A 251,013-nucleotide genomic window follows, 5' to 3' on the forward strand; every position below is an offset into this window, starting at 1 on the left:
GAGATTTTAATTGTCTTATGGACAGGTTGCTCAAGGGCCCCCTAATACCTTAAACCAAGCAATTAGTGGATCTGTGTATGGAGTTAGGGTTGGTGGATGTCTGGAGGCACATCCACCCTACATTTTTTTTCCACACAGGTGCCACACTAGGATTTTTTTTTAACCCCCGGCAACCCTGAACTTGGTGCCATCTCCACCCATGCTCCAGTGTACTTGTTGGTTAAGATTAAGGATGCTGTAGCGGGTCCGAGACATTGGCAAATGGATCCCTGAATCCTTAAGGATAGTAAGTTTGTGGAGTACTTCTCTAATGAATTCAGGGCATTTATAGACATTAATTCAGGTTCGGCTAGTCGCCTGTCTGTTCTTTGGAAAACTGCTAAAGCTTATGCCAGAGAGTTAGTTATCTCCTACTCAGCCAGTAGGAAGCAGCAGAAGGGCGAGCAGCAACATCTGCTTGAAGCATGGTTGAAGGCAGCTGAGAGGCTTATTCTGACAGACCCTCGTTGGCCAAGCTATACAGGAAACCAGTACTTCGATCTACGTTGTATTCCATGCTCACACAGACAGCAAAGAAGGAGCTTGCTTTTGCAAAGGCCATTTGAGCATGGTGACAAACCAGGCAAGTATTGAGCATATCTTGCCAGGAAAAAGAGTGCCCCCCCCCCCCCAAATGATTATATCGATTAGGGAAGGTGTTGGAAACCTAACCTGTTATTATAAAATGACCAATGCAACATTTTGGAGATTTAACTCTGAATTGTACCAGTCTGAAAGTTGTGAGGATGGACAGGCTCAGATGGAGTCTTTTTTCAAGAATCTGGAGCTTCTGGGTGTAACCCCTGAACAAGAGGCTTTTCTCAATGCCCCTTTATCAGAGTAAGATGTTCAGAGTGGAAAGGCGCCTGGATCTGATGGACTTCCCAGTGAATTTTATAAGGAATGTATAAGCATATTGTCAGGCCTGATGCTCAACATTTTTAATGACTCATACAGTCATGATCGCCTCCCACCATCTCTGAGAGACCAATATATCTCTCATTCTTAAAAAAGGGAAAGCTCTGGAGCACTGTGCTTCCTATAGGCCCATTTGACTTTTAAATCAATGATTTTAAAATCTTTCCAAGACGCTTGCATTAATGCTGGAAACTGTTTTGCCTTCTATTATTAAAGAGGACGAGACAGGCCATAACAATTGGGTTTTCTGAGTCTGATATCCAGAGATGGGGAAATGTGAACATATGAATATGTGTAAATTAATGCTCTTGGTGGCTAGTGCTTTGTCTCGCTGAGCCAGTTTATTATTATGATTTATTAGTTAGTTGTTAGATATTATTTATTATTTATGTATGTATTTAGTTGTTATTTTAATATATAGATTTATACATTTGTACTTATTTATATTTTCTTGTTCTTTCTTTGTACTGTTGTGAATCATACTGTTTTGTATTTATTGTAATATCAAAAAATCTATTTTTCAATAAAAATATATATCTTTTTTAAAATATCGAAATATATCTGGCCCTGATGGTCTCCTAGTGAATTCTACAATGAATTTATAAATATATTGTCAGTGCTGGACATGTACAATTACTCCCGCCATCCAGGAGAGAGGCTAATATCTCTCTCATCCTTAAGAAAGGGAAAACCCCAGAGGACTGTGCTTCTTATATGCGCATCTCACTTTTAAATTCTGATTTTAAAATTTTGTCCAAGACTCTCTCATTAAGGCTGGAAATGGTGTTGCCTTCCATTGTCAAAGAGGATCAGACAAGCTTTATAAAGGGCTGCAGATCCTCCTACAATGTTTGGAGATTACTTAATATGGTCCAAGCTTGTCAGCAGCGATTGGTTCAGGGATTAGTGATCTCGTTACATGCAGAGAAGGCATTTGACTGGGTGGAGTGTCTTTTTTACACCCTGGAATGGTTTTGTCTAGGTGAAGGCTTTCTTAGATGGGTAAGGGTTCTTTATAGTGATCCGCTGCCTGCAATTCTCACCAATGGTGTAAGATTCAGTAATGTTAGTATCTGTAGGGGCAGTCAGCAAGGTTGTCCCCTCTCACCTCTACTTTTTATGTTGGTGATTGAACCGCTGGCAGAGGCTATCCGTAGGGAACCTAATATAACTGCCCTAGAAGTAGGATCAAAAACACATAAGATCACACTATATGCAAATGATGTTCTTCTCTGTTGAACCCAGTAGTTTCTGTACCCCATTTAATACAACATATTCATTTATTTGGCTCCTTTTTGTGCTATAAGATTATTTTTTCCAAATCAGGGGCTCTGCCTATGGCGGTCTTGGGGGAATATCTGATGGTGAGGGTGAGTCATGGTTTCCTTTTAAGTGGTCACAGGGTTTTTTTCTTTATTTAGGTATTTTTGTTAGTCCCATCTTTGATCAGTTATTTAAGGCTAATTTTATCCACTTGCTTGACAAGATCAAGCAAGATCTTCAAAGATGGGAGGATCTCCCAATATCCTGGTTAGGCCGAGTAGCCCTTATTAAAATGAATGTCCTTCCTCATTTGCTATACCCTATGTGAATGCTTCCTTTGATTTTTCCCAAGCAAACATTTAGGAGACTTAATGGCTGGTTTACCTCTTTTATCTGGCACCACAGATGGCCCCTTATTAAGCTCACCAAATTGCAATTGCCCCAAGGACTGGGGGGGAAGTGGACCTCCCGGATATTAAAAGGTATCAGTTGAGCTCCTTTTATCTTTTGTGAGCGACTGGACTTGTGAGGACCAGCATCAATGTGGTTGGATATTGAGGCCTCCCAGCAAAAGTGTCCCTTTACTAGCCTGTTGTTCTTAGATAAAATAATGATAGTTGCAGAGGACTATTGTAATCCAATAATCATTAATATTGTCAAAGCGTGGATGGCAATGTGGCAGAGTGAGAGTAATATATCTAAAACTTCTTTTCTTACCCCTATAGTTGATATGCCAGGGATATTGGACCCCAGGTTCAAACTCTGGGCAGCTAGGGGAGTTTCCTATTTGTGTGACCTACTTGAGGGCAAAACATTGATATCCTTTGATCAAATAAACTGCTAGTATGGTTTATCTAGCAGACACCTTTTTTGTTTTTTTTCAGATGAGGGACTTTATTCAAAATGGGACTACGCTCTTGACCGACTCTTCCAAATCTGATATAGAGAAGAGGATGCTTCATGCCAAGAGCACTCACAGTTAGTATTCTTTACCATCCCTGAGGGGTGGTCCCTCAGATGATATTGAGTGACTATGTGAGATCTGGAAGAGAGAGTTGAGATCTCCTCTGAGACATGGGAAAATATATGTGAAAGTGCATGAAAGATTTTGATCTGTAATAGGATGCACGCCATCCAGCTGAAGATTTTTCATAGTGACCATTTGGCCCCAGACTGTCTCTTGAAATTTAAGGTGGGAGTATCCTCAGAGTATTTTACAGCCCCAACTGTAAAATAAGTACAGTACTGGTACTCTCATTCATTGTCTGTGGTCCTACCACAGGCTTCATATGTGCTGGAGGGTCTTGCGGGCCAAAGTTAATTTGGACCCGAACTCTCTTCTCCTGGGCCTGCCCAATTTATTTTCTATAGACATTCAGGGGAGAAAGCTTTTTAATATACTTACTTTCTGCATGTGCAAGGAAAAATATTTTGATGTGTTGGGTGTCTGAAAACCACCAGGCCCTGTCAAGTTGGCGTAAGCTAATCATGGAACATGTTCCCCCCTGGACATTCTCACAAATATGGTGCACCAAAAAACTGAAATTTTTTTTAAGACATGGCAGCCCTATTTGGATTACCTAGGTGCAGATTTGTCTGCCATTTTAATTAAGGCTTTTGTGTAGCCATGACGATCTGACTTAGCAAAATTGGTATCCTGAGAGGAAGAATTTCGAATAACTGCGGGTATTATATTCAATGCTCTCGAAGGTTGAGAACTCTTGTTGCGCTGAGTGGTGTTATTTATTTATTATTCATACTGGACTTTTCATCTTGCACATGAGTATAGTTTTGTTTGCGTTGTTTTTTATTTCATTCTTGAAAATTTTTTTATATAGAGTAGTGTTGTTTATTTATTGTTGTAATTTTGTAATTTTATAAAAAGAAATATTTTCTCAATGAAAATTTTTTGAAAAAAGAATAGGCTTGGATTGTTTTCTCTAGAGCAAAGACTGAGGGAGGACATGTTCAAAGTTTGGTAGAAGATTTGTAGCTCGGGTGCTCGTTGTTGTGATTCTGTTCGCCGAGCTGGGAAATTGTCTTGCAAACGTTTCGTCCCCTGTCTAGGTGACATCTTCAGTGCTTGGGAGCCTCCTGTGAAGCGCTTCTGTGCTGTTTTCTCCGGTATTTATAATGGACTGTCTCTGCCGCTTCCGGTTGTCAGTTCGAGCTGTCCACTGTAGTGGCCGGTATATTTTGGTCCAGGTCAATGTGTTTGTTGATAGAGTCTGTGGATGAGTGCCATGCCTCTAGGAATTCCCTGGCTGTTCTCTTTTTGGCGTGCCCTATAATGGTCGTGTTGTCCCAGTTGAATTCATGTTGCTTGTCGTCTGTGTGTGTGGCTACTAAGGATAGCTGGTCATGTCGGTTCGTGGCTAGTTGGTGGTCGTGTATACGGATCGTTAACTGTCTTCCTGTTTGTCCGATGTAGTGTTTTGTGCAGTCCTTGCATGGGATTTTGTACACTACATTAGTTTTGCTCATGTTGGGTATCGGGTCCTTTGTTCTGGTGAGTTGTTGTCTGAGCGTGGCTGTTGGTTTGTGTGCTGTTATGAGTCCTAGTGGTCGCAGTAGTCTGGCTGTCAGTTCAGAAATGCTCCTGATGTATGGTAGTGTGGCTAGTCCTTTGGGTTGCGGCATGTCCTCGTTCCGTTGTCTCTCCCTTAGGCATCTGTTGATGAAATTGCGAGGGTATCCGTTTTTGGCAAATACTTTGTATAGGTGTTCCTCTTCCTCTTTTTGTAGTTCTGGTGTGCTGCAGTGTGTTGTGGCCCTTTTGAATAGTGTCCTGATGCAACTTCATTTGTGTGTGTTGGGGTGGTTGCTTTCATAGTTCAGGACTTGGTCTGTGTGTGTGGCTTTCCTGTAAACCTTTGTGGTGAATTCTCCGTTCGGTGTTCTCTGTACGATCACGTCTAGGAATGGGAGTTGGTTGTCCTTTTCTTCCTCTCTAGTGAATCGGATTCCTGTGAGTGTGGCGTTGATGATCTGGTGTGTGTTCTCTATTTCTGTGTTTTTAATTATTACAAAGGTGTCATCCACGTATCTGACCCAGAGTTTGGGTTGAAGTTGTGGTAAGACTGTTTGTTCTAACCTTTGCATTACTGCTTCTGCTATGAGTCCAGAGATCGGTGAGCCCATGGGTATTCCGTTGATTTGTCCGTATATTTGGTTATTGAATGTGAAGTGTGTTGTGAGGCACAAGTCCAGTTTAAGCAATTTCGTCAACAGATGCCTAAGGGAGAGACAACGGAACGAGGACATGCCGCAACCCAAAGGACTAGCCACACTACCATACATCAGGAGCATTTCCGAACTGACAGCCAGACTACTGCCACCACTAGGACTCATAACAGCACACAAACCAACAGCCACGCTCAGACAACAACTCACCAGAACAAAGGACCCGATACCCAACATGAGCAAAACCAATGTAGTGTAAAAAATCCCATGCAAGGACTGCAGAAAACACTACATCAGACAAACAGAAAGACAGTTAACGATCCGTATACACGAACACCAACTAGCCACGAAACGACACGACCAGCTATCCTTAGTAGCCACACACACAGACGACAAGCAACATGAATTCAACTGGGACAACACCACCATTATAAGGCAAGCCAACAGAGAACAGCCAGGGAATTCCTAGAGGCATGGCACTCATCCACAGACTCTATCAACAAACACATCGACCTGGACCCAATATACCGGCCACTACAGTGGACAGCTCGAACTGACAACTGGAAGCGGCAGAGACAGGCCACTATAAATACTGGAGAAAACAGCACAGAAGCGCTTCACAGGAGGCTCCCAAGCACTGAGGATGTCACCTAGACAGGGGATGAAACGTTTGCAGGAGAACATGTATAAAACTGAGGGGTATGAACAGGGTGAATAGAGAGCAGCTATGCCTATTGGTCTAGTGGGCATAATTTTAGGATAAGGAGCAGGCGATGCAGAGGGAATTTAGGAAAAAACATTTTCACTGTGGGTGATAGGAATATGGAATGCACAGCTTGGGAAGGGAGAGAAGGCTGGAAACCTTACAATTTTTAACAAGTATTTGGATGAGCACTTCAAATATCAGAACATGCAAGGATATGGGACAAGTACATTTGAAATTAGAATTAGCACACCTTCAGGGATAGTTATGTTGGTGCAGACTTGATGGGCTGGAGAGCTTTTCTGCACTGTATGACATTATGACCACGACTCAATAGCATGTATCCCATGATGTTGAGGGAGACAAGGGAGGAGATACAAGGCCCTGATAATTACATTTAAATTTTCTCTGACCACAGGTGAGGTGCCTGACTGTTAAAATTGTCCCAGTATTAAAGGGAGGAAGGGATACACCAAGAACTTACAGGCAATCAGCCTAACCTCAGTGGCAAGGCAATTGTTAGAAAGAATTGAGGCACGAAATATATCCGCATTTGGAGTGACATGGCAACAGGGCTAGTCAGTCAGAAAAGGTTATGTTTGACAAATTTGCTCAAATATTTTGAAGAAATGAATAAAATTGTTCATGAGGCCGCTGCATTTAGAATCATAGAAGTTAATAGCAGAGAAAAAGGCCCTTCACACCATCAAGACTGTACCAAGTCCCTAACTATCCTAACTCTATTTTCTAGTACTTGGCCTACAGGCTGGTATACCTTGGAACTGCAAGTATCCATACAAATATTTCTTAAATGTTAAATCTCAGCCTCTGTCACCCTTACAAGCACTGCCTTAAATATATGCCTCCTCATCATTGATCCATCAACCAATAGAGAAAGTTCCTTCCTGTATATCCTGTTTATTTGATCTTGTCTACATGGACTTCAGCGGGGTTTTTAAAAAAAAAGTCCATCATAGCAGAACATTCATGAAAGTAAGATTCTATGGGATCTAAGGCAATGAACAAAAGGCACATTCTATTTGAAATTAGCTGAGAGGCAGGAAGCAGAGGCTGATGGTAGAAGGATGTTTCTGTGAGAAAGTCTGTTTCTAATGGTGTTACACAGGGCTTGGTGCTGGGGCTACTGCAGTCTGGTGTACAATAATGATTTAGACTTAAATGTAAAGGGTACAATCAAGATATCTGTGGGTGACATGAAATGTGGTTGGGTGATAAGTAGTGAGGAGGATAACATAATCCGCAGAAGGATATCAATGGGCAAGTCAAGTGGGCAGAGCAATGGCAAATGGAATCAAAGTCTGAAAAATCTGAGGTTAGGGAGTGCTAACAAGGCAAAGAATTACACTAGGATTCTGGAAAGTGCTGAAGATCAGAGAGACCTTGGTGTGCATTTCTACAGATCCTGGAAGGTAGATAACAGAGCAGGTAGATAAACTGGTTAAGAAGGCGAATGGGATAATTGCCTTTATTGGCAAAGTCATAGAATGCAACAGCAAGGAGGCTGTGCTAGAATGATATAAAACACTAGATAGGTTACAATTGGAGTACTGGGTGCAGTTCTGGCTACTGCATTATAGGGAGAATGTGACTGCATAGGAGGGAGTACAGAGGAGATACAGCAGGAAGCTGCCTAGGCTAAAGGGTCTGAGTTATGAGGAAGAATTGGATAGGCTGGGAAACTTTTTGGGGGGGGCAGTGGAGGTTGAGAGTGGACCTGATAGAGGTAGATAACATTATGAGGGGAATGGATAGGGTTGATACCTTTTCCATTAGTAGATAAGTCAACAAAAAGGAGAATATCTTTAAGATAAGAGGTAGAAGGCTAAGAAGAGAGTTAAGGAGAATGTTTGTTTTTCCCTTGGAGGGTGCTTTATTAGATTCACAACACACACACAGAAGTCACAACTGTAGGAATTGTTGCTATCACAGGATTTCCATAGGTGCAAAGAGCAAGTGACTGCACATGTGTTGCGAAGAGCTCCCTAGGATTTACAAAAAGCATTTATATTTAGACTGAGGTTTTACTGTCTAACTGTCAGGCTGTGATCACCAGAAACAAATCCTTTAGATGTGTGCATATGTACCAGGGAGCTCTCCCAATTCGTACATCTTCGCTAAGCTGCATGTGCCTCAAGAGTTTGCTACCCTCGACAACTGCTGGATTTGAATCTTAATTACAGGGAATGTCCATAAAAGACCCAACTAATGACACCAGTGCACATATGGCAGTGTTTTAGTATAGGACACTTGTTAGTGCATGCCACTTGTTAGAAATCAGCTGGAATATTGTGTATAGTTCTGGGTGCTGCATTATGAGAACTTATTGGAGAGTTTGCAGAAGCAATCTACAACAATGTCAGGGTTGAGAAACTTCAATTATGAGGATAGATTGGAGAAAATAGGATTGTTTATCTTGGAAAGAAGAAGACTAAAAGATTCTGGATGTAGATTTGCTCACTGAGTGGGAGGTTCATTTCCAGACGTTTCGTCACCCTACTAGGTAACATCTTCAGTGGGCCTCAGGCGAAGCAGTGTACATGATTTCTGCTTTCTATTTTTATGTTGGTGATGTCATTTCCTGTGGTGATGTCATGTCTGGGGATATAGGAACACCATCTAGCTACAGAACAACATGACCCTCTCTCACTCGTATTCTTACATACAGATAAGGAAGGACACCACTTCAACTGGGACAACTCATCCATCTTAGGACAAGCCAAACAGAGACACTCACGAGAATTCCTAGAAGCACAGCATTCCAACCGGAATTCTATCAACAAACACATCGGGTTAGACCCCATCTACCACCCCCCGAGAACAAGAACAGGAAATGACATCACCAAACCAAAGAAACCCAAACATATAAATAGAAAGCAGGAATCATGTACACTGCTTTGCCTGAGGCCCACTGAAGATGTTACCTAGTAGGGTGATGAAACGTCCGGACATGAACCTTCCAGCTCAGTGAGCAAGCCTATATCCAAAACCTCAACATGAGCTACAAATCTTCTCAAAACTCACTAAGACTAAAAGATTTATAAAAGATTTTAAAATAATGTGGTGGTTCGATAGATAGGGAGAAACTGTTCCTATTTGGAAAAGGGTCAAGAATGGGATGGTAGACGTTTAAAGTGATTTGCAAAGGAAGCACATGTGAGGTGAGAAAATCTTTTTCAAGGGTCTGAAAACTGTGTAGAAGTATGGCATAGGCAGGTTCAACTGAGGCATTTAAGAGGGCATGGATAATTTTTTTAAAAAAGAAATAAATGTATACAGATATGAGAAAAAGGGAAAAAAATGGCATTAAGTCAAAATACTCAGTCAGACAGCTAGTGTAGGCATGCTGGGCTAAATGGTCTCCTTCTTAACACTTCTTCTCTGATTCTGTGAATCCTGGCCAAGACTCAACAAGAGTGACAAATTAGCAGATAGTGGACTTGGTAAATACGAGTTTCTGTGTTTGTAACACTCAGGCAGGGTGCTTCAGTTTTGCCAAACATGTACAATCTTGCTTGGGAACACAGAGAGAAATCTTTAAAAGAGGAGATGTATGGATAAGATGTTTCTACAAATCAGGATGAAGGATAAGGTGATGCTGATGAGGGAGCAGATAATACATATGCCAAGTTGAGAGTGTGTTGCTGGGAAAGCACAGCAGGTTAGGCAGCATCCAAGGAGGAGGAAAATCAACGTTTTGGGTCGGAACCCTTCTCCAGCATCTGCAGACCTCACTGTCTCCTAATACATATGGCCTTCGTGTGGAGCCACAGAAAATGGGGGAGATACTAAATGAATATTTTGCATCAGTATTTACTATGGAAAAGGATATGGAAGATATAGACTGTAGGGAAATAGATGGTGACATCTTGCAAAATGTCCAGATTACAGAGGAGGAAGTGCTGGATGACTTGAAACGGTTAAAAGTGGATAAATCCCCAGGACCTGATCAGGTGTACCCGAGAACTCTGTGGGAAGCTAGAGAAGTGATTGCTGGGCCTCTTGCTGAGTTATTTGAATCATCGATAGTCACAGGTGAGGTGCCGGAAGACTGGAGGTTGGCAAACGTGGTGCTACTGTTTAAGGAGGGCGGTAAAGACAAGCCAGGGAACTATAGACCGGTGAGTCTGATCTCGGTGGTGGGCAAGTTGTTGGAGGGAATCCTGAGGGACAGGATGTACATGTATTTGGAAAAGCAAGGACTGATTCGGGATAGTCAACATGGCTTTGTGCATGGGAAATCATGTCTCACAAACTTGATTGAGTTTTTTGAAAAAGTAACAAAGAAGATTGATGAGGGCAGAGCGGTAGATATGATCTGTCTGGACTTCAGTAAAGCGTTCAACAAGGTTCCCCATGGGAGACTGATTAGCAAGGTTAGATCTCATGGAATACAGGGAGAACTAGCCATTTGGATACAGAACTGGCTCAAAGGTAGAAGACAGAGGGTGGTGGTGAAGGGTTATTTTTCAGACTGGAGGCCTGTGACCAGTGGTCAGCCACAAGGATTGGTGCTGGCCCTCTACTTTTTGTCATTTACATAAATGATTTGTATGCGAGCATAAGAGGTACAGTTAGTAAGTTTGCAGATGACACCAAAATTGGAGGTGTAGTTGACAGTGAAGCAGGTTACCTCAGATTACAACAGGATCTGGACCAGATGGGCCAATGGGCTGAGAAGTGGCAGATGGAGTTTAATTCAGATAAATGCGAGGTGCTGCATTTTGGGAAAGCAAGTCTTAGCAGAACTTATACACTTAATGGTAAGGTCCTAGGGAGTGTTGCTAAACAAAGAGACCTTGGAGTGCAGGTTCATAGCTCCTTGAAAGTGAAGTTGCAGGTAGATAGGATAGTGAAGAAGGCGTTTGGTATGCTTTCCTTTATTGGTCAGAGTATTGAGTACAGGAGTTGGGAGGGCATGTTGCGGCTGTACTGGACATTGGTTAGACCACTGTTGGAACATTGCGTGCAATTCTGGTCTCCTTCCTATCGGAAAGATGTTGTGAAACTTGAAAGGGTTCCGAAAAGATTTACAAGGATGTTGCCAGGATTAGAGGATCTGAGCAATAGGGAGAGGCTGAACAGGCTGGGGCTCTTTTCCCTGGAGCGTCGGAGGCTGAGGGGTGACCTTTATAGAGGTTTACAAAATTATGAGGGGCATGGCTAGGATAAATAGACAAAGTCTTTTCCCTGGGGTAGGGGAGTCCAGAACTAGTGGGCATAGGTTTAGGGTGAGAGGGGAGAGATATAAAAGAGACCCAAGGAGCAACTTTTTCACGCAGCGGGTGGTACGTGTATGGAATGAGCTGCCAGAGGATATGGTGGAGGCTGGTACAATTGCAACATTTAAGAGGCATTTGGATGGGTATATGAATAAGAAGGGTTTGCTAGATTAGATTACTTACAGTGTGGAAACAGGCCCTTTGGCCCAAAAAGTCCACACCGCCCCGCCGAAGCGCAACCCACCCATACCCCTACATTTACCCCTTACCTAACACTATGAGCAATTTAGCATGGCCAATTCACCTGCCCTGCACATCTTTGGACTGTGGGAGGAAACCGGAGCACCCGGAGGAAACCCACGCAGACACGGGGAGAATGTGCAAACTCCACACAGTTAGTCGCCTGAGGCGGGAATTGAACCTGGGTCTCTAGCGCTGTGAGGCAGCAGTGCTAACCACTGTGCCACCGTGCCGCCCAAATGTTTGGAGGGATAGCGGCCGGATGCTGGCAGGTGGGACTAGATTGGGTTGGGATATCTGGTCGGCATGGACGGGTTGGACCAAAGGGTCTGTTTCCATGCTGTACATCTCTGTGACTCTATGTGCCAAGGCAATTATGTGACATAGCAGGCAGGCCTGTGACATTTCATTGCCGTCAAAATCCAGGCACAATGAAGCATCACAACATCCCAACATCCCTTCACAATGATGGGTTAGCAATGTGGTTGAGAGCCCAGAGTTCTCTTGTGAGCAACAGTATTTTTGTTTACCTGCATTATACTTTTGTTTGTCGCTGCATTAAATTTGGTGTTTTCAGAATATAACTTCAGGTATGTTTACAGTGCATCTGTGTAAGTGCATGAAGTGTGATAAACAAGTTTTGATGACGTGCAGGTGCATCAAACCACAAGGGAACATGATGTTGTGATGATAACAGAGCTGCAAAACCAACAGAGTATTGATAATGGGAGGCTTCAATAATCCTGGAATAGACTGGGATAGTAATAACATAAAGGGAAGAAATTATCAAATATGTTGATAAGAATGTTTTAAAATTTTTGCTTTCACAGGATGGAGTGTCACTGTCAAGGCCAGCATTTTTGCCCATTCCTGAATGCCTTTGAACTGAGAAGCCTTCTAGTTAGAGCCATTATATTTGTGTGTGTCAGGAGTCACTCGTAGGCCAGAGGACAGCAGATGTTTCCTCCCTAAAGGACATTAGAACATAGAACAGTACAGTACTGGCCCTTCAGCCCTCAATGTTGCGCCGACCCTTGAAACCAATCTGAAGCCTGTCTAAACTACATTATTCCATTTTCATCCATATGTCTATGCAGTGACCATTTAAATGCCCTTAAAGTTGGCAAGTCTACTACTGTTGCAGGCAGGCCATTTCATGCCCCTACTACTCTGAGTAAAGAAACTACCCCGAATCTGTCCTATATCTAACACCCCTCAAATTAAGGCTATGTCCCCTTGTGCTAGCCATCACCATCCAAGGAACAAGGCTCTCACTATTCACCGTATCTAACCCTCTGATTATCTTATATGTCTCAATTAAGTCACCTTTCAACCTTTTTCTCTCTAATGAAAACAGCCTGAAGTCTCTCAGCCTTTCCTGGTCAGACCTTCCCTCCATACCAGGCAACATCCTCGTAAATCTCTTCTGAACCCTTTCCAAAGCTTTAACATTCTTCCTATAATGTGGTGACCAGAACTGTACACAATACTCCAAGTGTGGCTGCACCAGAGTTTTGTACAGCTGCAGCATGACCCTGTGGCTCCGAAACTCCAACCCTCAACTAATAAAAGTTGACACACCATATGCCTTCTTAACAGCCCTATCAACCTGGGTGGCAACTTTGAGGGATCTATGTACCTGGATACCGAGAGCTCTCTGTTCATCTACACCACCAAAAACTTTACCATTAACCCAGTGCTCTTTATTCCTGTTGCTGCTTCTGAAGTGAATCACCTCACACTTTTCTACATTAAACTCCATTTGCCACCTCTTAGCCCAGCTCTGCAGCTGATCTATGTCCCTCTGCAACCCACAACATCCTTCGACCTTATCCACAACTCTACCTACCTTAGTGCCATCCGCAAATTTACTAACCCATCCTTCAACACCCTCATCTAGGTCATTTATAAAAATGACAAACAGCAGTGGCCCCAAACTAGATCCTTGCAGTACATTACTAGTAACTGAACTCCAGGATGAACATTTCCTATCAACCACCACCCTCTGTCTTCTTTCAGCTAGCCAATTTCTGAACCAAACCGCTAAATCACCCTCAATCCCATGCCTCCATATTTTATACAATATCCTGCCATGGGGAACCTCATCAAACGCCTTACTAAAATCCATAGACACCACATCAACCGCTTTATCCTCAACCACCTGTTTGGTCACCTCCTCAAAGAACTCAATAAAGTTTGTGAGGCACAACCTACCCTTCACAAAACCATGTTGACTATCCCTAATCAACTTATTCCTTGCTAGATGATTATAAATCCTATCTCTTATAACCCTTCCCAACACTTTTCCCACAACCAAAGTAAGGCTCACTAGGCTTTAATTACCAGAGTTGTCTCTACTCCCCTTCTTGAACAAGAGGACAACATTTTCTATTCTCCAGTCTTCTGGCACTATTCCTGTAGACAACGATGACATAAAGATCAAAGCCAAAGGCTCAGCAATTTCCTCCCTGGCTACCCAGAGAAACCTAGGATAAATCCCATCTGGCCCAGGGACTTACCTATTTTCACACTTTCCAGAATTGCTAACACTAGAATTAGTGAACCAGATGGATTTTACAATAATTTATGCCAGCTTTATGGTCACTGTTAGTTCAACTAGCTTTCAAATTCAAATGTTATTGACTTAAGTTAAATTCCAAGAGCTACTATGCTGGGATTTCAACGTATGTTCCACAGAGGAAGTAGTGGAGGAACAATTACAACATTTAAAAGGCATCTGGATGGGTATATGAATAGGAAGGGTTTGGACGGATATGGGCCAAATGCTGGCAAATGGGACTAGATTCATTTAGGGTATCTGATCAGCATGGACGAGTGGACGAAGGATCTGTTTTCATGCTGTACATCTCTATGACTCTATGAAAATTTGAGGGGAACATTAAACAAATTTGCAGATGACACCAAGTTTGGTAGAGTAGTCAATAGCAAAGAAGATGGCTGTATATTACAGGAAGATATAGTGATGTTGGTCAGATGGATAGACCAGTGGCAAATGGTATTTAAACCTGATAAATGCAGGTTGATGCACTTTGGAAGAAGAAACAAGATGATGGATGATTTAATGAATGGCAGGACACTGGATAGCTTGGAGGAACAGTGGGAACTTGGGATGATTATTCACAGATCCTTGAAGTCGGTGAGCATGTGAATAGGATAGTTAAGGAGGCTTTTGGGACACTTGCTTTTATCATTCGTGGCATAGAATATAAGAGCAGAGAGGTAATTTGAAGTTGTACAGAGTGTTGGCCAGCCCACAACCAGAGTACTGCTTGCAGTTCTGGCCGCCTCACTACAGGAAGGATGTGATAGCACTGTTGCAAGTCCAGAAGAGGTTCTGCAGGATGTCGCTAAGGGTGAAGAAATTGAGCTGTAAGGCAAGACTAGATAGGATTGGATTATTTTCTTTAGAAGAGAAGACTGAGGAATTACATGTGTGTGGCATCTAAAAATATAAGGGGTATGGACAGGGTGAATAGAGAGCAGCTGTTCCCCTTGGTTGAGGGGTCAATCATGAGGGTGCATAGTTTTAGGTTAAGGGGCAGGAGATTCGGAGGGGATTTGGGACAAAACGTTTTCACTCAGCAGGTGGTGAGAATCTAGAATGCACAGCCTGGAATGGAAGTGGAGGCCAGAAAACTTACAATCTTTAAAAAATATTTGGATAAGTATTTCAAATATCATAACTTTCAAGGATATGAGACAAGTACAGGAAATTGCGATTAGCACACTTTTAGTGCTTGTTATACCAGTGTAAGTTTGATGGGCTAAAGGACCTTTTTGACACTGTGTGAATCTATGAATCTAGATTGGTCCATTTCTCACGCGATAATAAATTGATTCTGGGGAATGAGATTGGTCAATGATATGTGAGGGGATATTTAAGGGATATTGAAATCATACATTAACCATAGAGAAGGGTGCAATGCAAACTAGAATAAAAACATTTAACTGGAGGAGGCCAGTTTAATTGGATTGAGAACAAATATTGTTCTGAAAAACTTGAATCAAAGATTCAACAATGGGTTATCTTTTAAGAGGAGGTGGTTGTGTTGAGTCAAGGTTTATTGCAATGAGGGGTAAATAGGGCAAATAAATCCAGAGTTTTTTGAATGATTGTAGAGAAAATGACAAAGCAGAAAACAGGGTGTGTGACAGATGTCAGATGTAAATTAGCACTGGGCTGAATATTGAAAGTTCATATGAAGGTACAAACCAGGAGTGGGCCTTTCAGCTACTTGCGCCTGCTTCACCATTCAATATGATCATGGCTGATTGGATTGTAACCTCAAATCCATATTCCTGCCTACCACTGAGAACAATTCACCTTTGTTTAACAAAGATCTATCTATCTCTGCCTTAAAAATATTCATGGACTCTGCTTTCATGGTCTTTTCAGAAAGAGTGGACGAAAGACTCAAGAGAGAAAAACAATAACCTGATCTCTGTTTTAAGTGGGCTACCCCTGATTTTTAAACTAGTTCTCAGTTCTCCCATTAGAAGAAATATCATCTCTGGCAGAAAACAGATTGCGTAAACGCATCTTTTTTTCAGACTGGCAACATATTGCCAGAATGATATCCCCAAGGGTATCTGCTGGGTTCTCAACTTTTCAGAATTCATGTCAATGACTTAGATGAGGAGTGTGGTGGCATTGTGGATAAACTTGTAGATGACACAAACCATCAGGAAAACATTGTGTGAAGATAACAAAAGAAGGATGCAGACTTTTGTAGATAGGTCAGGTAAGTGGGCAAAAATCTACGTCTGGTAATGTGTTCATTTGTTTACTTTTGCAGGAAAAATAAAAAAGCAGTGCATCATTTAAACAGTAAACTGCAGAGTTTGAAGGCGCATGTCACAAAAAGTTAGTAAGCAGCTATAGCGAGTGATTAAGGTGGCTAATGGGGTACTACACTTTATCATGAAAGGAATTGAATATAAAAATAAGGATACTATGCTTCAGTTATACAGGGTGTTAGTGGTACCACATCTGGAATACTGTGCATTGTTTTGGTCTTAAGGAAAGATGCCAATGCATTAGAAACAGAGGAGGTTTACTGGATTGATACGTAGAATGAGTGGATTGTCTTACAAGGACAGATTTAACAAGCTGAGCTTGAAGACATGAGAGTTTAGAAGAATAAAGGGTGATTTGACATGGTGCATTATTAGATTAGATTCCCTACAGTATAGAAACAGGCCCTTCGGCCCAACAGGTCCACACCGACCATCCGAAGAGTAACCCACCAAGAACCATTCCACTACCCTATATTTATCCCTGACAATGCATCTAACACTATGGGCAAATTAGCATGGCCAATTCACCTAACCTGCACATCTTTGGATTGTGGGAGGAAACCGGTGCACCTGGAGGAAACCCACACAGACACGGGGAGAATGTGCAAACTCCCCACAAACAGTTGCCTGAGGTGGGAATCGAACTCAGGTCCCTGGTGCTGTGAGGCTGCAGTGCTCACCCCTGAGCCACCATGCTGCCCATTATATCTTGGATGGTCATGGCAAGGTGGACATAGAAAGGATATTTCCTCTTTTAGGTGAATCCAGACTCTCTAAAACTGGAGATGCCCTTTTAGGATGTTTAGAGAGACCTTTTAGACAGTCTGCCTCAGAAAGCAGTGGAGATGTGGATCATTGAATATTTTTAATGCAGAGGTAAATAGATTCTTGTTAAGCAGGGGAACCAAAGGCTATTGGGGATAATTGGGAATGCAGACAGATTGGCCGTGATCTAACTGAATGGCAGCGCAGGCTTCGGGTACCAAATGACCTACTCTTGTTCCTAATTTGTATGTTCATAGTGTGACCAGATATTATTTTCTGAAGTGCAGGAATATATGCTGTCAGGTTCCCTTGGAGTCAGTACTAGAACTAGTTTCATGATTTATATGAACGAATTTGATGTAAGGGACAGAATTTCAACATAACAGAATGTTTATAGATATCAAAAGGATATAAACAGGCTGGTGGCTTATGCGCCCAAATAGTAGATGAAATGTCATGCAAAGATAAGTAAAGTGATTCATTTTATCAGAAAGAAAGAGGAGACATCACCGATATGATTATAAAGAGGGCACAAAAACAGAAGAAAGTGCTGAAAATGTGTTGCTGGAAAAGCGCAGCAGGTCAGGCAGCATCCAAGGAGCAGGAGAATCGACGTTTCCGGCATGAGCCCTTCTTCAGGAATTCTCCAGCATCTGCAGTCCTCACTTTCTCCTACAAAAGCAGAGAAGCCTGGTTGCATATTTGCATAACATGTTGAAGGTGGTAAGACAGGTTGAGAAAGCAGTTAAACAAATTACAGGATTCTGGGGTTTATAAATAGAAGCAGGAGTACAAAAGCATATCAATGTTATGACAAATCTTCATAAAACTGTTGCAAGCACAAAAGGAGTATGGTGTCCAATCTTTCAATTCTGGACACTATACACTAGTGCAAATATGAAGGTTTTACAGAACAGTTTTATAGATGAGGGATTCAGCTACGTGGATAGATTGAAGAGGGTGGAACCATATCCCTTGAAAGGAGATTTAACAGAGTTGTTTAAATTCAGTAGGCATTCATGGAAAAAAAACTGCTATCATTGGTAAAAATGTCCAAGCCATTGAACACAGGTTTAAGGACATTGGTAAAAGAACCAAAAACAGCACAGGAGAAAAAAAAATATTGTATTTGATTATAAATTCAATCCTCAAGGAGAAAGTGAGGACTGCAGATGCTGGAGATCAGAGCTGAAAATGTGTTGCTAGAAAATTTGATGTAAGGGACAGAATTTCAACACAAGAGAATGTTAATAGATATCAAAAGGATATAAACAGGCTGGTGGCTCATGCCTGAAACATCAATTCTCCTGCTCCTTGGAAGTTGCCTGACCTGCTGTGCTTTTCCAGCAACACATTTTCAGCTATTAATTCAATCTACCTTTCAAAGAGTAATTAGAGAAGGGATAAGATTGTAGGGCTGAGGAAAAAGGACAGGAGAATGGGAAAGCTGAATTACTCTTACAGTGAACCAGCGTGAATTTGACGAGCCACATTGTTTCCTTCCATATTCCAGTCATACTATATTTATTTAGCTTCTACATGATTAACTCCTAAAGATGCAAGCATAATCTTTTTTCAATGTTAGGCAAGCTGGTTCTCTTCCAAACAATATTGATTTGGAACTAATGTGTGATTGTGTGAATAATCTCAAACATTTTACACTGTTGTGATCAATGTTTCTCTTGTGATACCTGAGAGACGAAGTGATGTTTCAATTGTTTTCCACATGATGTATTTTGAAAGTGCAACCAGTGATAGTGAACCTAAGAAATCATCTTTTTGCTTGATAACAGCTTGGCTAAGGCAACCATTTTAGTGCTTCTGTCTGAGTGATGACTTTTATTGACAGTTTGTAGATTTGCCCCCAATGTTCTGGACTTTAATGACTCTCCAGCTCTCTCCTCTGAGACACAGCCCTAGTGTGAAGCAACAGAAAACTTGCAGGAAATTGTCTCATCACTTGGTAAAGGCTTAGTATTGTTCACTCATGTATTTAATGTAGAGTCTAACAGTGGCTATGAAACTATCATTGATTGTTAGAAAAACTCATTTTATTCACGAATGTCCTTTAGAGAAGGAAACCATCGTCCTCACCCAGTCTGGCTCCAGACCCTGGCTCTTAACTGCCCTCTGGGCAATTAGGAATGGCCAATAAATACTTGCCTGGACAGTGATGCCTATATCCCATGAATGAGTTAAAAAAAACTTTGTTTGTACCAGTTATAAAAATACTGCAACTACAAAAGGAGATCACAGATTTGAAACTCTCAGGTGGATAATCACCTCCTGATTTCTGGAAGCCTGTCCATTACAAGTCAGGAAAATGATGCAATGCTTTGAATTTGCCTGGGGTAGTGCCAAACAATGACTGTATCCAGTGAGAGAATATATCTATTATCCCTTGACATTCAATGGCATTCCAACCATTGACATTACTACCATTGAATCACCCATTATTAACATGCTGGGAGTTACCATTACCTCGAAACTGAAATGGACCAGACAGATAAATACTGTGGATTTCTGTGGGGAGTACTCATGTCCTGACTCCCCAAACTCTGTCCACCAACTACAAAGCACAAATCAGCAGTATGATGAGATAACCCCCATTGCCTGGATGAGTGCAGCTCTAACACTCAAAAAGTTCAATAGTATCTAGCACAGTCACTTGATTGACATTCCATCCGCAATCTTCAACATTCACTCCCTCTATCTCCAATGCACAGTAACAAGATGCACTGCAGCAACTCCTCAAGCTTCTTTGGCAACACCTTCCAAACCTACAACCTCTAATGCTGAGAAGAACAGGTAACAGATGGATGGAACAACACCACGTGCAAGCTCGTCTCCAAGCCACTCACCATCTCACCTTGGAAATATATCATCAGTTTTACACTGTCCTGGAGCTTCCTAAAAGTACTGTTGGAGAACCTACTTAACATGGACTGGAGCAGTTCAAAATTTCAGCTCATCAACTCTTTTTCCAAGGCAATTCAGAATTGGTAATAAATTGTCTTGTCAGTGATGCTCACAAGCCCCAAGTACAAAAAAGGACTGTAAGCAAGGGCGTTGTTCAGATGACGTGAAATGTCCAAAGGTAATATTTGAAAAACAATGGGAGAATTCTCCTGATGTCCTAGTTAACATTCCTCCCTGAACCAACAGCACAATAACAACTATTCCAACTTGGCATTGTCTCTGAGAACTTGCTTTGTGCAACTTAATGTTATGTTGTCTACATTAAAACAGTGACTACAATTATCAAATAGCCACAAAACTGAGGTTTCCTGAGGAGGTGAAAATGCTATATAAAATAACTAACTCTTTGCTTCATTCACTTGAGGCAATTTATTGTCCATTTGCTTTAAATTCATATGATAACCTGTTCACGCAGATGATGTTGTAAGCTTCAATGGGTTTGGGTGTAATAGGAGCAGAAGAAAGCGGAGTCGCAGGTAGCTAAGATAGTGAAGAAAGCATTTGGTATGCTTTCCTTTATTGGTCAGAGCATTATGTATAGGCGCTGAAATGTCATGTTGTGGCTGTCTAGGACATTGGTTAGTAGACAGACAGGAGGCTGGAAGAACACAGCAGGCCAGGCACAATGGTTAGGCTACTTTTGAAATATTGTCTGCCATTCTAGTCTCCGTCCAATAGAAAGGATATTGTGAAACTTGAAAGGGTTCAGAAAAGATTTACAAAGATGTTGCCAGGAGGGTTTGATCTCTAGGGAGAGGCTGAATTCGCTGGGGCTTTGCTCCCTGGAGCGTCATAGGCTGAGGGGTGACCTTATAGATGAGGAACATGGATAGGGTAAATAGACAAAGTCTTTTGCCTGGGTCATAGGAGTTCAGAATTAGAGGCATTAGTTTAGTGTGAGAGGGCATAGATTTAAAAGGGATCTAAGGGGCAACTTTTTCCACACAGAGGGAGTTCTATGTATGGAATGAGCTGCCAGAGGAAGTGGTGGAGGCTGGTCCAATTACGACATTTAAAAGGCATCTGGAGGGGTATATGAATAGAAAGGGTTTTGAGGGATATGGGCCAAGTGCTGGCAAATGGAACTAGATTAGTTAGGATATTTGGTTGGCATGGACGAGTTGGACCAGAAGGTCTGTTTCAGTACTGAGACTCTATTACTCTCTGGTATTGGTCAGTATGTTGCTTAGGTCTTTAGTGGATCTTTAATTAACTATTAATTATGTTATTTTATATTAACCCTCAGTTTTGACATGATAAGCATGATGCCACTTTCCAACTATTATCTGACAAGCTTCTTACTCTGTGTGATAAAGAAACAAGTATGTGAAGGTATGAATAGAAAACCAGGAATGTTGTTGTGAAGTATGTTACACGGATTGGACTTTCAAAGTGGCTTTGCCTATTGTTAAGACTTTATTGGGTGTGGAACTATAACAGTAGATTATTTGACATCTTTTACGAGGGCTAGATTGAGAGGATCAGCAGATAAATTGAAAGTAGAAATAAAACCAGAATCTTGTAAGGATGGGTGCTTAAAATTAGTCAACATTTAGAACTATAAGTGGGGAAACATTATATTGATGTGTAAACATTTAGAATTAGCTAAGACTAAGTTAGAAATAACAAACTAATTACATGAAACAGAAAAGGAGAAAAATTGGAAAGTGAGGAGAAAGTAAAACAAAGGAAGATTAGAAAGACAGAAGAAATAAAATGAAAGAGAAAGAAATTAAAAAGCTTAACTCTCAACTGAGAGAATTCAGACAATATGAAGAGAGAAGCATTATAAAGGAGTAAAAGGTAAGATTGTTGGTTAGATTTTGAAGTCCATTGTGAAGGATGAAATTTCTAAATCCTTGGAAGTGCATGGTAAAATAGGGCAAAGTCCTATCTGTCCATTTTCCTTCCCACCTATCCGCTCCATCCTCTGCTCTGACCTATCACCATCACTCCCCACCTTCATCTACCTGTCGCATTGCCAGCTGCTTTCCCCCGAGCCCCACCCCCATTTATCTCTCAGCCCCCTTGTCCTCTCCCCATCCCCCCACAACCCCACACATTCTTGAAGTCGACTTCCCTGCTCCTTGGACGCTGCCTGGCCAGCTGTGCTTTTCCAGCACTATACATTTTGGCAGACATTCATTCTATTGAGTCTGCTCATCATTCAATGAGATCATGGCTGCTCTGATAATCTTCATCTCCATTTTCCTGCCTTTGCTCCATAACCCTTGATTCTCTTACTGATTAACAATATTCAAGCTGAAAATGTGTTGCTGGAAAAGCGCAGCAGGTCAGACAGTATCCAAGGAACAGGAGAATCGATGTTTCGGGCATCCGCCCTTCTTCAGGAATGAGGAAACTGTGTCCAGCAGGCTAAGATAAAATGTAGGGAGGAGGGACTTGGGGGAGGGGTATTGGGAATGCGATAGGTGGAGGGAGGTCAAGGTGAGGGTGATAGGCCGGAATGGGGTGGGGGTGGAGAGGTCAGGAAGAAGATTGCAGGTTAGGAAGGCGGTGCTGAATTTGAGGGATTTGACTGAGACAAGGTGGGGGGAGGGGAAATGAGGAAACTGGAGAAATCTGAGTTCAGCCCTTGTGGTTGGAGGGTTCCTAGGCGGAAGATGAGGCTCTCTTCCTCCAAACGTTGTGTTGCCATGGTCTGGCGATGGAGGAGTCCAAGGACCTGCATGTCCTTGGTGGAGTGGGAGGGGGAGTTGAAGTGTTGAGCCACGGGGTGGTTGGGGTGGTTGGTCCGGGTGTCCCAGAGGTGTTCTCTGAAACGTTCCGCAAGTAGGCGACCTGTCTCCCCAAAATAGAGGAGGCCACATCGGGTGCAGCGAATGCAATAGATGATGTGTGTGGAGGTGCAGGTGAATTTGTGGCGATATGGAAGTGTCCCTTGGGGCCTTGGAGGGAGGTAAGGAGGGGGGGTGTGGGCGCAAGTTTTGCATTTCTTGCGGTTGCAGGGGAAGGTGCCGGGAGTGGAGGTTGGGTTGGTGGGGGGTGTGGACCTGACGAGGGAGTCGCTGAGAGAGTGGTCTTTTCGGAACGATATTCAAGGCTGAGATAAACAGACTTTTCATGACTCAACCTCAACAGCCGTCTGTGGTTAAAAACAAATTCTGCAGATTCACTACCTTCCAAGAAAGAAATTTCTCCTCATCTCTATATTAAATGTGTGACCCTTATTTTGAGATTATACTGTCCTACTCTCTTCCACAAGGTGAAAGAACTTTTTCACATCTACCATATCAAGTTCCCTAAGAATTTTATATGTTTCAATAAGGTCGCCACTCATTCTTCTAAACTCTAATGAGTACATGCCCAAACTGCTCAATTTTTCCTTATAAGATTGCTCCATACCAATAAGAATCTAGCTTTCTGTGATCTTTATTTAAATAATATTCAACTTCTCTATTCTTCCAGCGAAAGTGCATAACCTCACATTATATTCCATTTACCAAGTTTTTGCCCACTCACTTAAGTTGTCTGTATTTCTCTGCAGACTCATTGTACCATCTTCACTACTTGCCTTCTCACCTATTTCTGAGTCATCCACAAAGTTGGTGATAGTACATTTATTTTCCTCAATCATGAATAGATATCATAAATAATTGTGGCCCCAACATTGGTCCCTGGCGCACACTACTTGATACAGGTTGCCAACCTGAAAATGTACCCTTTTCCTGACTATCTCTTATCAGTTAGTTAGCCTACCCTCTGTCCATGCTAATACACTACTTCCAAAAGCATGAAGTCTTGTGTTATTAAGTAGTCTAATGCATGGCACCTCATCAAATGCCTTCTGAAATTCCAAATAAATTACAACCACTGTTTTCCCTTTATCTATCCTGTTTGTTACCTCCTCAAAGAATGCGAGTAAATTTGTTTGGCATCATTTCCCCATGCTGACTCTGCATGATCATTCTGAATGTTGTGCTATTACATTCTTATCATACTCTAACATTTCTCCAACAACAGACCTGTCTTGTATTTTTAAAGGAAGGTTAACTGGCAGTTTTTGAATCCTTTTCTAAGGATTCCTGTAAGGTTACTACCCCTGCACCTACTACCTCTGTTGCTACTTCCTCTAATAGCTCAGGTGCCTTGGGCCTGTTCGGATGTATCCTAAAACAAAAATTGGAGAAGGTAGAAAGAGCTATGAACCTTTAGTCCCATTAGTTTCTGTAAAACTAGTTTCGTCTAGTGATATGAAATGAATACAGTTAACTGTCATTTTCAAATTGAATGTTTAGTAAGTTTGGGACTCTATTAGTATCCTCTACTGTGAAGACTTACATGATTCCCAATCATTATTTCCACAGCCTCATATATTCACTTTTAATTCTCAGTTCCCTTGTATATATTCTTTATTATCCTTTTAAAGAAGCTTTTGCTGTCCATCTTAATATTACTTTTCCTTTAGTTTTTAAAGTTCTTGCCCAACAACTTGAGATGACGTCAATGTGTGGACAGTCCTTTGGAACATCCTGAGGTTAGGGATGGGGAATGCAAAGTCAGGGAAGGGCATGTATTTTGTTTTGGGGGGGGGGGGGGGAATGTAGGATGTGGAGAGGTATGGGGAGGGAAGAGCTGTTATGGGGCAGAAAGGGGAAGGGGGAGGTGGTGTGTGGGGTAAAGAGGTGCAAGATTGTTGGAGGTTTGGGGGAAGGAAGAGTTGGGGGGGATGGAAATGGGGGAGGGGAAGGTGTGGGATGTGGAGAAGTATGGGGGAAGGAGAGAGGGTGTGTGTATGTGTGTGGGGGGGGGGGGGTAGGGTGAGGGAGGCCTGGGAGAGATCTGGGGGTGTGGAATCAGGTAGCCTGCGCCCCAGAACCTCGCACCCCAGGTTTAGACCCTGCTCCTAGTTTCCTTTAGACTCCAGTTCAGGGCCCCTGGCCATCAGCAGCCAATCAGCGCCGAGGAGAATGGCTTTTAAACAAAGAGTGCCGGAGCTAGCCTGAGCCTCACCTATTGAAGTGCTGTATCAATGCGCTTGATATAAACATACGGTCACCACGTTTCCTCGGTTCAATTTCAGACCTTAAGTGTGTCGCGGCGTCGATGCCGGGCGGGCAGGGCTTGTTTCGGGGCGGTTGTACGCTGTGCGTTGCGGCGCACCGGCGGTGTATTCGCGCGGACTGGTTGCTGCGCGGAAGGAGCTGGTGGAGTGGGAGGTGGTGCTGCGCCGTTTCGGAGCGAGAAGGAGCAACGGAAAAAAAAAGAGAGAGAGAGAGAGGCTGGGGATCGGCTCGAGGCCGTGGGGGCGCCGCGACACCACAGACCGCGTGAGGCCGAGGGGTGAGGGGGGGGTGCCGTGACACCGACATCCGTACGAGGCCGGGGCGCCGCCACTTTGCGGATCGCGCGAGGCCGGGGCGCCGCGACACGGAACCGCCAGTAACCGTCGATCGAGGCCGGGACGCCATCGCACTCAGTCCCCCCCCCCGCCGCTCCTCTCCGTTTGGCAGCGCCATGAACCCGGCGGTGGAGTTCATCCCCCCGCCCGAGTGCCCAGTCTTCGAACCCACTCCGGAAGAGTTCTCCGACCCCTTTAGATTTATCAGCAAGATCCGGCCCATCGCCGAGAAAACCGGTATCTGTAAAGTCCGTCCACCACAGGTGAGGCTCGTCTGGGGGTGGGGTGAGGGGGTGAGGGGGTGGGACACGGCCTTTCGCGCCGGGAGGGAAGTTGGCGGAGACCTGGCCACCGGAGCCTGCACAAACTTCCGAGGTGGCAGCAAAGTTTTCAATATGGCGGATCCAGCCGGGACTTCCTTTGTGTGAGAGCAGGGAGGGGGAGGGAAGGTGGAAGATGGTGTAGGTAGGTGTTAGATGAGTAATGGGGAAAGAGGGGGGCGGGGGATGATGGTACGGGGAAAGGAGGAGGGGTGGGATGGCATGGCAGAACGTGTAGAGGAAGAGTGGTGTTGGGGGTGGTGAAAGAGGCAGGGTTGGAATGAGAGGGGTTGGGAGAACAGTGGGTTTGAAGGTGGCAGGGGGCAATTAGGGATTTGGGGATTAAAAGAGGTATGGGTGGGTAGCAGAGGGAGAGGTGGTTGGTGGGGTTTTGAAGTGTGCGGTGGGGTGAAAGAGGGAGGGAGGGTTGGTGAAAGGTTGGGTGGGTTAAAGGGAGTGGTGGGTGAAAGGGTACGGGGAGGGGGTGCTAGCAAAAGTGGGAGGGAAAGGGTGAAGTTGAGATCGAAGATCAGAACCTCCTCTTTTGTTGTAGAATTGGCAGCCACCCTTTGCTTGTGATGTTGACAAACTGCACTTCACCCCACGAATTCAGAGACTGAATGAACTAGAGGTATGTTGTCCTTTTGGTCTGTTTTTGAATTAGGGTTTTAGACCCATTACTACTGATTGCCTTGTGTGTGATAGGTTCTTTGAAATATGGTTTTGTATAGAGATTTTGCATCCCGTTTTTCAAAGTTCCCAGTTCCCTGCCCCTCCCTTACCTGAGTCCTGGCCCCTAGCTCAATATTTCGGTTAACATGTTTCCTAGTCACTGACACTCTTGCTGTAACTTTGATTGTCCTGTGTGTAAGTAATCTGTGTTCTACATTGCAGTGGAATTGTTCCTGAAAATGGATGCTATGTAAAGTTTCATTTTCTATGTTTTCTCTTTGTTTCATGTATCTTGTATACAATATGACAGACATCTTTTTACATACATAACTAAGTGTATGTGAGTTTTTTATTTGAGATGTGTATTGTATAAGTGAAAGTTAATGCATTGTCCAATAGGCATAAACTAAAGTGCAATCTGTATAGAATAGAATAACTGTCTGATCTGTTTGCAGGCTCAGACCAGAGTAAAGCTCAATTTTCTCGACCAGATAGCAAAATTCTGGGAGTTGCAGGGCTCAACGTTAAAAATTCCACATGTAGAAAGGAAGATCTTGGACTTGTTTTTACTCAATAAGGTAAGATTTATTATATCTCTGGCACTGAGGTGAAGTACATGTCTTAAGAATGTACACTTGTCTCCATCTCTGTCGTAATGATTTCACTTTGCTGCTCAACAAACCCCATCAGGTCTGTCTTGCTCTAATCCACGTTATACTCATGTTCTTACTTCCTCAGCCTGTCCAAATTCTTCTCTTTGCACCATTGCATCAATCATACTTACAACGCACCTTTTTTTTATAATGAGTATTGTCACCTGCAAACTGGGAAATAGTACATTTGGTGCACATATTCAAATCATTAATGTAGATTCTGAACAATTGGTTACAAATGTTGCTGCCTAAGTAGGATGTTATGGTTACTATTCTCTCCACAGGTTCTTTCTTTGCAAGATTGTTAATTTTTCATTTTTATTGCATAATACTAGCTCTAAAATAGCTGGTTCTGTTGGTACCTCAACATACTCCTCTCAGAAAACCATCTTATGCGCATTCCAGGAATTTGTCCTCCATGTTAGTTCTCATTAGATCTAAGCATGCATAAGTAGATTGAAGTAACATATGATTACTGCATTATTGTTGTTACTTTAATTTCTAACTTTCAGATTTATACAGTGCCATAGATTATAGCCCATCAGTCATCTGTGGTAAGCAACTCCTACCATTGTTTGTAGTTTTGTTGCTCCAACTACTATACGTTTAGACATTTGATTTCAGTAGATGTTTTGTACTTGAGCAAATGGAGTACAATTTCAAAATGTGTATTAACACAAAAGGAAAAGAGGTTTAACAAAATTGCTTAGAAATTGAGGATTGTGTTGCAGGATTAGGCAGACAACTTGTAAATAAAATCTAATGAGATGAATTTAAAGGAACAAGTACATTCAGCACAAGCTGCTTACTCAAAAGTCTTCGACCAAAAACATGAATTTTTTTCCCCCTCTGAGCTCTGGTATTTTCAGCTTTTATTTCTACTGAAGTGTTCTGGCTTTTCTTTCATCCCTTGCATCTAAAATATTAATAGAAAATGCATGGAAAGAGAAATTTGAAAGTTAAAAGAATGTAGAAACCAGTCTTAAATGTATTGAATAAAAAAGTAAGTGATGCAGATACGAGAGTGAGAGATGAGGTGGAGATGGGGAGACAGAAAACTTCCAAGTTTTGAGTGACCTATTTAAAAGTTTTTGTAGCTCTCCTGCCCAGGTATACTTTGGTCATTATAACATTAATTGGTGCAGTGATTTTTATTTTGGCTGTTTATGCTTTGTGGACCTCTGGTTTCTTTTCAGCTTGTTGCAGAAGAAGGTGGATTTGAAATCGTTTGTAAGGAACGGCGGTGGTCTAAGATCGCGCACAAGATGGCATATCCACCTGGAAAAGCGTTGGGCTCACTTCTTCGATCTCACTATGAGCGTATCCTGTATCCATATAATCTTTTTCAGTCTGGAGCCAGTCTTTTGGTGAGTGTCAGACATCACACTGGTCATCAGTTCTGATGAAGAGTTACCAGACTCAATGTTAACTCTCCTTTCTCCCTACAGACACTGCCAGACCTGCTGAGTTTCTCCAGCAATTTCTGTTTCTATTTTAGAGCTTCAGCATCTGGAGTTCTTTTGTTTTACTTTTGGTGAATGTGGTGTATTTAAGAGGTTCAAGCTGTCTAACGTATATTCTGTTTCAGGGACTGCTGCCCTTTTGTATTTCAAGGTGAAGAAATACTACAGTTTTACTGAACCTTGTTTATTTCTCATGATGGTGTACTGTGTTCAGTTATAAGCACTGTGCCTTGGTGACTAGTCTCTTGCATAGAAGAGACACAGTGCAGAATCATCAGGTAAAAACTGGGATTCGTGAGGCTTAAAATGTAGGGATAGACTGTAAAATGTTTTTTATTTCCTATCTAGGCCTTAAAAAGAGATTATCTGGAATGGTTACAAACAATTCAGGGCAAAATGATAAAGCAGAACCATATAGGTGGTGTACCCCTAGATTCCTCTCTAAGCCATGTGCTTAAGGTAAATAACATTAGAGAGTGAAAATATGGCTCCGAGATTCTGCTGGGAGAAATGGGTTTATAACTCGGGAGGCACAGGTATTAGTACAGTGGAAAGAGGCGGTCATTCACTCGAGCCAGACTTCATTTGAACCAGTTGGGACCAGTGTCCTGGTGAATCACGTAACTAGTGTTGTAGATGAGGCTGTATGCTGATTTAGTCATAGGGCGGTGTGGGGTGTACAGGTGAAGGTCAATTTACAGAATCAAAAAGAAATATTAGTTCAAGGCTGCAGGATTATGAAGAGTGAATGATGATCAGGGTGACAGGAAGGGATATAAAGTATATGCAAAAGAGTTCAACTCAAGTTAAAACCAGAGTAAGTGGTAATGGTAAAAAGGTTTTTAAAAAAAACCCATAAGAACAGAAGTAAGCGTGGGTCGGGCTGAGCCTGTCCAAGGACCACTTGCTATCCTCTAATATTCCTCTAATTTACACTCAAAGTTTATTTTCTTTGATCTTTGAAAAAACAAAGTTTACCAGGTCTCTAGTTTACTACTAATCATTGCCACATTGCTTTTTTTTTCAATTTGCTACTATCCTTGATTGCCCAGGTTAACCTTGGTTGACTCTTCCCAATGAGGAAGAAGAATTCTGCAAAGGGGAGCTATCTTGAGCTTGTGGCTCTTTTATCAGAATGTATGCAGCATTTCTAACAAGGTAGTGGAGTTGAAGGCTCACATAGAATAAATGAGCATGACTTGGTACGAGTTATAGATACGTAGCTCCAGTGTGACTTGGAGTGTGAACTTAATAAATGATACTTAACTTTTCAGAAGAGCAGGCAAAAAGTACAAGGTGGGGTAGGGTTAATAAAGAAAGGTATCAGTGCAGTGATGAGTAGTGACATAGGTGCAATAGAGTGTGATGCTAAATAAATTAGGGTAGAAATAAGAAATAGCAATAAGTCAGGGATAGGAGTCCCCTTTTTATAGGCTACTGAAGAATTGTCTTACCATATGACAAAAGATAAATTAGTAAATAACGGAGTTATGTAAGAAAGGTGCTGCAGTTGTAATGTGATTTGTTGCTTGCATATTGAGTTGACAAACAGGCAAAGGTAATGTGAAGGATGAATTTCTGGAGTGCATCAGGGATTGTTTCATAGAACTGTATTGGAAAGCCTACCTGGAACACCTATGTAGATCTGTTAATATGTAACCAGGAAAGATTTAATAGATCTTTTGGAGGGTAGTGATCACAAAATGATAGAATTTAAAATTCAGCTTGTGGGAAAGTAACTGATGTCAAAGCAGTATCCTCCCTTAAGGGCAACTGTGGTGGGAGGAAAGCTGTCTAAAGCAGGCTGAAAATATAGATTAAAGGGCAAGTAGCTGAGCAATGGCAGAAATTTATGCAGATATTTCATAACGCTTAGCAAAAAATTATTCTGGTCAAAAAGAAGGATTTGATGATAAGGATGAAACCACCTGTAGCTAACAAAAATAGTCAAGGACATTCCAATCAAGGTCTATGGTATTACAAAATGGCAAAACAAAGGAATTGTAGACCAGATGACTGGGAACACTTTTAAGGAGCCAGAAAGTGGATAACTAAAAAAAACGAAGATGGAGAAAGTTGATTACAAAAGCAAGTTAGCAAGAAATATAAAAAGACAAACAAAAAGTTCTCCTCCAGTATATAAGAAAAAATTTAGCTAAAGTAAATGTGGGACACTTGGACAAGGCAGCTGAGGCATTAATAATGGGGAGCAGTGTAATGGGGGATGATTTAAAGCAATATTTTTGTGTTGATCTTCATAATGGAGGACACTATATAAACATCCCAAAGATGATAACAGATAAACAAGATGTTGATGGAAAGAATAATCCTGCAGCAGTGTCTATCACTTCCTATCGGAAGGATGTTGTGAAACTTGAAAGGGTTCACAAAGGATTTACAAGAATGTTGCCAGTGTTGGAGGATTTGAGCTATAGGGAGAGGTTGAATAGGTGAGGGCTGTTTTCCGTGGAGCGTCGTAGGCTGAGGGGTGACCTTGTAGAGGTTTATAAAATCATGAGGAGCATGGATATGATAAACAGACAAAGTCTTTTCCCTGGGGTGGGGAAGTCCAGAATTAGAGGGCATAGGTTTAAGGTGAGAGGGGAAAGATATAAAAGAGACCTAAGGGGCAACTTTTTCATGCAGAAGATGGTACATGTATGGAATGAGCTGCCAGAGGAAGTGATGGAGGGGAGTACAATTGCAACATTTAAAAGACATCTGGATGGGAATATTAATAAGAAGCGTTTGGAGGGGTATGGGCCGGGTGCTGGCAGGTGGAACTAAATTGGATTGGGATACCTGGTCAGTGGACGAGTTGGACCGAAGGGTCTGTTTCCGTGCTGTACATCTCTATGACTAGGAATAAAGTATTGAACAAAATAATAGGACTGAAGGGTAAGCATGTTGCCAAGACCTGATGACCAGGAAGTGGCTGCAGAGGTATTGGAGATGTTGAAAAACATGTTCTAGAACTTGCTGTTTCCGTGGGGCAGGTTCCAGCAGGTGAAAATAGCTACTGGCACCCTTGTTCAGGAAGGGAGAGAGTCAGAAAGCAGGAAACTAGGCCAATTAATCTAATATCTATCATTGGGAAAAATGCTTGTGATCTTTAATAAGGAAGAAAAAATGCATTTGGAATTGCCACTTTTCTAAGTCTTACACTGAATGACCAGCATTCAGGTGACCTGTTTGAATTAGGCTGCTTCTACCTCTGTGAAATGTCCCAGTGCTTCTGTTTGGGGAGAAGGTGGTGATATCACTGGCCTATTAATCCAGATTATACTCTGGGCATGGGTTTGCATCTCACCACAGCAGCTTGTGGAGTTGCTTGGTTAGCAGAGAGAGCTGGACCTGTGGGTGGCATCTCTTGAGTGCAGGCTGTGTTTGAAAAGCAATCCAAATTGACATAGCGAGCTCGCTATTTGAGGTGCAGAAGACCAACGTACTATGAGGTTTCTATTATACAGTCTTCAAAGTGAAACCTGGTCTTTAGATCAAGTAGTGTTTAAGGTTTAAAACATATATTAAGATTCCTAGTATATATTCGGTAGTTTTCAGGCAAAAGGAGGTAAACATAAACAAGTAATTGAGTCGGTCATGGCATGGCAGTTTAGCGAGTTAGAATGCACCTTTTGTGTTACTTTGTGTCCAGAGTGACTGCAGGAAGTGTCTGTAGCTGAAGCTACTCCATCCATGTTTTGGATCTGGAAAAGTGCTCACTGTGGCACTTGTGCAAAGCTAAGATCAACAGTGAAGATAAACTGAACATGCAGAAAGGTGACTACCACACAATGTATTTTTAAAAAAAAATATAGCATCAGCTAATGTTGTATTGCGTCTATTTCCTTCTCTAATGGAGCTTCCATTTTTGGATATTACTGCGGCCGATGGTAATTGATGCATTTCCCTGAGAAACCAAGTCTGCGGTGAACCTGCACAGGATTTGGATGGAAGTGGAAGGGTGATAATAATAATAAAAAAAAGTATTGTAACCAGACGGAACTAATGTGCAGTGAGTCAGTCTCCCATTGAAGTACTGGGAGAAGCTAGTACAAAGCAACGTATGAGTAAAGTGGTGAATCTAGTATAAAGCCGTGTGGGTGGCGTGTGTTGAATTCAGTGAATTATTGCTGAGAGGGTGCACCTTTGAATAGAGTAGTATTTATAGTCATTTTTTTTCATAAATTGTGTTTTAAGTCACCATACAATAGTGCCTATATTAATAACTAGGCATAGATTTTTAAAAGAAACGACAAAGTACATCTTAGTTCAATTTATGGCTCCTGGGCTCAAAGAGTCCACCATGCTGGGCTGCTGGAATACTGGGCCGAAAGCTGCCACTGAAACAGGTCATCCATGCCAGCTGGAATCCCAAGCCACAAGATTCTCCAGAATCTGCCCCAAGGATCAGTCTTGTCACCAGTCCTGGGAAGGAAAACATTGCACAAGTCGCCCAAAGGAAACCCAGGCCACTCGATGCTGGGCTGAAACCGCCTGAATGCCGAAGCTGCCAATGGCTTCTGCAAGTGTAACAACTGATTATCGGGTTCTTTTGCTCACCCCTCCACCAGCCATCACACCTATGTTGCTTCCAGAGTCCCACTTGAGGCTCTCCAGGCACCTCGCCACCATCTGTCAGGTCATGGACTTGAGCCATCACTAAACTTCACTATAACACAGAAGCCTTCATACCACATTCCAACAAAAAAGCAATAAAAGAAGAGGAGGGGTAAAGTCACTACCAAGAGGATAGATGAGGGTAGGGCAGTGGATGTTGTCTATATGCACTTGGGTAAGGCCTTTGATAAGGTCCGGCATGGTAGGCTAGTCACAGGTAGACAGGGCGGTGAGGAAGGCATTTAACATGCTGGTCTTCATCAACAAGACATTAAGTGTAGGAATTGGGACGTTGTGTTACAGTTGTATAAGCCATTAGTGAGGCCACACTTGGAGTATCATGTACAGTTTTGGTCACCCTGTTAGAAGAAAGACCTAGCTAAACTGGAAATAGTGCAAAGAGCACTTCCAAAACATGTTGCCAGGACTAGTAGGCCTGAGTTATAAGGAGAGGTTCGCCAGTATAGGATTTTCCTCTTTGGAATGGAGGAGAATGAAGGGTGACCTTATTAAGGTCTATAAAATTGAGGAGCATAGATGGGACAAATACATTATAGCCATTTTTCCCCAGGGATGAGGAATTGGAAACTGGAGGACATAGATTTAAGGTGAGGGGAAAGATTTTAGAAGGACATGATGGGCAACTTCTTCAGAGAGTGGTAAGGGTGTGAAATGAGCTGCCAGAGAAAGTGGTTGAGGTAGATACAGTAGCAATATTTAAAAAAACATATGGATAGGTACTTGGATGGGAAGGGTTTGGAAAGATGTGGACCAAATGCAGGCAGTTGAAACTAGCTGAATGGGCATCATGGTCAGCATTGACCAGTTTAGGCCGAAGGGCCTGTTTCTATGCTGTATTACTGTGACTCTCTATAGTTGATGAGCTCTGGGCACAGGAGCCCAGATGCTACCTATGCTGCTATCTTGTAGTTTTAATGGTAAACATTGGGAGCTGGAGGTACAAGTAGGCTCACTGTACATAAGATTACTGTGGACAGGGTATTATGTGAGATGGTTATACCACAGGTATAAATGGAACAGGCAGCAAGTAGATGAGTGACCACCGGGCAGAATGTGGGAAGGGAAGTAGTGCAGGAGACAGTTGTTGCCATTTCTCTCTCTTCTCCCCCCCCCCCCCCAAATTGTCCAGCATATTGCTGTTTTGGATACTGTTGAATGAGGTGACTTCTTGGGATAACAGCAAGAGCTAGGTCCAAAGTATCATGGGTGGCAATGCTGCACAAGAGGGAGGTAGAAGAATGGTAGGGCTATAGAGATGGTAGTAGATTCAAAGTAAGCGAAAAAGACACATTTTTATGGGTGCGAAACAGACTCCAGGTTGATATGGTGCCAGGATCAAGGATGTTTGCTAGGCAGCAGGCCATTCTGAAGTGCAAGCAGGAAAAGCCAGAACTGTTTGTCTCTTGATGTTTAACATGTATATAGCCCTGTTTTGTAATTTCACCAGATTGATATTTCAGTTTTAGGTATGCCTTGTGCAGGTAGTAGCTTGCCCTCCGCTGCAGTCTTCATTGAACCAGGGTTGATTCCCTGGCTTGATGGTAATGGTAGAGTGGTAGATAAGCTGGGTAGATAAGCTGAGATTGTACATTGTGTTGGAGTAGAATTCTGGTGTTGCTGATCGTCCAAAGTCCTTTGTAGATGTCCAGTTTTAAATTCTGAGATTTGTTGTTCGAAGTCTGTCCCATTTAGCACAAGGGTAGTGCCACTTACAAACTATAAAGTAAGGTGTTCTGAATGTGAAGGTGGAATTTGATCTCTGCAAGGACTGTGTTGTAGTCAGTCTTAATAATAATGTTATGGACAGATGTCTGCACAGGCAGACTTGAGGATGAGGTCAAATAGATTTTTCCCTCTCCACCTGCTGCAGTCACATTCTAGTTGTAACGACCTTTAGAACTGCATCGGCTTGGATTAGTAGGCTGCTGCTGAGCCATTCTTGGTGATTGACACTACCCGGAGTATATGCTGTGTCCTTGCCATTGTCTGTGCTTTCTCCAAGTGTTGTTCAACATGGAGAAACACTGATTCATCAGCCGAGGGAGGATATTAGATTCATAGCTTCCTACAGCAAAGAAATGTCCTTTTGGACCATCGCATCTGCATCAACATAACAAATTGCGCAAATCCCAATTTTTCCTGCACTTGTCCCATATCCTTGAATGTTATGATATTTGAAATGCTCATCCAAATATTTTTTAAAGGTTATAAGATTTCCAGCTTAAACTACCTGCTGATTCGCACCACCTGCTGAGTGAAAAAGTTTTTACCCAAATCTCTTTTGAATCTCCTATCCCTTACCCTAAAACTATGCCCGCTTGTAATTGACTCCTCAACCAAGGAGAACAGCTGCTATCTATTAATCCTATCCATAACCCTTCCTAATGTTATACACCTCAATCATGTCCTTCCCCTCAGTCTACTCTGCTGCAAAGAAATCAGTCCATCCCTATCTAGTCTCTCCTTTATAGTCAACTTCTCCACTCCCGGTAACCTCATGGTAAACTACCTCTATACCCCTCCCCACCAATGCTTACATATCTTTTTTGTAGTGAGGCAACCAGAACTGCACACAGTACTCCAGCTGTGGCCTGAACAATGCTCTGTACAATTCCAACATTACCCCCTTGCTCTTATACTTTATGCCACGATTATCCCAAGATTCCTCTGTACCTCTAAACTACCCAGTGTCCTGCCATCCATTAAATATTCTCTCATCTTGTTGTTTCTTTCATACTGCATCACCTTGCACTTATTGGGGTTAAATACCATCTGCCATTGGTCTGCCTATCTGACCAGAACATCTATATCTTCTTAGAGTGTAGATCATAGAACTGAACAGCACAGGAAATGGGTGCTTCAGCCACAACGTTGTGCTGAACATGATGCCAAATTACCAAATATACTCAAGTAGATGATCTCATGTAAAAGTTGACCCCCTATTGGCCAAATAATCTGGAATTTTCCATATATCTCATGTAAAAGTTGACCTTCGTTCTTCACAGATAACAACAGATCCGCGTTTGAGTCAGTGTGCCAGCTTTCACGTCCCACTCCCGTTTCCAGTCTGCTGGTTGTTCTGCTCTGTGGTCTTCCGGTCCACTGGCTGTTTAGTTCTGCTCTGGGTTTTCAGAATTACCATAATTCATTATTGGTTCTTTATTCATTTATAGATCAATTAGACTTTGCTAATGATACGGTATGAATTTTGACGGGTGTAAATTTCAGCCCCCCCCCCTCAAAAATAGTATTTGTGCAATATACGACCCCATAAATTTAACCTTAAGTGGTCAAAAACTCGACTATTACTTGATTATATAAGGTAAACTAATCCCTTCTGCCTGCCCTTGATCCTTGACCCACTATTCCTTACATGTTCATGTGCTCATCTAAAAGTTCCTTTTTTTTAAATGCCCCTATTGTATCTGCCTCCACTACCAGACTGTCAGCATGTTCCAGACTCCTACCACTCCGTGTTTTCAAAAAAAAACTTGCCCCTCATGTCTCCTTTGAACCCCCCCTCATCCTAAATGCATGCCTGTGTGTATTATACATTTGAACTCTTTTGGGTGGTGGGAGGGAGGGAAGAATTCTGATTGTCAACCCTATTTTGTTGTTCTCTCATTAGAGAGAAGCGACTGATGGTGATTTAACCTGAGGGCCACCAGACCTCAGGTGATGGGAGAGGTTCAGAAGGAGAGTCCTTCATGGTAAAGTCAAACCAGTGATGGGAATTGAACCCATGCTGCTGACGTCACACTGTTCTGTAAACCAACAATCCAGCCAACTGAGCTAAATGGATTCCCAACCCTATCTATACAGATCATAACTTGACAGAAGTCTATAAAATTTTCACACCCTCTGTTGTTCCAGTGAAGACAACCTGTGCTTTTCTAGCCTCTCTTTATGGATCATCTCTCTCATCTGGGCAGCATCCTGTAAACCCCTTCTGTATCCTCCAAAGCCTTGACATCCTTCCTATAGTGTGGTGATCAGAATTGAAAGCAGTATCTTGATCTGTGGCCTAACCAAAGTCTTTTAATGCTGCAACATGACATCTTGACTCCATTCCCTGACCAATGAAAGGCAAGCATGTCATGTGCCTTCTTTACCACCCTATCTACCTGCGTGACCACTTTGTTCATCTTTGTGCATTTGAAACCCCAACATCCCCCTATACATCAATGCTGTACAGGGTTCTGCTGTTAACTCTATGCTGTTCCTTAACATTTGTTGTCTCAAAGTGCAGAACCCCACACTTAGATTAAATTCCATCTGCCATTTCTCTGCCCATATCTGCAACTGGTCTGTATCCTTTGACAATCGTCTAAACTGTCCATAACTCCACCAATCTTCATGTCATCTGCACACTTACTAACTCACCCATCTATGTTTTCATCCAAGTCATTTATATATATTACAAACAGCAGAGGTCCCAGAATGGATCCCTGCGGAACATCATTAGTCATGGATGTCCAGCTATAAAATGCCCTTTCACCACTAATCTCTGTCTACTATGGGCAAGCCTATTCTGAATCTACATGGCTATCACAGTGGATCCTGTGCCTCTTTAGTCTTCTGGATGAACCTACTATGAGGGACCTTGTCAAAAGCCTTACTAAAATCTATGCAAACAACATCCACTGCTCTATCCTTAACAATCATCTTTGTCATCACCTCAAGAAATTCAATCAAGTTAGTAAGACATGCCTGCCCTGTCCAAAGCCATGCTGGCTGTCCTTAACTAGGCCGTGCTTTTCTAAATGTGTGTTAAATCCTACCCCTAAGAATTCTCTCCAATAGCTTCCCAACCACTAATATGTGACTCATTGGTCTATGGTTTCCTGGGTCATCTCTATTTCCCTCCTTGAACAGAGGAACAACGTTTACTGTTTCTCAATCCTCAGAGAGAATAGAAAGATTTTAGTCAAGCCCTAGCAATCTCCTCTCACATCTCTCAATAACCTGGGGTAGATCTGGGGACTTAACCACCACCGTGCTCTTCAAGAGCCCCACATCACTTCTTCCTTGATCTCAAAATGCTCGAGCATATTAGTATGCTCCACACAAATCTCACTATCCTCCATACTCTCCTTCTGAATTAATATCAATGCAAAGTACCCAGCTGGGATGTCAGGGGCATCCTCTGCCCCCAAGCACAAGTTCCCCTCCTTATCCTTGAGTTGTCCTACCTTCTAGTTATCCTTTTGTTTTTAACGTGTAGAATGCCGTTGGATTCTGTTTAACCCTACTTCCCAAAGTCATTTTATGGCTTCTTACTCTCTTCCTAATTCTCTGCTTGAGTTGTTGCCTGCTTTCTTTACATTCCTCATGGGCCCTGTCCGATTTTGGCTTTCTATAGCTTACATAAGCTGCTTTTTTTCCTTTTTGACTAAGTTCACAATCAATCTCATTATCCAAGGGTCCCTTACTTTGCCATCCTTCTCCTTCCTCCTCACTGGAACATGCAGGTTTTGAACTCTGATAAGCAGGTCTTTAAACAAATGAAGACTTGTCTGACACAATAACTCCTCTTAATTAACACTCCTTAGCCCCTGACAGTTTACCCTCCCGTAATTTAGTACCATGCCATAAGGATCCGATGCATCTTTGTTCATACCAATCTTTAAACTCCAGGATGTTTGGATCACTGTTTCCAAGATGTTCTCCCACTGGAAAGTCAGTTACCTGATCAGGTTCATTAGCCAATCCAAAGTCCAGTATGGCCCCTCCTCTGGTTGGACGATCCACGTACTGTTTCAAGAAACTCTTGGAATGCACTTAACAAATATACTTTTGGAAACATACAACTGTCGTCCTCAACTATTAACCATTCAACCAATCTTCATGTCATCTGCAAATCTGATGAGTGTTTTCCTCACATTTTCGTCCATGTAATTTATGAATATAATAACCCATAAGGACCCCAATACTGATCCTTGTGGTACACCGCTGAACACTGGCCTCCAGTCGTTCGAACAGCTTTCTATCATTACCCTTTTGTGGTCCAATTGCTAAGTCAGTTTCTGATCCATCTTGCCAAGTTTTCCTTAATTCCATGTTCTTGAACCTTTTCAAAAGTCTCCCATGTGAATCCTTACCAGCATCCATATAAATGACTTCATCTGGACTATCTCTCATCCAAACACTTGATCACACTTCCAACAAATTCTAAAAAATTTGTTAGGCGTAACATTCCTCTGACAAAGCCAGTTTGACTATCCCTAGTTAACCTCTACCCTTCCAAGTCTGTATTAATTTGGTCCTTCAGAATTTTTTCCAATAGTTTCCTTGCCACTGATGTGAAACCCGCCGTTCTGTAATTTCCTGGTTCATCTCCTATCGATCTTATAAAAAGAAGGAACCATGCTAGCTGTCCTCCAGTCCTCTGGCACTTCTCTAGAGAGAAACTTTAAAAATTTGTCAAAACTTTACTATCTTGCTTCGTACATCAGCCTGGGGTGCATTTCATCTGAGCCAGGGATTTGCCAGTTTTCAAATCCAATACCTCTTCATATCCTACGTCAAACTGTGCAAGTTTCTCCTACTCCCTTTTCTTGAATTCCACCTTCTCTTCGGTCTTCACTCTGGAAAAGAAGTAGTATTCATCTAACACTCTTTCCAATGTCCTGAAGCTTCTCACGCAAGTTGCTCCCTTGGTCCCTAATTGGCGCTACTCTTACTTTAGTTAAACTCTTTCATTTAATGTATTTATAAAATATCTTGGAATTCTTTCAAATCCTGTTCGAAGTCCTTCTGCCCCCTTTTTTGCTCTTCTAATTTCTTTCTAAGTTTAGTCCTGCACTTCAAATATCTAAAATATCAAATATAAAATACCTCCGGTTTCCTTGCCAATGTTTGACCTGGTGACATGAGATTTCTTGAATGATGAGGACTCCCAGGGTAATCTGCAGGACAGGACGTTTCCAAGATTGGTGGTGTTGTCTGAAACATTGTAAGATATGGTTTCTGTGTATGTCTGTCAGGCTGTAACTTGACTGTGAGACAGATCTCTCAATTTTGGCACTATCCCCAGATGCTAGTAAGGAGGATTGCAGGGTTGACAGGGCTCTTTCACCTCTTATTATTGTTTCTGGTGCTTTGGTTGATGCTAGGAGGTCTGACTAGCTTTTTTTAAAACTTACCAATGATTTCTTTATAATAGAGAAGCTTGATGGCCATTTTAGAGGGCATTTGTGATCACCAACTGACCAGGTGAGAATGTCACTCTCCTTTTTCTAAAGGACATTATTAAAACTGATGTGTTTTTTTTTAATAATAGTTTCAAGGTTATTAGACTTTTGAATTCCGTTTTTAAAAAAAATCTGGAATACAAATTACACTCTGACAGGGCGAGATATGAGCCTGATCTTCAGAAATTGCTAAAATGGATGGAAAGGCAAGTTGAGGAAAGGATACAAATACTTTACGCAAATGGGTAAAAGTTAGCAAATGGAATGTAGTGTGGGAAAGTATCAAGTTGTTCATTGAAAGGAGAGGAAAAGAGGAGGTATTATTTACATGGAGGAAAACTGCAGAAAGCTGCAACACAAAGGGACTTTGGGGAACTTGTGTACAAAACACAGCTAGCACATGGGTGCAGAGATAATCGGGAAGTCTAGTGGGGTTGGAGTATGAAAGAAGTGGAAATCTTGCTGCAACTGTACAAGGTGTTGGTGCGACTACATCTGGAGTACTACAAAGAGTTTTGGTCTCCTTATTTAAGGAAAGATATCACTTCATAGGATGCAGTTCAGAGGGGGTTCATGAGGATAATTCCTGGTATGGGGGATTGTCTTTTGAGCAAAAGCTAAATAGGTTAGGACTCTATGCACTGGAATTTAGAGAGATGAGAGGTGATCCTATTGAAACGTGCAGGATTATTAAGGACCTTGACTGGATAAATATTGAGAGGATGATTTCCTTCTCCGGAGAATCCAAGATCAGAGGGCAGAGTCTCCGTCTCCAAATTAAGGGGCACCAATTTAAGGTGAGGATGATAGGAATTTCTCCTGAGGGTTGTGGCTCTTTGAAAATCCTTGCTGCAAAGATCTATGGGGTTAGGATTTTTGTGTCTATTTAAGGCTGAAATAGGTAAGTGGGTTCTTGATCAGTAGGGGAGTCAAGGGTGATGATAAATGCAGGAAGGTAAAGCAGCCATAATCCTGTTGAATGGTGGAGCTTACTCGAGGGACTGAAAGGCCTATTCCAGTTTCTATTTCTCATAATCTTATGGAGATATGAAAGGCCTTCAGAATGTTACTTGGGGTTTTTCCCATATTTGCTCATTGGCTGGCTAATGTTCATTGTCTTTCCCTTGAATGTTTTGATTAAAAGTCTTGCCATAATGTCACTAGGCCATTGTAGAAAGCATTGCCAGAATTAGTAGACATCATGTGTGTTTGAAGGGAATCGTATTTGACTAATCTACTAGATTATTTTTAGGGTGGTAGCTGGTAGAATAAGATGAGCAAAAAGCAGAAGATGTGTTGTATTTTTGAACTTCACCTTTTTTGTAAAGGTATCCTGAGTCTAGAGGGCAAAGATGAAGCACACTGCTGTGGCTTGAATTGGTTGACAGAATTGAATCTGCGGGAATAAATAGTTTTTTTTTCCTGGATGGTAACCAGTGACTTGTGATATACTGCATGGATCAGTATTTTGGTCACAGCTATACGTAATTTATATAAATTACTTGGATGAAGGCAACAAATGCAACATATCTAAATTTACTGATAGTGCAAAGCTGAGATTGTGAATTATGAGGATTGTAGGAGTCTTCTGGGTGATCGAAACAACTGTGTGGGCAAGCATGTGGCAGATACAGTATAAATATGGCTAAATGTGAAATTACAAACTTTGTGGAAAACCCATCAAGTTTCCTTGCCCATGTTTGTCCTGGGGCGACATGGTGGCTCAGTGGTTAGTACTGCTGCCTCATAGCACGAGGGACCCAGGTTTGATTCCCATTTTGGGCCACTGTCTGTGGAGTTTGCACATTCTCCCTGTGTCTGTGTGGGTTTTCTGTAGTTTTCTCTCTCAATCCAAAGATATGCAGATCAGGTGAATTGGCCAAGTTAAATTGCCCATATGTTAGGTGCAATAGTCAGGGGTAAATGTAGGGGTTGGGATACTCTTCAGAGGTTCGGTGTGGAATTGTGGACTTCTAGTTCCATTGGTTAGAACTAGAAAGAGACTGTGTACGTAATGAGTGAGCAGCTAAGTGTGATGTTTCAAAAGTTGGAATATTAAGTTATAAACTGTGACTTATAATCTGAGCTACATATAAATTTGTGTAGGACGTGTCAAGTCAGAGATGAATACGTAGTCAAAGACTGGGAGAAGTAAGATGCAGTTTGTGGGTATCTGTACTGGGAAAAGTGGGACTACGTTGTTGGGACAAGCTGGAGTTGGTTCAGTGTTTTTGTGAACTGTGTACTTGCTGAGGGAATTGATGAGGGTTTTATGTTAAATCGTGGGACAAAGAATCAGATGTGGAAAGATGTGGTATGTTAAAAATGGAAACAAGATGAGGAAAATAATAATATGCCAAATTGATGGTCACAGAAAGGCAGGAAGGGATCAGTAGAAATAACCTAAAATGCACTAATAATGAAAGATCTGCTAAGACTACACAGACAAAACAAGAGGCTCTGTATCTGAATGTACATTGCATTGTAACAAAATAAATAAGATTTGTGTATAACCATGAGAAGTATGGCTGCAGGGTGATGTCGATTTGGATCCTGAATTTTGAAGGTACATGGGCATTCAAGAAGAATATAAGAAGCTAGGTAAAGGTAGAGGGTTATAGTGTTAATCAATGACTTACAGTAATCACAAAGTAGGAAAATCTGGGCAAATATTCAGTAATTGTTGTTAAGGGACCTCACTAATCCCATGTAACTTTAGAATTTTATTTTTAAAATCCTACAAATTTATACAACATCGAACTTAAGCATACAACTGTGCAAAAATTAGTGGCAGGTCAGGTGGTCTGCATATGAATTGGATAAATCAGATTGGCAACAGTAGCTTGAGCGAGGAGTTCATAGAATGCTTTGGAGATGGTTTCTTAGAGCAGCACATTCTGGAACTGACTAGAAAACAGAATATATTATGCTTCATATTGAAATATATGACAGGATCAATGAATGACTTCAGAATAAACAAACCCTGTGATCAATGGCATTTTAATGGTTGAAGTTTACATCCAGTTGAAAATGAGAAGATTGGGTCTCAGGCTAGTATTTTATATCTAAATAGGGGCCACCATGTGGATAAGAAAACCAAACTAGCTGAAGATAGCTAGGATACTAGGCTAGGGGATAGATCAATGAAGATACCATGGGAGGTGTTCAAAATATTCAGAATGAGAATATCATAGAATCTTAGAATCCTTGCACTGCAAAAAAGAAAGAGGCCATTCAGTCCATTGAGTCTTAAGAGCAATGGATACTGCTGGGGGGGGGATGACCTACCAGTGGAAAGCCATAGCAGTCAGTTCTCTGGCACTGAGCCTGACACTGTGGCAAAGAAGGGAAGGGGGCAGAATAGAAAAGTACTCGTGGTAGGGGACTTGATAGTTAGGGGAATCGACAGGAGATTTTGTGGTCAGGATCGGGATTCCCGGAAGGTATGTTGGCTCCCTGGTGCCAGGGTCTGGGACGTCTCCGATCGGGTGTATAAGGTTCTAAAAGGGGAGGGTGAACAGCCAGAAATCGTGTTACATATTGGCACTAATGATATAGCCAGGAAAAGGATCGAGGATATAAAAAGTGATTTCAGGGAGTTAGATGGAAGCTACAAAGCAGGACGAACAGAGTGGTGTTCTCTAGTTTACTACCGGTGCCACGAGATAGCGAGGCAAGGAATAGGGAGCGGGCGCAGCTTAACACGTGGTTGCACAGCTGGTGTAGGAGGGAGGGCTTCAGATATGTAGATAATTGGGATGCCTTCTGGGAAGGTGGGACCTGCACAAGAAGGATGGGTTGCATCTGAACTGGAAGGGGACCAATGTCCTGGGTGAAAGGTTTGCTTGAGTAGTTCGAGAGGGTTTAAACTTGTATGGCAGGAGGGTGGGAACTGGAGGTGAGAGTTGATGCACATGAGGCAATAGCAAGAGGTAGACCAGCTAGTGGGAAGGATTTTCCTGGGAAGGAACCAAGGGATCAGTTAGTGTGTTTGCTTTAACACAAGGAGTATCAGGAATAAAAGTGATGAACTTAGAGCATGGATCAGTACCTGGTGCTATGATGTTGTGGCCATAACAGAGACATGGGTTTCTCAGGGGCAGGAATGGTTGCTGGATATTCCAGGGTTTAGAGCATTTAAAAAGAATAGGGAGGTGGGAAAAAGAGGAGGGGTTGTAGCACTACTAATCAGAGAGGGTATCACAGCTACAGAAGCTTCCATTGTTGAGGAACATCAGCCTACTGAGTCAGTATGGGTGGAAATTTGGAACAGCAAGGGAGCAGTCACCTTGTTAGGGGTTTACTACAGGTCCCCCAATAGCAGCAGGGAGATTGAAGAAAGATAGGTCGGCAGATTTTGGAAAAGTGTGGACGTAGTAGGGTTGTTGTAATGGGTGACTTTAACTTTCCCAATATTGATTGGAACCTCCTTCGAGCAGAAGATTTGAATGGAGCTGTTTTTGTAAGGTGTGTTCAGGAGGGTTTCCTAACTCAGTACGTTTACAGGCCAACAAGGGGAGAGGACTTGGTGCTCGGAAACTGGCCGGGGCAGGTATCAGATCTTGTGGTGGGACAGCATTTTGGTGATAGTGACCACAATTGCCTCTCATTCGACATAGCTATGGAGAAGGAGAGGATTAGGGAAAATGGGAGGATATTTAATTGGGGAAGCGGAAACTATGATGCGATTAGACATGAGTTAGAAAACATGGATTGGGAGCAATTGTTCCTTGGTAAAGGCACTAAAGACATGTGGAGACTGTTTAAGGAACAGTTGTTGCAAGTGATGAATAAATATGTCCCTCTAAGACAGGCAAGAAGTGGTAAGATAAAGGAACCTTGGATGACGAGAGCGGTGAAGCTTTTCATCGAAAGGAAAAAGGTAGCTTACCTAAGGTGGAGGAAGCTAGGGTCAAGCTGAGCTCTAGAGGATTACAGGCAGACGAGGAAGGAGCTCAAAAATGGTCTGAGGAGAGCCAGGAGGGGGCGCGAGAAAGGCTTGGCAGAACAGGTTAGGGAGAACACACAGGCATTTTACACTTATGTGAGGAATAAGAGAATGGCTAAAGAAAGAGTAGGGCCGATCAGGGATAGCATAGGAAATTTGTGTGTGGAGCCTGAGGTGGTAGGGGAAGCCCTAAATGAGTTTTTTTGCTTCTGTCTTTACGAAAGAAACAAACTTTGTAGTGAATGAAACCTTTAAAGAGCAGGTGTGCATGCTGGAATGGATAGAGATAGAGTGGAAGCTGATGTACTGAAAATTTTGTCAAACATTAAGATTGACAAGTCGCCAGGCCCAGACCAGATTTGTCCTCGGCTGCTTTGGGAAATGAGAAATGCAATTGCTTCGCCACTTGTGAAGATCTTTGCTCTCCACTGGAGTCATACCTGAGGACTGGAGGGAGGCAACTGTAATTCCTCTCTTCAAGAAAGGAAATAGGGAAATCCCCAGCAATTACAGACCAGTAAGTCTCACGTCTGTCGTCTGCAAGGTGTTAGAAAGGATTCTGAGGGACAGGATTTATGACCATCTGGAAGAGCATGGCTTGATTAAATGCAGTCAACACTGCTTTATGAGGGGCAGGTCATGCCTCACAAACCTTATTGAGTTCTTTGAGGATGTGACTAGAAATGTTGATGAGGGTCGAGCTGTGGATCTGGTGTATATGGACTTCAGCAAGGCATTTGATAAGGTTCCCCATGGTAGGCTCATTCAGAATGTCAGGAGGAATGGGATACAGGGGAACTTGGCTGTCTGGATACAGAATTGGCTGGCCAACAGAAGATAACGAGTGGTAGTAGAAGGAAAATATTCTGCCTGGAAGTCGGTGGTGAGTGGTGTTCCACAGGGCTCTATCCTTTGGCCTCTATTGTTTGTAATTTTTATTAATGACTTGGATGAGGGGATTGAAGGATGGGTCAGCAAGTTTGCAGACGACACAAAGGTTGAAGGTGTCGTTGACAGTATAGAGGACTGTTGTAGGCTGCAGCGGAACATTGACAGGATGCAGAGATGGGCTGAGAGGTGGCAGATGGAGTTCAACCTGGATAAATGTGAGGTGATGCATTTTGGAAGGTTGAATCTGAAAGCTGAGTACAGGATTAAGGATAGGATTCTTGGCAGTGTGGAGGAACAGAGGGATCTTGGTGTGCAGGTACATAGATCCCTTAAAATGGCCACCCAAGTGGACAGAGTTGTTAAGAAAGCATATGGTGTTTTGGCTTTCATTTAACAGGGGGATTGAGTTAAAGAGTCATGAGATCTTGTTGCAGCTCTATAAAACTTTGGTTAGACTGCACTTGGAATACTGCGTCCAGTTCTGGTCGCCCTATTATAGGAAAGATGTGAATGCTTTGGAGAGGGTTCAGAGGAGGTTTACCAGGATGCTGCCTGGACTGGAGGGCTTCTCTTATGAAGAGAGGTTGAATGAGCTCGGACTTTTTTCGTTGGAGAAAAGGAGGAGGAGAGGGGACTTAACTGAGGTATACAAGATAATGAGAGGTATAGCCAGAGACTATTTCCCAGGGCAGAAATGACTAACACGAGGGGTCATAGTTTTAAGCTGGTTGGAGGAAAGTATAGAGGGCATGTCAGAGGTAAGTTCTTTACACAGAGTTGTGAGAGCATGGAATGCGTTGCCAGCAGCAGTTGTGGAAGCAAGGTCATTGGGGACATTTAAGAGACTCCTGGACATGCATATGGTCACAGAAATTTCATGAGGATCAGTGGTCGGCACACCATCGTGGGCTGAAGGGCCTGTTCTGTGCTGTACTGTTCTATATTCTATGAATCCACCTTGGAATTTTTATCATGGCTAACCCATCTAGCTTTCACATCCTTGGATGTTACTGGACAATTGTAGCATGGCCAAACCACCTAAACTGCACATCTTTGGATCGTGGAAGGAAATCAGACCACATGCAGGAAATCCACCCTGATATTGGAAGAATGTGCACGCTCCACAGAGACAGTTGCCCAAAGCTGGAATTGAACCTGTCTCTGATGCTGGAGGCAACAATGCGGCCCCTATATTCTCACTATAAGAAGCCTTTGGGAGGACCACTATCTGTGGCTAACTGTAGTTGAGGAACTCATACTTGTGGAAAAGTATATGTTTTGTATATGTTGGACAGGTTGGACTTGTTTCCATTGTAGTTTAGAAGAATGAGGTAGTGACTTGGTTGAAGTATACCAGATCCTGAATGGGTTTGATAAGGTGGAATTGGAAAGGGTGTTTCCTCATGTGGGCAGGTATGAAACCAGGGGGCATTGTTTTAAAACAATGGCTTTCAAGTAGGAGATGATCTGCCTGTTTCAGAAGTTTTGTGTCTTTGGAGGCCTCTGGCTCAGAAGTAGTGTCATTGAACACCTTTTTTTTAAGGTGAAGGTAGGTTGGTTCCTTTGCCTGACTTGTCTACCTCCCAGGTTATTGGGATGGGTAGATATTTAATGTGTAATTTGAAGTGATGATCTTATTGAGTGATGAATTAGGTTTAAGACATATGGCCTGCTTCTGCTCCTGGCTCTTATGTTGCTAATTTTTTCAAATTTCCCTGATTGTTTTGGTTGAAAGTGATCCAATGGAACCAACAAAGACTTAACAGATTGCATGTGATCTTATGCACTTCAACATGAAGACGAAAGGACCTGGAAATGGAGAGACTGCAGAAGGCTACAGCACAAAGGGATTTAGGAGCCCTCGTGCATGAATCTCAAAGACTGTAGCATCTACTTCAGTAGTAACATGTGGACAACTTCTGGGTACTAAAGACAAAGGCTGAACGCTTTCACCTCTGCCTCTCAGAAATGCTGTCCATTTCCTGGTAGGATAGAAGGCCTAATAAGAGTTCGCCAGAGTGCGAGGATCCCTAGTTTGTTTGCTGGGTCAAAGGAATTGTGTGGATGATAGCTAAATCCCTAAAGACGTGCTCTGTGGCAAGCTTGCTTTAAATATGAGACTACCAGGTTTCCTAGGTCTCTGGAAAGTGTTCTGATACTGTAAGTAACTAATCAAACTATTCAGTCTCCCAATTTTCCTATCTATTCAAATCAACAAAACATTTCCAATAAGATAAAGATATGTGAATGCTGGAGTTCTGAAACACGGCAACAGAAATTGCTGGAGAATCTCTGCCACGTCTGTGCTGTGCCTCACCCTGCCAACTGTCCGTGCCCTTGCCTGGCCTCTACCCTCTTGCGCTCCCTCATTCCCACACAACTCCCCTATATCTGGTGCCTCCATCCACCCCCAACCCCGGTTTGTGCATTCCCTCGTCCCTCCACACTCAGTCGACTTTTTTTTTCCTCTTTTTTTTTTCTACCCCATGTCCCCCCCCGTCTCACGTGCCCCATCGTTTCCTCTCCCCACCCCAGTCTCGCGCACTCCCTCACCCCTGCTGCCGCCGGGATCACTTGCACACCCTCTTTCCCCTCCCTCCCCCCGTGCAATCTTCGTACATCTGCACCTCCAAAGCTGGCCTGTTGCCCATTTCTGAATTTCTCGTTATTGCTGCAGTTTTGGCTGCTAGTTCTACAATGATGGGGCCCTACACTTTGCAACTCCTATCATAAACCTTTCCTTTTCTCATTCTACTTCCTTTTAAGGTACTCCTTAGAAACCGCCAAATTGATTAGGTTAAAAGCAAATTGCTACAGATGCTGGAATATGAAACCAAAGGAGAAAATGCTGGAAAATCTCAGCAGGTCTGGCAGCTTCTGTAAGGAGAGAAAAGGGCTGACGTTTCGAGCCTAACTGGCTCTTTGTCAAAGCTTTTTTAAAAAAAGGGAGAAATAGGGAGGTATTTCTACTAGGCTGAGAGAAGGTAAATTCTGGCTCCAGAAGCAAAGTAGCAATAAAGAGATGATATTGATAGGGCATAGAGAGATTATAGGGTGATTAGGAGCTGTGAATGACCAAGGCTGAATCCAGTGCTATGTGACAAAATATTGGGGGGTGGGTGAAGCAGAGGCAAAATGGAAAACGGGGGGGGAAGGGTAGCAAAAGGGGAAGAGGAGAGGAAAAAGGTGATGAGAGAGTGGGGAGTGAGAGAAAGAGATAATCAAGAAAGTACCTCCTTTTATTTCTTGATTGTCTCTCTTTCTCTCGCTCCCCACTCTCTCATCACCTTTTTCTTCTCCTCTTTCCCCCTTTGCTACCCTTCTCCTGTATTTTCCATTTTGCTTCTGCTTCACCCATCCCCCACATATTTTGTCACGTGGCACTGGCCTTCAGCCTTGGTCATTCACAGCTCCTAATCTCCCTATAATCTCTCTCTGCACTGTCATTATCACCTCTTTATTGCTACCTTTGCTTCTGGAACCATGACTCACCTTCTCTCAGCCTAGTATAAATACTAGGCGGCACGTTGACACAGTGGTTAGCACTGCTGCCTCACAGCACTAGAGACCTGGGTCCAATTTCCAACTCAGGAAACTGTGTGGAGTTTCCACATTCTCCCCGTGTCTGCGTGGGATTCCTCCGGATACTCCGATTTCCTCCCACAGTCCAAAGATGTGCAGGTCAGGTGAATTGGCCATGCTAAATTGCCTATAGTGTTAGGGAAAAGGGGTGAATGTAGGGGAATGGGTGGGTTGCGCTTTGGTGGGTTGGTGTGGACTTGTTGGGCCGAAGGGCCTGTTTCCACACTGTAAGTAATCTAATCTAATCTAACCTCTCCTTTTTTTTTAGCTTTGACAAAAGGTCAGTTCGACTCGAAACGTCAGCTCTTTTCTGTCCTTACAGATGCTGCCAGACCTGCTGAGATTTTCCAGCATTTTCTCAAATTGATTAGGTTGTTGGCTGTCTGTCCAAATATTTCCTCCCTTTTGTCTCTTTAGATATTTGGTGATAACATTCCTGTGCATGCTTTGATATGAGTTGTTATACATTTTCTACTTTCTTGTATTTAGCTATAGTCTTCTAGGTTCCTTGCAATGAATATGCACATATTCCACCTGGAGCCTGTAGTTTAATATGCCACCTATTTTGTTGTTTTTCTGGAATTTGCATTAATATGCATGTTTGTATAATAAAACCAACCACCCCAACAAAAACTCTTATTTTCAGTAATCTTCCAAATATTTCATCAATTGGTGAAATTTTAACTTTTTGTGCTTGTGATATTAAACATTGCATTCTGGCTTTGCAGTGCTTACTTTGTTGAGTCAACAGAGGTTCTTTAGAAAATTGTTGGTCTCCCTGGGCTTGTTTTGAAGTGAAACACAGTGGGTTCTGATATAAAGCAATAGTCCCATTCTTCTGCGATCTTGAGTTCTAAGAAAATCATGCATTAGTTGCGCCACTCAATCAAATATGGCTGGAATTGCGTTATACAGGTAAAGAAAGTTCTGGTTCTGCAAGTAATATCTAAATTTTTCAATCGCATTATTTGTGTTGTAGCGTTATAGCAGAATTGACTGTAGTTTGAACATTTCCTTCCTGAGATCAATTAAGCTGACCTCCGATTTGATGCATGCTTTCTAATGTGCATTGCTTTGCAAACCAGTTAATGAAAGCAACTGCATAGTATTTGGACCTCCTTCGTTTGACCTGTCTGGCCCCAATCATTAGTACCTCTATTGCATGCTCAGTGAAGACCCTTTTAATAATTTGTGGAACCCTTTTAATAATGGAAGTGCACATCTCTTTTAAAGAGTCCATTTTTATAGCATGGAAAGAGGCTTTTGGTCCATTTGTGTCTGTGCCGGTCATCTCACTTCCAACTGTTCTAATTCCATTTTCTGCAACTTTGCATACTATACAAGGCTACGGGTCATTTCAAGTGTTCATCTAAATAGTTGTTAAATGTCTTGTGGCTTTCTTTTAGCCAGTGATTTCTGGAGCCCACAGGTCTGTGGGGAAAATCCTTTCCTGAAGTTCTCTTTAAATCTCTTGCTCCTTACCTTAAAAACCTATGCCCACTTGGTTATTAACCCTTCTATTGAAGAAAAAGGTTTCTCCCTATCTATCGTGTCTATGTCCCTCAGTAATTTGTACACCACAGTCAGATCGCTCTTTGTCCATCTCTGCTCTAAGGAAAGCAACCTTAACCTATCTGATCTCTCTGTAGCTGAATCACTTTAGCCCAGGCAACATCTGGGGAAATCTCTCCTGCACCTGTCTGGTGTAGTCACATTTAGATTAGATTAGATTCCCTACAGTATGGAAACGGCCCTTCGGCTCAACAAGTCCACACCGACCCTCCCAAGAGTAACTCACCCAGACCCATTTCTCTATCCTATATTTACCCTTGACTAATGCACGTAACACCATGGGCAATTTTGCATGGCCAGTTCACCTGATCTGCACATCTTTTGGATTGTGGGAGGAAACCAGAGCACCTGGCGAAAATCCATGCAGACGTGGGGCGACTGTGCAGACTCCACACAGACAGTCGCTCGAGGCAGGAATTGAACCTGGGTCCCTGGATTTGTGAGGCGGCAGTGCTAACCACTGAACCACTATGCCGCTTTATTCCTGCTGAAGGGCTTTTGCCTGAAACATCGATTTTATTATTCTCGGATGCTGCCTGAACTGCTGTGCTCTTCTAGCACCACTAATCCAGAACCCAACATTGTTGCTGTAGTGTGATGCACACATGCATTCAATGCCATAAGTAAAGGCAAGTAACCCGTATGTACCTTCAACCACCTTTTATCTACCTGTCTTGCAGACTTCAAGGGTCTATGGACCTGCACACTAAGATCCCTCTGTCTCTCTCTACTTCCTTTTGGTCCTAGCATTTAGTGTATGACTTGTTAGTGGTCTCAGAATGCATGACCTCATACATGCATTTGCCAAAGCTCAGCCCATCTGACCAACCAATCTATATCATTTCAAGGATTTTGTCTTCCTTATTTACGGAATGATGAATTTTTGTGATTTGCAAACTTACTGGTGAAACCTGTAGCATTGATGTCCAGCTCATAAATGTACCCAACAAACCGCAAAGGATTCAGCCATGCGCATGCACGCACGTCTTGTCGACTATCCTTAATTAATCCTTTAATCTCCAATTAATCTCTCTCCCCTCACCTCTGATTCCCTGGTTTATCTCTTCCATTCTTCTTGCCTAACACTGTTATATTAGCTGTCCTCCGGCACTCCTCCTGTGGCCAGAGAGGGTTTGAGGATAACTGTCGTAGCCCCTACGATCTTCTCGTTGGTCTTCCAAGGCAACCTAGTCGTACATCTCACCTGGACCTGGGATTTATCCACTTTCCAGTCTGAAAAAACTGCTACTACCTCCTTTCTCTCAATGTGAATTGATTCTACTTTATCACAAACCCCCTCCCTGATTTCTAAACCTACATTGTCCTTCTCTATTGTGAATACAGATGCAAAGTCTTGGATACCAACTTGGCTTGACACACAGACTGTGATTGTAGATGGTTATTATTCAGACTGAAGGCCTATGACCAGTGGTGTCCTGCAAGGATTGGTGCTGTGTACATGTTTGCCACTTACATAAACAATTTGTATGAGAATGTAGGAGGCATGGTTAATAAGTTTGCTGATGACACCAAGTTTGTTGATTTATAGTGTGCAGTGAAGAAAATTGTCAAAGAGTACAACAGGATCTTGATCAACTGGGCCAATGCACTGAGGAATGGAAGATGGTGTCTAATTTGGATAAATGTGAGGCATTGTTCTTTGGCAAGACAAACCAGAGCAGGACTTTCACAGTTAATGGTAGAGTCCTGGTGATTGTTGTCAAACAGACTCCTAGAGGTGCAGGTACATAGGTCCTTGAAAGTGGTGTTACTGGGTGGTAAAGAAGGCATTTGGTACGCTTTCCTTCATCAGTTAAAGCATTGAATCCAGGAGCTGGGATGCCAAGAAAAGGGTGGATAAGACATTGGTATGGCCACATTTGAAGTGCTGTGTGCAATTCTGGTTGCCATCCTATAGAAAGGATATTATTAAGCTGGAAAGGATGCAAAAATGATTTACAAGGATGTTACTGAGACTGGAAGGTTTGAGTTATTTGGAGAAGCTGGATAGACTGGAACTTCCCTGAAGCCTAGGAGGCTGAAGACTGACCTCTCAATTTATAAAGTTGAGTATAAGGAAGGTGAATAGCCAAGGTCCTTTCCTCAGGTTGTGGGGGTCCAAAACTACAGGGTATAAGTTTACAGTGGGAGGGGAAAGACTTAAAAGTGCAACTTTTTCTCAGTGGTGCATACATGGAATGAACTGCTAGAGGTAGAGGTGGGTATAATTACAATGTTTAAAAGGCAGATACCTGGATGGGAAGGCTTTGGAAAGATATGTGGCAAATGAGACTAGTTCAGCTTAGGAAACCTGATCGGGATAGATGAAATGGGCAGAATGATCTGATTTTGTGCTGTGTGACTCTTAGGTTCTCATTTAAAATGTCAACTTCCGGCTTCCAGCTCCAAACACAGATTAATAATTTGGTCCCTATGGGCCTTTGCTGTTTCTCTGCTTATTCTCTTAACCCTAATGTACTGATTTTCCTTTTAATACCAACCACTCATTCCTCCCTACTACAGTAATTATCTCCTTGATAGGTCTTGTGCCACCACCTTCTCTTTTACACCTTTCACTATTTTGCCTAAAGATTCTTTACTCTGGAATATTAACTGCCAGTCCTTTTGTTCTCTCAACCATGTCTCTTGTAGTGTGATAATGTTGTATCCCCATGTATTAATCCATACCATCAACTCATTTGCCTTACTTGTAAGACTCCTTGCATTATATTGAATGGTATCTAGCCTTACTATACTCCCTTATGCCATAACTTGATTATATTAGCATTGCCTTCTAGACTGATTTGGTGGTTTTCTTTACTTGTCTGTGCATCACTTCCCTACTGTACATCCACCCTGTTCCTCAAACCCCTGCAAACCTCCCCACGTGCCCTCTCTCTTACTCTAACTCTTAAACCACAAGTTCATGTCTCTATCTGCCTATTCCTATATTTATTAGTGTGTGGTACCAGGAGTAATCCAAACTCTACAACATTCTGACTTTTTTTTCCAGTAGTTACTAGCTCCCTAAAATGTTGCTGGACCGTACCCACTTTTCTCCTATATTGTTTTTGACATTGGGGTCAGCAATCTCTGGGTTGTTCAACTCTCCCTCCAGAACGCCCTGCAGCCATTGCATGACATCCTTGATCTGGGCCTCAGGGAGGCAACCTACTGTATTGGAGTTGCCTCTGCCACAGATATACCTGTCTGCACCCTTCACTTTTGAATTTTCTGCCACCATTATTCTTCCCCTCTTTCTGCTCCAACCTTGTGCATCTGGGCAGCGTTCCCCAGAGAATGGTTGCACTTAGTTTTCCAACAGTGAAAATTGCTCTAGAATGAGGTGCACTCTGAATCTTTCCTCACTACCTTCTGCCCCCCCCCCCCTGCCCCCCCATCTTCTAATTGATGGTCATTCATTCCTTCAGCTGAGGGGTGACCACGTCTAAAGGTTTACTATCCATATAACACTCAGCCTTACAGGTTCACTGCTGCAGAACCAAGCATCAAGCTAATTAAACCAACGGCACTTCCAGCAGATATGATTGTCCAGACTACTTGCAATGACTTAAAATTTCCAGCACGCTACTGATGGTGTAGCACACAGCACTGAGCTCTTTTGCCGCACCAATCTTGAACTGAACTTCCCTTATGTAAATCTTAAGGAGCAGTGTTTGGAAAGCTAGTGCTTCCAAATAACCGAGATTAGAGTGGTGCTGGAAAAGCACAGCGAGTCAGGTAACATTCCTGATGAAGGGCTTTTACCCGAAATGTCGATTTTTCCCTGCTCCTCTGATGCTGCCTGACCTGCTGTGCTTTTCCAGCACCACTCTAATCTTGACTCAGTCCTCACTTTCGCTTTCCAAATAAACCTGTTGGACTATAACCTGGTGTTGCGATTTTTAATTAAGTTAACCATATTCTCTTTCCCTTACAGTTCTTTGGTTAATTAAAAGATTTTATTATTTTGGTTCTTTTACTTCACTTCGTTGTTTTCCTAATTTTTACCATTTATAGCGTCCCTAGCAACAGTTTCTTATCAGCCAATCAAATTTTAGATTTTGTCATTTTTCCCCAGTAATAACTGAGTTCAGGAAACTCTTCCTGGATGTTTCATCCTGATGCTGACTAGACTGCACTCTTCCCAGGCTAATGTGTTAGTTCATTATACTTGTTTTAGTATGTGAGGAGTACAGTCCTCCTAGCTGAGATCAGATAAAATATTAACTGATATAATCAAACTTTCATATATAGCTTGTGTTAACTGTTTGAAAGAGCTTTATTTGTAACACTTGCATTATTTAAATGAACTGCAATTTCACCAAAGCCAAAGCGGCAAACGTGTCATGATATGTATGCTTGTTCTTTGTAATAGCTTATTAGTGTGTAACCATTTTCACTTATACACGTTTTGTTTCGGTTTTTCATTTAAACCTTAACCATTCCACTAACATTGTTAATTATGTAACATAACAATCAGAATTAGGCAAATAATATAGAAAATCTGTTCAGGTATCACTAATTATTAAAATAATGGAAAAGACTATGTAAGTAATAATAATTAGAATGAACTGTTGGATTGCCAAGTGGTTTTTGAGCGTAAGTCAAGGATGAGCTGTTCTCAGATGATCTGACATGTGACTCCAGTTACACACTCTGACCCTGAAGTTGCCTAGCATACCACGCCGTTGTTCAAGCAGTTTTTAAAAACAGGGCAATGAGGAATACTTCAACTTTTTTTAATGTAAAGTTGAGTTAACTTATTTGCTGGGTAATAGGCATTAGTTTTACAAATTGTATTAAGATTACAGTCATTGTTTTCAGTGTGTCCAGAAGCCAAGCCTGATCAATGATGAGAAAGACCAAGAGTACAAGCCGCATGATATTGTTCAGCGACAGTCTGTGCACTCTTCAGAAATGTGCATGCCGGCCCGACGAGCGAAACGCATGAGATCTGAGGTGGGTGCAATTCTGCCAGTTATCAATTAACGGTGTGAAATTTAAGTTGTAATTGGTACTTCAATTGCTGTAAATGCAATGCTGGATAACGGGTTCATGGGATTTAAAATAGGATTTCAAGTATGCCAATTGAATTTCCTCAATGTTGTTTCACTAAAATTCTCTTGAGGTATGATTGCCAACTGTTTCTTCCAAATCTTGCCATAGATCATTTATGTTTTGGCGAGTTTTGAGAAGATTTGCAGCTCAGGTTGAGGTTTTAGATGTAGGTTTGCTCACTGAGCTGCAAGGTTCACTTCCAGACGTTTCATTACCCTACTAGATAACCTCTTCAGTGGGCCTCACGCGAAGCAATGTTGAAAATTCCTGCTTTCTATTCATTGGTTTGGGTTTCTTTGGGTTGGTGATGTCATTTGCTCTGAAGTCATTCCTACCCCTTTTCTCAGGGGGTAGTAGATAGGGTCTAACTCGATGTGTTTGTTGATAGAGTTCCAGTTAGAATGCCATGCTTCTAGGAATTTTTGTGCGTGTCTTTGTTTGGCTTGTCCTAGGATGGATGTGTTGCCCCAGTTGACGTGGTGTCCTTTCTCATCCATATGTGAGGATACCGGTGAGAGGGTCATGTCTTTTTGTGGCTAGTTGGTGTTCATGTATCCTTGTGGCTAGTTTTCTGCCGGTTTGTCCAATGTAGTGATTGTTACAGTTCTTGCATGGTATTTTGTAAATGACATTAGTTTTGCTCATTGTCTGTATAGGGTCTTTCAAGTTCATTAGCTGCTGTTTTAGTTTGTTGGTGGGTTTGTGGAAAGGGCTAGTAGAAAATTCCCTTCAAACCCGCCGTATAAATAATTGCTAAGGAGGCGTCATTAGATACTTCCTACTCACAACAGTCATGGTATCTTATGGGAATGAGGAGGGACGGAAGACAATGGGAAGTTTTTCTTGAAAATGCCTTTGACTTCCTCAGGCTATCAAAACCAGAACAGGTCATAGTTATCATGCATGTATAATCCTTTCATACTTATGGAAAACTCTTCCAACCAAAAATTTATTTAGTTCCTTCTTGAAGGCTTGCTTGCATGAAGCCAGAATGTAATGCAGTGCAATGCAAAAGCTGTCTACTGTCATAAATGAACTACTTGAATAGTTTATAAGTATGACTGTGGCCCTTGATATTTCATTTTAAGAGATTGAATTCAACAAGTAATTGATTTTGGTGTACCCTTTCTGATTGCATCCAAGCCTGATGCTCAAAATAAAGTAAACAAAGATGTTTTAAGTGTCTGAGGAGAAATTGAGTCTCTGGAGCTAGTTATTATGCTGGCAGAGAAGCAAACTACAGTGAATACTGAAATCCATGCTTGGCAAATCTGGCACTGCAAAACCATTCATGTTTCATAGAAATGAGATCTCTGATATCATTCCTGTAATTTTTCTGAATGTTGTCAATATGTGTGGGACTAAAACTCCATCTAATAAACAAATTTGTTGTACCAATCCTCCAGTAACTTTCTTCTGACTTAACCCTTTGTTGCTTGTTCAGTGAATTATTATTTTAATATTTGCAATCTCGGCACAAACACTGACTGTTCAGTGCTAGGGTAAAGGATATCTCCACAGAGCTTGAGAGAAAGTTTGGAGTAGGAAGAAAGGGATTGAGGTGTTATTGTTGCCCACCTTGGTACCAGTGACACTGAGAGGACTAGGAACTTGCTGTTTAAGTTGTCAGTTAGGAGCCAGATCCTCTAGTGTAATAATCTCTGGGTTGCTACCTGAGCCACGAGCAAGCTGACACAGGGTAAATCAAGTCAAAGAGTAAAATGTTGGCTCAGAGTTGATGTGATAGAAATAGGTTTCATTTTGTGGAGCACTGGCCCAGTAGTAGCGTAGAAAGCTGTCTCGCTTCTCTGGCTTTGCTTGAAGTGTGGTGGGACCAATCTCCTGATTAATTGAATAACTAGGCCTGTAAAGAAGCCTTTTTGGGATACGATGTGGTGGAAGAGGAGGAAAGTTTGAGAGAGGGAATATGTAGCAAAATGATATGCCACCATTGCAAGGAAATTATTTAGGTAAAGATGCACAGCATGGGTCAAAAAGGGGCAGAGTGAGAGACTTTTATTTTTTTTAAAAGTGCCCTTCAGTACTATGCCAGAATGTTGTCAGGGCCCATTGCCTTCACAGCATTGAGTGTCTCCAACCATTTCTTCATATCATGTTAAGTGAATCGAAGTGCTGAAGACTGGCATCTATAATGCTGGGGATGAGTAGAGGAGGCCAAGATGGATCATCCACTCCACACTTCTGGCTGAAGATTGCTGTGAATGCTTCAAGCCTTGTCTTTTGCACTGATGTGCTGGGCTTTTCCATCATTCAGCATAGGGATATTTGTGGAGCCACCACCTCCAGTCAGCTGTTTAATTGTCCATTGTCTGGATATTGCATGACCGCAAAACCTTTTTTAAATTTAATCCGTTGGTTGTAGATTTGCTTAGCTCTGTCCATCACTTAGTGCTTGTGGTGTTATTACAGTAATAGAGCCACACAACATAATGGAGGTTATTCTCAATTGGAAGTTGCTGCTCTCCTAGCCAAACTGTTCAAGCACAATGATAATGCAGGCATCCACCTGATTCTGTGGAAAGTTTGTCAGGTACATAAAAGCAGGACACATCCAGTCCAGCCAACTAACACTCCGAGTCTACTCTTGCTTTAACAGTAACTTGATGGGAGGTGTCATCAACATTATGAACAAGCAATACTTGCTGAAGAATAAATTGCTTCGTGAAGCAGAGTTTGGGATTTGTTAGGGCAACTCTGCTGCTGACCTCGTTACAGCCTGGGGTCAAATCTGGACGAAAGAGCTGAATTCGGAGATGAGCGTTCTGAGCCTGACATCGAAGCTGCATTTGACAGTGTGGCATCAAGGAATCCTAGCAAAACTGGACTTGATGGGTGTCAGGGTAAACTCTGGTTGGAGTCATGTCCAGCACATAGTAAGATGGTTGTGGGAGATTTGTCATCTCAGCTCCAGGATGTCTCTGCAAGAATTCTTTAGGGTGCTGTTCTAGGCCCAACCATCTTTAGCTGATTCATCAATGGCCTTCCCTCCATCATGAAGTCAGAATTGGGGATGTTCACTGCACAAGGCTCAGCATATTTTGTGATTGCTCAGATATTGAAACAGTCCATGTTCAAATGCAGCCATGTCTGAACAATATCCAAGCTTGGGCTGACAAGTGGCTAGTAACATTAGTACCACTCACATGCCAAGCTATGAGTATCACCAATAAGAGACAATCTAAGCACTGGACCTTTTTTAACATTCAATTGTGTTACTAACACTGGATTAGTGGTGCTGGAAGAGCACAGCAGTTCAGGCAGCATCCAACGAGCAGCGAAATCGACGTTTCGGGCAAAAGCCCTTATGTCGATTTTGCTGCTCGTTGGATGCTGCCTGAACTGCTGTGCTCTTCCAGCACCACTAATCCAGTATTTGGTTTTCAGCATCTGTAGTCATTGTTTTTACCTTTTTACTGTGTTACTAACACTCAACCCCACGCTATTAAAATCCTGGGTGTTATCATTGACCAGAAACTGAATTGGACTTGCCAAATAAATAGTGATTGCAGGAGCAGATCAAAGGCTAGGATTACTGTGGCGAGTAACTTACCTTCTGACTCCCAAAGTCTGTCCATCATCGACAAGGCACAAGTCAAGAGTCTGATGGAAAACTCCCCCATTTGCCTGGATGAGTGCAGCTCCAATAACACTCGAAGCTTGACACCATGCAGGATAAAATAGCCTGGTTGATAGGCACCACACCCACGCCCTCTACTGACACTCCGTAGTAGCAGTGTGTACCATCTAGAAGATGAACTGCAGAAATTCACCCACGATCCTTTAAGTACCTTCCAAACCAATAACTACTTTCATCTAGAAGGAAAAGGGAAGCAGATACATGGAAAAACCACCACTTGCAAGTTCCTGCCCAAGCCCCTCACCATCCTGACTTGAAATTCATCACTGTTCTTCACTATTGCTGAGTCGAAATCCTGGAATTCCCTATCTAATGGCAGTAGGTCAACCCACAGCAGATGGACTCTAGTGGTCCAAGGAAGTGTGCCACTGCTTTCAAGGGCACCTGGGTATGGGCAGTAAATGCTGGCAAGCTAACGATGCCCACATCCCACAATGAAATCCTGACCCTGATACACCTAACTGTAAGGATATTTAGGGAACCACGGATAGTAGGAAAAGGTTGGGGGGGGGAGGTGGCTTTGTGGCTAAAGATGCTAGTAACACAATGGAGAAGATGACCTAAGTTTAGGGATACCAAGGTGTGAAATGGTTTGGGTAGAAGTCACTTGTGGGAGTGGTGTACAGCTTCCTAACAGTTGAGGCCACTAGGTGGGGTATAAATTAAGAACGAATGAGAGCTTGCCAGAAAGCCATGATGATGCTAATGGGCAAATTTAATCTATGTCAAAAAGTGTGACAATGAAACAAAGCACAGCAGGTCAGGCAGCATCAAAGGAGAAGGAGAGTTGACGTTTTGGACATAAGCCCTTCTTGAGTCCTCCCCTCCTAAATTTAATATTTGTATCAACTAAAAGTATCAGAAGGACCACCGTAAGGAGTCCATCAATGCCCATATCACAGGAGAGATTTTTATTTTATAAAGAAAAGCATAGCTACCTCAAAAATATTCAAAGAACTCTGCATCTGCGTTCCATAGGCAGAGTTCCAAAGCAAACTATTTCTCTTTGATTTAAAATATTTGAACTTAACTTTTAAATGCGTGATATTTAAAACAGTGACTCGTTGTTCTAAATTCTCCCACAAGAATCATCACCTCCACATATACCCTGTCATTGCACAATGATGTGCCATTTTTCTTTTAGTTTGGTACTAACTTTAATATTTCTAGTTAACCACAAATGATGAGTCTATCCCTTGTTGGAACGTATTTATTTTGTATATTTCAAAATGAAATATCACCTTAAATGTCTGCCACTGCATCTCTTGACCTTTCAACTTAATTCAACTAAAGTTCATTTTAATTGGCTGTGTTTTCCTGGCCTCATAATTCCCCTCAATTACAATTTTAAAAATAGACCCAGACCCACTCCCTTCTCCCTCAGACTGAATGCAAAGTTCAAATCACATTGAGGGGTATCCGCACTATGAGATCATTAATTAATCCCATCTCATCGCCAAGCATCTACTCTTCGGTCAGCTCTAGCTCCAGACTTGCTATCCTAAAGATACAAACTCCAAAATATTTGATGGACTCCTCACGGTGGTCCTTCTGATACTTTTAGTTGATACAAATATTAAATTCAGGAGGGGAGGACCCAAGAAGGGTTTATGCCCAAAACGTCAACTCTCCTGCTCCTTTGCTGCCTGACCTGCTGTGCTTTTTCCAGTGTCACACTTTTTGACATAGATTAAATTTGCCCATTAGCATCATCATGGCTTTCTGGCAAGCTCTCATTTGTTCTTAAGGTCAGTGTTTATTGTCCGTTCCTCGGAGCACATGTCGACAGTACAATTGCAAGAATGTCATCGGGGGCCACAGCGTTTGCAGTATTCGGTGTCTCCAACCGTTTCTTGATATCGTGTGGAAGGAATCAAATAGGCTGAAGGGCCTATTTGATTCCTTCCACACTGGAGGACCACTGGAGGAGACAGATGGATCATCCAGTTGACACTCCTGGTTGAAGAATGTTGCAAAAGCTTCAGCCTTATCTTTTGCACTGATGTGCTGGGGTTTTTCCATCATTTTGAGGGTGGGGGTATTTGTAATGTTGCGTCCAGTGAGTTGTTAAATTGTCCACCACCATTCACGACTGCATGTGGCAGGACTGCAGACCTTGCATATGATACACTGGTTGTGGGATTGCTTCACTCTGTCTAACATTTGCTGTTTTGGAAGCTTCACTAGATTGGCTCCTTATTTTTCAGTTATGTGTGGTTCTGTTCTTGCGTGTTCTCAGCACACACCATTGAACCAGAGTTGGTCCCCTGGCTTGATGGTAATGTTTAAATGGGGGTATGCATGAGGTTGGAGTAAGATTCTCCTTCTGTTGGTGGCCCATAGTGCATCATGGTTGTCCAGTGTTTAGTTACTAGGTCTGTTTGAGTCTGTCCAGTTTAGCACGGTGGAGCTAATTCACAATGTGAAGGTGGGACTTTTGTCTCTGCAAGGCCTGTGCTTTGTCACTGTTACTGATTCTCAGGGGCAGATAGATCTGCAGTTGGCAGATTGGTGAAAATAATGTCAAGTATGTTTTTGTTTCTTCCACCTGCTTCACACTGTCTCGCAGCTATGTCCTTCAGGAGCCAACCAGCCCTAAGTGTAAGCATCTGATGGGCACCTGGAGCCCTCTGAAGATATTCTGCAATAAAGATGACTTCATTGGAGGCTCACTGATGTTACCTAGTATGGTGACAAAGTCTGAAAACAAACCTTCCAGCTTAGCAAGCAAACTTATATCCGTGTTCTATAATGCTTGAGTTAATATTTTGAGACATCGGTGAGTTCCAACTTGCTGACCTGGATAGTTGCCCCGAGAAAGGTAGAGGAATTAAAGCCTATTGTAACTCCTTGATGACTATAATGACTGATCCTACTAACGCTAACCTATTCCTTACTTGACGCTCCACACCCCTCAACTGGATGCGCACACCACAGCACTCCCTCCAAAGTTTCAACCTCCCTTTTACCCATTCATATAATCAGTGCATAAAGAGGCCATTGGGCCCATGAAGTCTACACCAAACCTTCGAAGAACATCCCACCCAGAGTCTATCCACAGCCCTATTGCACATCCACCCAGCCAGCAAATCCCTAGATACTATGGAGCAATTTATTAGCATGGTCAATCCACTTACCTGCATGTCTTTGGACTATGGGAGGAAACTGGAGCACCCAAAGGAAACCCAGACAGACAGAACATGTAAAATCAACACAGACCATCACCCAAGACCAGAATTGAATCTGAGTTCCTGGCATTGAGAGGTAGCAGTGTTAATGACCAAATTTTTGACCACTTCCATGACTTGTTGATATCACATTGCAGACTATTCTTGCAACTTCCTATTATTAAAACCATAACAATTTCAATTACAATTGCATTTGGATAAGGCAGCAGGTTGTGTAATTGTGGAATTCAAACCTTGCTCATATAGTAAACCCACATTTCTGTCAAGTCCTCAGACAAATCTTCAATTTACTTGAAAGTGATCTTAACCTAAACCTGACAGAAAAATAATGATGGTTGATCTGCACCTTTACCACACAACAAAACCCTCAGGTACGCTTATGATAACATGCAATGTCCCTGTTTGACATTGTGTCTTTTGGATTCAGCTTTGTTATAGCTTTGCCCAATAGAAAATGAGACCTGCCTGGTTGAGTTGTGCTCAGAAGCTGCACTGGATGATTTGCAAAGACTTCAGTGGGCTCATCTTTAATCTGTCCAAGAGTGAGATGTTGGAAAAGCCCAGCCGGTCAGGCAGCATCCCAGAAGCAGGAGAATTGGCATTTCGTCATAAGCTCTTGATCAGGAATGAATGTGTTACTGTCCTGATTCCTCAGTCAGCGCAGACATCATCTTTACTGCTCTCCAGGAATCCAAGAGCAGAATTCCACAAAAACATTTGGTCAAAAAATAGCTAATGCTGAGACTGAATTAAAGTTTTGGACTGCCAGCAAGGTGTTCAGGTCCAGGGCATTTCATGATGGTCACTTGAATTTTGAGTTTCTGTCTCCTTTATAGTAGTGCCATAGACTGTAATATTGTTTGTTTATTTGTCCCTTAATTTTATCATGGAACCTTTTTAACCTTTATTTAAAATACCTCTAATAATGAAATCCAGCGCTATGTTGTTACTCAGCTTGCTAAACAAGGAAAAGGGATGTGTATACATTCCGGATGCCAATCTCCAATTGATTAAACATGATTTGGATGAGAATACAGGAGGCCTGGTTAGTAAGTTTGCTGAAGACACCAAAATTGGTAATATGGTGGGCAGTTAAGGAAGTTATCTAAGCATACAACTGGATCTTAATCAACTGGGCCAGTGTGCTGAGGAATTGCAGATGGACTTTAATTCAGATAAATGTGAGTTGCATTTTGATAAGACAAAGCATGGTAGGATTTGTACATTAGTGGGAGGGCCCTGGGAGTGGGGTTCTACAGAGATGGAGGGGTGCAGGCCCATTGTAAGTGGCGTCACAGGTAGACACGGTGGTGAAGAAGTTGTTTGGCAAGCTTGTCTTAATCAGTCAGAGATTTGAGTACATGAGTTGGGATATCATCTTACAACCATATAAGACATTGGTAAGGTCACATTTGGAATACTGCATACAAGTCTGATTGCCCTGTTGTAGGAAGGATGTTATTAAACTGGAAAGGGTGCAAAAGTGATTTATAAGTGTCACTGAATCTGGAAGGATTGAGTTATAAGGAGAGACTGGTTAGGCTGGGATTTTCCTCCGTGTAGAAGGCTGAGGAGTGACCTCATATAAGTTTATAATATCATGAGGGGCATAGATACAGTGAATAGCCAAAGTTCTCTCTCCATGGTAGAGTAGACCAAAACTAGAGGGCATAGGTTTTAGGTGAGACAGGAAAGATTTAAAGTGGATCTGAGGGGCCACGTTTTCATATGGTGGTTCATGGAATGAGCTGCCAGAAGAAGTGGTAGAGGCGAATACAGTTACAACATTATTGAAAGTCATTTGGGCAGTTACATGGAAAGGAAAGCTTTCGAGGGTTATGGGCCTAATACAGGCAAATGCGACTATTTCAGTTTAGGAAACCTGGACAAGTTTGCGTGGACACGTTGAGCCACAGGGCCTGTTTCCATGTGGTATGACAATGACCCTCCTTGCTCATGTGTCTCTACCTCTGGCCCATACCTGCTGTTCTGTACAAGAAATGAGGTACGACTCAGAACTGGTTCTGAATAAGGCTCACTGGACCCAAACCGTTAACTCTGATTCCTCTCCGATGCTGTCAGACCTGCTGAGTTTTTCCAGCAATTCTTGTTTTTTTTGTTCTCTTCCATTTGCTTCTTGTCCCATTTTGAATCCCATTTGAGTCCTGTAATGTTGATTTGGTCCCTTGATCTGGTCTGGTCCAGATGCATCTCAAAAATTACTTTCTTGTCATTGTGAAATGGTGTTATCCATCTTTTTCAATACCCTTATGTTGCCTTCAAATGTTTTTCCATTTTTCTTTTTAGAAAGGGGTGGTGATTTCTGTCTGTGTACAAAATTTTGAATTTTTGTTTCTTGTAGCCACTTAGCAATGATTTAGTTGACACTGTCACCATCCAGTCAGTCTTTGACTGTTCAAGTTATAAAAATACTGCTTAATTCTCCATGACTATCTTTGTATTAAAAGTAGTATCTGAGTGTCTCCTGATTAAATATAGTTATTTATCCTTGGCATCTTCCTAATTCAGGAATGATATGTGATTCTTGTAAAGATGAACTGGTGCCTAAAGGTAAAATCGCCACAGTCCTCTTAGACTGGAGGGCTGCTGTCTCATTGGATTGAGATGACTGGTGGTTTGACTTGAGGACCACTATGCTTCAGGCAAGTGAAGAGGTGGGGAATGTGATGATGCTATGACTTCAAGAGGTTACTTTTGTCCTGTTTTTTGTTTTTGAGGCTGTAAGACAGGTTGTGAGCACTGTACAAAACCACTAGAATGACAGCTTGGGAGGCCTTGGGTTTTTAACAACCTGAATGGGTGTGGCCAGCTTTCTGGGTGTGATCAGGTTTTCTGGGTTTTTGTTTTTCAGAAGCAGATGGGGGCCCGACAGATTTGGAAGATTCAGTAAATGTCTCCTTGTGGCTACTGTCTCTGAATTTTCTCTATGGTTTTTTCCCTCCTGGATTGGACAACTGCATGGGAGAATCTGTGTCTAAATTTACCTTTTTGCCAAGGGGTGTGGTTGTGGGATGTATTGGAACAATTAATTAGTAATAGTTACTGTGTATTGGCTATTTGGTTAAGTTTTCCAACAGAATTATTGTTCTAAGTTCTTTTTTGTTTTTATTTTAATAGTGTTTAAATTTGTGTTTTTGCTTAACGTCAAGTAGCTTGACCAGTTACAGTGCATCTGGAACATGGTACTTTTGCCATTAAATTAAATAATATTAAGGGCTTGGCTACCTTCTTAAAATACTTTTTGAGGGGGTCTGGTCTGGTTTGGTTCATAATAAGAAGGGGAGTCCTTCATGGTAACCGCAGTTAGTGTGTGGATTGAACCTGTGCCATCACGCTGCATTGCAAACCTGCATCCCAGCCAACATGGCTCTTAACTCTTGACTGTGGCTTGATCCTTGCTGTCTTCTTCATATTGAAGACTACTTCAATACCCAACCTCTCCCAACTTTCCTGAAATTGATACACACTCTAAGTTTCAACACCAATCGACTGACTAATTTCTAGATCAGTCAATTTAATTTGATGGTTGTGCTCAGGTTTACATATAAGAGTATGCTAAACCACTTTTAATTCCAGTAGTTTCAAAACTTAAATGCCAGGCAGAAATTTCTCCATTGTTCGTTGAGATCGAACATATTGAGATGTACAGCATGAAAACAGAGCCTTCTGTCAAACTTGTCCACGCCGAAAAGATATCCTAACCCAATCTAGTCCCACCTGCCAGCACTTGGCCCATATCCCTCTTAAACCCTTCCTATCCACATAACCATCCAGATGCTTTTTAAATGTTCTAATTGTACCAGCTTTTACCACTTCCCTAGCAGCTCATTTCATACACTCACTACCCTGTGTGTGAAAAACTTGCCCCTTAGGTCCATTTTATATCTTTCCCCTCTCACCCTAAACCTATACCCTCTAGTTCTGAACTCCCCCAGCCCAGGGAAAAGACCTTGTCTATTTGTCCTATCTCTACTCCTCATGATTTTATAAATCTCTATAAGGTCACTCCTCAAGTGTCAGATGTCCAGAAAAAAACAGCCTCGTCCTATTCAGCCTACCCCCCCATAGCTCAAATCCTCTAACCCTATTAACATCCTTGTGAATCTTTTCTGGACCCTTTCAAGTTTCACAACATACTTCAGATTAAAAGGAGACCAGAATTGCAAGCAGTATTCCAAAAGTGGCATAACCAATGACCTGAACAGCTGCAATATTACCTCCCAACTCCTATACTCAATGCTCTGATCAATAAAGGAAAGCATACCAAACGCCACCGTCACTATCCTATCTCCCTGAGCCTCTACTTTCAAGGAACTATCAACCTGTACTCCAAGATCTCTTTTCTTATTAAGCAACTCTCCCCAGGACCTTACCACTTCCCTGGCAGCTATAAGTTCTGCTCTGATTTGCTTTTCCAAAATGCAGCACCTCTCATTAATCTAAATTAAACTCCATCTGCCACTCCTCAGCCCATTGGCCCATCTGCTCAAGATCCCATTGTAATCTGAGGTAAACTTCTTTGCTGTCCATTTACACCTCCAATTTTGATGTCATCTGCAAACTTACTAACTATACCTCTTTTATGCTCACATCCAAGTCATTTATATCAATGACGAAAAGCAGTGGCTCCAACACTGACCTTTGTGGAATACCATTGGTCACAGGCCTCCAGTCTAAAAAGCAGCCCTCCACCACCACCCTCTGTCTTCTACCTTCAAATCAGTTCTGTATCCAAATGACTAGTTCTCCCTGTATTCAATGAGATCTAACATTGCTAACTAGCCTCCCATGAGAAACCTTGTCAGACACCTTACTGTAGTCCATATAAATCACGACTTTGGTACTGCACTGATCAATCCTGTTTTTCACTTCAAATAACTCCAAGTTCATGAGCACAAAACCATGCTGACTATCCCTAATCAGTCCTTGCCTTTCCAAATATATGTAATTCCTGTCCCTCGGGATTCCCTCCAACAACTTGCCCACCACCGATGTCAGGCTCACCGGTCTGTAATTCCCTGGCTTTTCCTTGCCTCCTTTTTAAAATAGTGGCCCAACGTTATCCAACCTCAACTCTTCTGGCACCTCACCCATTGTCGTAGGCATTGATGATACAAATATCTCAAGGGGCCCAGCAATCACTTCCCACAGAGTTCTGGGGTACACCTGATAAGGTCCTCTGGATTTATCCACTTCATGTTTCATGTCATCCAGTACTTTCTCCGCTGTAATATGGGCATTTTTCAAGATGTCACCATTTACTTACCCACATTCTGTGTCCTCCTCCACAGTAAATACTGATGCAAAATACTTGTTTAGTAGCTTTCCCCAATTCCTGCGGCTCAATACAAAGGCTGCCTTGCTGATCTTTGAGGGGCCCTATTTTCTCCCTAGTTACCCTTTTGTCCTTGATGTATTTGTAAAAACTCTATGGATTCCCCTTAATCCTATCTGCCAAAGCTTTCTCATGTCCCCCTTTTGCCCTCCTGATTTTCTTCTTAGGTGTGCTCCTACTGCCTTTGTACTCTTCTTAGGATTCACTTGCTCTCTCCTGTCTATAGCTAACACCTGCTTCCTTCTTTTTCTTAACCAGAACATCAATTTCTCTCGTCATCCAGCTTTCCCTACACCACCAGTCTTTCTTTTTCATCCTAACAGGAATATACTCTCTCTGGACTCCTGATCTCATTATTGAAGGCTCCCCATTTTCCAGCTGTCCCTTTACCTGCGCACAACTGCCCCCAATCAGCTTTTGAAAGTTCTTGCATAATACTGTCAAAATTAGCTTTCCTCCAATTTAGAACTTCAACTTTTAGATCTGGTGTATCCTTTTCCAAACTAATAGAATTATGGCCGCTGGCCCTAAAATGCTCTCCCACTGACACCTCAGTCACTTGCCCTGCCTTATTTCCCAAGAGAAGGTCAAGCTTTGCACCTTCTCTAGTAGGTACATCCATGTACTGAATCAGAAAATATTCTTGTACACACTTAATAAATTCTCTCCATCTAAGCCATTAACACTATGGCAGTCCCAGTCTATGTTTGGAAAGTTAAAATCCCCTATCATAACCATCCTGTTGTTCTTACGAATAACTGAAATCTTCTTTTAAAAATTGTTTCCCAATTTCCCGCTGACTCTTAAGGGGTCTATAATACAATCCCAATAAGGTGATCATTCCTTTCTCATTTCTCTGTTCCACACAAATAACTTCCCCGGATGGATTTCTGGGAATATCTTCCCTCCGTACAGCTGTAATGCTATCTCTTATCAAAAACGCCACACTCCCTTCTCTCTTGCCCCCCTTTCTATCCTTCCTAAAGCATTTGTATCCTGGAACATTAAACTGCCAGTCTGTCCATCGCTAAGCCACGTTTCTGTAGTTGCTATGATACCCCAGTCCCACGTTCCTAATCATGATCTGAATTATTTTAACTTATAGGTGGGGTGCATAAAGACCGAGGCGAGTGAGATTATGGAGGTTCATGCCCATGATTTACGACCAAAAACCAGGAGTGGATCGATGAAATGTGAAAGTGGTATGGATAAATAATCTATTATTATTCTTCATTTCTTCAAAGTCAGATCTTTGGTGATTATTCACTAAGCCATAGCAGAGAGTGCTGTGATTCTCTTTTTAACTTACCGATTTTAGTGAGTTGAGATAGTACCGGAGTCTGTCTCGGCTGGAATGGGAATTAAATTGCTTTTGGCATTTAATTTGATTTGCACACAAGCTACTGAGTTAACTGACCCCCTGAAATAATCTAATGCTGCTTCTAATAGATTTCTATTTTGTTGAACACATTTCAAGCTCTATATAAATTGGAATTTGCCTAAGGCCATTTAAAATATACCAATTTAGCAGAAGATGTGGTGTAAGTTGATTCAGGATTGCAAGTTGGGACATCTTTTGTTGTACCTAAATTGCTCAGAGTATCATTTTCTTATGGTCAGAGTTGAGCCTTCATGTTTTCTATCAAATCAGATTTTTTCTATCTAATCAATTTCCATTGTGCTAAATCTTTGTTGTTCTGATATATTGCTGTGGTTGTGAACTGATGTTTTTTTTCAACTCCTTGTAAACTAATCATTTATTCATTGTGGGGTTGCTTATGGTGACTAGGCGGTTTGGAGTATATTATAGAAAAGCAGACTGAAGCCATGGAACAGTTTAAAACAACAAGATGAGAATTTTAAAATTGACTTGTTGCAGAAACTGAAGCTGCTGGAAAATCAAACATGGAGGATGGGTGAATGAATTCAGTTTGACCTAGGATGTGCGCAGCAGTATTATGGATAGGTGGAAGGCTGTCTGAGAGAACATTAGAGTAATAGTACTTGCAAGTGCTAAAGACATGGATGAAGATTTCAGAAGATGAGCTGAGGTGCGAGGAGACCAATGTTATTATGGAGGCCTTATTGATGGAGTGAATATGGAAGTCAGAAACTGAGCTTGATGTACCATTTTTAGCCCAGCTTTAGTTTAGATATAGTCCAGTTCGATTTCTGAGAAGGAGTTAGGTAGGGCAGTAACGTAGGTTTTTTTTAATTCCTAGGGATAGAGGTCAAATCCAATGCAACTAATGGAATGAAACCTGTTGAAGAAAACCTCCATCCAGTTAGAACAAAGAAGAATACAACAGAGGAACAGACCCTCGGCCCTCCAAACCTGTGCTAACACATTTTGCCCTTCCATACTAAAACTGTCTTCAGTTATAGGATCCGTATCCCTCTGTTCCCTTGCTATTCATGTATTCGTCCAGATGTTTCTTGAATGCTGCTATTGTTTGCTTCCACCACCACCTCTCGCAGTGTGTTCCAGGCACTCCCCACCCTGTGTGATAAACTTGCCTCTCGCATCTCTTAAACTCACTCCCCCCCCCCCCCCCCCCCAACCACTTGTGAGCTCCTAGAACCTGTCTTCTAGTAATTGACTCCTTCACCCTGGGGAAGAAGCCCTACACTAACCCCATTCATGCCATTCACAGTCTTTTAAAATTTTTTTCAGGTCACCCTTCAACATCCTGTGTTCCAGTGAAAACAAGCCCAGTCAAGTAAATGTCTCTTTACAGATAAAATCCTGCATACTTGGCAACATCCTGCTAAATCTTTACTGGGCCCTCTCCAAAATATTGCCATCGTTCTGATCATGTGGTGACCAGAACTATATGCAATATTCTAAGTGCTCCTCGGATGCTGCCTGAACTGCTGTGCTTTTCCAGCACCACTCTACTCCAGAATCTGGTTTCCAGCATCTGCAGTCATTGTTTTTACCGAATATTCTGAGTGTGGCTTAACTAAAGTTCTATAACATGACTAGTTTATCATTATACTTGATGCCCAATTCAACGAAGCCAAGCATGACATAAGCCTTTTTATGATCTTTGGACTTGCACACCCAGATCTGCCTGCATATCAATACTTCTAAGAGTTCTGCCGATTCTATATAATTTCTAGCTGTACTTGACCTTCCAAAATACAAAACCTCGCATTTGTCTAAATTAAACTCCACCAGCCATTTTTCTGCTCATGCTTCCAAATGATTTTTTGAGGATGTAACTCTGAAGATGGATGAGGGAGATCCTGTAGATGTAGTGTACCTGGACTTTCAAAAAGCTTTTTTGATAAAGTCCCACATAGGAGGTTAGTGAGCAAAATTAGGGCGCATGGTACTGGGGGCAAAGTACTAACTTGGATTGAAAATTGGTTGGCTGACAGGAAACAAAGTACTGATAAACTGCTCCATTTCGGAATGGCAGGCAGTGACCAGTGGAGTACCGCAGGGATCAGTGCTGGGACTGCAGCTTTTTACAATATGTATTAATGATATAGAAGATGGTATTAGTAATAACATTAGCAAATTTGCTGATGATACAAAGCTGGGTGGCAGGGTGAAATGTGATGAGGATGTTAGGAGATTACAGGGTGACCTGGACAAGTTAGGTGAGTGGGCAGATGCATGGCAGATGCAGATTAATGTGGATAAATGTATGGTTATCCACTTTGGTGGCAAGAACAGGAAGGCAGATTACTACCTCAATGGAATCAATTTAGGTAAAGGGGCAGTACAGAGAGATCTGGGTGTTCTTGTACACCAGTCAATGAAGGCAAGCATGCAGGTACAGCAGGTAGTGAAGAAGGCTAATAGCATGCTGGCCTTCCTAACAAGAAGGATTGAGTATAGAAGCAAAGAGGTTCTTCTGCAGCTGTACAGGGCCCTGGTAAGACCACACTGGTATTATGTGCAGTTCTGGTCTCCAAATTTGAGGAAAGACATTCTGGCTATTGAGGGAGTGCAGCATTGGTTCTCGAGGTCAATTCCTGGAATGGCGGGATTACCTTACACTGAGAGACTGAAGCGACTGGGCTTGTATACCCTTGAGTTTAGAAGACTGAGAGAGGACCTGATTGAGACATATAAGATTATGAAAGGATTGAACACTCTGGCAGCAGGAAACATGTTTCCGCTGATGGGTGAGTACCAAACCAAAGGACACCGCTTTAAAAATAAGCATTTAGGATCGAGATGAGGAGAAACTTCTTCACCCAGAGAGTGGTGGCTGTGTGGAATGCTCTGCCCTGGAAGGCAGTGGAGGCCTAGTCTCTGGATTCATTTAAGAAAGAGTTGGATAGAGCTCTCAAGGAGAGTGGAATCAAGGGTTATGGAGATAAGGCAGGAACAGGATACTGATTAAGGATGATCAGCCATGATCATCTTGAATGGTGGTGCAGGCTCGAAGGGCAGAATGGCCTACTCCTGCACCTATTGTCTATTGATCTACATCCTGCTGCATCCTGTGACACTCCTCCTCACTATCCGCAACTCCACCAACCTTTGTATTGTCATAGAGATATACAGCACGGAAACTGACCCCTTGGTCCAGTGCATCTATGCTGACCAAATATCCTAAACTGATCAATCCCATTTGCCAGCACTTGGCCTATATCCCTCTAAGCCTTTCCCATTCATATAACCATTCAGATGCCTTTTCAAAGTTGTAATTATACCAGCCTCCACCACTTCCTCTGGCAGCTCATTCCATACACGCAACACTGTGTTGACCCCCTTCGGTCCCTTTTAAATCTTTCCCCCCTCCCCCTAAACCTATGCCTTCTAGTTCTGGACCCCCATATGCCATGGAAAAGACCTTGTCTATTTACTCTATACATTTCCTTTAATGGGTCCTTTTCAAATTGGCAGGCGTGGGACCCCAGCTACTCACAATATGCATTAATGATTTGGATGAGGGAACAAAATGTGACATTTCAAGGTTTGCAGATGATATAGGATGAACTGTGACGAGGATGCAGAGATCCTTCAGCATGATTTGAACAGGTTGGGTAAGTGGGCAAATCAATGGCAGATGTAGTATAATTTGGATAAATGAGAGGTTATACACTTTGGAAGCAAAAAGAAGGCAGATTACTACCTGAATGGCTGGCTGTAAATTGGGAGAGGTCCTTGTGCACTAGTTGCTGAAGGTAAGCATGCAGGTGCAGCAGGTGGTGAAGAAAGCAAATGGTATGTTGGCCTTCATTTTGAGAGGTTTCGAGTACAGAAGCAGAGATGTGTTGTTGCAGTTATACAGGACCTTGATGAGACCACGTCTGGAATATTGTGTGCAGTTCTTGTCATCTTTTCTGAAGAAGGATATTCTTGCTTTCAACGGAGCGCATCAAAGGTTTACCAGGCTGATTCTGTGGATGGTTGGATTGACCTTTGAGGAGAGATTGACGAGGTTAGGATTGTTTTTGCTGGATTTCAAACAAATGAGGGGAGGGTCTCATAGAGACTCATAAAATTCTAACAGAACTAGACAGGGGAAATGCAGGGACGATGTTCCTGATGGTGGGTTTGCTCAGAATCCGAGGTCACAGTTGGAGGATGTTCCCGATGGTGGGTGTGTCCAGAACCAGGAGTCACAATCTGAGGATTCAGGATAGACCATTTAGGACAGACATGAGAAGACATTTCTTCACCCTAAGAGTGGTCAGCCTGTGGAATTCATTACCACATGGAGTAGCTGATACTAAAACATTGAATGTGTTCAAGAGGTAGCTAGCTCTGGCATCTGGGGCAAATGGGATCATAGGTTATGGGGAGAAAGCAGGTTTATTGAGTTGGACGATCAACTATGATTGTGATGAGCAAATAGCCTCCTTCTCCTATCTTCTGTGTTTGAATGTCCGCAAATCTTTTCCTCAAATAATTTATGTAGACCACAAACAGCAGAGATTGCAGCACTGTGGAACACCACTAGCCATCGCAGCCTTCCATTCTGACAAACATTTTGTTCCACTGATCCTCTCTCTTTCCTATGACTAAGCCAGTTCTGTACTCATTTTGCTGGCTTACTCCTGATACCATTTGACTTCACCTTTATCATGAGGGACCTTGTCAGAGGCTTTACAGAAGTCCATGTGGGCAACATCAACTTCTTTTCCCTTAGCAATCATCTTTGTTACCACCTAAAAACTCAATCAAGTTAGTGAGGTACGACTTCGCCAAACACAGCCATGCTGTCTATTGCTAATAAGTCCATTTGTTTCTAAATGCATATAGATCTTGTCACTGACAATCTTTTTCCATACTTTTCCCTACCACTGCTGATTGCTGGATTATCCTGTTACTGTTCTTAACCATGTGGAAGCATTGACTATTCTCTGATCCTCTGGGATATCATCTGTGGCCAAAGAGGATACAAAGATGTCATTTAGTGGTCCAGCAATTCGTGTCTCAATATTCTGGGATAGATCATTTTTTTAATTAGACGTTTTATTCTTTTACAAAATTATAAAAATACAAAATAAAATCTTGCATTACAAAACGTTAACAGAAAACTGCCTACTACTCTATAGAACACACCAAAACTGTCTCAAATAAAAAGAAAAGAAGAAAAAAATTACAAAAGAATCCCTCCTCATTGAGATTCAGTAAGTAACTGTTATTAGCAAATTAGATTAGGTTGACCCAGATTGCATTAAACCAGCCCAATCCAACCTCGAATGAGTCAGATTAGATAAAATCATAAGTTAGCTTAACTTAAATTGACTTAAAATTAAATTACACTTTTTAAGTTTAAATTTAAATTCAGTTCCACCATTCGCTGTAGCCCCGCTGAGGCTCCCACCTGTGGGAGCATCAGTTGTAAAGATTGACGAGGTTAAGATTGTTTTTGCTAGAGTTCAGACAAATGAGCGGGGAATCTCATAAAAACTCTAACCAGACTAGACGGGAGATGCAAGGAGTGTTTATCAAGCTTGCTTCTCCCAGGGCCCCTGGACTGCCAAGACTGGCCTCCATGGCTATAATAAAAGCCCAGGTCAGTATTACCAACAAGTCCGTATCAATGTAATTTAAAAAGGCCTGCCACGTCTTATAGAATGGTTCTGTTTTCTGGCACACCACATTTGAGACAATCTTGGGGGATGTGCTCTTGCACCAATCTATACCACCCCATGAGACCCAGGGGTTTTTCTGAGATCTAGTTCATTAGTGTGTTCTTCCTTACACTGTGTATGAGAATGTTAAATAGTCTCTTCTCGTGCTCATCCAACTAGGGCAAATTTGGCAGTCACAAAAGAAAGGATATCAGATCTGCTTAATCTCAGTTCCTAGAATCCCATCCATCTCACTAACTATGGCACTCCAATGTTCATGGATCCTGTAACATGACCATAAATCATGTGTAAGGGTGCCCGTGCTAATTTTACATTTAGGACGTCCTGGAAACACTCCTTTCTTTAACTTTGCCAATCGTTCTGGAGCCATGTGGGCCCTGTGAAGAATCTTCAACTGCATAGCTTGTGCTTCATTGCATGTGGGAGAACATGAAGAAAATTTCTGTATGTCCTCCCATGTCTCAAATGAAATTTCTTGTCCCAGTCCTGACTCCAGACTCCATAGTCTTTCCATATCCTCCAGGGCGCCCCCTCTCTGTAATTGGTATAAGAGTACTAACTGAGAGATTGCCCACACACCGGAGCGCTCTTCTCTCCATATGAGATGTATAGGGCTGATCCAAGAGCATGGTCTTTCGCTGTATGTAGTCCCTAATCTGGAAATAATGCAAGACGTCCCCCATATTTGTGACTTAATTGGTCAAAGGACATCAGGACGTCTCCCTCAAAAATCTTCCAAACAGGGCACTCCCTTGACCTCCCATGCCTTGAAACCAGAGTCCGTTGACCCTGCTTAAATCCTGGGGCTCCAACTAAAGGGATGAATGGTGATGTCTTGAGTGAATTTCCCTCACCCTGCCACATTATTCTCCATGCTTTGACCGTGTTTATGGTAATCTGGCTTTTACAATTCTCAGTCGCACATTTCATCCTGTCCATAAACAATAAATTAACAAAGGGACACCTTACCTGAGAAGCCTCTGTCAAGCAATAACGACCTCTGATCCTTGTGCACCCTGTCACCCACCTGTGAGAATAGGATACCTATTTGATATCGCTTAAATCTGGGAGATTCAACCCCCCCCCCCCCCCCCCCCCAACCACAATACCCTGTGGGAGAAGCAACTTAGTAAATTTAATGAGAGGGCGTCTATGACACCATATGAAGGATCCAAGCCATCCAGTTAGCTTCTGCAACACCGGTCTAGGCAGCAACAGCGGGAGCATTCTCATAGGAAATAGTAGCCAAGAAAGAACATTCATTTTAATCAAGACTATTCAACCTAACCAAGATATTGGCAACCTCTCCCACCACTGCAGATTCTGTCTAATAGGGTGTAGGTTTGCTCGCTGAGCTGTAGGTTTGATATCCAGACATTTCATTACCTGGCTAGGTAACATCAGTGGCGACCTCCAAGTGAAGCAAAGCTGTTGTCTCCTGCTTTCTATTTCTATCTTTCTCCTGGATGGGGTTTCTGGGGTTTGTCGTGATGTCATTTCCTGTTCATTTGCTGAGGGGTTGATAGATGGCATCTAGATCTATGTGTTTGTTTATGGCGTTGTGGTTGGAGTGCCAGGCCTCTAGGAATTCTCTGGCATGCCTTTGCTTAGCCTGTCCCAGGATAGATGTGTTGTCTCAGTCGAAATGGTGGCTTTTTTCATCCGTGTGTAGGGCTACGAGGGAGAGAGGATCGTGTCTTTTTGTGGCTAGCTGGTGTTCATGTATCCTGGTGGCTAACTTTCTTCCTGTTTGTCCTATGTAGTGTTTGTGGCAGTCCTTGCATGGAATTTTATAGATGATGTTGGTTTTGTCCATGGGATGTACTGGGTCTTTTAAGTTTGTTAGTTTTTGTTTGAGAGTGTTGGTGGGTCTGTCTGCTACTAGGATTTCTACAACAACAAGCACAGATAAAGCAGTAAATCAAGAATGGACATTCGCGATAGAACGAGCCATAAACCCCTAACAACGACAAACACAGATAAAGAAAAATCGGGACCTGAAGAAAAAACTGGACAAACTCTCAAAAAAAGACAAAACTGATAACAGTGGCATGGATAAAGAACTTATCAGACACAGAAAAAGCGGTACTAGTCAAAGGATTAAATTTCAATTACCAATACGCTGCCGAGCAGGATTTCCTAGCGGCAACAATCTCACGGAAGAAACACAGCAAATGATCAGACAGACAATTGCACCTGAGCCGAAAGAGGGAAGGAAACAAACTGAACACACAAGAAAAGAAAGCCCTAGAAAACCTCAAAGACAAAAACATAGTTATATTACCTGCAGACAAAGGTTGGCTCACTGTCATCCTGAACAGAAGGGACTAAACGAGAAAGCCAATGCACTACTTGCAGACACCAACACCTACCAAGAGGTGGCGCTAGACCCGACCCACAACTAGGAAACAAAATTACATATCTCCTAAGAAATTACACAATTCTGGATAATTAAACAAGACAGGATTCCAGAAAATGAAACCCGACGGGACCAACAACCCACGATTCTACGGACTACCAAAAATCAGGAGCCCCCCTCAGACCTATAGTCTCACTACCTGGTACACCAACTTATAGACTGGCCAAAGAACGACACGCAAGACTGAAATACCTAGTAGAAGAGTCACAGCACTCCATCCACTCCACCCAGGAGTTCCTAAAAATCATCAAAAACACCAAAGTAGAGGAAGACTAAGCAATGATCTCATTCGACACAACAGCACTGTTCACCTCCAACATCGACCTGGCAAAGGAGACACTTCCCACACTATTAGAAGAGACAATCACACACACACCCCAACCACCATCAATCATATTACCAACGAAAACATCATGAAGCTAGTGGACCTGTACCTCACCACCCACTTCACTTTCAACAACATAGTCTACAAACAAACCACCGGCACACCCATGGGATCTCCACTATCAGGATTCATAGCAGAAGCAGTAATGCAAAGACTAGAACAAACAGCCCTACCAACCATCAAACCAAAAATCTGGGTCTGCTACGTAGATGACACATTTGTCATCACAAAGCGAAACAGGATAGAGACATTTAACATCAACAACACCCTCACAGGCATAAAGTTCACCAAGGAGGAAGAAACTGACAACAAATTCGCTTTCCTGGACGTCACAGTTGAAAGAAAGGACAACGGAGAACTACAAACCTACGTGTAAAGAAAACCGACAAGCACTTAACTACACCAGCAACCATCCCAACACAAACTAAGCTATATCAGAAAACTATTCCAATGAGCCATCACACACTGCAGCAGAGACGAACTACGCAAAACAGAGGAGAACCACCTATACAACGTATTCAAGAATACAGTGTGCAGATTCTTCAAGAACAAACCACGACAAGCAGACCAAACACAGCCAGAAACCCTAACTACCTTACCATACATCAAAGGAGTTTCAGAAATGACAGCCAGACTACTAAGACCCCTCTGAATCCTAGTAGCACACAAACCCACCAACACTCTCAAACAAAAACTAACAAACTTAAAAGACCCAGTACATCCCATGGACAAAACCAACGTTATCTACAAAATTCCATGCAAGGACTGCCACAAACACTACATAGGACAAACAGGAAGAAAGTTAGCCACCAGGATACACTAACACCAGCTAGCCACCAAAAGACATGATCCTCTCTCCCTCGTAGCCCTACACACGGATGAAAAAAGCCACCATTTCGACTGAGACAACACATCTATCCTGGGACAGGCTAAGCAAAGGCATGCCAGAGAATTCCTAGAGGCCTGGCACTCCAACCACAACGCCATAAACAAACACATAGATCTAGATGCCATCTATCAACCCCTCAGCAAATGAACAGGAAATGACATCACCACAAACCCCAGAAACCCCATCCAGGAGAAAGATAGAAATAGAAAGCAGGAGACAACAGCTTCGCTTCACTTGGAGGTCGCCACTGATGATGATACCTAGCCAGGTAATGAAAGGTCTGGATATCAAACCTACAGCTTAGTGAGCAAACCTACACCCTAAGTCTCAACCTGAGCTACAAACCTTGCAAAAATTCTGTCTTATCCTATCAAACAATTGCACAAAGCTAGCTATGTACAGCTGATGGAAAACAGGGGTAATAAAAATACTCTGATAAAGAAAACCTTTTTGTGACTATCAAAAGGGAAACTGTACCATCCTCCAGGTCAGGCACTCCCACCAAGCCCCCACAGACAAAGCTTCTGACTTTGTAAAGTTTGTTCTATATCCCGAGAAGATGCTGAATAGTTTAATTTTTTTTGTACTAATCAGGGTACGCACTTGTCTGGATTAGCCAAAAATAGGTGAACATCAGCAAAGAGAGTAACTGTGTGCTTCCCCCCGTTCCTACCTTTTGGAGCCACTATTTCAGGGTCCTTCCAAATGACCTCTGCCAACGGTTCAATTACTAAGGTAAATAATAGTGTTGGGAGAGGGCACCCTTGTTGGCTGCCTTTCCCAATGTTAAACTTATCTGACCTAATGCTGTTTGTAAGAACAGCTGCCTTGAGGTCACTATATAGCACTCCCAATCACTTAGCAAAATAAGCATATTATGGTCTGACATAATATGCCGACTCGGCTGCTTTTAACTAGGCCTTGAGCTTCACTCTCTGCTTTTGCCTGGTTGCTGAATATGAATAATCAAACTCCTTAAGTACCCCTTGGCTGTCTCCCAAAGCACTGATGGATTACTAGCCATACCTGAATTAATGTTTCAGAATGCCCCGTGCTCTCTTTTGAGATACTTTATAAATTTACTATCGTTCAAAAGGAACGGGTCCATGCACCAGTGTCGCATGTCTGTTCCATTACCCTTCATCTTGACATCCAAGTGCACTGCACATGATCTGAGATAGCTCCGTTCCCAATCCTGCAAGAAGAAAACCAAATCCAAACAGACCAATGGAGCAAAGAACTTATCAATTCTTGTTTGGCATTTGTGCAGGTTAGAGTAAAAAGTAAAATCCCTACCATTAGGATGGAGACATCTCCACACACCCACCAGCCTTAATTACCTGCACACGTCCACTAGCTGTTTAGATTGCAGGGAGATATCCAAGAGGCCCCATGGCATCCTGTCTACCTCTGGGTCCATGTGACTGTTAAAGTCTCCTCCTATGATCGTATGGTGCACCCCAAAAGCCATTAATTTAAAAATTGCGTCAATTAAGATTTTATGTTGGTGCGCCAGGGGACAATAGACGTGCAGGATGCCATACGTTTCCCTCTGTGTTAAGGCCTTGCGAATGATGATCCGCCTGTATTCAACCTTGATTTGTTCTACTATTTGGAATGGAAGGTTCCTTCATATTAATCTGGCCTCGCCTCTACTTTTGGAGTTGAAAGAGGAAGAATACCCTGCCAAATCCTCTTTACAGCAACTTCAAACGTTCCCTGTCAGTTAAGTGTTTCCTGCAGCAGACCAATGTCAACCATTTCTTTTCTAAGGTTGAGAGCACCTTCTTTCTTTTAATCGGAGAGTGGCTTCTTTCTATATTCCAAGTGCACCATCTAAATGAACCACTAGCCGTGACGGCCCACAGTTCCCCGAGAATAAGAAGCTTATTCATGGCACGCTGCGTGGAAAAAATACAGAACGATCTTAAAAACTATCTCTACAAATACTACTAGAACTAAAAAAACTAACCACTACTCCTAACTTAACCAAACAAACATAACAACAAGCTGCTGGAGCTGTTTCCCCTCGCCCACAGGGGACATTCGTCCCAAACCTTAAAACCATCCTGGTTCCTTCCAGCAAGGCCATGCCCCAGACCCAAGCAATACTAAGACACAGAAAACCAATTAATTACACACGTGGGAGTTAACAGTGGGTGCTCATTCTGTCCCCTCCATACATCAACCCCATTCATTCTTATAAAAGAAATAACTGCCCCTCACCATTGTCCATAATTGTTTTTAGTTTTTTTTTACCTGACCCAGCACTGCGCATTGCAATCTGGTAGCCTACTCCCCACACACCTGGCCTGACTCGGCCTCCAGCCCCAGGCGCTGCGGGAGTGAGCCAAGCGCTCACGCTCCGGGAGCCGGGCAATTTGTAAGATTTTTTTTCCCTCCGACCTCTATCTTGGAGACTGTCAACCTGATCCAACAGGGTCTGAACGTGGTGTTTAGATCCGTCCCTCTGAATTCTCCGCCGTAGTTTCTGACGTTGAGGTCCTTTGTTCGACCGCCTCAACGCGTCAATCCAGTGCTTGGATCTCCTGTTCGTGCTGTTTTAGCATGGCAGACAGCTGTTTCAGCACAGAGTCAATTCTCTCTTGGACCTCACCAGACTCTGAGGTTAGATTCTGTTGGTTCAACAGGTTCAAAGTTGGTGCCATGGGAGTCAGGGCTGTGGCAGTGGATGCCTCCTGTTTTGTTGGGACTGGGATCCTTTGGCTCTCTTTCCTTTATTAGACTTCATCTTCTGAATTTAAAAGGTTCTAAGCACTCTTAATGTTATTTTAACAGACTTCTGTCTAGTGAAAGGGGGTAGGGGAGGGGCAATGGAGTGAAAACCCATCTTACTTGGGTTTTGATGCAGAGCCCCAGTACAGCAGACCTAACAGATCGCCAACATCTTGGATCCCCTCGTCTTCATATTTTTAAGGTACACAACACCTCTTCCATTTTAATAGCAACTTGGCTTAAAAATCTGGCACCCACTTCCCTAAGACCATTCTCCACCAATTCCTTCTCTTTGAATGCTGACACAAAATTTGTTTAGGACCAATTTGTAAATTTGACTATAAATCTGAAACATCACGTAAAATGCTTAATTTTTAAAAATACTTTTTGGCTATGTGACAGGAAATGAATGGTGTACTGGGTTTCTCATTTGATATGAGAATGCGATATATCACTATAGAATTTGGTACTCTAATGTACACTTTGATCTGGAGGTTCATTGGATGTTAACAGAAATAGAACATTGGTTATTGTTAACATAGCAATACAGCAAAGAATCTGTTCAGGTTTCCATTAGTCCTGAATGAGATATCTTTTTATTAAAATCCAGAAAAGTACAATATGCATGGAATGAAGAAAGAGGGAAGTGAGAATCGCGCCACTGATTCAGAGCGAGCCAGACCAATCAGAAACAACCGGAATATGACAACCTCAAATATTGTGAGTAGAATAAAACTATTTTTGTGTAATAGGTTTTAATATTCTTGGGACAGATTTACTGCATTTTTTACTTAAGTATTTGATTAGGCAAATTATTAATGCTTGCTTGGTTTATACAAAGGGCTGGTGGACTTTTTTGTATTTGTTGACATTGTCAGGGCTGCTCAACTAGACCTAGTCTTTAGAATGAAGAATGAGACATTTTTCCAAAAACCTAAGTAGTACCAGTCTGATAGAATACTTGAGCCCACCCACCCTCAAGTAGAAAAGCTAATTTCTGTAAGGAAATTGTGCTCAGGGCTCCTGCAGAAATGTGGAGTCATAATTCCATTAGAGCCGGAGAGGCATACAGAATGGAAACAGGCTCTTCAGCCCAACTTGCCCATGTCACCCAGTTTTCACAAGTAAACTAGACCTATACTGGAAATTTGTAGCACAGAACTGTAGGGAAGGCAAACCAAGACCCCCTTTCACAGCAGTCAGCTGTTGTAATCTGAAATTTAAAGGTCTGATGGCCATTGACAGGTAATTACACAAGTGTGAATTAGAGTGCTGAAAGGGAGCAGACAAGCGATGGAGTTGGGTCTTGGTGGTGCAGGCTCGGCTGAGGTTAGTTGGATCGTGTCTGAAGGGGGAGGTGTGATTATGTGGTGTCAACTCGCGAGGAGGAGAGAGTAGGTGGGGTTGGGGGTACAAGGTAGATAATGGGGTCAGTGAATAGTTGCTTATGCTGAAAGACATCTTAAAAAGAGGGGTTAATTTAATCTAATACCGACACGAAGGAGCTGTGCTGCAAAGATGGGCTGCATCTGAAATGGGCTGAAATTCAAAGTCTTGGGGCAAGAATGAATATTGATTTATTCACTCGATTTGGGAATCACTGGAGCATGTGCTCTCTCAGAGCGTGGTACATGTATTGAGCGAGCTGCCAGAAAAGGTGGTAGAGGTTGGTACAATTCCAACATTTATAAGGCACTTGGATGGGTACATGAATAGGAAAGGTTTAGAGAGATATGGGCCAAGTGCTAGTAAATGGGACTGGATCAGTTTTTGGGATATCTTTGGGTGAGTTGGACTGAAGAATTTTGTTTCCATGCTGTATAGCTGTGACTCTTAAGAGTGACTTGGCAGCAGCACTACAAATTGAACTAGTTTATTCCTAAAGAACAATGCTGCTAGACTGGGTCTGCAGTTGGTGGTATGGAAACTAACAAGAAGTAAAAGCACTTGATCTCATCTTCCCTAATCTGACTGCAGCAGATGCACCTGTCCATGATATTATTGGTAAGAGTGATTACCGCAAAGTCCTGCCTTTGCATTGATAATACCTTACATTGTTCTGGATGTAGGTTTGCTCGCTGAGCTGGAAGGTTCGGTTTCAAATGTTTCATCACCATCCTAGGTAACACCATCAGTGAGCCTCCGAATGAAGCACTGATGATATGGCCCACTTTTTATTTATTTTAGGTTTCCTTGGGTTGGTGATGTCATTTCATGTTCTTTTTCTCAGGAGGTTGTAAATGGGATCCAAGTCAGTGTGTTTGTTGATAGAATTCTGGTTGGAATGCCATGCTTCTAGGAATTCTTACATATGTCTCTCTTTGGCTTGTTCAAGGATGGATGAGTTACTAGTCGAAGTGGTGTCCTTCCTCATCTGTATGTAAGGATAGTAGGGAGAGTGGGTCATGTCTTTTTGTGGCTAGTTGATGTTCATGTATCCTGTAGTGTTTGTTACAGTTCTTGCAAGGTATTTTGTAAATGACATTAGTTTTGCTTGTTATCTGTATAGGGTTTTCAAGTTCATTAGCTACATTTTAGTGTGTTGATGCGTTTGTGGGTTACCATGATCTGAGTAGCCTGGCAGTCATTTCCGTGATGTCTTTGATGTAGGGGAAAGTGGCTAGGGTTTCTGGATGTGTTTTGTCTGCTTGTTTGGGTTTGTTGCTGAGAAATCTGTGGACTGTGTTCACTTGATACCAGTTCTTTTTGGAAACACTGTATAGGTGATCTTCCTTTGCTCTTCATACTTCCACTGCACTACCATGTGTTGTGGCTCGTTGAAATAATGTTCTAATGCAGCTTCGTTTGTGGATGTTGGGATGGTTGCTTCTGTAGTTCAGTATTTGGTCCGTATGTGGTGTTTCCTGTAGACGTTGGTTTGAAGTTCCCCATTGGCTGTTCGCTCTACTGCGACATCTAGCAATGGCAGTTTGTTGTTTTTCTTCTCTTTTTAGTGAATTTTATGCTAGTAAGGGGATTATTGGTGGTCTTGAAGGTTTCCTCTAATTTGTTTTGTTTAGTGATGACAAAAAACTGTCATCCGTGTAGCGGACCCAAAGTTTGGGTTGAATGGTTGACAGAGCTGTTTGTTCGAGTCCCAGCATTACTGCTTCTGCTAAAACCCTGATATCTGAGATCCTGTGGATGTTCTTTGGTTTGTTTGTAGGTTTTGTTGTTGAAGGTGAAGTGGGTGGGTAAGGCACAGGTAGCTTGACGATATTGTCCTTGCTAATGAAGTTGGTGGTGTTTGGTGTATGTGTCTTTTTGGTTCTTCTATCGTGTAGTCAGTGTTTCCTTGGCCAGGTTGATGCCGATGGATATGAACAGGGCTGTTACGTCACAGGAGAACATTATTTCATCCTCTTCAGTCTTGGTTCCTTTTGATACCTTACCACCCATATTACCTTCAACAACAAAACTTACAGACAAACCAACGGAACACCCATGGGATCTGAGAAAAAGAACAGGAAAAGAACCTCTGAGAGAAAGAACAGGAAATGGCGTCACGACGGGCAATGCTGTCACCAACTCAACGAAACCTAAACACTTAAATAAAAAGCAGGCCATACCACAAGTGTCTCATCCAGAGGCTCACTGATGTTAGCTAGCATGGTGACGTAACATCCGAAACTGAACTTTCCAGCTCAGTGAGCAAACCTACATCCAGTACCTCCACCTGAGCTATAAATCTTCTCAAACCCTTACATTGTGTTTGGCACAATCACTTGAAACAGTTCCAGCAATTCAAGACATGAGGTGTGGTGAGCCTTCAACAATCTGATATGAACACAATCTACAACCTCAGAGTGGCTATAGACCCCACTTTTGTCATTAACATCAAACCAAGAGATCAACCCTAGTTCAATGAAGAGTGTGGGAGGTCATACCAGGAGCAGCACGAGGTGCTGACAGGTGAAGCTACAAAACAGGACTACTTGCATGCCAAACAGCATAAGCAGCAAGTTGTAGATGCAGCAAACTCATCAGATTGAAGGTCTGCAGTCTTGCCACATCCAATCATAAATGTTTGTGGACAATTAAATAACTCACTGGAGGGAGAGGCTCACAAATATCTATATTCTCAATGATGGGGGAGCCAGCTGATCATTGTTGCAAGTGCTTTAGTCTTCTTACAATCTTCATCCAGAAGTGTGGAGAGTCCTGGCCTCCAGCAAAGGTTGTAGTGTCATAGATGCTTGCTTTCAACCAATTCAATTAACTCCATGTTAGCAAGAAATTGCTGGAAGCGCTGGATACTGCAAATGGCCCTGACAACGTTATGGTAATAACACTGAAGACTTGTGCTCCAGAATTTGCCACACCTCTTTCGAGCTGTTCCATTACAGTGACAAAACTGGCATCTGCCTATATGGTCAGCTTATATGATTATATTGCCTAGCAACATCCTATAAACAAAAAGCAGCACAAATCCAACGTGGCCAATTCGTACCCTATCGTGCTCTCTATTATCAGTAAAGAGATGGAAGATCTTGTCAGCAGTGTTATCGAGCAACACCTGCTGAGCAATCATCTTGCTGACTCTCAGTTTAGGTACTTCCAGGACCACAGGCCTCCTGATCTCATTACAGCCTTGTTTCAAACTGAACAAAAGAGCTGAATACAAGAGCTGAGGTGAGACTGGCTGTTTAAGGCTGCATTTGACTGAGATCTGGTATCACGGAGCCCTCAAAATCCAATCAAATCAAAAGGCAAATGTCTCGACCAGTATAAGTCATACCTGGCAGATAGGAAAATGTCTATGTTTAATGGAGGTCAGTCATCTTAGCTCTGGGGTGCCTCTGCAGGAGTTCCTCAGGATAGTGCCTTTGGCCCAACTATCTTCAACTGCTTCATCAGTGACCTTCACATCGACATAAGGTCAGAACTGGGTATTGGCGAGTTTTATGAAGTGGGTATATTCTCTCATTGCACAAAGTTCAGCACCATTTGCAACTATTAAGCTGCTGAAGTCGTCCACGTCTAAATGCAGGAAGGCTTGGGCTGACAAGTGACAAATAACATTTTCTAGCTGTGCATGTCAACAAATGGCCTGTCTAAGACTATCTTACCATTGCCCCTTGACATTCAATGGTGTTACCATTGCTACCCACCCATTATTAACATCTATAGTATACCATTGGCTGGGAGCTGAACTAGACTTGCCATATAAATACAGTAGCTGCAAGATGAAGTGAGAGACTAGGAATACTATATCATGTAATGCTCATCCTGTCTTCCCAAAGCCTGTCCACAAGGCACAAGTCAGGTGTGTGACATATTGCAGTTCCAACACTGAAGAAGTTTGACATGATCCAGGATAACACTTAATGGGTCCTGCTGTCTCCAATCCTGCTTAAATGTACCATTTTGCAAGATGCACTGCAGACATTCAGTGTTCGATTCTTTGACAGTGTCTTTCAATCCCATGAACACAGCCATCTAGAAGGAGCAGGAATGGCAGCAGTTACATGGGGTCATCACCATCTCGAAGTTCCTTGTCAAGCCACCCACCATCTTGACTTTGATATTTTTGTGGTTGGGTCAGAATCGTGGAACATTTATGGGTCTCCCTGAAGCACATGGACTGCGGTTCAAGAGAGCAGCTGATGACCAACATCTAGGGATAGGCAATAAAATGCTGGCTCAGCTAGTGATGCCCACATCCCATGAGTGACTGAAAATAAATAGGGAAGGAGTTTCAAGGTGTTGGTCCAGTGGCTTTGAACGAACAGTGACTTAATTCCCATGTGTCTGTTGTCCTTTCTTTCCTAGGTAACAACAGATCACTGTCTTGGAAAGAATCTTGGGGAATGAATCAATGAATCAATGAATGTTGTAGATGGTACACACTGTTTGCTGTATGTTCTTGGCGGAGAAACTTGGTGAATGTTTAATCTGTTGAATGGGTGCTGATCAAGTAGGATGCTTAGTGTTGGATAATTATCTTCTCTAGCATTACTGGAAGGTATTCCATGACAGTGTTGACATACCTTGAAAATGATGGTCAGGCTTTGGGGAGTTGGGAGGGATGTTACTTGCTGCTGGATTCAAGGTCTCTGACTTGCTCTTGTAGTCACAGTATTAACAAGGCTCTCTAGGTCTCTGGATCATGATAAACCTGCAAGTTTTGATTATGGATTCAGTGGTTTAGTGATAGCATTGATATTGAATATTCAAAGGAATTGATTGGATTCTCTAGCTGGCAGTGTCATTGCTTGGCATTTTGTGATGTCTGTTTGGCATTTGTCAGTCCAAGCCTAAATGTGGGTCATGTCATTATCTGAGGAGTTGAGTGATACAGAACACTGCAATTATCAGCAAACATTCTTGCTGTCTGACCTTTTTATGATTTGAACACAAGTCATTGAAGCAACTGTGAGGATGGTTGGCCTTGGGCACAACCCTCAGGAATTGCTAAGGCAATATTGTGGGATTGAGATGATTAGTCTCCAGTAAGAAAGATATTGCAATTAATGTTTTACATCTAATTATCCATCTTTAGAATTATTCTGAAGGAGACTCCCAAGACTTGACATTCATTCTGCTTCATGCCACAAATGCTGTCAGATCTGCTGAGTTCCTCTAATTTGTTTTGTTCTGCATTTCCAGCATCCACAGTTTCTTTTTAAATCTCAGCCAGCAGAGTTTTCTCTTGATTCACAGTGATTTCAGTTTTACTGAAATTCCTTGGTGCTCAATCAAATGCTGTGTTGATGCTAAAGGCAGTCACTCTCTCTTTCGGATTTCAGCTCTTTAGACCTTGTTTGTGCCAAGGCTATAATGACATTTGGACTGAAATCCTAGTGGAACCAAAACGGAGCTTCACTGAGTAGGTTATTGCTGAATAAGTGCTACTTGATAGTATCGTCAACAATTGAGAGTAGACTGATATAGTGGCTGAATTTTTCAAGCTTTTGCATGCACAGCAAAACATTTGGAAAACATTTGTGTTGTCCGGTACATGCCCATGATGTAAAGGCATCTTGGCTAGTTCTGGTGCATAATTTTTAGGAATAAATTAAAGCCCATGAAATGGTGAAGCTGAGGCCTGTTTGATCTAGTCACAAATTTCAAATGGCTCAGATTTTTGTTTTTCCTTTAGAATCCATGTATTGTCACCATCTTCTGCTGGCCAAAATGGGATCTGCTGTCACTGGTGCTTTGCATTTAGAGCCTGCCTGCGCTTTTTCTGTGAAATTGAGGTTTGCATAGACTCTGTAAAACTTTAGTTGTAAGAGTGCAAAGCTATCGCGGATGACTAAGTTAGAGAAGAGAGTGAAGACCAAGACTGAATAAATTATAAGCAGTTTTAAGCATAGGCATAAAAATGTTTTAATAAGTGGGTAGTCCAAAATAAGGGCCATAATTTTAAAATGGTCAGGAACAAATACGTGAAATTCTGAAAAATCCCTTATTCTGTGAGGAGGAATTTGTTGCCACACTTTGATGTGAAATGCTTTGAACCTTTCTAGGAAAGCTGGAATAATATGTCAGCGGAATGGAAAGTAAACTGTTGATTTAGGATTCGATGAAGTAAAGGTAGTGGAAGGAGGCTGTGTGGCAGACTGCATTATGTTTGTTCCTTTTGTAGGTGGATCTGTATGTTTGCCTGATCTGTGGACAAGGTAATGAAGAGGATCGACTTCTGCTGTGTGACGGCTGTGATGATAGTTACCACACCTTCTGTTTAATTCCACCCCTACAAGATGTTCCGAAAGGTGATTGGAGGTGTCCAAAATGTCTGGCTCAGGTTGGTAACTGGAATCCTTCTTTTGTGTCGGAATTATACAGCAGTACAAAGGCTGTCTCCCTCCTTTTTTGCATTCAGTGTTTCAATCTTCAGTGTTGCAATACAATTTTACAAGAACGAAACAACTTAAATTGAAGCTCTGAAGCATGAGAGATGATTTTTATTTTGTCAAGAGATGTGGGTGTTACTCATTTAGTCTTACTACTCCTACTCCTCTCACGTTGCCTAGAAGGTCACTAAGTCAACTAGATGGCTGCAGTTCTGGATTCACACGTAGGCCAGACCAGTTAAGGGTGTCAGATTTCGTTCCCTGCAGGACTTGAGAACCAGCTGGGATTTTACAACACTGCGTTTATATGATCAACGGTCTGCTAACGTTTTAAATTCTTGTTCTTACTGAATTAAAATGTAAGCTATTGCAATGGTTGGATTTGAATCCATGTCCTCTTGTCATCAGCCTTGGATTCTGGATTACTAATCAAGTGATATTTATTGCAATGCCATATTTCCCATGGTGGGGGTTTAATAGGTTTGATGTTGAGAGGATGTTTCTGTTTGTGAGAGAATATGGAACTGGGTAACAGTTTTAAAGTAAGGGATCTTCCATTCAAAACACATATGAGCAGAAATTTTTTGCCTCAAAAAGGTGAGATCAAACCATTCTCCACTATTCAATTATCATGGCTATTCTGATTTTGGCCTTACCAGGACTTCTCTGCTTGCTTCCAATAACTCTAGACTGTTTGTCTAATTTGAACATATTCAATGGCCAAGTCTCCACTATGCAGTCCTAATTGTAAATGCTAACATTTGTTTGTGAGAAGAAGCTTTCACTTCTCTGTCTTTAAATGGGAAACCCCTTGTTTTTAAACAGTTTCTCTTAAATTCACTCAAGGAAAGATTCACTAGAATTTAGTGGTTTTGTAGATTGTGTAATGGTTACCCCATATTTTGCCATTGTCAGAGGGTGCTTGATGCTTGATTCTGTCAATTCCCACCATTACATTTCATCTTTGAAATATTGCCTGATCACTGTTGTTCTTTTGCCCCTCCTCCCACCGCTGCAGAAAAGTCCTTTAGTACCTTCGACACCTCCTGACCTGACTCTCTCTTCTAGTGCGTTTTTAGCTAACTTCCAGAGTTCCACATCTCCGTGTTATACCTATGTACTAGTGTGGGTGATTAGCTCTCGTGTCCGCTCTAAATGTTTCAATTCACTATAGACTGCTTAAATGACATTGGTATTGGACACTATTGGTCAAGCTGCACTCACTCATAGATGAGCCATGATTCTCTGGCTTAAAATTTGATATGGAAAACCAGGAAAATCTGAAAAGCAGTTTACATCTTAAATGTGTTTAGCTCATGACAGCTGCTTTGGAAGATTGACCAAAACACAAAGCAAAAGGTCGTAGGTAGAGAAGGAAAATCAACCATCCACCATCTCCCCCCCCCAAACAAAACAAAACCCAACCATGCGTGCACTATTGAAATCAATTTGCAAGTTGTCAAACCTATTACTTTGAGAAAGTAGTTTGGTGTATCTGAACTATTGCTCTTAAGCTTGGTTGTTTCTCCCCTCCTTGTTTTGCTTATTCCTGTAATGAGCAATTTCTGATTTGACCTGACTGCCATTTCTGATCAAGGGAATCTCCTTGAAACATTATCCTGTGTTTACATGGATTGAATGCTGTAAATTCAAAAATCTTAGACACCAGGGTGAGGGGGGAGAGGTTTAAAAGGGACCTAGGGGACAACGTTTTCATGCAGAGGGTGGTGCGTGTATGGAATGAGCTGCCAGAGGGAGTGGTGGAGACTGGTACAATTACATTTCAAAGGCATCTGGATGGTTATATGATTAGGAAAGGTTTAGAGGAATATGGGTCAAGTGCTGGCAAATGGGACTAGATTAGGCTAGGATATCTGGTCGGTGTGATTGAGTTGGAGCAAAGGGTCTGTTCTCGTGTGGTACATCTCTATGACTCAATTGCAAGAGCTTACCTGTCATCACGGTTAATGGCAGGGGAGTGCCACCTTGAGTTCACAGCATGCTGGAAACTTTGTTTTTGTTCTAGGAGTGTAGCAAGCCTCAAGAAGCTTTTGGTTTTGAACAAGCCCCTAGGGACTACACACTCCGTGCATTTGGAGAAATGGCAGATGCCTTTAAATCAGACTACTTCAATATGCCAGTTCATGTGAGTATGCTTCAGATTTATAAAGGATGTTCTCACAGTAGTCAAGTTGGTAGTCAAATCTTTTCTTTTAGTAGGTATTTTTATTAAACTTTTCTTTATAAAACCATAACACCAGCACTACAACACCATAACTACAACACCAGCAAACATTTTCTTTTCGTTGTATGTATATAGAATAGAGAAAAGAAGGAAAAACCCACAGCAACAACAATACACCCAAAACACACCTATACCCATGTGCACAACAGGTAAATCAGTAAAGGTAGTTAATGAACGAGCAAAACGGCGCAACAGAACAAAACATTAGCTCTCTACCTCAGAGAACACGAGATATTAGCGTAAAATAGTTGGAATTCTTCCTTCAAGGACAACAAGTACACTAAATCCAGAATGCCATGGCTACGCGAAAGCCCTATTTAAAATGGCAGATGAATCTGCATCCAAGTAATCCAGAAAGGGTTGTCATAATCCTAGAAAAACTTTGTTTTCCGGTGTACCATGTTCCTGAACATGTCCAGAGTGATATGTTCTATACCTGTACCGACTCAGTGGCTGGGGGAGGTTCAGAAACCCAACGCATTACAATATTTTGCCTAATGCAGAAAGTGAGGATATTAAAAAGTTTTTTCCCATGAACATCCAAAGAGGGTATATTGGGTAGGCCCAGGAGGAGAGAGATGGATCCATCTTAACCTTGGCCCTCAAGATCCTTTCTATAACCCCTGCCACAGAACTCCAATATGTACGGAGCATAAACAAAGTGTAAGTACCGATATTTATCTTACAATTGCGACAAAAGGGAGATGCTGTCGCCTTTAAACTTTGAGACATGGTCTGGGGCCAGATGGACCATATGCAAAATGTTTTAGCTGTATGAGATGGGTCCTATTCCAAATCAAGATCTTGCTTGCATTCTCGCAGATGTTCTCTTTCTTTCTTCTTCCCTCCCCCCATGCCTCTATAGAAATTTCAGCCCTTAATTCACACTTCCAAACACCACAAAGCTGCTCAACATCTTCTGAAGAATCACCCACCGCCCCCTCGCAAACATATGATAATGCATACTAATAGAGTAGTTTTAGCATAAAGTACCCTCTTCTCCAAAGTACATCTCCAGGGGTTGGTCAAGAGGGTGGTCCCTTTCTGAATAAAATCCCTGACCTTAAAAAAGCAAAGGTCTTTGCTAACTAGACCATATTTACAAATTATTTGGTCAAAGGACATTATTATTTCACCTTTTAAATAAACTTCCCACACAGGAGACTCCCCTAGCTGCCCAGAGCTTAAATCTGGGGTGCAGGTTGGAAACCCAGCATACCCCCAATAAAAGTAAGAAATGACATTTTGGACATATTACCCTCCCTCTGCCGTCTTATCCTCCATGCCTTAACAGTATTAATAACAATCAGATTACGGCAATATTCCATGACCATCTTCATTTTATCTAAGAGTAAAAGGCTGATGAGGGGACATTTTGTCTGGGAGGCCTCACTATCTAGCCACGTTGATGCCGAGTCGTCTTTACAGGCCCAACCACTAACAAGCGATAGAAGAGAACTTAATTGGTACCCTCCAAACCCATGAGACCTGTGTAGTTTAGACAGTTTGATAAGAGGTAGTCTGTGGCGCCAAATAAAAGAGCTAAACCATTCTAAGTCTCAGCAATGTTTGTCTTGGGAAAATCAGAGGAAGCATTGGTATAGGATAGAGCAAACGGGGGAGAACATTTATTTTGTTAAGATACCTGGCCTAGCCAGGATAATGGCAACATTTCCCATCACTGAAAATCTTGTTTAATCCTGTCAAGCAAGTGAGCAAAATTGGCCTCAAAAAACCGTTCAAAGGCGGGGGTAATACAGATGCCTAAATAAGAAAAATCTCCTGTCCCCATTTGTAGGGGAACCGTAGTTCACTCTTCACCTCAGATATTCTCCTGAGATCACCCACCTCCCCTCCCCCAAGTAGGCATAGCCTCAGATTTTGCGATTAATCTTGTAGCCCAAAAAGGAGCAAAATGAGTTGATGCATTGTAGATGATGGGATACTGAAACCTTTGGATTCGACAGAAAAACCAAAACAACAACTGCATATAATGAGATCTTATGCGACTTAGATTCAACTTTTGGGGTGACTTTATTAGGATCCCTATGGGATTGCCTCTGCTAGTAGGTCAATCACCAATGTGGATTGTAATGGCGAAAGGGGACAGTCTTGCTGACTGCCCCTACAAATATTAAAATTACTCTACCTCATATCATTGGTGAGAACTGCTGCCAGGGGATCAGCATGGAGACCCTCACCCGCCTAATAAAAACCTCTACCAAACCAAATCGCTTAAGGACGTAAACGTATGACCACTCAACCCAATCAAATGCTTTTTTCTGCATCGAAGGTGACCACCAATCCCCGAACCAAAATGCTGCTGACAAACTTGAATCCTATTCCGCAATCTCCTGACATTATTAGAGGATCTGTGGCCTTTTAAAGCAAGTCTGATAGTCCCTAACAATGGAAGGCAGCACAGTTTCCAATCTTAATGCAAGAGTCTTGGACAAAATTTTAATCAGAGTTCAGAAGTGAGCTGGGCGTATAAGAGGCAGATTGCTCTGGAGTCGTCCTCTTAAGAATGAGAGATATTAGCCTCCGGAATGGTGGGAGATGATTATGGCTGAACGAGTCATTATACGTGTCCAGCATTGGTTCCAACAATATACTTATAAATTCCTTTTAAAACTCAACTGGGGAGACCATCAGGGCCAGGAACCTTCCCATTCTGCATCTGTTTCACAGCCTCCTGTACCTCCTATACTGCTAAAAAGGCTTTAAGAAAAGACACTTGCTCAGGAGTGACACTTGGAAGATCCAAGTTCTTAAAGAAAGACTCCATCTTAGTGCATCCATCCATCCTCCCAACACTGACTGGTATAGCTCAAGATAGAATTTCTGAAATGCTGCATTGATCTTTTTAGAGTTTCAGTGACCATCCCATTCCTATTCCTGATAGAGGTAATGGACTTGGGGGCATTCTTTCTCCTAGCAAGAGCTAGCTACCTGCCCGGCTTGTCACCATTTTCACGCAGTGCCTATTTCGCAAAGGTGTGTAAGCACAGAGTTCAGGACGGAATGAAGAGCCGTAACCTGCTGCAACTTAACCAATGATGGCTTGTCAAAATACGCCTTCATCAAACCTTCTCTAAGTGTAATTTTATTTACTTTTGGCTAGAACAATGTATTTTTTTTAAATGGGCATTTTATGTTCCACTATTCAAGTTAACACTGTTATATTGTTGAAAATGAAGCAGCTGTTTTTTGAGTTTGATATTAATCTAAGATTTGCTGTTTTTGATTTCTTTGGTCCCATGTTGTTAATTTGTTCTGACCAATATTTATCTATTTGGCAGATTGCAAAAGGAACAATCATCTGATCCTCTATCTCTTAGGTGTCTGTCCTCATTGTTGCGTTTCATTCTAATAGAACAGTGACTGCTTTTCAAAGATAATTAGTCAGTCATCACAAGATTTGTCTTAGTTGAAAGAAATGAAAGGTGCTTTATAAATGCAAGCTGCTGTCATAAGCTGCACTGGCTGTCCGGGTCTGCTGTTTAGTATGTTTGATTTCTTTGGCTGGAAGATTGGAGAATGTTGGAAAATGGAATCTCTCATTTATGTATTGAACTTTAAGGTTGCAACTGAAGTGTGAAGGCATTCCTCTGCATCTAATTCTTATTCAACCTAAAGTTGGAGCATTGTGCTTGAACAGAACAAGTTCCATCTTTCAGTTTCAGCAGTTTAAAAAAAAAAGTTAATTGTTAAAGTAAAACAGAAGTGATTTGTTAAATTAAGTGAACTTCTTTATATTGGCATTTTTGTACTCTGTGCACACTTGATACAAATGTGTTTTTTTTAAAAACAGATGGTTCCAACTGAACTGGTGGAAAAAGAGTTTTGGCGCTTGGTTAGTACCATTGAAGAAGATGTTACTGTGGAATATGGAGCTGACATTGCTTCAAAAGAATTTGGTAGTGGCTTCCCCATCAAGAATGGCAAAATTAAACTGCGACCTGATGAACAGGTAAAGTTCTAGATTAATTGTGTAAGATGTTTAAGATTTGATGCTGGGCAAGTCCTTTCTGGTTCTTAAATTGGCACTAATAATTGATTGCTATTGATTATTGTGGTAATTTTTGCAGAGATTCTCCCAATGTCCGACCACTTCCAGAATCATATGAAATTATTTAAAAATTCCTGTTTGTTAAATTTTATACAGGAATTCTGCCCAAAACTTTAGCAGAAAATTGGAAACCTCATGAAATTCAACTGTTTCCAGCATTTTTTGCATTTGTTATTTCTTTTGTACCGAGTATTTGATAAATTATTTTGTTCAACCTCTATGTAACCAGATGAGCTGTGGACATCGCCAATTGGATTATACCTCCGTTGAATTAGCTAATCTACAGTAGTAAAGATGCTACAAATGCTGAAAGCAATCAAAGCGCTCAAATTGGATAAGGTTAAGAGTGGTGATCAATTCTTTGATCCCAGCTGGTACTGACTGTGGATGGTGGTTGAAAAGGAAACCAGGCCAGTGTTTTCCCACTGAACAGTGTATATCAGTTAGCATAACCAGCTTGCTTGCACTTTAAAAGTTATATTAGTAAAGATTCGGTTTGATATACTAGAAGATCTTCCTTCGGAGGGTGGGAGAAAATTGCATATAAAGTGTTGGCATGTACGGAGGAACCTCGATTATCTGAAGGACATGGGTGGGGAGTATTTTTGTTTGGTTAATTGAATGCCGGAGAACATAATTTAGCTGAGTATTGGGACATTGTGATCTTGGTGAATAATCCGATATTTGGACAATTGAATGCTGGACAATAGAGAGTCCTCTGTAAATGGCTAATCTAGAAACCGATTCTGCTCTTGATTTTAAGTTTTATAAATGTATTAAATTAGTTGAGAAGCTTAGTTTGACATTTAAGAATTTGGACAGCTTGGGTTGCAGTTTTTATGTGGCATATTTTAGTTCAAATGGGTATCAAAGTACATTTATCAATAATAAATCATGGAAATAAGTGGGGTTGGGGGGGTGGGGGGGTGGGAGTACTAGCTCGATTTTGTAATGTGTGTGGACGAAGCAGACAGCAACGATTTTAATTTCTACACTGTTAGATACAGAATGGTGTGGCTGTTCTTTTTTTGTGCCGTAAAATAGCACACGCGCAGCCCCACACGCACTTTTTTCCTGCAACTTTTTGACAAGTTCCACCTTTGCTCTGTACAGAGCAAATGTTAGAGAGATGATTTGGGGAAGGGGGTTCAGGGTACACCCTATGTAGACAGAGGGCAGGTGGTCAGTCATTTGGAGACAGTATCTGGGCTCCCATCGATGTCCAAGACTCTTCTTGGCAGCATTTCAGTAAGCTGAATTCACTTTTAATCATTGTAAACAAAAGACGCGATCAGTGTTGGAAACACCTCTTTGTTTCTATCGGGACCTTGATCACCTTTGGATAATCGAGGTTCCTCTGTACATGTAGAGCTGATGTTGTTGCACTTGTGAAGTCTGAACAATTCTAATGTGGTTTCTTTTGAGTTAAGTTTTACCATTGCTGTTCTGAAGTGCGATTTTGTGTATTTTACTTCCAGGAGTACTTTGATTCAGGATGGAATTTAAACAATATGCCTGTTTTAGAACCATCAGTTCTGACACACGTTAGCGCAGATATCTGTGGAATGAAATTACCATGGCTCTATGTTGGGATGTGCTTCTCCTCCTTCTGCTGGCACATTGAAGATCACTGGAGCTACTCCATAAATTATCTGCATTGGTGAGAGACAGCCGCTAACATAAGTAGTCAAGACTTGGGCATCAGGGTTCAACTCGATTTCGAAGAGAAAAGTGCATAGGTACCATAGGCATTCATCAGAACTTGGACCAATGCCCCTTAAATGCTGTGCATTCTGGTATTGCTTATGCTTGAATTGCAGACCAGATGTTTTTCACAATGTTCTTAAAAAAAAAACTGTCAGGTGGAATGCAGAGTAACAATGCATCTTGTCTTGTATATTATTCAGTGATTGCAGGTAAATTTAATACCTGTCAAAATATAACTCCCCAAGAATATATTTTTCAAGAAACTTTGGAATGAGGAAAATCTTTGCTGTAAGGGTAGAGGTTATCATGGAATGGTTACAGTACAAAAGCCATTCAGCCCATGTGTTGTAAGACCATAACATGTAGAGACAAAAAAAACTGCAGATGCTGGAAACAGAAGTAGACAAGCAGGAGGCTGGGAGGTGGAGAAGTCGACTTCTCCACCTCATGATGCTGCCTGGCTTGCTGTGTTACCCCAACGTTCTGCTTGTCTGCCATAAAATATAGAAGCACCTTTTTAAGCCATTCAATCATAGCTGATATATTTCTCAACACCACTTGCCTACCTTCTCTGTGTCTGTGCTTAGTGCATTCTAGATTTGAACTAAGTTAAAGAGCATTACTTGTCATTTCTTCTTTTGTCACTTGGCTTGAATCAATGTCCTTAGGTTCTTGGTCCTTCTGCTAACAAAGGTTGTCACAATCGATTCTGTCTAAGCTCTTCATGATTTTTGATCACCTGTCAAATCTCTGCATAAACTTAGATTCTCCAATTTATCTGTATAACTGAAGTTCCTTCTCCATGGAACCACTGTTTCTTTTCTTTACCCTTTCTACTAGTGCTTCCTAGAATGAAATATTCAGAATTAGATAGAATGCTCCAATTGATGCTGAACCATTTATGTAGATTTAGATTACATTACAGTGTGGAAACAGGCCCTTCGGCCCAACAAGTCCACACCGACCCACCGAAGCGTAACCCACCCATTCCCCTACATTTACCCCTTTACCTAACACTATGGACAATTTAGCATGGCCAATTCACCTGACCTGCACATCTTTGGACTGTGGGAGGAAACCGGAGCACCCGGAGGAAACCCACGCAGACACGGGGAGAACATGCAAACTCCACACAGTCAGTCGCCTGAGGCGGGAATTGAACCCAGGTCTCTGGCGCTGTGAGGCAGCAGTGCTAACCACTGTGCCACCGTGCTGCCCGTTTATCGTATCACTCTTTTGAATTTGGGGTCCTAGGCTGTAGTAAAAGGGGTCATAGGTTTTATTAACCTTTTTTTTGTTGACCTGCCCTGATATCTTCAAACATTTGTGTGTTCCAAGTCCTACTACTACTTCTTTGATTGAAGATGTATCTTTATTATCTCCTTTATTATCTAAAACTATCTCTTGTGCTGCTAAGCATTAAGTTTCATCTGCTGCTTGTCAATTCATTCCACCATTCTATCTTCCGATTTTAGAAGCACCATCCGTTTTGCAATTCACAATAGTTCCAAGTTTTGTGTATTGTGCAAATTTTGAAATTGTACCTTGTATACCCAGTGCCGTGAGAAGTGTTCTTAACATTGCTTCCTGTACTCCTGTATATCTCCTTTTAGTGAAAAGGACACCTATTGTTTGCTGTCACTCAATTTGACAAATGTTCATGCTTTCACTGTCCCCTTATTCTATGAGCAATAATTTTGCTGATGAGCAAAATTAGAAAAATGTGATTTTTTTTTATTGAATGCCTTTTTGGATGTATATGTGTACTGCATTAAATGCCTGATCCTGTCAATTCTTGCTGCCAACTCATAAGAAACAAATGTTAGTTAAACGTGATTGACACTTTATGAAGTCAGGCTGGCTTCCCTTAATTCCTTAGTTTGTTCAAATTATATCCTTTTTGTCTCCAATTATCATTTCTGAAAGCTGATCCACTACAGCGGTTAGGCTGTCTAGCCTATGGGTGTTTGGATCGTCCTTGCACATTTTTTTAAACAAGACTATATCTCGTAGCATTCTCCAGTTATTTCCAGTTATAGCACTCCTATACCTAACGAGGATTTGGAAATCATGGCCAATGTCCCCATAATGTCAACCATTACTTTCCCTCAATGTCCTTGGATGTATCTACTGGTAACTTCTTAAACTTTAGGTACTAATAAACTGCTGAACTGCTGTGCTCTTCCAGCACCACTAATCCAGTATTTAGGTACTAATAGCCTATACGCTACCTCTTTTAACCCATCCAATGTTTCTCTGACATCCTGTTCAACAATGACTTGGTACCATCTTGTTCCTTTATTAATTTCTTACTCAATTAGTACTTGGGCCATGTCCCTGCATCTTGGGCCTATACTGTAATTGACTTCACTCTTCCTTTATCAGTCTTTTACTATTAATGTAGCAAGTTTTTAGATTTCCCTTTAATGCGAACTATCAGTCTTCTTCTACTTTCTCTCTCCTGTTTTGTTTTTCACTTCTCTTCTGAAACATTTACACTGAGCCTGATTCTCAATTGTATTGTCCATCAGAAATCGCCATGTAATCACTCTTCCTACTTTGTTTCTATCTCATTCATAACTCTGGTTCTTGGGTTTGTTTACCTAACCTTTCCCTTTCACAGGCATGTATCACGATTGTACCTGAATTAACTCATCTTTTTTGTTCTGGCCATAATTATGATTTTACAATGATCTTGCTGAAAATGTCACCAACAAATCCACATTTAATTAATAATATGTAGAAATGTATATTTTTACTGAAATAAATTCAAGCAATTTAAACTTAGGAAAATGCTTTCAGAGATATCTAAGGCGACTTAGGAAGGAACTTATTAATTTACTGAACGCTACTGAAATTTTTCATGATTGGAAGCAAGCAAATGCAGCATGTGACTATGGAAGTTACTATTGTCCTTGATGCCCAAGAATAAGAAAGTTACAATGAATTTGCATAAAATAGTGATTCGGTCACAATTGGAGTATTGTGACCCATTCTGTATTTGGAGAATGTACAGAAAAGCTTGAATGGTTCTAGGAATTAGGGATGCACATTGAGGTTAAATTGAAGAAGCTTGGCTACTTCCCTTAGAAAAGGGATGGCTAAGAGGATCTTGAATGTATGTATTCAAAATCGTAACAGGTCCCAACAGTAGATAAGAGAAAAGCTATCTCTTGGGTTGAGAACCAGAGTGTATACTTTTAAAGTGGCAAAAGGGCCAAAGTCAACATGAAGCAAATGTTTGTTTACATAAAGTGGTTAAGATTTGGAATGTAGTGTGATACGGTGGGATTCAATTGTGACCTTCAAAAATAATTAGATAGGTACTTGAAGGTAAATTAAAAATTGTCCAGTTGCAGGAAAATCTACAGGGTCACAAGGACAGGTAAGCAGTACAGTTAGCTGATATAGGCTTGACAAGATGTGATAAATGGCTGTTCTGTGCTGTAACCATATGATTAAACTGAGAGAAAATCTTTTACATCTTTTACATTTTACATAATTTTACAAGCAGCAGCCAGAATCTGGTTAGATCCTTCCTGATAATGTTAAAGCTAAAGTACATAATTCATTACTTTGTTCATTTATTTATACAATGCTTTTAATATACCACCTTCTTCTCTCCCCCCCCCCCCCCCCCCCCCCCCGCCCCAGTGATTCACTGTTGTGTAGGAAAATTGAACAATTGACAAAAACCACAAAAGAGACATCAAGTCAGATATCCAAGTTTTTATCAAAATAGTAGGTGTTAGGTATGGAGGTAGGTGAGCACTTTGGTGATAGTGACCACAATTTTTGGTTATTGTTACTTTAACAATGGAAAGGGATAGGTATGTTGTGCAGGGCAAGAGTTATTGCTGGGGGAAAGGCAATTATGATGCGATTAGACCAGATGTAGGATGCATAAGATGGGGAAGAAAATTGCAGGGGATGGGCACAATTGAAATGTGGAGCTTATTCCTTGTTAAATATTTACCTGACAGGCAAGGAGGAAGTGGTTGAGCGAGGGAGTTGTGGTTTACCAAAGAAGTTGAATCTCTTGTCAAGAGGAAGAAGAAGGCTTATGTTTGGATGAGACGTGAAGGCTCAGTTAGGGGGCTTGAGAGTTACAAGCTAGCCAAGAAAGACCTAAAGAGAGAGCTAAGAGGAGCAAGGTGGGGACGAGAAGCATTTAGCAGATAGGATCAAGGAACACCCTCAAGCTTTATAGGTATATCAGGAATAAAAGAATGACTAGAGAAAGATTTCGGGCCAATGAAGGATAGTAGTGGGAAGTTGTGCGTGGAGTCTGAGGAAATGGGGGAAGTGATAAATTAATATTTTTTCAGTATTCACACTGGATAAAGACAATGTTGTTGAGGGGGGATACTGAGATACAGGCTACGAGACTAGATTGGATTGACGTTCACAAGGAGGTGTTAGCAATTCTGGTAAGTGTAAAGATAGATGAGTCTCCTGGGCTGGATGGGATTCTCTGGGAAGCCTGGGAGGAGATTGCAGAGCCTTTGGCTTTGATCCTTGTCATCATTGTCTTCAGGAGTGGTGCCAGAAGACTAGAGGATAGCAAATGTTGTTCCCTTGCTCAAGAAGGGGAGTAGACACAACCCTGGTAATTATAGATCAGTGAGCCCTACTTTGGTAGTGGGTAAAGTGTTGAGAAGTGTTATAAGAGATAGATAGGCTTTATAATGATCTAACGAGGAATAAGATGATTAAGGATAGTCAATATGGTTTTGTTAAGGGTAGGTCATGCCTCTCAAACTTTGTTGAGCTCGAGATGGTGACCAAACAGGTGGATGAGGATAAAACGGTTGATGTGTACATGGATTTTAATGGTACCATATTGCACAAAATACAGAGGCATAGGATTGAAGGTGATTTAGCAGTTTGGATCATAAATTTTCGAGCTGAAAGAAGACAGAGGGCGGTGGTTGATGGGAAATGTTCATCCTGGCGTTCAGTTACTAGTGGTGTACTGCAATAATGTATTTATGAGCCACTGCTGTTTGCCTTTTTTACACCTGGATGAAGGTGTAGAACGATGGGTTACTGAATTTGAGGGTGACACTAAGATCAGTGGAGTTGTGGATAGCGCTGAAGGATGTTGTGGGTTACAGAGGAACATAGACAAGCTGCAGAGCTGGGCTGAGAGGTGGCAAGTGGAGTTTTAATGTGGAAAAGTGTGAGGTGATTCACTTTGGAAGGAACAACAGGAATAAAGAATACTGGGCTAATGGTAAGATTCTTGGTAGTGCAGATGAGCTGTGTCCTTGTACATAGATCTCTAAAAATTACCACCCAAGTTGACAGGGTCGTTAAGAAGGCATACGGTGTATTAGATTTATAGGTTGAGTTTCAGAGCTATGAGGTCACGCTTCAGTTATACAAGACTCTGGTGTGGCTTCACTTTGAGTATTGCGAACAATTATGGTCATAGCATTATAGGAAGGATGTGGAAGCTTTGGAAAGGGTTCAGAGGAAATTTACTAGGATGTTGCTTGGTATGGAGGGATGTTTTTGTGAGGAAAGGCTGAGGGACTTGAGGCTGTATTTGTTAGTGAAGAAGGTTGAGAGGTGACTTAAGACACATAAGATAATCAGAGGATTAGATAGGATGGACAATGAGAGCCTTTTTCCTCCAATGGTGATGGCTAGCACGAGGGGGCATAGCTTTAAATTGAAGGGTGAGAGATGTAGGATGAATATCAGAGGTAGTTTTTGTGCTCTGAGAGTAGTAGGGGCGTGGAATGCCCTGCCTGCAGCAATAGTAGTAGTGCCAACTTTAAGGGCATTTAAATGGTCATTCCATAAATATATGTGGATGAAAGTGGAATACTGTAGGATAGATGGGCTTCAGATTGGTTACACAGATCGATGCAACATTAAGTGCCGAAGGGCCTGTACTGTGCTGTAATGTTCTAAGTTTTAGTAGCTTTTAAAATATTAGAGAAATTTGAGGAGGGAAATCCTGTGTCAGCCTATACAGCTGAAAGTGAAAGAAATTGGGGTGATACATGAACAGAATTGTAGAAGTGCAAGGTTTTGAGGGCTTGGAGGAAGGTAGTGAGTTGGGTGAAGCTAGAACTAAATTGAAAACTTAATTGAGGCTTTTAAACTGCTTCCTGGTCTAACAGATTTTAAGTGAATGCACAGAATAGACTTTGCATTTGAGGATATGCATAATAACTTTTGATGAACTCAGTTTAGAAGTTGAAAGATGAGAGCATTGTGTAGTAACCAGGTCCACAGGTAGTAAAGTCCTAATTAAACATTCAGAAATGTTTCAGTGAAGCCACCTTACATCTTGACCAAGAAGAGATTTGACAATTCTGAAAGGCTCACCCAGTGCTATTTGCCTGACTGGCAAAAGTAGAGGTAGAAATCAGAATGTTGGAAATCAAAAGAATCATCAAACCAGTCCAAATTGTGGAATGGTTGTACCAGTTGTGAAGCCCAACAGATTGGTTTGCCTCTGTGCCGAAGAGATGGTGATTAATATTATATAGAAATAGGCAGACTTAGTGATTTCAAGGACTGGTTGTGCATTTTAAAATTAAATTGCCAAGTGAGGTAAACTATTCCAATTCTGGTTGAGTATAGTGGCTAGAAACCAGTTTTGTCCTGCTACTCTAAGACAAAGACTAAGACAAAGACTTTGAATATCCCAAGATTTAATGGAAAGAAAAATTGCTGATTCAGTATTAGATGTTTATCAAACATCCTGTGAAGCTAGACCCAAGTAGTCAAGAGAGATGCTCTGATGCAGCGGTGTGTTGTTCACATTAGTTACTCGATAGATGCAAAATGATGTTATTGATAAGCAGCACTTCCAACTCCTTTATATATACTTAGGCTTTGAGGGAGATTTTGACAAAGTTCCATATAAACGATTAAAAACTGGAAAAAAAAAGAATATGCTGAATAAGAAATTGTTAATAAAAAAGGACGCTTAATATTCTTGAGCTGTAAAGTAACAATGGAAAATGTTCGTGTGCAGCAGGTCTATCAACTTCTGTAGTGCGAGAAGCAGTTTGCATTTCAGGTTGATGCCTTTCATCAGAATTGCAAGTCAATTCTGGCAAAATGTTATCAACCTGAAGCCTTGCCTTTTTTCACATTTTCATCATTTGCATTTTGCTTTCCCTAGTCTGGAGAAGTTATTCAACCGAAGGCATGTGTTGAAAAGAGCTCTGCAGAAGGTTTGTCCTTGACCTTGTTTCCAACTTGCACTTTGTTTTTGGGTCCAGACACCAAACCAAAACCTGAAGTACTTGTCAACAACACTAGAATACTAGAGGCAGAATACTAGAGAGAGAGTCAGCTAAAGATCTCTTGGATTTAGTTCAGTTTTACAACTGCATAACCAAGTGGCATACCAGAGTTTGGGCATAGTGATCAAATGCCAAAACCAGGCCGTGTGAAATTTTAAATCCAGTGTTAACCACTGCTAAAACAGCATTAACCAAAATACCACATGTAACTAGGGTGCATAAAAGCATGGAGTGAGAAACAGAATTAAACCCCTGGGGGTAATTTAGAAAGAGCATTTTGTCAGATGTCCTCTCATGTCGTTTTCTCATCCAGTATTCTTTGGATATCATTTTGTCATCTGATGTTCTTCCGATGCACGGCCGTTTGAATACAGTTTGTGCTTCATTTTCTTGACTTATTCTCTTTAATTTCATAATTCTTAGTTGGGGTTGTAGCTAACAGGAAAGGTGAATGGATGTATTTGAATTTTCAAGGAACATTCTAGAAGTTTTACACTTTTTTTAAAATGTGAAAATTAGCAACTATAGGCCACCAGTTATATGCAAGGTTTTGAAATATGCAAGGTTTTGAAATATGCAATCATGGAAAAATCAACAGATTTAGAGAGGTTTATGATAACTAAAGAGCCAACACTGGTTTTTTTATTATTATAAACTGTGAGGGTGACAGTGTGGTACTCAAAGAACATTGACAAGTTGTTGGAGTGGGCAGATAGGTGGCAGATTAGGTTCAATGTGGATAAATGTAAGGTGGTGAACGCTGGAAGAATGTTGAAAGGTAATAAACAGGGCACAATTTTAAAGATGCAGAGGGTATACGTGCGCACAGATCATTGAAAGTGGCAGGACAGTAGGAGAGAGCAGCTAAAGTGTTCTTAGATTTCTTAGTGGGGTCATGGATTACAAGAGCAAGGAGGTGATGTTGTACAAGACACATTGTTAGACCTTGGTTGGATTATTGTCCACAGTTGTAGAAGCCACATTATAGTAAAGGTATGAATGCATTGGAAAGAGTGCAGAAATGATTTGCATGAAAAATTCCAGGAATGAGAGAGTTCACTTGTGAGAATAGATTGAAGGTAGGGATTGTCCTTCAAGAGAAGGAAGCGAGGAACGTTGTTCTATGATTTTCAAAATCATGAGTGGGCTGAAAGAATATATGTGGTGAAGCTGTTCCCACTCAAAAAGCATGAGAGATTATGGACTTAAAGCTCTGTTTGGGGAGGTAGGAAGGTGGAGGTGAGATTTTGGGACAGTGTGTAAAAAGATTGGGACCTTGGAGGGAGAGAGGGGGATATTTGAGGAATTGGGATCCAGAAAGATGGGAGGTAGGAAGTGATCAGGGTCGATTTCATTGGAATCTGGGGGGCGAATGATGGAAGGAGGGTCCAGAGAGCAAGGGATTACATGGAATGAGGGGACAAGGGTCTCTAGGCTCCTGGCCCTCTTTATTGTGTCCCCCCGACCTACACCACCTCACCCCCCCGCCCCTGAGAAATGCACATGTATTAATTGGACTCTAGTGTGGCTATAGAATGGGAACCATCAGGGATTATGGTAGATTTGCTTTGGACTAGGGGATGGTAGACAGTGGAGTTCTCCACGAAAGTCAATGTCATAACCACTACCATTTTGCTCTATAAAATTACTTGAATTTTGGAAAATGGGCTAAAATTGCAAAGCTTCCAATTAATAATAACTTGGACCTTTGCCAGACAGTGAAATCAGGACCAATTGATTGAAACAGCATTGGTGAGCAGAACGTTTTTACAGATGGAGTTCATTCTGACTGTGAAGGAATAGGGATGTTTGGTATAGGTACCATGCTGACATTTATTTGAATGTGCAGATTTTCCTAGTTGTGTTTTTTGCACAATAAGCAGGGCAAATCCAGTTACTGCCCGCTCATTAGCAAAGAAATGGGCATGGTTATCAACAGTGCGATCAAAGGGATATTGTAAAGGAAGAACCAGGCATTCCGATTGGGTTCCAGCACGGTATGGTGAATTTGCTCTTGATGATCTTGGTCCAAACTTGGATGAAAGAGCTGAACTCCAGAAGTGGGTAAATGTGACTGTCCTTGACCTCGAGGCAACTGGTGATTTTGGTATAGCACCAAAGAACCTCTGCAAATCTGAAGTCAGTGGAAATTTGAGGGGAAAATCTGATTGGTTGAAGTCATGCATAGCTGAAAGATGGTTGTGGATGCTGGAGGTGAATCATCTCAACCCGAGAAAATCCCTGCAACCAACTCTCTGGGTGCTATCCTAGCCTAAACAGGGGGCACTTGTGTAGTGTTGGTGTTCCTTGCTTTGGACCAGGTGGCCCAGGTTCAAGCACCATATGCTGTAGAGAGTATGCAGTAACATTTCTAGATACATTGATTAGAAAATATCTCTGGGTCCAACCAAATACACCTGTTTCATCAATTGCCTTCCTTCTAACTTAAGAAGTGGAAATATTTGCTGCTGATCGTGCTGAACATTGCACAGTTGCACATCTCATAACAAATCATCTGTGATGAAGGTCTGGACAGCATGGAGGTATGGGCTGATTAGTAGCAACTAATATTTGTGCCACAAAAGTGCCAGACAGTGACCACCTTCCAGAAGAGACATAGAAATCTACAGTATAGAAGAAGGCTGCTCTGGTCCATTGTGTCTACACCAGTCAAAAACAAGCACCTAATGATTCTAATCCCATTTTCCAGCACTTGGCCCATAGCCTTATATGTCTTGTGTCTTCGGTGCACATGCTACTAAACTGTTATGGAGGGTTTCTGCCTTTACCATGTTTGCAGGCAGTGAGTTGCAGATTCCTACCACCTTCTGAATGAAAAAGTTTTACTCACATTTCTAAACATTCTGCCCCTTGCCTGAAATCTGTGCCCCCGGTCATTGATCCATCCATCAAGGGGAAAGGTTTCTTGCTGTTTACCTTCTTCTTGCGCCTCAATGTTGAGAGAATCTAGCTACAAATCCTGCAGCTATTAACTATCTTCCTGAATCCCCAAGCTTGTCTACCATCTAAAAGGCAAAAGTCAGGGGTGTGATGGAATACTCCCCACTGGCCTGGATGTGTACAGCTCTAACAATGTTCAAGAAGCTTTTTGGACAAAATATTCCAAACACACAACCAGTGTCATCTGGAATGAAAATGAGAACACCACCACCTGCACGTTGCCCTCCAAACTGCTCACCATACTGACTGGGCAGGTAAAGAAGTGTAGAAACCTGGTGTGCATACACCAGACGAATTGTTAACTGTTTAAAAAATCCACCTCACTGCCAGCTAAGATTCTGCAAAAATTGCAGTGTTGTTAATGTTCCATGAATAAATTTAAAAATAATCTGGAGCCAGCTATCAAAATAATCTGTTTAAGGCTGATAAGCAGAAGTTTGAGGGTTGAGTTTGGAACACTCTAGATGGTGGAAGAAGAATCCTTGAGTATTTTTAAGGCAGAGATTCTTGGTAAGCATGGGGGTGAAGGTTATAGAGAGTAGACAGGATTGTGGAGCCAAGATCTTAATATTGGATTAGGCTCAAAGGGCTGATGGGTCTACTCATACTCCTGATCCACATGTTTCATAAGTCTTGGGGAAACTAAGTACTATATTTAGAATTTTTGTTTGATCAGTCTGGAGTACTGTTTAACATTTTTGGTCTTTTTAACCAGTGGAAGGATAGTAGCCTCGGCTTATTGGCTGGATTTCTGGGATGAAATTGTTATGCTTGGAAAGAAAGTATCCTATGCCTATATATTAATGAAATGAGAGGTAAAACATAAGTTTTTTTGGGAAGCTGACTGGGTGTTGCTGGGGCATCATTTTGCCTGACTAGGCAAACAATTTTTTGAAAGGAGGAAGGAGCAAGAGGGAGAATTGCAATGAGAAATTTCTCAACTCAAAGAACTTTAAGTCTTTGGAATCGTCTACCTTATAGCGGTGTGTGTGCTTACTGTTGAGCATGTTGAAGACTGGTCAATTGATATATTGGTTTTTAGAGGATTGAGGGATAGAGTTTGAATAGTGCAGCCATCAGGCGTACACTGGCAGAAGTTTGAAGGGATTGTTTTGAGAAGTTATTGAGAAATTATTGTTCATTATTTTCTGTTGTGGTCAATCTGTCATTGGCTACCTTTTTAAAAGTCCATCAAATTGATAGTAAATGATTTATATTAGTGCAATTTCTGATGGTTGCTTACAGTGTAGAATTTGCTTGTTTCTGATATAACTTTGCAGCATCCATTTGCACCAGTTTGCATTGGGTACCAGAGTTTTGGCATTGAAAGCAAGAATAGATTGAGTCTTGTGGTCTGTTGGTGACATCAGTTCTAGTTCCCAATGGAAGCCGTATGAGAAACCTCAGAGTAAAATAATTTTCTCAGTTCTATATATTTATTTTCAACACCATTATAATGGCAGGTGTTGTGGGCCATCCATTATTTAATCTAGTCATTGTGATCCTCCACCTTCAAACTATTCATTCTCTCACTCGATCCTGTTCTTCTCCCTCCCACCTCTGTGTCTCTTCCTCTTTTCCTTCTTTCTCCTTACTTCCTTCTTTCCACTTTCACTCCTTTCTTTCACTCTGTCTCTTCTTTCCTTGCTCTCCCTCTGGCTTTCCCTTTTTTTCCTCCCATTCTAGTTTTTTCTTTCCCTGTTTCATTGTTTCTCTCACTCCCTCATTCTCTTCCAGTTTCTTCTTACACTTGCTTTCTCTTTTATGCTTGCACTTTCACACTCTAGTGCCCTCCCGCATGCCCACGCTGTCTTTTGCATTGTTTCTCTCACCCTCATACATTTGCTTGCACTATTTTTTTCACGTGCGTGCTTTTCCTGTGCTCGCTCTCTTTTTCAAGCTGGTCTCTCGTAGACATTGTCTCTGTGCCTGTCTCTGTCTTGTCAGCTTTGTACATGCTCCACTTCCTTTCTGTAGTGAGGAACCATGATTCACTAATTCATACAATCATTGAGTTTGCACTGGCATAACTGCCACTAAAATTGTGCTAATCCCAATTTCATACACTTGTCCCATATCCCTGAATGTTATGATATATCAGGGGTGTTCATTCAAATGTTTTTTAAAGTTCATAAGGTTTCTGGCCTCTACTACCTACCCAGTCAGTGCATTCCAGATTCCCACCACCTGCTGAGTGAAAAAGATTTTTCCCAAATTCTCTGAATATCCTGTCCCTTACCCTATAATTGTATGCCCCCTCCTGATCGACCCCTCAACCAAGGAGAACAGCTGCTCTCTCTTTACCCTGTCCATACACATCCTAATGCTCCTATACACCTCAAACCCACCACCGTCATCTCTGCTGTAAAGTAAACAATCCAACAAGCCTTATAGTTCAGTTTCCTCATTCCAGGCAACATTCTGGTGGACTTGGTCTGTCTCCCCCTCAAGCGCTGTCACATCTTACTATAGATGAGGTAACCAGAACTACCCACAGCTGTGACCTTTGTACAATTTGTACAACTCCAACATTACCTCCTTGCTTTTAAACTCTATTCCACGACTTATGAAAGCAAGTGCTGTGCCGACTTCAGGGATCTCTGAATAGTTACCAAGTTCCTTCTGTTCTTCTAAGCTACCCAGTATACTGCCATTCGTTAAATACTCCCCTCATTTGGTTCCTTCTACTAAAGTGCATCACCTCACATTTGTCAGGGTTAACTACTGTCTGCCACTTGTCTGCCCATCTGACCAACGCTGTATCTGAATTGTTCCCTTTGGACTTGCTAACAGTCCTGGTCCTCTTCCTCATCCAGTCCTGAATTCTCCTAGACATCCAGGGTTCTCTGAACTTATTCTTCCTACATTCCCTCCAAAGGGTACATATTGGACCTATACTCTCCCCAGTCCTTTTTGAAGCCCCCCCCCCCCCCCAAATTGCTTTGTGGTAGATTTATCCAGAAGGAGGTATTCCCAGTCAAATGTGGCCACATCCTGCTTCTATTTTAATAAAATCTGCAGCCCCCCCCCCCCGCCCCCCCCCCCAACCGTTCCAAATTCAAATCTATCTTTCGCAGGCCATTTTTTTTCCCCTTGTCCAGAACAAGCTGGAACAATATTATATTTTGGTTGCTAAAATGCTCCTCTGCTGCAACTTCATATACTTGACCAGTGTCTTTCCCCAGAGCCCAGATCCAGCCCTACGCTATCCCTTATTGGGGTTTCTACATGTTGATGCAAAAACTCCCCTGGATACATTTCATGAAATTCACTCCCACTAAACCTTGAACACTATAAACTATGACTATCCCAATTTACTTTGGGAAAGTTGAAATCTAGGATAATTCAACAACTCTGTGAACTGTCGACATAGTTGCCCCTCTATTTCCGATAATATACTGCTACCAAAGTGGCTGCCCCCTTAATATTCCTAAGTTCTACCTAAAAAGCTTCATTCTCAGACCTTTCTAGGATATTAGATGTCCTATTTGCAGTAATTGACTCCTTAACAATAGTGCTACACTACCACCCTTTTTACAATCTCCCCTGTCTTGCTTAAAGATCCTAGACCCTGAATGTGGAGTTGCTGGTCCGGCCCTTCTCTTAACCATGTTTCTGTGATGGCAACAATGTTATACTTCTTTGTGTCAATCCATGAACTCATCAGTCTTCAGCACTTTTAGCATTAAAAGTAAAGACCATCTGGACTTGTTTACTCTCAACACTCAACATAGCTGAACTCACTGTTGACTTGCTTCCTTTGCTGGAGCATGTGTCTGTGTTTCATTGATATTCTGTGGCCTGTTAATTTGTTGCTTGCGATATGTTTAGGTTAGTTTGCAGATCTTGAGCTAGTATAATCCTGAATTATGAATACTTGTAAGCAATGCACACTAACAGCAGAAGCCGAAAGAGTTGGAAATTAAATAACTCATTACTGAAATCCGAAACACATCACTCTGGGAATGAGTTTTTCTAATCACACATGAATGTTTAATGTGTCAGACTGAGTAACCTGTAAGTGTTAGTCTTTTTTGATAAGTATTTCTATTCTCTTGTGTCCTGTTTATTCTGATTTTAAAAAAAGTTTTATTTTTCAGCTTGCAGTTCTGAAGGGCTCTGCCTGTACCACTGCTTCATCATTTATCTCTACAGATATTGACAACTGTATATTGCAGATTTTAGTTTTAATATTTTTGGCAATGGGCCAGACTGGGTGTGCTCATACAAATAGCTAGTGCTATGAACATAGGATGTAAATTATATGTTGATCTTACAAAATTATTTTTTTAAACCCACTGCCACCTGTCAGTTATTTAATAAAACACTCCTGGTAGAGTTTGCTTTCATAGCTTTGATCAATTTTCCATAAACAGTAGTTTTTGATAATCTCAAGTTCATGGATTCTAACTTTCTTTTAAAACTAATTAGGGGAGAGCCTAAGACATGGTATGGAGCACCAGCATACGTGGCAGAACAGCTGGAGAGTGTTATGAAGAGACTGGCGCCTGAGCTGTTTGAATCCCAGCCTGACCTTCTGCATCAGCTGGTCACCATCATGAACCCTAACACTCTGATGGCTCACGGAGTGCCAGTACGTATTGCAGATCTCCTTGGGAGCCCTGAGGCCATGATTGTAAACTTAGATTTTATATATTATTGAGGGATTAGCGATAATGCAGCGAGCATTGGCCATTTAATGTAAAGCTTTAAAAAATAGATTTACAATGTGGACTTATTTGTTTGGTTAGTATAACTTTAGAGGATTTTTAAAGAAAGTCATGGTGTTGGAAAACCCCAGTAAAGTTGAGAAAAGTAGCTTGACACCCTTTTTTTGAGAGCTATAGAATATTACACTATATTTTTATATCCATTGAACAAAATATGGTGGATAATTTTCACTGCAATGCTTGCCTTGCATAATTTATTCTGTGGCCAGAGTAAATTACCTGACTGAATTACCACTCCCATTGATATATTATTATACTATTTATTTGGGGTTTACAAAGATGCTGTAAATAGTTCCAGTATTTCAAGATTATTTTGCACTGCCTTCTCTTTCCATCCCATCCCCAACTCGTGGCAATATTCAACAGTAAATGCTCATTCCTTTTCTTTTATTAAAAATGAAAATGTTTTTCACAGCTTGCACCAGTATATTATAAATTGAAAAGCAAGAACACTTTATTGTACCACTGTGTTTGACTATGTTTGAATAGTAGGGAAAATACCTGAAATTATCTGAGCTACATTCTCCATGGTGTTCAGGTGCTCTGCAGACCCGTTTCTAAATAAGTTTCATTTTTCAAAACTAGTGACTGTACTTCAAAAAACTTTATTGGTTGTGAAGTGGTTTGGGATACTGCGGCTTAAAAAGGGGTTACTAAATGTAAAGTTTAAAAGCTTTCTTAAAAAAATACATCTTTTGTTCTTTTGGGCTTTACTTTTGCACTAGTTTGTTCTTAGTATCTAAGTTCTTTGCACTCCTAATTTGATTTATTTACTTCAACTCAGCTTTGGTGTTGCCACCCCTGAAATTTTGGATTGAACAATACAGATTTGTCAGTTGTTGACAATCAAGCTCACTGGTGTACAATAATTTGAAGCAAAGCAAAATTGAAATAGAGTGAATTATATCATTTTTGGTGTATAATCTTACCTATTCTCTATGCAAGGATATTTTGAAATTTGTATCCTTCAAGATTTGTGTGTGTAGTTGCCATAGTCTTGCCAGACCACGGGGGCTGCTCACTTATTAAAGAGGAGCGACTGGTGGTGATTTAACCTGAGGGTCACCAGAGCTCAGGCAAGGGAAGAGGTTGAGAAGGAGAGTCCTTCATGGTAACCTCAAACCGGTGATGGGAATTGAATCCACACTGTTGGCACCGCACTGCTCTGTAAACCAACAATGCAGCCAACTGAGCTAAACCAATTTCCCACTTTCAAGATTAAGAATAATCAAAAGCCTCATGGCGCCAGTGACGCGGGTTCAATTCCCGCCTCTGGCAACTGTCTTTGTGGAGTTTGCACTTTCTCCCAGTGTCTGCATGGGTTTCCTCCGGGTACTCCAGTTTCCTCCCACAATCCAAAGATGTGCAGGTTAGGTGAATTGGCCATGCTAAATTGCCTGTAGTGTTAGGTGTAGGGGAATGGGTCCGAGTGGGTTGCTCTTCGGAGGGTTGTTGTGGACTTATTGGGCCAAAGGGCTTTTTCCACACTGTAGAGAATCTAATCTAATTTAAATGGTTGACACCATTTCCCATTTCATCTCAAGAGATCTTGTGCTCCTTTACAAAGCAGCCCAGTTTGGAACTCTACAGTATGCATTCTGGCACCTGAACAGAAATAATAAAAATGTCGTTTATTTTTAAAACCTATCTATAGGTGATGCAAAAATTGCAGAGTAAACAATCTTTTAAAGCAGGCAGTAGTACAAAATGAATTTCCAATGTTTTGATCACTTATTTTTGTTAATAAGTATTGCAAAATAAAGTAAATAATCTGATAACTAGTAGAAACATTATTTAATGCTATGGCTTAGATTAGGCTGCAATTGGTGTTTCATTTTTCTGGAATACTTGTGAATAAATTTATTTGCAACATTTTAGAACTCTGGTAAAGCTTTAGTGAAATAGTTGTCACCTGATACTTGATTTAACCTATTACATTGCCCTGTTTCCTTACATGTTGAAATATCCTGGGCCACCTCCAGGTTGGAGCTCATATTGTAGAATAATCTGTAGAACTACTAGATACTCTATATTGAAACTTTAATATCCATGTGATGTGAGATGGACAGCTAATATTTAAAAAGGTCTTTTTAATTTGCTGCATAAATTATGCATTATCCAAATAGCTAGAACATATCTTCCCCAACCCTTGCTTTTAAACTTACATTTGTCAACAAAGCTTTCCTTAAGCATTTAGTTGTCTCCATGTCAAAAGGCTTGATCAGTGGAGACTAGATTTGAAATTTGATCAATTGCATTTCTGCATCCATTTATGTAGCACTGTATTTGGACAATGATGTTTTGCTGTATTCAATCTTGAATTTTGAAACTGAAGACACTCCCAAGCTCTTGTTGAAAGATGGCTAGATCAGTAATCTTGAGATTTATTGAACAAATTAGATATTACTTGAACCTCGGCCACAGATAGGGAAACTGTTGCCACTTGTGATATCTAATGATATTGGAATGCAGGACTCAAGGAAAGGACATGTCTCTGTGCATGCTGATTCCCAGTCACTTGTTTCAACTGTAATATATTGCTTCCAAATTAAAGTCTTGTATGCTATATTTCAACATTATCGGAGACTTCTTTAGAATGTAGTAGTTCTGTTTAACTTGGAAGCATGCAAATGTAGAGCACGAAGAATTACAACTGATCAATTCCAGTTTCTTAGGGTCCTCACATTATGCAACAACTAATCACTAGGGACTGTTATCCAATTTACTTGAATTTTGTTGATGTAAAATGCCCTCCACTGGGAAGTTGTCATTCTGTGAGTTCTTCATGCCTCCTTACAAAAAGTTATAATTGTCTGTTTTAATGCCTCTCAAGCTGAAACTGTATTCAGTCCCTTTCCATCCCTGTCCATGCCTTTGGTTTCTTTGATGCTTAAAAATATAACTCCATTATGTATAGAATTCTATTTCCCACCACCACAGGAGTTTGAAATCTCCATGTTATTTCAATAGTTCCTTGTCTATAAACAAGACATAGCTCTTTTAGTCAGCAGCATGTGTATAATCTGCATTTCCTCTAATTGTATTATTTCTTACCTAAACTTTCCTTCTGTTTTTCTTCCTTCGAACGTCCTTGTGTTATCTCAACTTTGTCCAGTGTGCTGTTCGTTTTTCCTGCTGCTGACGTTAACTCTCAACACCTATTCCAATCTATCACTACTACACTGCCTGCACTCTAAAAATTTAAATTGCCTTTGTTGTAGTAAGCATCTTTTGCTACATAAGAACGATAATTCTAACTGTTCTATTTGCCCTTCTTGCTAATCTTTATGCCCACCAGATCCAATCGAGGTTGTTCTTGCTAAAGTTTTTCAGATTCCAATTGTTTCACCTATATCTGTCTCTTTGGACAATGACAGTGAATTGAGAATCATGTTCTCCTGTTCTTTCACAATGTATGTCTGTTTGTCAGTGCCATCATCTGCCTTTATTGTGGATGATATTATGAATTTGACAGAAATTTGTATCACAGATGATGACATCATCACTCCCTGCCTGATTTTTATTTCACCTTCCCTGTCAAAACCACTGTGATGGCATGATGAACCACATCATCACATCAACTACCAATCACACAATATGGTGCTTTTTTACGAAATGTCCTATCCTCACCAATTAGTTATCCTTTTGTCCTTCATTCTACTGCTTTAAACCCTTTATAAAGTACGTTGCCTTTGAGCCGAATTTGTAATTTTAAACTTCCTCCCTCATAATTCGGAATTTTCTCAGTCTTGTGAAGAAACTCCTTGATCTTGGTGAATTTGATTTTCTCTGATTTCATGCCCTCTATCTTTTTAATTGTTATATTCGTATCAACTATTATTCTTGCACACAACAACTCTGCCTCACACTTGCTGTCTGAAAATCAGTTAATGATATTGGTCTCCACAGCTGTCTATATTTTACACTAAACTAGACTTTGTGCCGATCCCACTTCTTGCAACTGCTTTTGGAATACAGTCTCCCAGGTCCAGTTGCCACAATAAAATACAGCTGTTGATTATCTTAGTCACCTCTTCAGTTCCATCTTTTAATATTCAAATTCCTGGTGAAGCCTTTACTCTCTCCTATTCTGGGAATTATTCCTCTTCCCTCATGAACTTTACTCCCTTGAGTATATCCTGCATGCAAATAGTTTTTTTTTGTGAAAATGAATAATTTTGTTGTTACTGTTTTTCTCATGGTAAAAATATACGTAAGATACAGTGAAAAGCTTTTCCACTGTCGTCATAGGCTGGCACAATTTGAGGTCTTTAATGTTGAAACATAGCATAAAAGGCTGTAATTTGGAAACAATATATTAGTCAAAACAAGTGTGACTGGGAACCGTTGTTTGAAACATTTTAAGAATAATAAAAACAAATAGAAAGATATAGCTTAGAGACTCCATCAGACCTGAGCCAACTCATCATTGAACCATGGCAGCACTGCCATCCTTCCTCCACTGCCTCGCTGCCATCTACACCAGACCCGACCAACACTGAAATCACCACTCTTCAGGCACCATCTTTTGCCATTGAAGCTGCTCCACCACTGCCTTACTGCTGTCTGTGCCAGACCCACCAACACCAAAGTCGCATCTGTCACCACTTGGCCTACCTTGTCAATGTCATAGTAATGCCCTTTTACCACTGCTTCACCATTGCCAGTGCTAGACCCAACCGATGAAGTTGCTGCTCTTGAGGTGCCATCTTTCGCCAGTGGGCCTACTTTTGATGTTGCCTCCACCGGTGTTCTAGCTACCGATTCTGATAAGAGGTCTTGTGCTCACCCTGGAAAAGTAAGGCTCACTTGTTGCTGCTTCAGTCTGCACTAGGCTCGCTTACTGCCGTCACGAGGTTAGCACTGAGATCCCTCTGCACTGCTGATGCCATCCAATCTCAGGACAAGAGGTAAAAGAAGAGGTTGGAGTAGAGAAGTCCCAGCACTGGGTGCCTACTTTGCTTTTATCTGTTGGTATCAAACTCAGTCTTGTTTTGCTCTACCAGACCATTGACAGCTCCATGGCAGTGATCAACCTTTGACTTTTTTCCATTAGCAGTCAGTCCACTGCTCTTCACTGCAGTCTTCTGTGTCTTTATTTTCAACAATAAGGAGCTCATAGACCTTGTCGTTGTTGCAGTTTAATAAAGGCATTCATTTGCTTTTGCCTTACTCCAAAACAATGTCATTCTATCTTCCCATCTGCCTTCTTTGGGCTCAACTTATTCAGAAGATTTGACTTTTTTTGCTATGCCCATATATCCACTTAAGTGACTCGTGATGAAAATAATTCCTTTTCCTCAGATACTCCATCCTTCCATCTGTCCACTTTTTTAATTTGTACATGGAGTGCGGAGTTAACATTTTATTACCCGTTTCCTAATTGCCCTTGTGCATGTGGTGATCTGCATTGTCAACTCCCTGCAATCAGGATTTTATTTTGTGGGTATTTCCAAAGTGCTTGCTTACTTGAATCTTCTGCCAGTTAAATAGTTGGTTTGCATTGTAGACTTAGCTGTATAATGGTCCAGATTTCCTCCTTGGAAGGACATTAAGGAATCAGATGGGTTTTTAAACCATAATTCGATAGCTTAACGATCATCATTACTAATAAGAGCTTTTTAAAACTTCCAGAGTTATTCATGAAATTAATTCAAATACCTTTAGCTGCTGTGGTGAGCTGAATGCTGATCTCTAGAGAATTAGTCCAGGCACCTGGATTACTAATCTAGTAAAATAAGTGTGATGATTCTGTTCGTAGTGAAATGACCAGCATTTTGGCCCCCCTGAAAAAAACCTCTTGAGCTCTTCTATCCTGGTAAATGAAAGCCATGCCTCCAACTTTATTTTGCTGAAGTTTCTTGAAAATATAGTCATCAACTACATCTATATCAGTCTTTCTTAGAACCCCTGTATATAACTCAACAGAAATCTGTTTTCTGTTACTGAAGTAGCCTCATTAAAATGGCACATACGTTTGTTAATCACTGGCAATCTCAGTATCTTTAGCACTGCTAGTTGTTCTTTAGACCAGTGATACTTGATTATTTTTATCAATCCATTCATTAACATATCATTTCCAGCTATCGATTCTGACACTAATACCGAAGTCAACAGCTTTTCTTGACTCCTTGCATCCTGGCAATTATTCCATTATGTTCCTGGCTTGTTGCCTTGTAAATGCTGGACAGATGGTGAGCTTCAATATTCCCAGCCTCCTACTTACTCTTCTGACAACAGTATTTATCTGGTTGGTTCAGTTAAGGTTCTGGTCAATGGTGGCAGATTCCACTATGGTAATACCATTAAAGGTAAAGAGGGAATAGTTGGATGCTCATATGTTGGAGCTTCTTATAGCTTGGTGTTACATAATTATTGCAGAATTTTCCTATGTATCAGTTGAATCTAATTGAGGTCTTATTGCAGATGGACATAGACTGGTTCATAATGTGAGAAGTTGAGAATGGTATTCAACACTTTATAATTATCAGCAAAAACATCATTCCTGACCTTTATGAGCAAAAGATATTTGAGGAAACGGATGAAAATTGTCGGATCGAGTATGCTGCTCTTGAGGAATTCCTGCAACAAGTGTGCTGTGGCTGAGTTGACTAGCCTCTTCGTGCTCGATTGACTCCCAACTTGGGAGTGTTGTTCCCCATTGTCTTCAATTATGCTAGAGTTTCTTCATGCTTCACTCATCCATACATTGCCTTGATGCCAAAGAATTGCCACTATTACTTTATCTCTAGAATTTTAGTATTTTTATTTCCTAGTTGAGTCTGAGTTCGAGTGCCAGTTTAGTTCTGCCAGGCCCATTGATAAGCAGTTTCTTGTGGAGTAAGTATTATTTTAATTGCTTTATAAATGGCACTGATTTTGACTGAACTAGGGTGTTGAGGTGGCAATTACCTGAATTGGGTTTACCCTTTTGGTGCTTGTTGACAAGACATGGTATAAATGTGTTTGTATCTGTAATAAAGCAACTTGGCTAAGTGTGTGGCTAGATTTTTTTAGGATGTGGGAGTTGCTGGCTAGACCAACATTTTGCCCATCCCATAGTCCTTGAAGTGGTGGTGATGGTGATGTCACCAGTATACCCAGCTGAGTTTCTGCTTGTGTCCCTTCTATTTGTCCTTCTCAAGTTAGCCTAATATAAAAAAGTGGAGCTACTTTCTTGTCTACCTTTCAGATTTAATTTGGCACATTGTAACCAGTAACTAGCCTGGGACTGATCCCAAGCAGACCCAGTTGCTTTGTAAGTTCCATCTCAGTGTGCAATCACCCTTGGCCTCAAGTTTCTACCATTTTTGGTTCCTATAATGTGTCAACCTTGTAAATTACTCTCTGTCTGTGGCACTTGCTGCCTCAATCTAACTAATTGAGTACTACTAACATTTGGAGAGTCTCTTGTTTGTTCATTCTATCACAGATTGTCCAGTAGTTTTTGTGTATTGAGATAAAATAATGGAAAATTTCCAGCTTGTACTAAAAGCCTGCTTTGACTCTACTCTTTTGCTAACCCAAGCAGAAATAAAACCTCACGTGCAATATTAATTTGCATATGCATTCATGAGTGACTAGTCTTGTTAAGTAAAAGAATAAATCCAGTTTTGTTTTAAACTGGTCTACTTTATACTAGGCCAATAATATCTATTGGCCCAGCTACAATTTCAGTAGTTACAGTACCTTCCATATATAGGGCAGTACTAGCAAGTATGGCAATTTTTAAACTTGATTTAAAACCTTAAATATGCCAGTAAAATACAGTATTGGTATTTATTTATAATGTGGTTTGATGCAGTAACTAGACTTGAGTTGTACTGTATTTCAATGTCCCTCACTCTCCGCATTCTTCCTCTTTTTGCTTTTGTAAACATTTCCTCCTTTGTGTGCATAAGCCTGTCCTTCCGTTTGTTTACTAATCTTCCTTTCCATTGCTGCTCACTTCTATTCATATTCCGCTCTTAATAAAGATATTTTTGAATTTCCTGCTGTTTCCAATATGCTTTTGCTTTGCATTTTGTCCTCCTCAGCAGTTACTTTGCAAAGTAGCTTTTTACAGCTATCCTAGTAATTGTTTTTGAATCTTCTAAGTGTGGCTGCTATGTACCTATACTGCTTTTTTTTTGTCCATTCACATTGCTCTTGAAGATTATGGTGCGCCACATTCTTGAATGCAGTTGAGTGACATGCTGACTTTTTGCGGGTACTTTAAGAAACAAATGAATTGTTTTTGATCTGAATTTGTATGCGGGCCAGCCAGGGTATGAATAACAGTTTTCATGAAAGAACATTGGTAAACCCAGGTTTTGATAACAAATAATAGTTTTATGGTTGTTATTAATTTTTTTTCAGATACATTTATTTAACAGAATTTAAAAATTCTCAATCCGTTCTACAAATTTAAAATAACTTGCATATTTAAGTTTGGTTTATTTATCTCATAGCTTGTGGATTTGGCATTATAAGGCATTCTGAGTTAGTAGTAAATTTGTTTTTCAGAAGTGTGTATACATGTGACTTATAACATTGTTGACTGAACTTAACATCACAAAAATTGTACCAACCATAAAGTAGCCACATGTTATGATGAATACTTGATTAATTGTTAGAATATATTTGTGGCTATTGAAATAACATTTGAAATTTTGTACAAACTGAATATATGAAGCTGAATTGATATTACAGTAGAAATATTTTCAGTCATGCAGGATTTAGTGGAAAACATTGTTCCTTTAACTTTTTCCTACATATTCTGCTTTAACTTATACAATGTTTGTTTCGGAAATTACTTCTGTAAAGAGCATTAACCCTGTTAACCCTGAAAAAATTATAAGCATGAATCTGGTTGGCAGTGTCCTTCAGAGTTGATTGTTGTCTGTTGAAATTGATTAATTTTTTTCTCACTGTAGGTTTATAGAACTAACCAGTGTGCAGGGGAGTTTGTCATCACATTCCCCAGAGCCTATCACAGTGGTTTTAACCAGGGCTTCAACTTTGCCGAAGCTGTGAATTTCTGCACAATGGACTGGGTAAGTGCAAACTTTGCACTTATGGACGAAAATTTGGGGCAGCATGGCAGCTCAGTGGTTAGCACTGCTGTCTCTCAGTAAGAGGAACCTGGGTTCAATTCTAGCCTCGGGTGACAGTCTGTGTGGAGTTTGCACGTTCTCCCTGTTTCTGCAGGGGTTTGTTCCCGTAGGTTAGGTGGATTGACCATGCTAAATTCCCCATAGTGTCGAGGGATGTGCAGGTTAGACGGGTTAGCCATGGGACATGCAGGGTTACAGGGGTAGGGTAGGAGGTTTGGTCTGGGTGCAGTGCTCTTTTGGAGGATCGGTGTGGAATGACCTGTTTCCACATGAGGGATTTTATGAAATCTTATGAAATGCAAGCGTCTCTGAGTCTTCATATGGAGCAAAAGGTAATTTCAAGTTTAAAGACTAGATCCATAACTAAATTGAATATATTTGTTACCATATCAGCAAGAGGTTAATTTATAAAATGAGCAGAAATACTTTTGGAGTTTGCACATGTTAGCATTTATAGTCAACATCAATGTGTGGCCCAAAACATTGTCCTCCTTTCTACATTTGCCAATGGAACTTTAAAAATGTGTTCTCAAATTGCTTTTTAAAAAATGTCCTGCTTGCTAACTTCATCTTGCAGTTACCAATGGGTCGACAGTGTGTGGAACATTATCGTCTCCTGAATCGTTACTGTGTTTTCTCTCATGATGAAATGATTTGTAAGATGGCATCCAAGTCTAAGGATTTGGATGTTGTTTTAGCATCTGCTGTCTATAAGGATATGGTCATTATGATAGAGGAAGAGAAGAAATTGCGGGAAGCTGTTCGTAAAATGGTGAGTGCTGCAGAAATTAAATATTTGTGTAACAAAATCTCCACTCATTATTTTTTCTGTCAGAAGTATCGTTCACCTTTATGTCAACATTGTTTACTCCTGTTGTTATATTAGTCTCTAGGCTGAGTCCCTGTATGGTTTGTCACCTGCAAGCTCAAATCCTCATTGGTGCTCTGCCATATGGTACCTGTACTACATGGCAGAGCACCCTTTAAGTTCATCTTGTGCAAAACTCTATTCAAATACCAGTCAGTTTACAGTTGCGATCTCACTAACTTTAACATGGTTCACTACTTGCCCAGGTACATTAAATACAAAGCCATTGCAGTTTACTTTTTAGGACTTGACCCCAATCTGTTAAAGTCAAATGATAGAGTTCTGGGCATTTATGCAGGTCTGGATTATCCAGTTTTCATTTTCCATCTAAATGCCAAAGGCATGGATAGGACTACGAAAGAACTTCTGTTTTGAACATATGAGCTGCTAAAAGCTAAATTTTAAAAGCAGAGCCTCAAAAATATTATTAATCTCTGGACTATTACTTGTTCCATCTACAAAGTGGCAGAGAGTAAATACAATTAGAAAAGGGAATGCTTGATCCAAAAGCTGGTGTGGAGAAATGGGTTTTGATACTTTGGGTAAAAACAGAAAGTGCTGGAGAAACTGAGCAGGTCTGGAGACTGAAACCAAGTTAATTTTGAGTCTTGTGACTTTTTAATGGAATTGATCAGGGCTGAGAAATTACAGTATTTACTTGATTCAGAAGAAATCATTGATGAAACAGTTGAAGATTGTTGGGATTTGGGCTGAGTGAACTGAATAGATTTTTACAATTTAAAGACCCATTTTAAATTTTCTGTATGTTTAATTCTGGGCTAAAATGAATGAAGAAGTCTTTTTTAAAAAAAAACTCAATGGACGCCATAAGTTTTTTAAAGACAAGCTGATACTGGTTGTAATCATTATTGCAGCTGCTCATTCAAGCAGTAATTGATTGAAGGATTACATATGGATGGAGTTTTGGTTCGCAACAGGAAGTTAGTTGGTCTGCTGTTTAACGACAGGTTATCAAAGACAGCAGGGAGAAAGTGAGGTCTGCAGATGCTGGTGATCAGAGTAGAGAGTGTGTTGCTGGAAAAGCGCAGCAGGCCATGCAGCATCCGAGGAGCAAGAGAATTGATGTTTTGGGCAGGAGCCCTTCATGAGGAATGAGGCTGGGAGCCTCTGGTGGAGAGATAAATGGGAGGGGGTGGGGCTGGGGAGAAGGTTGCTAAGAGTGCAGTGGGGTTAAAAGTGATAGGTCAGGGAGGAGGGTGGAGCAGATAGGTGGGAAGGAAGATTGACAGTTGGGACAGGTCATGAGCACAGTGCTGAGCTGGCAGGTTGGAACTGGGATAGGGTGAGGGGGTGGTGGGGAGGGAATGAGGAAACTAGTGAAGTCCACATTGATGTCCTGGGGCATTAAAGACAGCAGTTTGCTGCCTGTCAACTACTATGTGATTAGTTCTTGAGAAAGGAACAACTTGGCCTGTGAACATGATACAGGGAAGCTATTTAGATACTAGAAGCATGTTCTGTCTGTTCACTGCAGTAAATCATCTTAAGCCCAAAGAAACTGTTTGTTTTCCCTTCAGTTCTTGTTACTTGTGACTTTAGAGTTGAGAGTGTGGTGCTGGAAAAGCACAGCAGGTCAGCCAGCGTCTGAGGAGCAGGAAAATTGATGTTTTGGGCAAAAGTCCTTCATTATGAATGAGGCTAGGAGCTTCGGAGATGGAGAGATAATTGGAGGGGGAAGGGAGAGTGCAGTAGATGGATGGAGGTGGGGGTAATGGTGATAGGTCAGAGGGGGGAGGGTGGAGTGGATAGATGGGAAGGAAAATGGACAGGTCCTGAGGATGGTGCTGAGCTGGAAGGTTGGAACTGGGATAAGGTGGGGGGAGGGAAAGCGAATGAGGAAACTGGTGAAATCCACATTGACTCCGCGGGGTTGGCGGAAGATGAGACGTTCTTCCTCCAGGCGCAGGTCATAAGGGATTGGCGATGGCGGGCCCCAGATCTGCATGTCCTCGGTGGAGTGGGAGGGGAGTCAAAGTGTTTAGCACGGGGCTGTGCGGTTGGTTGGTGCGCATGTGCCAGAGATGTTCTTTGCGCTCTGTGAGTAGGCGTCATGTCTCCCCAATATAGAGCAGCCTGCATCGGTAGCAATGGATACAGTAAATGACGTGTGTGGAAGTGCAGGTGAAACCTTGGATCTGGAAGGCTCCTTTGGAGCTTTGAGGTGAGGGGAGGTGTGGGCACAGGTTTTGTAATTCCTGCGGTGGCAAGGGAAGGTGTTGGGAGGGGAGGGTGGGTTGTTGGGGGGGGGGGGGGGGGGGGGGGCGTGGACGTGACTCGGTAGTTGTGGAGGGAATGATCTTTACAGAAAGCAGATAGGGGTGGGGAGAGAAGTATATCACTGGTGGGGTCCATTTGTAGGTGGCAGAAATGGTGGAGGATGATGCATGGTGGTTGGTGGGGTGGAAGGTGAGGATCAGGGAATTCAGTCCTTGTTGTGATTGGAGGAGTGGGGTTCAAGGGCGGAGGTGCAGGAAGTAGATGAGAGATGTGCTGGAGAGCATCATCAAGCACGTGGAAGGGGGAATTGCGGCCTTTATAAAGGAGGCCATCTGGTGTGTTCTGTGGTGGAACTGGTCCTCCTGGGAGCAGATGCAGTGAAATTGAGAATAAGGGGGATAGCATTTTTGCAGGAGGCAGGGTGGGTGGAGGTGTAATCCAGGCAGCCGTGAGAGTTAGTGGATTTGTAGAAGATGACAGACTCAACATTGACATCAACTTTACAAACACAACCTTAAATTAACCTGGACCATCTCCGGCACCTCCCTCCCCTTCCCAGACTCCTCCATCTCCATCAACGGTGACTGACATTGGTGGTGGGCAAATTGTTGGATAGGAATCCTGAGGGAAAGGAATGCCGGAGGAAAGATCATAGAAGCGCTTCACAGGAGGCTCCCAAACACTGAGGATGCTACCTAGACAGGGGACGAAACGTCTGCAACACAAATTCCCAGCTCGGCGAACAGAATCACAACAACGAGCACCCGAGTTACAAATCTTCTCACAAAATTTGGAAAAGATTTACATGTACTTGGAAAAGCAAAGGCCGATTAGGGATAGTCAAATAGCTTTGTGCATGGAAAATTGTCTCACTAAAATTTGAGGTTTTTGGAGAAGTAATGAAGAGGATTGGTAAGGGCAGAATGGTGGACATGATCTACATGGACTTTGACATGGTAGACTGGTTAGCAAGGTTCATTCACATGGAATACAGGGAGAACTAGCCATTTGGATACAGAACTGGCTCAAAAGGTAGAAACAGAGGGTGGTGGTGGAAAGCTGCTTTTCAGACTGGAGGCCAGTGACCAGCGGTGTGCTACAAGATACTGGGCCCACTACTTTTCATTGAACATAGAAGGAATAGTTAGTAAGTTTGCAGATGACACCAAAACTGAAGGTGTAGTGGACAGTAAGGAAGGTTACCTCAGAGTACAAAAGGATCTTGAGTAGATGAGCCAATGGGCCGAGGAGTGGCAGATATTTAGATAAGCACGAGGTGCTGCATTTTCAAAAAGCAAAGGACTTATCCATGTAATAAGGTTCTGGGGAATGGTGCTAAACAAAGAGACCTTGGAGTGCAGGCTCATAGCTCCTTGAAAGTACAGGAGCAAGTAGACAGGATAATGAAGACAATATTTGGTATGCTTGCCTTTATTTGTCAGTGCATTGGAGGGTTCGTGAAGTGACTTGGCTGATGCATATTCCTGATCAAAGGAAAAAGGATCAGTTATGTCACAATTACAGCTAATTACAGAAATGTTGGGATTATTAGATGCTATTCTCATTTTGAGGAAGTGCAGTGGGGAGGATCTTGTCAGAACACCAAGTATAAGGTAATCTGAATAGATATTTGGTTGAGCTCAAGTAGAAATGGCAATTCAGTACGTATTGGAAAACCACTTGATTAAATCTAGTCAAGAGGGCTGAAGTTCACCAGTAGTGCTTGTTCTGAAATTAGTTTGGAATTTGCATTAGCAGGGTTGATTTGATGTATTGAAGGAGTATTGGCAACTGTCGCATCAAGGGCAGAAGAAATAGCTGCTTTTAGTGGATCAAATGGGTTATACTAATGTCAAGTGATGCCATTTGGGTGTTAAATGATCCAGCTGCATTCTTGAGAGTTATGAATCAAGTCGTAGCTAGAGTTTATAACTGTTTATTTAGTTGTTGTAATATAGTAGCAGGTGGGAACAGCATATGAGACCTGTTTTAAGCAGTTGCAATTGGCTGGTTTAGTAATGATTTTTAGCTAAAGGTGAACTTGAGAAAACAAAAATAACTTCCTAGGATATATTGTTGGACAAGGAGAGTGAAATTGAAGGCTGTAAATGTAAAAACTAAATGTGAAATTATTTTTTTTCTGTTGTGAACCTTTTTGGATGTTTGTGTGTAATTTCCATACCATAGTTGTAATCTTAACATGATTGCTTGTTTCTTTAACAAATATTATGATCAGCAGAATGCAAAAAAGCCTTGCAGTAGTGAGGGATTCAGATTTTTGGATCATTGGGATCTCTTCTGGGGCAGAAGTGGCTTGTAGGAGAGGGTAGGTTGCACCTGAACTGGAGGGGGAAACCAATATCCTGGTGGAGAAATTTGTTAGAGCTACTCAAGAGGGTTTAAACAAGTCTAGCAAGGGGATGGGACTCTAAGCAGAAACGAGATAAGCAAACGTTGAGGCTGGTACAGAGGTTAAAGGGTAAGTTAAATATACAAGGTAGGGAATGAGGGAAGCTGCATCTATTTTAATGCAAGAGGCCTGACTGGTAATGCAGATGAACTCAGGGTATCGATGGAAACATGGAACTGGGATATCATAGCAATTACAGAAGCATGGCTGAGGAAAGGACAGGATTGGCAGTTCAGTATTGTGAGGTACAGATGCTATAGGAAGAGGAGAGGAGAATTAGAAAAATTATGGTAGTGCTTAGAGAGGGTACCCCTGAGGGATTGTCCACTGAAACTATGTGGTGGAACTAAGAAACAAAAGGCGGGTGATCACTTTGTAACATAGGGCCCTCTCAGTCGTCAGTGGGAAATTGAGCAAATGTGTAGGGAGATTGCAGATAGCTGTAAGAATAATAGGGTTGAAATAGGAAGGGATTTTACAATCCCAAACATAGACTGGGTTTCCACAGTGTTAAGAGCTTGGATGGGGAGGAATTTGTTAAATATTCTCAATCAACATATAGATGGCCCTAATAGAGAAGGGGCAAAACTCTTGATAATATCCATGACGTGCAGGGACCGGTGTTGGACTGGAGAGGACAAAGTCAGAATTCACACAACACCAGGTTATAGTCCAACTGGTTTATTTGAAATCACAAGTTTTCAGAGTTCAGCCTCTTTGTCAGATGAAGTCCTTGTGGATTTCAAATAACCTGATGTTGTGACTTCTGACTCTGTCCTCTTGATAAGGCAGGCTAAATGACTGCGATATAAATGGGGAGCTCTTTGGGACCACTGATCATAACTCTATTCGTTTTAAAGTCATTATGGAAAAGGATAGGCCACAAGTCAAAGTTCTAAACTGGGGCAAGGTCAGTTTTGGTGGTATAGACAAGAACTTCCAAAAGTTGATAGGGGGAGGCTGTTCCCAGGTAAACAGGTGTCTGGCAAGTGAGAGGCTTTCATAATTGAGTTAGAGGGTTCAGGACCAGCATGTTGCTGGTAGTGTGAAGGGCAAGGCTGGCAGGAGTACAGAACATTGGCTGACTAGACCTATTGAGACTGGTCCGGACAACAAAAGAGGCATTTATGAGGTAGAGATAGCTGGGATCAAGTTAATCCCATGAGGAGTACAGGAGGTGGAGGAGTACAGTTAAGTGGAAAAAAATAAGGGTAAAAGGGAGACATGAGAACTTTGGTAGATAGGGCAAAGGAGAATCCATAGATGCTCTACAAGCATATTAAAGACAAAAGAGTAACGAGGGAGGAAAGAGAACCTTTTAAGACTCCTTTAATAGAAAGCCCCTTACAGATCATCGAGGCTGTCTGTGTTGAACCACAGGAAATGGGTGAGATCCCAAACAAATATATCTTGTCAGTATTTACCATTTTAAGAAAGAAACAGAAGCTAGGAAACTTGGAGAAAATAAATAGTGGTGTCTTGAAAAGAATCCACAAGGTCTTAAAATGCATAACAGCAGATAAATCTGCAGTACCTGATCAGTTGTATCCCAGGACATTATGGGAATCTAGGGAAGAAATTGTGGGGATCATAGCAGAGATGTGTATGTTATCGACAGCCATGAATAAGGTGCTAGAAGACTGGAAATTGGCTAAATGTGTGCCATTATTTATGACAGGCTGCAAGGAAAAACCATAGAACCGCAGACCAGTGAACCTAGCATCAGTGGTGGGTAAGTTGCTAATGGAGATTCTCATGGCTATGGAAAAGACTTGAAAGGGTATGAAAAGAGATTTACAAGGATGTTAACAGGACTGGATGGTTGGAGTTAAAAGGAGAGGCTGGATAGGCTGGGATTTCTTTCCCTTAGAGCATAGGAGACTGAAGGGTGACCTTATATAGCTTTATAAAATCATTATGGGCATAGATAAGGTGAATTGACAAGGCCTTTTCCCCAGGTTAGGGGATTACAAAACTAGAGGGCATAGGTTAAAGGCGAGGGTGGTGTGAATATGGAAGAAGCTTCCAGAGGAAGTGGTCGAGGCAGGTACAATTAAACATTTAAAAGGCATTTGGACAAGTACACAGGAAGGTTTAGAGAGAGATGAGTCAAATGCAGAGAAATAGGAATGGTTCAGTTTAGGAAACCTGGTCAGCATGGATATGTTCGGCCAAAAGGCCCGTTTCCTTGCTGTGTGACTAAGATCATTTTGAGAAATGCTCCCGACTGGGGGAAGAATGGGTAAATGAATGCAAGTCGTCTTATTTATCATAATTTTGTAATGGCATTTCATTTTCTTTGAGGGCCAAGGCGTGTAAAGAGTGTTCTTTATTTTTGTGTTTTTAATTGTGAACTGAAGTGAAAAATAAGTGTTTTTTTGTTTTAAACAGCAAAGGATGGCTGGAAGATGTTTTGAAATTGAGTACCTTGATATTCATATTGAGCATCATTTACACAGAGAGTTCAAACAGATACTGAAGTTGTGTTTGCAGACTGAGCTGGATCAGAGGGATTGTGTACAAGCGAAGCTTTTGGTTGGCATAAAGACGCTGACTAGTGATCAGTTATTTATGACAAAGGCCTTCTGCCTGCCAACAACAACGTGATTGATTGATTGGCTCATGGGTAACTGAGCAGCTTGTAGCTGTGACCAAAGTGGAGAGAAACTGTTCAGCCCGCCAGCACCTCAAGCACATTCACTCTGTTCATGGCAGAGATCTGTTTTGAGCCTGAAGCAAAGCAGTCCATTTCTTCTTCAGTTGCTGTAAGCTGTGACTTTTAATTCCTAAATCAAAGACCATTTATAAATGAACCAGCCAGCCTGTGCTGCTTGAAAGCCAGTCCAGAGAAAAGACTGAGCAGCAGTTTTCTGACCAGCGCAAGAATTGTTCTAACAGCTACTGTGAACGAAAACCACTGAATTGCTTTGCTTATAATCTCTTGTCGTAATGTGATTTTTTTTTCTCCCTCCCCATCTGTTATTAAAAGGGGAGTTTATAAGAAAATTAGTTTTAATTAGTAGAATTATATGCTAATGATTCATGACTGTTCACCTGTAACTAGAGTCTGTAAACTTAATAAATAGTTGGTGTTAAGTACAGAAATTAGGTTATGTGCTTAGGTCTAGATGTTGAGTTAATTGGAAAATCTTTGTTTATTGTGTGAAACATTTTTAACTTTTGTGACAACTCAGGAGTAATGGCACCTGATTTCCAGTGCTCAATCCCAGTGAATCGTGATGACACTTAGCACCATTTACATGGTCACCATTTGGCTACTGAATTCAGATTTCACCATGTACAATATTTGGATTTGAACTTCTGGCCCCAGAACTTTAGCCTGGTGCTTCGGATTACTGCCCAGTGACATAACTACTACACCACTGCCTTCCCTCATAATGTTTGGGACAGGTAGAACTTGAGCATGGACCTTCTTGCTCAGAGATAGGCACATTGCCTCTGCCTCTGTTCCACAAGATTTCTCGTATATTTAATCAACCAAACAAAATTCGGCAAAGGAATTGGGGCTGTAGACATTTGAATACTCTTTCAGCAAAAGCTAAAACATCCATTAGGGCATTTTAAAATCAGATGTCACTCTGTATGACAGCTTCCTTTCTGTGATTTCTAATGTAAAGACAGAGAATGGTTTTGATGGTATGGGTTACTCAGCTGATACATATGTTTGATTTAAGTATTTTGAATCAACCTGTTTGGACTTTGATGTGCCTGCAGGGCAGGTGAGACTTGAATCTCAATTCTGGCCACAGACAGGTACCCTATCACTGTGTGTAAGTATTATGACAAGTGTCTGGTGCAGGTAGGACTTAAACCCAGGCTTGCAGGCTCAAAGCTAGGGGCGCCAAGAGCCCAATGATATAGTGGTAAAAGAGAAATAGCTAAGTAAAAGCGGTATTAAGGGACGTGTGAAAGTAAGAAAATGGGTTCGCTCTGCTGACAGCAAAACCAAGGTACAAACCAAAGGAGTTTGGGGGATAGGGATCGTACAGAAAAAGGAACTTTGGAACTCAATATTGAGACCTACAGGCTGTAAAGTGTCTATTCAGGAAATAAGGTTTTGCAATCATTCAGTCTGGTTTTTATCTTGCTAATGTAAAAGAGACTGCATTGTGAGCATTAAGTCCAGTAGACTAAATTGAAAGAAGTCTCTGCATTCAAGCAATCATCTTTTGCCACCTCCCAACACACATCTTCCCCTCCAATTCAATGGCAGTGTTTCCCAGGGAACGTTCCCTCCTTGAAGTCTTGGTTCATTCTCTATCACTCCTTACATTTCCTCACTCCTTTTGTGGCACCTTCCCATTCAGATGCAAGAGGTGTACCTTCATCTTTCTCCGTGTTCATGGTCCCAAACGCATTCTTCAGATTAAGCAGCATTTCAGTTGTACTGCTTTCAATGTAGTCCACTGTATTTGCTGCTGTCGATGCAGTCTCCTTTTATATCAGTGAGACCAAATGCAGACTGTTTGCTTTGTGGAACATCATTAATGTACGTAGAAATGACCCCAGCATTCCAGCTGCTTACTATTTCAATAAACCTCCTTCAATTTTTCAATGAAGCTCAACTCAACTGCAGGAACAATACCTCTTTCTCTGTTTAGGCACTTTATGGCCTCTAGAACTCAATATTGAGTTCCATAACTTAGGTTATAACCTCTGTACTCCATTTTTCTTGCAACACTCCACCTTCCCGTAGCCACATCTTGTTTGCTTTGCACTCGACAAAGTAGGCCTACTTTCTACTTTTCACACTTAATGTTTACATAAGTTTAGTAATCAAGTGTATTAGGATTGTCATTTTGGGGAATCAAAGGCACAAATGTGCATTTCAGCAGCTGAATGGCAGATCCTGATGTTACAGAGGTGCAAATATGTGAGACTAGTGATGGCGTAAATGTATGGTCGTGGGTGACACGAGTTTGACAATAGTGAGCTTTTAATCTCGAGCATTTGTCAGGATTGGGGGTGAGTTGGTGGCTGTACTTTACAGATATGTTTTTAATATGCTTCGAACCTTCTTGTGACAAATTGACTGGTAATTACATTTCTGCAAACACCATTTCTGATGTGCTGTCCTTGGTAGGAAGCCATGATGTAATGAATTAGTATATAGTTAGAACTGATTGGGACATTGTGATGACCTGTTTCACTGTTTACTCGTCCATATATATCTCCATAAAATTCTTGTATTTCAGGATAGATTTATTCTGGTATTTTGGTAAAATCTGAACTGTTGATATGGACCATTTTTCTATTTTCTTTCAGAAATATCTGAAGACCATATTACAAATGAATATAAGTTTTAATTGAAAATAAATTCATCTAATTTCCTCATTCTAGGGAGTAATTGAATCGGTGCGAGAGAACTTCGAATTATTACCTGATGATGAGCGACAGTGTGCAAAATGCAAGACTACTTGTTTCTTGTCTGCAATCTCGTGCGTTTGTAAATCCAACCAACTGGTTTGTCTGTACCATGCTAAAGAGCTTTGTTTATGTCCGCCCCACAGATGTCATCTCAGGTAAATAACGCACGGATATTGCGAATCTTGCTGTTTGATTTAACTAGTACTGAGACTGCCTTCGCAGTTAATAAAGTTTGGGGAATTTACATTGAGATTTATAACCTTGAACAATTAAATTAATTTGTTATTGATCTCTCATTGAGATAAGCCAGACAAATACTCTCATTGAACTCAAAAAGATACTATTTGTAACTGCAGGTGAAAAGTCATGCTGAGGGTTTGTCACCTGATTTCATGACCCAAGGGATGTTATGCTTTTGATTTTTCCTTCATCTTTGGTTCTATTCTAAATATTTTTGGCTTCCACGTTCCAGGATCTGTGGGGGTTTACGATGTCCTAAAGGTTTTTCAATCATTCTTCTATATAGATAAAGTTTGTAGAAATTCCAATTAATCGAATAAAGAACCTTCAATTATTTTAGTCAGTCATGCTGTCCCATGTCTTTATATAATCCTTCTAGACTTTGTAAAGTTTATTAAAGATTGTATGCCAGGTAAATGTATTGAACAATGATGATATGAGAGACCACATCCTTTTTATTTTGGTCTACAGACTGAAAATTAGAAAACTGGAGACTCCTAGTGTTCTCTCCATTTTTAAATTTGCAGCTTTGATAAAACAAGTGATGTTCTAGCATGTCCTATGATTGTTGTGTTGTCCCAGTCGAATTTGTGGTTCTTGTTGTCTTTGTGTATGGATATTAGGGACAGCTCGCCGTGGTGTTTTGTGGCTAGTTGGTGTTTGTGGATGCGGATTGCTAGTTGTCTGTCTGCTTGCCCTATATAGTGTTTTGTGCAGTCTTTGCATGGAATCCTGTAAATAATTTTAGTCTTACACATGATGATGGGTATAGGGTCTTTTTGTCCTGGTGAGTTGTTGTCTGAGCGTGGTTGTCAGTTTACGGGCTATTATGAATCCCAGTGGTTGGAGAAGTCTGTCAGTATGGAAGATGGTGTGGATAGTGAGTTAGGTCATGGCATGTCCTCCCCAATGCACTGACTGTTGAAAGTGTGTACTAAACGCTGCCGTCACCACCCTGTCTACCTACGACTCTACTTTCAAGGAATTATGCACTTGCATCCCTAAGTCTCTTTGTTCGGCAACCTCCCAGGACCCTACCATTCATATGCAAGTCTTGTCCTGGTTTGCCTTATTAAAATGCAGCACTTCACATTTATCTAAATTAAACTCCAAATGCCATTCCACTGCCCATGTGATCAAGGTCCCATTATAAAGTGAGGTAACCATCTTCATAGGACACTACACCATATTTGGTGTCATCTGCAAACTTGCTAATCATGCCTTGTATATTCACATTCAAAGCATTTGCATAATTGACAAAAAACACAGTGAACACAGCACTATTCCTTGCAGCACAACTTTTGTCACAGCCATCCAGTCTGAAAAAGAACCCTGCATCTCGTACCTTCAAGCCAAATTTGTATCCAGTTGGCTCGCTCCACCCTGCCCCAGGATTCCATGTTTAGACCCCCCCCCCCGGATCTAACTTGCTAACCAGTCTACAATGCGGAACCTTGTCAAGTACCTTTACATAGACAGCATCTACCACTCTGCTTTCATCAATCTACTTTGTCACATCTTCAAAAACTCGATCAGCTCAACCAATTTTACATTCTATCATTTTAAATGCTAAGCATCAGCACTCTTCCATCCACAGAAGATGATAGACTTTCAGCAAATTAAATCCTGTGGTAGTTTCACATGGTATACTTTTGCTGATGGCTGGAGAAACCAATTTGCAGAGGCAGGTTCTGCCACAAATGCCTTTATATGATGTGGTTATCAAGGGTCATTTTGAGTTGCTGCTTTCAGTGATAACACCATTGCAAACCGCTATATCCATTTTACAGGTTCATCAGCGGTCTCCCAGGTGTGAAAACCCATAATTAGGACCTTCAACTCACCTTCTAAAGAATTATTAAAGCTGAGCATTCCCATCCTATAATTTAGCTGACTCCAATAACTTTGATTGTCTTTCTACTAATGCGCCTAAGCCAATTAAGTCACTTCTGCTGTGTTTCCTAACTCGTTTTAGCAAGATGATATATCACTAGTGTAGTATAGGATCTCCAAAACATTTTCTGTTACACATTTTAAAAGTAGTCCAGTTTTATGTTGACTGCTACAGTTGTCAAAATGTATTGGGCAGTGTGATGGAAATCTGACATCCAAATGTTCCTTTTCCAAAAGTCATTACAGATGTTAAAATTCAATGAAACCATCACAAATCCTAATTTGCCTCTATTACTCCTACCCAGGATAAATGCAAACCATGCCAGGTTTCTTCAGCAACAGTTTAAAAAAAAAACTATCTATTGTTGAAATTGTGTTACAAGCATAGTAAAAGAATAGGATTTTTTTAATTCATCTTCAATTCTATCCTTTTCAAAAATCCCACACATACACAAAGCAAAATAGACAATACACAATCATGATTGGAGGAAAGAAGTCCGAAGAATACAATTCTGTACCACCAATCCCAAATCTGGATTGGTTTCACAATACTCAATTCTTCAATGATGCTCAATATTATCTGCACAGTGATATCAGTTTCTAGGTCCATACATCTTTACATCAACAATATACAAGTAGTTTTTCCAGTTAAGGCGTATTTCTCCAGGAACCTAATGAGTGTTGACAAGAGCTTGTCTGAGCTGAAATCCCCTGTGATATTTGTGGTGTGGTTGAAAGAGAACTGAACCATGCAAATTTCTAAATTCTTAGTTTGATGAAAACTGATTCAGACAGAGGAAATCCAGTGCCTTCCTTGACTGGTAAATTAGTGAATAGGTTAACAGTGTTGAAAGAGTGCATGAACAGATATCAGTGTTTGCAAGAGTGAAGGAAAATCATTTAAAGCTGGTTTCAGCAGTTCACTCAACTATTTGGCCCATTCATTGTATGTACAACCAGTTATCATAGAATCTTAGAATCCCTATAGTTGAAAGCAGGCCATTCAGCCCATTGAGTCCACCAACCCTCCGAAGAGCATCCAGCCCAGACCCATTCCCTTACCCTGTCTCTTTAACCCTAAAATTCCCATAATCCACCTAGATATCACCTTTTTTGGTGGAAACTATAGGCAATTTAGCATGGTCAATCTATCTAACCTGCACATCTTTGGACTGTGGAAGGAAACTGGAGCATCTGGAGGGAAGGCATGCAGACATGGGGAGAATGTGCAAACTCTACACAGACAGCCACCCAAGGGTGGAATCCTACTGAGCCACCGTGCCACCAACTTATTGATAAAACAATTGGTCTTAATGATCTATGAAGCAGTTGTTCTGTAAGTAATAAATAAAGGAAAAATGCTTGGGAAAGTGGAATGAGACCCCTCATTGATTTCACTTACTGCACATGCAGCAGAAAGTGGCAGCTGTGTTTCTCTGACTAAACAAACAACTGAGCTTTGAGTTTTTCCTGTGTAGTGTTGATGCTTAATGACTGTGGAAATAGCCCACACTCTGATCAGTTATGTCAGTACATCTGTATGCACTGTTGTTGCCTCCCACCTACTTTTGGAAGTGTCACTGTCGGACACTTGTGGGTGTGAATATTACTTGCTGCTTAACAACCCATGTCTGGTTGTTGTCCATATTTATCTGCCTCTTTCTTTAATTTTGTGTGCTGGTCATTAATTCTGCCAACAAGGGGAAAGTATTCTTCCTGCACCTTGGATGCTGCCTGACTTGCTGTGTTTTTCCAGCACCACTCTGATCTAAACCCCCCTTTCTTCCTGTGTACCCTATCTTATCACCCTCATAATTTTATACTTTTCAATCCGTAGTCAATTCTTCCGCTCCAAGGAAAGCAATCCCAGTCTGTCCAATCTCTTCAAAACGAAAACTAGCTCAGGCAATATCCTGGTAAATGTCCTCCTGCATCCACTCCAGTGCTGCCACATCCCTCCTATAATGTAGATTCCAGAACTACAGACAGTACTCTGTACTATTTCATACGGTTCCAGCTTCATCTCCCTGCTCTTAAACTGAGTTTTGACTAATAAAGGACTGTGTCGAGGTATGCAGAGATGAGTTCGGTGGGGCAGGAGCAGGCTGAGACAATGGGTTGGCTGGGGCAGTCAGGTTTATGGATTTTGGGCAGGAGGTAGAAACGGGCGGTGCAGGGTTGTGGGACTGAGGTTGTAGGCGGTGGATGGGAGATCCCCTGAGGTGATGAGGTTATGGGTGGTTTGGGAGATGGTTTGGTGGTGGGAGGTGGGGTCATGGTCAAGGGGGCAGTAGGAGGAGGTGTCCGCGAGCCGGCGTTTAGCCTCAGCAGTGTAAAGGTCGGTGCGCCAAACTACCACCGCGCCTCCCTTGTCTGCCAGTTTGATAGTGAGGTTGGGGTTGGAACGGAGGGAGTGGAGGGCTGCACGTTCAGAGGGTGAGAGGTTGGAGTGGGTGAAAGGGGTGGAGAGGTTGAGGTGGTTAATGTCGTGGCAGCAGTTGGCTACGTTCAGGACACCACTCACGTCCTCCACCTCCTCCATGATCTTCGCTTCCCCGGTCCCCAATGCCTTATCTTCACCATGGACATCCAGTCCCTGTACACCTCCATCCCCCATCACGAAGGACTCTAAGCCCTCCGCTTCTTCCTTTCCCGCTGTACCAACCAGTACCCTTCCACCGACACCCTCTTTCGACTGACTGAACTGGTCCTCACCCTGAACAACTTCTCTTTCCAATCCTCCCACTTCCTCCAAACCAAAGGAGTAGCCATGGGCACCCGCATGGGCCCCAGGTATGCCTGCCTCTTCGTAGGATATGTGGAACAGTTCTGCAGCTACACTGGCACCACACCCCACCTTTTCCTCCACTTCATCGATGACCGTATCGGCGCTGCCTTGTGCTCCCATGAGGAGGTTGAACAGTTCATCCACTTTACCAACACCTTCAACCCCGACCTCAAATTTACCTGGACCATCTCAGACTCCTCCCTCCCCTTCCTAGACCTTTTCATTTCTATCTCGGGTGACCGAATCGACATGGACATTTACTATAAACCGACTGACTCCCACAGCTACCTAGACTACACCTCCTCCCACCTGCCCCCTGTAAAAACACCATCCCATATTCCCAATTCCTTCATCTCCGCGGCATCTGCTACCAGGAGGACCAGTTCCAATAATGTACAGCCCAGATGGCCTCCTTCTTCAAAGACCCCAATTTCCCCCCAGACGTGATCGACGATGTCCTCCGCCGCATCTCCTTCACTTCCCGCTCCTCCGCCATTGAGCCCCGCCCCTCCAATCGCCACCAGGACAGAACCCCACTAGTCCTCACCTACAACACCACCAACCTCTATATACATCGTATCATCCGTCGTCATTTCTGCCACCTCCAAACGGACCCCACCACCAGGGATATATTTCCCTCCCCTCCCCTATCAGCGTTCCGAAAAGACCACTCCCTCGTCAGGTCCACACCCCCCCCCCCCACCCCCCCCACCAACCCAGCCTCCACTCCCGGCACCTTCCCCTGCAACCGCAAGAAATGCAAAACTTGCGCCCACACCTCCCCCCTTTCTTCCCTCCAAGGCCCCAAGGGATCCTTCCATATCCGTCACAAATTCACCTGCACCTCCACACACATCATTTACTGCATCCGCTGCACCCGATGTGGCCTCCTCTATGTTGGGGAGACAGATGCCTACTTGCGGAACGTTTCCGAGAACACCTCTGGGACACCCGGACCAACCAACCCAAAAACCCCGTGGCTTAACACTTCAACTCCCCCCTCCCACTCCACCAAGGACATGCAGGTCCTTTGACTCCTCCATTGCCAGACCATAGCAACACGATGGCTGGAGGAAGAGCACCTCATCTTCCGCCTAGGAACCCTCCAACCACAAGGGATGAACTCCGATTTCTCCAGTTTCCTCATTTCCCCTCCCCCCACCTTGTCTTAGTCCCAACCCTCGAACTCAGCTCCCCCTTCCTCACCTGCAATCTTTTTCCTGACCTCTCTGCCACCACTCCCACTCCAGACGATCACCCTCACCTTGACCTCCTTCCACCTATCGCATTTCCAACGCCCCTCCCCCAAGTCCCTCCTCCCCACCTTTAATCTTAGCCTGCTGGACACACTTTCCTCATTCCTGAAGAAGGGCTCATTCCCAAAACGTCGATTCTCCTGCTCCTTGGATACTGCCTGACCTGCTGCGCTTTTCCAGCAACACATTTTCAGCCTTGACTAATAAAGCCAAGTGCACCATGTACCTTCCACTTTATCCACCTGTCCTGATACCTTAATGAGCTGTGTACATGCACACCCAGGACCCTGAGTTGCTCTGTTCTTCCTAAAATATGTATACCTATGCCTTATTCGTCCTGCTCAACTGCATCCCTTCACATTTATCCAGATGCATTCCATATTCCACTGATCAGCCCATTCCCACCTGCAGGTCTACATCTTCCTGTAATGCAAGACTGCCCTCCTTACTGTTTACCATTTCGCTAATTTTTGTCTCCTCTGCAAACTTGCAAATTAACCCTCCTATGTTCAAGTCTAAATCATTTATGTCAGTCACACATCACTGACCTCTGTGGTACATCACTGAATGCAGACTTCCAGGTGGAAAAACACTCTCAACCATACAAAACTAAAAGGCATTTATATTTTGAATTTTATTTGTTTTTAAGGATCATAAATTTGTTTAGAAATTGTTTTCAAAAAACAAATGACTTGAGCTAAATAATAGGTCAAGCTTCCTGGTGAGAAAGTTGAAGTGCTCTATTAAGTTAGTGTTATAGCCCCGTGAAAGTCAGAAGTAGCTTCAGTTTAGATGATAAGATTCAACACATTTTATTCATTGGGTGAGAGCGTTGCTAGTTAGGCAGCAATTATTGCCCATCACTGATTGCCCAGAGAGCAGTTAAGAGTCAACCACATTGCTGTAGGTCTGGAGTCACATGTAGGCCATACCAGGTAAGGATGGCAGTTTCTTTCCTTTTAAAGGATAATTGTGAGCTAGATGGGTTTTTCCATGGTCATCGTTGGATTCTTAATTCCAGATATTTATTGAGTTCCAATTCCATCATCTGCTATGGCAGAATTTGGACCCAGAATGTTATCTGGGTCTCTGGATTAACAGTCCAGTGATAATGCCACTAGGCCATCACCTTGTGCTGGATAGTAGTCTCAAAGTAATTAGAAAAATATTGCTTGAGTTTAGTGGGAAAAGTCAGTAAGAGCTGGTGTCTATACTCTTTTGGACAAATAGGGTCACATTTTGGTGAATGTGCAGAAAGTGACAGAAAGGAATGGTGTTGTGACCTCATCAACTGAATGTGATTGAAAATAGGAGTGTTACTTCACTGGGATTGTCAGTAAACTGTTTAAACTAGGGGAATCTTTTTTGCTGTTTATGGTAAAATCTTTCTAATAGCCTTTTACTACTTTGTAATCTTGTATAGTTTTAAAATGCATTGAACATGTTAATTAATTGGCCACTACAGTAATCAAATTGCAAAAATTAAAACCTATGGTCCAGTAAGTTATGTTTTACTTCAAATTTCACTTGTTCAGTGTTACCATCAGCTAGGATCATAAAGTAGGACATCCCTGAGAAATTTTCTGCATCCTTTAAGGAAAGGTACCATTTCATTGGGGGCAGTTCAGAGAAGGTACATGAGGATGAACATCGGTTTGGAAGGATTTTCTTATGAGCAAAAGTTAAATAGGTTTACTAACTGGAACTTAGAAGAATGAGAGGTGGTGTCATTTGAAACATATAGGATTCTGAAAAGGGCTTGACGAGGTAAGTGCTCCCCCCTCATGGGAGAGTCTAGAACTAGAGGCATTGTCTCAGAATTGAGTGATATTAATTTAAGAACAACATAAGGTGGAATTTCTTCTGAGGACTGGCAGTCTTCAAATTTCTTGTTAATGATAACTGTTGGGCAAAGTCCTTGTATATATTTCACATTGAGAGAGATTGTTGATCAGTATGGAAATCAAGGGGGATTTGCAAGAAAGTGGACATGAGTTGGCAGCCATGATTCCATGAAATGGTAGAGCAGTCTCAAAGGGCTGAATGACTACTCATGTTCCTTTTTTGTCCCTTCTGGTCTCATTGCTGGATAGATGCCAATGTTCTAACTGTGCTGGAACAGTTTGCCTCGGGATGTGGCTTGTTCTGAAGCTCAAGTCTTTAGTGTTCTTGTTGGAATGACTTCAGGACCCATAGCCTTTTGAGTGTCTAGTGCCTTCAGCTGTTTGTTGTTACTACATGGAGTGAATTGAATTGGCTGAAGACTGGCATCTCTGATGCTTTCAATCTTGAAAAGGCCAGGATGGATCATCTACTCAGTACTTCTGGCTGAAGATTCTTGGAAATGCCGCAGCACTGATGTACTAGGCTCCCCCTTCATTGAGGAGGGAGCAATTTGTGAAGGATCCTGCTCTGCGTTATTAATTGTCTACCACCATTCATGACTACATGTGGCAGGACTGCAGAGCTTGGATCTGATCCATTGGTTGTGAATTTGCTTGCTGCTTACACTTTGTCATGCAAATAATTCTGTGGTGTAACTTTGCCAGTATGACACTTTGGTCAGATATTAATGGTGTTGGGCCTGGAGTGCCATCTTCTTTGTATAAAGCTGGATCCTTTTGTTTGATGAGAAATGGTAGTATGTGGGATATGTCATGCTATGAAGTTGCAAGTTGTAATGAGTGAAGATCTACTGCTGATAGTCCACAGCATCTCTGATATCCAATCGTGATTTTTGGATCTGTTTGAATCTGTTTCATTTAGCATTTGACAGTGTCGCACCACATGATGGAGAATATATTCAATGTGAAGACAGTTCTGTGTCGTCTCAAGGACTGTTCAGTAGTCACTCCTGCTGACACTGTCATGGACAGGTGCATCTGTAGCAGGTAGTTTGGAGAGGATAGGGTTAAGAAGGTTTTTCCACTTTATTGCTACCATCACCCCCTGTTGCAGTCCCAATCCAGCAGCTGTGTCCTTTTAGCCTGGACAATAATGGTGTGGCTGAGGCACTCTTAGTGATGGGTATTGAATCTCCCATTGTTGATGTTTTGTCATGAGACTTCATGGGCCTGGAGTCAACACTGAGAGGGAGAGGACACGCTCAAGGGTGCGAGTAGTGTCACCTGGGGCATAATCGCACTCATAAAACTACCTTTTACAATATTGGGCTGTTCCTGGACTACTGTGGGGGGCAGCTCTCCTAGACGTTGGTAAGGAAAGTTCTGCCTGGTCCAGAGTTGAGTCTGCTGTAGTTTCTGGTTTCATTCCATTGAGACTGTTTAGTGGGTTAATAGAGCTGAACAGCTTGCTAGAAATTTTCAGAGGATAGTCAACCATGTTGCTGTGTATTAGGAGTCGCATGTTAGATTAGAGGAGTATGAATCGTAATTTTCCTCAAAAGAAGTTAGTGAAGTGAACCAGATGGATTTTTATGATGATCAGCAATGGATATATAATCGTTAAACTTTAATTGCACAATTTTAAAATTTGGATGAGTTCCACCACCTGTCATTGTGAGATTCGAATCTGGTGCCCAGAATGTTACATTGATTACTAATCCAGCAGCAATATCCCTTTCTCTTCGTGAATGTGTGTCTTTCAATCTCATATGCTCATACCCCCTCAGTATCAAATGTTCCCCGACCCAAATACCTTTTAATTTGCAAGTCAGGAGGGGTTAGATACTTTGTAATACTTTGATTCCTGTTATTTTTTTCCTTTGGTCCGTCAAGACATTCAGTTTTTTTAAAACAATGTTTTATTAGTTTGAGTCTAGAATTTCAAGAGAATCTGGAAAGGTATTTTTGCAGTCTTTAGTTGTGCTTTCTGTGGTACTTTGAGATTATGTGCATTTTAACATAGACAAAAATTGTCATCTAAGAATTGTTGCCTGTAGAATGGACCATAGAATGTTTGTAATACAATAGACCAGCAATTTTGAGTTGAGTTGACTCAAATGTTTCACCAGCAGTCTTCATGGTGAATGACACCAGTAGCATTCCAGAATTTTGAGAGTCAGGGTGCAGAAGTAAGTGCAGTGACTATCACTAATGAAAAGGTGCTCGGGAAGCTGAGAGGTCTGAAGTTAGATGTTTTAAAAAAAAGCTGGACCAGAGAGACTATACCCGAGGTGCCTTCAGGAGAAGGTTGAGGAGATTATGTAGACGTTGGTGATCTGTCAGGGATGGTCTTAGATGACTGGAAGTTGCCTAATGTAACACCTCTATTTAAGAAGCGAGAGAAGCAGAAGATGAGAAATTCTGCGCCAGTTAGCCTGACCTGTGTCATTGGTAAGATTTTAGAGTCTTTAGAGGATGAGACTGGGGAGTACAGTAGCGCCTCGACTTATGAACTTAATCCGTTCCAGGACCCGGTTTGCAAACCGAAAAGTTCGCGAACTGAATCAATTTTCCCACTGTTTGGATATTCAAAGCACGCGTAACAAAGCAGAACAATGACAATGAAACCACGGGCTTTTTGCGTTCGTACCTTGAATTTCGTATGTACGTTGAAGCAAAATTTTACGTACAATCCTGTTCATTAACCGATTTGTTCATGAACTGGGTCATTTGTATGTCGAGGCGCTACTGTACTTGGAAGTGAATGGTAAAATAGGGCTGAGTGTGTGCAACTTCGTCGGGGGAAGGTCACGTCTGACAAATGTATTAGAATTTTCTTTGAGGTGGTAATGCGCAAAGTAGATAAAGGATAGCCAGTGGACGTGATCTATTTGGATTTCACAAAGGCAGTTAAAGTACAGCACAGGAGACTGCTGAATAACAAGAGCCCGTGATGTTACAAACTGATACTAGCATGGATAGAGGATTAGCTGACCGTGCAGAAGGCAGAGAATGAGGATAAAAGTGGTCTTTTTGAGAATGGCAATTGGTGACTAGTGGGGCTCTGCAGGGGTCCCTAACCCAATCGCAGGTGTTGAGACCACAATTATCTACTTATACATTCTTCATCTAGATGAAGGAACCAAGGGCATTGTTGCTAAGTTCGCAGGTGATACAAAGATGGGTGGAGGGGCAGGTAGTGTTGAGGAGGTCAGGGGACTGCAGAAGAACTTGGACAGGCGAGGAAGGGCAAAATAGTGGCTTATCAAATACAAATGGGAAAGTGAGTTTATGCACTTTGATGGGAAGAATAGTGACTTAAACTATTCTCTAAATGGAAAAAGCTTTGGAAATCTGATTTTGCGATAGGTTTAGGGCTTTTGAATCTCACTGACTAAGGAGTCCTATTTCAAGATTGTTATGATTAACTTGGGTTCACCTAGAATGCAAATGCAATTTTAGCATCCATTTTGAGAGGGCTAGAATGCAAGAGCAGGAATGTATACAGAATCTGTATTAGGGTTTGATATTCGACTGCATTTGGAACATTGTGATCGGTTTCCTCTGATTTGAGGAATGATGTGCTAGTGTTAGAGAGGTTCCAGAGGAATGTTCCCAAGGAGGAAGGGCTTCTCATAAAGAACAGTTGAGGACTCTGGGTCTGTATTCGATGGAGAGAGGAATGTGATCTGATTTAAGCTTCACTTAAGTGCTGAGAGGCCTGGATACTGTGGATCTGGATGTGGAAGTGATGTTTCCACTCGGACCCGAGGGCACAGTCTCGGAACGAAGGGACAACCCTCTAGAACTGAGATAAGAAATTTCTGGAACCATAAGGTGATGAATCTGTGGAACTCATAGCCCCTCAACTTCTTATGGTAAAGTGCTTGAGTGTATTTAAGATGAAAAAAATGTTCCTCTAAGCAAAGGGATCAGAGGTTTTGGGGAAGGCAAGAGATAGAGTTGAGAAACATTTTTTCCTTTCCTTCTTTCCTTTCCTTCCTTCCTCCCTCCCCTCCCTTGCTGTAAAAGCATAAGCTAAGCCCTTCCTTCCTCCTTTCTTTCCCTCTTTTGCTGTCTCTCACTGTAAAAGCATAAGCTAAGCACACATGGTACCAATGATGGAAAACGTCTTTCTCACAGACGATCAGATGGAACAAGGCACAGAACAGTTACCTCAACTGTAATTTAGAAACTACATTCTATTTTTTGTATATGAGTGGGACTTTTTGTTATACTTTATTTAATTTCGTCACTGTTCGAGTTAGATAAATACATTGTTACTTGTTAAGTTCCTGACACTCACTTCAAAATTATCTTATTTGTCCCCACTAGAATTTGCTGGAGAGCAGGTTACACCACTTTTCACAGATTATAGGGAGAGGTACACCTCCTTTTGGGTGTTTCGGTTTTAGTAATCAGTGGGGGTCAACCTCCTCTTTATAAGGCTATGCAATCAGCTGGGATAATTTCTGAACATGAGTTCTGTGTATATTTGAAGTATTTTTACTCCCTCCTTGTTCTTAGTGTGTTTGAATAGTTCAACCTATCTCTTCTGATCCAGGTATCGTTATGCTTTGGATGATCTCTATCCAATTCTAAGTGCATTAAAATTGCATGTAGCAACATACGATGAATGGTCTTCCAAAGTGACTGATGCCCTGGAAGCAAAAGATAATGAAAAGAAGAGTAAGTATGGAAATTCTTTTAGATGGTTCCTGTAATAAGCAGATGCAGTAATAGTCAAAATGGCCAAAGGAATGGGTGCCTAAGGTTGCATGAAGAGTAAATACTGGTTGGATAGGCTGCTTCTCAGTTATGTTGCAAGAATTGGGAAAGGATGGGAAGAAAAGTACTGTTGCCATTGCAAGGATGAACGGGAAGAAAACTAGTTAGAATTATAAAATTATTACAACACAGAATGAGATCATGCAGCCCATCATGTCTCTGTGATCTTCAGGAGTGTTTCCCATAGTCTTGTACCCCTGCATTTCCAGTGTAATCTTATTTTTTTATCAGCTGATTCTCTGGCCTGCCTTCTCTACACACTTGGGTAGTGCATTCCTAAATACTTGTAGTATGAAAAGATTTTCCTCCCTACGACCATTACTACTTTTGACAATCACCGTAAATCCTTTGCCTCCTTGTTCTTTCCTCTTTCACCAATGGAAACTGCCCTCTCCAGACCCTTCATGATTTTGAATACTCTCCTCTCAACCTTCTCTGCTTTGCAGAAAGCAGTTGTAGAGTCATGGTGATGTACAGCACAGAAACAGACCCTTTGGTCCAACCAGATATCCTAAATTAAGACCCATATCCCTCCAAACCCATCCAGATGCCTTTTAAGTGTTGTAATTGTACCAGTATCCACCACTTCCTCTGGCAGCTTATTCCATACACGCACCACCCTCTGTGTGAAAACGTTGCCCCTGAGTTCCCTTTTAAATCATTACCCCCTCACCTGAAACCTATGTCCTCTAGTTCTGGACTCTTTCCCCAAACCAGGGAAAAGACCTTGTCTATTTACCCTATCCATGCCCCTCATGATTTTATAAACCTCTATAAAGTTACCCCTCATACTTTGATGCTCCAGGAAAAACAGCCCCAGCCTATTCAGCCTGTCCCTAGAGCTCAAACCCTCCAACACTGGCAACATCCTTGTAAACCTTTGCTGAACCCTTTCATGTTTCACAACATCCTTCCGGTAGGATTTCACCTGACTCCAGCATTCCTCCATAACTGAAATCATTCATCTCTGGGGGTCATTCTCCTAAATATTTTCTGAACCCTGTCTAAATGCTAGTTCTGAACCCTGGGTGCAGTGCACAGAACTAGGGGTGATGCTTTTTTTTAAAAGCATACTCTTATTTTTCTGTTTTATCTTTGACTTTTGTTGTCATTTGTGGAGCTGTGCATTTGTTTAGCCTATTTTGTGGTAGCTCTGTGGGAATAAATCTTGACTGTACTTGAACTCACCATTTCCCTTCCTTGCATGCATAGTCACCTATTGTTCATTGTTATGTGTAGCCTGATTGCAGACCTGCATGGCTTTCTAATTTTAGGGGAAGGATCAAATGTTTGAAACTTGTTGCGACTACCCAGACTTCATAACATGTTTGTTGCCTTTTGCTGTTCAAGGAAGACAAAACCACTATTTGAGATGCTCCCAAAGTGTGATTTATGTATTTTCCAAGGCTCCCCCTCGAGGACTCTGACATAAAATTTTCAACTACAAGCTAATTCAGTCTGCATAAAAGAAAACTGCCTAACGCTGACAGCTATCTGTCTGTCACCTGAAAGTGGTTGCCTTGAACAGCTATTTCTTGTTATTACAAAAAGCTGGGATAGCTTTGGATCTTAGAAGTGAGTCATTAGTTATATATAAAACCAAACGTGAGTTTGTAAGCTGCACTGTATAGGGAATGCAAAGGGAAAAGACTACATCTGATTATGATGTAGACCAATTGGAAAGTTAGGAATTTGGTGCAGTGGCAAAAGAAGTATCCTTTTTTTATTCAGTCTTCAACCTCCATAGCTGTGGAGTCTCATTTCTTTGTCACCAAGCCAGGAGAGTATGGACTTTTTATTAGTTTAGCTCTAAATTGCTAACTACTTGACTAATTAAATTACAGTAGACAGACATGGCAGAGATGTTGTTTGCATGGCTGTTGCTTGTTGGAATCTGAGGAATCCAGAACCATCCTGGACAATCCTATGTGCAGTAAATGTCTTAGTTTGCTGAGCTAGTGTCTGAATTGCAGACATGCTGGACATCAGGAAAAGGCACAGTTGAATCCACTTTGTTCCAGGAGGGAGTCATCCCTCCATGATTAGCCAGGAATTGAATTGGTTGGGGTCAGAGCGGAATGACTGTATTTATGAGGAATTGGCAAGTTGTGATGGAGGAGGTTCAGCTCTGACATTGTCCAACAGAAATGTTTTGATGCCTCTCTGTGCAATGAGGAGGAGGTTTTCAGGGTTACATTATAGAATTAGCAATGGTGCAATTTTCCATTCATGTGGGGCAATGAAAGGACTGTGGCAGTGGTAGATAGTGAAGTCAGGAAAAGGGATTCCATTCTCTGCAGCCATACTTGAAAACTCTGCTCTGTGCCGGCATTTGGGAATATCTTGCAGGAGAGGTATTTGCTGGAGGGGGGATCCAATGTTCTGCCAAGATTTTGCAACATCATAAAGTTTTGGCTGAGTCATGGCACTAATTGGCAAAATGTCAGCATGTTAAGAGTTTTAAAATTGAAGTGTGAAGAGTGGTGTGGGAAGAAAGGATTCTGATTCGTGGAGTACTGGCATTTGTATTCTGGAAAGAGCTATTGGTTTAGGTTGGATTCTGTTAGGTTGGACTCCAACTAAAACTGGTTGAGACTATTGTTGTGGCGAATTATATGATGGGCTTTAAAATATTTGGGCAGGGGACAGGCTTCAGGTGTAAGGAGATTTAGAAGTTCAAAGGAAAAAGTCAAGACAATGACATGGTGTAGTGATGTAGGTAAAGACCAACAGTACGTGTCAGGAAGAGGCAGAGTGTGCATTCATGAATAAGGGCAGAGCAGGAAATAAGGAATTAATAGCTGTTTGTCTAAAAGTACAATGCATTCTCAATAAGATGAAGAACTAGTGGCACAAATAGAAGTAATAGTTTAAATCTAGCCCTCATGACAATGATAAAGTTGCAAGGTGATGAAGGTTAGGAGGTAAGTATAGGTGTGTGCACAATATTTTGGGAAAACAATGGCATTTAAATTCCTATGTTTCTTAAAAAAAAAAAATTGTCACCCTAATAAAGGAAAATACATAACATCTTGAAATGCAAAACTTACAGCATTGATATAATTAAGATTATGTGAAAAATACAAAGTTTTATAGCCTGCTGATCTAAAGGTATGTTAAGACTGTTGCAAAAGGATAAGAGTTTTATTGCTTGTTGTGTGCCAATTTGTAATACTTCAAGTTGAAAAATCATTCTTTTCAAATTTCTGAACTCGTCTTTACATTTGAGCATTTTTGGGTAGAATGTCTGTGAATTGTTTTTACATCACTTAATATTAATGACCAACGATCAGAGATTTTTCTCAAAGCAGGGAAAATTTTAATTCCTAATTCCAAGCCACAATTTGGTTTTTTTAAGTAATATTATCATCATTACTCTATCAATTCTGTCATATCAGGCCTCTCTGATTTGAAATCAATGGTAGAGGAAGCAGAGAAGAAAAAGTTCCCAGAAAATGATTTGTTGAAACAGCTGAAGGAAGCTATTTTAGAGGCAGAAAAGTGTGCCTCTGTTGCCCAGCAACTACTAAATAATAAAAGACAAACCAGGTATGTAAAATTGCATATTTTACTTGCCTATTAAGGGATGAGCAGTCCTGAGTGGAAATTGTTTTCATTTTGTTGCTTACGTAGTGTTGCCCACTGTCTGTAGTCTTGTCCTTCCAAGGACATACGTACTCTGGGCCAAATGCATTATCCTTTTTATAGAAATATGATATGTTAATTATCGAAAGCATCTCTGCTTTGCTTTTCATTTTGTTCATAGATATCTGAATTGCATGACCAATTGACTGCCAGTTTTTGCACTGCATTTCTAAGTAAGGAATTGATATGAGAACACGCAATTGATTTTTATAAGAAACTTATTATCCCATTGAGAATTGATTCAGCTTAAATTTGAGACACTGGAGCACTGCACCTTAAGAGAGCAATTAATTGTTGATGGATATTTATCTGTGAGTGTGTTGTAGTTTTAAGTATTTCCTAGCATTTAACAACCTCTGCTAACTACCAGATGCTAAAGTCTTAAAATAGCAAAACTTTTTGCATCTGAAAGATAAGTAGCCATGATAAATAACAGCACCTTAATCGAGTCAAATTTTAACAGTTTCAGAGCTGACTCTTAACACCCATACACATTAGCGAGTTTTGAGAAGATTTGTAGCTCAGGTTGAGGTTCTGGGTGTAGGTTTGCTCACTGAGCTAGAAGGTTCATTTTCAGAAGTTTCGTCACTACTAGGTAACATCTTTAATGAGCCTCTGGATGAAACACTGGTGGTGTAGCCCGCTTTCTATTTATATGTTTGGGTTTACTTGGGTTGGTGACACCATTTCCAGTGGTGACGTCATTTCCTGTTCTTTTTCTCAGGGGGTGGTAAATGGGATCCAAGTCAATATGTTTCTTGATTGAGTTCCGGTTGGAATGCCATGCTTCTAGGAATTCTAGTGCACGTCTCTGTTTGGCTTGTCCTCGGATGGATGTGGTGGCCCAGTCGAAATGGTGTCCTTCCTCATCTATATATATATATGAGGATACTAGTGAGAGTGGGTTATGTCTTTTTTGGCTAATTGATATTCATGTATCCTGGTGGCTAGTTTTCTGCCTCTTCATCCAAAGTAGTGTTTGTTAGAGTTCTTGCAAGGTATTTTGTAAATGACATTAGTTTTGCTTGTTGTCTGTATAGCATCTTTCAAGTTCATTAGCTGCTGTTTTAGTGTGTTGGTGGATGTGTGGGCTACTATGATGCCAACGGGTCTGAGTACTATTGAGTCTGAGACCCCTTGGCATCATGGTAGCCCACAAACCCACCAGCACTCTAAAACATGAACATCAACTAGCCACAAAAAGACATAACCCACTCTCACTAGTATTCTTACATACCTTATTCTTTCTGCTCCCAATGTCTTCTGCAAAGCCTCTAGTCGAAGATGATGATTTTGGACTCCTTCATGGCAGCTGTCTCTAGTCTCCCCCAGCCAGGAACCCTCAACCTACTGTGCTCTTGTTCATACCTCTTAAAATTTCCATTTATCCTCTTTCAGCTCAGTACAGGAGTTTGTCTTTGGCTATTTTTTAATCCCTCCCCAAATTCCTTCACATTTCTAGTGACCTTGAAATCCTCCTGAAATCCACCTGAATATGTTTTGAAAATTGAAATTTGTTTTTCTTGTTTTAATTCTCTAACATTTCAAACACACCCATTTTATGACCTGAGATTGTGGAGAATCAAGGTGGTTGTGTTTTCTGCACAACTTGAACATTTCAGTTCCATTTGTCCATTTTTTGTTCTCATGTCTTGAACCCATTGTGATGCTGATTACAAACTGAAAGAACTGCAGCTGCTATAAATTAAAAAACAAAACCAAAGGTTGCTGGAAAAGCTCAGTAGATCTGGCAGTAACTGTGAACAGAATTCAGTTAACTTTCTGGGTCGAGTGACCGTTCGAACTTCCTCAGGCGGTGCTGATTATGTCCTGGACTTCTCCTTTGTTCCATAAGAAATGACTGTTACTCAATTATTAACTTTTCAACCAACATTTTCTTTAGAAGTGGTCTAGCTCTCTTCATAGAACGTGGAACAGTACAACACCGTACAGGCCCTTGGCCCCACAATATTGTGCCGAGCTTTTATCTTAATCTAAGATCAACCTAACCAACACCCCTCAATTTACTGCCGTCCATGTCCTTGTCCAGCAGTCACTTAAATGTCCCTAATGTCTCTGACTATAATAGCCCTCATGATAGTCGTTTCTGCTCTGGGGAAAAGTCTCTGGCTATCTATTCTATTTATGCCTCTCATTACCTTGTACACCTCTATCAAGTCACCTTTCTTTCTTTCTTCCTTCTCTCCGATGTGAATACTTTGCTTTGTGCCCCAGACTTCCAATAGCAGTTAGTTCACATCTTTTGGCAGGGGTGGGATGGAGGTGGGGCGGGGGAGGAGGGGTGGTCAGGAAATGTTCTGAAGGAGTGGAATGAAAAGCTTTCAAATGTATGCAGTTATCAGGAGCAAACATTGCAACTGGTAGCTTATTGTAACATCCCTATAGTCAGTTCTGATTTTTAATGCTGTACCTTTAGTAGAAAAACATTACTTTGACAAGATCATTTCTTTATAAGTTATTGCTCCGAAGAAATCATGTAGTCTTAAAAAGATCATTCTTCCCTCAGATAAAATTACTGTCATGTATTGTTCCTTAAGCTAAACTATTCAAAGTGTATTATTCGTGCAGTAGTGGGAGGATGGATGTTATGATGGTTATGATGTTTCAGATATCGTTCTGGTGGTGGAAAGTCCCAAAACCGACTGACTGTTGCAGAGCTTCAAGCATTTGTCAAACAGCTCTATGCTCTACCTTGCATCATTGACCAGGCACCCTTACTGAAGGTATGTGTAATTTCTGGAGTTCTTGAATTATTAATTGAAAAAAAAAACAAAAGTTCATATTTTGTTGTCCCTATGATGGTTTACATAACTTTTAAATATTAAATCACTGTCTATGCAACTATAATGGAAGTTCTTTTTTTTTAAAGAAAACCTTTTTATGTTGTGATTTTATTAAATGAAGTAGCACAAATGTTGTGCATCTCTCCTGCACAGGACCTTTCAAATTCCGTAGAAGATTTTCAGCAGCGCTCTGAGAAGGCTGTCTCTGATGAAAGACCCAATACTTCTGAACTACAGCAACTGATGGATCTCAGTTTTGGATTTGACATAGAATTACCACAGCTTCAGCATCTTCGAGAACATTTAGAACAAGCAAAGTGGCTAGATGAAGTGCAGCTGGCTTATGCTACATCTGATTCATTCAGTTTGGATGAAATGAGGCAACTGATTGATTCTGGCGTAGGTTTGATGCCTCATCAAGCTGTAGAGAAGGCCATGGCTCAGCTGCAGGAACTCCTGACGGTCTCTGAACAGCTGGAAGAGAAAGCTCACAATTTGCTGAAGACCAGGTCAGTGGGTATTACTGCATCATAATTAGTGCATGCACTTTTTGTATGTACAATGTCCCCTAGATTAAGCAAATGCCTCCATCCTGTAAAGAAGAAAAAGATTGACGATTTGTAGTGAAATTAGTATAACAAAGTTCGCTGATTGAGTATTTGTGAACTACGTTGCTTGCAAAATTGTACTTTACAAACATCTCTTGTATTTTAAACTAATTTCTAGAATGCATTTGTCTTAAGTCTTCAATACAAAGAATTATTCAGCTGCTAACTGTCCAGTGACAGATGTGCTTCAACATATTTGAAAGCCTATAAATAAACCAGTAATCTGATTTAACACTAATCTTTTTGTGATTGTTGGCTGCAAAATGAGATTAGTTACTGAAGTCGATTAACCCAGTTTCAGTGTATTTACAACTGCTATTTGCTGGTTCATTTGTCAAGGCATTGCTCTGAGAAATCAGTCAACAAGCCTGGCTCAAAATGTAACGGGGCATGGTTGTTAACTGAAAACAAAGAATTCTGGAAATAATAGCTAGTCAGGCAGCATCCATGGAGAGAGAGATCAAGCTAATACTTCAAGACTAAATGACTCTTCTTCAGCTCTAATGAAGAGTTGTCTAGACTCAAAACATTAGCTTGCTCTCTATCAATAGATGCTGTCAGAACCTCCCAATTTCCAGCAATTTTTATTTTCAGTATGTTCAGCATCTGCAGTAATTTGCTCCTACATGACTGTTAACTGGTCTATTCCGGTTCAAAAAAGCAGAATTATTTATGTACCAAGTTCTGTGTAATTGTCTGACAGTGTAAATGCATATCATACTGTTGTGCCACAATTTATTGATATTCGAGCCCTGCTATTTCTGGAGTCATCACAAAAGATAAATACTGTATACAGTACAAAGTATGCAAAATTCCACAATTTACCTATCTTTTAGACACCGATTTCTGTACTTAATTGTTTGCTTTCACTAAAACCTATTTATGAGCCATTGATTTCTAGCATGGGGGTAGAACGGTGGCTCAGTGGTCAGCACTGCTGACACACAGCAACAGGGATGAAGGTTTGATTCCACCCTTGTGCGACTGTTTGTGTGGAGTTTGCATGTTCTCCCCATGTCTGTGGGTTTTCTCTGGGTGCTTTGGTTTCCTCTCGCAATCCAAAGATGTACAAATTAAGCAGATTGACCATGCTAAATTGCGTATAGAGTCCAGAGATTTGTAGTTTAGGTGGTTTAGCAGTGGGAAATGCAATATTAAAGGGATATGGTTGGGAGTTTAGGTCTGGGTAAGATGCTGTTGGAGGGTTGGTGTGGACTCTGAGCTGAATGGCCTGGCTTCAAACTGAAGTGATTCCATGATCTGTAACTCTCCTAGTTAAAGCTCTCGCCCCATATAAAATTCCTGTAAACATACGGACTCTCAAATGGTGTCAATGGCAGAGGGAAAGTCTAGGGAGATAGCTCAGTGAATCCCATGGGCAGGGTTCACTGAACTGTTTGTCAGGACTTGCTGTTCCTTGATCCTCCCTTCATGTATTTGCAGTTGTTTACAGGAGACACAGAACAGCTGGTCTCATTTATGAAGTTTGAATTCTTGATTATTTGTGTAACAAGTTCTGTGACCATGTAAAAGAAAATCATACAGTTGTGCCACAATTTGAGGGAAATAAATTGACATTCTCTCCAGCTGTGGGAATTTCTCTTCTATACAGAAGAGACAGTTCCTTCCTTTCAGGGGATCTGGCCTCTGGCATCTATTAAACTGTTCAGCTACCTAGGGATCAAAGACATAGTTGTTGGACAACAACCCACCATTGGCCAGAACAATCAACTATTTGTTTTGCTGACAGAATGTCAATTTGAGCACACTGCTTGGTCATCTGTAACTGTACCTGTACCTGTACCTGTACCTGCACCCCCATCCTGGATGATGTATTGCCTCCCCAGTGCCAGGGTTCAGGATGTCATTAAGCAACTGCAAGACATCCTTTTTCGACGAACAGATTAACCAGAAATTGTGGTCCACATTTGTACCATTGACACAGAAAAGAAGAGGGATGTGGTGCTGAAGGCAAATTTCATGGAGTCAGGAGCAGCTATTTAAAACCTCCAACACATGCATTTACCTTCAATGAGAGCTTGATTAGAGTGCAGGACATGTCTGTGAAAATGATGGATAGAAATGGCAAGATTAGGGAACCATGGATGACAGGTGAAACTAAGAGTCAAGATTAGAGTAGTGCTGGAAAAGCACAGCAGGTCAGGCAGCATCCAAGGTGCAGGAAAATCAACGTTTCGGGTAAAAGCCCTCAATAACCCTCCATTCCTGATGACTAATCTTGACTCTAATCTCCAGCATCCATAGTACCCACTTGCTATCCACTCTGTCTATACGTCATGCTTTTGAAGACCTCAGTCAGGTCCACCCTCAACCTCCATCTTTCTAATGAAAATAATCCTAATCTACTCAATCTCCCTTCGTAGCTAGCACCTTCCATACTGCACAGCATCCTGGTGAACCTCCTCTATACCCTCACCAAAGCATCTACATCCTTTTGGTAATATGGTGACTAGAACCATATGTAGTATTCCAAATTTGGCCAAACCAAAGTCCCGTACAACTGTAACTTGATCTACCAACTCATGTACTCAATCCAGTGAAGGATAGCATGCCATATGCCGCCTTGACCACTCTATTGACCTACGTTGCCACCTTCAGGGTAAACGGACCTGAATACTGACATCTCTCTGTACGTCAATTTTCCCCAGGGCTTTTCCATTTACTATTTCCACTTGCAAATTCGCTTTTGAATTGGGTCTTTCAAAATACATTACCTTGCATTTGTCTGGATTGAACTCCATCTGCCAACTTTTTGCCCAACTCTCCAATCCATCTATACGTTGCTGCATTCTTTGACAGTCCCCTTCACTATCTGCTATTCCACCAATCTTAACATCATTTGCAAACTTGCTAATCAGACCACCTAAGTCTTCCTCCAGATCTTTTATGTACATCGCAAGCAGTGGTTCCAACATGGATCCCTGTGAAACATCACTGGTCACAATTCTCCATTTTCAGAAACTCCTTCCCATCACTACTGTCTCCTATTGCTCAGCCAATTCTCTATCCACCTAGCTAGTACATGCTAGACCCCATGAGACTTTACTTTCTCTTTCAGCATACCATTATGGAACCTTATCAAAAGGTCTTACTGAAGTCCACGTATATGACATCTACAGCCATTCCCTCAATCAACTTTGTCATTTCCTCAAATAATTCTATTAAGTTGGCAAGACATGACTTTCCCCTGCACAAAACCATGTTGCCTATCATTGATAAACCCATTTTCTTCCAAACTGGTGAGCCTGAAGTCAGTGATCAGAAAGCTGTTGGGCAAGATATGGATTTTCTTCCAAACTGGAGCTCAAGGTGAGAGGAGAAAAGTTTCAGGGAGATGTGTGTGGAAAGTTCTTTATGCAGAGGGTGGTGGGTGTCTGGAATGCATTGCTAACGGGGGTGGAAGAGGCAGGGGTACAGTAGCGTCATTTAAGATATATCTAGACAGGTACATGAATGAGCAGGAAGCAGAGGGTTACAGATCCTTAAAAAATAGGTGACAGGTTTAGGTAGAGGATTTTTGTCAGTGGGGACTTGAAGGGCTGAAGGACCTGTTCCTGTGATGTAATTTTCTTTTACTCTTTGTTCTAAAAAGCAGATCAGTAATCTCAGTACGACTCCCAGTGTCATCTGTTAGTGAGCATAAGAACAGGAAGATTAATTGATTGAATACATAGCTGGAGAAGTGGAGGAGTGAGGACAACAGATTTGAGGAATTGGGAGTGTTCAGGGGCAGAATGGAGTTAATGGGATTGAAACTAATATCCTCTCGGGAGATTTGTTAGTACTGTTAGGTTGTCTGTCAGTTTCATAGGCACCTGAGGGGTAATCCAAATTGGAACAAAGTGATACAAGACCAGAGAGCAAAATTGATCATTGAGGGTATTTTGAAAGCAGAATGTTGTCAAAAAGGCAAAGTTGAGGGGCACTTTACCTGAATGTAACAGCACTTGTAACAAGCTAGATATTTTAAAGGCGTAAATATGGTTATATGATATGGGTGTGATTTAAATTGCCATTACAGAAACATGGCTGCATGGTGACCAGGTACTGAAAGGCCTACTCTTGCTCCTATTTCTTATGTTCTTATCTACATTTACCACGTGTAAAAGCTTGCAGCTTGTGTCTACGTTGCTGCTTTTGCTAGGGATCTTAAATCTGTGCCCTTTGTTCCCATTAAAGCATTTAGAACAATGTCCTGTCTACTGTATCCAAACCCCTCATGATTTTGAATACTTCTGTCAAATGTCCTCTCAACCTTTCTTTCAAGGAGAACAGTCAGTCTCAGGTTGTTCAATCTTTCAAGCTAATTGAAGTTCTTTATTCTTGGGATCATTCTTTTCTACCATATCTGTAATCCGTGCACATCTTTCCTGAAGTTTGGCTCTCAAAATTGGAAGCAGTACATGAGTTGAAAGTGAATCAGTCTTTTAAACAAGCTTCACATGACTTGCTATGTTTTGTATTTTTTGCCTCAATTAATAAATTCTATTAATTGCAGCTTTATTATCTGGTCTTCCAACTTGCCCTCCCTGCTTAAGTGCTTCATCCAAAACTTAGGTTCGTGTCCTTGGTCAGAGATTTGAATCTCACCATTGCCGTTGGTGAAATTTGAATCCAATAAATGACCATGTAACCACTGTTGATGTTGTTTAAAAATCTATCTGTTTCACTTGTCTCCTTTTAAGGAAGGACATCTATCATCCTTACCTGGTTTCCCTTCCAAATCCACAGGAATGTGGTTGACTTTTAACTGCCCTCTGAACAATTCGGGGTATGCAATCATTTCTCGGCAGCAAAGGCATATATCACGATTTTCAGTCTTTATCACCAAGATATGCACAGCATTTTGTTCCTTCGTAAAGACAGATTGAATGTATACTTATGTCAACCATGTCCCTTGCCCTACATGCTAAATCCCTATTTTGGCTATCCTTCTCCTTCTACCACTCTCTTTACTAATAGTGTTTATATTATCTCATTTCATACTTTTTGTAACTTTTTTTTAACTTCCCTTCTGAACATTGTGTATTCAACCTAATTCTCTATCCACCTGATGATTGCCATAAGAATGTTTTTTTTTCTTCTTAATCACTGCCTTTGATTATGCTTGGGGACTGTAAATTTGTTTTCTGTCTTCTACTTTATCATATTTCCACATCAAAATCTGTGCCAATAACTCACCTACTTGCTACATCCCGTGCATTCACAAACAAGCAGTTACTGTAATGTAAACTGTATTTTTCCTGTAGTCCTAAACCACTTTATAAATTACTATTTCTTCTTAATCTTCTATTACCTACTGTGGAAGTCTTCCCTTCTCTTATACTGCCTAATATTCTATCATCGTGCAGCATATTTCACCTTTACTGCTGTTGCTGGTGAATTATAGCTGTGTCAATTTAGTTGAAACTTTCTCAAACCACTCATTGAGTCCCATCCTTCAGAGATACAAGAATTAAGTGTGCCTTTTCAGCATGAATCCGGAAGAAGGGCTTTGGGCTCCTTGGGTATTGAGGCCAGCTCTGAGGTTGTAAGAACCTATTCAAAAGGTAAGACACTCTTTTCCTTCCTAACCCCTGAAGACCTGATTATAGGGACTTGATGCTTGCCTTTTTTTCTTTCCATTGGTACCAAATGTGTACAGCAATGTTTGGCTCATGTTTCCCTTACAGAGTATCCTGTGCTCTGTTTGCCTTTTTTCCTTGTAGAATTGGGGCAACATGCTGCAATCTGATTACAGATATACCTATTTGTCCACCTGAATCTGGAGTCTACTACTGCAACTACATTTCTTCTCTTTGATGTAACCACCTAAGCTATCAACTTGGCCATTGCCTGTGTGCTTGACTACAACTTTTCATGGTACAACACTTCCAGCAGCCTCCAGTGGTTGACCATGTTGGAGCATAGCACATGTCCTGAAGACTGTCATACTTATTGCCTCTTTGAATTATTTTTGATGGCCACCCATCTATTATCCTGAGCTCGGCAGTGAGCAGACCACCTCTGGGAGCATACAAGCGAAGAAACAATCATTCTACCTAAGCTCTGCAGTGAGGCTATTTTGCCTCTAAGGCCTGGAAATCACAGGCTTGAGCAGAAGCACTTGGTGAAATATTAAATGTAGTCACTGAGATGCGTGACATGTCCAGAAGTTTCCAAATGATGCAGGAATTGCAAGCAACAAGTCACCGATACCATCCATGACACAAGGATTCTCTCTTCACATCTAGCTAGTGCCCTGTTTGAATTATTAATGTAATATTATTAGACCTGCTGAGTTTAACCTCATTAATTCACTTGCTACTATATAAACACAATGTAATATCTTAATTTCCTAACTCCTACCTTGAAAAGAATGTCCCAAGCTTTGACAGAAAAGAGAAAAATACTCTCCAACCAAACACTTAGTTTCCCGTTATGTCTCTTTGATTTTCTTTGCAGGTCTTCTTACTGGTCTTGCAGGGATCTTTTAATCAGTGTTACCAGGAATCCCAGGATTTTGACTTGGCACTGAATCAGTAACAATGTCATATGTCCATTGTCAGGATGGGAATTCCACGATATTAATGTTATTCTTAGTGGTAAAGGTCACTGGGGTAGGTGTTACTGTGAAAGCAAGCTTAGTTGTTGCAATGCATCTTGTACAGAGTATACATTACAGCTAGTGTGCCATTTATAGAAAGTGTAAAGTCCAAATAAAGTTCTGTATTTTTTGATTGTGGAGTGGAAAAAGAACTTTTTAAAAAGCAAGGATTGCTGAAGGTTGACAGCAGTTTTCAAAATCAAGTAACCTGAACTCATTGTAAGCAGTCTCTATACAGCTCCTGGTTCAAGCAGTAGTTGAAGTGTAGTTTGCAGATGACCTGGAGCAGAAGGATGTGTACAAATAGATATTCAGCCGGGAACAAGCAGCTAATTGGTCTTCGGATTATTGACCAGTTATCGATGACTAAGGCCTTTTGGCTGCCAACAACTGTGATTGATTCTTGGGTCTTGAACAAGATAGGAAGAAATCTTCAGACCTCTGCCAGCTTAGGAGCTATGTTTTCTGCAGTGATAACTACTTCACGCCTCAAGACCAATTAATTTTTCATTTAGCTGCTGTAAAATAACTTTTCATTATTAAAAATGTTAATATTTAAGTGTAAACCAACTACCCTCTATCCTCTGCAAACCAGTAGGTGCAAAACCTGAGATACAGCTTTCTGATTCGCAAAAAGACCATCTCAGCAGATCCATTTGAGCAGAGACTACTGAAATGCTTTGCTGTTGTTTTTTTCCTTTACCCATAACACCCATGTATTTTTCCCAATGTTTCTATATAAGAGAGAGTTTATAATAGGTTAGAGTTTTATTTAGTGGAGTTTTTTACTGATGGTTGATAATTGATTACCTGTAGCCATAATCTATTTACTTATAATAAACAGCAATTTCTGTCAAGAATAGAAACCTAATCCATGTTTGCTGTCAGTTTGGGTCGAATAATGGAATGTATTTTTAAAGGTCTTTAGCATTTGTAACAACTGAGAATAGTGAGGCTTGACCTCCTTCCTCCTCCTCCAATGAGCTGTAACAAAACATAAATGCAGAGGAAGCTTTTTAAATGTAAGTGCCATATTTGATTTGATTTGATGTGTCATGGCACTAGGTCAAAGACTGGCAAAGAAACCTGATTACCTCATTGCACTCCCTCAGTGCTCCTTCATGTCAACATCATCTGGACGAAGCACTGATGGTGGCAAGGGTGCAGAATGTACTCTAGATGGGGACTTCAATGTCCATCACCAAGAGTAGCAGCTAGTCAAGTCCTAGAGGACACAGCTGCTGGACTGGGTCTTTGGTAGATCGTGAGGAAGCCAATGAGTGCAAAATGTACTGGACTTCATCATCACCAACCTTTTGTGCTGCAGATGAAATTGCTAAATGTGTTAGATCTGCTTGAAATCTATCAACTCAACAATGGACATCCATGGCAATTATGAGCATTCTATTCAACTATTGTATTTACAAATTGTATAATGGGAATTTGCAATCTCCTGGCATCACTGATTATCCACTCTACTATTGCCTTCAAGCCAGGAGATAAACTCTGGTCCACTGAGGAGTCTAGACAGGTATGTCTGGAGCAGCAACCTTTTGTTTTTGTAACGTTATCATCCTGGTGAAGCTATAACACAGGACCACTTGCAACTTCAGTGCCAAACAGCAGAAGTCGGCTATAAGCTCTGCAGTCCTGCTACGTCTGGCCATGAATGCATTGGTCATTTGAACAACTCACTTGGAGGAAGAGATATTCTTAAATGATGAAGTCCAAGATATTGTTTTTAAAAAAAAGTATGGCAATACCAAGTAAATTAATTATCTATTTCCTCTGGGATCACCAGTATCTGGGATAGCATTAATACTGGTGCCTCACAGTGCCAGACACTCTGGTTTGATTCCATTGTTGGGTGTTCCAAACTCCCTTTGGCTGCATGAGTTTCTGTGGGATGCTCCATTTTCCTTCCACATTCCAAAGATGTGTAGGTTAGGTGAATTGGCCATGCTAATTTCCTTAGTGTCCAGAGATGTACAGGCTAGATGGAGTAACTAAGGTAAACGTGGGAATGTGTGGGGTATGTAGGTGGGATGCTTTTCAGGGGGTCAGTGCAGACTCGATGGGCCGAATAGCCCCTCTCTGCACATTAGGGATTCTATGTTTCTATGATCATGGCTGCCAGCCTTCAGCTATTTTCATTCACTGCACATGATATCAAGAAATAGTTGAAGACACTGGATACTGCAAAGGCAATAAGCCATGACGAAATACTAGTATTAGGATTGAAGATCTGCACTCTCATACTCATTGGAACAGGTTGACTAGGAGCACAATGTAACTACAATATTGGTAATTACCCGCTGATATGGAAAATTACCCAGGTATCTCCTGTTAACAAAAAGTGGTACAAATCCTATTGGCCCGTTCTCGATCAGATTAACAATGCTGTCAAGGAATGCTTGCTTACCAGTAACCTGCTCACTTTGCAGAATGCCAAGGCACCTCAGCTTCTGACCTCTTGATTCAAATATGGAAAAGGTGCTAACTCCAAAGATAAGAGACAGTCAACTGCTGCCTTGATATGTGTGGCGTCAAAGAATCCATGCAAAACTTGAGTCATGGAAACCAAAAAATTCTGTGGTTCAGGATATACATTGCACATAAGCAAATGATTGTGGCTGTCTTGACAACAACTATTTCAGCTCCAGGTCATGTTTGGAGCAGATCCTCAGTGTAGTGTCCCAAGTTCAGCCATTTTTAAACAGCTTCATCAATGACATTGCCTCCATTATAATTCAGAACTAATGTTTTCTGATGGTTGCACAGTGTTTGGCACCATTTGTACTTCCTCAAATACTGAAGTAGTCCATGTCCTAATCCAGACATAGGCCATGTGGCAAATAACATTCATGCCACACAAGTGCCAGGCACTGACCATCTCCAGCAAGAGAGAAACTAAGCCATTGCCCCATGATGTTCAGTTTTATTACCATCACTGAATCCCCCATTATCAATATCCTGGGGTTACCATTGACTAGAAACTGAGCTGGACAAACTCATGTAGCTGGTGTCAAGAGAGTGGTGCTGGAAAAGCACAGCAGGTCAGGCAGCATCCGAGAAGCAGGAGAATCAACATTTCTGATGTAAGCCCTTCATCAAACTCTTGTAGCCAGTGATTATATGCCAAGTCAGAGGTTCGGAATCCTGCAGCAAGTAATTCATTTCCTGAATTGTTAAAGTCTATCCAGCATCTTAAAGGCATGAGTCAGTGTAATGGAATAAGATTAAAACACATGAGCAAATGTAGACCATTTAGCCTATCGATCATGGCTGATTTTATCACTCTCAATTCCACTTTTGTATTTTATACTGATTAAAGATTTTAAAAAGACCAATGGAGACATGAATTATATATTGCTAAAAATGACTTTGACTTTGGTTGTTTAAAATGGCTGCTATTGTTCACATGATTTACCAGCTTCCTTAACTTTTTAGCCATTTCTAACAGTGGATTTTAGTATGAAATGGTTAGTTACAGCACCCATATACAATTGTTTACTTGTATGCATGCTTTAAAAAAAAGTGTAGAACCATTCCCCTACCCTATTACTCTACATTTACCCCTAACTAATGCACCTAACCTACACCACCCTGAACACTCTGGGCAATTTAGCATGTCCAATTCATCTAACCTGCGCATCTTTGGACTGTGGGCAGAAATTGGAGCATCCAGAGGAAAGCCACGCAGTCACTGGGAGAATGTGCAAACTCCACATAGTCATCAGCGGTTTGAATCAAACTTGGGTCCCTGGCACTGAGGCAGTAGTGCTAACCACTGAGCCACCATGCCGCCCTATTATTTAAATGCAATTATTTAAAACAATTGCATTTTGGAATTTGATTGCTAGGGCTATTTGGGTAAAAGGTAAAGTCTGCATAATTCAACTGGACCATAAAACTGCCCACTCATTTGTGTTGTGACCCTCCGGTTAAACCAATGTACCAAATGAGAGGAATGGTTGAGAAGCAGAGTCCTTTTAAGGTAACCTCAGTGTGAGAATTGAACCCCCTAAACTGTTGGTATCACTCTGCATTGCAAACCAGCCATCTAGCCAACATATCTGCTTTGTCAAGCCTCAAGGTGTTATCTATTTCAATTGATCAAACAGGCTACCTTTTGCACTTCTAAATTCTACTCTACCCTGCTCTTTGGTTGGCCCCAATTTCAAGCAGTTCTAAGAAACTATGCTGAAAACATATGGACTCTGCATGTGTGCTATCTTTTCCCATTTGTTTTTGCAAGTTGCTATGGCTTTCTGACAAGCTCTCATTACTTTATTCCTTTTATTTCCCACCCTAGCAGTTGGTTACTGTTATGGCGCCTATGCATAACTTCCATAAGTGACCTGTTTCTACCTTTGTTTCTCATTTCTGCCATAACTATTTCCACATTTTGGTTTTCTGAACAAAGGTTGTGCTAATAATGTCATTATCTAATGTGTCCTCCACTTCACCATTTCCTGGTTTCACGTGCTCCCTAAGTGTCCTGTATCACTCTATGTAAATGTGCAGACATATCTCCACGGTGACTACCAGATTATTATTGCTCTTCTAATTGTGCTGTGTGTTTCTGTATTGTTTCAAATGTCTGGTTTTAGCCCTTTTATTCTTCTTGTAACCTCTAGCCTTATTTGTTGACTTATTCTTAGCTTTGAAAGCTCTCTATCTCTTCCTGTCATAGTATCATTTCCTGATTATTGATTGTGTTCTCTTGGCCTTGATTCCTCTTTGATTTACTATTTATCTTCCCAAATTTGATCCAGTGCCCCTACCATTCAGTGTGAAGCCTCTCCATTCCCTTAGTTATGCAGCTTACAACACTGGTCCTAACCTGGTTTAAGTAAAGATTGTCTCAACAATACAGAAGCCATTTTCCGCTGTACTGCTGTCAGATCCCCATCAACAGGAATTATGCACTTCGTCCTGCATGTGTTGTTAGTATCTACATGGACCATGATGACTGAATCCTTCCTCTTCCTCTCTAGCCTGGAATAGATGTCCCGAACACTTATACCAGACAGGCAACAGAGTCGCCTGGAATTATGCACTTCACTGCAGAGAACAGTGGTGGTCCTTCTGACTATACTATTCCAACTTGCCACTGATTCATTTTGTCTACTTTCACTTGAATAGTTTCCTGTACCATCGTGCCATAGTCAATTATTTCTCCACCTGCAGTCCCCATTCTCATCCAACCCACCTGAAAGAACCTCTGATTTGTTAGATGATTGTGAATGTTGAGGGTTCTACCCACAACTTGCCCTTACCTTTCTCATTTTGCAGTTATACACTCCTGTCCTTGATCACTGTCCAGTTAAGAAGATGGATCCTTATACTGTACCCTGGTACACAGTCAGATGACTTGTCCCGCAAGATGCCTTGGATCAAAACTGCTCAACTTCAAACGTTTGCTGCTAATGTTTGCCCTGGGTCACAATTGTATCCAGGAAATTTCCAGCCTTAACACACCACCTCTCCTGCCACCGTTAATTTCTTTCAATGTGTGACTTAATTTATTCAATGATATATTTATTTACCCTGTCACCAATAGCTATTTTAAGATCTTGAAGATGTATGAGCAGAAATAGGTCATTTGGCATATTGACTCTACTACACCAATTAATGAGAGAATGGCTGATCTGATAACCCTCAACACCATTTTGACTTTTCCCTATGCTCTTTGATTCCCTTGCTGACAAAAATCTGTCTGTCTTGGCCTTGGACATACATCACAACCCATCGTCTACAGTCTACATTCATCGTCTAATGAATTCCACAGGTTTGTTACTCCCTGAGAGAACAAATTCCCCTCAATTCTTTCTTGAAATGATGAACTCTTACTCTAAGATTATGCCTGCTGGTCCTAGACTTCCCTACAAAAGGAATATATTTATAATATATCAACTCTGCAGAAGAGGTCTTGAAACATCAATTCTGCTTTTCTCTTCATAGACGCTGCCAGACTGAATTAGCTTTATTGTCACATACTCAAATAAGTTTATAAGTCACCACTTATAGTGCCATCTTAGGTACAAAGGTACCTAGGTATAATCCTAAATTGCAGAATAGAGAAATGAAGGAAATACATTACAGCTTATACAGTATAACCATAGATCAGAAAAACAAGAAGCAAAGTTAAAAAGACAAATATCATAGTCTCCCTCCAAAGACTCTCTGCAGTAGACCAGCGTAGAGGGCCTCCACGTGGTCGCGTGCTGCACTGGGCCACTGCCAGCATCTTTGCTCTAGACCTGTTGAGTTTCTCCAGAACTTTTGTTTTTATTTTGGATCCCCAGCATTCTCAGTATTTTGCATTTATTTGCTGTTTACATGTGCTCATACAAAAACAATCCCTGTCTGACCCAGTTACAGAAGAATTGGTTTCAACAGACCAGCTTTTCTCAGATGCAGATTTGTGTGTTGCTGTCCTGTTGTCAGGTCAACAAGACAGCTGGACATCCTGAAGGGGAGAGGTGATAAGTCAGAAGTTGTGGTACCAATGATATAGGCAGAATGAGAGATTAGGTCTTTCATCAAGAATTCAGGGCGCTAGGCAGTGGATTTAAACCAGGGAATTAATAAAGGTTATGCATTGGCAAATACAGAAATGACTGGCTCGAGTTGATGCACGGTGGATTAAGGGAATTGTTTCTGGGGAAGATGCAACCTATGCAAATGGATGGTCTGTATTTGAACCAGAATGAACCAACATTCTTCTGGGTGGGTTTGCCAGTGCTGTTAGGAGACATTTAAACTAGTTTGGCAGGGGAGGAGGCACAACCTAGGTTCAATAGCGACACTGCCAAAGGAACCCATCTTAAAGGAACCCATACAGAGGGAGTTCAGCTATCTTGAGTTCAAGGACGTAAGGGATGCTGGATGGCTTCTACTTTAATGCTAGGAGTGTTATAAGTAAGACAGATGAGTTAAGGATGTGGATTGACAAGTGGAGTTGTGATACTAGGGAGGAGCAGGAATGGCAATTTAACATTCTGGGGTATAAGATAGTCAGGTGAGTGGAGAGGGTTTAGAAGAGGAGGTGGTGTTGCATTATTAATTAGAGTCAGTTGCTGATGTTTTGGAAGGTCTTCAAATGAGGCTTTATGGCAAGAGCTCAGGAATAAAAGAAGGGGCAGCCACATTGCTGGAAATCTATTATTAATCCCCATATAGTGAGCAGGCAATACAGATGGTGATATGTGTACCAGCCTCTGAAGTAAGCAAAAATAATATGGTAATTAGAAATGGGATTTCATCTCTTTCCCCACCCCTCAATATTAATTGGATAGTCGTCATGTTAACGGTGTAGCGATGGGCAGATTTTCTTAATGTATTCAGAGGACCTTTTTACGTTGACACATAGATAATAGGTTTATGGATAACACAAAAATTGACTGAGAATTTAATAGTGAGGAAGATGTTCTTGGATTGCAGGGAGGTATGGATGGGTCCATCAGGTGGATAGATCAATGGCAGTTGGAGTTTAATTCTGATAAAGGAGAGTTGATGAACAATGGAAGATTTAGCAAAACTAGTACTCAACGAATGGCAGGACACTAGGAAGCTCAGAGGGATCTTGAGGTGCTTGTTCACAAATTCCTGAAGGAGGCAGGATGGGATAATAGGATGGTTTCGGCATATGGGACACTTGCCTTTATCAGGTAAGGCATGGATTTTTTTTTTTAAGAGCCCCTACAGCGTTGAAACAAGCCCTTCAGCCCAACAAGTCCACACTGACCTTCCGAAGAGTAATGCACCCAGACCCATTTCTCCCTCCCCTATAATACACCTAACTCTCTCATCCCTGAACTCATTGGGTATTTTAGCACAGCCAATTCACCTAACCTGCACTTCTTTGGACTGTGGCAGAACCTGGACAAAACCCACACAGACATGGGAAGAATATGCCAACTCCATGCAGATAGCTGCTTAAAGCTGGAATAGAACCAGGGTCCCTGTCACTGTGAGGCAGCCATGTTAATCATTGAGCCACTGGGCTGCTCCACAATTATAAGAGGTTATTTTGGAGCTGCACAAAACTTTAGTTAGACCACAGCTGGAGTACTGTGTGCACTCCTAGTTGCTCAACTATAGGAAGAATGTGACTGTGATTGTATTGGAGGAGGTACAGAGGAGATTCACAGGGATGGTGCTCGGAATAGAGTATTTTAGCTATGAAGAGAGTTGGATAAGCTTGGGTTACTTTCTTTTGAGCAGAGAAGTCTGAAGGGGAGATCTGATTCAGGTGTATACATTTCAGGGCTTGAACAGTTGGATATAAACAGCTGTTCCACTTAGTTAAAAGGTTGGTCACTTTAAAAAGGGCAAGAGGTATAGATTGAGGAAGCAAATGTCACCTCTGGGCTGGTGAGATCTGGAATATATTGTCTGGAGGCTAGTAGAGGCAGGAAGTCTCAAACCTTTAAGTAGTACCTGGATGCACACTTGAAATGTCATAATATTTGAAGTTATGAGCCAAGTTCTGTGGGATTAGTTTAAATAGTTAATTTTGTTTTTGGTACAGACTTGATAGGCTGAAGGATCATTTTTGTACTGTGATTCTTTAACTGCTTTATTAGTTCGTTACACCAGCTTTGTTAACCTGTTTGTTACCTTATTAAAACCCTGCTTAAAAATCTGATGGAGGTTTGCTCGCTGAGCTGGAAAGTTCATTTTCAGGTATTTTGTCACCATACTAGCTAACATCTTCAGTGAGCCTTCAGATGAAGCACCATTGATGTTTCCTGCTTTCTAGTTATATGTTTGGGCTTCTTTGGGTTGGTGATGTCATTTCCTATGGTGATGTCATTTCCTGTTCTTTTTCTCAAGGGGTGGTAAATGGGATCCAAGTCAATGTGTTTCTTGATAGAGTTCCATTTGGAATGTCATGCTTCTAGGAATTCTCGTGCGTGTCTATTTGGCTTTTCCTAGAATGGATGTGTTGGCCCGGTCGAAGTGGTGTCCTTCCTTACCTGTATGTAAGGATACTAGTGAGAGAGGATCATGTCTTTTTATGGCTAGTTGATGTTCATGTATCCTGGTGGCTAGTTTTCTGCCTGTTTGTCCAATATAGTGATGGTACAGTTCTTGCATGGCATTTTGTAAATGACGTTTAGTTTTACTTGTTGTCTGTATAGAGTCTTTCAAGTTCATTAGCTGCTATTTTAGTGTGTTGGTGGTTTTGTGGGCTACCATGATGCCAATCTGGCAGTCATTTGAGATGCCTTTGATGTAGGGAAGAGTGGTGAGGATTTCTGGGTGCATTTTGTCTGCTGGTTTGGGTTTGTTGCTTCTCAAACTTGCCTGCTTAAGGATTTTGCAGGGAGCGCAGGCACGTCATCTTTTAACGTAGAAACAAGGAGGAGCAGTTGGCCCTTCGAATCAATTTCTTCTCGGAGGACAGCCCTTCCGTCCCTGATATAGCTTAATGAACCTCTGCTGCACTCCCTCTATTGCAAGTATATCCTTTCTGTAGGGAATCTGAAACTGCACATAATACTCCAGGTGTGGACTCACTAAGGCCCAGTGTAACTGCAGGTAAGAATCTGAACACTCATCTTCATATGATGAAGGCCAGCGATGTATTTGCCTTCTAATTGCTTGCTGTACCTTTTTCTTCCCTCACTAAAATGTCTAAGTTTATATTTAACCACAATGCAATGTATCTGCCATGTGTTCACCCACACACTCAACTTGTCAAAATACCTTGAGCCTACTTGCATCCTGCTCACAATTGTCAATCCTGCCCATTTTTGTATCAAACGGTAAACTTGGAAATGTCATGCTTGGTTCCCTCATCCAACACATTAAAATATATCATGAAAATCTGAGACCCAAGCACTGATACTTATGATTCCCAGTAGTCATTGCCTGCACCAGAAAAAGACACATTTGTTCCACAGTTTAATGGACTGTCAATCAGTTCTCAATCCATGCCAACATATTCCACCAATTTCCATGTGCTTTAATTTTGTTCACTAACTACTTAAGCGATACCTTATCAAAAGCCCTCGGAAATTCGAAATACATCATATACATTGGTTCTCCCTTACCTATTAGTTACATCCTCAAAAAATTTCCAGTAAATTTGTTAAATATGATTTGTCTTTCATAAATCCATGTTGGTTTTCTCCAATTCTGTTAATGCTTTCCAAGTGTTCTGTTCCCCCACGAATGATGTTAGCTAACTGGTCCGTAATTCTGTTATTTTCTCTCCCTTCCTTGTTAAATAGATGGGTTACATTTACCAAATCCACTCTGCTCCAGAGTCTATAGAATTTTTAGAAGATGACTACTGATGCATCCAGTATTTCCAATTACACTCCCTTTAGTCTAAAATGTAGATTAGCTGCCTGTGGTGATTTGTCACACTTTAACTTCCCCAACACTGCTAATACTGATTTCCTTTGATTTCTCCCTGTCACGAGACCTTTGTTCCCTAAAATTTCTAGGAGTTTGTTCGTGACCTCGTTTGTAAAAGCGAATTGAATAGCCTTGGTTGTCCCACATACTCAATGAATGCAATATAGTGAAAGGTTTATATGTTGCCAATTACAGCGTTTGGATATGACAGTACTTTGGTATAGCTTCTTTTGTTACAGATTTTAGAAAATGCAGCAAAATATCAAGCATTAAGAAAAGAGTATAGTACAGCAGACCACACTTAGCTTCCATTTGGCACTGGGCCCTTGCTTCATATCATGATGGTGACATGCCACACTGAGGTTGCCACGTCAGATGGGAGGTCGCCACGCCATGCTGGGAGGCCCCCACAGGAGGAGGCTGGAAGATTGCCAGACAGCACAGGAGGCCCTGACAGGTGGCGGCTGCTGCGCCGGATTAGGAGGTCGTCACACCATGCCAGGCGACCCCAATGAGAAGAGGCCACTGCGCCAGGCTGGGGGTTGCCTTGCCAATGCAGGGAGGAGTTGTCAATGGCTGAGGATCATCGCTCCTTGCTGGAGGTTGCTGTTGGAGGCCGGGAGCTGAAGGGGGATAAAATGGAGAAGGAGAAAAACCATCACTGGGAGGAAGGGGAAAAAAAAGCGAATGAGCTCCGGCTGTACTGTCCTACTCTGCTGCTACCTTGTTGACAGATATACTGAAGTATTTCAGTTCTTCTGCAATTTCTTTGTCCTCTTACAATTTCCGTACCTACTGAGTGACATTTGTCTTTACCTCTCCACATATTTCTAAAAGCTTTCTTTAATCTTCCTTTGATCTACCTTTTCCATACTTGCATGTTTACCTACATCTGTAGAGTAGTAGAGGATTTCAATTTGGTTACCATTATCTGGAATTACCTTAGTGTGAAAGGATTAGACAGGTTTGAATTTTTAGGCTGCATGCAGGAGAGCTTTTTACACCAGTAGGTATGTTGTCTTAGAGATGATGTGGAGTTTCTGATGTTGGAATGGGATGGACCAGGCTTAAAAATCTCAGCACCAGGTTATTGTCTAGCAGGTTTATTTGGAAGTACAAGTTTTCAGAGTCAATGGGGTGAATTTGTATTTGCAGATATATTCAATTTTGTTTAAAAAAAAAACACAATCTCTAGGCTGTCAGTCCATGTGACGTTCTAAATTCCTATCTTGGAAATAGAGCCAGTCTGACTCAAAGTTGGCTCTATCCTCACACCTTTTAATGCATTGTCTAAGCTGAGATGTCACTTTTTTAATATAAGACCTTAAAGTTAACTCTGGAATGTGACATGAAAGAAGTTCTGGGAGTTACATATGAATGAATCAAAACCTACAACCCATTCTAAGTGATTAAAGTTAAAAATCACACAACACCAGTTTATAGTCCAACAGGTTTAATTGGAAGCACACTAGCTTTCGGAGTGACGCTCCTTCATCAGGTGATCGTGGAGGGCTCGATCGTAACACAGAATTTATTCTGTGTCACGATCGAGCCCTCCACGATCACCTGATGAAGGAGCGTCGCTCCGAAAGCTAGTGTGCTTCCAATTAAACCTGTTGGACAAAAACCTGGTGTTGTGTGATTTTTAACTTTGTACACCCCAGTCCAACACCGGCATCTCCAAATCATAAGTGATTAAAGACTTAGCAGCAATCTAGGTTAGTTCAATATATCGCATCAGTTGAATGGCACTTTGTTTATTACAAATTCTGTATCCTATGATCCTATCGATGGAGCAGTGCTTCGAAAGTTTGTATGTCCATATAAACCAGGTGTTGTGTGATTTTTAACTTGAGATGGGCAGAACTAGACCTAATTCCAGGGAACGAAGCAGGTCAATTTGTTGAAATGTCAGTGGGTGAACATTTTGGGCATAGTAACCACAGCTCTAATTTTCAAAGTCCTTGTAGAAAGAGGTATAGAAAGTACAAAGATTAAGTGTCTAAATTGGGGGATGGTCACTTTCAATATTATTAGGCGGGATTTGACTGCATATACTGGGAGTAGCAATTTTCAGTCAGTCTAAATTTGGAATGTGGGAATCTTTTAAAAAGTATAGTGAGAATTCAGGGCCAGCATGCTCTAAGAGTGAAGAGCAAAAGCAGCAAGTTCAGGAAATTCTGGATGTCCAGGGATAGCAGGAAAGAAAAAGAAGGAAACATATGTACAGGACATTAGAAGCAGGAGAGGTCCTTCAGATTGCAGGGGTTGCTTAAAGAAATTAGGAAGACAGAGGAGCAGAAAGGATTAAGGAAAATCCCAAAGCATTTTATGAGTATACTAAGAGCAAAAGGATTAGCAAGGAAAGAGTGGACGATATTAAAGACCAAAGGAGCAATGGACGTGATGAGGTCTTAAATGAATATTTCTCATTTGTGTTCACAAAGGAACAAGATATTGGAGCCAAGGGTTTCATTTGAAATGGTGTGGTCCTAGAGCATGTTAAGATGGATAAGGAGGAGGTATTAATTGGCAAACGGGTATGTAAATCCCCAGGGCCTGATAAAGTATATCTCAAGCTGCTATGGGAGGCAAGGGAGAAGATTGCTGGCATACTGATGGAGATATTTAGTACTTTGCTGACCAGATGTGAAGTTCCAGATGACTGGAGGATAGCTCATGTCGCTCCTTTTATTCAAGAAGCTCAGGGGATGGGCCAGGTAATTACAGGCCAATTAGTCTGCCATCAGTGGTTGAGAAATTATTGGCAAAAAACTTTGAAGGAGAGGATTAATCAATGTTTGGAAAGGCAGTAATTGATCAGAGTCAGCACAGATTTGTTGGAGAGAGATCCTGACTGACTAATTTGAGTTTTTTGAAGAGGTGACAATATATTGATGAGGATAGTTCAGTACAGTTAGTGTGATTTACATGGACTTCACTAAGGCCTTTGATGAGGTCCCACATTAAAACTTGTCCAAAATGTAAGAGCTCATAGGATCCAAGACAACTTGGCAAGCTGGATCCAATAGGAGGCAAAGGGTGGAAGATTGTTTTTGTGATTGGAAGCCTGTGAACAGTGGTAGACTAAAGGAATTGCCGTTGGGACCCATGTAGTTAGTTCTGTACATTAATGACTTGGATGTGAATGTTGACGGTAAACAGAGTAAGTTTGCAGATGACATAGAAATGGGTGGTGATGCTGATAGTGAGGAGGTTGGTCTCTGGCTAAATTTTGATATTTTGCTTTATTCATCTGTTGTCACGGTTTTTGTTACACAATACAGAGAAAAGTGATGTGTAGTGTTGCCACTGTTTGGCAAAGAATAAAGAAATAAAGGAAAAGTGTTCAACTTTACAGTCCTCATTAAGTGCTCCACTGTGTGCCTAGCGGCCAGGCATGAGTCTCTTCACCACACCGTTAGAATGAATTCACTACTCTTCGTTGCCATCCTATCTCCAGAATGAATCCTCACATGGCCTGTCCAATGCTGATGCCACCAGGTACTGCAACAGCCCATAAAAGGGAAAAAAAGAATAGAAACAAAAAGAAAAATAACTGAGCCCTTGGCTCAGAAGCCCTACTCCACTGCCCTCTTACTGGAAACTGGCATTGATCAGCTGGTGAATGGCAGATGCAATTTAATCTGGATAAGCGTGAGGTGATGCATTTTGGATGTCTAATAAAAGGAGGATTCACACAATGAGTGGTACATCTCTAGGGAGTACTATGGAAGAAAGGGACCTTGCTACGTACATCCATAGATCCCTGAAGGTGTCAGTACAGGGTGGTGAAGAAAGTATATGGGATGCTTGCAATCATTGGCCAGGGCATTGAATATATGAGCAGGGAAGACTTGTTGCAACTTCATAGAGCATTGGTCAGACCACAGAGGGAATATTGTGTGCGTAATGGTTGCCACACCATTCGGATGGACGTGATTGTAATGGAGAGGGTGCAGAGGAGATTTGGCAGCATGTTGCCTGGAAGGAAAGTCTCAGTTATGATGGGAGATTGGATGTTTATGTTTTTCCGTGAGCTGAGGTTGCTAAGGGGGTATTGAATGAGGTAGACAAAACTGAGAGGCAGAGACAACATCGATCATAAGCATCTTTTCCCCGTGGCATACATGTCTTAAGAGGGCATAAGTTTAAGTGAGGAGTAAGTGGTTCAAAGGGGATCTGAGGAAAACTGTTTTCTCCCAGAGGGTGATAGATATATGAAACATGCTGCCTAAGAGGGTGGTGGCAGCCAGTAATCTTGCAACATTTAAGAAGCATCTAGATGACTACTTAAAATGCCAGGGTAGAGTAGGTTATGGGTTAAATGCAGGTAAATGGGATTATTATAGTTTGGTGTTTGTTGATCGGCATAAACTTGGTGGGCTTAAGGGCCTTTTTTTACATTGTATGACTCTATAGCGATGTAATCTTTTGTCTTTGATAATATGAATGACTCTGTGTTTAACATTTATGAGGTTAGTTATTTTCAGAGGTGATTTTTGAAGGGTGTTAACTTGTGTTGCCAGTTTCAGGAGCATTTAATGACTAAGCAGAGATTGATTGGCTCAGTGCAGTGTAAATGATGTTGTTATGAACTATGCATTGGGTGGCAGAAGGGATTTGATAGATAATGGAAAATTCCCAATTTCTGATGCTTGCCTTGTTGACAAAAAAAACCTAGCACGTTTAAACATAGTGTAATGTGTCTTCAGAAGAAATTTGAATGAGTTTGGTTCTTAAAAGACAAAATTGAAAGATGATATTTCTACACTTTTGCCAATCAATTCAGCTGGAATATTTTGTTGGTAATTACAATTATCCTTTTTGGATTTTGGCTGAGATCAATAGGCACTGGCAGAGTTGGGTGTATTTAAATGTAGCACCTCAGAAACCCATTTCCTTTTTTAACGTCTTGCTTGTTAGAAAAAATGCTGAGAAAACCAGTTATCAATTTGCAAGTAAAAGCATTCAGCCATGAATGCAGCGCTAATAATTTGGACCAACTGAAGGGGTTAAAAGTTTGAATGTGAGAGGATGGCTTGGGTGCATCCTTTTGAGTGACTTCTGGAAAAACATAGTCATTCTGCAAAAACATAAAGGCAAACTAACTATAGTGCATTGAGAGAGATGAATGTCTACACACAGCAAAGAAGACAATTTTTAAAAATTTTGTCACTTTGCATGGAGACTGTGAAGATTTGAGTTGTTATTCTTTTCAGTCCCTTCTTGTGGACATACTGTTCCTATATTTTTCTCTTGTTGAATGTTTACAAAGTTCCGCAGAGACAAGCTGTCCCTCAACTGTAGACTTCAGCAAAGTGTCAGAAAGTTTTAAATTTAGTAAAGCATTGTCTTTCAGATCAGAGTAAATGTTAATTTTGTTAATTTTCCATTACATTTTCCCCTTTTTGTCATTTTATGACAACCAGGACAACAAAAAATAGAGCCAGATTTTAAAAAATCTACAGAGCCAGATAGCTAAAATCAGTGATCTTAACAGCTGTCTGTGTTGTAGGGAGCATTTTAAACTGTCGCAACCAACTCTTCGCTTTCCAGTTTTTCCTGCTGAAGTCTTTCACCACTATACAGTCTGCAGGTTCTAGATCATGCAACTTCCTTTCTGCTGGTGAGGCTAGTGCTGCTTTCACTTGATTCTGTATTTCAGACAAAAGTGTAGAGTGTTTCATACAGTAACGCAACATCTCATCCTCACAGTGACCTGTTATCTGTCTTACCTTAAGTCTTGGGTCAATTCCTGTATTGGGCAGCCTACCGAACAAAATCTCAAACGGGCTAAGATTAGCTCTTCCTTTCCTCCTAGATCTCCTATACATCAGCACAATTGGAAGTGCCTTTTTCCATGCCACCCCTAGTTCCTCACAACATTTTGTCAATTTATTTTTTAGGGTAGCATTTTCTCTTTCCACTGCCCCACCGCTCGCTGGGTGGTAGGCACAGTGTGGGGAAGGATTTTGTTCAGTTAATCGCATGCCCGACAATCTATGCCAGATAACATAGCTACGCATCAGGACCTTTGTGATGTTGTTCGGAACTCCGATTATCCGGCATTTGATTAACCGAATGCCGGATAATCGGGGTTCCTAAACTCTGAGAACAGTCCGAATTAATTCGATTCTTTTAACAAATGTCTTTTATTTCTGCAGACCTCCACACTCTTTGACAACCCTATCGGCTGCCTTGGAAGAAGGGGAAGCTATACCTGCATATTTGCCTCATGTCTTTGCTCTGAAGGAAGCTATGGAGAAGGCTCAAATCTGGCTTCAAGAAGTGGACGTTTTTCAGGTTACCTTAGAATGAAAATAGGGTTTGCTATATCATACTCTGTACATGTGGACCTTTTTGTTTTGGATAATTTTTGCGCCTGATCTAAAACTAGTCAGTTGAGTTTAAATGAAAAAATGATCGATAACAAGTGCTGCATCAGTTGAACATGAGAAAAGAGGTTTTTGCATTATAATAATGCAACATACGTAACCGTTCATGTGTAGAAATGTTCTTTGTTCCATTTCAAAGAATCATAGAATCCCACAGTGTGGAAGTAGGCCATTCGCCGCATTGAGTCCACACAGACCCTCCAAAGAGCACTCCCCACCCCCACCCCCACCCCCATCCCCGTTACCCTATGCCTGTAACCCTGCATTTCCCTGGCTAATCCACCTAGTCAGCACATTTTTGGACACTATATGCAATTTAGCATGGCCAATCCACCCAACCTGCACATCCTTGGACTGGGAAAAAACCAGAGGACCTGGATGAAACCCACACAGAATGTGCAAACTCTGCACTGACAATTGCCTAGGTGTGGAATTGAGCCTGGGTCCCTGGCACTATGAAGCAGTGGTGCTAACCACTGAGCCATTGTGCTGCCCAACACAGCAGTATTTTCTGCATCTGACTCCAGCATTATGTTCTTAAATTCTTATTATCCATTGCATTCATAAGCTACATTCAGATCTGATGTCAACATAGAACAGTACAGCACAGAATAGGCCCTTCAGCCCACGATGTTGTGCTGACCATTGATCCTCATGTAAAATAAACCTAATGTACAAACCCTCAAATTTCTGTCACCATATGCATGTCCAGCATTCTCTTAAATATCCCCAATGACCTCGCTTCCACAACTGCTGCTAGCAAAGCATTCCATGCGCTCTCAACTCTCTGCGTAAAGAACCCGCCTCTGACATCCCCTCTATACTTTCTGCCAAACAGCTTAAAACTATGACCCCTCGTGTTAACAATTTCTGCCCTGGGAAAAAGTCTCTGGCTATCAACTCTAGCTATGCCTCTCATTATCTTGTATACCTCAATTAGGTCCCCTCTCTTCCTTCTTTTTTCCAATGAAAAAAGTCCAAGCTCAGTCAACCTCTCTTTGTAAGATAAGCCCTCCATTCCAGGCAGCATCCTGGTGAACCTCCTCTGAACCCTCTCCAAAGCATCTACATCTTTCCTTTAATAGGGTGACCAGAACTGGACACAGTGTTCCAAGTGCGGTCTAACCAAAGCTTTATAGAGCTGCAACAAGATCTCATGGCTCTTAAACTCAATTCCCGTGTTAATGAAAGCCAAAACACCATATGCTTTCTTAACAACCCTGTCCACTTGGGTGGCAATTTTAAGGGACCTATGTACCTGCACACCAAGATCCCGCTGTTCCTCCACACTGCAACATGTTCAGCCCTCTAGTATCATTTGAATCCTGTATTAAAAACTAAATCTGCATTTTAGTGCCTTCACAAAGTTACATTTTGAAAATCCATTTCCCATCTGTCTGCTTATTCTGATATGCAAGTTAATGCAGTCCATACCAAACTCAACTTTAACTGTTGTTAAAGCAAAATAGGTATTGGAAATCTGAAGTAAAAGCAGAACATGCTAGAAATTCTTTGCTGTCTGGCAATATTTGTGGAGAGTAGAAGAGTTAATGTTTTAGTTCTGTAACCTTTAATTAGATATTTCAATTGTGAACTTTGTTTCTGTCTCCACAGATACTGCCAGACCTGTTGAGCATTTTCTGTGTTTTTTTTTCCCCCTGTTTGCATGGTTATTCACCATTTCTTTGTAGTTTAGAACTCCGGTCCTCAAATTACAATCGATGATATCAGCAAAAAAAAGCAACATGTATGCATGAGATTCTTCTGTCCTTTCATTTTAACACTGGAAAGCTGAATTCATTAATCGGGAAAGATTCCATGTCATCTGTCGTCATCACTACCATATCTTAGAGGTCTGCGCCAAGTTGCCGATAACCTTAACTCTCTGGCTGTTGCTGGTGAGGTTCATTCCTACGTGAATGGCTGCTGGGTGACGGTAGATGTCCTAAAGAACAAAGAAAATTTAAAGCCCAGGAACAGGCCCTTTGGCCTCCAAGCCTGAGCTGATCCAAATGTACTGTCTAAACCTGTCGGTCAATTCCTAAGCATTTGTATCCCTCTGCTCCCCACCTACTCATGCAACTGTCCAGATGCATCTTAAATGAATCTACCGTGCCTGTCTGTACCACCTCTGCTGGCAATGCGTTCCAAACACCCACCACCTTCTGTGTGAAGTACTTGCCGCGTGTATCCCCCTTAAACTTTCCACCTCTCACCTTGGAAGCGTGACCTCTTGTTATTGAATCCTTCACCCTGGGGAAAAAGCTTGTCTCTTTCCACCCTGTCTATACCCTTCATGATTTTGTAAACCTCAATCAGGTCCCCCCTCAATCTCCTTTTTTCTAGTGAAAATAAACCTAACCTACTCAACCTCTCTTCATAGCTAGCACCTTTCATACCAGGCAACATCCTCGAAAACCACCTCTGCATCCTCTCCAAAGCGTCCATATCCTTTTGGTAATGTGGCGCCCAGAACTGTACACTGTATTCTATGTCTTGTACAATTTTAACATGACATGCCAGCTCTCATACTCGATACCCCGTCCAATGAAGACAAGCATATTATATGCCTTCTTGACCACTCTATCTACCTGTGCAGCAACCTTCAGGGTACAATGGACCTGCACTCCCAGATATCTCTGCCCATCAGCTTTTCCCAAGGCTCTTTCATGCATTGTATAATTTGCTCTAGACTTAGACTTGCCTAAATGCATCACCTTACATTTGTCCGGATTGAAATCTATCTGCCACTTCTCCGCCCAACTCTGCAGTCTATCTATATCCTCCTGTATTCTCTGACAGTCCCTTATGCTTTCTGCTACTCCATCAATCTTTGTGTCATCTGCAAACTGGCTGATCATACCAACAGTGCCCTCTTCTAGATTATTTATGTATATTACAAATAACAGTGGCCCCAATACTGTCCCCTGTGGAACACTTTTCTCCATTTCGAGAAACTCCCTTCAACTACTACACTCTGTCTTCTGTTGCTCAACAACATCCTTCCTAGGTGGTTCTTTATCCACCTAGGTAGAACACCCTGCACACCATGTGACTTCACTTTTTCTCCATTAGTCTACAATGGGGAACCTTATCAAACACCTTACTAAAGTCCATGTATATGACATCAACACGCCTTCCTTCATCTAATAACTTGGTCACTTCCTCGAAGAACTCTATCAAGTTGGTAAGGCACGATCTCCCCTGCACAAAATCATGTAGCCCATCACCGATAAGTTCATTCCTTTCCAAATATAAATAGATACCACCTGTCAGTACCGTCTCCAACAACTTACCCACCAACGACATCAGGCTCACTGGTCTGTAGTTACCCGGAATATCCCTACTACCCTTCTTGTACAGGGGTACAACATGAGCAACCTTCCAATCCTCCGGCACCTCACCTGTATTTAAGGATGCCACAAAGATATCTGTCAGGGCCCCAGCTATTTCCCCTCTCTCCTCCCTTAGCAACCTGGGATAGATCCCATCCTGTCCTGGGGATTTGTCCACCTTAATAACCTCTAGCATACCCAACACATCTTCCCATCTTATGCTGACGTGATCCAGACTAATCAAACTTCTATCTCTAATCTCAAGATTCATCATGTTCCTCTCCTCCATGAACACTGATGCAAAGTGATTCAGAATCTCGCCCATTCTCTCCGGTTTGGCACACAGCCTTCCTTTATTATCTTTTAGTGGGCCAGTCATTTCTTTAGTTACCCGCTTGCTTCTTATATAAGAATAAAATGCTTTGGGATTTTCCTTAATTCTGCTTGCTAAAGCTATTTCATGACCCCTTTTAGCCCGCTTGATTCCTTGTTTAAGACTTGTCCTACTCTTCTGATATTCCTCCAGGGCCTGTTCTGATCTTATCTGCCTAGACCTTATGTACGCTTCCCTTTTCCTCTTGGCTAGTCGTACATTTTCTCCTGTCATCCTCTCCAGTCATGACTGGTCATTACGTAACCCCCTGACTGAGACAGTGTACATATAGTGCAGCTAGGCTGCTCCACCACGTGCAGATGACTCTCTTCTCAAGACGATAGTCCGATATTTGGATCATTCTGGTATGGGCTTTGTAGTACACTTCTAATAGCATGTGTGATATAGTCCTTGAATGCTGTGCTCTGTACCAACTGGAGAAGGTAGAAAGGAGAAGTGATGAATGTTGAAAAACTGGAAGGGCAGTAACAGTGTTTCAAGGAGTAAGATAAGGACCTGAAGTGGGAGGAGCATATCTTCGCCCTGATATCCTCTTCATCATGATCGTGTTGCAGCAATAAGTCAGAGGGAACTTAATTGACTCCTGCATCCAATAGATCTTAGTCAAATGAAGTATGATTCATTGACTTCAAATTAGTTGTTGCTCCAAAAGCAAATCTTTGCTTTCTCTCCTTTTTCACTTTTCCTGTTGTGTGGTAAAAGTTAACAGTGTTAATATGGACTTCAGGAAGGCGTTTGACAAGGTTCCTCATGGTAGACTGGTTAGCAAGGTTGGATCACATGGAATACAGACTGGAGACCTGTGACCGACGGTGTGCGAAAAGGATTGGTGCTGAGCCCACTGCTTTTTGTCATTAATATAAATTATTTGGATGTGAATACAGGAGGTATGGTTATAAGTTTGCAAATGACTCCAAAGTTGGAGGTGTAGTGGACAGCAAAGAAGGTTACCCCAACGTAGAACAGTTGGGCCGAGGAGTGGTAGTTTGAGTTTAATTTAGATAAATGTGAGGCGCTGCGATTTGGTAGGCCAATCAAGGCAGAATGGTAAGGTCCTGGGAGTGTTGTTGAACAATGACCTTGGAGTGCAAGTTCATAGTTCCTTGTTAGTGGAGTTGCAGGTAGATAGGACAGTGAAAAAGGTGCCTGGTATGCTTCCTTTTATTGGTCAGTGCTCTGAGTACAAGAGTTGGAAGGTCATGTTGTGGCTGTACAGGACATTGGTTAGGCCACTTTTGGAATACTGTGTTCAATTCTTGTCTCCCTTCTATAGGAAGGATGTTGTGAAGCTTGAAAGGGTTCAGAAAAGATTTACAAACATGTTGCCAGAATTGGACGGTTTGAGCTATAGGGCAAGGCTGAATAAGCTAGGGCTATTTTCTCTGAAGCGTTGGAGGCTGAGGGGTGACCTTGTAGAAGTTTATAAAATCATGAGGGGGAGAGATAGGGTGAAGAACCAAAGTCTTTTCTGCAGGGTAACAGAGTTCAAAAGGAGAGCCATAGTTTGAAGATGAGAGGGGAAAGATTTATAAAGGAACAAAGGAGCAACTTTTTCTGCAGATGGTTGTGGTGTATGGGATCAGCTGCCAGAGGAAGTGGTGGAGGCTGCTACAGTTAGAACATTTCAAAGGCATCTGATGAGTATAAGAATAGAAAGGGTTCAGTGGGATATCGGTCAAATGCTGGCAAGTATGACAAGATTAATTTAGGATATCTGATCAGCGTGGACTAATTGGAACAAAGGATCTGTTTCCATGCTATACAGCTCTATGACTTGTAGGCATATGTTTGTTTTATGAATGTATCTAGTAAAATACAATAGAGGAATGTCATTAAATACACTGAGCAGTTAAATTGTAGTCACGTTAATTTATGTTTGTGTTCAGAGGTGGGATTCTTATGTTGGCAAGGTCGTCTAAATTATTGTCAGTCTGCTTTGTTCTTTTCCTGTCCTGCTGGCTTGCTTTGTTTTGTCAATTTCCATGCTTCCATTTTCACTTATCTTTATCCTTCATTTCATTCTCCTCACGTCTGAGCTATTCATATGTTCTTTGTATTTTGAGTACCTTTTAATTTCATGTCCCCTGTCATTTGCTGCCTACGTCGTAACTTTTATCACATTCTGTTCAGCTGTCCCTCTCTTTTATACTTAACTGAATTGGCAGTTGGTCTGATTATATCTTGAATTTTAAATCATCGTTTTTGATTTCAAATCTTTCCACAGAATCAGCTGCTCCCTTCTTTATGACTTCCCCCTCTAACCTCTCGGGTTGCAGGAGTTTTTAAAAATATGTAAAAATGAGAGTAACTAAATTAGAGATGGATACTGGAGAAATTACCATGGGGAAAGTGATGGAGACATTGAGCAAATATTTTTTCTTCAATGAGGAAGACATAATTTACATACTTGAATGTAACATGAGATAGAAGAAAGGAGAAAGATTAGTGTATATACAAGAAACTAAAAAACTGACAGTTTTCCCAGACCTGCTGACCCACATCCTGGATTCTAAAAGAGATAGCTGCAGAGATCATGAATATACTTTTTTTTTCCCATTCTCTATGTTCTTGAATTACTCTAGTGTAATTGCAGAGAAATGTAAACAATTGTTTAAAACAGGGAAATTATGCGACACAAATTTATTTAAAGTTTTAAAGAATGAAGTAGATAATTTTGAGACATTATCAAATGGCTTTTGGAAACTGAGGCAAAAGGTCAAATAAAGGTTGAATTTATAAGATAGGGGCTTACATAGTTGGAGGTAGTATGTCTTAGAATAGATGGAGGATTAAATAACGGGGAGCAGAGAGTAGGTGTTAGCAGAATTTCTCTTACTTAACACTGCAATTAACATTGTACTGCGAGGACAAGTGCTTTGACATCAGCTAACTTACAACCAATTTAGATAAAGAGACAGAGCAATATAACAAGTTCATATGCAATACATCGCTTAAGTGAGAATGTCAGTTTATAAGGAGAATGAAAAGAGATCACAATAGGTTGCATGAGGAGACAATAGGGATAAGCATTCCCCACAACTATTGAATCAGACACTACATAGAAACCAAAAGAACCGCAGATGCTGGAAAAAAACTCCATAAATACAGAAATTGCTGGAAAAGCTCAGCAGGTCTGGCAGCATCTGTGGAGGGAAATTAGAATTAACAAATGATCCTAATTTTTGAAGTCCTACTGTATTCAGTTGCGAATGGTGGTGGATAGTTCAAAAATTCACAAGATTTACAGGCTCCACAAATGCGCCCAGCCTTAATGATCTTGGAGCCAAGCACATAACTATGAAAAGCTGAAGAATTCGCAAGCAACTTGAGTGGAAGTGCCAAGTGGACGATCCATTGTAGTCTGCTGCTCAAGCAGCATAGCACCAAGCACCACAGATGTCAACCTTCAATGAATTTGATTCGCTTCATGATGATGAGAAATGGCTGAGGGCATTGGATACTGTGAAAGATTGGGGCCTTTAGGAGCATTCTGGCAATAGCACTGAGGACGTATGCTCTGGATCTAGTTTTGCTGTGAGCCAACCAGTATCTGCATACCTGCAAAAGTGACATCTACTTGGCAATGTGGGATATTGTCTAGGTTATATCCTTTCCACAAAAGGCAAGACTAATCTATTCCAGCCAACTGCTGCACCATCAGTTTACTTTCCACTATCAACATGGCGGGAGGTGTAGCTGACTGCTATCAAGTGGCCGCTTGCTAATGTTCAGTTTTTGTACCACCAGTGACACTCAGCTCTTGACCTCATTGCAGCCTTGGTTTAAGCATGGACAGCAAAGGCTGATTTATTGTGGTGAGATCCAAGTAACTGACCTGGACATGGAGGCAGTTTTAGCCAAGTGTGGCACAAGGAGCTGTAACAAAATTGGCTTCCATGGGAATTGGAGGCAAGCTCTCCATTATTTGGAGCCATACCTTACCAGAAAGGAAGATGGGCTGGTAGTTAGAAATCAATCATCTCATTCCCAGGGCATTGTCGCAAGAGTTGCTCAGATGAGTGTGTTACTGTGCTCCATCAATTACATCACCGGGTCAGAAGTCACGTTTTTCAACTCCATTCATTGGTCCACAGAAACTACAGTAATCTCTGGCATTATGCAACGCAACCTGGACAATATTCTGACTTGGGCTGATCTGTGGCACAAATGTAACTTGGTGCTTAAGTGTCAAGAAATGACCATTTGGAACAAAGGATCTAACCATCTCATTTTGACATTAGTGGCATTCCCCTTGCTGAATAGGGCTACTACTGATCAGAAGCTAAACTGCACTAGCCATGTAAATGATGTGGCTATAAGAGGTTAATCATAGAATCGCAGGAGGAGGCCATTCAGTCCATTGTGTCTGCTCTGGCTTTGAGCATTTTGACTTCGTGCTTAACTTTTACCTCTTCCCAAAAACCCTGCAATTGTTTCCATTGAAATAATCATTGTGTTCTCCTCCACCACACTGATTGCATAACAGAGTCACTCATGAAAAGGTTTTTCTCTTCTCGTATTTACTTCTTTCACAAAACAGTTTCAAATTGTGCCTCTGTTTCTCAGTCCTTTTACTACTTAGTGTTTAGATTTTCCATGTACATGTGTTTGTGTGTTTGACATGAATACATACAGGTATCCGTTACAAAATGCTCGTGTTCAGAAATCCCAAGAGTCATTAGTCAGAGCTGGCATCCATTCTTTTTCTCTGTCCTTACCGTTGAATTAAACTTCACACTCAATCTCTAACTGTTCCCAACTCCAGTTTCCTTTTTCAAATACAGCCCCCACTTCCAATGGTACTAAAATTCAGATTTCCTAATCCAGTATATCTATTTTTACCACCTACTTAAATTCTACCATTGTGTACCCATTCTTTGAGCTAGTAAAAGCAATTGTATTCCATTCTACATCAGCTAAATATTATCTACCTCTAACTCAGTAAATCATACAAAACATCTTTGCAAGGTTCCTTCTTTAAAAATGGCAAGTTATTAAAAATTAAGCTAAGACATATGTATGTTTACTAAATGCCATTAATTTGTTTTCATTGATTAAATGATGGTTGCTGAATGAATTTGCCAAACATCAGCAAAAATCCTGCAATATTATCTGTTGAAAATAGGTTTTTCCCTCACACTGTGTAATTAGCCATATTTCTGTAACGGTACAAAACAGTGAAACCTCTGATTTGCTGTGAGCAGTTCCATAATTATAACTTGTTCACAAGATATGTTGATGAGGACTTGCTTGTGGCCCATTATTACAATGCAATATTTTGATTCTGTATTTTCAGTGATACTTGAGCAACTATTAAATACTGAAATGTAAAATATGTGCACTGTACCACAGCTTTGAATCTGTTAGATTGAACAAGTTGCTGAACTTCACAAGTTGTCCACTTTCTGAGCATTTTGTGTTCTATCTGGACTTTATTTTCTTATATTGTTAGAATTCTGATGAGCACCCTCCAGTGGAAACATTGGTGGAACTTGTCACACGTGGCCGTACAATCCCAGTACGTTTGGATCCACTTCCTCAACTTGAGTCACTTCTTGCAGATGTTGAGACCTGGAGAGATTCTGCAGCTAAAACCTTTCTAAGAAAGAACTCCACCTGTTCCCTTTATGAGGTTAGTATACAATTGCATTCGCATAGAGTCCTGGAGCTCAGCACAGAAAAGGGTATTTCTGCCCATTAAGTCCATGCCAGTTAAAAAAGACAAGTACCAAACTATCTTCATTCCATTTTCTAGCATTTGGCTCACAGTCTTGTATATCTTTGTCATTGCAACTGCACATCTAATTGTTACTTTAAATGCATTCTGACCTGGATCCATACTTCTCAAATGGTGCATGATTTTGTTTCAACTGGGCAACCTTGCTCCTGACCTGAAATCTCATTCTTCCTCACCTCACTTGACCTGAATCCCACCTGTCTTGGCTGGTTTCCTGACTAACATCTGCGACCTTACCTTTGGCCTGTATTCCTGCAAATTGTCTCATTTCAAGTAAATATTCTGTTTTAGATGCTACAGTAGAATCTCCATCTGCTGCTCTATCAGGTAGTTCATTCTAAATGAAAATTACTCACTTGTTTCTTCTTTTTGCCTTTGTTCTTTCTCACTCATCTTGAATGTGCATCCTTTGATTCTTGATCCCTCCACCAATGTGAACAAATTCTCTATCTACGCTGTTCAGACCCCACATGATTTTGAAGATCAGATCTTCCCTCAATTGTCTAAGCTCTACTGAAAACAACCCAGCTTCTCTGTCCTAGATATCATTCTAGTGGGCGGCACGGTGGCACAGTGGTTAGCCTGCTGCCTCACAGCACCAGAGACCCGGGTTCAATTCCCACCTCAGGCGACTGAATGTGTGGATTTGCACATTCTCTTAGTGTCTGCGTGGGTTTCCTCCGGGTGTTCAGGTTTCCTCCCACAGTCCAAAAATGTGCAGGTTAGGTGAATTGCCCATGCTAAATTGCCCGTAGTGTTAGGTGAAGGGGTAAATATAGGGGAATGGGTCTGGGTGGGTTGCGCTTTAGCGGGTTGGTGTGGACTTGTTGGGCCGAAGGGCCTGTTTCTAAATCTTCTCTGTCTCCCAAAAGAGTGAGAAATTGAATTGGATACGAATAAGAGCTTTGATGAAACCAGTCTTAATGCACAAAAGGCTTGACAATTACAATGAATCACCATTAGTATTTTTTTTTCTCGATTACTTTCTCAATTTACCCTCCTATCATTACCACCTATCATCATGCAAAGAAGCCCAAAGTGTCTCTGTAGTGATTGGAACAAGGTCAGCCAGTTGGATTTCATAGAATAAGAGTTCCCTGATTGGGGCTGTTGACCTGGTCCAAGTTTGAGTAAGACCTCAGCCAGGCTGGCAACATATTAGATTAGTTTTTTAAAATTAGATTACTTACAGTGTGGAAACCGGCCATTCTGCCTAACAAGTCCACACCGACCCTCTGAAGAGCAACCCACCCAGACCCTTTACCTAACACTACGGGTAATTTAGCCTGGCCAATTCACCTAACCTGCACATTTTTGGACTGTGGGAGGAAACCAGAGCGCCCAGAGGAAACCCACGCAGACACTGGGTGAATGTGCAAACTCCACACATTCAGTCGCCTGAGGCGGGAATTGAACCAAGGTCTCTGGTGCTGTGAGGCAGCAGTGCTAACCACTGTGGTACCTCTACAGAGTAAGAGTACAACTTTGATTCCGGTCTCTTATGAGAAGTAGCTGGTTCATTTACTGCTGATTGTAGTTAAAGGATCTGGCCCAAGTTTGGCGGATTGAAATTGGTCGAGAAAGATGGAACCTTATTGGCTCAATATTTTTGGATTAGGAAACAACTATCTGAGTGAAATTCAAATTAAATACCTGGAAACTTTTCAGGAAGGTTGAGGGACTGTCAAAGGTGCCAAGCCTATCTACATATTGACCAGGAAGCAATTAGAGTCAGACAGTCATAGAGATGTACAGCACAGAAACAGACCCTTCGGTCCAACATATCCCAACCCAATCTAGACCCGCCTACCAGCACCTGGCCCATATCCATCCAGATGAATTTAAATGTTGCAATTGTATTCGTTTCCACCACTTTCTCTGGCAGCTCATTCCACACACGTACCACCCTCTGAGTGAAGATTAGATTAGATTAGATTACTTACTGTGTGGAAACAGGCCCTTCAGCCCAACAAGTCCACACCGAGTTGCCAAAGCGCACCCACTCAGACCCATTCCCCTACATTTTACCCATGCACCTAACATTATGGGCAATTTAGCATGGCCAATTCACCTAACCATGTTTTTTTTGGAATGTGGGAGGAAACCGAAGCACCCGGAGGAAACCCACGCAGACACGGGGAGAATGTGCAAACTCCACACATTCAGTCGCCTGAGGTGGGAATTGAATCAGGGTCTCTGGCGCTGTGAGGCAGCAGTGCTAACCACTGTGCTGCCCCTTAGGTCTCTTTTATATCTTTCCCCTCACCCTAAACCTATGCCCTCTAGTTCTGAACTCTCCCACCTCAGGGAAAGTGCCTAATCTATTTATCCTATCCATGCCCCTCATGATTTTGTAAACCTCGATAAGGTCACCTCACAGCCTTTGACGCTCCAAGGAAAACAGCCCTAGCCTATTCAACCTCTGCCTATAGCTCAAATCCTCCAACCCTGGCAACATCCTTGTAAATCTTTTCTGAACCCTTTCAAGTTTCACAACATCTTTCTGATTGGAAGGAGACCAGAATTGAATGCAATATTCCAACAGTGGCCTAACCAATGTCCTGTACAGCCGCAACATGACCTCCCAACTCCTGTACTCAATACTCTGACCAATAAAGGAAAGTATACCAAACGCCGCCTTCACTATCCTATCTACCTGCGACTCCACTTTCAAGGAGCTATGAGCCTGCACTTCAAAATCTCTTTGTTCAGCAACACTCCCTAGGACCTTACCATTAAGTGTATAAGTCCTGCTAAGATTTGCTTTCCCAAAATGCAGCACCTCACATTTATCTAAATTAAACTCCATCTGTTACTTCTCAGCCCATTGGCTCATCTGATCAAGATCCCATTTTAATCTGCGGTAACCTTCTTTGCTGTCCACTACATCTCCAATTTTGGTGTCATCAGCAAACTTACTAACTATACCTCTTATGCTCACATCCAAGTCATTTATATAAATGAAGAAAAGTAGCGGACCCAGCACCAATCCTTGTGACATTCTACTGGTCACCAGCCTCCAGTCTGAAAAACAACCCTCCACCACCCCCTGTCTTCTACCTTTTCAGCCAGTTCTGTATCCAAATGGCAACTTCTCCCTGTATTCCATGAGATCTAACCTTGCTAACCAGTCTCCCATGGGGAATCTTATTGAATGCCTTACTGAAGTCTATATAGACCACATCTACCACTCTGCCCTCATCAATCCTCTTTGTTACTTCTTCAAAAAACTCAAATCAAGTTTGTGAGACATGATTTCCCAAGCATAAAGCCATGTTGACTATCCCTTCCAAATACGTGTACATCCTGTCCCTCAGGATTCCCTCCAACAACTTGCCCATCACCGATGCCAGACTCACTGGTCTATAGTTCCCTGGTTTGTCCTTACCACCTTTCCTAAACAGTGGCACCACTTTAGCCACCCTCTAGACTTCCGGCACTTTACCTGTGCCTATCGATGATACAGATATCTCAGCAAGAGGCCCAGCAATCATTTCCCTAGTTTCCCACAGAGTTCTGGGGTACATCTGATTCGGTCCTGGGGATTTATCCACTTTTATGTGTTTCAAGACATCCAGCACTTCCTCCTCTGTGATATGGACATTTTTCAACATGTCACCATCTATTTTCCTATGTTCTATATCTTCCATGTTCTTTTCCACAGTAAATACTGATGCACAATACTGGTTTAGTATTTCCTCCATCTCCTGCACTCCACACGAAGGCCGCCTTACTGGTCTCTGAGGGGCTCTATTCTGTCCCTAGTTATCCTTTTGTCCTTTAATGTATTTATAAAAACCCTTTGGATTCTCCTTAACTCTATTTGCCAAAGCTATCTCATGTGCCCATTTTACCCTCCTGATTTCTCTCTTAAGTATACTCCTACTGCTTGTATACTTTCCTAAGGATTCACTGGATCTATCCCGTCTGTACCTGACATGTGTTTCCTTCTTTTTCTTAACCAAACCCTCAATTTCTTAAGTCATCCAGCATTCTGTGGGAGGAAACCCACGCAGACACGGGGAGAACGTGCAAACTCCACAGTCAGTCACCTGAGGCGGGAATTGAACCCGGGTCTCTGGCGCTGTGAGGCAGCAGTGCCACCATGCTGCTTCTACTGCCCTTACACTCTTCTAGAGATTCACTCGATCTGTGCTGTCTATACTTGACAATGCTTCCTTTTTCTTGACTAGAGCATAAATTTCTCTCATCGTCAACATTCCCTACACTGACCAGTCTTGCCCTTCACCCAAACAAAAACAGGGTTAAAACGTGTGGTGGTGGAAAAGCACTGCTGGTCAGGCAGCATCCAAGGAGCAAGAGAGTCGACATTTTGAGCATATGTTCTTCATCAGGAATGTGTATCATTCCTAACAGGAAAGGACTGTTATATCAGAGTCCAGAGACAAGTTCATTTTTGAAGGCTTCTAGATTTCCAGCTGTCCCTTTACCTGTGAAGATCCACTCCCAATCAACTTTTGAAATTTCTTGCCTAATACAGTGAAAATTGCCCTCCTTCCAATTTAGGACTTTAACTTTTAAATCAGGTGTATCCTTTTCCAAACATTTTAATGTTAGTAGAAATATGATCAGTGGTCCAAGGTGCTCCCCACTGACACCTCAGTCACTTGCCCTGCTTTATTTCTCAAGATCTCAGTAATTGAGGTTTGTTCAATATATTGCATCAGTGTATGACACTGATCTTTTGCTATAAATTCTGTATCCTATGATCCTGCGCTACTAGCAACTAGATGAAGGAGCAGCTGTCCAAAAGCTTGTACTTCCAAATAAACTAGGAGGAAATGAGGACTGCAGATGCTAGAGATCAGAGTCTAGAGTGCGATGCTGGAAAAGCACAGCAGGTCAGGCAGTATCCAAGGCGCAGGAGAATCTACGTTTTGGGTATAGTCCCTTCATCAGGAATGAGGATTGTGGGCCAGGGGGCTGAGACATAAATGGGAGGAGGTGGGACTGGGGGAAGTTAGCTGGGAATGTGATAGGTAGATGAAGGTGGGGGGGGAAAGGTGATAGGTGGAGAGGAGGGTGGAGCAGATAGGTGGGAAGGAAAATAAGTGGGTCAAGAGGGCATACTTTTCCAGCACCACACTCTCGACTTCCAAATAAACCTGTTGGACTATAACCTGGTGTTGTGTGATCTTTTAACTTGGTCCACCCCAGTCCAACACCGGCATGTCAACATTATTTGTCAAAAGTAGGTCAAGTTTTGCTCCTCGGGTAACCAAATCCACATACTGAATAAGAGAATTTTCTTATACACACTAAAAAAAATTCCTCTCCATCTAAGACCTTAACACTATGGCAGTACCAGTCTTATGTTTGGAAAGCTAAAACCTCCTCCTATCACAGCTCGATTATTCTTACAGATAGCTGCGACCACCTTACAAATTTGGTTTTCAATTTTTTTGCTGACTATTTGGGGGTGGTCTAGAGTACAGTTCCAATAAGGTGACCATCTCTTTCTTATTTCTCACTTCCGTCCACATAATCTCACTGGATGGACTTCCCTGAATTTCCTCCCTACATACAGCCGTAATGTTATTCCTAATCAAAATTACCACTCCCCCTCCTCTCTTGCCCCCCACTTTCTATCTTTCCTATAGCATCTATATCCTTGAACATTAAGCTGCCAGTCCTGTCCATACCTAAACTTTTGGTCAGCATGGACCGGTTTGGGCTGATGAACCTATTGCTGTGCTCTCTCTAGTGCTCTCTTTCTTGCCCCCCCCCCCCACTCTCTCTCACTCCCTCCTCGCTGTCGCTCGCCTCTCCGGCCCCCTCTCCCTGTTCCTCGCTGTCCGGCCCCCTCTCCCTCTCTCTTGGTCTCTGTCTCTCTTTGGTGTCTCTTGGTCTCGGTCTCTGTCTCTGCGTCTCTCGCTCTCGGTCTCGGTCTCTCCTTTTTTTCTTTCTATCTCTCTCTTACAGACAAACTTTGACCGTTGCTGCTGTTTCCCAATATTCTTGGTGAATTGGGATTTTTGTTGTTCTAGGTGCTGTGTCCCAGGTCAGACATTTGTGCAACTGGATTGAAAAACAAAACTAAGAAATCGAAAGATACTTTACAGAATGGAAAACGAAAAGTTCCAAAACTGCAAAGTGTAAGTTACCTGATTCATGAGTTAATGACACTGACATTGTACTAACAGAGTGTGACAGATATGATTCCAATTTTCTACTATTTTGATGCAGCTTGATTATTCCATATCTCTAAGTCTTGTGTGTACATATACAGGATGATTTATCTTTGCGACTAGCTCACTAATTGTCTGGTCTCTTCATTCCTGCACAAATATCTTCCTTTTCATTGAATAGATGGGGGAATTGCTGGCTGCACCAGCATTTATTGCTCATCCTTTGTTGCTCTTGATCAACCTATAGGCTGTAGGTAGAGACACAATGCTATTAGGAAATGATATCCAGCATTCTGACCAGGCAACACTGAAGGAACAGCGATATATTTACAAGTTAGGATGGTGAGTGACTTGGAGAGAAACCTGCAGGTGCTGGTGTTTCCGTGTATCCGTGACCAGCGTGTTCTACAGGTATTGGTGCAGGGTGTACTTCTGTTTGTCATTTTATATAAATGATTTAGTTGAGAATATAGAAAGCTTGGTTAGTAATTTTTAGATGACACTCAGTTGTGTAGTGCACAGTGAAGAAGGATATTAAGGACAAAAGGTTAACTAGGGAGAGAATAAGGCCCCTCAAAGATCAGCAAGGCAGCATTTGTATGGAGCTGCAGGAGATGGGGGAAATACTAAACGAGTATCTTGCATCAGTATTTACTGTGGAAGATATAGAATGTAGGGAAATAGATGGTGACAAATTGAAAAATGTCCACATTACAGAGGAGAAAGTGCTGGATGTCTTGAAACGCATAAGAGTGGATAAGTCACCAGGACCTGATCAGGTGTACGTTAGAACTCTGTGCAAGGCTAGGGAAGTGATTGCTGGGCCCCTTGCTGAGATATCTGTATCATCAATAGGCACAGGTGAGGTGCCGGAAGACTGGAGGTTGGCTAACGTGGTGCCACTATTTAAGAAAGATGGTAAGGACGAGCCAGGGAACTAAAGACCTGTGCGCCTGATGTCAGTGTGGGCACGTTGTTGGAGGGAATCCTGTGGGACAGGATGTACATGACTTTGGAAAGGCAAGGACTGATTAGGGATCGTCAACATGGCTTTGTGCGTGGGAAATCATGTCTCACAAACTTGATTGAGATTTTTGAAGAAGTAACAGAGGATTGATGAGGGCAGAGCAGTAGATGTGATCTATGTGGACTTCAGTAAGGTGTTTGACAAGATTCCCCATGGGAGACTGATTAGCAAGGTTAGGTCTCATGGAATATAGGGTGAACTAGCCATTTGGATACAGAACTGGCTCAAAGGTGGAAGGTTGTTTTTCAGACTGGAGGGCTGTAACCAGTGGTGTGCCACAAGTATCAGTGTTGGGTCCACTACTTTTTTCTTCATTTAAATAAATGAATTGGATGTGAGCATAAGAGGTATAGTTTTTAAGTTTGTTGATGACACCAAAATTGGAGGTATAGCGAAGAAGGTTACCTCAGATTACAACGGGTGGCACAGTGGTTAGCAGTGCTGCCTCACAGCGCCAGACCCGGGTTCAATTCCCGCCTCAGGTGACTGACTGTGTGCAGTTTGCGCATTCTCCCTGTGTCTGCGTGGGTTTCCTCCGGGTGTTCTGGTTTCCTCCACAGTCCAAAAATGTGCAGGTTAGGTGAATTGCCCATGCTAAATTGCCTGTAGTGTTAGGTGAAGGGATAAATGTAGGGGAATAGGTCTGTGGGTTGGTGTGGACCTGTTGGGCCACACTGTAAGTAATCTAATCACAACGGGATCTTGACCAGATGGGCCAATGGGCTGAGAAATAGCAGATGGAGTTTATTTTCGATAAATGTGAGGTGCTGGATTTTGGGAAAGTAAATCTTAGCAGGACTTTTACACTTAATGGTAAGGTCCTGGGGGGTGTTGCTGAACAAAGAGACCTTGGAGTGCAGGTTCATAGCTTCCTTGAAAGTGGAGTCGCAGGTAGATAGGATAGTGAAGAAGGCGTTTGGTATGCTTTCCTTTATTGGTCAGAGTATTGAGTACAGGAGTTGGGAGGTCATGTTGCGGCTGTACAGGACATTGGTTAGGCCACTGTTGAAATATTGCGTGCAATTCTGGTCTCCTTCTTATCGGAAAGATGTTGTGAAACTTGAAAGGGTTCAGAAAAGGTTTACAAAGATGTTGCCAGGGTTGGAGGATTTGAGCTATAGGGAGAGGGTGAACAGGCTGGGGCTGTTTTCTCTAGAGTGTCGGAGGCTGTGGGGTGACCTTATAGCGGTTTACAAAATTGAGGGGCACGGATACGGTAAATAGGCAGTCTTTTCCCTGGCGTGGGGGAGTCCGGAACTAGAGGACATAGTTTTAGGGCGAGAGGGGAAAGATACAAGAGACCAACGGGGCAACTTTCACACAGAAGGTGGTACGTGTATGGAATGAGCTATCAGAGGAAGTGGTGGAGGCTGGTACAATTGCAACATTTAAAAGTGTGGTCTAACTCTGGTTTTATAGAGCTGCAGCAGCTCTTAAACTCAATCCCTCTGAAAATGAAAGCTAAAACACCATATGCTGCCTTAACAACCCTATCAACTTGGGTGACAACTTTGAGGGATCTATGTACATAGACCCCAAGATCCCAACTGCCAAGAATCCAGTCTTTAACTCTGTATTTTGCATTCAAGTTCGACCTTCCAAAATGAATCACTTTGCATTTATCCAGGTTGAACTCCATCTGCCACTTCTCAGCCCAGCTCTGCATCCTGTCAATGTCTTGTTGAAACCTGCATCAGCCTTCGACACTATCTGCAACACCACCGACCTTTGTGCCATCAGCAAACGTACTAACCTAATCTTCCACTTCCTCATTCAAGTCATTTATACAAACAACAAAGAACAGAGGCCCAAGAACAGATCCCTGCGGGGCACCACTGGTCATCAACCTCCAGGCAGAATACTTTCCATCCACTACCACTCACTGTTGTCTTTTGGCCAGCTAATTCCAAATCCAGACAGTCAAATTTTCCTGTATCCCATACCTCCTAATTTTCTGAATGAGCCTACCTTATCAAATGCCTTACTGTAATCCTTATACACCACATCTACTGCTTGAATTTTGTTACCTTGTCTCATCACAACCTCAAAGAGCTCAATAAGGCTTGAGAAGCATGACCAGCCCCTCCCAAAGCCACGCTGAATATCTTCAATCAAACTGTTTTTTTTCCAAATAGTCATAAATCCTATTTCTCAGAATCCTTTTCAGTACCTTGCTTACCACTGACATAAAACTGACTAGTCTGGAATTCCCGGGGGGTTTCCCTATTCCCTTTTCTTGAACAGTATTAGAGCCAACATTTCATCAATAATACAATGTGGGGCAGGCCATTTGACCCTTCAAGTCCACACTGACCCTCCAAAGAGCAGTCCACCCAGATTCAACCCACTTCCCTATCCCTGCAACACTGCATTCCCCATAGCTAGTCCACCTTGCCTGCACATCCCTGGAAACTGGACAAATTAGCATAGCCAATCCACCTAACCTGCACATCCTTGGAAAAAACCAGAACACCCAGAAGAAACGCATACAGACATGGGGGCAACATGCAGACAGTCATCCCAGGATGGAATCAGGCTGGATCCTTGGTACTGTGTGGCAGCAGTGCTAACCACTGAGCCCATTGCATAATAAATGCAATGTAATATTTTGAGTTCAGTGACCATACGGGACCCTGATGCCTGTGATCTCTGCTCTGTATCATTTCTTCTTGTTTTGTAGGTTTTGGTTTTTTTTTGTCATTTCATCATTCTAAACAGAATAGGCTTCAGCCAGTTAATATTCACTCACAAACAACTATTTGTGTCAGATCTACTGTTTGGTTTGATATTCCTGTTTTCAGATTGCCCCTTCACAACACCAGCCAATGAACCTATAGGTTTAAAATTTCAGGTCGATTGACCCTTCCTCAGATATTCCTGATGAAGGGCCCCGGCCCAAAACATCGATTTTCCTGCTCCTCCGATGCTGTGCTTTTCCAACAACACCCTCTCAACACTAAACCAGAAGTCCCTATCCTGTGTCCATGCTAACACCATTATATCTGTATTGTTGAAGTGGAATGACTTAGAGTAATTTAAGAGTCCAAAAGAATATCAATGGATTTCAAACTTTTGAAGAGTGTGATTGTTTTTCACTATTTCCTCTATTAGTGATTTAAAATAATCAGAGTCCATAATGAGCTTTGCAAAAATATCTTGCATAATGTTGTTGGACTTTGGAATACTTTACCACCAGTCATTCTTTGAAGGGAAAATCTGATAAATCTTTGAAATGGAAGAAGGTACAATGTTCCTGAAGCAAAGCAAAATAATGAGATTAGTTTTGAATGTGGCTCTAGTATTGATGCAATGACTTGAATGTGCTGTAACTACTTTGGTTTCTGTTCTTTAATGTTGCACTTAACACCCTATCAGTGTTGTAAGATTCATTTCATTTAGAGCTGGTATCCAGGAAAAGGGCAAAGGAATCCATTACATTGTTTTACTGTGGTGCTTTTATCAGGGAATCATTTCTACTACTGGGAAGCCTTAAGTACATCATGTAAACCTGACCGTGGTGATAATTCAAAGAGAAATCATTTTATTGGCAGAATATGATACGGAATATCTTTCTGATGTATAGGTGGCATCATTCAATGAAGCCAGACTGAAGGAAATGGAATCATTTCGCTCCATCCAAACAGCAAATTCCATGAAATTTCTCTCTGATATGGACTGTATGGTCTGTGTTTGTCAAAAGGCTGCAACTGGCTCCATGTTGCAGTGTGAGCTTTGCAAAGACTGGTTCCATAGCAGCTGTGTCTTAATGGTGAATGCTCACCATGGGGAGTTACCCTGGCTCTGCCCACTTTGTCTGCGATCAGAAAAACCATCATTTGAGCAAATCCTCCCGTTACTCACGACAGTACAAAAGATTCCTGTCAGACTGCCAGAAGGTGAAGCACTAAGTTATGTTTTTGAACGAGCTATGAACTGGCAACATCGGACAAAGCAGCTTCTTAGCAGAGATGAACTGCGCTTGGCCCAAATAACATCACAAGTAGCAATCCAGGCATGGCGGGGAATGACAAAACAAATGGCTGCCTCTGAACTAGAGAAAAGAGTGGCTGATGGTAACTTGCAGGTAAGACCAGACTAAAGACATATTTTGAAGTTAAGCTATCCCTTTCGTGGAAAAGGATATTTATTCTATTTCTTCTTACAATAACCAGCTCCTTTTGTAATTTTATGTTAATAGAGTTTAAGATTCCACTTTTTGCTCAAAAAGAATCTTGTTACAGTTCGACTTACTTTTAATAAGACTGGATACTACATATACTCCAATACAAAGATGGAACCACAAAGCTAATTGACTGGATTTTGTGCCTGTATGCAAAACATGCATGCAGATTAGGAAGACCTGAAAAATTCGAAAATGGCCTAGTAGTATTGAACAAGCATCAAAATTTGAAACTTTATTCAGGGGGAGGAATTTAAGGTGATCGGGGAATCCTCTATTAAAGTATAAACTTCTTTTTTTCTGGGAAGTTATGTACAACAGAAGAATTATAGGTATTTTGAATCAACCAGTTATGACACCTCTCTGAATAGGTAGTACTTGAAACCAAGCCTTTCAGGTCAGAAGTAGGGACACTACCACTGAACCACAAAGACATACTTTCCAGTAGATCATCACCACGTTAATCTAGTATATGCCAGGGAGGGGCTCTTGTGAAGCATTGGCAATGAGCTTCCTTTGAGGCAGAAAGTAAGAGTTCAAATCCCACCCACTCCTGAACTCACAACTGACCAGTTTAGAAAATATCTAGGATATGCCAGGTTGGATCCTTGGGCTGTATGGACTTGTTCAGCTCAATCATAGCAGGAGTAGTGGCGACACAATTAGTGTCTGAGTTGGTGTTCTTGTCCCTGTTTGATGTTCAGTGAACAATTCTGGAAATGTATGAATGGCCATGAATTACTGTCAGTATTTGTAAATTTGTCTCATACGTGAAGGGTGTCCTTCGGACAAAATAATGTGGTATCTGATAACCATCGAACTGTGGTTCTGCACACACTTAAGGGAAGAGACTGTATTGAGATAACAAAGATGATTTCCCAAAGAGAGCAATTTTGAACAGTCTCTTTTTTTTTGAAGGGTTGAGTTGCTAAAGGAAATGCTCAGCAAACAGTGAGTCATACAATGGTTAAAAAGTGCTGTTGTATGATTCAAGGGAAAAATTTGGTAGCTGGATTTAAGGGAGAGATGCAGAAATTGGCTTTGAAAATGAAAGAAACCAAGTTTTTATTGCTTATCAAAGACATAGGTTGAGGGGTGAGGGCTTTACTGTATTGCCCTTCTAAAGTCTCACTGGGTTGAATGGACTGCTTTTGTACTATTCTATCATAGAAATGAGATGATGTGATTCATTCAGGAGGTCATTCAGTATAGATTCAAATTAGAGTTGGGAGTGAGTAAAATGCAATTATTAGTGGAGAAAAGTAATTGATATCAAGTGGGAAGGCATTTAGGAATTTGTAAATGAACAACTTGATGCTGCAGAATGCTGTTTGAAGAGGAAATTAGACTGTGAGCTTCACTTAAATTAGCAATCTTTTTATGGGCCTCCAAGTAAAATATCTTTGGTTAAGACAAGGTTCCTGTACAAAATGGACAGGTGGGGTTTTCTGGATCCTGTCTACATGTGCATCATCTTAACTGATTATATATTGTGTAATTGTTATTGTTTTTAATTTTCTGTAAGACTTCACAGGGCTAGTATACTCTCTGGAATTGTGGACTATTTCTCCAACTTTGTTTCTTTTCCCTTTTCCTTTACCCACCTCTTCTCCCACACCATGGTATGGGCGTGGGGGTGGCAATTGCAGAACTAAAGTTAACCTTTCAGGTCCCTAACCTTTCTTTAGAACTTGTAGCTAACCTAATTTAACTGCTGTTAAATTATAGGGTGTGAATGACCACTTTTTATTCTTAAATAAAAGCAAATTGCGACAATGCTGAGAATCTGAAATAAAAACAAATTGCAAAGTTGCTCAGCAGGATTGATAGCAGCCACAAAGAGTAAAGCAGCAGTAACATTCCAAGTCTAATATGTTGTTCTTTGGAAGCTCCCAGATCTGAGCTTTCCCTCACTTTCTACTTTTAATATTACTTCTCTTTATCTTCTGCCTTTCCTGATCTGCTTATTGAAAGTTGATTTTTTTATGTATCACACAAATCTTTTATCGATTCAGGTGAATTCTGGCAATGAGAATGAACTTATTACTGCAGTTTGTAATACTAATCCATTTGAAAAGGAGAAGATTGTAGGAATCAGACCTCCATGGCAGACGTGCATTCCAGCTCAAGGTTTGTACTTGGGTTATATTCTCACATGTTAACACATCTTGCTGGTAGAGGATATGATGCCACATTTCACCTTTACATTCTAGGTTTGCAGTCATATCTATTCCATTTTTAAAAACTCAGTTGAAGAATACAATTTTCTTGTCTTTCTTCCAGCCTGGGAAATTTATAGAGATGTGCTAATTGGATACACCTGTGTTGGGTAGGCAGGAGAGTGGTGCTGATGGTGATGATGATAATGAAAGGCCCGTCTTTGCAAGGCTTCCAAAGAGTAGACCTAAAGTTTGATTGCTAGTTGTGGGATTCATGCAGCTAGTCTTGCCTGGTGAGCATGTCTAGATGGTATACAAAAACACTATTATCCTTCTAGTGGAAGGCAACAGTATGCTGCCAGCTAAGCTGCATTTCTGTTATTGTTTCTTCAGTTTCATGTATGGTTGCATCACTGCCAAATCCAGGGAAATAAAATGTAGCTGTATACAGTATTGCAAACACCAAGAATAAATAAGTGCGCTCTACCTGCATACAATGGTATCCCCACAAGGGGAAATAGCATAGTAGATTTGTTGGTTCGTGATGGAATATCTGTAAGCATATCAACCTGAAGCCTTTCACTTATGCCTCCTGCAGACAGTCGCTAATTAATAATTGAGAATATTAACATGCCATTCTTTATCTTAAGAACATATAAATTTTCGCTGTTGTGTTTCTCATCACATATCAAAATGGCTTTCACATTTTGCACTCCATGTACAAGTAAAACTTTGAAGTCTCTAAAAAGACATCCAAAAATGTCAGTCATTTTATGCACAAAGATCCTTTGCAGGGAGGACGGTGATCATCACTTGCATGGATTTCTATTTAGAAAACTGTCAGAGACTTTTGATTATGCAGGTTAGTGCAGTTGTGAATTTTGCCTTTTCATTGTCATAGAATCCCTATAGTATGGAAACAGGCCATTTGGCTCAACAAGTCCACACCAATCCTCCGAATCATATCCCACCCACACCCATTTCCCAACCCTATTACTCTACATTTCCCCTGACTAATGCACCTAACCTACACATCCCTGAACTCTGGGCAATTTAGCTTGGCCAGTTCACCTGATCTGCATATCTTTGGACTGTGGGAGGAAACCTCCCAAGCAGACGTTTGGAGAATGTGCATACTCCGTGTTCTGTCATTTTGAGGCTTCATTCATTTTGCTAATGTGACTTAATGGTCATTCATTATTTTGCCACTGTAACTTTGGCATTGCAATTTCTTAGTAGCTTCTGAGCAATCCGCATCTCCTGATGCAACATTTCAACATTTTACTCCACAAAATGGCTACACCTACTAAATGTTGGCCTGAAATCTTTGGATTCAGGGTTTTATTTGTCCTACTTATGTGAATATGTACTCATTGAATTTCTGGAGATGGTCCTGTTTGTTTTTTAGGATCCATTTGGGTGCTTGATCCTCAAGATCAGATCGGTAACTGGTTCCTGTTCAAATTATGCTGTTGAGTTTGGGCATCTTCTTCAAGATGGATCCTTCCTCCTTCTGTTCTCTCACTAGTTTTTCACCAACTCCAATTTCCTTGTTTAAATGCAGTTATTTGACGATTTAGCAAATGCTGAGAGCTGTAGCTATGCAACAATTTTGTTCTTCCTTTTTGTTGGAGTTCTCATTTCTGTTTATCTCACACAATGCCGAGCACAGTATGCTGTCTCTTAAACTTGTATTCATCTGCATTGCCTGATTGTGTTCACTTACATTACAGGTAAACATACATTTTTGAGGTAAAACATTAAGGATGACTACCGGTGCAAATGTAGCAGCTCGTTGCTGAAAAAGCATTCAACTTATTTACTGGATTAATACAAAAACATGATTTTTGGCATGGAAAATCATGAGACCATAAGCAGTTTGGTTTCTTGAGCCTGCTCCCTATTCAATATGATAATGGCTGATCGGACCCTTTCTCATGTCCAGTTTCCTAAGCTTTCCCCATAACCCTTAATTTGTCAACTGATCAAAGATGTACTTATCTCGGCCTTAAATATCCATTTCATGGTATACCAGGTCAATTCATAAACCAGGGTCTACTGTAGAAATTGATCAGAGAAAATAGTCATCTTAGATCATCAAAGCAAAGATGTTTTGAGTGCAAACCAAGCATACCTCATCAGGAGAAAGGATAAGCATTCAAAGCTGGAGCTATATGGATGACAATGAAAACAAAGGTTAAAATAAAACTTGAAGCTTATGACAAACATTAGGTACAGAATATAGTGTGAAATAAGGCAGAATATAAAGTGAAGTGCAAACTGAAAGCAAATATAAAAATATTAGACTTTGCATGCACAACTACACAGCAGCACATACCATGCTTTTTTTTAAAAAAAGGATTAAATGCCATGTTTGTGAGACCCAAAACTTTCTAAAATGCGCATTTAAAAAACTAGCCATGTACAACTTCAACATTGGACATGCATTTGAAGAGATTAAGGGATGAAATGACTTTGGTTTTGCTGATATTCATTTCGTTCCAAATTTCATGCTTCATGTTGCTAATCTATCTTCAGGTCTTGCAGTCCTCCTCTATGCTTTGTCATCTGCAGATTTAACTGATGTTATCGTTTGGCCCTCATAAGAGTCATAGAGATGTACAGCATGGAAACAGACCCTTCGGTCCAACCCATCCATGCTGACCAGATATCCCAACCCAATCTCGTCCCACCTGCCAGCACCTGGCCCATATTCCTCCAGACCCTTCCTATTAATATACCCATCCAAATGCCTCTTAAATGTTGCAATTGTACTAGCCTCCACCACTTCCTTTGGCAGCCCATTCCATACACGTAGGCCCTCACTTAATACCAGATTCTATGGCTGTGTTTTTGTTGTCATATTGACCTTAGGAAATGGCATTTAGTCAGGGACACACATAATGAATTGGGCCGGATAGTCCAGGAAGAGTTAGAGGGGCCACCGAGTTCCAGAGACTGCCTGGATAGAAAATATGTCCTAAGACTCCAGCATTGTGTTCAAACTTAAAAATCAAAAACAGTTTCTCACCTTCTCGCTCTCACTCCCCTTTCATGTTAGCCTGTGCCTTTGTGCCCACTGTCCACAGTCCCTTATGCCCCATTTGTCCCCAGTCAGTTTCATATTCCTTTACAGCCCTTATGCAACTCTGATCCATCATCTCCCACCACTATTTCTTTTGGGACTCTGCCAGTTTGGACCTAGTGGTACTGCCAATTTCATTGATGGACTTTGAATCTCTCACCCATAGTACATTATGTGCCTTGCCACCACCTGTGCTTTCTCTGAGTAGTGTATTCATACCAACAGAAGAAGGTTTTTGACAGTGTTTGACCCGACGCTATGAATCTTAATAGTCATACAGCACGGAAATAGACCCTTCCATATCCATGTCGAACATAATTCCAAATTAAATTAGTCCAACCTATTTGCTCTTGGCGCATATCCCTCCAAACCTTTTATATTCTCTTTTAAACATTGTAATTGTACCCACGCCCACCACTTGCTCAGGAAGTTGATTCCACACGTGAGCTGTCTTCTATGTTTAAACCAAAGTTGCCTGTCGTGTCTTTTTAAAATCTATTTCCCCTCAACTGAAAAATGTACCCCCTTGAAATCCCTCATTCCAGAGAAGAGATACCTACCATTAACCCTATCTATACCTCTCATGATTTTATCAACCTCTAAGGGGTAAACCTCTTTTATCAACTTCCTTAGATTCCAATGGAAAGAAGTCCTAGCTTATCCAGCCTTTCTTTATAACTCTCATCTTCCATACCCAGCAACATCCTGGTAAATTCTGAACCCTCTCCAGGTTAATAATATCCTTCTTATAACTGGATGACTAGAACTGGACAAAGTACTCTGGAATAGGTCTCACTAATATCCTATACCTCCTCAACACGACTTTCTAACTCCTATACTCAGAGGACTGAGTAATGAATGCAAGCATGCTAAATGCCTTTTTAACCATCCTGTCTATGTGTGACACAAACTTCAAAGAATTGCGTATCTGAACCTCTCAATCCCTCTGTTTCATAACACTACCCAAAGTCCTACCATAAATTGTATATTTATGTTCATTGTTCCAAAATGCAATATCTTGCATTTATCCAGATTGAACTCTGTCTGCCATTTTTTAGCCCATTGACCTATTTGATCAAGATGCTTTTATAATCTTAGAAAACCTTCTTCACTGTCTCCTATCCCACCAATTTTGGTGTTGTCTGGAAACTAGCTTACTATACCTTCTGTATTCTCATCCAAATCCATCTATGTAAATGACAAACAGAAGAGGACCTCAAATTGATCCCTGTGGAACACTGCTGATGTTAGGCCTCCAATCCAAAAGCAACCCTCCTCCACCACTCTGTCTCCTGCTGTTAAGCCAATTAGTATCCAGTTGGCAAGTTTCCAGATCACCCTGAATCTCATGTGACCTACCTTTACAAATTAGTCTGCTTTGTGAAACCTTGTCAAAGACTTTACTAAAGTCCAAGTAAACAATGTCGACTGCTCTGCCTTCATCAATCTTTTTGGTAACTTCCTCCTAAAATTCAATCAAGTTTGTGAGACACGATTTTGCTCCCACAAAACTGAGCTGACTATTCCTAATCAATTGTTGTTTCTCTAAATGTGTATCAATCCTATCTTTAAAATCACTTCCAACAATTTAGCTACATTCCTGCTGTACAGAGTCAATATTGAAGATTGAGGGCAACTCGTTGACTGTTTGCTGCTGTGTCACAACCTCTGCACGTGGGTAGGATGTACCCGGATGGTGATGCTGTTATTTGGGACATGATCTGTAACATATGATTCAATGAGTATAACTTACCAGGCTCCTGGTTGACTAGTCTGTGAGACAGAGATGTCCAGATTTTGGCATTAGCCCTCAGATGTTTTTACATCTGAGGATTTTGCATGGTCTACAGGGCTGTCATTGTCTTTTTCTGGTGCCAGGTGGTCCTTTTCTTTCTTTTTTTTTTCTTTGTATTTTATTTTCTTTTATTTTTAGATGACTTAGTGCAACTGAGTGCATTTCCAGTTTATTTTCAGGCTGTTCATTGGTGTGGGTTTGGAGTAATGTGTATGTCTGAAAAGATGAGTGTGAACCAGATGGACTTTTGTGGAGATTAACAATCATTTCGTGGTCATCATTACATTTTTTTTTTAGGTTATTTTAAATTTGAATTCAAATACCACCAACTGCTATGGTGTGGTTTGAACCAGTGTCACCAGAACATTAAATGAAAGGCAGAATATTGTGGTTGCTGGAAATCTGAAACAAACACAGAATGCTAAAGAAACTCAAGGACTGTGGAGAGAGAAGTGGAATTACTGTTTCAAGTTTATGACTCTTTCAGATGTGTAGAACATGCCTACAACCTAAGAACGAAGATAAGGAGTAGGCAATTCAGTCTCTTGATCCTGCTTTACCGTATTTTATGATTATCGCCTCCACTTTCCGCCCACTCTCAATAACCCTTCTGACCCATTACTAACTAAAAATATGTCTACCACCTCAAATTTACTCCAATTTCCTAGCATCCACTGCGCATGGATCATGAATTTCACATGTTTATAGCTCTTTGATTGAAGTGATTTCTCCTTATTTCTTTTAAATCTGCTACCCCCATCCCAAAACTAGACCTTCATTCTAAATTGCCCCACACAAGGAAACATCCACTCTGTCTGCTTTGTCAATCCCCTTTAACATCTTGTATGTTTCAATTAGATCTCCTCTCATTCTTCTAAACTCCAGAGTACAAGCCTAAACTGCTTCACTTCTCTGTAAGATGACCCTGCATTTTGAATCAATGTAGTGAACCTCCTCTGAACTGCTTCCAATATGACTATGTCCCTCAAGGTGACCAAAATTGCTTGTAGTACTTCAGATGCAGTATCACTAATGCCTTGTACAGTTGCAGCACCATGTCCCTACTTTTATACTTTATTTCTTTACCAATAAATGTGAAACTTCCATATGCTTTCATTATTACCTGCTATACCTACATTGTTTTTTGTGATTCATGCACAAGGACACACATATCCTTCTGCACTGAAGCATTCTTAAGTTTTTCTCCATTTAAATAATACGTTGTCTTTCTATTCCTTTGAGCTTTCTATTCACCTAACAATTCCATATTCATTTCTTGTTTCTTCATTGCAACTTACTTTCCCATCTATTTTATTTAACTATAGTACTTTCTATCCTTGCATTCAAACCATTAATCTAGATTGTAAATAGTTGGGGTGGGGGACTGAACATGTGGCACTACACTAGTTAGGCCTTGCCAACCAGAAACAGATCCATTTATCCCGACTGTCTGCTTGCTATTGGTTAGCTCTATCAAAATAATACATTATCCCCAACCCTTGTGATCTTAGCTTGTTTGTTAACCTTTTGTGTAGCACCTTATCAACTGCTTTCTGAAAGTCCGGATATACGTCTACAGGATCCCTGTTATCCATATTGCTTGTTACACAAGCAACCATAAAGTGTGTCTTACTTCCATCGACCTTTCCCAAAACATGTCAAGAGCAGATGCAAAGGGTTTTGTTAAACATTCCTCCAATCGTCAACTTCCTCACCCCTCGTTCCCCTATGGTGTCTCATATCCCAGACTAATTGAGAGCGCACTCTTTCCACTTGCATCCTTGCCCTTTTCACCTGGAAAGTTTATTAAACAACTCTGGAAACTATTTGTAATTTTGTTTTAGAGTTGTTTCATATAGATGTCAGACTTGGATTATGGAAACAGGTGATTGATTTGCTTCAATTGTATTGAACAGTTGTTTTGAAGGAGAATGGAATTGGTCAGCTAGACAGAAAAAGTAGAAAATGATGAATAGCTGAGGAGAAAGAACAAATTAAGAAATTTGCTGAAGGAAGTTGGGAATAGGCAGAGCGACTGGGCAGGGCACATTTTACAAGGAAACAAACTGGTAGAAGTTATATGCAAAAAATATTTTAAGAAAGGAAGAAGATATTAGTCCAAAATTATTTGAAAACTGAGGAAATTATTAGATGTTGAAAAGCCTGGCACAGAGTGGAAAGACATAGAGAAGACAGAGTACACCAGTTGCCTTTGACAGAGCATGCATGATGATTGTGGGCATGAAAACTGAGATGCAAAACTAAATTGGTTATGTGTGGAGTTGAATGATTTGAACACATCTGTACAGTAACATTCTCAGCCTCTTAACTAGAAGCCTGACCAGGGATTTCCATTAGACCTAAGAGCAAAAGTAGGCCATTCGGTTCATCAAGTCTGTTCTGCCTTTCAATGAGATTGTGGCTGGTCTGATAATCCTTAATTCCACTTTCCTGCATTTCCCCCATAACACTTTATTCACTCACTAATTTAAAAAGCTGTTTATCTCAGCCTTGACTGTATATAATAACCCAGCCTCAGCAGCCCTCAGTGGGAAAGAATTCCACAGACTGAGAGAAACCATTCCTCTTCATCTCTGTCTTAAATGTGCACCCCTTTTTCTGAGTTTGTCCTCTGGTCCTCTATTCTCCCACAAGTAGAACCAATCTTTCTGTATCTACACTGTCAGGTTCCTTAAGAATTTTGTATGTTTCGATAGGGTTGCCTATTGCTCTCCTATATTGCAATAAGTACAGGCCCAACCTCCTCAATTTCTCGTAAAAATATCTATTAAGACCCTGCTGCCTCCCTCACTGAACACCCTGTAGTTCGTGTATCGACCTAACCGCTCAACAGATGATGTCATTTCCACCACCCTTCATCTGGCCCTCACCCACCTGGAGAAGAAGGACCCCTACATCAGACTACTGTTCATAGACTTCAGTTCTGCATTTAACACTATCATTCCTTAGCACCTGTTTGGAAAGCTGTGTCTGTTGGGCCTAAATAACTTCCTTTGTAACTGAATCCTGGACTTCCTGACTGGGAGACCTCAGTCAGTCTGGATTGGGAACAACATCTCCCACACGATCACACTGAGCACGAGGGCTCCCCAGGGCTGTGTGCTCAGTCCACTGCTGTTCGCCCTGCTGACACATAACTGTGCAGCAATGATCACATCACGTTCGCTGATGATATGACTATAGTGGGTCTCATCAGCAGGAACGATGAGTCAGCATACAGAGAGGAGGTGCAGCGACTAACGGAATGGTGCAGTGCCAACAACCTGTCTCTGAATGTAGACAAGACAAAAGAGATGTTTGTTGACTTCAGGAGGGCATGGAGCAACCATTCTCTGCTAGACATCAGCTCCCCTATGGAGATTGTGAAGAGCATCAGATTTCTTGATGTACACCTGGCAGAAAATCTCTCCTGGACCCTCAAGACCAGCTCCATAGCCAAGAAAGCCCAGCACTGTCTCCACTTTCTGCACAGGCTGAGGAAAGCCCCCCTCCCAGCCCCCATCCTCACCATATTCTACAGAGGGTTCATTGAGAGTACCCTGAGCTGCTGCATCACTGCCTCGTTCAGGAAATGCACTGTTTCAGATCATAAGATCCTACAATGGATAGTAAGGACAGCGAGAAGATCTTCGGGGTCTCCCTTTGCTCCATTACAGACATTCACACCAGACGCTGCACCTGAAAGGCTAAGAGCATTGTGGAAGACCCCACACACCTCTCACTCCAAACTCTTCTTCCTCCTGCCATCTAGTAGAAAATACTGGCACATACGGTCTCTAATGGCCAGACTATGCAACAGTTTCTTCCCCCAAGCCATCAGGCTCTTTAACACAGTATGATCGGACTCTTTCCCATCTGAAATTCATTACATGACTTCAAATTACTGCTTGAAAAATATCTTTATTTATCATTCTTCTATTACACTCTAACATGCGTGTTTTGCACTTTATGTCATGCATGATAGTGTAATTTGCGCTGTCCATGTAGCGCCCTCGGTCCTGGAGGAATGCTGTCTCATTTTTACTGTATCAGTCATAGATGGTAGAAATGACAATTAAAAGCTACTTGACACTACTATTCACTAGGGAAGACCGGACCACTAAAATTGAATCCGTGAAATTGATGCACGTATGATCAGACTACTGGGCAAATAGGAAGGGCACAAAATGCTGGAGGGGAGAGGTATTTGTGCCAGAGTTCTATTGAGGCTGTGAGGAAACATTGGTGTTTTTGGTTCAGATTTGAGCTTTTTAGAAACATTGAGGATATAGATACAGGGAAGTTATAGATCCATTCATCTAATTTCTATTGTGTAACTAATTGTGAAAGTAATTAATAGTCAGATAATTAATATGGATTGTTCTTGGTTTTAAATATGTTGCATGATCACCCAGTAACTAACTTCTGTTCCAGTCTTGCATTTGTCACTTTCATGAAGAAATCAAGCACGTTATCAATCTTTAAACTAATTCCTCACTGGATACCAGCAATTTAGGTTTTTTTTATTGTTGTCTTTACTAATAATATCAGGCACAAATCACAAATACTTGTTATTGTCCTTTTTATGAGAAAATTCTTTACAGAGGATGTAATAATCAGAATTATTATGGAAACTGAATTCTGGTTAATAAACTTAATCTTCTAAATATATGCTTTTGCAGGGTTATGCGTATCAGATGATGTGAGGTCCCAACTTGATGAGCTGATGATGGAGGCTCTTTTACTGCAAGTGTCACTGCCCGAGATGCAGCACATTTACCAGATCTTCTGTGCAGCCCAGTACTCTGTAGTGGAAGGTCACCAGCCCCGATCTGAACTGCTGAACTGCAAACCAGTGGAGGTCATGCAGTGTCTTGCAGAGACCTGTACTTCTACAACTGAGGTATGGTACTGCAAAGACTCCATATCAGAGCAGTACTGTATTTAGGCATTCAACCTGTAAATTCCTGTGTGTGTGTTTTGAAGTGTGTTTGACAATTGTGTATAAATGGATATCAGTTACTGAAGTTGACATTCTTTTCAGATTAGCTTAACTCAATGACTTCACGCTTTGAGGAAACCAATAGATTATAAAAAGACATGGAGCATCCTAGATATCATCTGATGCAGCTGTGATTTTTGGTTTTTCCTGTCAGCATTTATCAGCAACATAATTTAGTCTACACACCAAACTCCGTAAAAAGATATAATTCACGTTTCAAGTCCAATGACTCTTCTTTGGAACTGAATTCTGAAGAAGAGTCATTGACTCTGTTTCTATGTTCTTGAATCCAATCTCCACAGATGCTGCCAAATCTGCTGAGCATCTTCCGCATTTTCTGTTTAATTTCAAATTTCCAGCACGTGCAGTATTTTACCTTAACAGAAAAATACATTCTAGTAGAGTTCCTGTTTTCTTGATAGTGATGCATCTTCCAATTAGGAGTATCCGCCTTCTCCTCTTCTCACTCAAGACTGTGGCTGTGCAGGGAGTTGAGAAGTCATGGCATCCTGTGGAACTCCTGGCCAGAAGTAATACTGGAGTCCATTAAGGTATTGTTGGCCTTGATTCTGTCAGGCCAATTAAGAGGAATCCTATCTCTGAGAGTCGAGTCTGCATATCCAGGTCTCATTAATATTAATGTCCCGGAGCTGTGTAGTTAGACCAAGTAATTTGATATCTGAGCTATCATGAAGATGGAGTATTGATTCTGTTGTACCATATTTTTATGTTGGTACTTTACCATCACCCTCACACAATTGGACATGAATGCATGCCAACTTGTTTTATGGTGATCCAAAGCCGGCAATGTAGAACTGAAAGAATTCATAACTCCATTAATGTAGAAATTGACCTCAGATAAATGAGTAATTTTTAAACATACCTAGCTAATAGAAGGAGCTCTGCTCTGAGGTTTGCCATATTTTGTTCCTGACATTTCAAGTTATGATGAAACTGTTGGCTTAATTCCTGTTGGTTGATTAATTCAGTTCTGAAATCATAAGTAACTGTAAAGTCTTTGTGACCTAAGTGTTGTGAACTTAATTTTGTTTAAACATCAGAGAGAATACTTATGAGATTGGTTATCACAAGAACTCATGAGCAGTCAAGTACACGTGCTCAATAATGTCATAAAACTTATGTCAGAAAATTTAGCAGCTATTTCCCATCTAATGGGGTAGATTGAGCTGTCTTTTCTGTTTTAGGGTGAAGATTGCTGTTTAAAGCCAGTGAAGAGAGAAGGAAACTGTGAGAAAAAGAAGAGACGGCTTGAAAAAGATGGTTCAGTGGGTGAAAAGAGAGAAAAATTGAAAAAACTAAACAATCCGAAAAAGAGAAATGTCAAATTAAACCAGGAAAGAACAAAAAATCTAAGTTTGGTGAGAATAGAAGCAGAAGAGTATTTGGAATTTCTACAGCCTCACGAGGCACTGTCAGTGATAATGGAGCCTCCATACTCTGAGCCAGAGGACTCTGAGGATGAAGATGCAATCTGCCCGGCAGAAAGCTGCCAGCAGCCAGAGGGGGATGAGGTCAGTCTTCAATGTTCCTGCGGTTATTCTAAACTACATCAGAGTATAATGAGGTGCACAGAAACTGCTGAATATTTAAAAGACACAAACTTTAAAAGAATCTTGTGCTTCTATAATTTTATTTCTTTTCCTGTTTTCATAAATGTGACTAATTTATGTAAACAGTGGGCGGCACGGTGGCACAGTGGTTAGCACTGCTGCCTCTCAGCGCCGGAGATCCGGGTTCAATTCCCGCCTCAGGCGACTGACTGTGTGGAGTTTGCACGTTCTCCCCGTGTCTGCGTGGGTTTCCTCCGGGTGCTCCGGTTTCCTCCCACACTCCAAAAAATGTGCCGGTCAGGTGAATTGGCTAAGCTAAATTGCCCGTAATGTTAGGTAGGGGTAGATGTAGATGTAGGGGTATGGGTGGGTTACGCTTCGGCGGGGCGGTGTAGACTTGTTGGGCCGAAGGGCCTGTTTCCACACTGTAAGTAATCTAATCTAATCTAATCTAATCTTCTAATGAATTCCTGATCAGCTTCCAGCTTCCCATTTCCTATCCTATATTAAATTTTAAATATTCTCATGCTTGACTTCTTTATCCTGATATCTTCCAAGCTCCATTTCTTCTGTGCTTGTTATCCAGTGTTGGCTTCAGTTGAACAGTGACTGATATTAAAATTCTTTTTTTCCCCAAATCCTTCCATGGCCTTATTCGGCACTATCACTGAAATCTGTTCCAGTTTCATGACTCTCCAAGATGAGCACTCCTCTTCCATGAACATCACTGATTTTAATTGCTACCCCAATAGTGATCATGTCTTAAAATTACCAAAACCTTCAGTTTTGAAATTTCATTCATAAGTCTTTCTGTTGTCTATCTTTCCTTCTCTGACACACACCTTCAGATGTGTTGTTATGGCCAGGCTTTTGGTCACAGTTATTAATAGCTGCTTATGTGGCTTTTCATCAATTTTATTTTTTGATATCATTCATGATTTGTGTTGGAGAGTTTAATACAATAATTGTTATTTGGCTCATTTGCTCCTCTCATTTATTTGTTTTATTTCCTCCCACTTGGACTTGACTTATAAATCTGAATCGGAAACCCACAGAGTGATGACATATCTCTATTAAAGTAATTTACTGAAAATGCGCTTTTAATTCCCACTAAGTAGGAATTGCATTCTTATTCTCCAGTGAGTGGAAGACAAACTGCAAAATCCAGCTCTACTACTGCAGTGGAGATGTGAAATTGTGACTGGAGCAAGTGATAATAATTTCACCCTTTGAACTGTTGCCAGAGAGGTTGTATGTTTGAGACAATAATTAGTGTCAATAGTAGAGAGATCAAATACTGAAAATAATATGAAATTATCATGGGAATTGGGAGCAGGAGTAGGCCATTCAGCCTGTTGAGCCTATTCTGCCATTTAGTTAACATCCTGGCTTATCAGATTGTATTGAACAGTACAGCATCAGAACAGGCAGCTCAGCCTGCTCTGTCTGTGCTAACCATGATGCCTTTCTAAACTAATGCCACCTGCCTCCACACAGGTTTATATCCCTCTATTCTATGCTTGTTCATGTGTCTGTCTAAATAACTTTTAAACCTTTGCTAACACATCTGCTTCTACCACTTTTCTCCTGGCAGCACATTCTAGGCATCTGCCACTATCTGTGTAAAAAGAAACAAAAATAACTTAGCTTGCACATCTCCTTTAAACTTTCCCCCTCTCATCTTCACCTATGCCCAAACTCTTCTGATAGCTCGGACACTCCAATCCAGGCAGCATCCTGGTAAACCTGTTTTGCACCCTCTCCAAAGCCTCCACATCATTCCTGTAGTTGGTGATCAGAACTGCAGGTAATACTCCAAATGTGGCATCACCAAAATCTTGTACTGCAGCAATGTGACTTGCCAACTTGTAAACCCAGTGACCTGGCCAGTGAAGGCAAACATCCCCTATGCCGCCTTTACTACCTTAACCACTTAAGTTGCCACTTTCAGGGAGCTATGGACTTGGACCCAAAGATCCCTCTGTATATTGATGCTCCTAAGAGTCCTGCTCCTATCAATACTCCTATGACCTGACCTCTGTACTGCTTATTTTGATAACTTTGCACTTCCTTGTAGATAGAGTACTTTCAAATCCAACTTTGAATATATTCAGTGATCCAACCTCCACTGCTCTCTGTGATAGAGAATTCAAAAGACTAGCAACTCTCAGAGAAGAATCTCTGACCACTTTTGAACTCTGAGTTCTACTTCTAAATTTACCGAAAAGGTGAAACATATTTTCAGCATTTACCCTGTCAAGCCCCTTCAAAATTTAGTATGCTTAAAAATAATTACTTGTTTTTCTAAATTCCAAACAGTATAGGTCCAAACTGCTCAAACTTTCCTCTTAATTCTTTAATCAGTCCAGTGAAGTTCATTTGAATTGCTACCAGTGCACATTTTGAAGACCAGACTTCTTGTCCTAAGTACTATAAATTTGCCAAAGATCCTCAGACAGCACCTTCCAAACCCACGGTCACTTCCATCTAGAAGGACAAACGCAGCAGATATATGGGGATACCACCATCTCCAAGTTCCCTTCTGAGCTACTCACCATACCTGACTTGGAAATATATCGCTATTACTTCACTGAGTTTGGGTCAAAATCCTGGAATTCCCTCCCTAATGCATTGTGGGTCAACCCACAGGAGGTGGACTGCAATGGTTCAAGAAAATAGTTCACCACCTTCTCAAAGGCAACTAGAGACAGGCCATAAATGCTTGCCAGCCAGCGATGCCCGCATTCCCACAAATGAATAATTTTTTTTAAAAGCCCTTAACTATAGCAAAACTTCATTTTTTGTCTCCAATGTCATTACAATATAAGACAACAAGCTACAGTCTTCTGTACCAACACACCAATCTTATGTCCCTTGTTTGATTATGTGAAGAACTCAGTAGCAACATTTGTAGGTTTTGCAAATAAATTACACTTGCCACATTATACTCCATCTGTCACTTTACCAACCCACTTAACCTGTCTGTATCTCTTTGTTTGCTTACATTTTAACTTTGTATCTAAAATTTCTGATGATACAATACTTTTTGTTTTGAGCCATTAATATGGACGATTAATATCTGAAACCCCAGCTCTGATTGTGGCATTCCATTTTTACAGACTGCCAACTTGAAATGCCCATTTATCCCTACTCTCATCTTCCTGTCTCTTCAGCAAATTTCAATTTGTGCTAATATATTACCATCAACTCCATGAACAATTATTTGCAAGTTAATCTTCTAGATTGCCCTTTATGGACAATGAACATATTTATGCACTCACCATTTGTTGCATATCCCTAATTGCCCTTGAGAGCCATCTTGAACCATTGCAGTCCATGTGGTGCAGATACTACTTGGGAGAGAGTTCAAGTATAATGAAGATTTATCGATGTAGTTCTAATTCCTGCCTTTTGAGATGACACCAGAAAAAGATGTTCTTCCAGCCTTAGTCAGTGCAAACAATCTTTACATGCAGGATAGATAATTGGGTAAACCAGGTCAGTTGAGTTTTTGGCTCTGGAGTTCCAAAGAGTATAACTACAGACGTCTTGCAGCTTGCAAGCCGAATACAGATTTCAAGCAGAGTGAGTTTATTTAATGGTGAGTTCGTTGAAGTTGGAAACAAGCGCTTTTCTTAAAATTTACTTTCTACTGCGACAAGCAACTTCTGGGTAGTAACTGGTAAGCTATATTCTATTCTACTTGTAAAAAAATAAGTTGAAATATGGCATAGCAAATTATAGAATGCACATCCTATGAAATGTGGGAAGTCTTGAATGGAATTGGAATTGAATTGAATTTATTGTCACGTGTACCAAGGCATAGTGAAAAGCTTTGTCGTGCGAGCAATACAGGCAGATTACAGAGATAAGTAGTATGGATAAGTAAATAATATGTAACAGTGGCAAAAACAAAAACACAAGTACAGGCGAACGTTAAGAGTTCATGAGTCCGTTCAGTATTCTAATAACAGGGTAGAAACTGTTTCGATACCGGTTGGCACATCAGTTCAGGCTTCTAATTCTTCTCCCCGATGGTAGAGGTTGTAGAAAAACATTGCCAGGGTGGGATGGATCTTTCAGAATGCTGGCGGCCTTTGTTTGACAGCGGGCCTGGTAGATAGATTCTATAGGTGGGAGGTTGACGTTTGTGATTGTCTGGGCCGAGTTTGCCACTCTGTAACCTTGAATGGTACAATTACCATTCCAGTTAGTAATACACCCAGATAGAATGCTTTTGATGGCGCACCTATAAAAGTTGGCAAGGGTATTCGCCATCATGCCAAATTTTCTCAGCTGCTTGAGGAAGAAGAGACGTTGTTGGGCCTTTGTAACCAGTGTGTCCACATGAAGAGGATGACCGCTCCCAGGAGCTTGACACTCTCCACTCGTTCCACATCTGTGCTGTTAATGTGTAAGGGGGCATGAGTAGAATGAGTAGAATCCTGCCAAAAGTCAATTTTCTTGGTTTTGCCAGCATTGAGAGCTAGGGTGTTCTCAGTGCACCATTTTTCCAGGTCTTCGTCCTCCAGTTTGTAGTTTGTTTCATCGCTATCTGAGATTCGACTGACTATGGTGGTGTCATCAGCGAACTTGTAAATGGCATGTGTCTAGTATTTGGTGACACACTCATTGGTATACAGTCAGTACAGTAGGGGGCTGACTATGCGGCCCCTGGGGGGCTCCAGTGTTGAGTGTTAATGGGAATGAAATATTGTCCCCAATCTTTACTGTGGCCTGTGGGTCAGGAAACTGAGGATCCAGTTGCAGAGAGTGGGGCTTTGTCCGAGATCACTAAGTTTAGTAATCAGTCTCGAGGGAATAATGGTGTTGAAGTATAGTCAATGAGTAGGATTCTTACGTAGCTGTTCTTGGTGTCAAGATGTTCTGAGAGGAATAAAGGGCAAGTGATATGGCATCTGATGTGGATCTGTTGGTCCGATAGGCAAATTGGAGTGAGTCAAGAGTAGTGGGGAGGCTGGAGTTGATTAATGCCATGACCAGCTTTTCAAAGCACTTCATGACCATCAAAGTTAGGGCCACTGGGCAGTAGTCATTGAGATGTGCTGCAGGAGCCACCTTAGGTACAGGGATGATGTTGCCCCTCTTGAAACAGGCAGGGACAGTGGCCTGCTGCAGGGAGAGGTTGAAGATATCCAAGAAGACCTCTGTCAGTTGAACTGCACATGCTCTGCATGCACGCTTTGGTACTCCATCTGGTCCCATCACTTTCCTTGGATTCACACGAAGGAAAACCGATCTGACCTCTAATGCAGTGACTATTGGGATAGGTTTGTCAGGACTTGTTGGAATAGGTGTTACCTCTCCTGAAATTGTGTTCAAAGCGACCATAGGAAGTGTTGAAACGATCTGGAAGGGATGTGTCATCGTCTGCTGTCTTGCACTGTCTCTTTTAGAACCTGTGATGTCATTCAGTCCTTGCCATAGTCACCAGGTGTGTGTCTCGGTCTCTGGTTTGAATCGGTATTGGTCCTTGGCTGTCTTAATGGCTCTGTGAAGGTCATACTTGGATTCCTTATATTTGAGTGGGTCTCCTGATATAAAGACTTCACGTCTGGTTTTTAGCAGGTTCTATATGTCCTGATTCATCCAGGGTTTCCTGTTGGGGAACACGCGGATTGACTTCCTTGGTATGCAGTCCTCCATACACTTGCTGATAAAGTCTGTGATGGTGGTGGTTCATGACACACACTATTTGACTGTTGACCTTTTGGCTTTAGATACTGATGAGAGTCATGGTTCCTCAGGAGTGCATGGCGCTGGCATCACTGGGAGCTCAGCTGAACAGCAGGGAAGGAATGAACTGATAGGCGATTCTTTCGGGGAACAGATGAGCATGACTGCAGGGTCTTATGTTGCCTCCCTGGTGCCAGGGTCAATGACTGCAGGGTATTCCTCTGAGGCCATGGTGTGATTCATTTTGGTACAATGTCCTGGGAGGTAGAGAAATGAGATCCTGAAAGCAGATTTATGGAAGCTAGGAAGATGATGGAAAAGCAGGCCCTCCAAACCAATAATCTCAATATTCCTACCATTCCAAGTGCCTTTGAGTATAGAAACAGGAAAAATTGAATGATTGAAGACATGCCTGGAAACTGGAGGTAGAGAGCAGATTTCTGAAGCCTTGGGACTGGTGAGGGAATTTTTACAGCAAGTCAAAACATAATGCAAGGTGATATAAAGTGGCCATTCGTAAGTAGAAGAAATGTTTGTGTGTTGAATCTTTAAAATTATGTCTCTTCATGGGATTATAGTTTTAAGTATGAGTGTTCACAAGTTGAATATCTGTAAAACGGGGACACCAGTACACAAATTGAAGTAAATGGATATGATTTAATTGTCATTACTGAGACATGGCTACAGTATGCCAGTGATTTGGAACACTGTATCAAAGTGCAAATTCTGTATTCAGGAAGCATGGAGATTTTTAATCAAAGGATTAAGATGTAGAATCAGTGTTGGTGGAATTTAAAACCGCAAAGGCAAGCAAACATTGGTTGAAGTTATTAATGAACACAAAACTGAAGTACTAATTTTGGGCATGCTATAAATCTGGAAATTAGAGATGCACATAATGTGGATAATAGAATAATATTATGTCCCTTGAGTTTACATATAGACTGGGTTGACCAGGTTTGATGCTGTGGTGGATGATTTTCTGTACGTATGGGTTTCTGAAATAACATGTTGAGGAGCCACCTAGCAATCAGACTGTTTTGGATTTAGTGTTTTGTAATGAGAAAGGGCTAATTAATAAGTTTGCTGTAAATGAGCCTTTGGGAAATAGTGAACGTTATTTGATAGAACATAGTTCCTTCTGAAGCTCGGGTCTTAAATCTGAGCAAAGGAGGTATGCGGGACAAGTTGGCTAAGTAAGATTGGGAAAATAACACCAAAAGACTTCATGGTAGACAGCCAACAGCTAGCCATAGACACACAAATCTACAGCACAGAGAAAAAAAGCCTTTCGGCTCATCTCAAAGCAGTCAAAAACAACCATTTTCCAGAGTCTTGTATGCCTTGGCATTGCAAGTGGATATCTAAATACTACTAAAATGTTTTGAGGATTTCTCCCTTTACCATCCTACAGGCAGTGAGTTCCAGATTTCCATCACCTTCTGGGTGAAAGTATTTTTCCTCCCCCTCCTCTAAACTGTCTGTCTCCCACCTTCAAATCTTGTTTGTTGTCACACCTGGCACAAAGGAGCTTAGTTGTTCTGGGGTTACCATTGGCCAGAAACTGAACTGGACTAACCATACTGTGGCTAAAAGAGTAGGTCAGAGGCTGGGAATCCTGCAGCAAGTGACTCACCACCTGATTCCTCAAAGCCTATCCACCATCTACAAGGCATAGGCTGGAACGTAATAGAATACTCCCAACTTGCTGAATGGATGCAGTTCCAACAACAGTAAAGAGACTTGACATTATTGTCAGTAAGGCTTACCACTTGAATGGCCTCATATCTCCAAACATTCAATCCCTCTGCCGTCAACTTTCAGTAAGGGGAGTGTAAACTATCAACAGCATACACTGCAGGCATTCATCAAGGCTTCTTGACACCATCCAAACCCCTGACCATCTCCACCTAAAGGTCAAGGGCAGCAGACACATAGGAACGTCACCACTTGCAGTTAGACAGAACTTAACCAATAGAAATATATTACTGTGAATCCTCTGCGCTCTATTTTCATGTGTTGTGTTTTTAAAAATCACTTTAACCACATTCACTAGCTTTCACTTTTCCGTGCTCAATTATGTCCTCAAAAAAAATCTTAAGCATATTTGTAAAACCACAATGGGCACAGTAGATTTCAAAGAACTGTGTACTTGAATCCCTTGGTCTTTCTATTCGACAGCAATACTCAGGACCCTACAATTAAGTATATAAGTCCTGCACTTGTTTGTTCTACCAAAATGCAATACCTTGCATTTATTCAAATTAAACTTCATCTGCCATTTCTCAACCTAATGGCCCAATTGATCAAGATCTCTCAGATTGTCAACTATACCACCAACTTTGGTGGCATCTGCAAACTTACTAGCCATGCCTTCTAAATTCACGTGTTTATAAAAATAAAAATAGGCCTCCTGTCCACAGCAATAGTCAGGATATGGGGAAGAAACGAGATCACGAGTTAGAAAAACCATGTATGAAAGGCACCATTACAATAGCATTAAAAGCAAATTACTGCGGATGCTGGAATCTGAAACCAAAAGAGAAAATGCTGGAAAATCTCAGCAAGTCTGGCAGCATCTGTAAGGAGAGAAAAGAGCTGATGTCAGAGGGTCAGTAGATTCAAAACGTCAGCTCTTTTCTGTCCTTGCAGATGCTGCCAGACCTGCTGAGATTTTCCAGCATTTTCTCTCTCTCCATTACAATAATCATTGGGGACTTCAAAATATCGGTGGACTGACAAAATCAAATTCGTGTAACGAATCTCGAGAAAAGGAATTTGTGGAATGTCTGAGATTTTTTTTCCCCTGGAGCTGCTTGTGATTGAGCCTACGAAGGCACAGGCATTGTGCCTGTGGTTTGAGAGGGAGAAACTGGAATCGGATGTCATGGTATTACAGTTGAGTGAAGGTGACTACAAAGTTATGAGGTAGGAGCAGGCCCGAATTGATTGTAAGGCAAGCTTAGTAGGGAAGACAGTGGAGCAGAAATGGCAGGTGTTTATGGGGTAAATCAGGAGGCACAGCAGAAATCCTTCCCATGGAAGAGAAGCATTCAAAGTTTGGGAGAAGATTTGTAGCTCGGGTGCTCGTTGTTGTGGTTCTGTTCGCCTAGCTGGGAATTTTTGTTGCAGATGTTTCGTCCCGTGTCTAGGTGGCATCCTAAGTGCTTGGAAGCCTCCTGTGAAGCGCTTCTGTGATGTTTCTTCTGGTTTCTTCTAGCTGTCTTCCTGTTTGTCCTATGTAGTGTTTTGTGCAGAACAGACAACAAGATGGGGAACCTATCAACAAAGACTGCATACTCAAACTACTGGACCTGTGCCTCACAACACACTTCACATTCAACAACCAAATATATGAACAAATCAATGGCACACCCATGGGCTCACCCATCTCTGGACTCATAGCAGAAGCGGTAATGCAAAGGTTAGAACAAGCTGTCTTGCCGCAAATTCAGCCTAAACTCTGGGTCAGATATGTAGATCATACCTTTGTAATCATTAAAAACACAAATAGAGAACACACACAGGAATCTGATTCACTAGAGAGGAAGGAAAGGACAGCCAACTCCCATTCCTAGACGTGATGATACAGAGAACACCAAACGGAGAATTCACCACAAAGGTATACAGGAAAGCCACACACACAGACCAAGTCCTAAACCACGAAAGCAACCACCACAACACACAAGAAGTTGCATCAAGACACTGTTCAAAAGGGCCACAACACACTGCGGTACACCAGAACTGCAAAAAGAGGAAGAAGAACACCTATACAATGTATTTGCCAAAAACTGATACCCCCGCAATTTCATCAACAGATGCTTAAGGGAAAGACAACAGAATGAGGACATGCCACAACCCAAAGGACTAGCCACACTACCATACATCAAAAACATTTCTGAACTGACAGCCAGACTACTGCGACCACTAGGACTCAAACGCACACAAATCAACAGCCACTCTCTGACAACAACTCACCAGGATGAAGGACCCGATACCCAGCATGAGCAAAACCAATGTAGTGTACAAAATCCCATGCAAGGACTGCACAAAACACTACATAAGACCAACAGGAAGACAGCTAACGATCCGCATCCATGAACACCAACTAACCACAAAACAACACGACCAACTATCCTTATTCGCCACACACTCAGATGACAAGCAACATGGGTTCGACTGGGACAATACTACTATTATAGGACAAGCCAAACAGAACAGCCAGAGAATTCCTAGAGGCATGGTACTCATCCACAGACTCAATCAATAAGCACATCGATCTGGACCCAATATACTGGCCACTGCAGCGGACAGCTGGAACTGACAACCAGAGGCGGCAGATACAAATCACTATAAATGTCGGAGGAAACATCTCAGAAGCGCTTCACAGGGGGCTCCCAAGCACTGAGGATGTCACCTAGACAGGGGACGAAACGTCTGCAACAAAAATTCCCAGCTCGGCAAACAGAACCACAACAGAAGAAGAAGCAGAGTAAGGGAAGGAAGAGGTAACCATGATAGGACAATATAAAAGCAAAAGAAAAAGCATACAATGTAATGAAGATGATTAGGAAGCTTTAAAAATCACCAGGATAGCTAAAAAAGCAATTAGAGGGGAGAAGATTAAATAAGAGAGTATGTAGCTAGTAAAGTAAAAGATGGCAAGAGTCTTATGGACATCTAAATGGGATCTTTATCAGATGAGCCAATGGGCTGAGAAGCGGTATATGGGGTTTAATTTAAATGAATGTGAGGTGCTGCATTTTGGAAAAGCAAATCGGGGCAGGATTTGCACACTTAACAGTAAGGTCCTGGGTAGTGTTGCTGAACAAAGAGACTTGGAGTGCAGGTTCATAGTTCCTTGAAAGTGGAATCGCAAATAGATGGGATAGTGAAAAGGGATTTGATATGCTTTCCTTTATTGGTAAGAGCATCGATTGTAGGAATTGGGAGGTCGTATTGTGGCTGTACATGGCATTGGTTAGGCCACTTTTGAAATATTGTGTGCAATTCTGGTCTCTCCCTTCTGGGAACGATGTTGTGAAACTTGAAAAGGTTCAAAAAAGATTTACAAGGATGTTGCCAGGGTTGAAGGGTTTGAGTTTGGGAGAGGCCAAATAGGCTGAGGTTTTTTCAGTAGAGGATCAGGGACTATAGAGGTTTATAAAATCATGAGGGGCAATGGATAGGGTAAATAGTCCTTTCTCTGGAGTGGGAGAGTGCAGAACTAGAGGTCATAGGTTTAGAGTGAGAGGAGAAAGATTTAAAAGGGACCTCAGGGGCAGTTCTTTCACGCAGAGGGTGGTGCGTGTATGGAACTAGCTGCCAGACAAAGTGGTGGAGGCTGGTACAACTACAACATTTAAAAGGCATCTGGATGGGTATATGACTAGGAAGGGTTGAGAGAAATATGGACCAGGTTTAGGGTATCTGGTTGGCATGGTGAATTCTGACCAAAGAGTCTGTTTCCATGCTGTACAACTCTATGTTCTAAAAGGTCAAGAGTGGACATTGGGCAATTGGAAAATTAGGCTGGAGAGGTCGTAATGGGGAATGTAGAAATGGCAAATGAACTGTACAGGTACTTTGCATCAGTTTTCAAAATGGAAAACACCAGCAGGATACCAGAACTTCAAGGGAGTGAAGGGGCTATCGTTAAGGAGAGGGTGCTATCTGGGAAAGCTGAAAGACCTGAACAACTAACTAGACTGCTGAAGGAGATAGCTGAGGGAATTGTGGAGGTTTTGGTGATCTTCCAGGCATCACTGGAGTCAGGGAAGGTCCCAGAGGAGTGGAAAATTCCTCATGTTACACCCCTATTTAAGAAGGGAGGGAAGCAGAAGACAGGAAACTATAGACCTGTTAGCCTGATGTTGGTAGTTGCTAAGATTTTGATGTCCATTTTATTAGGGATGAAATTGCAGAGTACTTGATCATGCATGGTAAAATAGGGCAGAGTCAGCACGGCTTTGTCAAGAGAAGGTCATGCTTGACAAATCTGTTACAATTCTTTGAGGATGTAACAAACAAGTTAATACAAAGGAGAGTCAGTAGACCTGTTTTATTTGGATTTCCAGAATGCCTTTGATAAGGTTCTGTACAGGAGGCTCTTAAATAAGTTGAGAGCCAAATGGTTTTAGGATAAATGGTTTTGGCGTGTATAGAGAATTGGCTCACTGGCAGAAGGCAGTGTGGATAAAGGTGTCTTTGACAGGCTAGCAGCTGATGACTAGTGGAGTTCCACAGGGGTCAGTATTAGGACTACCACTATTAGTGTTATATATTAACGATCTGAACAAAAAAAACTGAGGGTATTGTTGCTAAGTTTACAGATGATGCAAAGATAGGTGGAGGGATAGGGAGTGTTGACAAAGTGGGGATGTGTGGAAGGACTTGGGTAGAGTAGGAGAGTGAGCAAAGAAATGTCAGATGGAATACAGTGTGGGAAAATGAGATTACGCACCTTGGTAGGAAGACTATTTTCTAAATGGGGAAAGGCCTCAATCTGGAACATAAAGGGACTTGGAAGTCCTAGCTGGGAGTTCTGTTAAGGTGAACATGCAGGTTCAGTTGGCAATTAGGAAGGCAAGTTCATTTCAAGGGGGCCATAATACAAGAACAGAGGTGTACTGCTGAGACTATTAAGGCTCTGGTCAGACCACATGTGAAATATTGAGTGTAGTTTCGGGCCCTGTATCTCATGAAAGATGCACTGGCTTTGGAGATGGTCCAGAGGAGGAATATAATAATGATCCCAGGAATGAAGGTCTTGTCATATGAGGAGTGGTTAGATCCGTACTCAGTGGAGTTCAGAAGGATGAGGAGTGGTCCAATTGAAATTTATGGAAGATGTTTCTGCAAGTAGGAGAGAATAAGACCCAGGACCACGGCGTCAGAGTGGAGGGGTGACCCTTTAGAATTGAGATGTGGAGTAATTTCTGGAGCCAGTAGGTAGTGACTCTGTGGATCTCATTGTCAGAGAGAGCTGTGGAAGCCAAGTCATTTAAGACTGAGCTAGATGGTTCTTTATTGGTGAAGGGATTAAGGGTTACTGGGAGAAGGCAGGAGAATGGGGTTGAGAAATATATCGGTTATGATCAATTGGTGGAGTAGACTTGATGGACCAAACTTGCTAATTTTGTTCCCATATCTCCTAGTGTTTCAGAAGGATGTGATTGTGCCAGAGGGGTGCAGAAGAGATTCAGCAGGATGTTGCCGTGGGTGGAGCTTCTGAGCGATGAGGGGAAACTGGAGAAGCTCAGGTTTTTTGGAGCAGGAAGGTTGAGGGGCACCCTGGCAGAGAGATATAAATTTGAGGGGATATGAACAGGATGGACAGAAAACAGCTGTTCTCTTCAGTTGTAGATTTAATAACAAGGTACGTAATTTTAAAGTGAAAGGCCAGTTTAGAATAGTCTGAAATGCACCGCCTGAAGGGATAGTTTAGGTGGATAAACTCTCAACCTTTTAAAAACTACCTGGAAAAGCGTGTGAAATGTAACATTCATGGCTAATGGGTGGCATGGTGGCTCAGTGGTTAGTACTGTTGCCTCAGTGCCAGGGACCCAGGTTTGATTCCTACCTCTGGCTATCTGTGTGGAGTTTGCACATTCTCCCTGTGTCTGCGTGGGTTTCCTCCAGGTGCTGCAGTTTCCTCCCATAATCCAAAGGTGTGCAGATTAGATGAATTGGCTATGCTAAATTGCCCATAGTGATCAGGGATATGTAGGTTAGGTGCATTAGTCAGGGGTAAATGTAATGTACTAGAGGAATGGTCTGGGTGGGTTACTCTTTGGAGGGTCAGTGTGGACTTGATGGGCTGAAGGGCCTGTTTACACAGGAATTCTACAAAAAAAGGCAATGGGTCTGATGCTGTTAAGGTGGGACTGGTATAAATTTTATATTTTTGATGAACAGAGTCAGTTGGCTGAAAGGTCCCTTCTAAACTGTATGATTCTCTAGGCCTAGAACACTATTCCGAGGAATTGATGCAGAAATGTCCAGGGACGGAGATGATTGGCCTCCAACAACTACAACCACTTTTCCTTTTAGGACTCCAACTAGAGAAGAGTTTTCTTTGTCACTGTTGATCAGTTTTGCCAAGGCTCATTGTTGAAGTCTGTCCCTTCCTGAGTTACTTTGCCAATTTGTACCCCAATCACTATTCTGATAAGGACTGTGATATTTCTCTCATTGTTTTTAAATTTACCTGTTTCTGATTCGTCCGGGTTTAATCATCTTACCTACTGGTCTATCTCGCTTCAGTTACAATCCAGTGATTGGAGATTGGAAACCTTGGAGGTTTTCTATTTTACTTTCAATCCTAGTTCCTCAATATCTCTCGTTCATATTTCTAGTTCCGCCTATGTTGTTCATTCCAATGTGGACTGCTGTAATATTTGTTGCACAACAATATACCTATTTCTTTCTCAGACGTGAGGAGTTCTCCATAATGCTAACAGTAGACAGGCAACGTCGAACGTTACAGTGCAGTACAGGCCCTCTATTTTGTGCCAACCTGTGGAACCAATCTGAAGCCCATCTAACCTACACTATTCCATTCTCATCCACATGTTTATCCAATGACCATTTAAATCCCTTCAGTTTGGTGAATCTAGTACTGTTGCAGGCAGGGCATTCCACCCCCCTACTACTGAATAATGAAACCACCACTGACATCTGTCCTATATCTATCACCCCCCAATTTAAAGCTATGCCCCCTAATGCTAGCCATCACCATCCGAGGAAAAAGGCTCTCATTATTCACCCTATCTAACCTTTTGATTATCTTGTATGTCTCAATCACCTCTCAACCTTCTTCTCTCTAATAAAAACAGCCTCAAGTCCCTCAGCCTTTCCTCATAAAACCTTCCCTCCATACCAGGCAACATCCTAGTAAATCTCCCCAGAAAGCTTTCTCATTCTTCCTATAATGCAGTGACCAGAACTGTACGCAATACTCCAAGTGTGGCTGCACCAGAGTTTTGTACAGCTGCAACGTGCGCTCATGGCTCCGAAACTCAATCCCTCTACCAATAAAAGCTAACAGACCAGACTCCTCCATAACATCAATCAAGTCTGGATGGCAACTTTCAGAGATCTATGTACCTGGACACACAGATCTCTCTGTTCATCTGCACTACCAAGAATCTTACCATTACCCAGTACTCTTTATTCCTGTTGCTCCTTCCAAAGTGAATGACCTCTCACGTTTCTGCACTAAACTCCATTTGCCACCTCTCAGCACAGCTCTGCAGCTTCTCTATGTCCCTCTATAACCTTCAACATCCTTTGGCACTACCCACAACTCCACTGATCTTAGTCTAGTCATTCTTTTATTCCTGATACACCAATTGAAAGCTTTAGGGTTTTTCTTGATCCTACCTGCCAACGACTTCTCATCCCCTGCTGGCTCTTCTTAGCTCCCTCTCTTTGAGTCTTTCCTGGCTAACTTGTAACCCTCAAGCGCCCTAACTGAGCCTTCACGTCTCATCCAAACATAAGCCGCCGCCTTCCCCTTGACAAGAGAGTCAACTTCTTTTGTAAACCACGGCTCCCTCGCTTGACCACTTCCTCCCTGCGTAACAAGTACAGACTTATCAAGGACCTGCAGTAGATGACCTTGAATAAGTTCCACATTTCAACTGTGCCCATCCCTGCAGTTTCCTTCCCTATCCTGTGCATCCTAAATCTTGCCTAATTGCATCATAATTGCCTTTCCCCAGGTATAACTCTTACCCTGCATTATATACCTATCTCTTTCCATTGCTAAAGTAAACATAAGTGAGTTGTGATCATTATCAAGTGCTCACCTACATCCAAATCTAACACCTGGCTGGGTTTATTACCCAGTACCAAATACAATGTGCCTCACCTGTTCTTGGCCTGTCTACATATTGTGTCAGGAAACCGTCCTGCACACATTGGACAAAAAACTAACCCATCTAAAGTGTTCAAACTATAGTATTTCCAGTAAATATTTGGAAAGTTAAATTCCCCCATGACAATGACCCTGTTATTCTTGCTCCTATCCAGAATCATCCTTGCTATCCTTTCCACTACATCTCTGGAACTATTTGGAGGCTTATAGGAAACTCCCAACAGGGTGACCTCTCCTGTTCTGTTCCTAACCTCAGCCCATACTACCTCAGTAGACAAGTCCTCAAATCTCGTTTCTGCCACCGTATTACTGTCCTTGACTAACAATGCCAAACCACCCCCCCCGCGCTCCTTTTGCCATCTTCCCTGTTCTTACTGAAACATCTAAATCCCGGAACCTGTAACAATCATTCCTGTATCTGCTCTATCCATGTTTCTGAAATGACCACAACATTGAAGTCCCAGGTACCAACCCACGCTGCAAGTTCACCCACCTTATTCCCGATGCTCCTGGTGTTGAAGTAGACACACTTCAAATCACCTTCCTGCTTGCCAGTGCACTCTTGCGATTTTGAAACCTTACTGATCTCACTACTCTGAATTTCCTGGACACTGGAACTTCAATTTAGGTTCCCGTCCCTCTGCTGAATTAGTTGAAATTGATACCCTGCTAGTTCATTCTGTTTGTAGAGGTCCCACCTTCCCCAGAATGAGCCCCAATTATCCAAGTATCTGATATGCTCTCTCCTGCCCTGTCCCTGTATCCACATGTTCAACCTACCACACCAACATGTGGCATGGGTAACAAACCAGAGATAGCAACTCTGTTTGTTCTCACTCTAAGCTTCCACCCTGGCTCCTTGAATTTCTGCCTTAAATCCCCATCCCATTTTCTACCTGTGTTGTTTGTGCCCATGTGGACCACAACTCCGGGCTGCTCCCCCTCCTCCTGAAGGATCCTGAAAACATGATCCAAAACATCATGAACCCTGGCACCTGGGCCGCAACACACCAACCGTGAGTCTCTCTCGTTCCCACAGAACCTCCTGTCTGTCCCCCTAATTATAGAGTCCCTAATGCTCCACTCCTCTCCCTCCTTCTGAGCAACAGGGACAGACCCTGTTGCAAAAATCTGTAGTCCATGGCTTACCCCTGGTAAATCCTCCCTCCCTCAACGGTATCCAAAGCAGTATACTTGTTATTGAGGGCAACGGCACAAGCAATCACTGCACTGTGTGCCGGTTCACTTTCAGTCCCCTGACTGTAACCATTCTGCCTTTCTCTTGCACCTGAGGTATGACTACCTCCCTGTAACTCCCCTCAATAACCCCCTCCCCCTCCCCCTCCGCCTCTGGAATGATCTGAAGTTCTTCCAGTTCTCCAGCTCCAGTGACCTAACATGGTTTTCGAGGAGCTGGAGTTGGCTGCATTTCATGCAAATGCAGTCAGCAGGGACACTCATGGTGACTTTTACCTCCCACATTCTGCAGGAGGAACATTCAACTGCCTAATCTCCATTTCTTTGCCTATGCTGCTCGCAGACTTAATTGCTCACTGCTTCTGTTCCCCTTTAAAAATTGGCTCCCAATGATGCCAATTTTACAGCCAGATACCTGCACGCCTGCTGAATATAAGCTTTTAATTGTATCTGTTATTTGTTATACTTCCATTTATGCCTGAAATTATAATTTGGGTTAGAAACGTTAGATAAGGATTAGTGAAGACACTTACAGTCAGAAACAAGAGAAATTATAATGGGGAACAGTGATGGCAGACTAATTAAATACATATTTGGTTCTGCCTTCACAAGAAACCAATGCATCCCATGAATGTTTGGGAGGGCAGGATCTAGTGACAGTGAGGAACTGAAGGAAATTGATATTAGTAGGCAAATTAATGGGATCAAAGGCCAATAAGTCCCTCAGGTCTAAATAATCTGTATCCCACAGTACTTAAGGAAGTGACTCTAGCATTAGTGGATGCATTGGTGGTCATCTTTAAAGATTCTGTAGACTCTGGAACAGTTCCTATGCAAAGGAGGGTAACTAACGTAACCCCACTAATATAAAGAAAAATGTGGTTGAGAGAAAACACGGAATTGTAGTTTGGTTGGCCTGACATCAGTACTGGGGGAAATGTGAAAATTCATTCTGAAAGATTTTATAGCACAGTACTTGAAAAGTAGTAACAGATTGGATAGAGTTTCTGCGAATTTACGAGAAGGAAATTTGTGTTTGACAAATCTACCATCACAGAATCGTTGAGTATACAGCAGGGGACAGGCCCTTCGGCCCAACCCATCCATGCCAACCAGGTTTCCTAAACTGAATGAATCCCATTTGCCTGCATTTGACCCATATGCCTCTAAACCTTTCCTCTTCATGTACATATCCAAATGTCTTTTTAATGTTGTAATTGTATCTACCTCTACCACTTCCTCTGGCAACTTGTTCCATATATGCATCACCTTCTATGTGGAAAAACGTGATCCTCCAATCTCTTTTAAATCTTTTCCCTCTCACTTTAAAGCTATGCTGTCTGATTTTGGAATCTACTACCCTGATGAACAGACCTTGTCTATTCACACTATCTATGCCCCTTGTGATTTCATAAATACCTATAAGGTCACCCCTCAGCCTCCAGGGAAAAAAGTCCCAGTCTATCAAAACTCCCTTTGTAACTCAAACATTCCAGTCTTGCCAAAATGCTTGTAATTCTCATTTGGTCCCTTTTGAGTTTGATAACATTCGTCCCATTAGCAGGGAAATCAGAATTGTACACGGTATAGGTTGTTTTGTTATAATATGCATTTCGTCAATGCGAATTTGCTGTAGTGCGATTGATGAATTGGAGGTACTGTTTCTACAGCACGAATTTTAAAAAACGTGCGTTGGCTGTAATGTAATTACAGCGCCAACATTTTAAGCACTGTTTTTAAAACATGATTTTTCTGTAACACGGGGTTGCATATGAACACAACCATGGCATTATAGAAGAATTGACTGTATTCCAAATGTTGCTTCACCAATGTCTTGTGCAGCTGTAACATGACACCCCAACTCCTGTACTCAGTGCTGTGGCATCTGAGGGCAAGCAAGACAAATACCTTCTTCACCAATCTGTCTAATTGGCATCACTTTCAAGGAATCATGTACCCCTTGGTCTTTCTGTTTGATAACACTCCCTGGGGCCCTACCATTACTGTGCAACTCCTGTCCTGCTTTGTCTTACCAAATTGCAGCACCTCGCACTTATCTGCACTAAACTCCATCTATCATTCCTCAGCCCACTGGCCCAGTTGATCAAGATCCCATCGTACTCTTAAATGTCCTCCTTCATTGTCCACTGTACCACCAAACTGACTAACCATGCCTCCTATAATCTCATTCAAATCGTTTATATAAACGACAAACAACAGTAACCCAGCATCTTGTGGCACAATGGTAGTCACAGGCCTCCAGTCTGAAAACAATCTTCCCTACCACTGTCTCGACTTGTACATGAAGCCAATTTTGTATCCAATTGGTTGGCTCTCCCCGGACCCCATATGATCTAACCTTACTGACATGTGTACCATGCGGTACCATGTCGAAGGATTTGCGAAAGTCCGTGTACATAACATCTACCACATTGCTTTCATCTATCTTCTTGGTCACCTGTTCAATAAATTCACATTTGTGGGAGACAATTTTCGTCAACACTAATGCTGACTATCCTTAATCGGTCCTTGCTTTTCCAAATGCTCGTAGATTCTGTCTCTCAGAATCGCCTCCAACAACTTACCTAACAATCATGTTAAGCTCACTGAGTTTCCAGGCTTATCCATGCAGCATTTCTTAAATAATGGTACATTGTAAGCCAGCCTCCAGTTTCCGGCATCTCACTCGTGATTATCAATGGTATAAATATCTTTGCTAGCGGCCCCACAATTTCTTCCCTAGCTTCCCAAATGTCCTCTGATAAGCTTGATCAGGTTCTGGGGATTTATTTCCTTTTTGTGTTTTAAGACCTCCAGCACCACCTCTTCTGTAATGTGAACTCTTTTTCAAGACATCACTATTTATTTCCCCAAGTTCCCTAGTATCCATGTCTGTCTTGACGGTAAGTATTGACGAGAAATATTCATTTAGGATCTCACTCTTCTTCTGTAGCTCCAAACATGTACAATCTTGTTGATCTTTAAGGGGCTATATTCTCTCCCTAGATACTCTTTTGTCTTTAATATACTGGCAGAATCTCTTCAGATTCTCCTTCGCCTCATCTACCAGGGCTATCTCCTATCCCCTTTTTGCCCTCCTGATTTTTTTTTTAAGTGTACTCCTTCACCACCTGTACTCCTCAAGGGATTCACTTGATCCCACCTGTCCGTACCTCACATATACCACCTCCTTTTTCTTGACCAGAGTCTCAATGTCTCTAGTCATCCAGTATTCACTACTCCTGCCAGCCTTGCCCTTCACACTAATAGGAACGTGCTTGCCCTGAACTCCTCTTCTCTTGCTTTCAAAAGCATCTCACTTGCCAGACATTTGTTTACCTCCAAACAGCCTCCTCCAGTCAACTTTTGGAAGTTCCTGTCAATACCATCAAAATTACCTTTGCCCCAACTAAGAATTTTAACTTGTGGATCAGGTCTTTTCCATATCAATTTTAAAACTAATACATTTATGGCCACTGGTCCCAAAGTGCTCCCTGACTAACACCTCGGTCACTTTCCTACCTTATCTCCCAAGGGGAAGTTGAGTTTTGCTCTTTCCCTGAAATGGCCATCTACAAATTGATTGAGAAATTCTTCCTGCATACACTGAACAAATTATTTCCCGTCCAAGCCCTTAATACTATGGGCAGTCTCAGTCTATGCTTGAAAAGTTAAAATCCTCTCCTATTACAACCCTATTATTCTTAAAGCTATCTGCAATTTCCCTTCATAGCTGGAATTTTTCAAAAATGTGACTATTATAGAGTTAAAAATTACATTACACCAGGTTATAGTCCCAGCAGGTTGATTTGAAAGTACCGGTTTTGGAGTGCTGCTCCCTCATCAGGTAGCAAATGGGGCAGGATGCGTAAGACACAATTTATAAGCAAAAGATCAAAGTGTCATATAACCAATGCAATGTATGAGACAAACTTTTAATCAGTTAGAATGGGGCTGCAGGTTTTGGTTAGATTTACTTAGTGTGGAAACAGGCCCTTTGGCCCAACAAGTCCACACCGACCCTCCGAGGAGTAACCCACCCAGACCTGTTCCCCCTACATTTACCCCTTCACCTAACACTATGGGCAATTTAGCATGGCCAGTTCATCTAACCTGTACATTTTTGGACTGTGGGAGGAAACCGGAACACCCAGAGGAAACCCACAGAGACACAGGGAGAATGTGCAAACTCCACACAGACAGTGTGGTAAAATCTTAAGTTATCTCTGGGCTGTGACTTGAACCAGATCAGCATGCAAATTTAAAGTGCATGGGATTGGAGAGCGTGTGCTGACATGGGTAGAGATCTGTTTGGCAGACAGAATATACAGAGTAGGAATAAATGGTTCAAAGTGGCAGCCAATTACTAGTAGGGTAGTGCAAGAACCAGTGGTCTTCCTCCAACTGTTCAAAATATATTTTAATGATTTTCAAGAGGGAACTAAATGTAATGCAGCAAATGTGTTTTAACTGGCACTCTCCATAAACTGGCAAAAAAGGTATATCCCTGAAATATTAAAAGTTTACTGTATTATCATAATCTCTGCAATATCTGAGTAGTCAGTTGAGGGTGCAAGTGAGAAGGCTGTCTGCTACTAACTTTTATTTAACGTCAAGTTGCATTAATAAAATGGTTTAAGCTATAGATACAGTAAAACAGTGGTGTGTATTCCCCTGCATTACATTTTCATTACTTAGTATATGTTTTTACATTGAATACCTCATGATCAACTCAAATATTTGATCAACCAACATACGCCTGGATCCCACAGGCAGTGGTTATTGAAACATTTACCGTATCCTCAAGTTTGTAGATCATATAAAGCTATTTGGGAGGGTGAGCTGTGAGGAGAGTGTAGAGATTATTCAGTGTAATTTGGACAAGTTGAGTGAGTGGGCAAATGTATGGCATTTGAAATATAATGTCAGTAAATGTGAGGTTATCCACTTTGTTAGCAAAAACCAGAAGACCGCTTATTATCAGAATAGTGATGGACTGGGAAAGGGAAAGGTGCAATAAGACCTATGTATCCTTGTACACCAGTCACAAAGTAAGGATGCAGATGCAGCAGGTACTTAGGAAAGCAAATGGTGTGTTGGCCTTCATAGCAAGAGGATTCTACTACAGTAGTGGGGATGTTTTGCTACAGTTGTATAGGACATTGGTGAGACCACTCCTGGAGTATTGTGTGCAGCTTTGGTCATGTTATTTGAGGAAGATTGTTCTGGCTGTGGAGAGAGTGCAACAAAGATTTCCCAGATTGTTTCCCGGGATAGCATGATGATTTTTGAAAAGAGGCTTGATCATTAGGGCTATGTTCACTGGAGTTTAGAAGAATGGTGGGGTGGTTCTAAACGAAACCTATAAAATTCAAACAAGGCAATAAACCTTAAACACAGCAGGAGTGCTCCTGATTGTCAGGGACTCCAGAACCAGAGGTCATAGTCTTAAAGATCCAGGGTAAGCCATTTGGTATTGAGATAAGAAATTTCTTCACGCAAAGCGTGGTAAGCCTGTAGAATCTTTTGCCACAGAAAGTGGTTGAAACCAAAACATTGAATGCTTTAAAGAAGGATTTGGATAAAATTCTTACTACTAAAGAGATCAATGTGTATGAGGGGAGAAAAGTGGCAACAGGCTGCCAAGTTGGATGATAAGCCATGATTATGTTGAATGGCGAAGCAGGTTTGAAGGGCTGAATGGTCTCCTAACCCAAACATTTCTGTGTAACTATTTCCACCATATTCATCTGATGCTGTATAAATCAAACTTTTCTGCTGATCACTCCTTTGGCTGATGCTCAGTACCTTGATGTTCAGACAATTTAATTTGCTTTTCTTCGTCAACAATTTAACAATGATTTGTTATTAATTTTACTTTCCCTGCTTTTGGTGTATTTATTTTCTTCAGTTATTATTATTATAATGTTGCACTACTTACCCATCTCTCTCACCTCACTGTCATGCACTCCCTTCTCTCCTTCTCCACGCTTGCTTATTTAATCACATTTTCTGGTTTTAAGTCATTTCTATAGTTCCAGTTGTATAACTGTTTCATAACCTTGAATTGCTGCTAGTGTACACATGAAATGGAACCTTAGAGATATGTTTACTTTCCTAATCAATTGATCACTATGCACAATATACATGGTTCAAGCAAGCTGGAAATGGCCACCTTTGTAGTTCTGCTTTTGAATTCAGGACCCAAGTCCTAATTTTCCTCCAGGTGAACTATTTCCATGTTTTGAAATGGATCACCACATCTCATGATGTTTACCTGTCCTTGGTCTTTTTTCCAGACATTTCTAAACATTGCCTGTGTTAGGCAACATGCCCTCAACAATACAGCTCATTCTAATGATATTTAAAAAGATATGTAAAAAGATATTTAATTTTCAGATAGACTTCCCCTTCTGAATCTAATTTCCTTTTGTTTTCCAATGATTTTCAGGACATTACTTTGTTCTGAATTAGCAGATATAGTGGATCAAATTTTTGTGCATTAATCCTTTGCAACTCTCTATCCCCAGAAATCAAGATTAATTGCAATAAGAGTCACTAGTAACTGGACTCCAGGCTGACACATTGCCTTCTTTCAGAAAGCTAGTTTCTAATCCGAACTGCTAAATCATCCTCGATCCCATGCCTCTGCATTTTCTCCAACTATCTACCATGTGGAACCTTATCAAAAGCTTTACTGAAGTCCATGTACACCATGTCAGCTACCTTACCCTCACCTACATGCTTGGTCACCTTCTCAAAAAACTGAGGTTTGTGAGACACGACCTGCCCTTGACGAAACCATGTTGACTATCTCCAGTCAAATTGTTGCTTGCTAGATGAATATAAATCCTATCTCTTATAATCCTTTCCAAAACTTTTCCTGCAACTGAAGTAAGGCTCACTAGTCTATAATTATCTGAGTCATCTTTACTACCCTTCTTGAACAAGGGCACAACATTTGCAATCCTCCAGTCCTCTGGTACTAAACCTGTAGACAATGACGACTCAAATATCAAAGCCAAAGGCTCTGCTATCTCCTCCCTAGCTTCCCAGAGAATCCTCTGATAAATCCCATACAGCTCAGGGAACTCGTCTTCTTTCACTCCTCCGAGCATTGGTAGCACCTGTTCGTAACTAAACTCAATCCTTTCTAGTCTAATATCTCCTACCTCACTCTTCTTCTCTACAATACTTTCCTTTTCCTGAGTGAAAACCGATGAGAAATGTTCGTTTAGTACCTCTCTGATCTCCACAGGGTCCACACACAACTTTGCACTTCTGTCCTTGACTGGCCCTATTCCTACCCTAGTCATCCTTTTGTTCCTCACATACCTAGAAAAATGCTTTAGGGTTCTCCTTTATTCTAACTGCTAAAGACTGCTCATGTCTTCTCTTTGCTCTTCTTATCTGTCTCTTTAAATCCTTCCTAGCTGATCTGTAACACTCCATCGTCTCATTTGAACCATCTTGTCTCATCGTCACATAAGCCGCCCCTTCTGCTTAATAAGAGATGCAATTTCTGTAGTAAACCACGGTTCCCTTACCTTACCACTGACAAGGACATACCTATCAAAGACATGCAATATCAGTTCCTAAACCAACTCCACATTTCGATTGTCACCATCCCTGCATTTGCCAGCCCATTCTATGCATCCTAAGTCTTGCCTAATCACATTATAATTGCCCTTGCCCCATCGATAATTCTTGCCCTGTGGCATGTACCAATCCCTTTCCATCGCTAAACTAAACGTGACTGAATTATGGCCACTCTCTCCAAAGGGCTCACCTTCCACTAAATTAAACAAGTGGCCTGGTTCATTACCAAGTATCAGATCCAGTGTGGCCTCCCCTCTTGTCGGCCCTTTGACATACTGTGTCAGAAAAGCCTCCTGCACACATTGGACAAAACTTGATCCATCCAACATACTAGAGTATGCCCAGAAACACTGATGCAAAATACACATTTAGTATCTCTTCTTGGAATGAAAACAGAAGATGGTAGAAATTCTTAGTACATGAGTCATTATCTGTGATGAACAGCCTGGAAAGATCAAGTTGACTGATTCTCCCTCAGATGCAGCCTAACCTGCTCAGCATTTCCAGAATTTTCTATTTTAGTTTGTTTTTTATTGTACAGTCATCAATCAGGCATATGTGAAATGTAACAATGCTGTTTGGGTTCGGCTGTTACACATTCTTTTGACAAAGGTACAATGTAATGGAATGTTAAGAACCTACAGGAAAAAAACAAAATGGCACAAAATATGGCACATATGCCTGTTAAAATCAGACCGTTTTGGTTAGCATCCTGTATTGAGGCTTGTGCCCAGCGATTCTATTTCCGGTTTCAAGCATTATTTGGATTCTGGGCTGTGGTTTGCCCACTGGTAAAAGGGACTTCCATACCAAACTTTTTAATCTTGTAATGAACTTTTTGTGGAGTTTACGTATAAGTTTTGACCATTTCTCTTGGACCTGATCTAGTGGATCACAAAATGGAAGAGATGGGTGAGCTGATTTCAACCAATTTATACTTCTTGTTCCTATCTTTACACATTTCCAGACAAACTAGGCATAACAAACATCAAAATTGGTACTTTTGATTTGCAAGTGTATCTGAAACAATAAACTCACATGGAAATCCTGAAAAGTAACTTGAGGGAATTATGAAATACCATAGCAGTTACTTATTAGTGGAAACATCTGTTATTTTTAGATTCAACTCTTGCTCTATAAAACACATTTGAATAATGAAGTAAAATTAAGATGATATTGTTAGTAAACAATGTCTCCCTTTTATGTGTAGGTTGACTGGGTCCAGTGTGATGGCAGCTGCAACCAGTGGTTCCACCAGATCTGTGTGGGTGTGTCTTCAGAAACAGCAGAAAAGGAGGACTATATCTGCATCAACTGTACTGTAAAAGACCAGAACAACAGGAAACAGAATGGCCAGGGCTAGTGTTTGGCAGCGTGCTAATGAATCACATATTCCACAAGAAGCAGTGGATTTGGTATCTCTACAACCCACAAATGGTGCTATATCTCTACTCATGGGATCATCTACAAGGACACTCAAACTTTTCCACCTTTGTATTTTCTCATTCTTGTAAGAACTTTTTGTCCGTGGTTGTGAAAGTATACGATGCTGACTACACCCAGGGTTTTCTACCCGTTGTGGGGGCAATTGGCTCTGGTTGAACAATGCCATACCCCTATATCTCGTCTGAGACTTGCCTGCATAGATACCCAATCCTGTTGGGTGTTAAAGATATGCAAACACCAAAAAAAAATTTTTTTATGGGGTCCTCTGTTCAGTACAATATCTTAATCTTAGAGAGATTCTGACTTGTGTTTTGTAGGTTAGTTTTATTTATCTCAGCAATAACAGGTTTGTGAGTTAAAGGGCCAGATACAATTTCTCAAGTTTGGCTGTTGTACAGAATGCAGGAATTTAGGCTCCTAGTGGCACAGGAAAATTGGATAATCTGTAATCATACTGCCTACGCTGTACTTTGGCTTTTTTGGTAGCTTGTATCTAATGTTGCAGTCTCCTTTGTGAAATAAACCTTTGTTTATGAATGAGCTTTGCAGGCTGCAGTTTGTAATGCACCATATTTGAAAATCTATAATTTACAGACATTGCCATTTCTGCACCAAATTTAAACACCAGATGCACTGGTACTGTGGCAGCAATGAAGGCTAGGTGACTGATTGTGGGGAGATAAAATAGAGGCTTAATTAATTCCACTTTGCTCAAATCCTGATGAAATCATTAGCAAATAGCACAAACGGAATAATATTTCCAAAGTCACTGCAGCAATGCCTACATAGGTAATCTTGGCTGTAACTATTGGGCTTAGGAATGATGTCTATTTAATCCATTTGCCTATCAGCGCTGACTCTCATTACTAGTAACTTTGATGAGAGCATCAGCACCAGATATTCTCAAATCTTCAGTAATAACAAATGAGCAACAGAGAATAACTTAAACCTGATGTAATTAGGTGAAACAACTAAAGTGCTATCGTGAATCTGTGGTTCAAAATTTGCCCTCCAGTTTAAGTTTTCGCTGATGTGATGTTTTTCGAGTGAAATGGGCAGTTCTGATGTTTTGGTTGTGAGATATTGATGGTTATAGAGTCATAGATTCATACAGGATCTAATAGATCCCTTGGTCCAACTTGTCTGCGCTGACTAGACATCCCAATCTGACATAGAACCCCTACGATGTGGAAACAGACCCTTCGGCCCAACAATCGCCACCAACCCTTCGAAGAGTAACCTGCCCAGATCCATTCTCCTATGTTCTTGTCTGATATTTACCCCTGACTAATGCACCTAGCCTACACATGCCTGGACACTACAGGCAATTTAGCATGGCCAGTTCACCTAACCTGCACATCTTTGGATTCTGGGAGGAAACCGGAGCACCTGGATGAAACCCACGCAGGCACAGGGAGAATGTGCAAGCTCCATACAGGCAGTCGCCCAAGGCTGAAATCAAACCTGGGTCCCTGGTGCTGAGGCAGCATGCTAACCACTGAACCACCTAGTCCCATTTATCAGCATTTTGCCCATATCCCTTTATGAAGAAGAGTCACTGGACTTGAATCGCTAACTCTACTTTCTTCTTACATATACTGTTAGACTTGCTGAGTTTCTCCAGCAATTTCTGTTTTTTTGAAGTATTGCTTGGCTGCTGTAATTAACCTGGGATATTACAATGGTATATAAAAAATGAAAATAGCACCAGGCAGAAACATCCCCACTGTCCCCAAAAAAGTCTTGAATTCTTTGGTTTATGACTGTCCAATTTTTAGCAATGGCCTGATATGTGATCAATGTTAAACCGACTTTGCAACGAAAACTTTTATGTTCTTTTGGATTTTTAAGAGTTTTCAAAAATAAATTTCTATAGAAAAGACTTCTGGTGAGGTATTGGCAAAGACTACTTGGAAATGTTTTGCCATGTATCTTGACTTTATGGAATCAGAGGTTATGTGGCAGGTTGGAACAAAAATTGGTTTAGAGGAAAGTGTAATGAATGTATTTTTGAGAATGGAAAATGATTTCCAGAGGGGTATTGCAGATTTTGTAGATGTCCCTTGCTGTTGCTAGTATTGTAGGGGGCAACATTGAGAAGTCAGCAAATATTACAAAAATTGATCACATGGTCAGGAATTTCAGGTGGAAAATATGTGCAAGGAAGTACTCAACAGATTGTTTATCTATACATCTCTGTATCCAGAGGGACTTTGGAGTACATTTTATTTTTTAAAAATTCATTCATGAGATGTAAGCATCGTTGGCAAGGCCAGCATTTATTGCCCATCTCCCTAATTGCCCTTGTGAAGATGTTGGTGAACTTCTTGTATTACTTGGAGTGTAGGTACTCAATGCTGTTAGGGTGGAGAACTCCAGGATTTTGTCCAAAAGACTATGCAGAAACAGCAGTATAATTACAATAAGAATGATTTTGACTTGGAGGGTATCTTATAGGTGGTGTTGTTGAGGAGTCTTGATTTGGAGATGCCACTGTTGGACTGGGGTGTACCAAGTTAAAAATCACGTAACACCAGGTTATAGTCCAACAGGTTTATTTGGAAACTAGCTTTTAGAGCGCTGCTTCTTCATCAGGTGGTTGTGGAGCATAAAGTCATAAGACACAATTTATAGCAAAAGTTTACAGTGTGATGTAACTGAAATTATATATGGTGAGTAGCTGCAGTGCATCTCATAGTCCACATTGCTGAGTCTCTATGCATTTGTGTTGAAGTTGGTGAATGGAGGGCCATTCAAGCCAACTGCTTTGCCCTGGATGGTGTTGAACTTCGTGACTATTGGAACAGCACTAATCTAGGCAAGTTGAGAGTATCACTTGACTTGTGCTTTGTTGATGGTGAGCAAGCATTGGAGAAACACCATCTGAGTTAATTGCTAAGAAATTCCTATCCTCTGATTTGCTCCTGTCACCATTGTATTTATATGGCTAGTTCAGTTCAATAATAACCCTTAGGATCTTGGAGACTCAATCATAATAATGCCATGTGTGGGGAGGGTGGTTAGATTCTCTCTTCTCAGATATGATCGTTGCCTGACGCTTGCATCATTACCTTCCATTTATCCATCTAAGTCTGGATATTGTCTAGGTTTGGCTGCATATGGATAGTGGCTACTTCAGTGTTTGAGGAGTGATGAATGGTGTTGCACATCATGCAGTCATTAATGAATAAATCACTTCTGATGTTATGAAGGAGGGAAGATCATTAATGATATAGCTGAATATGGTTACCATAACACCACAGGATGTAGAAGCAGAGGTAGTCTACTCAGCCGATCGAGAGATTCTGGCTGATCTGATGATTCTCAACTCCACTTTCCAACTTTTTCCTTCTCACCCTTAATTCCATTACTGATTAAAAATCTGTCTATCTCAGCCTTGAACATACTTAACAACCCACCATTGATAACCCTCTATGGTAAAGGATTCCACAGATTCTAGGTTGGTCCTCCGATACTTTCCTGAGGAACTCTTACATTTTGGAGCTAAGACGATTGACCACTACCATCTTTCATTGACTCCAGGAAACCAGAAATGACTCCAGCCAGCAGAGAGATTTCTTCTGATTTTCATTGACACTAGTTTTGCTAGGGCTTCTTGATGCAATATGTCAAATGTTGCCATGATGTTAAGGACAATCATTCTTACTCTTGCCTTGGTACAGACATAGAAAAAATGAGATTAGGGGTGTGCCCCTGGCTGAACCTAAACTGAGCTTTGTTCAGCAGGTAATTGTTGGGTAAGTGCTGCTAGATAGCACAGTCAACTACCCACCTGTCACTTCGCAGATAATCGAGTAGACAGGCGGTAATTGGTCGGGTTGGATTATTACCTTTTTTTCGTGGACTGGATGCATCTGGGCAGTCTTCTACATTGTAATGAGATCAGCCAGATGGACCTCAATGTGAGCCCTGGTTGACAGATAAAAAAAAAGGGGTTTTAGAGGTTCTGCTCACTCTTGAGAGCTGGTTTGAAGGGAGCTGGCCCAGGGTTAAGTACTGTGCACAAGTAAGTAAAGGATAACTTAATGATGGGATATTGACCTCTCGAGTTATTTCAGTGGCAATGAAGGAAGAAAAAATGCAGTCCTGAAGAAATTCGCTTTCAAAAGTCTTTGCGTTGGGATAAGTATTTCTGGCATCAGTCATTATTTGAGAGCTTGACTCATTCGACCCTGCCATCAAAGTCTGGGCCCAGTATACAGAAAAAATGCAATATTTTTCTTGGGCAAATGGCATTGGGGCAGATGAAAAGGGGTGCGTAATTCTACTGACAGCTTATGGGGCTGCAGCTTTTTCTGTTATTAGAAGTGAAATGTTTCCTGAGTCATCAGGTACTAAAACCTTTCAAGAGTTGACAGATTTAGTTAAGGGATTAGAGGAACCTCCTCTAATTCTCCAATACTATCAGTTTAACTCAGCAGTTCGAGAACCAGAGGAATCAGTGTCAGGATTTTTGACGTGACCCAAAGATGCTGAGAGACCGTTTGGTATGTGAGATTAACGATGTAACCATGCAAAGTACTTACTGGCTGAAACTCAACTAGACTTCAAACAGGTATTACAGTTGACTTTGTCATCAGAAGTGGAGCTTATGAATTATAGGGTATGCCGAAAGAAGTGGATACCATCGCCAGGCTGATTGGGCTTGAGGGACACCACTTGAGTAAAGGGATTAGTTTCATTCAGGATATATCCTGAACAGAGGGATTTTAGGTCAGCCCACAGCAAAACCCCCAAACAAAGCCAAGCCTTGGCCAAACGGTTAATGTTTTCTTCAGGATCCGGACTAGCAAGCCATTGTAGTTGCTGCCGTATGCAGACTCAACAGCAAAGAAATCCCACTAGGTCTGAATTGAGTAAGAGAACTCATAGGCTAGTATCCAAGAGAGTGCACACCCTTGAAAACCCACCTACATCTCGGTTGGAAGAGTTAAATTGATTAGCAACATCAAAGTCAGAACCAATCAAAATAAACATCTGGTTAAATGGTCACCTGGTTTTAATGAAGGTAGGTATTGGTGCGACTGTATCAGTGAGTGCAGAACCAGTCTTTAACAAAATTTGTTCTGGACCCCAACCTTTACATTTGTCATAGACCTCGGCTAGACTGAGAACCTATACTGGGAACCTTAACAGATTAAGGGTACAACTTCAGTTCCAGTCTCATATAAGAAGCAGCTGGTTCAATTGTCACTGACGGTAGTAAAAAGCTCGGGCCCAAGCTTGATGGGGCAAAATTGGTTGAGAAAAATCATCTTGATGGCTCAACATTTTTTGATTAGAAAATGGTTACCTGAGTGAAGTCCTAATTAAATATCTGTACATTTTTCATGAAAATCTAGGGATTGGGAAAGCAAATCTTAGCAGGACTTATACACTTAATGGTAAGGTCCTAGGGAGTGTTGCTGAACAAAGAGACCTTGGAGTGCAGGTTCATAGCTCCTTGAAAGTGGAGTCGCAGGTAGATAGGATAGTGAAGATGGCGTTTGGTATGCTTTCCATTATTGGTCAGAGTATTAAGAACAGGAGTTGGGAGGTCATGTTGTGGCTGTACTGGACATTGGTTAGGCCACTGTTGGAATATTGCATGCATTTCTGGTCTCCTTATCGGAAAGATGTTGTGAAACTTGAAAGGGTTCAGAAAAGATTGACAAGGACATTACCAGGGTTGGAGGATTTGAGCTATAGGGAGAGGCTGAACAAGCTGGGGCTGTTTTCCCTGGAGCGTCGGAGACAGAGGGGTGACCTTATAGAAGTTTACAAAATTGTGAGGGGCATGGATAGGGTAAATAGACAAAGTCTTTTCCCTGGGGTCGGGGAGTCCAGAACTAGAGGGCATAGGTTTAGGGTGAGAGGGGAAAGATATAAAAGAGACCTAAGGGGCAACTTTTTCACGCAGAGGGTGGTACGTGTATGGCGTGAGCTGCCAGAAGATGTGGTGAAGGATGGTACAATTGCAACATTTAAGAGGCATTTGGATGGGTATATGAATAGGAAGGGTTTGGAGGGATATGGGCCGGGTGCTGGCAGGTGGGACTAGATTGGCTTGGGATATCTGGTCGGCTTGAACAGTTTGGACCGAAGGGTTTGTTTCCATGCTGTACATCTCTGACTCTTATGACTATCAAAGGATCCAAGGCCACCTTCTATGTTGACCAGGAAACCATTCCAGAATTCTGCAAGGCCTGCCCAGTACATACAAAATTAGAGACTGAAACCAGAAGGCTGGAAAGTGAAGCATCAAAGCAGCGCGGTTTGCTGAATGGGCAGTACCAGTCACATTGATTGTGAAACCTGATAGGTCAGTTCAACCTTTTTAAACAAATGGTAAACTGCTTCTCACAACTTGATAAATACTCAATCCCTCACATAGAAGACTTGTATGCAAAGCTGGCGGGGGAAGCTGTCCTTCATAAAGCTTGACAGGCCATGCATACCCGCAATTGTGGTTAGCTGAGGTTTTTCAGAAGTATGCTCCCATAAGGTTTGAATGACTATACTGGACTGCCATTTGGAGTACCATCAGTCTCCCATTTTTCAGCAGATGATGTAGAACATTTTACACAGTCTATCCCAGGTTGCAATTTATCTGGATGATATGCTAATAACAGGGAAGACCAATGAAGAACGCTTAGAGAACTTGGATTTTGTCCTTAGATGTTTCTCTGAGGGGGGTGGGGCGCATGCCTTAGAAGGGAAAAATGTGTGCTCTCGGCATCCCAAGTGACCTACTTGGACTATGCAGTTAACAAGATAAACTGCGGATGATCAAAAGAGCTCTGGCTCCCACATCTGTACTGGAGCTTAGGACTTTTTTTGAATTGGTGAATTAAGGAAGGTTCACACACAGCCTGGCCTCTGTCCTGGCACCCCTATATCTGCTATTGAGAAAAGATCAGGTTTGGAAACTTTTTGTAGCTAAAATGTAGCCTTTGGGGAACTGAAGAAGCAACTATCGTTGTCTAAGGTGCTGATTCCAAGCAAGAACTAGTGCAATGCCTCCCTGTATGGTGTCAGGGTGTGTGGCTCACAAATGGCCAAATAGAGAGGGATGCCGAAGAATACGTGCTTTCCAGTCTTTGGCTGATGCAGAATGCGGATGTGCCTAGGTAGGGAAGGAAGGTTTGGCGGTCGTCTTTAGGTGTGAGAATGTTCCACCAATACATTTATGGACATAAATTTGTTATAGTAACAGATCACAAACCTCTGCTAGGACTTCTCTGAGGACAAGACTGTGCTACCCATTGCTTCAGGTCAAATTCAGTGGAAAACTGTTATTCTAAATGTGTACAGTTACAAGTTGGAACACCATCCAGGAGGCCAAATGGCAAATGCGAATGCCTTGAGCCGTCTCTCACTGACAGATGTACCACTGATGGTAGTGTCACTGGAAGAATCCATTCTGGTTTAAACTTTCTGGATAGCCTTCTGGTCATTGCTGATAGTATCAGACTGTGAATGGCAAAAGATCCAGCCCTGGCAAAACTAAAACAGCTGGTGGTGATAGGGAGCACCAAAAAGGCCTCACAACCAGAATGGACACTTTTCTGGACTCGGTGAGAACAGATCACTGTAAAGGATGACATTTTATTATGGAAACCAAGAGTGATTTCCTGAGCAAAGATCGCTGCCAGATATTGGCTGAACTGCAAGATATTTTAGGGATGTCCAAAATGAAGATGTTAGCAAGATGTTATGTCTGGTGGCCAGGATTGGACGAAGACATTGTGACATTGGTGGGGCAGTTCCCAGAGTGCCAACAAAGTCAAAAAATTAACACCAGCTGCCCCCTCCTCATTCATGGCGATAGTCAAGTAAACCTTGGACTCAGTTATGTGTCGACAATGCTCTTTCGTGGGCCCTATGTTCTTAGACATGGTGGAGGCCCACTCAAAGTAGTTGGATGTGCATAGGGTTTATTCTTCAAACATTGGGACCAAAATAGAAAAGCTGTGAGTATCCTTTGCAGTACATGGGCTTCCAGAAGTGTTGGTTACAGACAATGAGCCATCGTTTACCAGCAGGGAATTTGAGTATTTCTGAAACCCGAATAGCATTCAGCATATGAGGACAGCTCCATACCATCCATTGTCCATAAGTCTGGTGGAAAAAACAGTTCGACTTCAAAGGCAGGCTTAAAGAAACAGCCTACATCTGCATTTGACACTTCCCCCTCATGCAACTACAGGGATAGCTTCACCAGAGTTGCTAATGGGGAGAAGGCTCGCACCAAGTTAAAAATGATCTTCCTGGACCAGGATGGAGGTTGAAATGGTATCAGGAATGCCAGTGCCAAACACAAGATTCTTCTAAGCACGAGAGACAGTTTACTGCAGGGGATGAAGTTTGTTGCCAAAACCATGGAAATAGCCATGCATGGATAAGAGGCATGTCGACATGCAGTCAAGTTCCATGACATACGATGTTCAGTAGGTGAGGCAGTCCTCTCATGAAAAGCTGCAAACTTACACATAGAACAGAAGTAAAGCATACCCGGCCCCTCAGAACAGCTCAGGTCTGTCGGAACCCATGAGTTCTCCCCTTCCATCTAACTGCTGAAGAAACCTTGGAGTCTGATATGAAGGCAGGGAATATCACAGCTTCGTGCCTTTACTGTTGGAAGAAATTCATCCTCTTCAAAGATACTCTGGACACAAGAGGTGGGATACTGGATACTGTCTGGCAGTCACCTGTATCCAAGGTTAAGTCAGAGGAATGGGATCCAGTGTGGAAATGCCCCAGAAGAGGCTACAAGTAAAACAACGGGTCTACATCTCGGGACATGGGGGGAGGGATGTAGCAATTGTAACAATGTCAGCCAGATGGACCTCATAGACTGTGAGTTCCCTAATTAGACAAGATTAACAGGCCTGATCTGGGACGCCCGTCTGACAGATGTAAACAGTAGTGTTTAGAGGGTGGTGGGTACCTCGGGGCATAGAGTGCTTTATTTCCACCTCCGATTTTATTTTGATATAATCTCGAACTCTCCCTTTTATTTACTTCACTTAAGCATTGCCCATTTTAGACTTTGCTTGTTAATGTTTCACTAGCTATGTGGGTATTTTCCTGGTGGTGGAAACTATAGAATAAAATTCTTGCACAATGGTGTCATTTTACTGAGTCGCTGCCCATACACACACAGCCATGGGTGATGTGGGGAAATGTAAGCACTACTGCTTGTGCAGTGGTCATATGTGAGGGGAAAAATTAAAATAAATCGGTATGTTGAAGTTTCTGTTTACACTAAGAGCTGGCTCTGATGAAGACAGCTATGCATTATGCACTTGTAAGTAAAGGGTGTCTTTGTGATGGGATGTTGACCTTGGTGGAGTTATTTCAATACCAGTGTAACTATTATATAAGTTTGGCTAGGGGTGCAGCTAGTTCTGGAGCACACACCTTGCTGCGATGTTGTCGGAACCCATAATCTTTTCCATATCCAGTGTCTTCTGCCATTTCTTGATTGCAAGAGGCATGAATTGAATTGGCTGAAGACTGATATCTGTGATTCTGGAGACCTCAGGAGGAGACTGAGATGGATCGACTACTCAGCACTTTTGGCTGAAAATGATAGGTCTTTTATTTGTGCTAGGATTCCCATCATTAAGGATGGGAATATTTGTGGAGCTTCTTCCTCCAATGATTTGCCCACCACCATTCACAAATGGATTTGGTGGGACTACAGAGTTTAAATTTGATTTGTCAATTATGGGATCGCTTAGCCCATCTTTATATGCACTCGGGGTGTCGCTGGCTAGTCCAACATTTATTGTTCATTCCCTGGATGCCCTTGAGAACAAGGTGGTGAGCTGCCTTTTTGAACCATGTGCTGTATCACATATGATATCCTCTTGCCATCAGATTGATTTTCCGGATAGGTAAGCCATATTGGAAAACATTCCTAGAATTTGTATAAAGCGCTTGTATAAGTTCCAGCTAGAGAATTGTGTACAGTTCTGGTCACTGCATTACAGGAAAATGTGTTCATACCAGAAAAGGCACATCGGAGATTTATAGTGATTTTATCAGGTTTTGAGAATTTTAGTTAGGAAGAAAGATGCAGATAGACTGATGATTTCTGAGGAGATTTAATCGAGAGGCCTGGATAAAGGGTGTATGAAGTATCTTTAGCAGTGAGGGCAACAAACAGGAAACCTGAATTTAAACTAATTGATAAAAGACATAAAAGGGAGTTGAGAGTACACCCAGAAGATAGTAGACATCTGAAACTCACTGCCTGAGAGGTTAGTAGAGATTATCATGTTTAAAACGTATTTGGATATGCTCTTGAAGCGCAGTAACAGGGAAACAGAGAAAGCGTGAGAAAGTGAGATTAAGGTGGCTAGTTCTTCCAGCTGGCACTATTCTAATGGATGAACATGTTCTGCACTATTGACAGAGAAGAATAAAAAGACATTAACTGCGAAAGTTAGTCACATCATTCTAACATTGCTGATCTTCCAATCCTGAGGTTTCAAACTGATACTATTCTTTGAAATGTTTGGATCATAAATGTTCTAGCTTTAAGAGAACTTTTTTTTTGCTGACTTTGACAATAATTCAGTTTCCAGCTAACCAATCTCCCTCTTCTCACATCCTTTAGATTCCATTTTCTTGAGCTGCTATGTTATTTCAAAATCAGATATGACTTGGACAGCACATTCCCCTCAATGAATGCTTCAAATGAACAATATCCTGGTTTTTATCTGCTGTTAAATGGGTCAAGAATACCATATTTAACATTTTAGATATGCTATAAATTAACAAATATACTTTAGACAATCTAAGTAAATACCAGAAATGTCTCTACAGTTGTGGATATGTGGATCTGGCAATTGTTTGTAAGGACTGTATATTTCACTTTCCAAAATATTTGGAGGTTTTGACTACAACTGGCTGCTGATAAATATATTGCCTTATGGGTTATCCTCTTCTGTTGCATGGAGACCATTTATGATATGGCAGAATCTGTGGTTCATTCTACACCATGGTTGGAATGTATATAAGACCTTAAGATGTAGGAGCAGAAATTAGGCAATTCAGCAAATTGAGGCTGCTCTGCCATTCAATCATTGCTGATATGTTTCTCAACCCCATTCTCATTCTTTCTCTCCATAATCCTTGATCCCCTTGATACTCCAGAATCTCCCATCTCAGTCTTTAATATACTCAAAGAACTAGCCTCCATAGCCTTCTGTAGCAATGAATTCCACAGATTCATATCTCAGAACAATCCACATCTTCCACTAAAGCAAATATGTCAGATCTAATGGTCTAATGGAACTGGATGCTGAAAATGTGTTGCTGGAAAAGCGCAGCAGGTCAGGCAGCATCCAAGGAGTATGAGAATCGACGTTTCGGGCAGGAGCCCTTTCTTCCTGAAGAAGGGCTCATGCCCGAAACGTCGATTCTCCTGCTCCTTGGATGCTGCCTGACCTGCACTTTTCCAGCAACACATTTTCAGCTCTGATCTCCAGCATCTGCAGTCCTCACTTTCTCCTAATTGAACTGGATGAGCAACACTGTTCAAATCCCAACCGAGGAACTTCAACAAATTAGTTATTTATGACCGTGATGTTCTCTGATTACTTTGAAATCTTAACTGGTTCTTACACACTTCAAGGAAGAAAACCTGGTATTCTTACCTAATCTGTCCTATGTGACTCCAGTTAGCACTTTGAAATTTTAGAAAATATAATTCACAGGACATTAGTATTGCTAATCTGAGTATTCCACTTTGTTGCACTTGAGAAAATGTTGGTGAGCTGAAGGCTGTAGCAGTTGAAGGGAATATGGTTAAGGGACGTCCAAAAGTTGCGAGCTAGGCAGTTCCAGGATTTTGATCCATTAATGATGAAGGAAAGACCGTAGGTTCAAAGTTAGAATATATTGTGACTCGGAGGGAATTTATATCTTATACCTGTCACGTTAAGCATATGCCATCTGGTTTTGGACTCCCCTACCCTGGGGGAAAGACATTGACTATTCACCCTATCTGTGCCACTCACGATTTTACAAACCTCTATCAGGTCACCCCTCAGCCTCCTACACTCCATGAAGAAAGGTCAATCCAGCCTGTTCTTATAAGTCAAACCTTATAATCTTGGTAACATCCTTATAAATGTTTTTGCACCCTTTCCAGTTTATTAACATCCTTCCTACAGCAGAGCAACTAGAATTGTACACGGTATTCCAAATGTGGTTTTACCAAAATTTCTCATACAGCTGTAACATGATGTCCCAACTCCCCCAATCCAGTACTGTGACCGATGAAGGCAAGCATGCCAAATGACCCCTTTACAACCACGTTCTCCTGTGACGCCAGTTTCAAGGAACTCTGTACCTGCATTCCCTGGGTCTCTGTTTGACAGCACTTCCCAGACCCCTACCATTAACTACTCATAGGCACCAGTTCCTCTCCTGCCCTTGTTTGTCTTACCAAAATGAAACACCACACATTTATGAGTACTAAACTCCACCTTCCATGTCTCGCCCCACTGGCCCAATTGATCAAGATTCCATCGTACGTTAGAAATCCTTCTTCACTGTCCACCAATTTTGATGTCATCCGCAAACTTACTAACCCAGCCTCCTGTACTCCCACCTAAATTGTTTATAAAAATGACACACAATAGTAGACACAGGACTGATCCTTCCAAACCTCAGTTATCCAGATTAAACTTCATTTGCCATTTCTGCACCCAATCTTCCAATTGATGTAAATGTTGATGTATGTTTTGAGAATGCTTCCTCACGATCCCTCAGAACTCCAATTGTTGTGTTGTCTGTAGTTATTAATCAGACCACTTACATTTTCATTGAAATTAATTTTATATATATTACGAACAACAGATGTCCCAGCACTGATCCTTTCTGAATACCATTCGTAATAGAACTCCAGAAAAAAAAACACCCTTCCATCGCTGCACTTTGTCTTCTATGACCAAGTCAATTTGTATTCAACTCACCATTGCTCCCATCTTCTAGACTGGTGTACCATATAAAGTCTATGGAGACAATATCTAACACCTTAATTCTCACTTATCATCGTTGACACTTGCTCAAAAAACTCAAAACAAGTTTGTAAGACAAGACTTCCCCTCACAAAACCACGGTCTCTCCACTAGGTCCATGCTTTTCCAAACGCGAGTAAATTCTGTCCCTGAGGATCATTTCCCTACCACTATTGAAAGTTGCTGTAAATCATCCCCTCATTCGAGGAAGTTGCCCTTATGGGACTTTCAAAGTTAAAAAATCACTCAATACCAGGTTATAATCCAACAGGTTTATTTGGAAGCTCCAGCTTTCAGAGCACCGCTCCTTCATCGGGTGGTTGCGCAGGTTAAGATCATGCTCACAGAATTTATAGCCAAAGGACTCCAGTGTCACAGAGATGTGATACAGTAAACAATATAAGATTAAAACTTTCATCTTTTATAATGGGATATGCTGGTTTCTGTTCTTTGAAATGTAAATCCCAGAATTTCTTTTAGATTACAGACCTCATACTTATTGTTTAAAAACCTGAGCTATCTTGAGAATGCAATTTACTTAAAGAAGCATATCCTCTTATAAAAGTTGAAAGTTTTAATCTAAGATTGTTTAATGTATCACATCTCCATGACATTGAAGTCCTTTGGCTATACATTCTGTGAGCATGATCTTAACCTCCACAGTTAAAAAAAATCACACAACACCAGGTTATAGTCCAACAGGTTTATTTGGAAACGCTAGTTTTCGGAGCGTTGCTTCTTCACCACGTAGTTTTGGAGTATAAGATTGTAAGACATAGAATTTATAGCAAAGTTTACAGTGTGATGTAACTGAAATTATATATTGAAAAAGACCAGGATTGTTTGCTAAGTCTCTCATCTTTGAGAATGACCATGCTGTTTTTAGTTCTTTCATATGTAAATCGCAGAACTTTTTTAAAGTTATATTCTCAAGTGAACTTTAACAATTGGTGTCATGTCGGCCCAGATAATGCATTGAAGATGTGAGGTGCCCTGTGTGAGGCTGTCTGTGCCACAATGTTCAAACTGATTCTAATCTAAAAAATGGATTTACTGAATCTTACATGGATTCATGCAGTTTTTGAGCAAAATAAAATGTAATTCTGCAAGTATAAATTCACCCCACAAACTTATATGTGGGTGGGGGTTATGAGTGTCTGTGAGAGAGTATGTGTATGCGTGTGAGTGTAAAGGGATATAAGTCTGTGAGAGGGTGCATGTGAGTGTATGTGTGCCCGTATGAAAGAAAGCTTGTGTATGAGAGAGGGTCTGTGTGAGTGTATGGGTCTATAGGGGTGTATGTAGTGCAGTAGGGTCGCCTATAGTGTGACATGAACCCAAGGTCCCGGTTGAGGCCATCCCCATGGGTACCAAACTTGGCCAACAGCCTCTGCTCGGCCACTTTGTGTTGTCTGTCCAGAAGTCCACCTTGGAGGATGGTCACCCGAAGGTCCGAGGTCGAATGTCCCAGAGCGCTGAAGTGTTC

General features: G+C 41.5%; 1 protein-coding gene across 2 annotated transcripts; it reads left to right on the top strand.

Moving 5' to 3' along the window:
• Positions 1 to 25,457: 25,457 nt before the first annotated feature.
• Positions 25,458 to 237,027, top strand: LOC140467258 (lysine-specific demethylase 5B-like). Of its 2 annotated transcripts, XM_072563506.1 has the most exons (27): positions 25,458 to 25,773; positions 26,384 to 26,461; positions 26,958 to 27,080; positions 28,352 to 28,522; positions 56,273 to 56,407; positions 69,814 to 69,910; positions 82,816 to 82,925; positions 89,797 to 89,955; positions 92,031 to 92,150; positions 96,064 to 96,222; positions 97,800 to 97,981; positions 112,692 to 112,854; positions 121,906 to 122,025; positions 122,663 to 122,857; positions 132,963 to 133,144; positions 145,575 to 145,699; positions 149,197 to 149,347; positions 152,073 to 152,187; positions 152,401 to 152,756; positions 176,007 to 176,145; positions 185,419 to 185,598; positions 191,712 to 191,819; positions 196,463 to 196,963; positions 199,075 to 199,189; positions 208,781 to 209,001; positions 210,306 to 210,632; positions 236,255 to 237,027. In XM_072563506.1, exons 1-27 carry the CDS (start codon positions 25,627 to 25,629, stop codon positions 236,405 to 236,407), a joined length of 4,632 nt encoding a protein of 1,543 aa, XP_072419607.1. In that variant the 5' UTR covers positions 25,458 to 25,626; the 3' UTR covers positions 236,408 to 237,027. The 2 variants fall into 2 exon arrangements, with proteins under 2 accessions (XP_072419607.1, XP_072419608.1); XM_072563507.1 differs by lacking the exon at positions 185,419 to 185,598.
• The last annotated feature ends 13,986 nt before the right edge of the window (positions 237,028 to 251,013 follow it).

This window comes from Chiloscyllium punctatum, chromosome 45 (genome assembly GCF_047496795.1).
Source record: "Chiloscyllium punctatum isolate Juve2018m chromosome 45, sChiPun1.3, whole genome shotgun sequence".
NCBI lineage: Eukaryota > Metazoa > Chordata > Chondrichthyes > Orectolobiformes > Hemiscylliidae > Chiloscyllium > Chiloscyllium punctatum.

Coding starts and splice junctions, on each gene's coding strand:
- LOC140467258 (XM_072563506.1), top strand. CDS start 25,627: ATGAACCCGGCGGTGGAGTTCATCCCCCCGCCCGAGTGCCCAGTCTTC. Junction 89,956..92,030: donor GTCCAAAATGTCTGGCTCAG/GTTGGTAACTGG, acceptor TTTTTGTTCTAG/GAGTGTAGCAAGCCTCAAGA. Junction 122,026..122,662: donor ATTTCTGCACAATGGACTGG/GTAAGTGCAAAC, acceptor TTCATCTTGCAG/TTACCAATGGGTCGACAGTG.